General features: G+C 49.9%; 18 protein-coding genes and 1 pseudogene across 50 annotated transcripts; 12 read left to right on the top strand and 7 right to left on the bottom strand.

Moving 5' to 3' along the window:
- The first annotated feature begins 7,152 nt into the window (after positions 1–7,152).
- USP4 (ubiquitin specific peptidase 4) lies at positions 7,153–37,713 on the top strand. 2 transcript variants are annotated; one of them, XM_081160172.1, is made up of 22 exons: positions 7,153–7,740; positions 9,665–9,792; positions 13,278–13,408; positions 14,556–14,682; positions 15,278–15,423; positions 15,552–15,613; positions 19,522–19,665; positions 20,428–20,545; positions 21,879–22,052; positions 23,637–23,795; positions 24,882–25,106; positions 25,874–25,957; positions 26,519–26,613; positions 28,862–29,053; positions 29,637–29,719; positions 30,283–30,507; positions 31,106–31,176; positions 31,380–31,498; positions 31,806–31,955; positions 33,004–33,107; positions 36,097–36,185; positions 36,562–37,713. In XM_081160172.1, exons 1-22 carry the CDS (start codon positions 7,640–7,642, stop codon positions 36,721–36,723), a joined length of 2,889 nt encoding a protein of 962 aa, XP_081016298.1. In that variant the 5' UTR covers positions 7,153–7,639; the 3' UTR covers positions 36,724–37,713. The 2 variants fall into 2 exon arrangements, with proteins under 2 accessions (XP_081016298.1, XP_081016299.1); XM_081160173.1 differs by lacking the exon at positions 19,522–19,665 and having other exon boundaries at positions 7,597–7,740.
- A 256-nt stretch (positions 37,714–37,969) lies between these two features.
- On the top strand, positions 37,970–41,100 carry LOC308567862 (uncharacterized protein C3orf62). Of its 2 annotated transcripts, none has more exons than XM_081159937.1 (3): positions 37,970–38,466; positions 39,451–39,542; positions 40,406–41,100. In XM_081159937.1, exons 1-3 carry the CDS (start codon positions 38,066–38,068, stop codon positions 40,669–40,671), a joined length of 759 nt encoding a protein of 252 aa, XP_081016063.1. In that variant the 5' UTR covers positions 37,970–38,065; the 3' UTR covers positions 40,672–41,100. The 2 variants fall into 2 exon arrangements, with proteins under 2 accessions (XP_081016063.1, XP_081016064.1); XM_081159938.1 differs by having other exon boundaries at positions 39,451–39,546; positions 40,410–41,100.
- A 6,658-nt stretch (positions 41,101–47,758) lies between these two features.
- IHO1 (interactor of HORMAD1 1) lies at positions 47,759–63,498 on the bottom strand. Its single transcript, XM_081159515.1, has 10 exons — positions 63,340–63,498; positions 62,709–62,829; positions 61,200–61,285; positions 60,992–61,062; positions 59,145–59,319; positions 57,266–57,429; positions 54,811–54,859; positions 54,546–54,633; positions 49,955–50,058; positions 47,759–49,650 (listed from the first exon to the last, which is right to left on the bottom strand). The coding sequence occupies exons 4-10, from the start codon at positions 61,045–61,047 to the stop codon at positions 48,562–48,564; spliced, it is 1,725 nt and encodes a 574-aa protein (XP_081015641.1). The 5' UTR covers positions 61,048–61,062; positions 61,200–61,285; positions 62,709–62,829; positions 63,340–63,498; the 3' UTR covers positions 47,759–48,561.
- A 2,685-nt stretch (positions 63,499–66,183) lies between these two features.
- CIMIP7 (ciliary microtubule inner protein 7) lies at positions 66,184–71,384 on the top strand (the record flags this gene model as incomplete). The annotated part of the gene is made up of 4 exons (XM_081159598.1): positions 66,184–66,252; positions 66,723–66,836; positions 70,537–70,593; positions 70,965–71,384. The coding sequence occupies exons 1-4, from the start codon at positions 66,226–66,228 to the stop codon at positions 71,382–71,384; spliced, it is 618 nt and encodes a 205-aa protein (XP_081015724.1). The 5' UTR covers positions 66,184–66,225.
- Positions 71,385–72,180: 796 nt separating this feature from the next.
- Positions 72,181–76,986, bottom strand: KLHDC8B (kelch domain containing 8B). Its single transcript, XM_081159602.1, has 6 exons — positions 76,866–76,986; positions 75,411–75,915; positions 74,209–74,373; positions 73,644–73,868; positions 73,449–73,550; positions 72,181–73,020 (listed from the first exon to the last, which is right to left on the bottom strand). The coding sequence occupies exons 2-6, from the start codon at positions 75,799–75,801 to the stop codon at positions 72,824–72,826; spliced, it is 1,080 nt and encodes a 359-aa protein (XP_081015728.1). The 5' UTR covers positions 75,802–75,915; positions 76,866–76,986; the 3' UTR covers positions 72,181–72,823.
- A 2,580-nt stretch (positions 76,987–79,566) lies between these two features.
- LOC308567455 (large ribosomal subunit protein uL22 pseudogene) lies at positions 79,567–80,182 on the bottom strand (annotated as a pseudogene). Its single transcript has one exon. The product of its transcript is annotated as a large ribosomal subunit protein uL22 pseudogene (transcript).
- Positions 80,183–81,356: 1,174 nt separating this feature from the next.
- On the top strand, positions 81,357–85,217 carry CCDC71 (coiled-coil domain containing 71). Its single transcript, XM_081160655.1, has 2 exons — positions 81,357–81,439; positions 83,368–85,217. The coding sequence occupies exon 2, from the start codon at positions 83,420–83,422 to the stop codon at positions 84,950–84,952; it is 1,533 nt and encodes a 510-aa protein (XP_081016781.1). The 5' UTR covers positions 81,357–81,439; positions 83,368–83,419; the 3' UTR covers positions 84,953–85,217.
- Positions 85,218–86,354: 1,137 nt separating this feature from the next.
- LOC308568114 (laminin subunit beta-2-like) lies at positions 86,355–100,989 on the top strand. Its single transcript, XM_081160615.1, has 35 exons — positions 86,355–86,424; positions 86,508–86,602; positions 86,730–86,911; positions 87,084–87,198; positions 87,274–87,347; positions 87,451–87,639; positions 87,718–87,781; positions 89,121–89,320; positions 89,410–89,530; positions 89,613–89,801; positions 89,892–90,071; positions 90,197–90,309; positions 90,881–90,960; positions 91,045–91,201; positions 91,467–91,634; positions 91,783–91,941; positions 92,025–92,146; positions 92,436–92,556; positions 92,932–93,124; positions 93,217–93,360; positions 93,452–93,683; positions 93,762–93,925; positions 94,227–94,466; positions 94,558–94,778; positions 95,624–95,720; positions 96,237–96,618; positions 96,799–96,962; positions 97,129–97,385; positions 97,516–97,680; positions 97,791–97,929; positions 98,323–98,512; positions 98,593–98,734; positions 98,923–99,096; positions 99,290–99,446; positions 99,717–100,989. Exons 1-35 carry the CDS (start codon positions 86,369–86,371, stop codon positions 99,848–99,850), a joined length of 5,580 nt encoding a protein of 1,859 aa, XP_081016741.1. The 5' UTR covers positions 86,355–86,368; the 3' UTR covers positions 99,851–100,989.
- A 130-nt stretch (positions 100,990–101,119) lies between these two features.
- LAMB2 (laminin subunit beta 2) lies at positions 101,120–113,108 on the top strand. Its single transcript, XM_081160616.1, has 33 exons — positions 101,120–101,196; positions 101,273–101,358; positions 101,476–101,648; positions 101,740–101,875; positions 101,956–102,029; positions 102,390–102,578; positions 102,674–102,737; positions 102,972–103,174; positions 103,270–103,390; positions 103,722–103,910; positions 104,116–104,295; positions 104,415–104,527; positions 104,783–104,862; positions 104,950–105,082; positions 105,264–105,422; positions 105,500–105,627; positions 107,813–107,945; positions 108,094–108,286; positions 108,392–108,535; positions 108,743–108,974; positions 109,058–109,221; positions 109,303–109,527; positions 109,615–109,832; positions 109,944–110,040; positions 110,133–110,505; positions 110,601–110,785; positions 110,859–111,100; positions 111,180–111,528; positions 111,848–112,055; positions 112,133–112,274; positions 112,357–112,533; positions 112,625–112,784; positions 112,863–113,108. The coding sequence occupies exons 2-33, from the start codon at positions 101,274–101,276 to the stop codon at positions 112,997–112,999; spliced, it is 5,406 nt and encodes a 1,801-aa protein (XP_081016742.1). The 5' UTR covers positions 101,120–101,196; position 101,273; the 3' UTR covers positions 113,000–113,108.
- A 158-nt stretch (positions 113,109–113,266) lies between these two features.
- USP19 (ubiquitin specific peptidase 19) lies at positions 113,267–125,364 on the top strand. 17 transcript variants are annotated; one of them, XM_081160623.1, is made up of 27 exons: positions 113,267–113,437; positions 114,865–115,118; positions 115,643–115,681; positions 115,792–115,920; positions 116,006–116,139; positions 116,212–116,514; positions 116,635–116,851; positions 116,982–117,138; positions 117,229–117,300; positions 117,411–117,526; positions 117,635–117,849; positions 117,934–118,129; positions 118,212–118,345; positions 118,453–118,611; positions 118,696–118,806; positions 119,170–119,280; positions 119,366–119,467; positions 120,219–120,359; positions 120,454–120,572; positions 120,788–120,925; positions 121,024–121,334; positions 121,421–121,531; positions 121,612–121,828; positions 121,912–122,064; positions 122,158–122,318; positions 122,400–122,578; positions 123,554–124,069. In XM_081160623.1, exons 2-27 carry the CDS (start codon positions 115,001–115,003, stop codon positions 123,779–123,781), a joined length of 4,071 nt encoding a protein of 1,356 aa, XP_081016749.1. In that variant the 5' UTR covers positions 113,267–113,437; positions 114,865–115,000; the 3' UTR covers positions 123,782–124,069. The 17 variants fall into 17 exon arrangements, 15 of the variants coding, with proteins under 15 accessions (XP_081016749.1, XP_081016748.1, XP_081016753.1 ...); XM_081160622.1 differs by having other exon boundaries at positions 117,629–117,849; positions 123,554–124,068; XM_081160627.1 differs by lacking the exon at positions 113,267–113,437 and adding an exon at positions 113,687–114,200 and having other exon boundaries at positions 116,215–116,514.
- Positions 125,365–127,675: 2,311 nt separating this feature from the next.
- On the top strand, positions 127,676–134,324 carry QARS1 (glutaminyl-tRNA synthetase 1). Of its 2 annotated transcripts, none has more exons than XM_081160648.1 (24): positions 127,676–127,814; positions 127,954–128,092; positions 128,451–128,560; positions 128,700–128,775; positions 128,996–129,060; positions 129,647–129,700; positions 129,841–129,901; positions 130,232–130,303; positions 130,425–130,510; positions 130,687–130,773; positions 131,186–131,285; positions 131,388–131,466; positions 131,548–131,656; positions 131,755–131,885; positions 131,972–132,064; positions 132,170–132,307; positions 132,389–132,476; positions 132,564–132,707; positions 132,824–132,928; positions 133,098–133,190; positions 133,309–133,436; positions 133,528–133,594; positions 133,669–133,791; positions 134,190–134,324. In XM_081160648.1, exons 1-24 carry the CDS (start codon positions 127,698–127,700, stop codon positions 134,238–134,240), a joined length of 2,316 nt encoding a protein of 771 aa, XP_081016774.1. In that variant the 5' UTR covers positions 127,676–127,697; the 3' UTR covers positions 134,241–134,324. The 2 variants fall into 2 exon arrangements, with proteins under 2 accessions (XP_081016774.1, XP_081016773.1); XM_081160647.1 differs by having other exon boundaries at positions 127,945–128,092.
- Positions 134,325–135,433: 1,109 nt separating this feature from the next.
- QRICH1 (glutamine rich 1) lies at positions 135,434–166,395 on the top strand. Of its 7 annotated transcripts, none has more exons than XM_081160642.1 (12): positions 135,459–135,624; positions 137,047–137,106; positions 139,326–139,447; positions 144,976–145,305; positions 147,968–149,005; positions 155,511–155,688; positions 156,289–156,443; positions 157,978–158,092; positions 163,108–163,216; positions 163,575–163,726; positions 164,038–164,128; positions 165,467–166,395. In XM_081160642.1, exons 4-12 carry the CDS (start codon positions 144,997–144,999, stop codon positions 165,657–165,659), a joined length of 2,340 nt encoding a protein of 779 aa, XP_081016768.1. In that variant the 5' UTR covers positions 135,459–135,624; positions 137,047–137,106; positions 139,326–139,447; positions 144,976–144,996; the 3' UTR covers positions 165,660–166,395. The 7 variants fall into 7 exon arrangements, with proteins under 7 accessions (XP_081016766.1, XP_081016767.1, XP_081016768.1 ...); XM_081160644.1 differs by lacking the exon at positions 135,459–135,624 and adding an exon at positions 136,331–136,346; XM_081160641.1 differs by lacking the exon at positions 139,326–139,447 and having other exon boundaries at positions 135,452–135,624.
- Positions 166,396–166,620: 225 nt separating this feature from the next.
- IMPDH2 (inosine monophosphate dehydrogenase 2) lies at positions 166,621–171,518 on the top strand. The gene is made up of 14 exons (XM_081160654.1): positions 166,621–166,828; positions 167,267–167,315; positions 167,529–167,630; positions 167,743–167,817; positions 168,147–168,353; positions 168,890–168,977; positions 169,051–169,250; positions 169,330–169,420; positions 169,516–169,611; positions 170,567–170,710; positions 170,796–170,940; positions 171,035–171,178; positions 171,259–171,342; positions 171,437–171,518. Exons 1-14 carry the CDS (start codon positions 166,731–166,733, stop codon positions 171,456–171,458), a joined length of 1,545 nt encoding a protein of 514 aa, XP_081016780.1. The 5' UTR covers positions 166,621–166,730; the 3' UTR covers positions 171,459–171,518.
- A 572-nt stretch (positions 171,519–172,090) lies between these two features.
- NDUFAF3 (NADH:ubiquinone oxidoreductase complex assembly factor 3) lies at positions 172,091–173,742 on the bottom strand. Its single transcript, XM_081160669.1, has 5 exons — positions 173,137–173,742; positions 172,857–173,049; positions 172,637–172,703; positions 172,435–172,535; positions 172,091–172,355 (listed from the first exon to the last, which is right to left on the bottom strand). Exons 1-5 carry the CDS (start codon positions 173,211–173,213, stop codon positions 172,239–172,241), a joined length of 555 nt encoding a protein of 184 aa, XP_081016795.1. The 5' UTR covers positions 173,214–173,742; the 3' UTR covers positions 172,091–172,238.
- A 2,288-nt stretch (positions 173,743–176,030) lies between these two features.
- On the top strand, positions 176,031–179,049 carry DALRD3 (DALR anticodon binding domain containing 3). Of its 4 annotated transcripts, none has more exons than XR_014000442.1 (12): positions 176,031–176,206; positions 176,292–176,587; positions 176,719–176,975; positions 177,061–177,140; positions 177,225–177,353; positions 177,695–177,765; positions 177,853–177,914; positions 178,021–178,103; positions 178,194–178,373; positions 178,490–178,566; positions 178,669–178,737; positions 178,823–179,049. XR_014000442.1 is itself a non-coding variant. In XM_081160653.1 (12 exons), exons 1-11 carry the CDS (start codon positions 176,042–176,044, stop codon positions 178,716–178,718), a joined length of 1,467 nt encoding a protein of 488 aa, XP_081016779.1. In that variant the 5' UTR covers positions 176,031–176,041; the 3' UTR covers positions 178,719–178,737; positions 178,823–179,049. The 4 variants fall into 4 exon arrangements, 3 of the variants coding, with proteins under 3 accessions (XP_081016779.1, XP_081016778.1, XP_081016777.1); XM_081160653.1 differs by having other exon boundaries at positions 178,473–178,566; XM_081160652.1 differs by having other exon boundaries at positions 178,447–178,566.
- WDR6 (WD repeat domain 6) lies at positions 178,588–185,603 on the bottom strand. 2 transcript variants are annotated; one of them, XR_014000441.1, is made up of 7 exons: positions 185,299–185,603; positions 180,398–182,879; positions 180,238–180,321; positions 180,027–180,143; positions 179,814–179,932; positions 179,108–179,714; positions 178,588–178,987 (listed from the first exon to the last, which is right to left on the bottom strand). XR_014000441.1 is itself a non-coding variant. In XM_081160639.1 (6 exons), the coding sequence occupies exons 1-6, from the start codon at positions 185,396–185,398 to the stop codon at positions 179,254–179,256; spliced, it is 3,363 nt and encodes a 1,120-aa protein (XP_081016765.1). In that variant the 5' UTR covers positions 185,399–185,512; the 3' UTR covers positions 178,588–179,253. The 2 variants fall into 2 exon arrangements, 1 of the variants encoding a protein (XP_081016765.1); XM_081160639.1 differs by having other exon boundaries at positions 178,588–179,714; positions 185,299–185,512.
- Positions 185,604–185,654: 51 nt separating this feature from the next.
- On the bottom strand, positions 185,655–199,838 carry P4HTM (prolyl 4-hydroxylase, transmembrane). Of its 3 annotated transcripts, none has more exons than XM_081160657.1 (9): positions 199,485–199,838; positions 199,223–199,304; positions 190,770–190,960; positions 190,056–190,152; positions 188,544–188,706; positions 187,797–187,982; positions 186,974–187,064; positions 186,657–186,780; positions 185,655–186,147 (listed from the first exon to the last, which is right to left on the bottom strand). In XM_081160657.1, exons 1-9 carry the CDS (start codon positions 199,812–199,814, stop codon positions 185,927–185,929), a joined length of 1,485 nt encoding a protein of 494 aa, XP_081016783.1. In that variant the 5' UTR covers positions 199,815–199,838; the 3' UTR covers positions 185,655–185,926. The 3 variants fall into 3 exon arrangements, with proteins under 3 accessions (XP_081016783.1, XP_081016784.1, XP_081016785.1); XM_081160658.1 differs by having other exon boundaries at positions 190,836–190,960; positions 199,485–199,828; XM_081160659.1 differs by lacking the exon at positions 187,797–187,982 and having other exon boundaries at positions 199,485–199,828.
- A 5,022-nt stretch (positions 199,839–204,860) lies between these two features.
- On the bottom strand, positions 204,861–251,173 carry ARIH2 (ariadne RBR E3 ubiquitin protein ligase 2). The gene is given in 18 exon segments (XM_081160656.1): positions 204,861–205,347; positions 205,568–205,651; positions 207,241–207,309; positions 207,911–208,054; positions 208,639–208,790; positions 210,426–210,447; positions 210,537–210,587; positions 211,563–211,680; positions 213,008–213,117; positions 214,103–214,224; positions 215,227–215,377; positions 216,936–216,999; positions 220,342–220,409; positions 230,377–230,388; positions 230,390–230,422; positions 244,142–244,486; positions 246,517–246,576; positions 249,774–251,173. Coding segments are annotated over 16 exon segments (1,521 nt in total). The 5' UTR covers positions 244,391–244,486; positions 246,517–246,576; positions 249,774–251,173; the 3' UTR covers positions 204,861–205,275.
- Positions 251,174–256,035: 4,862 nt separating this feature from the next.
- Positions 256,036–269,291, top strand: SLC25A20 (solute carrier family 25 member 20). Its single transcript, XM_081160668.1, has 9 exons — positions 256,036–256,241; positions 259,292–259,384; positions 262,615–262,742; positions 265,022–265,112; positions 265,881–265,998; positions 266,688–266,760; positions 267,082–267,191; positions 267,677–267,801; positions 268,429–269,291. Exons 1-9 carry the CDS (start codon positions 256,137–256,139, stop codon positions 268,489–268,491), a joined length of 906 nt encoding a protein of 301 aa, XP_081016794.1. The 5' UTR covers positions 256,036–256,136; the 3' UTR covers positions 268,492–269,291.
- The last annotated feature ends 3,557 nt before the right edge of the window (positions 269,292–272,848 follow it).

Genomic DNA, 272,848 nt, shown 5'->3' with positions numbered 1-272,848 from the left:
CTTCAGGGCTTGGATGCAGCTTCTGCTTGGGCAGACAAGGACCCAGATAACATGCTGGCAGTGTCATCCCAGTCCAGAATGTGGGCCAGAGGTTCTGGGGTCCTGGCCTTCATGCTCGAGTTGGTGGTTCAAGTCTTCTGTGTCTGAACCAACTCAGAACTTTTCCTTCAGCCCTAAGCAAGAATCTTTGCTGCCACCCTCCCCCACTTGTCTGCCTTTAGGTCATTTAGGGGGAGCAGGGCCCTCTGCAGCTCTTCTAGCTCTCTTTCCTCCATCAGAACTCCTGTACAGTACACCATGGAATACTATGCAGCTGTAAAATGAAGGATCTTTTATCTGTTTGGACAGCATGGAGGGAACTAGAAAGAATTCTGCTAAGTGAAATAAGCCAGTCAGAGAAAGACAAGTACCACATGATCTCATGCATATGTGGAATGTAATAAAATAAACTGATGGACAAAATAGGTCAAGAGACACAGAAGCATGGAACAGGCTGGGGATCTCAGAGGGGAGGTGGAGATGGGGGAGTGGGAGGGGAGAGATTAACCAAAGAACTTGCATGTTTATAAGCATAATCCATGGACATAGACATTGGTCTGGGGAAGGCCTGGGGGTGGGGTGGATGCTGGGTGGAGGGGATCAATGGGGGTAAAAATGGGATATCTGTAATATTTTCAACAATAAAGTTAAAGAAACTTAAAACACAAAAATCTCCTACACAGGCCCACCTCCCTCTGGCTACAAGGCCTCTCCACCTCAGCTTTTTTTTAAATATATCTTTATTGATTTCAGAGAGAGGAAAGGAGAGGGAGAGAGCGAGCTAGAAACATCAATGATGAGAGAGTCATTGATCGGCTGCAGCCTGCAACCCGGGCATGTGCCCTGACTGGAAATCGAACCCTGATCACCTGGATCCTAGGTTGATGCTTAACCGCTGAGCCACGCCCGGCTGGGCTCCACCTCAGCTTTTGCGTCCCCTTTGAGGTGACCAAGGCAGAGATGTGTTCTCCCTTTGGATCCCATCCCATCTGTACTCCTCTCAGAACTCAGGAGTCTTGATTGCATCTGAGACTGGTCTGCTCCCCCACAGGATGAGTCTAGATCTAGAAGGAGGACTGAGACTGGCCCTCTCAGGGCCCAGAATATGAATGATATGAATCAGCAAATGTTTGTCAATATAAAGAGAACTTTCCACCCAAACAGGACCAGGGCTTTTTGATCACTTGTGGACTCCAAATCTGATTCCTGGAATGGAGAATAGCAACCTATACATCTGGGTGTATCTGGGTACACCTGTGACCACCTACACTCCACATCTCTTTCCTAAAAGCCCTTTGCCCCCTAACTGCACCACTCATCATTCAGTCCTGTGCCAAGGGCTCTGCTGGGTGCCAGGGACACAGTCCTCAGGAAGGCAGAAAAACTATAGAATTACTAAAAGCATGCTTAATTCTATAAGGTAGTACCAGGGTACTTTGAGGGCCTGGCCCTTGGGAGGATCACGCTTGCCACCTGGAGAGAGCAACAGTGAAGCTGAAGAGAGGTCAAGATGCAGCTGGCCGAGGAGCGAGCTGATGGAGGTTAGACTGGCAGTGAGCAGTGTGTAAGGGCCTGAGGTGGGAAGGTGGCCTCACTGACAGGTGGACAACACAAGAGGGGAGCAGCTTTGGGGAGGGCGATGTGTTCAGATTCAGATGTGGTGCATGAGACTTCCAGATGGCAATATTCAGGGCAGCTGGTTACAAGAGGCTCAGAAAAGGAGTGTAGGTTGGAGACAAGGGTCTAGCCAAGGGAACAGTGAGTAGCCATTGGAGAGGGTGAGATTACTTGGGGAGAGTGGCAAGAAAAAGATCAGGGGGTGTAGGCCTGAGGCCTACATATTCACGGTCCTTCCAGGTCAGGGGGCAGAGAGGCGCAGCTGGGAGGAACAGGGATGGAGTCAAGGAACCAAGGGGAGGGATATTCTGTAAAGGGCGTTCAGCTGGGTCAAGTGCTCTGGATTGTGTGTTCCTCAGCAAGCGTGGTTTCAGGGAGGCAGCTGGAGCTGAAGGAGAGCCAAGTGCCATGATGTGCCAGGTCCTGCTCCAGAAGCTAAGCTTGCTAAACCTATGACCCACAGCCCACCTTCAGAGATGCTGATTGAGAATGTGGCATCCAACTCAGCGACCTACAGCCAAACGCATGAGGAGAGACTTCCTGCTCCAACTCCCCCTTCCAGTAAAGGGTCACAGTCTGCTGAGGCTCAGGAGGGGAACCTCTTCCCCCCCAGGCTGCCTGGTGACTCACCCCCCTCCTCACCCACTTTTCCTCCTCTCAGTTTATGCCTTGGGCTACCAGGGAAGGGAACTTCTGAGTTCCCAAAGTGGCTGATCCTGGCTGGCGAGTATTCCTGCTCAGACTTCAAGCTGCCAGCCTCCCTAAATGGGAAGTCCTTTCCAACTCTCTCTTCTTCAGGAAGATTCAGAATAAAGGGAGTTAACACTTCATCTTACTCCCCAAGGAGCTGGACATCTTCCCCTAGCACATACAAACACCCACATTCCTACACAGATGCATTCTTTCTTTATCATTCAACCATGTAACTGCTCCTGGCTCCGACCTGCACCCACCCCACCCCGTTGTGACTCAGCAGCTCAAATAAACAAGTAAAAGGGAAGGAATCCCAGGGAGCCTGCCTGAGTTGCTTCCTTTGGTAGTAGTGGCTGCAGGACCTTGCTGATCTGGGAGCAGGCAGCAGCACTTAGGCCACAAGTATTCTAAGAAAGGGATGGGCCCTGCTATTACTCAACTGGGTTCAGAAACTTCCATTTTAGCACTTCTTCCAGAAATGCTGTTTTGTTTTGCCTTTGTTTTTCCTCTTTTAACATTAAATCTGATAAGATTATGTATATGTATATTAAATCACCATGACGTACAATATTTTAATATGTTACAATTTTATTTAATTACATTTCGATTTTTAAAAATTTGATAAAATTTGGTCAGGCACTTCTTGCACAATTAGTCCTTTATCAAGATGACTTCCCTTTTCTGTCTCAATGTCATTTCAAAAACATTTAAAGCAAGATTATTTTTAGAGAAGCATTCCTGGCCTGGTCAGCCTAATAAACTGCAGTTTTGGCTTTTGGACGGTACTGGGGGGAAAAAATATACGGGCTGAAAAGTACCCCAAGAGAATACAGCATGGATTCTTAAAGAACAGACAGAGATTCCTGTCAGAGCACTTTCAATTTGGAAAGATTTTTTGCCTATTATAATCACCAAATAGGCTGGCAGAGCATGCTTTACCCGGAGGTGGAACTAAAAAAAGCCCTGCTCCAGCCGGTGAGCAAGTTACTGGACACAGGCCTCGCATCAGGGACTGCTAGACTGAGACCTGGAAGCACAAATGAGAGAACTTCTGGCTCAGTTAGTGAGGTCTCATGAGCCCTGGCCCTGGGGGTAACGAAGAAGCAAACTCTGAGCTTTAACCTCCCCAACAACTTAACTCCAGACTTGTCATGTGAGAAAAGAAAAACAAAAATTGCCCGGGTCAGTGTGGCCCAGTTGGTTGAGCGTTGTCCCATGCACCCAGAGGTCATGGGTTCAATTCTCAATCAGGACACAGCCTCAATCCCGCAGGGAATGTGATCGAGGCAACTGATCGATGGTTCTCGCTCATCAATGTCTCTCTCTCTCTCTTCCTCTCTCTAAAATCAATAAAAATGTATTTTTTAAAAAATCAGCTAGGTAGGCCACTTGCTATTGGCTATTCTGTTAGTTGCATACAAGAGCACTGAGACCGACATGACATAACTGTGTGCTGAGCTGGGCACAACAGCCTGCCCATCACTCACCCTGCAGACAGAAACCCCACCGCAGCACCCTTCCCATGCCTTTGTTCCCTACACCAGTTGCTTAAGTTTCCTTCCCAGAGATGTGTCTGCAGCATCATCCTCCATGTTCCTGTGGCACTTTTATCACACAACACAGGACAATATCATTACATGTGAAAACATCTTCTTCCCCAGCCACACTGGCTGTGAACCCCTGAAGGGTAAGGACTGTGAGCACTTAATAAGATTAGTCAAATGAAAAAAATGACTAGTATCTGGATAATTCTTTTATTCATTCATCCAAGAAATGTTTACTGAGAATTACTCTGTGCAAAGGGCAAACAACACACACAATTAACATCTAAATACTTGTTTATGGTTAAGACATTGATGGTAATAGAACTGGATGAGAAAGAGAAGACAATGGCCACACCTGGGCCCCTGGTGCCATACCTTCCCTGTCCAATCAGGCTGCCCATCGACAGTGGCATAACTGAGGATGGAATCTGTCTGACTTCCTCCTTGAGAATCTTTCAGATTTTTGCCTTTGCCACCTTCCCCAGTAACCTAGCCCTTTTATCACAGAGTTAACAAAGTCACTCGTAAGACCTTTAATTTTTCTAAAATGTATTTCTAGAGCTTTTAACTTTCTTACAGTCCCTTGGACATGTTAAGAAAGCATGGGTGCCCAGCTAGGCGTGGCTCAGTGATTGAGCATCGACCTAGGATCCAGGAGATGGAGGTTCGATTCCCTGTCAGGGCACATGCCGGGGGTTGCGGGGGCGTGCAGGAGGCAGCCAATCAATGACTCTCATCATTGATGTTTCTTAATCGAAAGGTGCCCAGTATTTGTGAACATTGCCACATGTGCTCTGTGACTGTGGGCCTGGGGTGAGTTGGGAGGGCCGTCGCCAGTTAGGTGTAGAGCATGCCATCGTACCAGCCAAGATGAGAACTTTATGACTTGGAACCAAATAAAGCTTAAAGTTCTCACACCCAGACCTTACAAACCCTCAAACAGATCATCACAGACCAAGATCAAGCAGTTTGTGACCAATCAGCCAGGCCTCTTCCCTCCAGCTCCCTTCCTGTTTTTGTGGCCTGGGTTCCCATGGCAACGAGTTGTTAAGTTCTGGGGTTTGGTCCCTACTAGGCCTACATCACTCCCCAGCAAATGGCCCAAAGGAGAACACAGCCCTGGGGCCAGGGTGTATCCTGAGCTGAATCACTCAACTTGTTTCCTCCCAAATCTATGGGTCACTCCCGCAATGGCTGGCACACCCACAGATGCTTATTGTTAAGTTTTCAGTGGTGGTGTTTTTAATTGATTTCAGAGAGAGGAAGGGAGGGAGAGGGAGAAGAAGAGACAAAGAAACATCAGTGATGAGAAAAAGTGATTGATCGGCTGCCTCCTGCACACCCCTTGCTGGGGGTTGAGCCCAAAACCCGGGCATGTGCCCTGACCGGGAATCGAACTTCGATCTCCTGGATGCTCAACTGCTGAGCCATGCTGGCCAGGCTACTTCTCAGTTTTTAGCATTTTCATCAAACTCACTTAAAAAGTTTTAAAACTTTGGAAATGATGATGATCTTCTGACTATGATGTTTCACTTTATTCCTTGAATTTTAACTACTGGCACTGTGTAACTTAATAGAAATTTTAGGAAATACCCATAATCAGTGCACCATATTTACAGCAATTTAATAGCACTGAAGAGATCCAGGTTTAAAAAGACTCCCCAAAGTTTTCATTTTTATCATTAGGTTTTGCTCTCCTTTCTAGTGGTACTGAGGACTTGTCCTACTTCCTTAAGACTTTGACCTAAGCCACAAAGGGTACAGGAGAAACTGCTAAAAAAAAGAAGAGGGAAGCAGATACCCTTTAGTGTAGGTTCTGAAGCAATCTCCGTCACCCAACTTTTTTTTTTCATAAACAACAGGACTAAAGGTAGTTTCTCATTTGATAACATTTTCAACAATTTCAAGGAACTTTCACCACGAACTTTCACAATTTCAAAGAACTTGCACCACTCGGGCTGTCCAGGCTGGCTCTCCAGATGTAGAACTATCATCAGTGGTAACTCTTACCAGCACGGATTAATTGCTAAGTGGTTATTGACAACAGTTTTAATTCCACAATTTACTTTCCCCTGCTATCTGCCAACTGCCAAGAGGCCTCGGCTACCAGACGGTACATGATGGATGTCCCAAGGAGTATAAATTAATTTCAACTTCGTCATAACCCAACATAAAAACAGTAAATCTGTTCAAATGACCGACCACACACCTTCGCCAGGCCAGCTCTCCCTCCTCCACCCCCAACACCGAACAGGGCTCACCTTTCTCCTCTCCTACCTCACAACCACCTCTTCAGGGAAAGGCTCCTAATGGGTCTCTGGGGCTGCACCACTGTGGGTGGTGGGTGTAAAGCACCCTCAGCCATTTCATCTCTGCTCCAAAACCTCCTACACTGTCTGTGGCCATTTCAGGCAGGTCATGTAGCTTCAGAAAGCTTTAGGTCGCAGGCTCTTTCCATGGAAAAGTAGGCCTCGACTACTCAATCACGAGTAGCTGGATCCTGGCCCTGCTTAGTCCAGAAATCCTGTCCATGCACCATCATTTCTAGGCTTTCTTCAAGGCCGCACTCAAATGCTACTCAAGTCAAAAGCTGCCTTTCATGGCTCCGCGTCTGCAGTCTTTGGTTCATCCCCTTTAATGGCGCTTCCCACTCACTGCTTGGCGGCTGGAGGTTATTTGTAGATCTCTTTTCCGCTATTGGAGTGCATAAGGGCAGGTACTGGGTCTAATTCATCATATTTTTCTCTGAGGACAGGAACTGCTAGACAAGTGGATGGAGACGCATGTCGGCCCACCACCTGGCCAACCGTCTTTGCTCTGGGCTTACATCCCCTCCAGGAGGAGGGCTGTGTTTTTTGGGTGCGGGTTCGAGCGGAAAACATCGTGTTCAGGACACTGTACTTGTTGCAGCAAATTCAGCAGCCTGGGCGCCTAAGGGGGAGGACACACCTGGCCTTCTCCTTCCTGCCCCGCCGCTCCCGCCTCTCTGTGGCCGCTCCCCGCTCCGACAGAGGGAGCGGCCGGCTCACTGTGGAGGACTCGCGGGGCTTCCGGCTGCACTCCGCCCTAACAGGCCGGACGTGGACCTGAGGCGCAGGCCCTCCGGGCTGGTGAGAGGGGCTCGCACAGGAGGCCGGTCCCGGAAAGGCCCACATCTCCGACCTGCCCCCCAGAATCTTAGAGTTTACAGAGGCCTCAACTACTCAGTCACGAATACCGCCCGGAAAGTGTCAGCACCACATGACTATTCCAAAACTGCGTCCTTGGGCAGCCTCTAGCGCATGGAGGCCAGCGGACCGCACACTCCAAGGACGGGCTGTGGGGTGCGGGGCGCCGGCTGCCCGGCTCCACTCGCGGGCCCACCGGCACCACATCCTCTCAATGCAGTCCTCCAGTCGAGGGGTCATGGGACCTGCAGTCTGACTGCTTGAGACCACAGGGCTGGCCAGAGAGGAGTGACCTACACCCTGCGGTGCGGACTGCAGGGCGGGAGGAAGTAGCCACTCCTCCCCCGCCGTCTGCCTCCTCTTCCGGCCCCCTCCCGGCGCCACCCGGCGACCGTTGGAGAGGAAGGCGCTGGGGGCGGGGCGGAAAGCAGAGGCGGGCGGCGCTCTGGGCCGCGGCGCCAGGGGGGCTTGGGTGCGTCCGCGCAAGCGTGCGTGCGTGCCTGCGTGTGGGGGCGCGGCCTACAGCACGCTGTGCGTGAGGCGGATATCCGGGTCAGCTAGGCCGGGGCCGCGGACGAGATGGCGGAAGGCGGAGGCTGCCGTGAGCGACCAGATGCGGAGACCCAGAAATCCGAACTTGGCGCCTTAATGAGGACCACGCTCCAACGAGGGGCACAGTGGTGAGCGCCGGGTCTTCCTTTCCGCCGCGTAGGGTTGGGGGCCGGGGCTCTGGCGCTCAGGCCAGGCCCCTGTTTCTCGGCTTGAGTAGGGGCCTGGCGGGGGCGATGTTAGTGGTCCTGAGGAGAGTGGCCTGACACCGGCCCCTCCGGAGTGGGACCCTGAGATCATTTCTGAGGAAAGCGTGGGCCGAGCTAAACATCGTCCGGTGCGGGCTCATCGAAGCCCCAGGGGGCGGACCCAGCGGGGGAACGGGCTGCAGGGTGGGGGAAAAGGGGAGTGCTCACGCGGACCTTCAGGATGGGGAGAGCCCTTTACTTGCGAGGACTCGCTGAGTGACCTTGGGCGAAGGCGTCCACACCTCACAGACCGGTCTTTCCTATTAAAAGTGTTCCCCCCTCCGCCCCAGTGGGTTGAGGCGAAGATCAGAAGTAGATACTTTCTAACTTGTAAACTGCAGAACAGATGTCAAGGTAAGAAGCTGAACAAATGTTTGCGAGGTCCAGATTATTTTAGTAGCAAGTGTCAGAGATAATTGTGGCAGCCCCATTTTAGAGCCTGGATAAAAAGATGGAAAGTCTGACATTTAGAAGAGCAAATCTGAGGCAAGAGATTTATTAATAAGTTGTTTAGTAGAAGGAACGATAGTTCCACTAGTGAAGAGATTCCTGGGTGGTATTGTGTGGAAGTAGACAACTGGGGCTTGGCTTTCATTGAATATGATCAAGCGTCCCTCTTTAAGAAACCACGGTGGTGTTGATAATGCCTCTTATAGTGACAGAGGAATTGAGTAGGAAAGAGAGACATTGGGATTAGGAGGGATTCACAAAGGATTTTACAGTGTTCTCCAGTTAGCCAAGCTGTGAAAGGCAGGGCAAGCAGAGGCACTTTAAATTTTTTATTATTATTATTGATTTGAAAGAGAGAGAAACATCAATCCCCTGCCTCCTGCACTTGCCCCAACTGGGCAACCTGGGTATATGCCCTGACTGAGAATCAAACCTGCCACGTTTTGGTGTACAGGACGGCTCTCCAACCAACTGAGGCACACCACCTAGGGCAGCAGAGGCACTTTTAGAAGTTATCCTGCATAGGGATGATGATATATGAAGAATACTCAGCAGAAGCAGAGGAAGTTTGAGAGAGACTAAAATCACACGCAACACTTGGATGGAAAAGAGCATTTTAGAGATTTGGATGTATATATGGATCCTTGTGGCCTCTGGGAAGCTGCCCGTTCTCTGAAGTTTGTAGGTTATAAAATTTGAAGGGCTCACCAGTGTGTTATGCTGTGTTTAACCACAGAGGTTTCCCCCCTCCTTCTGTCTTAACTGTAAAATAGCATAGTGATACTTCTAAAATATAACGAGATCAACTTGCTTTTTGGCAAGGTAAATGTACCTAGACACTATTACGTGGGTATATATGTATGTAAGTATATGTTTACATATATACATACATGTGTATGGGATATCTTGTTTGGTCTTCAAAGGACTACTGAAGTGTGTGATGTTATTACCCATTTCCAGAAAGAAAATTAGTTTAATACTATTCATGTCAAGCAAAGCAGTGTAACCAAATTGTCTGCCTGGACAAGGACTTCTATAAAGATCATTATGAAATTAGTGACTTGGTCATTAGCAAACAAGATTTTAGCCATAGAAATACTTCCTTTAAATTTGCATTTTAAAGCCAATCATTTCCTTCCTCTCATTTTTTCTTTCAACAATCATTTCACTTAATGGATACTTTCAGAAGTATCTGTTGGTTCTCTGTCCCATGTGGGGCCTGGCCCTGCTCCTGCTTGAGAGTGTATGTTTTAGTGGGGATTGCTTGTTCCCCAGGATTGAAAGACCATAAAAAAAATTAAGGCAGAAACTTACAACCTCAGCTTTTCTGATATGGTAATTTTTTGTCTGTCTCTAGGTATCTTATTGACAGCCGGTGGTTCAAACAGTGGAAGAAATATGTGGGCTTCGACAGCTGGGATATGTACAGTGTGGGTGAACACAACCTGTTTCCTGGCCCGATAGATAACTCCGGACTCTTTTCAGGTGCAGTATCCTGTTGCTTTTCTTTTCTATCTTTCTCTTTCTTTTTGATTTTGAGAGTACATTTATTAAAGCTGGGGACAGTGAAACAAGGAAGTGCTTTAGATAGAAGAAGCAACAGGAGAGCCTTGGCAGGGCTGCTTCGGCTCACTGGGAAGTCAGAGAAAAGGGGTCCTTGGAGACAGGATCAGGCGGTTAGCCTAGGATGAACTACCTATCACTTCCCATTGCTCCCCTGGTTGCAGGTCTTGTGGGGACCCTTAGGGTTTAGGAGATGCACACCTGCGAGGGAAGAAGGATGGGGGCCTGCTCCTGTTGCTTTTCTGACTGAAATGTCTACCTGGGCAGTGGTCTGGGGTGACACAGACAATGTGAACCTGACTTTCTCCCTGAGGGGATAGAAACAAGTGCCTTCTATTTGTGTCTATAGTGTAGGTGTTTGCAGATCCTCAGGGAGAAGTTAAGCTGCTTTCTTCCTAAATTAACTGCTTGTAACAAGAACACTTCTAGTGTTTAAAATTTCTCTCTTTTTTTGCAAACTAGTTCTGCTAGAGGTTTAAAATTATTATTATTTTTAATATCTTTTTATTGATTTTAGTGAGAGGGAGAGGGAGAGAGATAGAAACATCAATGAGAAACACTGACCCACTGCCTCCTGTACACCCCCTCCTGGAGATCCAGCCTGTAACTCTAGCATGTGCCCAGACCAGAAATGGAACCAGTGACCTCCTGTGGCATGGGTGATGCTCAACCAACTGAGCACGCAGGGCAGGCCTGCTAGAGATTTTACATTAGTGTATCTGGAATGGAAAGGGATAGGATATCATTTTAAAATTGCATCCAGAGTCTGAAATTGGAGAACCAGAATTTTCTTTGTTACCTTAACCGTGGAACAAATTGTAGACCTGTTGATATTCATCAGGCATTTCTGTGATGGCTGTTTGTCATAGAAGTGGTATGAGGAGAGGTGGAAGGTCAGTTGATTTATGATCACAATCAGCTCCCAAAGGAAGAAGTAATTGAAAAAGTGGTGTATGACACGCCTGAGCTTAGCTTGCACCTGTGTATGAGCAGAGATGACCATCATCCTTTCCTCGGCTTTGTTTGGCCTGGCTTTAGGCTCCCTTGTGAGCAGGAGAGAAGCGATCTGTCTCCTGTGTCCAAAATCAGGGCAGCAGGAAGGCAGACAATGCATGAGGCTTGGTCCAAGTACCTAACATTAACCTGGGTGCTTTTAAAAATGATGCTTCAGCTCATACCTTGTTGAGGGGAGTCTAAATTACATAATAAGCAATGTCATACACTTTTGTTTTTAAATTTTTATTGATTGTGTCTGTGTGTTGTGTGTGTGTGTGTATGTATATGTAGAGAAGCATCATTTTGTTGTTCCATTTATTTATGCACTCATTGGTTGCTTCTTGTATGTGCCCTGACTGGGGATTGAACCCGCAACTTTGGTGCGTCGGGATGGCGCTCTAACCAACTGACCTACCTGGCCAGGGTTAAAGGATAATTCTTAAAGCTTTTAATAGGAATAGCGATGAGAATCCTAGAGCTGGAGGGGCTCTGGGAAGTCATGTTGCATGACCTTCAGCTAAGGGCAAGCTTTCTTTTCATGGTCCCTTAATTTGATGTCATCTGGCTTTGTCTTGAAACATTTGCTGTGTACTTGGGAAGTGAGAAGTACGTTCCGTTCAAACTCTGGGACATTGACAGTTCAGGAATGACCTATCTCTGTGGAATGAGGGTAACTCCCCTTAATTCCCAGGCTCTCAGTCACTTGCCAGTCCCAGTCTGGCTGCTTTCCATCTATGGTCGTGGGAGTGGCTTGGAAGGGGCTCTTTGAAGTGTGTGGGAAGTTGAGGGCAGAGCATATCCTTGCTGGTGGTGTTTGCAGAGCGCCCCTCTCATTTCCACCTGTGCTCCTGCTGTACCTCAGATGGAGGCCTTCTGCTGAGACCAACCTGTGTTCTCATCCATCTTCTTTATTTGCCTCTCTGTTGACGTTTGCAGAGGCTAAATCCTCATTTCAAATCCGTGTGGTTTTCAGCATGATACCCTCATACTGATACAGTTTTAACAGGTTTTTTTTTTTTAGTGCCTATTGATTTCAGAGAGAGGAAGGGAGAGGGGGAGAGAGATAGAAACATCAGTGATGCCCTGCCGGGTGTGTCTCAGCGGTTGAGTGTTGACCTAGGATCCAGGCGGTCGGGGTTTGATTCCCGGTCAGGGCACATGCCCGGGTTGCGGGCTCCATCCCCAGTTGGGAGCATGCAGGAGGTGGCCCATTAATGACTCTCTCATCGTTGATGTTTCTGTCTCTCTCCCTCACCTTTCCTCTCTCTGAAATCAATAAAGATATATTTTTAAAATAATAATAATAATAATAAAAAAGAAACGTCAGTGATGAGAGAGTCATTGATCGGCTGCTTCCTGCACGCCCTATACTGGGAATCCAGCTCGCAACCCGGGCATGTGCCCTGACCTGGAATCAAACCACAGTCTCCTGGGTTGTAGGTCAGTGTTCAACCCCTGAGCTATACCAGCTGGGCTCACCCAGTTTTAAATGAAAATAGTGAACTGCATTGAAAATTCCAGTTAAGTTTCTCCTGCGTTTGAACTATAGTGTCATAAGAATGATGTGTTTGAGAAAATTGTCACTGAGCCTCAGAGGGGAAAGAGCCCTGTAGAACTGTTGTACTTGGGATTGATGATGCTGAAAGCTATTCGTTCCTTTTCCATTAAAAAAAAAAAAATTAATTTAAGAGAGGGGAAAGGAGAGAGAGAAACATCAGTTGACTATTCCACCCATCCATTAGTTGATTCCTGTATGTGCCCTGACCAGGGATCGAACCCAAAAGCCTGGGTTTATCAGCAGCACGATGACACTCCAACCAACTGAGGTACTCAGCCAGGGTTCCTTTCCCATTTTAAAGGTTTCTGGCTGCTTTTTGGCAGTGTGGGTGGCCAGACCTGCACAGTGCTTAATGTGAGAAATGAAGAAGGTGTATCTCTCTGAATAAGACAGTAAGTGAATAACTTTGACCTTTTATACGATTTTAACTTACAAATCAGAGAAAAGTTGGGAGTTTAGGTATCAATTTGGAGGGAAGCTGTTGCAAAACTGAAACTGCAGCCACTAAGCAATAACTCCGTATCTCCTCTACCCCCAGCCCCTGGCAACCACTGTACTTTCTCTGAATCATACTGTATTTGTCTTTCTGTGGCTGGCCTATTTCATTTGGCATAATGTTCTCAAGGTTCATCCATATTGTAGCATGTGTCAGAATTCCCTTTTATTTTAAAATAAAAATTTTTTTTTAATTGATTTTAGAGAGACTTAATTTGGTGCTGTCCTTATAAATACTTGTAATTTGGTACTTTTCTTATAAATATTTTTCTGGTGTCTGAAGAGGACATAAGAATCACATAAAACAAACATTTCTGGGGAGAAGAGCAGTGAGTTATAAGCTGTTTTCCTTTTTCAGATCCTGAGAGTCAGACCTTGAAAGAACATTTAATTGATGAATTGGACTATGTACTGGTGCCAACTGAGGCCTGGAATAAGTTGCTAAACTGGTATGGCTGTGTGGAAGGCCAGCAGCCCATCGTCAGAAAAGTGAGTACATGAATGCTCACACCTGCTGCTGGTGTCTTGACTGCTGCTGGTTTCTGCGGTACTGGATGTACCTAAGTGAATGAATGGAGGTGTTTGAGGGCTTTTTTTTAGTTCTCTTTAGGGAATTGTGGTTGTGAGTGGTTGGTGAGTGAGGCTGCTCACCCAGGATGTTATAGTGAGTGGCCTTCGAACATCAAAGCTGCCCAGTGGCATGGGCTGTGTTCAGCGGTGCTGCGAGAGGACTTGCTGTATGAGAGAAAGTTCACTTGGGGTCATGTGGACATACAGTAACGTGCTGCTTTTTATCTCACAGCCTTGCTGATACTGCTTTTCCCCTGTGCCCATGAGTCTTTGGCCACACTGTTGATTTCTCAAAAAGCAGGTTTTTATAGCCCAGAGAGGAATAGCCTCTTGAAGGAAGGCAGGCCCTGGGATAGAACCAGATTGTTAATCCCTCTGGTAGGCAGGACTCAGAAGAGGACTACCATCCTGACTCCCACAGTTGCTTGCTTGTCCTTCCAGAGGGGAAATCACAGGAGCCTGCATGCCTCCTGATAAGGAGGCATTGGGTGAATTTCTCTCTCTGCCTGGTGTGTTGTTCCCCTTCCTAGCAGAGTAGGAAAGAGCCATAGTCCTGAAGCCATGCTTCTAAGAGTCACTTTCAGGGCCAGGCTACCTTCTTTTTCTTTAGCTTGAAACCTGGGACCCTGAAAGGGGTGAGGAATCAGAAGTTTAGGGGCATGCCAACTTCCTGCAGAATTCCCCTAATGCCCATGGTGCTGCCATGTGGCGAGTGTTCCTCCAAGGGTTTTAACCATAGTCTCTAGTGCTCTAATTCAGCAGAGTTACGTGATATAAGGGAAGCATCGTTGATCCCCACTTAGAGATGAACAGTGACTTGTTGCACGATGACATTGTCACCTTTGGTTCTATCGTGGTGCTCTTGGTTGGTCCTAATGAGTGGAAAAGGGTTTTTAAACGCCTAGGACAGGTGCCAGTGGCTTTAAAAATCTGTATTTTTGGTCCCCTGATCACTTAAGGAAAGTGATTGTCATGTGGACTCTGCCTTTTGACACTCCTGAGCCATGTTGCTTCCAGGACTGCCCAGGTGTGGGCCGCTGCTCCTTCACCCCTGCCTCTTTCGCAGGTGGTAGAGCATGGCCTGTTTGTCAAGCACTGCAAGGTGGAGGTCTACTTACTAGAACTGAAGCTCTGTGAGAACAGCGACCCCACCAACGTGCTGAGTTGCCACTTTAGCAAGGCAGACACCATCGGTGAGTAGCAGGGCTGGGCTTCTGGGTATCCAGTTGAGAGTGCAGAGCATTGTCGGGAGGGAAGCTGGGGTGCCCTCTTCAGACTTATTACCAGATAATCTTTGGTCATGGTTACCTGTCCTGAGAGCCTGCTCCCCAGGGCATTCTTGTGTCCAGCTAAGCCTAGGAATCATGTTCTGTAGAATACCAGGCATAGTCCCTGCCCATCTGACATCTGGTGCTAAAGATTAAGAAATATGGATTCAGAAAGCTTAAAGTAACTTATTCAAAGATCTCAGTGAGAAAGTGGCAGAGCCAGGATTTCAAACCAGATCTGGCTGAACTCCAAAGATAAGTTTTCTCGTTTTTCTGTGTTGCTCTGTGCTATAAATGGGACTCACATCATTAGCCGAGAAGTATAGGGAAAGCTTCTGGGCATGTGAGGTGAGAGGATGCCCATGGAAGGTGTTTGGCCTGAGGTCAGTCAGAACTTTTGATCCAAAGCCGCCTGTGACCGTCTGAAAAGGAAGGAGGGTGGGCATTAGCTTGCCAGGGCTGTCTTTAGTCTTCCTTGACTGATGAGAAAGCCCTGAGTGAGGTTTTTGCCTATCCCCAGCGACCATTGAGAAGGAGATGCGGAAGCTGTTCAACATCCCCGCGGAGCGTGAAACACGGCTGTGGAACAAGTACATGAGCAACACCTACGAGCAGTTGAGCAAGTTGGACAACACTGTCCAGGATGCTGGGCTCTACCAGGGTCAGGTAGGAAGGCCCAGGCATGCCCCAACAGGCAGCTCCGCCCAGGGTGTGTGGCCAGATAGCTCTGGTTCTGAGCATGTCAGAAGGGAGCTGGTTTGCACATTCCTCACATGCTTCTCCTTTTCACTCAGGTGCTAGTCATTGAGCCCCAAAATGAAGATGGTACTTGGCCGAGGCAGACCTTGCAGTCAAAGTAAGTGAACTTTTCCTCCCTTGTGCCTGGGCACACGGGTGTAATAGACACTTTTCTCAGGCAGTTACTTATGCTAAGAAAAATATTTCTTAATCAGATGAAAAAATGTAGTTGATTTCATATCCAGAGCCTGTGGTCCTGGTGGAGGACACTGGCCTTCGCTGAGCAGCATCTGGGCAGCGTCTAAGGGACAGCCGTGAGGGTGTGTGAGCAAGGCAGGAGCCTCTCCTCGTTGAGAGTGAGAAAGGGAAAAGAAAGGGCGGGGACCTGGGAATGCTGCTCTGCCAAGAGGTGGCGTTTTTGTCAAGGGACTCCAGGTACCTCTATCTCGGGAGACCACCTGGACTGTGGAATTGTGCATGTCCTGAGAAGGGAACAGAAAGAAGTGATGAGTTTTTCTTATGATGTAAGATGGGGAAATGGTATCTGTGTTCTGATAGCTATGGGAACAACGGTGGTCTTTGCTCCCTTCTCTCAGTCAGGCCTTGGACAGTGACTCTTTCATAGTGATGGGTTCATAGCTCCTTTGAGAATCATGAAAACTATAAACTCTCTTTTAAGAAACATGCAAGAAGACACAACATTTTGCCAGTAGTCTCAAGGGTTTTACAGACACCCCGAAGCCTAGTCATAGACTCCAGTTTAGAAACCAGATCCTGGAAAGATGACAGAATGGCTGTCATCTAATGCCCCCCCAGTGTCATGTCCTAATCTCCAGAACCTATGAATATGTTAGGTTACATGGCAAAAGGGACTTTGCAGATATGATTAAGGATCTTGAGATGGGGAGATCATTCTGGAGTATCTATGACCCTTTTTAATCACAAGGGTTCTTATAAATAAAAGAGGGATGAAACTGACATAATATTGAATGTCAGCAGTAATGGAAAATTTTTTTAAATTAAAAAAAGATAAGGAGATGGGATGGAAGCAGAGTCACATGATGAAATGTGAGAAAGATCCCACTGGTCATGAGCCAGGGAATGTGGGCAGCCTCTGGAGGTCCCAAAAGCCCCCACAAATGAACACAACTCTGCCCACACTTTGATTTTAGCTCATTGAGAATCATTTCGGACTTCTGACCTCCAAAGCTGTAAGATAATCAGTTTATCTTATTTTAATCCACTAAGCTTGTGGAGATTTGTGACAGCAATAGGAAGCAAACTCACTAGCCCAGGCTGCTAATTCTCTTCTTGGAACTGGAAATGCCACCCAACCAAAAGAAAATGTTGGAAAACTGTGGGAGCCCCTGGGGAGACAGAAGGGTTGGATTCTGGTCTGAGGGAGCAGAAGTGGCTGGCTGTGCCTGCCATTGTGGCTCAGTGGTTGAGTGCTGACCCATGAAACCAGGAGGTCACAGTTGGATTCCCAGTCAGGACACATGCCCGGGTTGCAGGCTTTATCCCCAGTGGGGAGCGTGTAGGAGGCAGCCAGGCTGTGATTTTTCTCTCATCTATGATGTTTCTATCTCTCTCCCTCTCTCTTCCTCTCTCTCTAAAGTCAATAAAAACATATTTAAATAAAAAATAAAAGGCTGCTTGCTCAGAGGTGGAAGAGGCCAGTGTTCCTGAAGAAGAGATGCGAGTGCACGCAGATGAGGGCAAACGGTGTTGGTGTGGGGAGGTCATGGCTTAGGATGTTGTGAAGGCAGCGATAATGCCACATGCTGGGCTCTGGATACTTGAGGTCAGTGCTCAAGTGCAGGCTCATCCTCAGAGCAGTCCGCAGCCAGGAAAACATCTGAGAAGCAAGCAGAGTGCAACAGATCAAGGAGTGCAGACCTAGGTGTGTTACTGGGCCTCCAGTGTGGGCTCAGGGCATGCTCGAAATGTAATTGAGACTGATCTAACATGCCTAGGAGCAGGACATATCTCAGAGATTGTCTTTTGGAGGGGTAGCCTGTGTTTTTCAGAGTGTTTGTGGCAGAAGACTCATGGTTGAGAGCGAGGTCTTGCCTCACCTAGTATTATACTTCTGAGTCAGGTGTCTCTCACTAATGCCTGCACCCCAGTATTCAGTGCCCCCAGTATGTACTCTGAAGCTGCCTGATGACAAATGACTATGCCCTGGCGTTTCCTAGATACAAGTCACTTTTCTGCACACCGGTCTTGCTTTTGATTTGTCTGTCACTGGTGCAGTTAAAACAAAACAAAACTTTGTACCATGTAAATTTTCAAGCATATAAAACAATAGCCTTATGTACTCATTACTGGGTTTCTTTTGACTGAATTTGTTCTGAAAATCACTTGACAATATTTTCTAGAATGTTTTAAACAAATGTCAAGTTTTTTTCATTTCAACCAGAAATGTTATCTAGGAAATTGACAGGTCTTGGATATGTGTAATAGTTTATAAAGATTTTTGCCCTTTGAAGTTCAAGGTAATAGCCCTGGCTGGTATGGCTCAGTTGGTTGGAGCGTCATCCTGTGCACTGGAAGGTCATGGGTTCGATTCCAGGTCAGGGCACTTACCTAGGTTGTGGGTTTGATCCCCAGTTGGAGAGGCCACTGATCAATGTATCTGTCTCATGTCAATGTTTCTCCCCCCCCCAGCCCTTCCTCCCTTTCTAAAATTAAAAAAAAAAAAAGTTCAAAGGAATAGAATAAGTTATCAGTGAATAATTATTGAAAAGAGGAGTGTTAAACCACACGTCAGAATTTGAATTCCACTATACTGTGGTACCTGTTTTCACACCCGAGATACCTGAGTCTGCCACATCAGACCAGCCTTGAGTAGTGACTTTCCTGCTAGCATAGGAGACTGAGGGTGAGACGGGATACCTGCACCCCACGGGACAAGCTTCAAATGGGTGCTTAAGTCACCTGTGTAGTGGCAGAGAGTGCCCTTGGCCCTGATGGGTCTCACTTAACGAGCTGAGCTCTTGGACGCCTTTGCAGCATGAGGATAAGGCGCTGTGAAGCAGGTGGTTGTCAGGATTAGAAAAGGGGGGTTTCCCTACGGGAAAGTGAGAGGCTGGGAGCTCCCTTTCCCTCTCCCTCACTGGGACCTCAGAGTGTGGAGCAGAACTCAGTTCTTTTTAGGCCCCCAGGTGGTTTCCTGCCATCTGTCCACTGCTGACGTGGGTACAGGTAGGATCACTCCCTGTCTCTGCTGCCACATTCCCCTTTCTTCTCACAGGAACCCCGGCTGACATCAGAACCCATGAGGTTGGCATTGTGCTGTGACAGCATGTTCTCATCAGTTTCTGTCTTCTAAAAATAACCCAAATCTAGAAGGAGAATCACAGTCATACATATTTGAAATAGTGCAGAACGACTCACTTCCTTCTGCATGTTCTTATACGGATTTTAGTAGGAAATTGATAAAGTTGAAGATTCGGGACAATTACTCCTTGAATTAATTAATCTGAAATTAGGAATAAATCTAAAATAAGATACTGTGGAAAATATTGAAACGAGTCTGAAAGAGAGAGGCTTCTCACATTTGGTAAATTGAGGAAACCACTTCCCCTAGAATAGCATAGTGAAAGCAAATTGCCATTTTCCTGTTCTAGTGTGCTTAGAGCCAGCTGTTTGAGTAGAGACAAGTATTTTTGGGGTAATTCATCTCTGTTGCCATTTTTCTGTATCTTTCCCTGGTAAGTCTTAAAACTCAGGGAAGCTTATGATTTATAAATCGAACTGGATACCCTGAAGATCAACCTTGTGGTTTATCCTACTGAAAGATTCAGTATATGACCATGCGGCTGAAGGAAACAGGAAGACCAATTATTTTCTTGACTCTCACTTAAATAAAATTCATCTGGAAGGTAGCAGGAAAATTGGCTCTTTGCGATTTAAATAACTGAATATGGAGAACATTTACTTCTTGAGAAGAGACCTAAGGCCTTAAATAGGGCTTGCTTTTTGCTAAAAGTCAGTAGCATTGTTTCTGCTTCTCTTTCCCAGATCAAGCACTGCGCCTAGCAGAAATTTTACTACCTCTCCTCCAAAATCATCAGCAAGTCCCTATTCCTCAGTGTCTGCCTCTCCCATTGCAAATGGTGATAGCACTAACACCTCTGGGATGCACAGTTCCGGTGTCAGCAGGGGGTAAGAGCAGGCCCTTTCACTTTGCTTCCCTTCCCTCTGAGTCCTTTCCGAGCTCCTTCACTGCTGCACTAAGCTAGGGGTTTAGGGTTCCCACTGGAACACGCTGCATGTGGCTTCTCACTTCGTTTCTTACCCACAGTGCAGTGTGCCTCCTAGTACTGACTTCCGTTGCTTGTCCTCCTACCTGCTGGTCTTTTCCCCGCAGCCTAAGTCACTGGTGGTCATGGGGGTCACTGTCAAGCGAAGGGCTGCCTTATGGAAGAGTGGCTATGAGGGGATGCCTCATTGTGGGAGACCCTGCCTGTTTCCCCTCTGGGTGGCTGTGATCCTTTCTCCAAGCGTTTCAGGAGCACCTGCCACACAGCATAGACAGGGTGGGAGAGGACACTCAAGACTGAGTGTGGCCTGGAGGTAGTGGTAGGTGCAAGCTCTTGGTCTTCATAACCACAGTGGTCTTCCCTGAAGTCACCTGGCAGTTGGCCTTCTGGAGGAATATAAAATTAGTATTTGCCACAGCCTGAAAGTGGAGAAATCAAATAGCGTTTCTCTTCTTAAGGATGTGCTAACTACCTACTATCTGTCAAATTAATGGCAGGGGTGGGATGGGGGTGGCTGGAGGGTTGTGGAGGGGAGTAGAGAGAACTTATATCATGGGGTTATTACCAGATAAGAATTCTAGAGGCCCTGGAGAGCCCTAAAAGGCATCCTGAGGGCATATGCGCAGCACTCTCTTTTATTGGTGATATGGGTTGTGTTTTCCAGTGGATCTGGCTTCTCTGCTTCGTATAATTGTCAGGAGTCCCCATCGTCACACGTACAACCTGGGCTTTGTGGACTTGGAAACCTGGGGAACACCTGCTTCATGAACTCTGCTTTGCAGGTAAAGGGGAGAGCTACAATGTCAGGAACACTGTCTCTTCACAGTTCTTGAGGTTTGGGTAAGAGTGGCCTGCTAATCGTCAACAGAGTACTTTCCAGAAGCCAAGGGCAAAAGCCAGACGTTCCCTTTGGACAAGGTCACATTCTTTGCTGTACATGGCCAGTCAGTTGTGAGCAAATCAGACATGATTTTTGTCTCACAAGACTTATTGTTTAACTTTTATGTTTCTAGTAATATAAGGGAAAGGATAAAAAGATTTGTTAAACTCTTGGGTTTGGGAATTATTTTTGTCTGTGATGAAGTAGGAATAAGCCTAATACTAAAGAGACAAGGTTTGTCTTTTCATGGGGAGGTTTTCTCAACTCTTTGTATCCTCAGCTGTTGATAAGGGTAGTAGTAATGAGGACGCCTGTGACTCTAGATGTAAACATTTGGAAAAAAAGAAGAGTAAATTCCGTGATTTAAGTTTCTGTTTCATGATGCTAAGAAAAGAGGAAGATAAGAATAGAAAACAATGAAATACAAAGCGGATTTACAGTACAGCTATATTTGATTCTTTGGGGAAAAAACACAAATGAAATTGATAAACTCTTAGGGAAACTGGTCAGGAAGAGAGAAAATATAAATGACTAATGCCAGGAATGAAAATGGAATATCATTACAGACATGAAAAAGATGATTAGAGGATACTAGAACAACTTTATACCATTAAATTAGAAAAATTTAGATGACAAATTTTAGACAAGTTGCTTTGAAAAAGCACAATTTATCAAACTTAAACAGGAAGAAATAGAAAATATGCATAGTCCTGTATTTGTTAAAGAAATCGATTCGGGAATTAAAGCCTTACAACAAAGAAAATTCTTATTCTGGATGGCTTTATTGTGTCCACATCTATAATGATGTTAGTTATTGTTTTTTCTACTGTCTTTATCCAGATTTTTCCTCCCATAATGTTTCAGTTCTAGTAAAACATTTTGCCTTCAGCTTATTTATATTTTGTTTTCTCATGAAACAGTGGAATGTCCCAGTCCCAACAACAAAAAAATTATCTTAAAAATTATCTCTCATTGAACAGCAGATTACTGTGTGTCAAACACTCGAGTGCTCAGCTTTTGCCCTCAGGTAGCTTGTTTCAGAGACAGTTCTTAGACAGTGAGTGTGAGCTGCCAGCTTGGCCTTCTGGGAGTCTGTGCCTCACTGTGTAAGCCTTTCAGAGAATTGCTGAGAACTTCATTTTGTTGGTGTTGACCTTGTTGGCTCTTTAGAACCAGCTTTGTCTGTTTATGTGCTCTCCAGAAGGGGTGTAAGCTCCCATCATACTCTCTTTCAGTGCTTGAGCAACACTGCGCCACTCACAGACTACTTCCTCCAAGATGAGTATGAGGCCGAAATCAACAGAGACAATCCTCTGGGGATGAAGGGCGAAATTGCAGAGGCCTACGCAGAACTCATTAAACAGATGTGGTCTGGAAGAGACGCTCAGGTGGCACCTCGTATGTTCAAGGTAGGTTGATGTATATACTTTTCCCCTGACTAGTTTCATGTTGTAATGAGGCATCCCTTTACTCGAATTTTGGGATTAAGATGGAACCTGAGACTAAAAACACCACATGATCAGCTCCTTTTCTGTTGGTCAGCCATTTAGCACGCACTTATCTCAAGTGACCTCAGCCCCAACCTCTGGACTGGGGATACTTGAGAAGTCATTTGTAAGCTGGTTGCTCAGAATGCTGTATCCTGTTGCACCAACCTTTAAATCGCCAACAGCTTAAGCTAGACAATAAAAATTCAGTTTAATTTCCAGTATCACCTGGAGGCTACTCCCAGGTTCTGTGAGCCTGGAACCTGTACCCCCAGTGGTTTGAGGTGGGCCCCTAAATCAGGAGTTGGGTTGACATTTTTGGAAGGTGATGTGAGGGGCAGTGAAGGAAGATTGGGGAGGAGACGGGCCAACTGCAGTGGGCTCTTGGAGCGACTTCACATGGCCATTTTGTTGACCCCTTTCCCTGCTGGCAGGGAAGTGCCCTGCCTTCATCTTGAAATCTGAGAAATCCTTTTTTGCCTGTACCACGGGTTCGAGCAGCCTTCGTGAAGCATATGGTAGATAAAGAATAGCATATTCTTGATTCAAGGAGGAAAAAAGAATAGCACTTTTAGTTCAGTGAGAAAATTAAAATCTTAGATGGTTCATTGAACTTGAAAACTAATCCTTTTCATCCCCATGGTCACGTTAGTTCCTGGGAAATGTAATTAAGTGACTATTCACATACTGAGTCGTAAAGAGACGAGAATTGGGTAACAACACATTAGGCCGATGTTAATGTAAGCAATTAGAAGACAGTATTGAAGGTGTTAGGGGTAGTATGGCGCTTCCTCAGTGATGGACATCTCCACTAGTAGCCACTAGCCACTTGAAATGTGGTTAGGATAAACAAGGAACTGAATTTTTAATTGTATTTAATTTTAATTAAACCTAAATGACGCGTGGTTGGTGGCTCTTCTGCTATTAGCACGGGTAGAGCAGTGGCTCTCCAACGTTAGGCATACCAGAATATGATTCCTCAGGTCCGGGGTGGGGCCCGAGAACGTGCATTTATAAGATGCTCCTAGGTGAGGCTGATCCCACTGTCTGGGGAGCACACTCTGAGGACCACCGGTATAGATCAATGCAAGGCACACGCTTATTTACGTAGGGCTAGCGGGGCTGGTATGTATGGGAAGATTCCTCTGGCTTATGCAGGTATCATTTGTAAAGTTCTTATGGAGACTGAACCAAAGAAGGAAGTTGGAGAGGCAGTTGTATCAGTACTTAGGAGGTGTGGCTGCTCGGGGTGCCACCCTTTGCTCTTCTTTTAGGGTAGTGGCCAGGTTCCAGTTCCCTTGTTATCCTGGCTTTCTGACCTGAGCCCTCTCTTGTGAGAACTGCCCTCCACTCCTCAGCCCTTGAGGAATTAATGGGGTATTCGATCAAATGTTCTCCCTTACTGGCCCAGCTGACTGCAAAACTGTTTTGATGACAGTTTCCCATCTGACTTCACTGGTTCTGTGTATCTTCTCATGCCTTCTGATGCGGTTGCTTTCGTTGTAGACCCAAGTGGGACGTTTTGCCCCTCAGTTTTCTGGCTACCAGCAACAAGACTCTCAGGAGCTGTTAGCCTTCCTTCTAGACGGGTTGCACGAAGATCTGAACCGCGTGAAGAAGAAGCCCTACCTGGAGCTGAAGGATGCCAATGGGCGGCCAGATGAGGTATGTCATGAGGACTTTTGAACAAATAGTATTCCCCAGACATTGCCTCCTAGTGAGAGTTGCGGGGACAGCTTGTTGTTCTTCTGAGTATTGGTGCCAGAGCTGGTTGCCTCTTGCTGTTGGTGATGGGACTGGGGGTTCTGGTGGAGAGGTGCATTCCCAGTCAGAAAGGGCCAGCTCAGGTTGCTCCTGCTGCCACCTTGTGTCTTCTTCACGTTGATGTCGGTTTGGTATAATTTCATTGGTGTTGCAGAGCCTGTGCACCCCGTAAGCTGTAGTGCCTGTGGTGTGGGCTCTTGAGATTATTACTGCTCTCATTAAAATCTATCTGAGATAGATAAAGTAGTTTTTATTAATATACTGGAGCACTTACACCTTTTACCTTGATTTTCTGAACTGTGAAAAGGGAATTTAGTATATAAGTTACCCTCTCCCAGTGGGATGATCAATCTGAATACTTTAAAGTAGCATTTATATCTTAAAGGAAAAAATCATTGGTTAGCTGAGCTATAAGTTGAAACCTCACTGGAGGGACTTCGGAGAGGCAGGCTTTTCCCTGGCCGGGTCCATGTGCTCACAGCACTCTCAGTGCATATGTCTCCCATCAAAGGACAGACAGATAGATGCCTTGCTTCTTAATTCTATGTCAACACTTAAAGTGTGTGATCAGGCATGGAGCTGGCATGTGGTATGAGTATGGTCTGCTAAGAGCAGTCCTAGCCCCAGCTGGCCTGGACCAAGTTCTTGGCTCTACAGACTGCCTCATGGTCCATCTCAGATTTTTTTTCTTAAATTCTTAACTGAGGATATTTTTTTCATTGATTCTAGAGAGGAAAGGAGAGAGAGAGAGAGAGAAACAGAAACATGGATGTGAGAGAGAAACATCAGTCGGTTGCCTCCTGCATGTGCCCTGACTGGGAGTGAACCCTCGACCTTTTGGTGCACTGAACGGTGCTCCAAACAGCTGAGCCACATTGGCCAGGGCTTCATTTCAGATTTTTCTGTGAATCATTTTAGATGCGGGAGTTAAAGGACTGAGTAAGGGGTATTGAGAATGTCCTAGTTATCCCTTCTCTTTTCCTTCAGGTGGTCGCAAAGGAAGCCTGGGAGAATCATCGGTTGAGGAATGACTCTGTCATTGTGGATATATTCCATGGTCTCTTCAAATCTACTCTGGTTTGCCCAGAATGTGCCAAGGTTTCTGTGACCTTTGACCCATTTTGTTACCTAACTCTCCCGCTGCCCTTGAAGAAAGATCGAGTTATGGAAGTCTTCCTGGTTCCTGCTGACCCTCGCTGCAGACCTACTCAGGTAAGAGGCTTGTCATCCTCACGGTACCTCTGGCTTTGAGTGGTCTACAGACCAAGAGTGGAGCCGCTTCCATCTCCTGCATCAGAAACTCCAGCAGCTACCACTGAAACCCCTTGGCACCTGCCTAAGTGTGTGCCCTTGGCCTCCATCAGACCTTTGTGTAATCCCGTGTCATTCAGGGCCTATTCTGAAGGTCCTCCACGATTCTGTCACCGTTTCTTCTTGCTCCATTCATTCTCTAAAGTAGCCTGGCTGATCTGCTAAGGAGTCTTTGAATCTGAATGTTTGAGAACCAGAAGCAGGGTACTTTCCTTGGTTAGGTTCACTCCTAAACCAGCTAGGAGAGTGTGGCCAGAACAGAAGGCCAGGTGAGAGGTGTGAGCAGCAGGTCTGAGTGTCCGATGGCTTGCTGCGTGACTGTACCGCACAGTTTCTTGGCATTAGTTATTTCATTTCTAAAGAAAGGTGACCTGTAGGACCGGTTGGCAGTTGTGGTAATTTTAACAGTTCTTTGAAGAACAGTTAATAAAATAAAGCAATGTTTAGGGGGAGAGTTGGCCCAGGGCCTGTGCTATGGCCTGAATAGCGAGGCAGATGCTGGTGCAGAAACCCTGCCTGTTTGCTCTGCTGGCCACATGTCTGTCCCCTAACCTCACTCTACACTATTTCTAGAAGGACACCCCTGCGCTCGAGATACATGCTCTTCCGGGCTCACCTCCCACTTTCTAGAGCGCGTTCATCTCACCCTTCCCGTTTATCCTTTGCAGTACCGCGTGACTGTGCCGCTGATGGGCGCCGTGTCTGACCTGTGTGAGGCTCTCTCCAGGCTGTCGGGCATTGCTGCAGAAAACGTAAGGCAGGGCGGGTAGTTTCACTCGACCTGCTGGGGGAATTTTGGAGTTTATTTTCAATCTTGTAGCCGCTTTTGGGGAGTAGTTCGTATTGGCCAGCACAAATGTGATTTATCTGGATGCTGCAGGACCCCTGGCCCTCACTGTGCATACTGTTGCTGAGACCATCCCTTCCAGCCCTAGTCTGGGGACCACTATCTTTCCACCATTGGGGTCCACTAGCCATGGTCAGAGAGCTGCTGCTGGTTTCAGGCAGTTGTGCTTGGGGTTTGTCTGTTCTGACGTGCTAAGGATGGCTTGGCGAGTTCCAGCCCTGGAAACACTCCAGAGGCTTCTGGTCTCTGGTCAGCACTCCCTCCCTACCATTCCTGCCGCTCGAGGGCAGATCCCATCGTGAACCTCTGTTCAGATGTTGCCAGCGGGTTTTTTGCTGGCTGCCCCTGAGCTCTGGGGCTGGCCACATGCTGGTCTCTGGAGGCACATTTTTTTCATTTGTTCCTAGGTTTGAAGTAGGGTACTCCTAATCCACCCTATAATCTTTCTGCTGCTGTTGATCCTTAGATGGTGGTCACAGATGTGTATAATCACCGGTTCCACAAAATTTTCCAAATGGATGAAGGTTTAAACCACATCATGCCTCGGGATGACATTTTTGTGTGAGTACTCAGCGGTTTGTGCTGCAGGGTCAAGGGAAACAGTCTAGAGAGTTTGCCGCCTTGGTGTCCCCAGAGCAGGAGTTCTGGCAGTTGATGCCCATGTGGATTTGCCCTGATCCCCAGGTTCAAGAGGTGGGTGTTAGGGATTTGTGGGCAGCCATTGTGCTAAGCACCTCCTGACCCTTCAGAGCCAGACATTCCAGATAATTCTCAGCATGAACACAGCCTTTTGTCAACACTTGCTACCTGTTAAGGCCTATTCAACGGTCCTACAGACATCCTGCTGTTAGAAATGCCTTTCTCAAAACAGTCACAGCCATATGAGGGGCCGTGGGAAGACAGAAGGCATGTACAGGGAAGGTCTTGCCCTTCACGCCATAGGCAGCGGCTCCCGAGGCTGGTGCCAGTCACAGCAACAGAGGGTTGACTTTAAGAGCCCTTTTCAGCTCCATCGTCCTGTGAGCTCCGAGTCAGTTTCCTGGTCCCTGTGGGGACTGTGCACTGCAACCCCAGCTTCTCTCCTCAGCCCTTCCCGAGTTCTCTTGCTTCAGGGTGGCTCCTTGTCGCATTTGTCCCTCTCCCGGGGGGTGGGTAGGTGAGCTTGCCTGCCTCCCGGAGTTTGAATTTGGACCCCAGCCCTGTGGTCTCTGCCTTATTTCCTGTTACTCAGTAACTTGCCCCTGCTGGAGAGGGTTTCAGGATTTTGTTTGGTTTTGTTTTTGGGTCCTCACTACACAAAATAGGCCTCTCCTTCCCTTTACATTTTTGCTTCGTGACTTCTTGGTCACTCGAAAAGTAATAGTTCTTGGCCATTCCCAGATCCTCACTCTGTTCACAGTGGCACAGGCGGCCTCCCCACTCTAGCCATCTTCCGTCACTTTACAAAGGAGGGCGCCAAGGACTGGGCTGCAGGCCTAGGGCACGTCCATCACTGACCCCAAGTCCTTAACCTAACACAGACACCCTCTCTTCTGGAAACTAATGCCTGTACATACCTGAGCTGAGAGGAACCGGGTGTCACCCCGTGGGGAGATTGGCAAACCACCATCAATGAAGGAAATTTCAGAGGGTTTGAGGGCCAACCAACAGGAAGGCAAACTGTTTTAAAGATGAATTGATAATTATCTTACGAAAACACCATAATAGCATCTGATACTTTTTGAGCATGTGTTGACTGTGCTGCTCAGTTATTTAATTCTCACCACTGCACTGTAAGGTGGGTAACTGTGTTGTCTATTGAGCAAACAGACTTGGAAGTTAGGGCCCTTAGCCTGGTCCCAGCAGCCAGAAACTTGGCAGGGATGGACGTGGAACCTGGGCCAGCCTCACTCCAAGGCCTGGTTCTTGACCGTGATGTTAGACCACAAGGTTAGAGCACACCTTGGACATTTTTGTGAGTTGTTTTTTTTTTTTTTTAGAACTCCGTCTGTATTTGCTACAATCAGGACATCTGGGGAGGGGTGTGTGTGTGTTTTTGTGTTTATAGTTTTCAAAAATTGAATCAGTAAGTTTGTGTCTCCCCCTATAGGAAGAGGGAAAGACTACAGTCGGTTGCCAGCAATTTTGGTAACATCTGTTCCAGGATAAAACATCTATAAATCTCCTCAGTCCCATGTATTCACTAAGTAAGACACATTTTTCAAAATCATTGATTTGTATTTACCAGTTTCTTTGGTTATCTCTGATTTTTAAAAAATTAGATAAGATTCTTTGACTTCAGTGTTTTTGAACAAAGACGGCAAGCAGTTCGTTTTATAAATTGGCTTCTTCATTTGAAGTAAAGAGTCTTTGGCTAATATTCTGGGTGTACATCCTTGTATGGTATTTTGTTTAATGGACAAGGCACTGAGAATGCCTTTTTAAAACTTGAAGTTGGTGACAAAAGATGAACGTGGTGGCCAGGCCTCCTGTGTGTCTTTGTGTCTGGAGTGATGGCCTGGATGACACCCGTCATCTGTGCTGAGTCCCAGCTAAAGGACCACAGAGCCTGAGGCCATGGTTGGGGGAAGGAGAAAATCACATTAGCCCCGAGTCCAGGGTTGTGTAGGTTCATATTGTGCTGAGAGTGACCCTCCTTGGGACCAGCCTCTAGAATCAGAATCGTCTTGAACGTGGTTTCTCTACCTTTTGGGCTAAAGTGTGCTCTGTCCCAGTAACCATAGTCTTGGCCACCATGTAGCTGCAGCTCAGATCTCTGTTGCTCACAGGGACCTGCTCCTGAATGTGTCCTCTTGTGTGATTGGCACAGGTACGAGGTCTGCAGCACCTCCGCGGATGGCTTGGAATGTGTCACGCTTCCGGTCTACTTCAGGGAGAAGAAATCCCGGCAGTCAAGCCCTTCCTCTGGGGCAGTGCTATATGGGCAGCCACTGCTGGTTTCTGTCCCCAAGCACAAACTAACCCTCGAGTCTTTGTACCAGGCTGTTTGTGAGCGTATCAGGTTGGTGGCAGAACTATGATATGCTTGTTATCTAAAAACATTACAGACTCAGTAATAGCAGCGACTCTCCCCTTGTTGATTCCCTGTGCCAGCCCCTGGGAGGGCCAGGGCAGATGCTGTCGGGACGGGACATCTGGCACATCTTAAGCACCATGATGCTGAGCATCTAAGCCTCCTCTTGTCCCTGGAATCAGGTCTCATTGCTGTCAGTCACCTGCTTTAGGGAGTCTAGTGCTTCGCTGGCATTTTGTATTTGAGTAAAAGTTTTGACATGTTCACTGTCATTCTGAAGCTGATAACTAATGTTACTGGGAAATTATTTGAAAATGACGGTGCCACATGGCATGGAAGACTCGAAACACTTTCTTAGAGTCTTCAGTGACTTGGTAGCTAGACACCTTATCTCTTGGTTTCCTCTCAGTTTCTTGAAGTGTTCAGGCATCACATGACTCTAAAATCGTTTTATTTACATAAATTGCTTTGTGAAACCTGAATATATATGTTATGAACTGCCGTCTAGGTGAGTAGTAGAGAGAAATACATAAATGTTCCAATGGATAATTTTTTTCTTTCTCTTTGTAAGCCGCTATATAAAACAACCATTGCCCGAGGAGTCTGGCAGCTCACCCTTGGAGCCCGGGGCCTGCAATGGCTCTAGCTGTGAAGGTGAGCGCTCGCCACGCCGTGCCCTCCTGACCTCCCTCTTCTTCCAGAGGTGGTGTACCCGTGGAGAGGGGAGGCTCTGAGGCTAGGGTGGGGGCTCTGCCTAGAGAGCAGGCCTGGGACTCACTGCTGGTGCCCACTGTCCAAATTTGACGCCTTGCGGCATCGTCTTAGACATGTGTGCTTGGTTTCGCCTCGGGCAGACTAAAGCCAGCAGGATTAAGTTACTTGCCCAAGGTCACAAGACAGGATTTGATTCTGCTTTGCTGGGATTCTCACCTGGGTGCTTCTCACCTGGCTGGTGTGGCTCAGTGGCTGAGCATCATCCCATGCACCCAAGAGGTCACCAGTTTGATTCCCGGTCAGGGCCCATGCCTGGGTTTCGGGCTCGGTCCCCAGTAGGGGGCATGCAGGAGGCAGCGGGTCAGTGTTTCCCTCTCTCTCTAAAAATCAAAACATACTTTTTAAAAATCTGGAAGGAAACACCACAGTTGGGTATTAAATAAAATTTTTAACACTGACATAGTGGCAATTTATGTACACATGACTTATCATTTGTGTGCCAGGAGAAGACGAAGAAGAAATGGAGCATCTGGAGGAAGGCAAAGAGCAGCTGTCAGAAACCGAAGGCAGCTGGGAGGATGAGCTGGGAAGTGACCGTGGGGAGACCACGCAGAAGAGCAAAGGCCAGCCCTGCCCCAAAAGGCTTTTTACCTTTAGCCTTGTGAACTCCTATGGAACGGCCGACATAAATTCACTGTCAACGGATGGGAAACTACTAAAACTCAACTGTAAGCACTTTCTCTGACCTTTCAGACTGGACGTTTGGGGGACCGAGGATCTGCTTGAAAAATGCTTGCTCTCAATACTCACTGCTTTGGGCTTTCATGACCGCCGTGTAGCTGCAGGAACAGACATTTGTGTTACGCTTGGCTTGAAGCTCCCTGAGAATTGCGTAAGAGACACTGGACAGCCTGGCCGGGTGCTCAGTCAATTGGAGCATCGTCCCTGTATGCCGGGGTGTAATCCCCAGTCAGGCACAGACGAGAGTCAACCAGGGAATGAGTAGATGAGTGGAGCGACAGGTCACTGTTTCTCTCCCTCTCTCTCTCAAATCAATAAAAAAATAAAAAAATTTTAAAAAAAGATACTCTACCCTGGCCTGTTTGGCTCATGGTTAGAGCATCGGCCCACAGACGGAAGGGTCTCGGGTTCAGTTCCAGTCAAGGGCAGGTACCTCGGTTGCAGGCTCGATCCCAGGTCAGGGCCCATGGGGGAGGCAGTGCATTGGGTGTGGATGGCACAGCCTGAGCGTGGTCCTTACTCCTGCCCCTGAAGAGCTCCTGTCACTGGCCATTCAGTAATGAGCGACACTTTGGTCCTCCACAGCTCGATCCACACTGGCCATGGATTGGGACACCGAGACCCGGAGCCTGTATTATGACGAGCAGGAATCTGAGGTGGGTCAGGCACATGGGACCTGGGGCAGTGCAGGTGCTGGTTTCAGCTCTGGGTGTGCGTTAGGATCACTGTCAAGTTCTGTTTCAGGCTGAGAGTGACAAGCAAGTCAAGATTTTTCGTTCTGTTCAGAGCTCATGAGGTTGCGGCTCAACCTGGATAGATCCTGTTTCCCCAGCAGAATTCAGTGTGTTGTTTCCCACAGGCCTTCGAGAAGCATGTGAGCATGTTGCAGCCTCAGAAGAAGAAGAAGACGGCCATGGCCCTGAGAGACTGCATCGAACTCTTCACCACCATGGAGACACTCGGGGAGCACGACCCCTGGTAGGCACTCCTGTCTGGGCAGGGGCGCCCTTGCACCTGGAACTCTGACGTCTGGGCCAGCAGTGTACACACAATCCCTTTGTATTTGCACGAGTCACTCTTTTATGTCGCCAACCCTACGACACAGGTGTTTCCTTGGGGATCGTGGTTTCCAGACTAAGAAAGCTGTCGTCCTGTTTGGGAAGGTGACTTAGACCCCGCTTGTTGTGGGCAAGAAGGGATGTGGGATTGCTCTCTGCCTCCAAGCTGGAGTGCCCGCATGGCGCTGGTTCCCTGCCTCCCTCTCAGTGGAGGTTTCTCTTTTCAGGTACTGTCCTACCTGTAAGAAGCATCAGCAGGCCACAAAGAAGTTTGACCTGTGGTCCTTGCCGAAGGTCCTGGTGGTCCACCTCAAACGTTTCTCCTATAGTCGGTACTGGAGGGACAAGCTTGACACAGGCGTGGAGTTCCCGGTCAGGTGGGTGCCTGGGCTGCACAGTGACTGGGAAGATTCAAACCAGGAAGAAGTCTGGGTGCTGACTGGCAGAGGGTCTAGCCACCAGAGACTTTGCTGCATTGGAGTGTGTGTTGCTGGGCTCTGGGAGGTTAGACTTTGGCTCATGTCACCTCCCCGTCGTCCCACCCATGGGGACAGTTCTCCAACAGAAGTGCTTCCCCAGCTGGGGCTGATGGTCATTTCTGCCCCTGCTGCTTCCCCTCTCAAGTCCCTCCTTCCACCTATATTACCTGATTTTGCCATCTGTCATTAGTCCCAGGGAGCCTGGGCTCGGCGGGACAGCACAGGCACAGTGCTGCTTCTCATTGACAGGGTGACAAAGCAACCAGAAAGTAGTCTGCTGGGATGAATTGGATTATTAGGGGCCACAGGTGGGGCTGCAGACCACCACGTTCCTGACCCAGGCTAGGGAGTGGGGCTGGCTGGCTGGCTGCTCGTGTCCTCTCAGGTCCCAGAGTCCAGAGTACCTGACACAGGAAAGTGAGTCAACAAGATAGGCTTTCCTTCACAACATGCAGTGTTTAAACTGCTCTGGAGGCAGGGGTGGCGGGGTGGACAGATACATGTGTCCATGTATAGACGTGTCAGTGGAAAAACCTAGGTGGTGAGTATTAGGTATTTGTTGGAAAATTCTCTTAATTTTTTGTATGTTTGAAATTTTTGAAGTAAAATATGGGAATAAAAGCTTTCTGGGGCCTGTCGCCGATAGTAATTTTGATAACAGCTATTTCTACATAGTTACTGCAGCCTTGTCTGTGCCCAGAGCCCTTCCGCACCGTTTGGTCTGGGGTCGGGGTTACCCCGGAGGCTGGCTTCTCTTTTCCAGCCTGAACATGTCAGCGGTCAGAACAGGACCCCGGGCCTGTCCTGTGTGGTCTGTTCATTCCTCTGCAGCTGGCATTTGAGTGCCTCTCTCTGTTCTAGTCTGTTGCATAAAAGGGGTTGCTAGGTTACTGTGATGTTCCCTAAGTTTAACATCTTTAAGGGTTATTTTTTGTTTTGTGCTTAGAGGTCTGAACATGTCCGAGTTTGTCTGTGACCTGTCAGCACGGCCTTATGTGTATGACCTCATTGCTGTGTCCAATCACTATGGAGCCATGGGGGTTGGCCACTGTAAGTACCGGCATCTGTTCCCTTCTGAGATTTTGAAATGGCCTCGGCCAGTTGTCTCTCTCCAGCCTCTTCCTGCTGCCAGGCATGCCTCAAGTGCTTGACTTACTTACACAGCTCCACAGGCCTCAGGCCTGTTGCCCCTTCATTTGTAACTCCCCCCCCCCCCCCCATATTCTTTAATCCAATCATCCCACCTCTGGGGATCTATACTAAGGAAATGACATTGGGAAAAGCTTTGTGCACAAAGATACTCATGGATTTATGACAATGAAAAATTATTAACAGCATGTGATCAAGAGCTGGTACGACTGTCCATCTATCTGATGGAGGAGTTTACGGCCATTGCAGAGAGCAGTTAATGTGGGGAAATGCCAGTGATAGGTTGTGAAAACCACACAAAATTGCATCATTACAGAAGGTAGTATCACAACCATGTTAAAACCAAAAGTAAAGAAACTGTGATTGGGGTTGGGGATGCCTAGGAAGAGAGCCACTAAAATGTTAGTGTTACTTTTTTTCCCCTTGCTCTACTTTGTTTTCCAAAATTCCTATAACGTGTATGTTTACTTTTGTTTTTTAAAATAAATATATATTGATTTCAGAGGAAGGGAGAGAGAGAGAAACATCAATGATGAGAGAGTCGTCATTGATTGCCTGCCTCCTACATGCCCCGCACTGGGGATCAAGCCCGCAACCCGGGCATGTGCCCTGACCGGGAATCGGACCTCAGTCTTCTGGATCCTAGGTCAATGCTCAACCACTGAGCCATGCTCAGCTGGGCTAGGTTTACTTTTATAAAGAAAAGACCTAGTTCATTTTTTTACGTTTATGGAGAGGTATTAATAATGGTGAAGTAAAGAGCTGTGTTTCCTCTTACCTCCTTTACTGCATCTGCTCTGTACCTGCTGCCACCACAGACAGCGTTAGACCCCAAGAGATGACACCATGGGAGGTGTCAGTCCCATTTACGCTCACAGTGGATCGCAGAATTGCCCCTGGCCTCGTATTCTCCCCTATACTGGTGAGGTTTTCTGTTGGCCCCAACAGTCTACTCTTGTACTCCTCCATTTTTACTGTGTCACCTACTGGGTCCGGGTGGCTGCTCAGTTTCCAGCCCCTGTCTACAGTCCAGGCCATCCAAAGGAAGGGCAGGACCTTCCCCCCCCTTTCTTTTTTTTTTTAAATATATCTTTATTGATTTCAGAGAGAGGAAGGGAGAGGGAGAGAGAGAGAAAAAAACATCAGTGATGAGAGAGTCATTGATCGGCTGCAGCCCGCAACCTGGGCATGTGCCCTGACCTGGAATCGAACCCCCCCAGTCTCTTGGATCCTAGGTCGATGCTCAACCGCTGAGCCACGCCCAGCTGGGCAGGACCTTCCCTTTTAAGCAGACCTCCCCCTCACCTCCTGTGCGTACATCTCCTTGCTATAACCTGGTCACATTGCTACATCTAGCTGTAGGAGAGGCTGGGAAATAAAACTGTGCCCCTTTGAAAATGGGGGCTCCACTGGAGGGATCTCTCATCATGTCACATCCTGCAGCACTTAATCTTCCACAGCTTTTTCTCCCCAAATTAACTTTGATACCTGTTTATCTTCATGGTTGAATGTACTCATTTTTAACTATTTTAGCAGATAATATACCATTTGGGTAAGTTTCTCCTCCATTAGGCTGGTTGTGTGAGGGCCCATGTTGGGCCCATAATTGGCACTCTGAGATGGGAGCCACCATACTGTCATTTTGCCAGCGCAGACAGTGGGGGCAGGCCCTTGACACCTCCTCTGCACCTTTTCCTTTGTTCTTCATCGCCACTTTGTACAGGAGGCACTGTGAGGAATGACTAGTCACAGCAGGCCAAGATGAAACCAGATCTCCAGTAGACTCTCTTTTCTTCGAGCCTGGGTGGAGCAGGGATCGGGCATTGTTGTAGGGGTTGCTCTTGTAAACACATCCTGCTAAGAAATAGTATAAAATCAAGACAGGAGTGTTGGCTGTGGGGATGCTTGCATCGTTGTGAGGAGCTGTTACTCAGCCACAGGCTCTTGACTCACAATTTTAGAGAAAGATGAATTTAAGTCTTGTCCACTTTGCCAATCCAGATGCCCAATGTGTCTCTCACAGGGTCTACCCAACAGGCTTCAGAGGCAGTGAGAGGCAGCAGTAGCCACCTGGACAGTGGGGACAGTTTGACTTGGCACGTTCTTTTGAGAACTGTTGTTTTGGCCTGGGCGGGGTAGCTCAGTTGGTTAGGGCATCGTCCTGATACGCCAAGGGTGCAGGTTCGATCCCTGGTCAAGGCACATAAAAGAAGCAACCAGCCCAGCCGGGCGTGGCTCAGCGGTTGAGCATCAACCTAGGATCCAAGAGATCGGGGTTCGATTCCCAGTTGGGGCACATGCCCGGGTTGCGGGCTGCAGCTGATCAATGGTTCTCTCATCATTGATGTTTCTATCTCTCTTTCCCTCTCCCTTCCTCCCTCTGAAATCAATAAAGATATATTAAAAAAAAAAAAAAAAAGCGCAACCAATGAGTACATGAATAAGTAGAACAGCAAATCAATGTTTCTCTCTGTCTCTCTCTCCCTCCTCCCTCCTTCTTCTAAAATCAATAAGTGAAAGAGAGAACTATTGTTTTGCTTAAATCTTGAAGTCTCAGCTCCTTTATGGGTTCCCTGGCTCTGGATTATTGCTCATAACCATCCTGAAAATTGACACGGGATTTCTCTGTTTTTTTGGATTTGTTTCCCAAAATTGCGGTTTAAAGTGTCCCCTGACAGCTCCATTTTTACCCTCTTCAAGCCTTTTTGAGAAGGTACAGATTTGAAAAAGAGATGAGTTCTCTTTTGGTTGTTAAGATACGAGTTGTAAATTACTTCCAGTGTCGGGGTCTTTGTTTTTCACTTTTTGGAGTTCTGTTTGGTGCAGGCCTGATCAGCTGGCCAAATGAGCTCTCTGGTGGCTGCTAGACTCTTTCCTTTTGACTTGGCAGACACTGCATATGCGAAGAACAAACTGAATGGGAAATGGTATTACTTTGATGACAGCAATGTGTCCCTGGCCTCTGAGGATCAGATAGTGGTGAGTAGCCCTGATACTTGCTTTCTCCTCTTTGCCTTATGGACCGAAGTGAGGAAGAGTCCCCCAGGCCAGCTGGTTATTTAGTCATCCTGATGTGACAGTGGAAACTGGGAGCTGGGCCTTCCTTCTGGGCCCTTCCTCAGTGAGAAGCTTGACTCCTCAGGGTTCTGTCACAGGCACCTGCCTTCCCCACCCCCTGGACAGGGTTTGCACAAGTAGCCAAGGGTGAAGGGCCATCACAGTCGCCTGTGTGTGTGGTTGCACAAGGCAAGGTGGCAGGTCCCTGAGAGGGCGTGATCTGAACAGTGAGACAGAAGCTGGGAAGAATGGGTATTTTCCCAACCAGTTAATGGACTTCTCCCCTCTCGTGTTTTAGACAAAAGCAGCTTACGTGCTGTTTTACCAGCGTCGAGACGACGAGCTTCATCAGACGCCCTCACCCACCAGTCTTCCGGGACCCTCTGATGGAGGGACGAGACCGGGCAGCTCCCAGCGGGGCCCGGGGGAGGAGGAAGCGTGCAGCATGGACACCAACTGACGCTGCCTCGGGCCTGCCGCCCGCAGCACCAGTGCAATCCCCGGAGAACATCTTGGCCCTCTGAAGACTACTAGTGTTTGGTCTGATATCCAGATGAGGAGATTCCCTTCTTTTATGAGCAGAAGAAAAAAAGACCCTGTTTGTTCACAAAGGTTTTGTCAAGAGGCTGAATTATTTTTCTTTTTAAATAGGTGGTGAGAAATTTCTATAAAACCTTCAGAGCTGCAGAGTGGGGGTTGGGCAGGGGCACACAATGTCTAATGTCTAATGGATTCCAGACAACGGAAGGAACACACTGTGATTGATTTTGGTGTGGCCAGAAGACCTGCTGCAGGCGGCCCTGAGTCCCTGGATTTCTGATTCTGCTGCCAATTACTGGTCACCCCAGTAGTCTGCTCACAGTAAACACGGCCTCAAGTAAACCTGACGTCCCCTTCTCCCTGCTGTGATGGATTCATAATTCCCTAAAAATCAGCCACTGAAGCCCATTTCTGTTTCCCTTGAGTCATGGAATGTCCAGCTTTCCCTAATGAAGTGGAGACTTGGGGGGTCTCCTGCCCCTCAGTCTCAGGTGGAACCTAGCAGTTCTGTTTCTGCTCCCCCCACCCCTCACCCTTGATGAACTGAAACAGCTGGATACTGAGAGGCACTTCTATTAGCTGTTACTTGAAAGAGTGGCAAAAACGAGTCCCATCCACCACTGCTTTCTCAGCTGTTGGCTTGAAAACGCCAGCCTTCAGGGGGCGGGGGGGGGGGATTGTTAGGCTTGGAAAGAGCACCCAGTCTTGCTAAGAAGTGAGACCCCTGCCCTCCAGTGTGGATCTGCAGCTCAGGTCCCCTGCCCCTGCCAGGCGCCCTTCTACACACTCCCCACCCCCCCCCCACCTCGGCCGTTGTGAGGCCCGAGTCCCGGCAGCTTCTCTCCCTGAGCTGTGTGGGGTCCGGGGCACCCTTGTTTCCCCTCCGAGTGGGTTTAAAGAACATTATCTGACCTTTAACCTGAGCCTTGGCGGTTGGGGCTGGTCACGCGCTATCCGTCCTGCAGCGACCGTTAGCAGGGGCTTTGTCGGGCTTTGTCGGGGGCAGCGGTGTGGCCGCAGTGCTGGGTGAGATTCTCCCGCCCCAGGGTGCGGGTAGGGCAGCCTGAGAACAGGCTGCGGAGCGGGGCGGGGCGGGAGGCGGGGCCGGTGCTGGGGCTCCAGCGGGATCCACGCGGGGAGGAAGGGGGGTCCCCCGCTCTCCGGCCTGTAGCTGGATCAAGCTCCAAGAAGTCGCGGCAGGTGTCCCATTGGGGTGGTTTGCAGCCCCACTGAGCCGTTGTCATTGTTGCTGGGCGTTTGCAATGTGTTACATAATAAAGACGTGGTCGCTTTTAGGGGAGATGTCAGAAAAACTGAGAAGATGCAGGAAGGAGCTGACCGCGGCCATCGACCGCGCCTTTGAAGGGGTCCGGCACTCCCAGCAGAGCGCAGGCCGCCCGAGGCTGGAGCCCGACGCGCCGCGCCCGGGCCACGGGCCGCCGGGCCGCCGGCCCCCGCCCGCCGCCTGCGCCTCCGCCGCCCCGTGCGCCCCTGAGAACGAGGGCCCTGCCCCAGGGGGTGCAAAGCCGCACGCTCCGTGTGCCCCGAGGAAGCCTCTGACCAGCAAGGAGAACGTGTTGGCGCCGCCCTCCGTTCTGGCGCCCGAAAGACAGTTTTGGAGATCGGCGGGCGATGGGGAGAGCTGGAGGAAAGACGGCCTGAGGTGATTCCCGCGACAGCCGCAGCCACAGTTAGGAGGCCGTTTCCGGAAAGTTCCTGGGGGTCCTAGTCCAGCCCCGGACACTGCCCCTGCCTGCCCTGGGGAGCTCTAGGACTATTAGGGAAGTTTGGAGCGTCCTGCAGAATCTGGCCCAGAAAATATGCCTGTGTGTGCGCGCGTGCGTGTGTGTGTGTGTGCGTGTGCGCGCGCGTGTGCATGTGCTTGTGCGTGCACGCGCGTGTGTGTGCATGTGCTTGTGTGCATGTGCTTGTGTGTGTGCACGTGCGTGCGTGTGTGCATGTGCTTGTGTGCGTGTGTGTGCATGTGCTTGTGTGTGCGTGCGTGCGCGCGCATGTGTGCATGTGCTTGTGTGTGTGTGTGTGTGTGTGCGCGCGCGCGCGTGCGCACGTGTTGGGGTGGAGGGGGTGAGAGCTCATGGAGAGCGCTCGGCAGCACCCAGAGTAGTGAATGTTAACCTGACTTTTCAAGTCACATCATTTTCTATGCCACAGAAACAAAAACGTTAACTCTGGTGCCGCGGGCCCACCTTGGGGACCGGGTGAGTGGCTGGCCCCCGCCTTGCCTCTGCTCCCTGCCCGGCCCCAGAGCTTTCTCCACTGCCCCAGGCTTAAGGTCTCCCCTAGACCTTTCCTTCTCTCAGGCAGGTGGCTGCAAACTGCCCGGCTCCGGACATGAAACAGGCTTTGCCGTCTTGGCTGCCATGTAGGCAGAATGAAGAAGCAGTTTACCTGGTTCAACTTTATAAATGTCTTGGTTCTCAGAGACACGCTCAGGGGTTGTTGATGCTGCTGTTAGTGTCCCTGATTTAGCAGCTTCCAGTTGTCCTCTAATCACAGCGTAAGGGACGGTATGAGGCTGCCAGTACCTTTTTGTCTTAGAGATTCCCTAGCACTGAGATCCTCTTCAGTATTTTCTCGAGAGAGGGTCTAATTCCCCACATTTTTCTCCCCCCTCCGGGGGCTGCAGGAAAGATACGGAGAAAGATTTGAAGGTTGACTCAAATATGCCACTGAGCAGGGCTGGCCAAGAGGTGACGAAGGACCTGCTGGATATCATCGGTGAGTACCGAGGGCTGCTCTGTCCTTTGCCTGGGAGGAGAGGTCCTTCAGCAGGCCCTGTGTTGGCGGGTGTCCCAGGGAAAAACACTCATTTCTCATTCCTGTACGTGGTAGGTTGGCCTTGCTCACGGCAGGTGCTGTGCACAGAGCCCTAGAGCTCATAGCCCGGTGGAGTCGCTTCAGAAATGCCTAGTTACAGCGCATCCCTGGGCCGACATTTTTCCTGCACACACATTTGTATAGCCTGTGGGTGAACTATGTGAGCCCTGTTTTCAATGGCTCCCACTACGCTGTGCACACAAGCTCCTAGTTAGGGGATGCAGGGCCTCCACGTTAGGGGGGATGAGGGAGATGCCCGGTGAAGGGAAGTACTTGCCTTAGGTCACAAAACAAGACCCCTGCCAGCCCACCACTTTAGTGGACTGAGTCTCCTCTAGTCACCACAGGAGGTGAGCTGAAGTCATCGCCACCTCTGCTCACCGTCTTCCCAGGCCCTTGCCAGCAGCAGGCAGCATTTTGATTACTCCAAAACCCCGTTTTTTACAGTCTTGTCACTCCCTATAGGTCAGGGAGTTTACTGAGAGCCAGGACGAGTAGGCATGCTCCCACTCACACCTTCCTTGGGGACTGGCAGCTAGTTGGGCTCAAAATGCTGGAGCCAGAAAGGAGGGCACCGAGCCCACCTTAAGATTTGGCACTCGCTCTGGCAGCCTGCTGGCCCCACCCAGGGCAGACTTGCCAGACTTTCCGGGCCTTGTACAAACCCAGAAGAGCGCCGCCCGTCTGTGGGTTTCAACTTGTGCCTGAAATGTCTTTGGAAACGTCTCACTGGAACTGTAATGCTGAATGTTCTTATTTTTAAGACAGTACAAGCATCCGAACTATTGAAGAACTGGCCGGGAAACTAGAATTTGAAAACGAGCTGAACCGCGTGTGTGATCCCTGCGGAGGTTCACCCTTCACGGAGGAAGCCTGGGCCCTGCTCATGGACGAGAGCCCGCAGAAGGCCCTGGTGGCTGACCCCGGCGGCCTCGGGCAGGCTTTCGACGATCACAGCGTCGTCGAGACGGTTCTGGACCTGGAAGAAGACTACAATTTGATGGGCTCTTTCAAATACCAAATCGAGTAGGACAGCTGAGCCGGGCTTTGTTTCTGTACAGCAGGAGGCTGGCGCTGGCGTCCGCAGAGGCCGTCAGCAGAAGCAGCCAGTCACAGTCACGGTCGCATTTTTCACAGGGTGGGCAGCACCCGAATCACCACACCCTTCATTCCGATTATGTCCCTTTTTGCTGGGAGCCCAGTTTGTTTTGTTTTGGTTTTATCCTGTTGCTTTGAAATGTTTCTTACTGGTTTCTTTTTCACTTAACATCTGTTTTTTTGGTTGACGTTCAATATGCCGGGTACTCAAGGCGGGTGTGGGCTGCGGCCTCTACAGTGTCTCTTGGTGGTCTTTCCAGTGAGCCCCTAACTGCACTGTGGCCACTGCCCGCCCAGCCCGGCTCACCCGAGGACCCGCGCAGAGAAGCACCTTGGCCCAGGCCCCTGCCGCCCTCCACACTGCGCGCTCCTCGCCTGCTGCTCACAGCGCTGCCTCTTCCCTGCCTGGGCCCCTCCCCTCAGTCCCCTCACCCCTGCTCCTGCCCGGCTCAGAGGCCTCCTGGTTGCCTTAAAGGGTCCCCTCCTGACAGGACATTCTCACCCCCACCCGCAGCAGACACCTGGGCCCTAGCTGATGGCGATGGGGAGGGAGAGGGACGCACAGGCCCTTCCCATCCACCTTCCTGCCTGAACCTCGCCATCCCACTCCAGGCCTGGCGACCCTGAGGCCACGGGTGGTTCCCGAGCAAAGACCCTGGGGGGGGCAAGACAAGCAGGAGAGGAGGAGCCAGGCCACTGCCCCCCTGAGGTCAGCATAGCCCCCAAAAGCTTAGGGCTGGCTCCAGCCCCACCCCTGGAAAGGAAGGACATCATCAGAAATTGTTTAGACAAATCTCTCAAAACCATGATAGTCCTTCAGGAACCTATTAAGCTGTAGGGTGAGGTTTGATGTCTCAGAAACAGTGTCAGGTAAGGGCCTCCTGAGCTCATGGGGGGTGTGGGGGGTTGGGGAGGGCAGAGTGGCCAGGCACCCCCCCCCCCCAGTACCCCCAGGATATTTTTAGGCTACTTACAAAGGGCAGGCTGCAGAGCTGGCGACACCCCTTCATTACAGGTCTGGTGACTCCCCTGGGCTCAGGTGGAGACCACACTCCCACTCCTTAATGGATCGATGCGGGCACCTGCCTGCACCCTGAGAACCAGCCCTGGCCACTTTGTGGGATGGGCTTCCCCTGGGGGCACAGCCGCCACCGCTGCCCTGCCTGAGGCAGGGGGCAGGACACGGACTCAGTCGAGCAGGGTGGCCCCTTCAATAAACACAGCCTGTGGAGTTGGGGGCCAGTTTCTTCCTGAGCAGGACAAGAGCAAGTGGGAAGCAGTGCTCACAGCAGCCTCGGGCCCGCCACATGGAGGAGGAGCTGCCTGGGGGGGTGCCAGCTGCCTGATATTCAAAAGCCCGGGTCTCACAGCAGTGCAGTCACTGTGGATACTGTCCCTGGAGGAGGTGGAGCTCAACCCCCCCCTCCTCGCCTACCCCCCCCCCCCCGTGAGGGCGAGCCGGACTTAGGGACTTGCTCCGGAGGAAGAGAGCAGGGGAAGGGAAGAGTAGGTTTATATGGAGAGGCTTAAGTGCCAAAGTGACCACCAAGGGGGCCTGTGGGTGTCACCCACCCTGACAGGATGTGACGAGAGGGCGCTCTGGCTCAGAAACTCACATCCACCGTCTAATGGTGAGACGAACGTCAGGCCAGATGGGGGGATATTCCACAGGACACCTGGCCAGCACTCAAGACTGTCGAGGTCGTGGAAAATAAGGACAGTCTCAAACTGTCACAGGCCAGTGGGGAGAGACCAAGGGGACACAGCGACTAAATGCAATGGATCGCATCCTGGAGCAGGAGGACATGGGTGGAAACACTGGGGAAATCCAGATGAAGGCTGGAGCTTGCTTTTTTGAGGCGTCAGCTGTGTAAGATGTTAGCATTAGGGAAGCTGGGTGAGGGGTAGGGACAAACTACCTTTGCAACTTTCCTGCAAATCTAAAGTTATTCCAAAACTTACAATGTATTTTTTTAAATGCAGTTGATCGCAAGTTTGTGAAAATGTGTGTATGAGCAGAAAATTGTGGAGGAGACAAGGGATGGGGTTAGCTTTCTTCCTGTCTTTTGTAATTTATCTGCGATGGACATGTGTCACTTCTGTAGGAAGAAGAAATTATAACGTTTTTTAAAACCCTCATCTCTGCCAACCAGCCATGGGCCTCCCTCACCGGGGGCCTGCCCAGAGCTGACCTCCAGCGACCCGACAGAGGCCAGGGCCCCACCGGAGGCTCAGCAGGACCTGCCCAGGGAGTCCCCTGCCCCTAGGCGCTGGGTCACAGAGCTGCTTCTCAGAACTCAGTTCACATCCCCCCAGGGCCTTGGCATGGGGGCGGCTGCTGGGAACTGGATCTGATCCTAACCCTAGAAGACTGGAAAGGGGGTTTTCCGCCTGGGTGGAGACGGAGGTCCTGGGGAAGGGCGGAGCAGGGCGTCGGGCTGGGGTGGGGTACAGGCGCCCCCTTGCGGCGCAGACAGGCATACCTCTGTTTATGTGAAAATGCAGATTCACCCCCGGGGGCAGTTCGTTCTGGAACCTCGTACTCCGAGCTTTTCCTCTCTAGAAGCAGCTGTAGCAAAGGAGGTGAGCCCTGCACCTCCGCCCCTGGTCCTAGAGAAGTAAGGGTGGTCATTTCCCTGGTGACATCTACTTCTCTCTCTGCGTCCCTGGCCCCTGAGGTGCCCCGAGGAGACCTTCCTGCCTTTGTCGCCGGCTTCGGTGCAGAGGGCAGATGTGTGCTCACCTGCCCAGAGAGGGGGCAGGTCTCCAGGGGCTCAGCTGGAGGGGGAACAGGAGAGCAGGACATTTATTCCCGTAGGACTTCCTCAGGTTTGCAGGGAGCTGGGACCCGACTTCTGGGGAGGACACTAATAGTCATGATCGAGGAACTAAAAGTGTTTTAACGTCATTCGCTCTCTCCCCCGCAGTCCCTCTTGGCAAGGCAAACAACCCGAATTGTTTCTGTGGAAACAGCAAACTGCGATTTGGATGAGCAGAATCAAAATAGAAACACGGCAGCTTCAGGAATTAATAAGAGCTTTGGAGCCTGCGAGTCACAAACTGCAACTTCAAGCCACAGCACAAGCCATGGAAAGCTGGGCCTGGGGGTCCCCTGGCCGCCTCCCCTCAGTGGACCCCCGATGCCAAAGCCACTGGAACCCGGCTGGGTCTGCGGACCGGTCGACTTTGTAACAATACTTAGGGCAGGAGCTGGTCTGTAGAAGCTCCTAGGAGAGGTGTGTTTGGGGGGGACACACAGCTGAGGAAGAAGGGACAGGAAAAGGAGAGATGAGTGAATGGCCAAGTGAAGGTCACAGCTGAGCCCTGACAGCAGAGCAAGGATTCTTTCAAAGGACAGTTCAAGGCTGGCTGAGGACTGCGATGGCCTCTCATTCCCGGCCCTGGCTGTCCAGCCACACGGGTCCGGACCAGAGTTTGAACTCCTGCCGGGTGAGCTCTGGGGCCACTTCTGCTTAGTTGGCCTCGGCATCTGTGTGGCCCCAGCCAGCACATTGGGCTCGGAGGCCTGCCTTCTCATTACTGGGCCTCGGGGTTCTGCTCCCCCGCCTCCTGCCCCTCACTAGGGGAATAGGGGAGCCACCTCCTGGACCTCCTGCTCTGGCTCCTTGGCACCCTCCTGGACCCTCCACTTCCAATCCCAGGGACATAGCCAAGGGAATCAGAGGACCAGGAGAAGGGTGACAGACAACCTGGGGGCCTGTGCCCGTCCCCTTTGCACCCAGGAACCCATCCTGCCCCTGGAGGAGTTGTGAGTTGTTAATGATCAAAGAAGTGGATTAAAAGGCTTGGCAAAAACCCCGCCTAATTCCAGCCAGTCTCCCTCCCTCCTCCCGACTGGCCAGGCCAGGGGCTCCCCGGGTCCCAGGGTGGAACCTCCTCCAAGGGAAGCACCGGAGGGTTAACAGACGGCCATGGCCAGCAGGAGGCCTGCGAACAGGACTAGATCCCTGGAGAGGCTGTCAGCCTGACAACCTAGGCTCTGCTCTGGCAATTCGCTTTCTCCCTGGAGTATGAAGGAGAACATTAATATTTTAGGTTCCTGCTAAATATATATAGAGTGATCTAAATATTTATAGATTTCCGCAGGAAATCTACGTGACAATAATGGATCCCAGCCCTAGGGGGAGGACTCTCTGTGGCAGGTCATCTAGAAAACGTCTGATTGGATGAGTTTTGGCCTGAGGCCTGGCATGAAGAAATTTTCAAAAATGCTCAAAAAAACAACTGGCTTTTTTGAAGGCAGAAAGGATGTTGTTTTCTGGACACTTTGGATGGAGAGGGTTTGCAGGGGAGGTGGCCTGGGCATCTTGCAGGAGACCCTTTATCAGGAGCCCTTGGAGCCTCTGGTTGAAGACAAAAGAAAGGGAAGTTGCTGGGGATGCTAGAGAGTCGGCCTTTCAGGAGCTGCAAGTCCTGTTTCGGGAGCCGTTTGAGTGGGGGGCCGGCAGTCCCGGCACTCAGTACCAAATGCCTACGAGTGTCACTCTCCCGGATGCGGGGGCACAGCGGGCAGGGGGCAGCCGCCGGCCTTCTGGAGCTGATGTTCAGCTCCCTTCCTTTCAGGTGGAGCTGAGACAGTAAAACAGGCCACAGGCAGGGGGTCGGGTGAGCTTCAGGAGAGGAGAGGCCAGAAAAAGGCTTCTCTGTAGGTGACGCTTGATACTTGAATATTGTCAGGTGCTGTCATTGGTGTCACTTTCATCCTCAGACTGTAGCTGGAGTTGTAGCAGAGGGGAAGCCCCTGGGTGGCTCTCTGGTCCCAGGCCCATGGACCTCCCACCACATCCACCCGTGTAGCCAAATCTCTACCAGCATCCAAAGAGCCAAAAACGTTGCATGCTCCTGGGACAGGTCTGGGCTGTGGCATGCTCACCAAATCTGGCAGAAACACAGTATTTTTTTTGTAAAGCCTCAGGAATAAAATAAAAAACAGAATATCCTTTCCTGATAATTGCCAGGCAGTATAATTTTAATTAACCCAGCCTTGTTAAAAAAGAAATTTACTGCTTCCCGGCCAGTGTGGCTCAGCAGTTGAACACCAACCTAGGACCCAGGAGACCTTGGTTAGAGTCCCGGTCAGGGCACATGCCCGGGTGGCAGGCTCGATCCCAGCAGGGAGCATGCAGGAGGCAGCTGATCAATGACGACTCTCATCATTGATGTTTCTCTCTCTCTCCCCCTCTTCCTTTCTCTCTCTGAAATCAATAAAGACATTTTTTTTAAAAGGAGAAGTTTCCAAAGATGTGCCCCCCCCAGCTCCTCCCCCAGGAGACCGTTGCAGTTGGCCAGCCCCTGGTCCACTGTAACCATGTGTGACAGAAAGGCAGTGATAGGTCAGGAGAGATGCAACAGGACTCGGTGGAATGTGCTCCTTGGGTGTTCGAGAAATATGACATAGAGAAGGACACTGCGGCCCATATTAAGGAGTCTGACATTGTACAACCTCACCGGGCACTGCACCGTAGGGAGGAACTTCAGTAGTTACGTGACACATGAAACCAAACACTTCTACCTACTTCCATCTGGGCCAAGTGACCATTCTTCTGTTCAAATCTGATTAAAAGCATGGACTGTACCACACTCCCAGTGATCCATCCAAAAATAAGGATTGCAGTCTCTTCAGCCTGCCTAAAGGAACACCTTGATCTTGAACCTTGTGTTGTTTTGTACAGGCATTCTCTGTACTCATTTGTTGTGGTTATAAAACAATTAGCAAAACAGCTTACATTTGTATTTATTTTCTAGTCCATACTCCTCCGCCCCATGTTTTTCCTCCTCAAAATCCATTCCTCACCCTGCCCCAACCCCCCAAAAAAATTTGTTGGAGAAAAAAAGAAAAAAGATTTCCAGGTATAGACCCCTCTGGTCTGCAACCCTCATGCTAACCACTCGACAGCCACCCGGAGTGAAGAGCTGGAAGGAGCCCACGGTGTGGCTGGGCCCCTTCCTCCCAGACCTTCCTTGCACAGCAGAGAAAACCAGCGGGAAGGCAGAGGAGGCCGGCAGAGGAGGCCGGCAGAGGGCAGCGTGAAGCCCACAGGGAAAGGGGGCCGGGCAGCCTGAGGCGGGCCCAAGTCTACGCCTCCTTGACTTCCGAGATGGATGCTGCCATTGCCTGTGACTCCCAGCTACAGGCCACAGGGGACCCTTGCACTGGAGACGAGAGTAAGAGCAGCTTAGGCTGGTGCCTGGTACCCCTGCCAGAGGTGAAGCAGGCAAATTAAATTCTGACCTTTGTGGGATACACACCTCTGAAGATAAGAAAATATAAAAATAAGAACCACTGCTTCCTCTAACTGTCCACTCAGAGGTCCCAATGCCATTTACTGGATCAGCGTGAAAACGGCAGATTCTGGAAGCCGTCTATGGTAAATGGGGACGTGGCCCCTTCCAATGCTCCAGCTCCCCCCCCGCGGTGGGAAACCCAGCGAAGGCACCGGTACGCCAGCGGTGAGATCTTGGGAACTGGCCAGAGAAAGGCCAAAGAGGAACTGCTCCTGGATGTGAGCCTGGATTGCAAACAGCTAGATGTGATCCCGGCACATCCCCCTCCCCCCGCATACCGGTTTTCTGTTTTCTGTTCTCTACAAAACTTGTCCTGGGACAGGCTGGGTGGCAGCTAAACAACAGCACCCCCTCCCCCATGCAGCCCCTCCTGCAGTTCAGCGTCACTGGTGAGCCACTATTAGGACTTACTATAAGTCCTAATAAACCCATGTCTTTCACAGCCAGTTCTCTGGGTTATTTCTTTGGAATACACAAACAATACACAGATCACTGAGGTTTCCTGGGAACTCAGCGCTTTGCATAACATCGTCCATCCCATGAGGACTTTTTCATACAATAAAGGGAAAGAAAAAGAAAAGCCGGTTTGAGAAGGGTGTCGCTCATTCAAAAGCACCTGGAGAGCAGCCTGGGGAATGAGGTGGTCTGCATCTTACCACCTATTTGACTTCTGTAAAGAAAGTGATGAGAGATCAGTTTGATAAAGAAAAAGTACGGTTTTAAAAGTTTTACCTTTATTTGCTTTTTCTTACAAAAGAAACATGTATTGCAAAAAAATAAAAAACTTCAAGATATAAAGGGAAAGCCAAAATCTCATACAAGCCTCTGGTCTCCAGAAATGCTACAGGGCCCACAGCTGCCCTCATTAAGGTTAAGCGAGTGGTTGAAAGCAGGCCGTGGGGAAAACAGCCCAGAAGAAAACTGGGATCATGTGGCTGTGAACAGCGGTGCTCTGGGCATTTGTTTGGTGCATGTCACCTCTCTGTCACTGGCAGCTTTAACACTCTCTCTGTTCACAAGAAGACTGACTTAGCGTGTCCTGTACTATGTCCACTGACCAAAAATGCAAATACTCTGGCAGCAAGACTGGATAAAAATAACAAGAAAAAAAGATCCTGAGGCCCGGAAAGATATTGGCTATGTGTAGGGAATATTTTGAAGACAAAAAGTGTTGTTTGAGAGTCCTGCTCCTACAGCAGCGACGGTTCTGAGACCCTTCTACGCAAGATTCCCTGTGGAGGCCAGCCCGCCCTTCACCAACACAACAAACGTGCACGTCCAGGCTGCTGCCCGGGCTCTCATCACCTCCGTCTTCTTTTCAGTAAATCAGGATGCACTTGTCCCTGTGTCCTGTCATGGGCAGCACCTGCTACCCAGAATGCCAGATCTGCCCCCGTTTCTAGCAGGACCTCTGACCCTGAGGCCCCGCAGGCTTTCTGCTGTTAGCAGCCCAAGTGTTCTCTAATTTGTCTTTCCAGCTGAGACCATTAAACCAGCTGAAACCACTGTGGGCTAGTCAGAAGCCATCATCGCTGCTATCAAAACCCAGGTCATAGAGCACATTCTTTCCCGGCTGCTTGCAGAGAGGGTCCTGGGAACTTTCGAGGTTGAGGTCACTGAACCAGCTCATTTCGTGGTCCCCCTTGGAACTGTTACAACCCTGGCTGTCGTCTTGGGAAGAGCGCCCATTGAGCTGCAGGAGGGTCCCTTGTGCTGCCTCCGTTGTCCTGGGTGTGAGTGCTCCTCCCAGAGCAGGGTAAACTGGCTTTGTGGGGTTCCTGGGGCCACACGGATGCAGGGGCTGAGCAAGAGGTTCCTGCTGCTCTGGGGGGGACCTTTGTGAGCCAGAATCCAGAGGCTGGGGACACTTAGAATTGAAAGAACGGGCTTTGCTTCGGGTTTGCTCCTGCTTCCTGGCAAGGGGCCTGCCTCTGTGGGCTTTCCTGGGTGGCTGTTGGCCCTTCCTCCTGCGATCTACAGTTCTGCCTCCCTGTTCAGGCACCAACCTCTGCTCACTAGGGTCACATGAAAACACGTCTTTGGTTTGACGTTTTTGGCTGGTTACAAAGTTGTTTAAGTCCAGGGAGATAAGCCGCAAGGCTCCTTGGGAAACCAGGTCTCTGGCGCCATGGTTCCCTGAGCTTGTTTTAGTAATAAGCTGATTCTTGCAGTTAGTCTGCACGGCCTTGTCTCTGGCTCGCCTGTTTCTCTTGCAGCCTCCAGCTGCCAGCAGTGTGGCTTCTTCTTGGACAGCTGCCCTCTTTGCTCCCTCACCAAATTTCCTAGGCCGCAGGAAGCCCGTCCTAAGATTCTGCACAGCAGGGATTGCCTGGGCCTGGCCCGTAGCTGACTCCTCAGGGGCATGTTTGTTCTGCCTGGTGAAATTGAGGCTCTGGGGCAGTGGTGGTGAGGTCTGGGAGGTGCTGTCTTTCACATGGACAGGTACCCGAGGCACTGAGATCAAGCTCTTCAGCTCTGTGAGGACGCTGGGCACATTCAGCTGGCCTAGCTGCTCACACAGCTGCTGAAAGTCCTTACTTTGCAGGGCAACTGCAACTTCAAGGTGTTTCAGGCTAGACTTCAATTCTATAAACTCTTCTTGTCTCTAGGGAAAGGCAGTGAGAAAGAAGAGTTACAAACAGTGCAGCTCAGAAAGCACAGTACAATGTGCAAACAGGCCAAAGGAGGTGGGATGAGCATGGCCACACTCTGGGGCACAGCCCGGGGCCTGCATCCTGTTGGAGAACCCTGGGAAAGGAAGCTGGGCTCTACCCGGGCCGTTACCAAGGGGCCTGTGTTGTGCTGGCTTCTGTACTTGGCTGAAAATTTGCAACATTAAATGTGTCTCTCTGGGCCTTAGTGACAAAGCCAGAAACACACTTGAGGAAAGGGGTTGGGTCTATACTTACAGCTTCAAGTCTCTTGTGCAGCTCAAGGATAGCCTGCTCCACGTTGCCTTTGTCCTGCACTGTTTCCAACACCAGATCACTCTGGGCCTGCACAGTTTCTTGCACTAAATACAGAACGACAATTCACCTTATGAAGACTATGTCCAGGCCCCAGTGGTGGAGAGGGAGGAGCGAGCCTGGCATGGCCACCTGAGCCTGCTCTGCTAGCGCTCAGGACTCTACCCACCCAGATCGGCCTTGGTAAGGACAGGAAGCCAGAGAAGGATGCGTCCTCCACTGTCTTCCTCTTTCCCTCCCTAAGGATATCCTAGCCAGGGCAAACTCAACCTCCGCACCTGCTGGGGACCTGAATCCTGCAGCCCAGATGAGAGCACCCACCTCCTTCTTGGTCTACCTTCTTGGCCCTGTCATCAGCATGCCCTTCCTAGAAAGCAGGTATGGTCGTGCACCCTCTGAAATCTTCACTGAAACTTTCAAGGGCAACCCACTGGCCCCACTTTAAATTGGCTCATTTCCCCTCCCTCCAGCCTTCCTGCATTTCTGAGCAATGTTTCCTACGCAAACTCTCTCCCCAATGGCCTCATGCCCACTTCCCTCAGCCTGGAGCACTTCTGCTTCTATCCCTGTCACCTACTTTAGGTAAATAAGGTCATCAGAGATGTAGACTTTTAGGGGGAAACCCGAGGGATAAAGGGGAGCTGGCCCTGCAAAGATTAGGCAAGGTTATTCAGGTACAGGAAGCCACATGTGCCAAAGCTCCGAGGCAAAAGGAAGAGCCTGTTAGGACTGGAAACAGACAAGCCAGTGTGGTCTTGCAAAAAATCATGTTATGTGTATTTTACCGCAATAAAAACATAAGAAATTTTTAGAAAGCAAATTTTCTCCTATTGTTCAATACAAGTTAAATTCCATGTGTCAACCAGATAGGAAAAGGATATTTGCTTATATTTCCAGTACTGGATTCCTGTTCCTACACTCAATTAGTCAAATATTTTTCCAGACATCCATGTAGATATTTGTAGTAGAAAGCAAACGAAATTATCCTACCCTAGATGAGTTCCTAAATAGCAATGTTTCTTAGCAACAGTGAACATTACAACCACGAAAGCAGAGAATGAAGAAGGCAAGCAGTGTTCAGTTCTAGAGTCAGTGCTCAGAAGACATCTGTCTTCGGTCCCACATATTCTCTCCTTGTCCCCTGGGAAACACACCTTTTTAGAGGAGCTTTTGTATTAAGCTCATTACTTTCAAAAGTCTATCTTTCTTTTTCTTTTAAAAAGTTTTTGAAAATAACTCAAAACCTTAACAGTATAATACAACAAAGAATGATTAAACCTCTCCCATGCAGGCCTTGGTTCTACTTCCTGGGTTTAACATGATGAGCAGTTTCGAGAATTTTGCATTAATACATATGCATATCCACATAAATAGATCCCGTGTGTGTGTGTGTGTGTGTGTGTGTGTGTGTGTGTGTGTGTGTGTGTTCGTTCATTTCACTTCTACTTTGGCTATAAACATCAGATATTTTTAGCTTTTTTGTAAAAATGCCATTCTAAATCCATTTCCATGTTCTGGACAATATCTCTGTCTCCTTGTGAAGATGATTTGTAAAAATTTTGTTTCTATTTTAGTGACTTGATAAAGGCTCCATTGAGATGCGATCAGATTCTGATGTTTTTCCACTGACAGCCAGGGACTTTCCTTCCACTCTGTGGTTTTGCTCTCCCTGCTGTGCTGAGAGACTGAGCAGAGGTCTGGGTGCCCCAAGTATAAAAGGAGATTCCTCAGTCCCCCCTTTTTTTGACACTGTTCCCAATTTTCACTGACTGGTCACACTCCTCCATGAGATCTATCCTGGAGCAAACTATGTGCAAATGAGCTGTTTTCATTTAACAATGAATAGATATTTCCACTGCAACATGGTTCATATAGATGGGCTTCATTCCTCTTAACAATTATGTGCCTAGCTTAGAAAGGCATTTCTGCCCTGGCTGGCTGCGTGTGGGAGGCAACCAATCAATAATGTTTCTCTCTCTCTCTCCCTTCCACTCTCTCTGAAAAGCATGGATAAAATATCCTCGGGTAAGGAATATTAAAAAAAAAAAAAAAGGGCAATTCTCACTCTAAAATTGTAAAAATGTTGCCCCTGTTTTCTTAGAGTTTTTTTTATGATTATATTAATATATTAATTCATATGGAATTAGTTTTTATGTAAGAGTTATCTATTTGCCTGGCTGGCGTGGCTCAGTGGTTGAGGGTCCACCCATGCACCAAGAGGTCATGGTTCGATTCCCAGTCAGGGCACATGCCTGGGTTGCAGGCTCGGTCCCAGTGGGGCGTGCAGGAAGCAGCCGATCGATGGTCCTCTCTCATTGATGTTTCTCTCTCTCCCTCTCCCTTCCTCTCTCTCTAAAAAATCAATAAAGCTTTTTTTTTTTTAAGAGTTATCTATTTTCCGAAAGAGATGTTTTCTAATTTTTGACAGCAGCTCCTTATTACCCTAATGATCCCACTTTTCAATAGAACAGATACCTATTAGGTGAAAATACTGCTCTCTATTAATTATCTCGCCTAAACCCAGATAAGGTAGGACGAGGGTGGCCTTGGTAATTCAGTTCATCGCTCTTGTCCTTGGTGTCCAGAGCAGACTACAAGGAGTTAGATTAAATGGCTTCAAGTAATCCTTTGGTTGAACAGGCAGACTGTGACTGGGGAAAGATCTCATGACCTCATTCTGTGAAGGCACCAATTACGTAATAACAGACACAGCACCTTCACACAGTAGATCCCCCTTTTCTTGCGAGCACAGTGAGTGCAGACTGAACCTGCAGAATGTGCTCTAGGCCAGCTGGACGGGGTCTGGCTGTGTGACAGAGGATTTGTCTGGTTCCTCTCTCAACGACTGACTTCCTGCTTCTGATCAATGCCTACCAAGAAAGGGAATGACTGAGGTCAAGCTACTCGTGTCCATTTTCAAAAATGACCTGGTGTTCTAATGAAAAAGATGCCACAGTGTTTGTTACTGCTTGTCCTATCAGTGTGGTTCCCTCTCCTGAGTCCTACCCTCCCACAATTAAGAAGCCACCAGGGGTGAAGAATCAGGATCCCCGTGCCTACTGTAAGCAGGATTCAGTTCCAGTCCTCTCTCTGCCTTGATCTTGCACTGGGGCCTTGGGCACTTCCATTCCCTGCTCTGGACCTTAAACATCACAGCTTTGTTGCAATCCTCCTTTTTGTACTTCAGTTTTAAATGTAGAGAGCAAAAGGAGTGCTTTCCTTGGGCACTTAGAAGTGAGTTTTTCTCTCATGTTATACAAAGGAAGCTTTCCTGATTTGCTTTTGCTCATCTTGCTCATCAGAACCGGTTACCAAACAGATGCACAGTTGCTCTGTGTGGGATACCCAGGTTGGAAGCCAGCAGACAGTACAGTGCTTCTTTGCAGACATATGGGGATTTATTTCTAAGCCACACAAAGGCATTAATTTTTGTAAATCATGAGCAATCCATCCCATGGCATTTGAATAAGTTGGCTTCAATTTGTTTAAAATAGAAGATAAACACACAGACAAATGCAAACAAGTGCAGATGCAGCCACCATCTTGCTGTTAGCTGTTGGTTCCAGAGAGGTGTCCGCCTAAGGAGAGCTGTGTAATAGCTCTATTGTGTTTATTAAGGGCCAGGACCATTGTTTCAGATAAATGTAAATCACTAATCAGCAGAGCAGGGGACATTACAAGCCACAAACTATAACTGAAGTTGAGAAAGATTCTGTGATTCACTATGAAAAGCTCTCATTGAAACCAAGGCAGCCAGCCCAGCTGGGCATGGCTCAGGGGTTGAGCAACAACCTAGGATCCAGGAGATCGAGGTTTGATTCCTGGTCAGGGCACATGTCCAGGTTGCAGGTTCGATCCCCAGTTGGGGGCATGCAGGAGACAGTCGATCAATGACAACTCTCTCATCATTGATGTTTCAACTCTCTCTCTCCCTCTCCCTTCCGCTCTCTGAAATCAATAAAGATACATTTAAAAAAAGAGAGAGAGGAAGAGAGGGAGGGAGGGAGGGAGGGAGGGAGGGAGGGAGGGAGGGAGGGAGGGAGGGAGGGAGGGAGGGAGGAACCAAGGCAGCCAGAAGAACAGTAGGTGACTGGAGTATTTTTAAGTCCTAAGGGAAAGTTGCTTTATCTCTAAGTCCTAGGAGAGCAATGCCTTTATAGAGAGCACAGCTAACAATTCATTTGAGACTCGGGGATGCTGCTGATTTACTTCAGGCAGTGAGATGAGAATCTGGCAGAGCTACCAGTGGGGTTACTGGGTGGAGGATTAGTGCTTCACAAAAGGCATCTTGGGACGAGGCATTCCCACACAGAAGTGGGTCACGATACCCAGTTTATTGATTTATTTTTTCCAGGCCCCACTACCCAGTTTAGTGTGAGTCACATCTCTTCAGGACTAACCTTCTGTACCCAACCTCTCATCTGAAATGCATTGTGGAACCTCACTACCTGCAGAAACCTGGCTAGGATCAGAAAGTTCACACTCATTGCTCGCCACTGCCCTCTGCTGATAACCTCAAACAGGAGACACTCACAGGTCTTGGCCACTGTCTCCAGAGAATCCAGAATAGATTGGCTTCTGGAACTGAGATGTTCCTCAGACTTTTCCACAGATGTCTGCAACTAAGAAACCCAAAATTTAAAAAAAATTCACAGACTGTTAGTAACTTGAAGAACTGTCACTTGATGATACGAGTTGTTAATATATTGCTATTCTACATGAACTAAAGTCAATACAGTATAATTATTTAACTTCTTAAAGTGTAAGATATTCTAACTCTGAAATGTAGCTGTACTTACCTTGCAAATGCTTTCTCTGACATGGGAAATGAAATTGTATAGAGTCTCACTAGAATAAGAGAGAACAAAGAAAATAAATCTTTGTGAAATATTGAAACAATATGTAACAGAATTGATTCCATGAACATGACAGGCATCCACCTAGTGTAGCATCAAAGCAGCCCTTGATCAGGGTCAGAGACTCAACCCTGAGAAACTTTAGTGTCCAGCTGGAAAAAGAAGAATATAAGACTTTTAAGCCAAACTACTTCTTTCTATTTTAAATTAATTCTATATGTATCTTAAATGAGGTTAAATTTTAGCAGCTTATGTGGCTACTACAGTAGAACAGATAGGCTTTTATAGTTATGTGCCACATAACTATGTTTTAGTCAACGAAGGACTACATATAAACTGTGGTCCCATAAGATTATAATGGAGCTGAAAAATTTCTATCACCTAGTGACTCCTAACTTCTGGACACATCTTAGACGAATGACTATTATTTTGACTGTAAGAATGAGGAAGTACGGAGACAATTCTGGAAACAATATTCACTTCTAATGAAAAAGAAACTATCACAATTATTCCTCAAATAAATATCCTGCTTTTGAAAAGATTCAGACATGGATTGTCATTTAAACATTTTACAGATTTTGTTTCTTTAATCAACGTAATACAAATGCAAATATCAATGTTCAAACCCCATAAGATAACTCTTCATACCAAGTCTTTTGCATACTCCACCAAACTGACTTTGAAAGGAGAATTTAATAGAACCATTTGGAAATCTACAAACCATATTCATTGTTTTGGGTTTTTTTTAATCCTCACTAGAGGATATTTTTTCCATTGCTTTTCAGAGGGAGAGGGGGAGGGGGAGGGGAGGGGAGGGGGAGGGGAGGGGGAGGGAGAGGGAGAGGGAGAGGAGAGGGAGAAACATCAGCCCAGCCGGGCGTGGCTCAGCGGTTAAGCATCGACCTAGGATCCAGGAGATCAGGGTTCGATTCCCGGTCAGGGCACATGCCCGGGTTTCGGGCTGCAGCCGATCAATGACTCTCTCATTATTGATGTTTCTATCTCTCTCTCCCTCTCCCTTCCTCTCTCTGAAATCAACAAAGATATATTTAAAAAAAAAAAAGAGAAACATCAATGTGAGAGAGACACTTTGATTGGTTGCCTCCTGCATGCACCCCAACCAGGACCAGGGATCGAGCCTGCAACCAAGGAACGCCCTTAATTAGAATCGAACCCGAGACTCTTCAGTCCTGGGGCCGATGCTCTAATCACTAAGCAAAACTGGCTAGGGCCATATGTTTTTTCATGAAAGAGATTGGCATATTACCTGAAAACAATAAAAATATTAATAATAAAAAAGTAACTGAATTAAGGATGTTAAGAACAGAATGTTATTAAAGTATAAAAGCAGAGAATTATGGTACCTAGAAATTCAATACATCAGAAAATAAATTATACAGTATAACAGATACCTAATATAGGAATTCTTTTAAGAAATTTTGGCTCTTTCAACATCAAAGCACTAGTGGTGATGCTAAGCAATACCCCTTCATTGTCACAGAAATAATAAAGTATATCTCTGCTTGGGTATTATGATTTCTGTGATACCTAAAGATGTTGCCTTGATAATAACTTACTACCAAGAAATGAACAAGTTATTTCCTCAGTGACTTCAATTTCTTTATTTAAAAATACTGCAGCTCTAATTTATCTCACATATTTGTTTTAAAAATCAATATAACACTGCCCTAGCCAGTTTAGCTCAGTGTTAGAGCATCCACCAGAGGACTGAAGGGTCCTGGGTTCCATTCCGGCCAAGGGCACGTATCTTGGTTGCAGGCTCGATCCCTGGCCCTGGTTGGGACTCACGCGGGCGGCAACCAATCGAAGTGTCTCTCTCACATCGCTGTTTCTCTCTCTCTCCCCCCCTTCCACTCTCTCTAAAAGCAATGGACAAATATCCTTAGATGAGGATAAGAAAGAAAAGAAATCAATATAACACTAACAAATAAGAAGATGTATAAAATGTAGGGTATATCTGAAAAAATAGCAACATTTATAAGTGAGAAAAATCAGCTTGAACTATGGACTTAAGAATTCACATGCTATGTTCTTCATTCTAAAACAAATAATATCATCTTATTTCCTAATTCCGATGATCTGAAAAGAAAACAAATTAAGGGGCAGAATTTGGGGTAGAATAAACATAATACTATTTGAATACTGCATTTCTCTAAGAAGTCCTTTAGCTCACTTTTCAGAGGGGCCAAAACTGTGGCAGCCATAGTGAAATCTGCCACAAGTTACAGCGATAAGAAAGCAAATAGAGAGTAATTATTAGATGAGCTATAAAGGAAAGAGTGCTATCATGCTGAAATGGAATTATTCACTATTGGCATTCCATTCTGCTGCCCTCATAAAAGAGGAGCTGTCTGGTCTACATGAAAGGTGTGTGTACCTGTCCAATTTGTCTTTTGCTATTTTCTTTTTCTCTTCAAACTGTTCCAAGAGGCCTTTTGATTTTCCAACTGGCAGAGGAAGAGGAAATAAGCCTCCATCTTTTATATCTTCTCCAAACAGCTGGGGTTTTGTCTGGTACTTTGTGAAAATACTAGGTTCATTCTGTTAAATTAAAAAAAAATCATTATAGCATTTCACATAGAAAAATACTTGTAACATTCACCATTTTCTATACAATGCAGAGTCACATTGAAGTATAAACCATAATACTAAGTAACAACATAGCATGTAGTATTTCCTTTTTATTTCATACATGCAAAAAAATTATATTACAATAAAGCAACTTTTTATTAATACAGTTTCTGCCTTACCAGCCCAGAGATATATAAAATGTCAGCTAAAATCAATTGCATAAATTTAAAGGCAACAACAGAGAACTGTTTTATTCCATCAACTATTTTATTTATATATATTTTAAATTTTATTTTAAATTATAGTTAATATACAATATTATATTTGTTTCAGGTGTACAACATAGTGATTCAGCATTTATATACCTTCCGAAGTGATCGATCACCACCTGTGTGATCTAAGTCTAGTAATATCTGTCCTGTTACATAGTTATTACAGTATTACCGACTATGCCCTATGCTAATGTACTCTATGCTGTCCATTACATTCCTGTGACTTATTTTATAACTGGAAGTTTGTACTTAACCCCCTTCCCCTTTTCTGCCCAACATCCTACCCTGCTCCCCTCTGGCAACCATCAGTTTGTTTACTACAGAGAATTACTTATGCTGTCTCTGAGGTGATGTGTTAAAGTTTTCATGTTAATAAGTTTAACTCAAATTGCTGTTGCTCAGTTGCTGGTGAACTGGATGGTGGGTATGCTGGCACATGGTGAGCCAATTCCTGCATTCTGATGCAAAACTTACTCTGAAACATTCAGGGTGTACATTTGCTCCTTCATATCCTGGGCACCAATTTTTGTACTGAAATGCTGTTCTCAGAGCACGCCCTACTAACTTAAGCACTGACCTCATGTTCATTAAGTTTCTACTCGGATGCATGTAAGTCCGTATATGAAGTCAAATCTAGTTTTAGACCTACATAAGTAAATATATTAAAATATTTCTGACTCACAAAAGAAGACATGCTGGTCTTAAAAAAAATCAAGGACTCAAGAGCCTTGGCCCTCATTCTGGCCCTTATCCATTAACTTGGGCCTCGGCATCCGCATCTCCTCCTTCAAGGAGATCATGCAGCAGCGTAGGCTAGAATCCACTGAGCACCTGAGGTTTCTTTGAAAAATTAAAGTCCATCTAAAATAAAATTTATGTTACTTTATTCCAATTTTTCTAAAGTTCTTTTTTCTTATGAAAATTTTTTTAAATCCTCACCCAAGGATATTTTTTCATGGCTTTCAGAGAGCGTGGAAGGGACAGAGAGAGAGGCTAGGAGTGGAGCCTGCAACCAGGTACGTGCCCTTGTCCAGCATTGAACCCAAGTCCCTTCAGTCTGCAGGCCGACACTCTAACCGCTGAGCCAAGCCTGCTAGGCCTTATGAAACTTTTATAACTAATAGTATGACTAGTCTTAGAAAGTGTCCTACAATATTTGGATCTCCCTAGAAGGGGTCGAGGTACTGGCACTATTCTACATTGCTTTAGTAACAGAAGAAACTGCAAATATAGATATTTTCCCCATTTCAATCTACCAAGTCAAACAAATCACCAGTAAGCACATATCTATTTAGGAAAGTAATCCTTAGAGAGGTACACTTCTGAAATATAATTCAACAGAATAAGTCTTCACAGCTCATCTCCATAATGATGGTGAAATGCATGCAGAGAAATTCTGGCAATCAGACTCACATCCAGAGAATTCTTTTGTAACTGTGTTGGATCTCTCAAATGGACACCAACATCCAAGGGTGCTGACAGGGTCTCTGAACTTTCTGGACAGAACTGGGATCCAAAGAGGAACTGAGAATCACTGAGACTGGAGTAATCAGTCTGATTATTGGTCCAGTTAGATGACTTAGTGGTCCTGAAATTAAACAAGAAAAGCAAAGCATAGCAAGTAGAAAACATCCTGAACAAATAAAATAATAATTTACAACTCTTCATTTCATAATACTCTGGGCAGAGTGCTAGCTTGTTCTAACCTCCTATGACCTCCCTGAACACTGCCAGTACCACCTATAAAGAAACAAGAAATTTTTGAATGCCAGACATTTTTATTATAACAACCTGGGAACAATCAGTGGGAATTTAAACAATAACACCATTATTCCTTGAATAATAGCACTGTAGGCTATAACACCATTTTGGAGATCAAAGTTCATAAAATCTTTAGGGATTAAGAGAACATTATCTTATAAAAAGTTAAATCTTTTCATCTCTGAGGGAATAGATAAAAAATAAAACATGATATATGCATATAACTGATGCAATAGCCAGAAGCAATAAGTTAGATTTACATATAAGTAAATAAGTAATATAAGTCTCAAAAATGTAATCCTGAGTACAGGAAAAAAGTAAAAAATGAATGAGCACTATTACACATCATTTATGTAAACATTTTATTTTATTTATTTATTTATTATTTATTTATATCTTTATTGATTTCAGAGAGAGGAAAGGAGAGGGAGAGAGAGAGATAGAAACATCAATGATGAGAGAGTCATTGATCGAGCCCACAACCCGGGCATGTGCCCTGACCAGGAATCGAACCCCTATTGCCTGGATCCCAGGTGGACGCTCAACCGCTGAGCCACGCCCGGCCAGGCCATTTATGTAAACTTTTAAACCTACAACATATACATCATGATGGTGGGGCCCTCATGATGGGATAGTGTCCTTTTAAGAAGAGACACCAGAGAGCTCACCCTCTCTTTTCTCTCTCTACCATGTGAGGACACAGCAAGAAGGTGGCTGTCTGCAAGCCAGGAGGGAGCTCTCGCCAGAAACCAATTATGCTGGCATAAAGTTCTAGGACTTCCAACCTCCCAAACTATGAGAAAATAAATCTCTGTTGTTTAAGCATTAAGCCTTCCAGTTTATGTCCTTTGTTTTGGCAGCCCACACAGACTAATATAGGCCTCATGCAAACTGAAGAATGTAATCAACTCAAGTCTGTGCACAGCAGGACTCAATAGCAATTGTTTTTGAAACAACTATATGGTTCCCTTTCACACTTTCAGTGTCTGGTCCTTGCTTGCTTTTAATACTTCCAGTTGTGGACTTTCAACTTCCTTTCCCTGGATATCTATGCCAGTCTTTGAAACCTCAGTGGAGCAGTAGTAGAGGGGACAATATCTCAATGAACCTTTTCAACAGCTGGAGTGGCGCTATTATATATATATCTGGACATCATTTTGACTTTTCTCCTTGCTATTTCAACAGCATTCATTCCAACTGAAGTGAGAGTTTCTAGACCTTGGACGATGTCTATCTCTCACAGGCATCATAATTTCTAGGCCCAATGCTGAACAGAGAGTCACTGCTCAATTAACATACATAGCTGAACTGACATTGCTTTTATAATTATAAAATAGGTGAAAGGAAAAAGCCAAGTATGAGAGGGTACAGCAGTGACAGGCAGGGGAAGAAACTATATGGGGTAACTCTATAACCAATAGGAAGGAGAGCTCTTTCTATGAAAAAAATATAACTAAAAGATCTTCTTAAGAATCCGAATATATAACCAGAAAACTTACCCAGAGCCTGATGGAATACTGAGCATATCTTTGATATTCCAGACATTGAAATTCATTTCTTATGGTTATCCCTATTTTAAAAAAAAGAGAAACATTAATTTAAAAGGTTAATATAACCCCCTCCCAAGATTGCTTTACTGGTGACTATATGTAGGTGAAGACATTTTAGTAGTTATATTTTCATCCGATTAGTGTAGATTCCCATTACCTATGTGCCAGAGACAGGTAATCTGTGTTGTTAAACTGCAAACAAGCTTCTCTCCTTCTTGATACCACCAGGGAGAGCCCAGCTACCTGCAGAACAGAAAGCCTGACTTTCAGCCTCTGCCTTTCAGTCCTTTTCTCCTGCCATCCTACGAATAATCTGCTTTTAGGAAAAACCAATAAATCCCATTTTTCTTCGCCTGATACAATGAATGACTTAATATAAACCTCTCCCTGACCAGGAATCAAACTGCAATCTCCTAGATCCTAGGTCGACGCTCAACCACTGAGCCACGCCCGGCCAGGCAGGTGTCCTATATTTTTATTTGCGAAATCTGACAACCTTACTCTACTTGGATTACTGCAGCAGCCTCCAAAATGGTCTCCCTGATTTCCCCCCTATCCCATTTCATATTCTCTTCCCTACAAAGCATTCAGTAACTTTAACCTTAAGTCAGATTATATCACCCCTTTGCTCAAATGCTCCACTACTTCTATCCTACTCAAAATATAAGCCAGCGTTCTCATGATTATCTTCAGCGTCCTCTGCAATCTCCCCTTAGCCTTGCCTCTCTCTCATCTGCACTCCACACCTCTTACAGGGCTTCTCACTGCTGCTTCACGTCCCTTTCCCATACTGTTTCCTCCGCTTGGTTCACTCCTCCCCCAGACATCAGCATAACGAGCCACCCCACCTCTAGGTGTTCTCTCAATTATTCAAAATTATCATACCTCAACAATCTCTGTATCTTTCCTTTGCTTTTTCTTCACAGGACATCATCATTCTAATACACTATGTATTTTATTATTTTATCTTGTTTTGTCTGTCACAGCAAGCACACCCAGGCCTACTAGAATATGTTCACCTCTTTGAGAATAGGAATTTTTGTCTGTTTTGTTCACTGCTATATCCCCAGAATCTAGAAATCGTGCCTGGCTCAGAAAATATTTACTGTTAAATGAGGAGGGGTTGGGATACTTGGGAACTAAATTAAGACAATGGAGCAAAACTTTCCAAGTATCCACGAATTTAAAAATACCTTTGATTTGTTTTCAATTTTTACATTTCAGGTCCCTAGATCAGTCACAGACTTATTACATATTTTAACAAAGGAGGTGAACTGAAATAAATATAGGAGTCCTGACTCATGATTACTTCTTTGACAGCCCATTTTTTTTCTTCCATCCACACTAGCAGAAATTCCTCCTTCTAGAGTCTAGATTTAGAATATAGACAATTTTATACACATCACCACAAGACCATTATTTAAGGCCATTATTACTTCATCTAGAAGACAAGTCCTGCTGTCTTCTACTTCTGTTTATGCTGACGGGAGAAGAGTAATTTATATAGCATGTAGCTTGGGGTTTAGAATTCTGTTCCCCCAGTTCCAAATCTAACTTATTCTTAAGGGGTTTCTTAAATGTGGTAGAAGAAATTCCATGGTTATGCCCTTTCTATGTCTAAGGAACACACGGTGCTTGATGTTTATCTGTCCTCTGTGCATCTTACCTGCCTTCACACCACCTGTATAGGCTTTTAAATTCTCAGACGGCAGAAATCCCCTCTGTTAAATCTCTCCTTTATAACACAAGTAATGAAGAGGCAGTCATTCTTAGTAGAACTAGTCATTCTAAGGTAAATGAAAACCAAAATGCACACATTAAAAGATCTCCAGGGCAGAGTTCCCTCTCCCTCTCATCCCCCAATCCTACTGTGGACAAAAAGGGGCCACATACAGTGTTAACCTGACGAGCTCAGGGAAGGCCTGCATGGCGGCCTTGCAAACTCAGAGACCTGAAGTAACCACACAGGATGAAAAATTAACACTTTTTAAACTAAAAGCAGTTTATGGTGGGTAGTCATGTCCTAGGCCAGTATCTTCCCTGACAAAGGTCAATCTTGACCTTAACTAAGCCAGTCTACTGGAATGTCAGGGTAATTCCTTTTGTCAGACCCCTCAGGGCACAACTGGTGCACCGGGGCAGAGACCATAAAGCCTCTTTGTTTTATCGTGGTAATTGCTGACTAACCTGTACCCACCTGAGTAAAAGATGTCTCTCTCCTGCTACTGTTCGTCTGATCCCAGAGGTTCCCCCCGCCACCTCCCTAATCCATCACCAATGGATTTCATGGAACCCACTTGCATCTCCTCTTTTGATTGTAACGCATAAAATAAGGTGTAAAACTGCCATTCTCTGGAGCATTATTTCAATCCATTGAGATTTCCGGCAGTTGTCAACAGGCTTGTCAAATAAACTCACACAAATTCTTACACGTTTGAATGTTTCTTACGTTGACACTATTAAAGGAAGCATAGAAGTAAAGGTATGAGTGCAGGGAAGGAATGCGACCATTTCCACAGGAAGGGCCCCGGCAAAGTGGTAGGAACGGGGGAGGCCCGTGGGCTGAGGAGGGTGCCCTAGGGGCACAGAGCCCCGATCTGACCCGTCTTCAACGCTGAGAACCCCGAGGCCACGGTAGAGGCCCTCCGAGAGCCTCTCCGCTCCTCCACCGGGTCTCCCTCAGGCTGTGTGACCCCTCTGGCCTTGACCAGGCCTGCCCGTCTCTCTCATCTGCCGCCTCTTCTTTCCAAGCAGGAGACAAGCTCCGGGCTCCTCGACAAAATCCTTCCGTTGGCCTTTGGGATTTCCGTAAAGGTTCTAATCAAAGACAAAACCCGGCGGTGTTCCCCCCCCCCCCCCCTTCCTGTCCTCCCCCACCCCTTCCCCGCCGACACCCTTCCTGGCGTCTCCCAAGCCAGACTCCCGACCTCCGATGGGAGGCGTGGCCCCCTGGAATCTCCCAGGATGGGCGTGCACGTCGTCTCCTCGGAACGGCGCCGAATCCTGTCACAGGGAAGGAAAGGGCGGCAGGAACCGCGAGGCAAGGCTTAAGGGGACTCCTCCTCCAGGTCCCTGGGAATCCAGAACCTATCTGCAAGGCCCACTCGGCTCCTGACCCTGCCCACTACCCCCCCACACGCCCACGCGTGCACCTGCCCAAATCCCCTCTGCCTCCTCCTCTGAGGGCCACACGCGCCTGGACCTGACACAGCCCTGATCTGGCTGCCAAGTCACTTGGTCCCGTGGAAGCCGACTGAGCATGCGCGGCCCACCCAGGGCCTGCTCGGGCCAATGGGGTTTAAGCCACGCCCCCTGGTCCCGGCCCAGCTGCAGCACGTGACTAACAGTTTCAACAGTTTTAACGGTTTTGAATCTTGGCCCAGCCTGCCGGCCGGCCCGAAGGCGCGCACGCGCACCCAGCCCACGGACGGAACACCTCAGGAGCTGTACCCTCAGACCGCGCGCTCACACCCGCCATCCCCTCGCCGGTGCAGACCCACTCAGGGGACGCCAGCGGCACATCCTGCTGAATGCCGAGTGAGATACGTGTCCCGGGGCCAGGGCATGGCTGGGGCCTGGGTGGTCCGAAGGAGAGCAGGGTAGAGGGAGTAGCTGGGGCGAGAGAGGCTGTGGTCGGAGAGATGCACCGCTGGGAGCCTGGAGGAGGAAGGAGAAAGGAGGAGAGAACTTGTCCGAGGGTCCTGGCCTGCTAGGTGCTGAGCAGCCTGAGGGCAGGGCAGGCGGAGGCAGAGGGGGCAGGGCAGGGCGGGTCTGTTGAACTCCGGCCTACAGATGGCTTTTAAAGCCTTGAAACCGGACGAGATCCCCACTGACGGCGTGGGGATGGAAAGCTGATTGCGCTGAAGCCCCCGACGTAGATGAAAAAACAGCGAAGGAGCCAGAGAAGGTGCGGTCAGGGCCGGGAGGGGCACCGGGAGAGCGGGCGTCGGCTGTGGCGGAGGCTGCCGACGGGGCGCGGAAGATGAGTGACTTCGCCGGGAACAGTTGCAGTTCGCGATGGCGTTTCCACGAACAATGTAGAGCCTTGCCCGGCACTCTGTGCGTCTTTCTACAGCTTCACCTTTTGACTCACCATTTTTGAGATTTGTATGGATGCAAGTACCCGTAGCCCATTTATAGTAACTCCAGGATTTCCCTGTGTGACCGTCGACCAATGTCGTCGTCACTGTGCTGTGGGTAAACGTTGAGGCCGCTTTTACAGTCTTCTCCTCTCCGCGGATGCTGCGCGCTCGTGCCCTTGCGGGTGCCCTTGCCCCCAGGGTAATGATACCGGGTGGTCGGTCTGGCCGGTAAGGCCGGTGCCTGTGGCTGGAGCAGGGTCCGAGTGTTCCCCGCTGTTGAATTTTTCATCGGCACAGTTTTAGAGGCTGATTGACAGCTTCTTTTAGTTAGTAAAAGTGCTGAACCGTTCACATCCCTGGGTTATCAATGGGGGAGGGGGGAAGAGAATGATCTGCCCAAGGAGAGCCTGGAGTGGAACCACAATGTCAAATATTTTCACGCTCCTCCTCCTGCTTCCCTGTCACGCTCTCCTTCACTCAGGCCCTCCTGGTGTTCGCCTGCCAGGATTAGTGTTGCCGGGCACCACAAGCTCCGGGGAAGCTGGCAGAGCCTTATTGTGACGCAGCACCAGTTTTGCCCTAAGAGCCACCAACCCCTTCAGCGTTTCTTCTGACTCCATGGAGTGCTTTCTAAATTCATACCCCTGGCATCTCGGTCTCGCAGTCTTAGAAATGCAGGATTTGCTTCTAGATGGTCTTTAATATTTCATTGACTGTGAATTCATCAGACTCCACCCTGGAGCCTTGTGTAGTTTCTAGATGGTCTTTAATATTTCATTGACTCTGAATTCATCAGACTCCACCCTGGAGCCTTGTGTAGTTTCTAGATGGTCTTTAATATTTCATTGACTGTGAATTCATCAGACTCCACCGTGGAGCCTTGTGTGTTTCTATATAGAAGGACTCTCTCAGGAAGGAAGTAAAAACAAAGCAAGAAGCACAGAGGGGTAGGTAGCAGGCCAGGTGCTGCTTCAACACTCAGCAGCATTGTGCAGTCACAATCTCCTTTTGTCACCAAGCAACAGGAAGGTGACCTCCTGAGATTCTCAGACAGCCTTGGCAAGACGAGGAGTTTGCCATTTCTGCTCCTTTCCCGGAAAGATGCAAAGTGCTTTAGTCGGCTCCTGGGTAAGAGCGTGTTTTATAGTGAATCCTGGCCCCTGGGCCCGGGTGTGGTACCTGAAATTTGTATGAATCATGAAAGTAAAGTGAGAAGGGTTTCGTCCAGCATCCAGGTCAGTGGAGGACCCTGAACTGCCTACCCCCCTCTGCCACCTGAGGTCACCCCTGGAGCCCCTTCCTGGGGTCCTGGTCTCATGCTACTCAGCTAACCTCCTAGTCCTCTAGACACCCCACTTATTCCCAGGTCTATGCGTCATTTCCCCACATACACATAGCCTTCCCGGGTGGGCCAGCACAGCCCAGGAAGATAAATGGGAGACACCTCTCTGCAGGCCACTCTCCAGGGATGTCCCCCCACCTCAGATGTTTTCTGCCAAAAACTCCCAGCCTCTGAGGTCTAGCCTTTGGGGTCCCTGAGGTCTAAGACTCAGGAGTGGGCTTTGGGTAGGATTCACTCTCATCCTGCCTTATTCTAGCACAACAATGGCTTCTATGGGCACTACAGAGGCCAATTCAAGAGCGAAAGTGCTAGAGAATACCGCCTTGCGGCCAAGCCCCAGCCTCCGGCAGTGTTCCTGCAGCGATGTCAGGTACAGGGCAGCCTGGGAGCAGCTGGGGGGCTGGGCCAGTTTCTGCTTCTCTCAGGCCCCAGGAGCATCATCCTTAGCCCTACCACACACAGCTGGACTGACAGCTGGAGCCAGCCTATCCCCAGGACGTGCACAAGGCCTGGACCTTCTTCCCTGAAAGGTCAGGTCTTTCTCCAGGCAGGGCGGAGAGGAGCCCATAGCAGGCTTAGTGCTCCTTCTACATGGAGGAAGGGTCAGGGCACAGGTGGGGTGAGCTGCCATGGCAGAGAGCCTCCAGAACACAGGAAGTAAGCCTTGCATTTTGCCGAAAACTGCCCTTAAGCTCAGATTCCTCGATGCCATAAAATCCCATGGTCTAGCCCACAGTCAGCCTAGTAGTCCAGGGACTCAGGGGTGAGTGAGGAGGCTCTTCTGGTCAAGGGGGACTGGGAAGGGTGATGGCAGAAATGGCCTAGAGTGGCTGGAAAAGGCTTCCTAAGAACAGGAGAGGGATGCAGGTCCCAGGCCCTCCACTGCTTCCAGTCCTGAGACAAGGAGGGGGCAATGTGCATTGTGGGGGTCCCAGCAGGAAAAAGTCCACTCAAAATAGAACTCAGGAGGGTGTACAGAGTAACAAGTAGGTGTGGGGGCCTTGCGGGAAGGTAGTCTCACGGGTTTCTAACAACCAGTGATCAGTATGACTGGGCCTGAAGGAACAAGGGAAAGGCATGGCTTCTAGCACCCAGGAGAGAGTGGTATAGAGAGGGCCACCCTGATAGGGGTGGTGATCTTGGGTGGAGAGACACAACCAGGTGGGGGCTGGCCTGGGAGGGAGCCAGGAAAAGAAATACCTTGTACCTCCTTCCTTCCTTCTCCTCCCAGTTCTTTCCAGTGGCCAGAGGGAAGGCAGCCGATGAGACGTGCGCTCAGATCAGCCTCCTTGGCAAGATCAGGGTGGAGGAGGGACCTGGAGGGGTACCTGGAGCATGCTCTGCTCACTGCAGCTCCTTGCTTCCCAGCTTTTAGTCAGGTCCTATTTGACTGCCATTTGATTCTCCAGGAATTGCTTTCCCAGGCCAAGAGCAAGGTCCTGGAGGCTGCCATGCTGCGTAGCCTGAATGCCCTTAGCGTTCCCAGTTGCAAGGGCTGCCTAGCACTGTCTACTGAGCCAGGGCCACCTCCCCTGCGAGAGTATGGGACCTAAGTACTGCAGGGACAGAGGCAACCTGGGGGCTTCCTGCTAGGTGTTTGTAGGAGCCTTCAGTGGCAGCTCTCATCCCTCAGGGACAGAGTAGGAGACATGTCTTGGTAGAAGTGAAGACTTGCTACATAAAATATTTACTAACATTATCAGCAGCCCCAAACAGCGTGATCTGTGTGTGTTGGGCTCAGGTTGTATAAATGCCAAGTCCCGTAGCTCCTTCTAGGCCTGAAGCTGTTTTAATTAGTGGACTGCTCAGGGGAGGTTCCCATTTTATTTTCTCATTAGCTGAGAGATGCCAGGTGTCAGCGGGCCCACTGCAGCTATGGTTGTTAAAAACCTTTCCAAGTGGTGGCATCCGCTTTCCTCTCCTTTCAAGGTGGCATGTAGAAATTTTACCCATATCATTCTGATGCAGAACAATTCTTTTTTCTTCTAAACTAGATTAATTTATAACTAAGTGGAATAACAAATTGATGTTTCTCTCTCTCTGCCCCCCTTCTCCCTCTCTCTAAAAATCAGTAAATAAAAAAACAAAATCATAAAAAAATTAAACCAGATTAATTTATTTCTAGCCTTCACCTGCCTGACTCTTGGGCAATGTAATTCTAGTCCTGTTTGTTCTTAAGGTCACACAAGAGTACGGGAGGGCCATGATTGGTTTGGGGGCAGGTCCTCCACTGGTGATGCCATGATTGCTGGTTCCCTGCCCACCCCTCACCCCCCCACCCATGTCAGTCAGCCACAGAGGTTCTCTCAGCTCCGGATGACTGCAGACTAGCAGCCTCCGCGGGGCCCTTGGCCCCCCACATACAAACACAGCTCCACCTCAGGAAACTAACCCCTCCTCCAAAGCCTCTTCAGCTGGAACCCCAGCCTGAGCCCCAGCTGCTCAGAGACCATGGGTTTTACCACCTTGGCAGACCGGGAGCCCTGGATGGTTTAGAAGCAAAGATGCAAGTGACAGTCTCCTCAGGGGCCAGAATACTCAGAACTGCCTAGGTGGAGAGGAATCCCTGTGGTGTCAGCTTGTTTTATGAGGAATGAAAGGTAAGGCTGGCTGGCTTCCCACCTTCGTGGAGCTTTCATTTTATTCGGAGACCTGCACTAGCTGTCTAAGGCAGGAGGCCCCAATAGAGGAGCTTGTTAAAGACACATACCACAGGCTCCACCCTGAAGATTCTGGTTCAGAGATCTGGGATGAAGCTAGCTCCTGCCTTTTACTTAGGAGCCTGCTGTCAGCCATTGCTCATACCCCACCAAGCCAAGACTGAACTCACCTGATCAGCCACTTCATTTGGCCAGGCACTGTCCTCAGTGATGGAGTTACAGATGTGAGCAAGACGGATGATAATATCAGACAATAGGCAACATCATGATATATAGTCATATAGTATGTTAGAAGGTGGAAAATGCAGAGTTGGGGATGAGACTTCTGGCATAGTGCTCAAGAAACGCTTCCCAAGACGAAGGTGAGAAGGAGTCATGGCCAGGTGGGAGAAAAGTCTCAGGCAGAAGGGTCAGGGTGCGAAGGCTGCAGGTGGGAGTAGCTGGTGTGCTTGATGAGCAATGAGGAGGCTGGTATGGCTGGAAGTAATGGAGCGATCAATACTGTGTGGGTCTCATGGACCACTATGACGACTTTGGGCTTTACAAACATGAGGAACTGCTGTGGATCTTTGGCAAATAAGGGATGTAAACTGACTCCTGTATTAAGAGAACTATTCTGACTGCTAAGAGGACAATAGACTGGGGGGAGCAAACCGAGGAGCAGGGACACCAGCTGGGAAGCTCTTGCAATGATTGGGGCAAGAGAGGAAGGTTGTTTGGACGAGGGGAAACTGTGGCCATGCTGAGGAGTCCTGGATACATATTGAAATATCAACAGGATTTCCTGGCACATTGGATGTAAGGTGTGGAAGAAAAAAATCAAGAGATCTCCTTGGTGTTTGGCTGGATCTAGCTGCCATGGCCTAAGCTGGTGGTGGCTATAGGGGGAGTAGGTTTGGGGAATGACCCAGAGCTCAGTCGTGTTCGAGGTGCCCATTAGATATTTGCAGTTTGCTACAAAGTCTGGAGTTCAGGAAAAGCTTGAGCTAGAGAGAAAAATTTCAGCTTCCAGGTGGTATTTAGGGTCAAGAGCTTTGGGTTGCTGATGAGGGAGTAGGTATGGATGGGGGAGGAGAGAACTGAAGCCTAGTCGTGGGCAATGTCGAGATAAGGGCCCCATGTAAATCTTGAACCACTACCCCCTGACAGCAGGATATCTTGGAAGATGCCTCAGCCCCTTCCTCAATAGGCAGTGCCATGGGCTTCTGTTTTGGGGGCAATTGCCAGGATGAGATGTCCCAAAGTGAGATGTTGCTTTCATTTGTATCTGCCCTTTCAGGGTGTTGGCAGTTTAGCAGTTTAGGGGTAGTGGCTCCTGGCATCTTCCTCCCATTACGGGCCCTGAGGTGATATCTTGGGGGCAGGTAAGCATCATTCCCCTCATTACCTGCTTTCTCACTCTCTCTCAAGGAGCCAGCGCGACAACACTTCTTTTCCAAGCATGACAACCGTACTTCTTTCGACAAAGTGAGTGCTGGAGAGAGGCAGGAGGTGGGCAGGTCCCCAGCCTAGGCCGAAGTTGAGAAGGGGAAGGGGGTGGTCACCTTATACAGACAGAGGAGTGTGTGTCTTCCTGACAACCTCCCTCCTCTAGGAAACAGCCCAATCTCCACCTGGAGGTACCCCTGCTTTGGTTTCCTCCTCCAGCTTGCCTGACTGTGCAAATATCCTAGGGGCCACTGACTTTCTGGGGGCCTCACCCTGGAATGGAGACAGGCCAAAAAGGCTGGGGTTCAGGCCAGGGGGGCCAGGCATCACCGGGCAGGCTTAGTACAGGAGGCACCCACAGCAGTGCCTGGTGCCAGGACTGTGGGCCAAGGGCCCGTACCGTTGAGGAGGGCCCCTACTGCCTACTGCAGGGAATCGGAAGGCGGAAAGACCTGGAGCGCCTGTGGCAGCGACACACCTTCCTGCACTGGGCACCTGGTGAGCTGGAGGTCTCCCAGCAGCGGCCCCTTGAATCCTCCTACCAGATCAATTTTCGGAAAGGCCCAGGTCTCGGTGACCTTCCTCAGCGCCTTGTCCACTTTGTGCAGATCCAGCCTCCCCATGTCAGCACCACCTATCAGCAGAACTTCTGCCGCCCATCTCGAGGTGGCCACTGTGGCAGTGACAAAGTGGAACCCCAGACCCCCGTCACCAACACACTGCCTAACCTCCCAGAGATCCCAAGACCCAAGCTGCTGCAGCAGCATTATCTCCATGCTGGGGTCTCGGAGTGTTTAAACTGGTCCAGAGCATTAAACAAGAGTAGCTGACACTGCGGCCTGTGTGTACTTGCAGCCCAAGAGGGCTCAGAGACTAGAGAGCAGTAAGGCACTGCCAGGCCCTCTGCCTGGCTCCTACGGTGCTTGCGCCCATGGTGCCTGTGTGCTGGGCAAGGGAGCTGTTACCCTGGGAGCCCTGCCATTGAGTGAGAAGGGGTGCGGCATGCAGGAAGCTAAGGGTCCAGAAGGGTTACCACGGCCGCAGCAGATGGGTTCTGAGACCCCAAATCCATTCTTGCAGCAAACCCAGCTGTGAGACCCTTACATGCAGTGTGACTGCAGGGAAAGCAGAGTCGATGGCCCCTATCAGTGGGCAGCAAAGCCTGTTAGAGGAGGCCAGGCCTGTAGCTTTCTCTGGGAGGCTACCACCTCTAGGGGTGAGGTGGGTGGCCACACAGTCCTGCCTAAGAGACGGCTTCCCCGCAGCTGGGACTGAGGGAGACTGTCCTGGCCACAGCCCCACTAGACCACCCCTCCCTATGGAGGTGAACAGAGGCTTTGCAGAGATGCTGTGTGACACAGACCTGGAGGACATCCTGACCTGGAGGACATCCTGACCCTGTGGAATTCTGTTGTAGTTTGCTAAGCTCTTCTCTGATCGTCCTGTGAGTACCCTCTAACATCCAGGACAGTGGGGACAGCGTTCATCCTATGTCACCATAAGTGAAGCTGAGGCTTAGGAGGGGCAGATGCCAGATCTAAAAGGCTCTTCTGGACCCCTGTCCTTTGGAGAACTGAGGCCTCTGAAGGAAGCCCAGGGGCTAACACAGGAATCCACACCAGGGTCATACACCAGATTTTAGCAGCATTTTTACTTCCACATCTGAACTCCCTGGGTCCTCACAACAGCCCTGTGAGGTAGGTAGGGCAGGAAGGTTGCAGAGATCCCCACTGACAGATGAGGATGCTGAGGCACAGAGAGGTGAGATGACTAGCCAGCCGTGTAGAGTGCCCAAAGCCAACATTCCTTTGGCCCTTTGGAGGTTCCTGCACCCACTCTTCCATTCCGTGACCCCCACCCTCTCTGAATTCTCCTGGGTCCACAGGGGCCTCCAAGGCAGGCTGGCAGATAGGATTCTTCAGGAATGGTCACTGGGGTGGACCTGGTAAACTCCAGGTAGGCACTGACCTTGCAGGGCATGAGATCAGCTCTCCCCTCCCCCGACTTTCCCATTGGACAGAGGGCCCAGTAGGTTCCAGAGCAAGGGTGGAGCTAGGCATGATCCATGAATGAATGGGGGTGAGGTGGTGTAAGGTATGTATATCCTATGCTAAAGGTGAAGCCCCTGCCCAAGTCCCCGTGGTGGTGTCTCAAGTGCCCATACCTGTGCCTCCCTCATCCCACAGAGCCACAGTGAGTTCCCTTAGCAGCACAAGGAGCCACAGACATCTGCCTCTGGCACTCCAGGGGACAAGGTCTCATCAGGCATTCAGACTCCATCACGAAGACACAGAGCCTCGACAGCTTGGCTGGGACCCTGTGCCACACCCCCGATGACAAACAGCCGGGGCCCAGCCTGCAGACTAGAACAGGAGCAACGGGCTGTGGGCATGGCAGGCAGTGCCTCCCAGCGCCGCCGGGCAAGGCTGAAGCCCTCCACAGAGCCCAGAGGGCACGGCTGGTTTCCTGCAGGAAGGAGACAGAGGCTGTAAAAGGGCACAGGCTGCAGGGGCTCCAGCTCTTTTGCTCCCGGAGCCCAGAGTATGGCCCAATAGGCATCACCCCAGGATGGACTATCAGCGCCTTGCTACTCATTGCCCCATTCATCCACTCATTCATTTATTCATTCTTACTCCTATTTTCCCATTCACTCAGTGGTCATTTGTCCTGTTTCTGTCTCCTAGGCCCCTGCTGGTACAAAATCCAGTGTCAGGTGCTGAGGATACCCCTATATCTGGCCCATGCAGACCATACCCTGCTTGCTTCACAGATTGGAAAGGAAAGCTCACAAAGCCCCGAGCCCTGGAGAGCCTAGAGAAGGACAGAGGTAGCACTCATGCTGCAGGCCACTCCTGTCTTGGGCTCCCCTCTCATCCCTAGCCCTGCAGACTCACCAAGGCCCCCGATAGCCACGATGTGGCCCCCAAGGGAGCCAACCACAAAGTCAGCCCTCTTGTCCCTCATGCGCAGGCCACGGGGCAGCTTGGTCCAGGACCCTGCAGGAGAGGGAAGGTCAGATCTGGCCCTTGATACTGTGTTCCTCCACCCCATGGAGAGCGGGGGTATAGCCCAGGACAGCCACTGCTCACCATGCTCCAGGTTGAACATCTCCACAGTGTTGACAAAGTGTGGGCGGGAGTAGAAATTGTGGGGCCCAGGCTGCTGCAGGCCACCCAAGCTAAAGACGCTGCCTTCGGCCATGGCGCAGCCAGCAAAGGCCCGGCGGCTAGGCAGGCTTGGGTGCCGGGTCCAGGTACGGGCCTCCAGATCAAAGGCCTCAAAAGCAGTCACTGGGAGCTTGCCCTGGCGGCCCCCTGCCAATGGAATTGGGGCATCTGGGAGGGAATCTGGGGTGCCTGGCAGGCTCCTCCCCAACCAGGTTGCCGAGCCTTCAGGGCTGCCCACTACAGCTACCAATACCCAGCTGTGTGCACACCAGAGCATGGATCACCTACCCCTCAGATTCTCAGGTACTGAGGTTTGGTTTTCCAGTTCCAGAAGGGCCACCAAATGTGGGAGCCTCTGAGCAAGACTGGCTCACCCCAACAAAGCTTCCCTTGTCCTGCCATTCCAAGCTAAGGCTGATTCTAGCTAACTCACAGGGATAGGGCTACTGGACAATGAGCCCCTTTCCCATATCCCCCAGGCCCTTACCCAGGACATAGATCTTGCTCCCATGCAGAAAAGTGGAGGCTCCATAGCAGGGCGTGGGCATAGAAGGGAGCGAAAACCAGCAGTCCCGGCGGGGCTCGTACATCCGAACCTGGGCCTGGGGGGCCGTGTCAGGGCCCATTCCCCCCAGGGCATACACCATACCATCTGCATAGAAAAGAATAGCTCAGATAGTACCCTGGCCAGACAGCTGCCCTGGCCAGGTCTGGGGGTGGCTGGGGACCCAGTGTTTGTGGTACCCCTCCCAGCAGCAGAAACCCGCCTGTCTGCCTGGAGTGGGGGCTGGGAGAACTAGGATTCCTGCTCTGGCCAGGGCCCCTCAAAGTGAAGAGCAGGAGGCAGCAGATCTAATTATAATCTGTCTCCGTTTCCCTGGAGATGCTATGGCAACCAAGTCTGGCATCCAAGCAGAACCAGACCTGGTCAGACCTGGAGGCCACAAGATGTGGACTCTCCTGGGGGAAGGAGGTTGGAGGATGGTTTAAGCCAGGGGTAGAGGGCATATGAGGCCCTGCTTAGCATGGAGTTCAGACTGGGGAGGGGCTCTGGGGACCAGCTGGGGGGTTGGGAGAGGGGCTTGGGCCTGCAGGATAAGAGCATTGGCCACGCCTTCTGGCTAGGAGCCCTGCCAGCACCTCTTCACCCCACCTTTTCACTAGAGTAAGTTCTTGTCCTGTTTTGCCTTCAGGGTCAGCTGGGGGCATGTCTGGGGGCTTTGAGGAGATAGGCCAGCCAGGTGGCACCTTCCATGGCAACTGTCCCTGAGCCAGGTTGGCCTCTCAGGCTCCCAGATGTGTGTGGATAGGGACAATCTAAGCACTTGTCAGGCTCTGAGCCAAGGTCCTGCTTCCCTCCCCCTCCCCCAGACTATAACCTTGAAAGTCATTGCACCACCCTTTGTCTCTTAGAAAGGAGGAATGGATGGGACAGGGAGGTGGCTGGGTCCTCTCTTAATGCTAGGGGCCAGCCTGGGCTCTGCCTCCCACCTCACAGCTGGATAAGGCAGTTAAGGCTTCTGCTAGCCCAGCTCAGAGCTAGGTAGGGGAGGGTACAGGAGGCAAAGCCATGTCCAAGGCACCCAGGCAAAATTTACAGCTCTTGCCTAATCTCTGAGGGTAAGAAACCAAGTGAGAAAAAAAACTCAGGGTGTTGGGGCACCTCAGGACCCTTGGGAAGCCACTCACCTCTCTCCACAGTTGCAATGCCCATGGCTGCCTGAGGGAGGGTGGCCCGACGCTCCCAGCGGCCCTCGTCAGCCAGGAAGGCTTCCACAGCAGCTACTGGGCTCTGGCCCTCATCCACACCTCCCACCACTAGCACCTGCTTGCCCAGCACCACGGCAGCCGCTCCAGCCCGAGCAGTGGGCAGGGGTGCCAGTGCTAGCCATGTATGTGAGGCCATGTCTAGTGTCTCTGCAGTGTCCAGGGGCAGTCCAGCCCGGCCACAGCCCCCCAACACTAGTAGGTGCCCATCCTGGTATGCTACTGTGCCATACACCCGGCAGGTGGGCATGGATGGGAACACCTGCCAAGCAAAGGCCCGGCTACCTCCTGTAGCCATGGTGTTCACCTCCATTGGCAGGCCATGCTATCTGTTCAGGCTGCTGGCCTCACTGATGAAAGCCTCATCTTGACTCTACCAGGGTTACAAGGGGAGGGGGTGTGACCAGTCCAGGCAGTTTGCCTTCACCTGGAGGAGAGAGGGGAAACAAAGGGTCAGGGCCACCGGCCAGCTCTCAAAGTACACGAGTAGCCTGTAGCTAAGGGCAGGGCTGGCCCAAAACCACTGGTGGGAAAGGCAGGAGGAGGACCCACCCTGGTGGGCTAGCACACCACTGTAGAGCCCGCCTGGAGTGGGAAGGAGGGCAACTCTCAGACACCCAGGCACCTCCCCCCTTCCCATGGGGCATGTGGGATCCTCCCACCCCCTGCCCCCACCTAAGAGTTCCCTGGGCATATCTAGGTCTAGATGGGAGGTAAGGTGACTAGGAGAGGGCTCTCCACCCCAGCCGCCTTTCCTTCCCCTCAACAATCCTCACCCTGGTGCTCTGCCAGGGCGGAGTCCCACTGTACCCTCCCCTTACTGGCTTCCACTGTGCCCTGGGCAGCCATCAGGGTCTCCCACCTACTGCCAGGGCTCACACTCCAGGGTATCCTTACAACCCCTTTGGGAACCATTGAATTCATCCATTCCCACAAGCAAAAGGCCAAGATCAGGGTGTTTGGGACTGGGAGGGGAGGGGCTGGATGCCAGGGTCCCACATTTTCCCTCTGAGATCTACCCTCAGCGGTTTGCCCATGCCAGGTCCCCATAGGCCAGCCTCCTTGGTGTCCATAATGGGGGAGGAGGAGGATTTGGGGAATCCCACGAGCCTAGGACTAGGGTTCCAGAGTCCAGGGAGTTTCCAGCAGAAATGGGCACCTGGACTTCTGCGTCCCTTCACAGCAAATCCCCAAGTTCCCCAGCCTGCCCTTTCCGGCAGGGGCCACACTACTGGGATCCCTGGTGCGAGGGCCTCCCAGCCCCAAACTTCCAGCTCGCGGGGGGGGGGCGGGGGGGGGCGGGTCCGGACAGGCGCGCTTAGGGTTCTACAGCTGGCGCCCCAAACTTCCCCTGGGCGCCGTTCCCGCGGGACTCACCGGCCCGGGCTCCGGCGCCGCCGGGGCGCGGGGTCCGCCGTTCCGGCTCCGCTGGTGCGGGCTCCGGCTGGGGCTGAGGCCGGGCTCCGGCGGGGCTCCGGCGGGGCTCCGGCGCTGCTCTGGCGCGGGGCGGGGCTGGACGGGGTCCGCCCCTCTCCCCCCCTCCCGACTCGGGAAAACCTCCCCCTAACTCCCCCCGTCCCCCCCTCTCCGCCTTAACCCTGCACCTGCCGCGGCTGGAGCTCGGCGCGCCGACCCATGGTCACACGCTAGCGAGTGAACAGATGGACATGTGGGCACTGGGCCTTCCCAGAATTTGGGGTCCGACATGGGGCGGGGGGAGAAATGAGACAGCAGTGAATAGCACACACGTGTGTGGTGGGGGGGCCGTTCTGAGCGGGACCCAGCCTGGGAGCATCTACGGAGGGTGAGGGCGTGGGGCCTGCAGAACCCCGCGGTTTGAGGGGCTGGCGCCCGCCCACTGCCACTGAACTTGGAGGAGCCCAACCGCAGCCTTCCAAGCGGCGCCTCCTGGAGGCCCCTTAGGGTGTGGCCTGGGCCTCTCTGGTGGGTGCGGCGTCTGAGTCGTCTTTCCCCAGGCACAGAGAAAGGCGCGGAATAGGTCCCATGGTATCGATTGAGACTAGCAGGGGTCGGAGCAGCAGACAGTGCTGTCCTCAATACTGACAAGCCTTTCCACAGACCTGAGTGGGGGGGAATCCAGGGCTTGGGGGAGGCATCTCTGAGCAGGGGATGAGCTTGAAGATTAAGAGGCCAAAGGACCTTCCAGGCAGGTTACTCTGGCCTCATTCTGCAGGGCCTGAGGCCTAGCTATTCTGGGACTCAAGTCATTTTGCGACTGTCCATTTTCAGGGTCCTGGCACTGCCTCTAGCCAACTCTGGGGTCAAGCAAGGGCAAGTTGGTATGACAAAGGACTACCCACCTCAGACCCAGACCCTGGCCCATCTTCTGAGTGTTCAAGAGTATTGGCTAAGTCTGGGAGCTGGCAGCCCATTCATACAGGCCAAGAGTCACCTATAAGAAGAGGCCCTGCCCTGGCTGGATAGCTCAGTTGGTTAGAGCATTGTTCTGATATGCCAAGGTGGCGGGGTCAATCCCGATCAGCGCACACACAAGAATCAACCAATGATGCACGAATGAGTGGAACAGCAAATCGATCTTTCTCAATCTCTCTCCCTCTCTCTCTCCAATCAATAAATAAAAATTTAGAAGGAGGAGGAGGAGGAGAGGTCCTGTGGTTGTGTGCACTTGCTACTATCCTGTCCCTCTTTCACGGACAGTGTCTGTCTCACTTTCCCTAGAAGCACATCTGGAGACAAAGATGCAAGTGCATACAGTTAACAAAGGAGGTGAGGCCAGGAAGCACCAACAGAGGAGTGGCAAGGAGAAGGGGAGCAGCCAATAAAAAGTGTGTCATCAAGCAAGTTACCACTGTGGGCAACTGGGACCAAATCCTGCTGGGGACTGTGGGAGCCAGTGTAGAACATGGGCCTCACATTACCCCCCAGAGCCTGGGCAGAGCCTTGTCCATGACCAGAGTCTTCAGCCACTTTCAGGGGCTGGCAGTTGGCGCTGGAGAACCTGCATGGAAATGGTGGTGCCGAGGTCATTTACAAATCCTGGCTAGAAGGCTTCTGTCCCCCTACTCTGCTTTGCCCCCAACTTGTTCATTACTTAGGGAACTCTTACCTTCCTCTTCAGCTGTTCATACTGCCCTATGGACCCCCTCACATTTACTACATTTCCTTCTAGGCCCCTTCCCCTCTCCTTTCCAGCAATTAAGCATTTAAAAGCCTCCTACCTTTCTATACTTCCCAGCACCCTAAGTCCCTCCAGTCTCCTCTTCCTCCTCTCCATCTGCTGAAGCCATCTGTTCTCAGCAGGTTCCACCACCTTGATATCTGCCACCTATGTCTGCTGCCACTGCTCCCCCAGAATTGCTCTTGCCCGTCGCCATGGAACACCATATAGCTAAAACTGAGGGGGGGGGGTGTCTGTGTTTCAATTGAAATGTTGCTGGCATCTTGAAAGTATCAGCCCTTGTGGCTTTGGCTTCCTCCCGCTACTGTCCTGCCTCCCTCTGTCTTTTATCAGCCTTGCTTACTCCCCTTCCTCAGGAGGCGGCTCCTCAAGCTCTGACCCTTGCTTTTCTCCTTTGCGCACAGACCCCCTCCGGGGTTAGTCCCTCCCAGGCCACTGGCCTTGCTCACATCTAGAGCTCCACCAGCTCCCTCTGCTCAGGTGGATATGGGTCCAGGGTCCATCACTCAGGGCTATAAAAGATGCCAAATGGAGAGCAAGGGATGGATTTGGGGATGACCCTGTGGTCTCTCCCAAACTCATCCCATCTGATCCCAGTTACACCTATAGGGTAAGGACCCACCAAAGTACAGTTCAAGTCAGAGTTCTATCTGGGACATATTTAGGACCAAGAGACAGAAGGATCAGCCTCCCGTCAACAATTTAGGTGCCTTATGACCCTTACCTCTAACCCTTCTGATCTTCCTTGGTTCTAATATTCTGGAAGGGACACAGTCTGGGGATGGACCTACTCTACCTCCCAACCTCCATTTTATACTTACCTCTGGGCTGGACATCAGAAGAGAGGGATCCCCTTTCTAGGACACACCTAGGCCCCTGCTATACCTGGAGGCTGGGCTCTGCTTCTTTTTTTTTTTTTTTTTTTTTACTTTTATTAGTATTTATTTTATGCTGAATTTACTCCTGGGCCATAAGCTTTTGTTTCTTCAGTTTCTTCTGGGATATCTTTTTCTTCTGTGCAACCTCCTCTTCTGGTTTAGGAACAATCTGCTCTTTTTCAGTAAGGATCATCTCAATGTGGCAGGGAGAACTCATGTATGGGTTAATCCGCCCATGAGCTCTGTAAGTTCTACGTCGCATCTTAGGAGCTTTGTTCACCTGGATATGCTCAATGACCAGAGAATCTACATCTAAACCCTTAAGTTCAGCATTGCTCTCTGCGTTTTTAAGCATGTGCAGCAAAAATTCAGCACTCTTTTTGGGCCACCGACCCTGTGTCCAGCCCCACTGTTTCATCTGGGCACACCTACCAACTCCACCATTGTAACGACGGAATGGCACACATTGCTTCTGTAAAGTGACATCCTTCAGATACTTGGTAGCTTTTCGAATATGCATACCCTTGATGGCCTGGGCAGTTTCACGAGTGTTCTTAAAGTGAACACGAAGATTTGAACCTCTTGACTTGAATAATTTTGTGGGGTTTTCTGAGTCAAGTGAATAGCGAACCATTTTCAGAGGTCACCTCTGGCCGCTTTCGGGAACTGGGCTCTGCTTCTTTATGGAAGTGGTTTCTGTTTATAAAGCCAGGGCCCAGCCTGCACACAAGGGGCCAACACTGCTGGCTTTAGAGAAGCTGTGGAAGACAACTGGAGCAGAAAGTGAAATTGGATTGGTCCTAAGAGTGAATAGCTGATCCTCAACCATTGATGGGGCAGAGACAGGACTCCCCCACAGTTGGGGACTGGGAGCACTGAGTTAGGACTTCCCGATTGCACCCCCTGAGACTCTGGCCCTTAGGACCCCACCCTTGCCTTCTCTTTAACAGGACAGAGGGCTAGAAGCACTGACCCCAACTGAGCAGGAGAGTTTGCATTTCCTGCTGGACACTTTGGCTACACTTCAAGGCACTGAAGACCCCACCATTAGTGCTGACGCCCTGGAAAGCCCAGGGGCACCAGGTGAGGTTAAGGTAAGTGTTTCTCTTTAAGGGTGCCGAGACACCTCTGGATAGACAGGGAAATGTGCAGCAGCTTTAGGAACCTGGAATCAGATGGGGAAGGTGGAGGGCTATTAACCAATCCCCAAATGAAGCATCCAGCAGCCTCTTGTGCACACTGGTATGCTGGGGCTCTCAGATTGGACATGCCTAGCTTTGGGCTTGTGTGTAGCACATGTGTGCACACCAGCCTTTCATGACACTTGTGTGGGCTCCATTCTCAGGAAGAGAGGAGGGCCTGCTGCCCGTAGAGGAAGTACCAGAGCTGCAAAACAAAGAGGCTTCCCTGCAGCACTCTCAGGCCTGGGGCACTCCTCTTTTGCTCTCCATCCAGGCACCCGGGACAAAGGCAGGCCTTGGCAGTGGCTGCGCGAGGTCCAGAGGGTGAAGAATGGCTTGGGTTTTGCGAGAGTCCCTTCCAAATGTTGCTGCACCAGCTCCACATCAGCTCCCTCAAAGAGGATGTCAGTCTGGCCCTTGATCCAGTCCTGGACGGGCTCCAACGCAGCCCTGCCTGGGGCCACGTCCGAGAGCGCCTCTGCTCTGACTCCTGCACAGGCCCGGAAGCGTTTAGAACGGTCCCTGCGGCACTTCCTCCAGGAAGCCCTCCCAGGTACCCACCTGTCTCGCCCCCCAACTTTGGGGAAAACGGGGTCTCGGGGGTCAAGGGTCACCAGGGCGGGCCAGGTCCCGGAAGCGGAAGCGCAGCGCACTTCCGGCGCTCAGCGGGCGGCCATGTTGGAGCAGCGGAGGCGGCGCAGAGGTGCGTCCAGGGTCCCCGCGGCGGCGCCGGTAGGTTGGGGCCGTGGGCCTGGCCGCGCCGTGGAGGGGCTGTCCGCGAGACGTGAGGGCAGACGGCTCTCCGCCGACCCAGCCGAGACTCCCCACCCCACCCCCACCCGGTGCCCGACGACCCCACCCTGGGGCTGCGCGACCTGTCGGGCTGGTCCCACCGCCCCGCGCATCTCGCTGTCTCTGAGACCCCCGCTCCTACCTGCGGCTTGGGCCCCAGGGAGTCGGATTCCCAGCCCTGACCACCCCGACTGGGGTCTGCTTGGATGGTGCCTCCCCTGTCTCCTAGCTTTCATCAACTTTCCCTGCAGGTCCCAGGGGTTAAATATGAAGGGAATCCGGGGACCGGGCTGCTCCTGTTTCTGGAGCTTCTTGGAAAGCCCAGAAGACCCCTCCCAGGGGTTCAGACGGACCTGGGCGAAAGAGCACCCAGTGCACCCCTAGTACCTGTGCGTGGTATCTGAACCCTTCCCTGTTCTATAGTTCAAAACCTGGGAACTATACCCCCTGGAAAAAATAAAAGAACTAAAGCCACGTGCAATGGCCTCTGGAGAGGGGAAGTGCCTGAGACACCTGAGGATCGAGAATGTTTCCAAACAAAGAGCCCAAGGGCACTCCCTCTAGGGGATTCTGAAAACTTTTTCTGCTGCATTGGGATGGTAGGAAAAAGCTGCACAGACACACCTCCTGGCCCCAGGGACCTGCCTGATTCCAGCTGATCTTTTAATGCTCCCTTTGCTGATGCCGAGCTGCCTCTAGGGCCTGCCTTGCTTGTTTGGGCTAGATATTAATCATGATTGACAGACTACAGCTTCTTCAGAGAAGCCTGGGACAACTTGGGTGTTTCCAGACAGCTCCATCTGGGCTGCACCAATGTGGGCCCTCCAACCCGTAGTTAGGGCAGCTCACGTCTCTACTGTCTGCCTTATTAACCGTCCTACTTGGAGCCTGTGGATCCCATTAAACCTTGCACTCTTGGTCTGGCTGCTTGGCTCCCAGGTTGCCTGATTAGAGCTGTGTCATTAGTATGTGCTACTCATCAGCTTTTTAGTTTCTGTTGAAGGAGAATCTGGCTGGTTACATGACTCTAGTGCTAGGACCTCCAAGTGCCCTGTCTGGGAACTCTGAAAGCAGAACTTCTTGGTGGGCAGGGAGATTCACCCCTGGGCACCTGAATAGCAGCAGCTTGAAGACCAGAGATGGGCATGGACATTGGGTGTAAGTCTGGACCCTTTGGCCACCATTCAAGGCTTGTGTTGTCCTTTCACCTGTTTTTTCCCATGAGATCTTCCAGCCCTGACCACAGACTCCAGTCACACCAAGTGTGTTTTACTATTTCTCACTTTGGAGCCATTGCATAGGCTGTTCCCCTTTTCCATTTCCATCTGGTCCTTTCCTATTCATTACTCATGTCCCAGCTAGGTGTTGGCTTTCCCAAGAACCTTTCCTGACCCATTGGTGAACTAAACTGGGTTCCAGTGTGCACTCCCAAGAACCTTGATGGTGTATCTCTGTCATGTTTTCTGTACAGGGCTCCTTGAGGACAAAGATATTCTTGTGTTCCCAGGGTTGAGTCTAATACTAGATTTTGGCCTCAGAAAATACAGAATTGAATTAAAATAGGTTAGCTAAGCCCAAATTTTTCCAGGGACATAGCAGGTTGGATGGCTGTGATGAGCTTGTGGGCATATATCCTGAAGAAGCTGCCTCTGATTTACATGGGTCCTCTCCCACTCCCCAACCCCCTACCCTGCTGCCATGATAGGTCAGGAGAACAGCGTTTTGCTTCAAGGAGTGGCTCGCTCTGACCAGGTTTCACTATGTCAATGGATGTTATCATGGAGAGTATGGGCATGATTGATGTATCTACCTGCCCTGACCCCTTTCTCAATGCTATTCTTATTGACTCATTTCCTCTTGCCTTGGAGGTGCTGAGGGCCGGTTGGCAGATACCCAGACAGATCTGCAGTGCCCAATGCCATGAGCGTGGTGGTGCAGCATGTGGAGGAGAAAGCTGTACACTCTTGGTCACGGATCTCCACGGCAGGGAAGAAGGCCCTGGAGGAGGCGCTACTTGTCTTTAACCCCATGAGCCAGGATCTCAGTGCCACAGAGGCCCAGCTTGTGGCCTTCCTGCAGGGCCTACGGGACGATGGCTTCCAGCCTACCATCCTGCGCAGTGGTGATGTCTATGGCTATAGTTCATGTACAGCCAAACCCCCAAGCCAGACGAAGCTGCAGGCTCGTGCCCCCACCCCAGCCACCACATCACCTCCAGCCAGTGCTCCCCGAACTGCTATGCGGCTGCCTGCAGGCCGGGCCACGCTGCTTCCCATGCCACTGTCTGGTAGGCTGGCCAAAGCATCCACACCAGCCCTCACCAAGCATGCTACCACCAACCTGCTGCTGAGCTCCCTGAAGCAGTCAAATGCCAACCATGCCCGGGGTAGAGCAATGGGCTTCCCTGCCCACCTCTATCCAGGTGTCTACCCTGCCATGCGGCTCTCTGTTGTCCTTGAGGCCCTGGTTCCACTCAAGACTCCCATGCGCTGCTTGGGTGCCAAGCACAAGACACAGTCACTACAGCTCTCACTTGCAGACTCTCCCCTGAAACTGCGGAAAGGTCCAGCAAAGGGGCTGGGGAACCTCCGGCCCAAAGTTCCCAGAAAAGCCACAAGCAAGGGCCCTAAGTGTGTGATTCGCAGAGGACCCAGGGCCGGACCCCAACAAAGCACTGGGCATAAGAGCAAGACCTGCAAAGCCACTGGATCCCTCAGTGACCCACAAATGAAAGGTGTCTCTACCCTGAGTACCAAAACAGCCCAAGCCAAGGCAGCTCAAACACTAGCCAAAGCTGTCTGTGCCCAGGTCAAGGTGGCTCAAACACAGGCTAAAGCTGTCAAGGCCCGGGCAAAACCTAAGGCAGCACAGATCAAAGCCAAGGCAGCATGTGACAAGGCCAAGGCCAAGGCAGCACGTGACAAGGCCAAGGCCAAGGCCAAGGCAGCACGGATCAAGGCCAAGGAAGCGCGGGCCAGGGCCAAGGCCAAAGCAGTGAGGGCCAGGGCCAAGGCACAGTCCAAAGCAGTGCAGGCCAGGGCCAAGGCCAAGATCAAGGCAGTGCAGGCCAGGGCCAAGGCCAAGGGAGTGCCAGCCAGGGCCAAGGCCAAGGTTGCTCGGACCCAGCCCAGGGGCAGGGGCAGGCCGAAAGGGTCTGCTCAGGCCAGGACCACAAGGAAAGGCCAGAAAAGCCACCCTAAGACTGTGGGGCAGAAAAGGAAAAGGGCTGAGGAGGCAAAAGATCGTCTTCCCCAGAAGCGAACACGGCTTGAGCCTCGATCCCCTAAGACATATCTAGGTCTTGGAACGACAAAGCTACTGAAATTCCGGGCCATCAAGGTGGGCAAGCAGTCCTCCAATGATGAAGTGCTGCAGCAGGCTCAAAGTATCCTCCGTGTGAACCTATCCCCTGTAATACGGCTCCAGCCATTACTGCCATACTCAGTACCCTGATTTCTTCACATAGCAATGTTTGGGGAAACTGAGCCCACTGTCTGTGTTGTCAGTGGCACAATGTGCAATGCCCATGGACTCTAAAACCTTGAGGACTCCAGGCGCCTCTCCAGGGCCCTGGCAGCCACCAGCCTTTCAGACTGGAGGGTGTGGGATTGGCGTGGGTGGGCAGGAGGGGTGTTTTCATGGCGCAGTGCACTGTGACTTACTACTCTTCAAGCTGTATGTCCGCTGTTCCATCTATTAAGTTTTATACCTTTCCACCTTCCAGTCTCCCTGCGTGCTGTTCATGGTCTTTGTGTGTGTGTATGGCTGCGGTGAGCCAGCTTGAGCATATAGGAAAAGAAGTCCCCGGAACAGCTGCCAGTGAGGGTCCTGGTAGCCGAGGGCAGGTCGTCAATGTGAGTGATGGGATAGTGTGGGAAGGGGTAGCTTCCAGGCCCCTCTGGATATCCTGCCCTCTGTGGATGTATAAGGTAGCTCCTGAGGGCAGGGGCAGAGCCAGTCAAGTTGGCAGCCCTGGTTCGTTATCCAGATAGAACCCCATGCAGGAGGAAAATAGGTGACTGTGTGGGAAACCTTGCACCTTGCAGGTTTTTCGGCCAGGGAAAGGGGTTTTGTGGTACTGCTCCCCAGGGGCCATGCAGACAGGCTGGCTTTGTCTCCCAGCCTGCTTTGGTTGAAACCTTGGGCTTTGCCTGGGCTTGTCTGGCCTGAAGTGGCTGACACACCTCTGCATCTGCTCCCCTTGCTCCGTCCAGAAGAGAGTAGCCAGCCTTGACTTCCCCAATGAACAAGGAGTTGGGATTGAGTCAGAGATCAATGTTCTGGGTTGTAGGGCCACAGAATCTGCCCTCACTGACCAAGGAGTTTTCTCCTTGGGTGGGTGGGATACTCCATCTCCAGACTTGCTCCATGAGCAGTGTTTTCTGCCTGGGTTCCATGCTTTCTGTCTATTCCTGAGTTCAGCCTCATGCCTCCCAATGGGCCTGTATGTTCCAGACGTTATCAGCTTTCCTGCTTTGGAGTGGGGGCTGGGCTTTGAGCAGTGAACAAAACTAGCTCCCTGCCCATCTGCTAGTCTTTTGCTGGCTGCCCAGCCTGAAAGGCAGTGACTAGGGCTGTCAGGGAGGGGGACACATTCCCCAGAGGCTCCTAGAGACATACAGCCTTTCAGGGCTAGGGGTGGGAACCTCATTAGAATGAGAATCAGGTCTTTTCTGTCTCTGTGGGTTGGTCTGAACACCGGCTCCACTAGCCCTGGCTGTGGTGGATGGCGGACCTGCAGAGAAGCTCTGCATGCTTCTTGGTGCCCCCTCCCCACCTTTCTGCATAGGGTGGCCTTTCCTAATAACCCTCCCTTGGGTGCGGACTCCCTTGGTTTCCCTGGCTCGGAACACCCTTGTTACCAGCTGCATGGTGGCCCCACAGCACTGCATCTTGCCCCTGACAGCTCTGCGTTCATCCACCATGTGAGTATGGGGAATGACCTGAGGGTACGCTCAGCTCCCCAAGGGTGCCTACCTTGGGGCCCACTCTGCATCCTCTCTCTCAGGCCTGATTCCAGTTCCCATCTCCCAGGACCCCCAGCTGGGCTAGGCCCCCTCCTTTCAGTTTTGCTGCTGCTGCTGCTGTTACTACCACCAGTGGGTGAGAAGTTGGCTCTGTCCCCAGGAGCCACCCAGAGGGGGTGGAGAAGTCTTCAGGCCTCCTGGTGGGGTCGGGTGGGGTTGGAGGGGGGTGCCCCTAGGCTCTACTCAAACCCTACCCCTCCCAGTCCAGGCTCCCAGAACAATTGCCCAGGAGGTGCCAGATACACTTAGTCCACCTGGGTGCTCAAGCGGCAGCTGCTATCCACCCACTGGCAACCTGATTGTTGGTCGTGGCCAGAGCCTTCGTACCTCATCAACCTGTGGACTCAATGGCCCTGAGCCCTACTGCATTGTCAGTCACCTGCAGGTTGGGAGGAGGGTGAGACCTCTGGATGTGATATCTTTGGGTGTTCCTGGGAGGTTTGACCTGTGGGAATTCAGGTCATTGCTGGGGGCTAGAGGGAGAGGCCTGTGCTTTGGAGTTGGGGAGACCGATCATGCATCTCCTGCCTAGTCCATCTCCTTGGACACTCCCCCAGGACTCTGAAAATTGCTTCTTTTGTGACTCTCGGGACCGGGGTGGCCATGGTATTGAGAATGTGATCTCCCGGAGTGATCCCAAAGGCAACAAGACCTGGTGGCAAGCTGCAAGTGGTGAGGGTGCTGGTGTACCTGAGTGTGGGGGTCTAGGGTCAGGGTCTGGTCACTGACCAGCCCTTGTGTTTACAGGTGTTGAGAACGTCACCATCCAGCTAGACCTTGAGGGTGCATTCTACTTTACCCACCTCATCATGACTTTCAAGGTGACCCAGTGCCCCAGCCTGAAGGCTTGTTATGTGCCTCATGTTCCGATGGCCACAGGTGATGCTTGCCCCTGGTAACCGAAGGACCCCTTCCTGTCCCCAGACTTTTCGCCCAGCGGCTCTGATCCTTGAGCGTTCAGTGGACCATGGCCAGTCCTGGCACGTGTACCGATACTTTGCCCACAACTGCTCAGGCGTCTTTCCTGGGATCCCTCCTGCCCCAGGCCACAGTGTCAGTGACCTCGTCTGTGATCAGCGTTACTCAGACATTGAGCCTCCCACTGAGGGCAAGGTCAGGCTCGGGGGTGGGGGGTGGCGGTGGGGGTGGGCCCTGGGGTGAAGCCAGAGGCTCAGATTGCTGCTTCCTCAGGTAATTTTCAAACTTCTGGACCCAGCCATTCTGGTGGAGAACCCACACAACCCCAAGACTCAGGGTAATTCATTTTGGAGCCATTCCTGTACTCCCTGCATGTGAGGACAGCCAGATGCTGGGGGGAGGGGAGGTCCTGCCTGGGTGTGTGCACCGGTGAGGCAGGGTGGTAGGCAAGCCAGCTCAGACCCCCAGCGTTGGTCCCCAGCTCTGCCCCATCAGGGACCTATCTTGTGTTCCCTGTTGTGGCCCCCATTCCTGTCCCTTCACCATTCCCCATACCTGCGCCCACTGCATAGGGACTGGCATAGGTAGCAGTTTCCATCTCTGTGCCATCACTGAACTCACTGTGGTCCTTAACACTGCTCTCCATGCCAGTCCGCAAAACTGGCCCTCATGTCTCTGCTCCTATCACCGTACCTCATAACACTCCTCTTTGTGAGCCTCCATTACTGCCCCTAGCATGGCCCCCCTCTCATTGCCCTCCCCCTTGGTTCATCATCCTAGCCTTAGTTGGTGCCCTATCACCCTGCAGCTGCCTCTAGATGATGCCAGGGTGTCTCTGGGGGTGACCTTGTAAAGCAGAAATCTTGCTGAAGGGCAAGAGAAACAATCATAATCCAACAGGGTGGCCCAGAGCCAGGCCAGGCAAGTATCACAGCAGGAGGACAAGCCCCAAACTAGCTTTTCCTCTACTCTCTCTGCCCACCTTGACTGTGATTATTACCAGCTACTCACCCTGAACCCCCACATTAGGTCCTTGAGCAGCTGTTGCCCGTTCCTTTGATCAGGAGAAAAGGGAAATGTGGCAAAGGAGAGAGAGATACAGGAGGTAGCCTAGGCCAGGTAACTGACGTAGCAGTGGAGCAGAAAGAGGAGCCATGGACCATCCATGTGCGCATTTAACAAGCGCCCCGCTGTGTGTAAGGTATCTTCCGGGCAGGGCTCGGTGGGGAGCAGACAGACAAGGTTGCTGTCTTCTGGAAACTGACATAAAAGTGAGACAGACCATTGATAAATAAGCAAACTAATGCCTCATGTGGTTTGGATGACAAGCTGGGGAATGGAATCCTTTATTGCACTGGGGAAGCAGGTTTCAAGTATCTGGAGATGCCAGAATGGGATGTCCAGGAAGCAGTGGGATATATAGGTCTCAGCTCAGGAGTGATGTCAGGGCTGGAGCAGTGCAGAGATAGAATTAGCACCATTAGGCCATGGCCATCCTAAAATGGTGTACCCAGAGGAGCAGGGGTGGGAAAGCCCCACAGCAGGGGTGCTGGGGGTGCTGGAGGAGGTGGTTGCAGTGATCCAGAGAGGGGAGGGGCCCCCCATTCCTTTGCCTCAATCCCAGCCAGAGAGGAAAGATGAGCAGCACACCTGACATCTCACAATCTTGTCTCCAGAGCTCCTGCATGTGACTAACCTCCGTGTGAACTTCTCCAAACTGCACACACTGGGTGACAGGCCCCCGGGGGACCTCAAGGGACACCCTTTCTACTACTATGCCCTCTATGAGCTCGTGGCCAGAGGCAGCTGCCTGTGCCATGGCCATGCCTCTGAGTGCAGGCCTGCACCTGGGGCTCCAGCCAACGTGGAAGGCATGGTGAGCACCACAGGAGGGGCGTCCCGGGGTTGGCAGGGTAGGCAAGCTGGGGGGCTGGGGCAGACTCGTCTTGCCCTCGTTCCTGCCAGGTGCATGGCCTTTGTGTCTGCCGCCATCACACAGCTGGTACCCACTGTGAGCGCTGCCAGGACCTGTACCAGGACCACCCATGGCATGCAGCAGAGCCTGGGCACCCCCATGCCTGCCAGGGTAGGTGCCACAACCTATTCCACCTGGCCTTTCTGGCCATGAGTCAGCCCACTCCATATCCACCTTCCTTGTTCTGCCCTAGAATGCAAGTGCCATGGGCATGCCCGCAGTTGTCACTTTGACATGGCCCTGTATTTGGCATCCGGCAATATGAGTGGAGGTGTGTGTGACGCGTGTCAGCACAACACAGCTGGGCGCCACTGTGAGCTCTGCCAGCCTTTCTTCCATCGAGATCCCCAAGAAGATCTCCGTTCCCTTCGCTCCTGCAAACGTGAGCCCTCCAATCCTGACTCTACCCCCACCAATCCTTCCACCCCATGGTGATTTCTGACCTAACTCTGTCCTCTGATTCCCGATCCAGCCTGTGACTGTGACCCTGTGGGTGCCCTGGAAGGGGGTTTGTGTGATGCCCACACAGATGAGACCCATGGCCTCCTCTCTGGGCAGTGTCGCTGCAAAGTAAACGTCTGGGGCAAGCGCTGTGACTCCTGCCGGCCCGGTCACTATGGCCTGAGCCTTACCCAGTCAGAGGGCTGCCAGCGTGAGTGACCCTAAGAGTGGACCCCCTCATGTCCTTGCTCTGTCCCCAATCACTGCCCTGATAGCTCATGCACCCACCTACCTCCGCAGTAGTCCCATTAGCACCCTGAGAAACCTGTGCCTTAGCCTGCAGGTGTGACCCCCGGGGCCGAGTCCCTGGCACTCATGCCTGTGATCCCTCTAGTGGTGCCTGTCACTGCAAACGCTTTGTCTCTGGGCGGGACTGCAGTCGTTGTCTGGTGAGTCTTGACCAACCTTCTGATTTGGCCTTGGGCACTGTGCTTCCAGAAGCTGACCAATATAAGGCTATACTCAGTGTGACTGTGGACTGAGCCTTGCACATGGGTGATGCCCTCCTGACCTGGTCACCAGGGTCAGCGTCACCTTGGCTAGCTGAAGCAGCACATGCCCTCAGGCAGAAACTTGGGAAAGAGGGGAAAAGGCAATTAAATGAGCTATAGCAGGATATACATGGTGTTGAAAGATATTTCACAGCAAACATGCTTGAAGGAAGATTCAGTCCAAGGAACAACTCTGTCCCTTCTTGCCTCTCCTTGAACAATACAAACCCTTTAACTTTGGCTTGAACCCTGGCCATGTGCTCTTTCCCCTTACCTCCCCTCCCTGAGCCTGCAGGACACCAGAGTCTCCGCTTCCCCTCAGCCACAGGCAGAGGGGGTCAAGTCCCACACTCAGCCTCCTTCCTCCTGCAACAGGCAGTTTCATCCATGACCTTGCGGGCCCCCAAACCCAACCCCAACCCCGTTCAGATCTTCCTTTCCTTCCTCCACCACCCCGTCTCTCTTACAGCCCGAGTTCTGGGGTCTGAGCAGTGACTCTCTAGGTTGCCGGCCCTGTGACTGTGACTTTGGGGGTGCCTACAGCAACAGGTACAAGTTGGAGCCTAGGAGTGGGGTCAAGTGGCAAGAATCGGATGTTGATTCTGTCCCCTCCCCGCCCCTGTGCTTGCTCAGGTGTTCTTCAGGGGAGGGCCGCTGTCTGTGCCGTCCCCATCTCCGTGGCCGTCGCTGCCACGAACTCCAATCTGGGTACTTCTGTGCTGCCCTCAACCAGGCCACTGCTGAAGCCGAGCTTGGCCAGAGCCTCGAGCCAGCTGACCCTCGGCTGCCTGTGAGTATCCAGGAGGGGCAGAGGCAGGAAGAAATTAGGACTCAGACCTTGGGGCTCAGGGGGCTGGGGGGTGGAGGGAATATCCAGAGAGATCTGGTTGGAAGAAGAGGCTGGCAAGGTCAAGAAGGTGAGGAGTCCAGGTCCAGGTGGGGGTGTCAGCATGCTCAGAGGCTCAGTGTCTTGGACAGAGCCCGTATTCCCAGGACAGTGTGGGAAAGGACCGGGCCAGAATGTTGGGGGACACTGATATCCCACTTGCCCCCAGGGAGACCCCAGGCCTGTTCCTCCCCACTGTACACAAGCCCCAGGCACCTCCCCTCGTTGGCTCCGGCCCCGACTTCGGAGACAGCGTGACCCTCGATGTGCCCTCCACCCTGCCAGGCGAGCTGGCTACAGCCTCCAGCTGCCCAAAGCTAGGAATCTGAGGAGCAGGGTAAAGTCACTGGCCACTAGGGTCTTAGTAGGGATGGGGCCCAAGCCCTGGGGTTATGGGTCTCTGAGGTCTTGGGGGAAGTGCACCCTAGTCTTGAGGGTTCTAGGTCCTGGAGCGGCTTGGGCCTGGGAGTCCATCTCATATCCAGGTCCCAGAGGTGCCCGACGCCCTGCACCTGGGAACTGGCTCCCCACTGGGGACTGGCCTGGACTTTGCACGTGTGCTCGATGGGGCGGGCCTCTCTCTGCTGGCTCCCACCGTGCCTCGTGCCCTGGAGTATGACATTGTCCTGCACTATGAGACCCAGGTCAGCGGCATGGGTGCCAGGCGGGTGGGTGGTGCTGGGTGGTGGGTAGGGGCAGTTCTATGACTGCTGACCCCTGACCCTAGGCACCTGAAGACTGGCAGGCATTGGTCAGTGTCCGTGCCCAATCTCTGCCCAGCAGCACTCGCTGTGCCCACCCCCTGCCCTCAGAGCAGCTGTTCCAGGCCGCCTTGACCCACGCACACAGGTAGGCAGGACCTTTTGACCCCCAAAACCAAGACCCTATTATGCTGCCAACACATTTGAAGCAACACGTGGACAAAGTGGGAAATTCCCACTATGGAACATCGCCATGCCATAGAAGGTCGAAACCAGGACTTCATCTAGCAGAGCAGGGTTTAAGAAGCTGGCCCTTTGCCATTGGCCGTATGATGAAATGTTGGACCCAATCACTGCACGATGGAAATGGGGTACCCCTGGACCACTGGGTCATGACCTCCGTGTCCCAGCCTTACTCCTCTCCCGCCTCTCCGCAGAGCTGTGGTCCTATCCAGACCTTTCTGCTTTGAACCAGGAACACGCTACTCTGTGACCCTGCGGCTGTGGCGGACCAAAGGGGTGCGGAGGCCTGAGGGAGGCATCATCCTTCTGGATTCGGTGAGATCCTAGGGGCTCCTCCCCACATCGGGAGGAGACACAGGTTACAGCAGACAATACGGGCTGAGGCGACGGGAGTCACGGAGGCCCAGAGTTTCAAAGGCAGGCACCAGGAGAGGGGCTTAACCTTTATCCCGGGATAGTGGGAGCCATGGAAGGAACTCAGAAGAGAAGAGATGGGGGGAGGATGGGTTGTTGGGGGGAGGCTGCTACAATGATTCTGAGTGAGAGGGAGGGGAAACAGACTCAGAGGAGTGGCAAAGGGGCGAGAAGGTGTTGTGAGGGCCAGTGCAAGGAAGGGTAGTGGGTAGTAGATGTTAGGGACCGGGGCTGGGTTCATTGTCCCCTGCCTGCCACCCTCCACCCTCCTACCAGATTGTGCTTCTGCCACGGGTGAAGGAGTTGCCTGGGCTAAGATCGGTGGACCCCGGGGCCACAGGGCGCTTACAGGAGCTGCACAAAGCGGGCTGCATGGAGGCTGCAAGGACAGGCCTCCCCAGCACCATGCCTGAGGCCTGTGCCCGCCTCGCCTGCAGCATCTCGGCCCTGCTCCATGGGGGTGGCCTCCGTGAGTGTGTGCTCCTAGCTCGAGGGGGCTGCAGGACAGGGGTTACAGGAGGCGCTGTGAGGTTCATCTGATCTTGCCTTTTCTCCTGCCAGCATGTGAGTGCCACCCCCAGGGTTCACTGAGTACTGAGTGTGCCCTGCTGGGTGGGCAGTGCCCCTGCCGTCCTAACATCATTGGCCGTACCTGTGACCGCTGTGTGCCTGGAACATATGGCTTCGGTCCCACTGGCTGCAGTGGTGAGCCTCAGGGCCAGTAGGTGTGGGTGTGGGGTGTGGGACCAGCACCTTCTTTCTCTGCATGGCTTGATTGCCCTGTCATTCCCCACAGAGTGCCGCTGCCACTCCGAGGGTGCCACCAGTGCGGTCTGTAACCCTATGAGCGGGCAGTGCATGTGCCGGGCAGGCCTTGCTGGCCGCCGCTGTGACCACTGCCTCCCTGGCCGGTGGGGCTTTCCACACTGCCAGCCCTGTGCCTGCAATGGGCATGCTGAGTTGTGCCACCCACTTACAGGCGTCTGCCAGGCCTGCAACGGAGCCACGGCAGGCCGGCACTGTGAGAAGTGAGTGCTGCCCCTGGAAGGGTTGGGTAAGAGTAAGGATGAGGGCGCCAGGCCCATGCCATGCGCTACTGCCCCCAGGTGCATGGACGGCTACTATGGAGACCCCACCCTGGGCTCAGGCCAGCAGTGCCGGCCCTGCCTCTGTCCTGGGCACCCTGGCTCTGGCTTCTATCATGGGACTTCCTGCCATGTGGACAGCGCGAGTGGACGTGTCCTGTGCCTGTGCGCACCTGGCTATGCAGGTGAGGCATGTGGCAAACCCATGGCCCTGCTCACTTGTTCATAATCCCATCAGGCCCATGAGGCAAATCTTTGCTGATGCCAGATGCCACCCCTGTTAAGTCGCAGGCCAGGCATCTCTCCTTAAGGGGTTCCCATAGAGGGGAGGGAGGGTCAAATGGGAGGAATTACAGGCATGGAACTTGTTAATGTCTCCTGCTGTCTTGGCACACCTTGGACTTTCTGGCTGGGTATGAGGGACCATCGTCCCCAAGGGTACAGGAAGACGCCTGAAGATGATCTACACCCCCTCAATCTCTCCAGGGCCCCGCTGTGACCGCTGTTCCTCTGGCTACTTTGGGCGCCCTTGGCCAGGAGAAGACCCCAGGAGGAGTTCCTGCCGGCCCTGCCAATGCAACAACAATATTGATCCCCGTGATCCTGCTGCCTGCGACCCCCACAGTGGGCACTGCCAGCGTTGTCTGCACTACAGCCACGGCCCTGGCTGTGCCCACTGCAGGCCTGGCTTCCATGGCAGTGCCCTGCGCCCAGGGGGCTGCAGGCGTGAGTGTGTGGGTGGAGTGGATGAGGCCATCCCAAGGTGGGTGGGTGGGTTCTCTTTCCTCCACCCATGCCAAGCCCTTCCTCTCCCCAGGCTGCAGCTGTGACTCCCGGGGCACTATCCCTGTGAGGTGCCCACCTGGGGCTGAAGCCTGCTTCTGCAACCAGGTCAGCGGGCAGTGCCCCTGCCGCCCCCACACACTGGGGCGGGACTGTAGCCGTTGTGCCCCCCTCTTCTGGAACCTGGGGGGGCCTCGGGGCTGCGAGCCCTGCAGCTGCCATGCCCAGCACGCTTTGCAGCCAGTGTGCCATCCAGTGAGTGAGTCTATGTTGCATATAATATGTGGCAGTGACCAGGTGTGAGTGAATGTGTGTGTGCCTATGACAGGGTGTAACATGGCTGGTGTGAGTGTTCATGTGACCACCAGCACCGGGATACCTGTGGCCGCAAGCAGCTGTGTGAATCTATGCTCTTGTGGGATATTAACTATGAGCTAGTGGCCACGCCTGGGGAGAGCAGACACAAGCGTGCATGTGCCTGACCCTGTGTGCAGCCCTGCCTTAGCATGTGGGTGAGCCACTGTGAGCAGGTCATAGCAAGTAGAATGAATGTGGTGGGGGAGGTGGGGGCTGGGAAGGAGGCTGAGGAGACATAGGCAGAGGGTGAGGATTGGGAGCTGGTGCTGCAGACAGAGCTGGTCATGGGAAGTGTGCGTTTCTAGGAAGAGAGTGGGCAGCCACTGAGGAGGTGAGGCCTGAGGTGTGTCCTGTGTCCTTGGGGAGGAGATGGTGGCAGTCAGGTGAAGGAGGCATGGGGGTGAGGGTACAGAGACAGTGGGATATTTGACTCAGGACACGGAGTAGCAAGGGGCAGCAGGTCAAGAATTGAGAACCCAGAGGGTCTGTGGAAGTTGAGGCTGGCAATGTGGGAAGGTAGGGGCTGGCCAAAGGGGCAGGAAGGGAGAAACCCTTGGCTAAGGCAAGTGTGGGTGCTGCCTGCAACAGAAGCAGGGCTGACAGGAAGGCAGGGTGTTGGGGTGTGCTGGGGTGTCCTCAGGTGTGCTGGGTGTGCAGATACTGCCTCTGAGTATGTGTGTCCTCTGTGTGTCCCTGAGGAGGCTCCTGCTTCCTGCCGACAGGTCTACACTCTCTTCCCTCAGGTCACTGGTCAATGTCCCTGCCGGGCAGGATTTGGGGGCCGCACATGCTCCCGGTGTCAGGATGGGTACTGGGGTGATCCAGAGCAGGAGTGCAGAGGTGAGAGGGGCACTCATGTGCTCTATCCCCAGGGCCGAGGCTGCCCTGAAGAAGCCACTCAGCATGGAGTAGCAGGGGACAGTGGGTTTTTCCTGAGGGAGACCACAGTATGCTTATTGCTGTTTGCTCCCAAACTTCAGGAAATACTTGTGAAGACAGCTATAGGGAAACAGTGTTGGCAAAACCAGGTGGGGCAGACCTGCAAAGTGGACACCTCGGGTGGCTCTTTCCTGACCCTGCCTGTCAGGCTTGGCCCTAGTGGACTTCTGACTGGGTGTAGAGCCCCTGCGTCCCTGTGCTGTTTTCCTGCCCAAAGGCTGCCATGCAGATGGCTTCTCTGGGTAGATGGCAATGTCAGACAGTTCTGAGCAGTGGCTTGGGTGAGGGCTGGTGTGCACCTGCACTCTCACAGGGCCATCCTCCCACGGGCTGCTTCTTGGAGGCAAGGCGAGGCGAGGCAAAGCTGAGTGCTGCCTGCAACCTGCAACCTGCCCTGACCCCTTTTTTCCCCTACAGCGTGTGCCTGTGACCCACAGGGCTCCATCTCGCCCAGCTGTGACCCACACACCGGTGCCTGCCTCTGCAGAGAGGGTATCTCAGGGCCGAGGTGCCAGGCATGTGCCCGTGGCTCCAGAGGTGGCTTCCCACACTGCATGTCCTGCCCTACCTGTTTCACCTCCTGGGACCAACGCCTGGCTGTGCTTCAGCTGCAGCTGGAAGCTGTGGCCCAGGAGGTGGCTGCCCTACGTCAGGGGATGCCTGGCTGGTGTTCTAAGGGCAAGGGTAGACACCAGCAGGCCCTGGAGGGGGTACTCCAGAAGGCACAGATGCTCTTGGAATCTCCTTCACCCACTGTGGGGACCCTTCAGCAACTTACAGAGTGGACAGCTGGACTCAGGCAAGGGGCCTGTGGTCAGTAGGGAAGAGGTCTCTAGCTAGTTTCCCGGGGTCAGGGATTCAGAGTGCCACAGGGTGGCCTGTATGAGTCCTGGGTCTGGGAGTCAGGTGGGTTTTCTTGAGTGAGGAATCATGGAGGAGAGGACATCTTCAGCCACATTGATGCTCCGTTTTTCCGCAGAATGGAAATGGCTGCACTGGCCCAGACACTGTGGACCCCAGGACAGGTTGTGGCAGAAAGTGAGCCACGGGTTAGGAGGCAGTGTGAACGCCTGGAAGAATTATCCCGGGAGCTAGACTGTGTCAAGGGCTTGGTCTGGTCCAAGAGGACCACAAGAGTCCAAGGTGAGGCCAGATGGGCAAGTGGGTGGACAGCAGGTGAGGGCAGGGGCTAGGTTGGGTCAGGAGGAGAGGACCAGGTACCATTGCTTATGTATCTAGGGAACCTAGAGGCTGCCCCAGCCAGTGGGGCCCTAAGCCACCCTCTGTCTATCCTTCCCATCTTCTGCAGATGCTGAGGCCCAGGTCTCCTCAGCTGCCCTACTTTCCCAGGAGGCCATGCTTGGGGCCCAGATCGTGGCCACACTTGGAGGACCAAACAGCATCCTGGGACAGGCCCGAGAGGCCCAGCGATGGACAGAGCAGCTTCTATGGGAGACAGGCCAGCCTACAGGGACAGCTGTGTGGGAGCTGAAACTGAAGGGGCTGGTCAACAGGGTCCAGATGCTGCATCCACAGCTTCTGAGACTCCTAGTCAGAGCTGGAGTGGTGGGTGGAGATATGGATCACTGGGGGGGGGGGGGTTTGCCAAGGTGAGGACTGTCCCTTAGGGGTAACCTGCGTATAGATCAGTAGGGGATCTGGGATGTGCTTTCTGGATTTCCTATCTTGTTTGCAGGAATGCAGGGGTCAGGGCCCTGGGCTGGCCTGTGTTCCTGTACTCTGTGATGTTTCCCCTTGCCCTGGGACTCTGCCTACTGCCCACTGGGCTCTGGTTGTCTCCCGCAATACCTCCTATAGCCTGGACATAGCAATCACGGCCTTGGAGCAGCACCAGCAACTGGTACAAAGCTATAGGAGCCATGGATGGGAGCCATGGGGGAGACTTAGGGGATCACAGTTTGGCCATTGAGTTACAGGAGACACATTTCACATCTGACCCATCCCTACCAGCTGCAGCAAATCCAGGCTACAGCAAGCTCCACGGGGATCCAGGCCCGGGAGACATGGCATCGTGCAAGGGGGCCCTGGGGTGCAGCCACCATGGCCCCTGTGCAAGCTACTGTGCATATGATCCAGCGTTTCCTCTTGGGTACTTGTCTGTTTGTGTGTCTATTCACAGCTGTGGACAAGGCAGGCTGGCACTCAGGTCACTGCTGTGACACTCCTTCCAGAATGAGGAATACCCAGAAGGGCTGACCAGGGGTCAGGTGGGAGCATTAGTGTGCTGGCTGCGGATCTGGGGAACTGACTATAATGTTTGTCAGTTTTCATGGTGTTAGTAATCCTACCATGGCTGACTGCAGTCTACCTACCATTTAACAACTGATTCACAAAAGTCCTGAAAATGTAATACTTGTCTCTTTTAAGCCTCCAGCATACCATGCAGCCATATTAGAGGCAGAGTCAGTGAGATGTTAGGGTCAGGGTTCGTGGGGTCATGGATCAGAGTTCACATCCAAATTCCCTGTACCCATCCCCACAGATGAAGGTGCAGATGCTATGAGTGTGGAGCTGGTGGCATGGCGTGGGCTGGCAGTGCCCCTCCCCCAGGGTGGCGCAGCAGGCATTGCTCTCCTCCTGGATCAGATCCAGAGTGCCCTCCCTGCACCAGACACTGGAGTCCAGAAGCTGCCCAAAGCTGAAGGTGTCCTCCATCGGGCACAGCAGACCAGGTGAAGGGCCAGGAGGCCGGAGGTAGAGGTCAGAGGATGGGGAGGAAAGGGATACCCTTCTGATCATCTGCACCTTTCAGGGAAGGGACAGCCAGGGCCCAGGACCAAGCACTGGATGTTCAGGGGATGCTGGCTGAGGCGGGAACTCACACAAGGGCAGCAGAGCAAGGGCTGCAGGCAGCAAAACAGACACTTGGAGGCCTGGAGGCCAGTGTACAGGAGGTGATAACTCCATGTACCCCTCAGCTCCCTGCACCTCTTGTTCAGTGGCTGCTGTGGTCCCATTGTCCTCCTGAGGTCCTTGACCCACTGTGATACCATGATGCTACTAAATACCCTGACCATGTGAACACTCTACTTAGTTGCTGCCCTGCTGTGGCCTCCCTATGATCCCCTGACCTTTGCCCCAGGTGGCAGGGCGCCTGACCCAGGTGACACTGGCAGTGGACGTGACCCCGGACCTGGGGCTTCTGTCCAGTGCAGCTGTGGCTCTCAGGACCCGCTTGGCCCTGAGTCAGAGGCAGGCCCAGGAGGCAGAAGAGCGGGCAGCACATGCGATGGGCTTGGCTGAGGGCCTGGGCAAGGTGAGATGGGAGCAGTGGACATTGGGGTGTCAGGGACCCCTCTGGGACAGTGTGAAGTGGGGTTTAGGCTGGACTGGGCTATGCTGGGCTGAGGTAGGGTCTCAGTTCTAAAACCCCTTGTCCCCCAGGAACCTTGGGCAGCAATGAGTTTTGGTCTAGGTGGGGTGGGGTTTCAGGTCCAGTCCTGCTCCAGGAGTTGCAGGTGGCCCGGTTAGGTGTGGCAGAGTTGCAGGAGGGCACATATAGCCTGATGGCCACAGTGCAGGACGCAGGAGAGAGGGTACAGCGGACTCGAGCCGAGGCCCAAGAGCTGCTGAAGTGGGTGCAGGACAGCTGGAGCCGCCTGGAGGGTACGTGTCTGGGCCACAGTGGGGCGGGTACAGCATGGAGTTGGTCAAATGGGAGGGTCAGAGTCAGAGTCAGAACAGGTGTGGGAGGGTCAGGGCTGGGTCCAGGTCAGGTTTAGATTCATCTAGGGCTCAGGGCTGGGGTCAAAGTTCAGAACAGGAGGTCAGATGTAGATTAGGGTTAGAGCTTATTTAAGGATGGGGTCAAGAGTCAGGGTCCTAACAGAGATGAGGGCCAGAGGTCAGAGCCGGGCTCAGAAGATTTGTCCTCAGGGCTGGAGCGCCGCCTGGTGCAGAGTGAGCAGACACTAGGGAAGAAGGTGGCCACCCTGTGGGCCCTGGAGAAGCATGCAGCAGAGCTGCTTCAGCACCTGCAGCTGTGGGCCAGTGCCTATGCCACCTGCTGATTGCTGCCTGTGGATACCGAAAAGAGGGACTCGGACTGCCTGGGTGACTCAGAGTGATCCCAGGAATCTCCTGACCTCAAGAGACCACAGACACCGCTTTGTGCCTGCTGACCCTGAATGACCCTCATGTGTCCTCCAGTGGCCCTCTGACCTTGAGAAACCAGAGATATCATGTAAAATTCCCTGAGGCCATCTAGTGCCCCTGACCCTGATAGATCCTTATCTCTGAGTGATGTAAAATTTGGAGTCACCTTTAGTATCCCTGAGCCCCCCAGGTTGACTATGAGACCCCCAGGGTGACTGGAGATCCCTACTCCAGATAATTGGAGCGAAGTCCAGCAGATCAATGTACCTCCCCGGCCCAGAATCGCTTTGGGAAGCCTAGTGATTCCCCTGAAGAACCCAGCTTTCTTCTCTGGGCCCACAGCTCCAGGTACTCTCCACAGGGCCCCTCAGAGTAAGCCCGACTTGGCCCTACAGACCGGCAGAGTCGAGGTCCCAGCCTAGGTCCCCCGAGCCTGGGTGGGGCACAGGCTCGCAGGCAGCGCGCATTCCAGCCGGGACTCCAGCACTCCCGGCAAGCCGGAAGGTCCGGAGCGGATAAATAGACACAAGATCTGGATCTGCTCACTGCTTCTCTGGCTGGTCTGTAGTCGGCCACCCAGCACCCATTTTCATACCGGGAAACAGAGTCTGTACTCCCCTACTTGCTTTAGTGACTAGGGGAGACGGAGACCCCTAGAACCGTGCCTCAGGCTGCAAGTGGCCTTTCTCCGTCTCTCCCCCTACACTCATCTTGTCCTGTCCCCTGGCCAGGTGTCCTGAAACTTTCTACATTCCTGAATAGAGGAGGTTGACACCCCCATGTGTGTCCTCCCACAGCTGACTGATGCTGGAGCCCTGGATCTGAGCACCTAGTTGTGGTGCCTTCCACAGCACCCATGACCCTGTGGACAAAGGCTAGGTTCCACGGGCCATTTGTAGTCTCAAAGATCAGAACCCCTAGCCTTTGCTCATGCCGTGGCCCCCACTTGATGTACTCCCTAACTGCGGTGGCCTAAAGCCCCAAACCCCCTCCCCTCCCCTTGCTCTGCAGAGGTCTGGGCATTGGGGCACAATAAAAATTTGCAAGTGAGCTGACTCGGGTCTGGTTTCTAGAGTGAGCGTCTTTTTCAGAGGGGAGGGGGACCTCTGCACTGTGTTGCGCTCCTGCCCGTGATCCACTCCATGTTTTCTTCCTGACATGGTTCCCAACTTTGCTGTAAGTCTCCAGACTCCCAGCCAAGTTGAGGGACCGCCGGACTGAGGACTGAGTGGAGGCTCAGCCGAGGCCCCACACGGGCAGGGTCAGCACGGTACCTCAAGGGGGGGTACAGGCGGCACGTCCCTCAGTCCTCTCATCCTTGTTCCCCTCCTCCTTAGGATGGAGTGGGCCGCCGGGAACCGAGGGAGGGACCCACGGGGACAGCCTGGGCCCTGGGAGCTCCGTGTGGGCCTGCTGCTGAGTGGTGAGAGGGCTTGTGAAGGCCTGGGGGTTTCGGGATGTGATGGTGGGTCCTGGGGTAGCCAGCTCTGGAGCTGCCGGGTGGGGAGCACAGTGGAACCAGCTGACCCACTGTTCCCAGTGCTGGCCACCTCCCTGGCCCAGGCCCCAGTCCCGGATGTGCCAGGCTGTTCTCGGGGAAGCTGCTACCCAGCCACAGGAGACCTGCTGGTGGGCCGAGCTGACAGACTGACTGCCTCATCCACCTGTGGCTTGCATGGCCCCCAGCCCTACTGCATCGTCAGTCACCTGCAGGTCCTGCTGGGGTTGGGATGGGGGCCTGAGTCAGTGTGGGGCTGGCACTGGCTGAGGCCCTGACACTGACCCTGACCCTGACCTGACCCAGGATGAGAAAAAGTGCTTCCTGTGTGACTCCCGGCACCCCTACTCTGCTAGAGACAACCCCAACAGCCATCGCATCCAGAATGTAGTGACCAGTTTTGCACCACAGCGCCGGGCAGCCTGGTGGCAGTCAGAGAATGGTGAGACCATGGGTGGGGCACGGGGTGAGCATGGCTGCCCATCAACAGCCTCAGTCCCTGACCTCCGACTCCTGCCCCAGGTGTCCCTGCCGTCACCATCCAGCTGGACTTGGAGGCTGAGTTCCATTTCACGCACCTCATTATGACCTTCAAGGTGCCGGCATGTCTGGGAGCCTGCTTGAATCCCCTTGCTGGGCTCCCCATTGCCCCTGAGCAGAGTCCCAGCTCCTCAGCCCAGCCCCCCTGAGCTCCTATGCTGTGTGGGAGGCTCCTTCCTCTCCCATACCTTCCATTCCCTTCCGCCTCCATGCTGCCTAATCCCCGGCTGGGTCTGGAGCTGCCTCCCTGGGCCCCTGAGCTGACCCCCTAGAGGTGGTTGCTCTCCCTGATCGTTGCTTGGCTTCCACTGGTCACCCCCACCTATCTGTGAGCTGCTTGAGGGCAGGCCTCAGCTGGGCAGAGCTCTTGATGGGCTTGGCCTGGTGCCCGCTGATCAGCCATGCCTCCCACCCAGACATTTCGCCCTGCCGCCATGCTGGTGGAGCGCTCAGCAGACTTTGGACGCACCTGGCATGTGTACCGATATTTCTCCTATGACTGTGGGGCTGACTTCCCAGGAGTCCCACTGGCCCCTCCACGGCACTGGGATGACGTAGTCTGTGAGTCACGCTACTCAGAGATTGAGCCATCCACTGAAGGCGAGGTGCGGCCTGGGATGGGGGCTTGGTTTAGGAAGAGGGGATGATGGGCCTGAGGGCAGGGTGGTCCAGCGTCTCTAATGGCTCCATGCCCCTCCAGGTCATCTATCGTGTGCTGGACCCTGCCATCCCGATCCCAGACCCTTATAGCCCACGGATTCAGAGTGAGTGTTCCACCCTTTAGGCTTGGCTCAATCCCAGCGTCTGGCTGGTGACTATTTGGGGCCTCGGTAGCTATTCTGGGTGCTTCCTAGGGCAGGTGCCAAGTCCAATTTAGCTCATAGAGTAATAGACAGGAGGTCTCCCAAGGTGACCTTGGCAGCTGCAACCCCTGGGTGAGTCTGAGGCAGCAAAAGCCTGCCTTGCCAGCTGGCCCCAGCCCTCTCCCCACACCTTAGACCTGCTGAAGATCACCAACCTACGGGTGAACTTGACACGGCTACACACACTGGGGGACAACCTGCTTGATCCACGGCGGGAGATCCGAGAGAAGTACTATTATGCCCTCTACGAGCTGGTTGTGCGTGGCAACTGCTTCTGCTATGGACATGCCTCACAGTGTGCACCCGCCCCAGGGGCACAAGCCCACACTGAGGGCATGGTGAGGGGCTTTGGCTGGCTGGAGTGGGGCTGGGGGCAGGGGCAGGTGCAAGAGTGACTGGACAGTGCTGACCACATGCCTGCCCGCCCTCCTAGGTTCATGGGGCCTGCATGTGCAAACACAATACTCGTGGCCTCAACTGTGAGCAGTGTCAGGATTTCTACCATGATCTGCCCTGGCATCCAGCCGAGGATGGACACAGTCATGCCTGCAAGAGTGAGTGAAACCCTGGCCCCATAGCCCTGGAACTCTGTGGCCTGGCTGAGCCTGGGGTAGAACCCAGAACTGGATGGTCGAGCCCTGAACACCCAGGCTGTGTCCAAAGGTTATCCAGGCCTTGACGCCCCTGAGGACTCCCTCAACCCTCCTTGACAATCTGCTCTGGATAGGGACCCAGTATGGTGCTGAATTAAAGTTCCTGAGCCCCCACTCACAAATTCTGGCCTGTGGTGGGACCTAAGGTGGCACTAGGGCTTCTTATGCCCCTTAATCCTGGGATATGGCCCCTCAAGAGGCCTTTGCCCTGCCCTTCCTTTCCTTCCCCAAGAGTGTGAGTGCCATGGGCACACCCACAGCTGCCACTTTGACATGGCCGCATACCTGGCATCTGGCAATGTGAGTGGAGGTGTGTGTGATGGATGTCAGCATAACACAGTTGGGCACCACTGTGAGCTCTGCCGACCTTTTTTCTACCGTGACCCAACCAAGGACCTGAGGGACCCAGCTGTGTGCCGCGGTGAGGCTGGGCTTGAGCGTGGGAGAGGGAAGGCTGAGCCTGGGGTAGGAGCTGGGGAGCTAGACTGCTGTCCAGGTGGCAGGGATTTGGGGAGGGGGGCATAGGGTGAAGCCAGACTGGGAATCTGGGGGCAGAGGGGAGGCTTGGAAGATGACTGGTGCTGGACTAGTTGGGATAGGGTAACCCTGCACCTCTTTGCCCTCAGCCTGTGATTGTGACCCCATGGGTTCCCAAGACGGGGGTCGTTGTGATCCCCATGACGATCCTGCACTGGGGCTGGTCTCAGGCCAGTGTCGCTGCAAAGCACATGTCGTGGGCTCTCGCTGCCAGCAGTGCCGTGATGGCTACTTTGGACTCAGTGCCAGTGACCCTGCAGGCTGCCAGCGTAAGTGCTTCCTGCCCTAACTCGTGCTAACCTTAATCCTTGACCTCTCACCTTTGACCCCACTGAACGTGAGCACTCCACAGCTCCCCAAAGTGCTGATGGGTCTCCTTCCCCTGCAGGGTGTCACTGTGATGCCCGGGGAACAGTGCCCGGGGGCACCTCTTGTGACCCCAAGAGTGGAACCTGTTTCTGCAAGCGTCTAGTGACTGGACACAGCTGCAACCGCTGCCTGGTGCGACTGGAGGAGGCCGGGGTTCTGGGGTCCAGCACTTATCCTCAGAGCACAGGGTGAAGGGATGGTGTCCATGTCCCACTGGGTGGGTGCTAAGGGCTTAAGGTCCAGTCCTGGCTAGGAGGCAGGTCTGGGAGGCCAAGGGTGGGAGCCAGTTTTCATCAAGGGGTGGTAGAGGCTGAGAGCCATCATTGGATTCCCTGCTGGGTGGCGGGGGAGTCTGTTTCTGGCCCCCAGCAACCTCCTCTCCCCCAGCCTGGCCACTGGGGCCTGAGCCATGACCTGCTGGGCTGCCGTCTGTGTGACTGCGACGTGGGTGGTGCCTTGGATCCTCAGTGAGTGCTCTTTAAGGGGATCCCGGAGGGATGGGGAAAGATCCTGGGCAGGATAGGGGGTCTTTCTTTAATAACTGCACTCCATAGGTGCAACGAAGCCACGGGTCAGTGCCACTGCCGCCAGCACATGGTGGGGCGACGCTGTGATCAAGTGCAATCTGGCTACTTCCGGCCCTTCCTTGATCACATGACATGGGAAGCTGAGGACACCCGAGGCCAGGTAGGGGGCCAGTGTTGGAGGGCAGGGCATGGGGAGGCGGGATTATGGGCTCTGCCCTTTGTGGGGAGGGTGTTGGGCCTTGGGCAGGGCCCCAGCTTGAGAGCTGGGGTTTGAGGACCCGCTGTGGCAGAAGAGGTGGAGCCTTGCCTGAGCCCTGACCCACAGCCACATCTCCTCCCAGGAGCTTGATGTGGTGGAACGCCTGGCCAGCCCTGGGGGAACCCCATCCTGGACAGGCCTGGGCTTCATTAGGCTGCGGGAAGGCCAGGCATTGGAGTTCCTGGTGACCTCTGTGCCAAGAGCCATGGACTATGACCTGCTGCTGCGCTTGGAGCCCCAGGTCAGACCCTGTGACACTTAACCCAGAGCTGAACCTCTGGGTGTGGGAGCATCTCCTTCATTATCTTATGCCTCCAGGTTCCTGAGCAATGGGCAGAGATAGAGCTGACCGTGCAGCGCCCAGGGCCTGTGTCTGCCCGCAGCCCCTGTGGGCATGTGTTGCCCAAGGACGACCACATCTCAGGGACTCTGCAACCAGACACTAGGTGAGGGCACTCATGGTAGCACCTACAATGGTGGGGGGTTGTAGGTAGGCCCTAAGCTCCCTGAAGCATACTTGAAAGACCCTCACCTCTCATTTATTTGCTCCTTCCTTCAAGTGCCTCCTCCTGAGTATTGTTTGCCAGGTGCTATTGGGCGTGACACTGGTCAGAGGAAGGAAATAGGCAGAATGAGGTCTGCTCGCTGAGGGACCTACGTTCCAGAGCCCCAGGCGGGAATTAATGGGAAACCATTCATCACTATAGGGAACGCCCGCCCGCGATGGGAAGGGAGGGCATCCGAGCACTCTGAGCAGCCATGGGACTGATCTGATTACTGTTTTATTACATTTTGGATAGTGTTTGTTTCATGTATCTTTTTTCATCAATTCTTTTAAAAATTCAAACATACGCAGAAGCAGAGGGAAGAGCATAAGGAACCTAGGTGTACCCATCATAGACGTTTATTCAACTGTGATTGTGTTTAACAAAGATGTCTCTAGTTGCTGAGCGGAGAGTAAGCTTAAAGGGGCCGAGGTGAAAGCTGGAAGGTCACCTGGAGGCTATTGGGTTGACTGAGTGACAGTGAGTTGGGCAGAGGTGTAGCAGTAGAGGTGGCAAGAAGAGGAAGGTTCCAGAAGGTTTGAGTGGCAGAGCTGATGGCTTAAACATGTAGGAAAGGGAGAGAAAGTGGAAAAGGTGACTAGGTGTCTGGATGGGGATGGGGCTCTTTACTGAGGTGGAGACACAGGGAGGAGCAGTTCTGAGATGCTCAGACATGCGGAGGAGACCAGTGGGTGATCGGAGTTCTGTGTCCGGAATTACTGGGAGAGCTCAAGCTTGAAATATAAATTTGGGACTTGTCACTAAAGAGGTGAGTTTAGATGAAACAACCAGAGGAAGGAGGGAAGAGCAGAACCAGGCTTTGGGGTACTCTAGTGTTAGGCCAGTACAGAAGGAGGGGCTGGGGAGAAGGGGGAAAATCAGGAGTGTGGGCAGGGTCCCGGAGAAGAGAAGTGTCTCAGGAGGGAAGGTGCACTGATCTTCCTGCTGCTGAATGCTGGAGCAGATAAGACAGAGAATTGGCCACCAGCCCTCGTGGGTTTGGCTCAGTGGTGAGAGCATTGGCCCGAGGACTGAAGGGTCCCGGGTTCAATTCTGGACAAGAGCACGTACCTCAGTTGCAGGCTCCATCCCTGGCCCTGGTTGGGTCTCATGCGGGAGACAACCAATCAATGTGTGTCTCTCACATGGATGTTTTTCTCTCTCTCTCTCTCCCTTCCGCTCTCTCTGAAAAACAATGGAAAAAATATCCTCAGGTGAAGATTAAAAAAAAAAAAATAGAAGTGGCTGCTGGATTTGAGTGCATGGAGGTCATTGGTCACTTTGCCTCAGGCTGTCTCCGGGGCATGTTGGGGCAAAAGCCCCACTGGAGTGGGAGGCTAGAGAGTGGAGGCAGTGACTACAGTAAAATTTTAGGAATTTGTTAGGCAGAAGAGCAAAGACGTGCATCAGCTAGGGGGAAGCACAAGGGATTGAGGGAAGTTTGTGGGTTTTTTTAATATATCTTTATTGATTTCAGAGAGAGGAAGGGAGAGGGACAGAGAGATAGAAACATCAATAATGAGAGAGAATCATTGATCAGACGCCTCCTGCATGTCCCCTGCTGGGGATCGAGCCCACAATCAGGGCATGTGCCCTGACCGGGAATCGAACCGTGACCTACTGGATCATGGGTCAATGCCCAACCACTGAACCACATCGGCTAGGTGAGGGAAGGTTTTTTCAGGGGGTATAAAAGAACCCAAGCATGGTTTGCAACTTGATGGGAATGACCTAGGAGACAGGGGAGGGAGGGGAGGTGATGCAGCCTTGGTGAAGAGCAGCGGAGCTTGGTGGCTGGAGGTCAAGATCAGAGGAAGTGTGAAGAGTTCCTGAGGAAAATTTGGCAAGTGTTTGTGCCAGAGAAGTGCTGTGGGGTAGCAAGCTTATATGGAGTGCTTTCAGCGAGACGGGTCTATACAGGCGTGTGAGCCCAGTGAGGAAGGCACGCAGGACTCCTCTGTACAGATTCTCCAGCTGTCTGTTGGCCTGGACAGTGGTTTGGTTCCTATGTGCGGTGTGGAAGAGGCCCAGAATGATGGGTGCGGGGGTGCTGGGTGACTCCTATGCCTATCCTCCCCTCCCCCAGGTACATGGTGTTTCCCAGACCTGTCTGCCTTGAGCCTGGTGTCTCTTACAAGCTGCATCTGAAGCTGTTGAGAACGGGGGGAAGTGCCCAGCCTGAGGCCCCCTACTCTGGACCCAGCCTGCTCATTGACTCGGTGAACATTCCCCTCTCCCCACGCCAGCCAAGATGGCAAGGCCTGTGGGATGGGACCTGCTCCTCCTATCCAGTGCTAAGCTGAGTAATCTGGCAGTACCAGTATGGCTCCAGGTCTGAACCCCACTCTTCCTTGCTCATCTCTTCAGCTGGTGCTGCTGCCTCGTGTCCTGGTGCTGGAGATGTTTAGCGGGGGTGATGCGGCTGCCCTGGAGCGCCGTTCCACCTTTGAACGCTACCGCTGCCATGAGGAGGGTCTGGTGCCCAGCAAGACCCTTCCCTCTGAGGCCTGCGCACCCCTCCTCATCAGCCTGTCTGCCCTGATCTACAGTGGCGCCCTGCGTGAGTGTCTGTGATGTGGGTTGGTGGGGCACAGGTTTGGGTTGGTGGGGCACAGGTTTGGGGGTCGGGTCCAGCCTGACTTGGCCCGACCCCCACTCCCCACAGCCTGTCAGTGCGACCCCCAGGGCTCTCTGAGTTCTGAGTGCAACCCTCACGGCGGTCAGTGCCTGTGCAAACCTGCAGTGGTTGGGCGCCGCTGTGACCTTTGCGCCCCTGGCTACTATGGCTTTGGCCCCACAGGCTGTCAAGGTACTTCCCTTCCTTTCTCCCCCCTTCCCATGACTGTTTAGCCTCTTTTTTCTGCCTTGCCTTCTTCCTTCCTCTAACTCTGCATCCGAACCCAAACTCTCAGCCCTGGGTCCCTCGAAGTTCTCTGCCATTCCCTGACCTCCCCTCCCTGACCCCACCCAGATTCCCTAAACCCACTCCCTGGCTCAGCCTCTGCCTTGCCTCTAGCCTGCCAGTGCAGCCCTGAGGGGTCGCTCAGTGCCCTATGTGAAGGAACCAGTGGGCAGTGCCCCTGCCGAGCCGGTGCTTTTGGGCTTCGCTGTGACCGCTGCCAGCGTGGCCAGTGGGGATTCCCTAGCTGCCGGCCATGTGTCTGCAATGGGCATGCAGATGAATGCGACACCTACACAGGCGCTTGCCTGAGCTGCCGAGACCACACCGGGGGTGAGCACTGTGACAGGTGAGCCTGGAGCAGCTCCAAGTGGGTTGGTGGATGGGCAGCCTGCTCAGAGATGACGCATATCTTCCTGCCCCTCCATGCAGGTGCATTGCTGGCTTCTATGGGGACCCTCGGCTGCCATATGGGGGCCAGTGCCGGCCCTGCCCCTGCCCTGAAGTCCCTGGGAGCCGGCGGCACTTTGCTACTTCCTGCCATCGGGATGGGCACTCCCAGCAGATCATGTGCCACTGCAGGGCAGGCTACACGGGTGAGTGGGTAAGGCACAGGCGTGGGATCAGGGTGAGGCAGCTGGGCTGAACACTCACGCCTTTCCCCTAACTGTGGGCAGGGCTGCGATGCGAAGCTTGTGCCCCTGGGCACTTTGGGGACCCATCAAGGCCAGGTGGCCGGTGCCAACCTTGTGAGTGCAGTGGGAACATTGACCCCACGGACCCTGATGCCTGTGATCCCCACACGGGGCAATGCCTGCGCTGCTTACACCACACAGAGGGGCCACGCTGTGCCCACTGCAAGCCTGGCTTCCATGGGCAGGCTGCCCAACAGAGCTGTCACCGTGAGTGTGGGATGGGAGAGGGTGAATAGGGTGAGGGTCCAATGCTTGGGCTCCCCTTGATTACTGTGTTCGTCTTGGTTGGCACAGGTTGCATCTGCAACCCAGTGGGCACAGATCCCCGGCAGTGCCCATCCGCTGACCGGTGCAACTGTGACCCAAGCAGTGGGCAGTGCCCATGCCTCCCCAATGTCCAGGGTCCTAGCTGTGACCGCTGTGCCCCCACCTTCTGGAATCTTACCAGTGGCCATGGCTGCCAACCTTGTGCCTGCCACCCAAGTCGAGCCACAGCCCCCACCTGCAACGAGGTATGGGACCCTCCTGTGGATCCCTGGGTAAATGGGACCAGCTATCTGCCTCAAGTCTCGAGGGCTCAGCCTCTAATGGAGGCTGTGACTTCTGCCCTGTTCCCACCCTAGTTCACAGGGCAGTGTCACTGCCGTGCCGGCTTCGGTGGGAGAACCTGTTCTGAGTGCCAGGAGCTTCACTGGGGAGACCCTGGGTTGCAGTGCCGTGGTGAGGGAGCCAGCAGGGTCAGGGGGGGCTGTGGGACTTCCCAGGATGCCTCACTGGCACCTAATAACTCTGTGGTCTGCCCTTTCCTGCAGCCTGTGATTGTGACCCTCGTGGAATAGACACACCTCAGTGTCATCGCTCCACAGGCCACTGCAGCTGCCGCCCAGGTGTATCTGGTGTGCGCTGTGACCAGTGTGCCCGTGGCTTCTCGGGTGTCTTTCCTGCCTGCCACCCCTGCCATGCATGCTTCGGGGACTGGGACCGAGTGGTGCAGGACTTGGCTGCCCGTACACGGCGCCTGGAGCAGAGGGCGCGGGAGCTGCAGCAGACGGGTGTGCTGGGTGCCTTTGAGAGCAACTTCCGGCACATACAGGAGAAGCTGGGCATTGTGCAGGGGATTGTGCAGGCCCGCAACGCCTCAGCTGCCGCCACTGCGCGGCTTGTGGAGGCCACAGAGGAGCTGCGGTGCGGATGGGCCTGAGATATGTGGTGGGAAGGAGCAGAGGCCCAATGGACCTGGGCTGAAGCCTCTACAAACGCCTCCCTCCTCTCTGGCGCAGGCGTCAAATTGGGGAGGCCACTGAGCATCTGACCCAGCTGGAGACAGAGCTGACAGATGTGCAGGATGAGAACTTCAATGCCAACAATGCACTGAGCAGCCTGGAGCGAGACAGTCTTGCCCTTAATCTCACACTGCGGCAGCTTGACCAGCATTTGGACCTGCTGAAGCATTCAAACTTCCTGGGTGAGTGTTAGGCCAACTCCACAGGTGGGCTGGAGTTGATCTTCAACTGACTGACTGCCTTTGCCCACCTTAGGTGCCTATGACAGTATCCGCCGTGCCCACAGCCTATCTGCAGAGGCAGAACACCGTGCCAACACATCGGCCCTGACAGTGCCCAGCCCTGTGAGCGACTCAGCAGGCACCCGGCACCGGACAGAGGGGCTGATGGCTACCCAGAGGGAGGGCTTCAACCAAAAGCACATGGCCAACCAGCAGGCACTAGGGGAGCTCTCTGCCCGTGCCCACAGCCTGAGCCTGACAGGCATAAATGAACTGGTAAGGCACAAACATAAGGTGGGACATGTGTGGGTGGCTGCTCCTTTCACAGGGCCCTAATTTGTTCTATGCCTGACAGGTGTGCGGGGCCCCAGGGGATGCTCCCTGTGCTACGAGCCCTTGTGGGGGTGCCGGCTGTCGGGACGAGGATGGGCAGCCCCGCTGTGGGGGCCTCGGTTGCAACGGGGCAGTAGCCATGGCGGACCTGGCGCTGGGTCGGGCCCGGCACACACAGACAGAACTGCAGCGAGCACTGGCAGAAGGTGGTGGCATCCTCAGCCAGGTGGCAGAGACCCGTCGACAGGCCGGCGAGGCACAGCAGCGGGCCCAGGCGGCCCTGGACAAGGCTAATGCTTCCAGGGGACAGGTGGAGCAGGCCAACCAAGAACTGCGGGAACTTATCCAGAGTGTGAAGGACTTCCTGAGCCGTGAGCCTCCCATGTGGCCCAGGCCATGTGGTTGTTACCCCTGTGTCTGTGTTCATATGTGTGTCCCTGCAGTCGTACTTGGGTCAGGGCCTATACTGGATCTCTGTTCATGACCCCATGTCTGGACCCTGAGCCCTTACCCATTTGTGGTCCTCAAGTCCATGACCCTGAGTCTGTGCCCCATACACAGTCCCTGTCCTTGTGGTTACATCCTTATGCCTATTAGCAAACCCATATCCCATGAGTCTATACCCTAACATTGTGTCCCCATACCCATGCTGAGGAATGTGTCCCTAAGTCCTTGACTGTGTCCCTATAGAGGAGGGGGCGGATCCCGATAGCATTGAGATGGTGGCCACACGGGTGCTAGAGCTCTCCATCCCAGCATCACCTGAGCAGATCCAGCACCTGGCTGGCGAGATTGCAGAGCGTGTCCGGAGCCTGGCAGATGTGGACACAATCCTAGCACGTACTGTGGGAGATGTGCATCGGGCAGAACAGCTACTACAGGATGCACAGCGGGCACGGTCTGACCCCAACCCTGACCCCCATCCTTGGCACCTGGTCCTGATACTTGCAGGCCCTGATTCCCTTTCTTCCCCAGGAGCCGGGCTGAAGGTGAGAAACAGAAGGCAGAGACAGTACAGGCTGCACTGGAGGAGGCCCTGCGGGCACAGGGTGCTGCTCAGGGTGCTATCCAGGGGGCAGTGGTTGACACACAAGACACAGAACAGACCCTGCAGCAGGTGTGGTCTTGCTGGGACATCAGTGGGGCAAGGTTATGGGCATGCCTCATAGACCTGTGTAACCCTGGCCCACCCATGGCAGGTGCAGGAGAGGATGGCAGGTGCAGAGCAGGCACTGAGCTCTGCAGGTGAGCGGGCTCAGCAACTGAATGGTCTCCTGGAGGCTCTGAAATTGAAACGAGCAGGGAATAGCCTGGCAGCCTCCAGTGCGGAAGAAACAGCAAATAGTGCCCAGGGTCGTGCCAGGGAGGCTGAGCAGGTAGGTTGAGGCAGAGCCAGCTAGAGGGGATGAGGGTAGAGGCTGGGCCTCCACTGGGCCACCACAGTGACCCTGCCCTCTACACTCCCAGCTGCTGCAGGGTCCACTAGGTGACCAATACGAGACAGTGAAAGCCCTGGCTGAGCGCAAGGCCCAAGGTGTGCTGGCTGCACAGACGCGGGCAGAGCAACTTCGGGATGAGGCTCGAGGCTTGTTGCAAGCTGCTCAGGACAAGCTGCAGCGGCTGCAAGGTGAGGATCAGGGTGGGTGGGCACCAGAGATGTGGGGCTGTGGGAGTAAACCCTGTAGCTGAGACCTATCCCCCTTAGAGCTGGAGGGCACCTATGAGGAGAACGAGCGGGCGCTGGAGGGCAAAGCGGCCCAGCTGGATGGGCTGGAGGCCAGGATGCGCAGCGTACTTCAAGATATCAACCTGCAGGTGCAGATCTACAACACCTGCCAGTGACCCCCGCCCAGCCTACCCCAGTCCCCAGCCCCGTCCCGCACGAGTTACTGTCTATACAAGGAACACTCCCCAGCCTGGCGAAGCCCCCAATAAACCGGTGTGACTCCTACTGCGTGGTCTGGACTGTGATTTGGGGAGGGCGGGGCCTCTGGGCGGGGCCGGGCGGGGCCAAGGCACCGGAGCCCCGCCCCCTCCGCTGGGCTGCCCGGAGCTGCCTATCGCCGCGTGCCCGCTCCCGCCGGAAGTGCGTCACCAGCTCCGCGCTCAGCCACCCGGGGCCGTAACTAGAAGTAGAAACAAAACAAGCGGCTGAGGCGGTGGCGGGGGAGCCGGGACGGGGGAGGAGCGCGCCGGAACCGGAACCGACCTGACGCCGGAACCGGAACCGAGAGCGGGTTGCCAGGGCCCGAAGAGGGCTGGCGGCGGCGGCCTCGCTCGGTGAGTCGGACGGGCCGCTACTCGCCTGTTTGGCCGGAGCGGGGAGGACGCGACGCTGGCCCCGGGCGGCCTGTTCAAGGTCACGGGCTGTGCCAGCCCCCGCCCCTCGAGCCCTAGGCGGGCCGGGCCCGCCGATGCTGGCGGGGCGGTTACGCTACGCCGGTGGCTGGCCTCCTGCCTCAGAAAGGGCTGGCGGCGAGCGAGGGCGACTTCCTGGAGGAGGCGGTGGCGGTGGCGGGCGCAGGGTTCGGAGGCAGGATCTGGGTTGCAGCCCGGCCGGGGGGCGCTGGTCTGCGGTCAGTAACCCCGCACGGCCTCTTAGGCCGGCATGGGGAGGGACACGACCTTCGGCTGGGGCCTAGGTGCAGGGAGGCGGAGAGTGTCCGCTTCCTGCCTCTGGACCTGTGGTCATTAAAGATCCAGCCCACCAGTCACACATCTGACCCATGGAAGGATATCTGCCCCCACATTCGCCCTGGGGAGCAGAGCTAGCCTCTGTCCTGCTACTGTCTCAGGCCAGACTTAAGGCAGCCAGGGATCCTGGATGCATAGTTCATCCCTACTTTTTTCTCAGTTTTGAGAACTTTATTTTGGTTGGAGAGACGGCCCAGAATTCACTGGTGGGTCTGTGAGAAACTGGGTAGAAGGTCTCTGGCTCAGCCGATGAGTGAATGGACCTGAGAAGGAAGGGGATGATATCTATTTCAGTCTCAAACTGGGTGCCCGCCCTGCCTGGCTCTGGGGCAGGCTTGCTGCTGAAAGGGTAATGTGACATCTGGATACCCGTTTCACCTCAGCTTTTTCAGGCCCCTCTGCTTTGAACACCAGCTGGAGAGAGGAATCTGTCTTGGGATGTAGGGAAAAATCCCAGCAGTGCATTGGACCAGGTTCAGAGGAGGGCGGGAGCTGGCGGGCAGGTGGGGCATCTTAGCCACAAGACCTTGCCTGGGCAGTGGTAGCACCTGGGCTGGGCCTATTTTCAGCCACAGAGCCTGGTCTTCCTGCTGCTTGATTGTGTCTTTCTGTCCTGCCTTCCTCCTCCACCTCCTACTTCTCGGGTGGTGACTAAGCAGCCAGTGAGAGCGAAGGAAAAGTGAGCACCCTGTGGGCTGGAGCCTTGGCTCCTCTCCAGATTGGTAGAGGAGCCTGGCCCCAGACTGTGGCTGCTTTGACCTGGTGTCTCCTCATTGAGGTTTCCGTGTTTGCAGATCTGTGTAGCAGGCATCTATGGGGCTCAGCCAGAAATGGTTGCTGCTACTTGCATTATTTATTTCCCCTTCAGAATAGTCTGAGTGTATCCACGGCTACATCAGGTGGTAAAGAGATATTGCTCTGTAGGGTTAGGAACCTGTGGTTGCTGAGCCCTGGCTGTAACCAAGGAGCAAATTGTTGGGCCTTGGTAGTGATTCCTGGTCCCTCCTCATTAGGCTGTCACTTCCTTGCTGGAGAATTTGGCCACAAAGAGTTGCCAAGATAGCTGGGCCAGGAAGAAAGCGCCGTAGCCCTGACCCAGACGCCGTTGCCGACCCCGGGGCACTCTGGCTGTCAACCAAGCGGCTAAAGATGTCTGGTGGGTCCAGTGCCAGGAGAGGGCCCCCAGGACTGGAGGAGGCCACTAGTAAGAAGAAGCAGAAGGATCGAGCAAACCAGGAGAGCAAGGATGGAGATCCTAGGAGAGGTGGTAATGGCATTCCCAGAGTGCTTGTGGCCTCCTCCTCCTTCCTGTTGAGCCTACAGATTGGGGGTTGGGAAATGACTTTTGCTGTTCCTTCTGTCCTGCTCCGATGCTGAGAGGAGGGCATGGCAAGCTGGGTAGAGCCTCAGCCTTTTTTTTGGTTTGTTTAATCCTCAATCAAGGATACTTTTTCCCATTGCTTTTTCAGAGAGAGTGAAAGGGAGAGACAGAGAGAGAGAGAAACATCGATGTGAAGGAGACACATCGGTTGGTTGTCTCCTGCACATGCCCCGACCAGGGCTGGGAATCAAACCTGCAACCAAGGCATGGGCCCTTGGCCGGAATTGAACTGGGACACTTCAGTCCGCAGTCCAGTGCTCTAACCACTGAACCAAACCGGCTAGGGCGAGCCTCAGCTTTGAAGTCTGAGTATTTGGCTGAGATCTTATAAATGGTGCTTGGTGGGGTGGTGGGGTTATGGAAGGGCTGCCTCCTCCTCATCGTTTCCCTATTTTTTGCTTTGTTGTCAGGGTCAGTGTCCACTCCTCGGGAGGAGCAGACCAAAGAGGGTGAGTAATGAGTAGGCCTTTGGGTGCTAAAGTGCTAGGGGAAAAGATGGGTACAGGGGTACAGCCCCCATCTGGAGACCCTCACGGTCTTATTGGCACTCTTTCCACAGAGTTGTTGCTTGATTGGAAGCAGAGTGCAGACGAGGTGATTGTCAAGCTGCGTGTGGGAGTGGTTCCCCTGCGGCTGGAGGAGGTGGATGCTGCTTTCACAGATACAGACTGTATGGTGCGGCTTCCAGGTGCGTCCATCTCATCTGAGCCCAGCAGTATATTTGAATCCTCTGATGTGCGCCACCCCAGCTCACTGCTCCACTCTATCTCCAGGTGGTCGGCAGTGGGGTGGTGTTTTCTATGCTGAGATAGAAAGTTCTTGCACTAAAGTGCAGGCTCGCAAAGGTGGCCTCCTGCAGCTGGCACTGCCCAAGAAGGTGCCTCTGCTCACATGGCCCTCTCTCCTGGTAAGTTCCAGAGCCAGGGAGGGGAGGGATACCCATGTAGTTGACAGGGCCTGACTGTTGTATTTTTGACAGAAGAAACCCCTAGGGACCCAGGAGTTGGTGCCAGGGCTTCAGTTCCAGGAGAATGGGCAGGAGTCATCTCCCATTGCCCTGGAGCCAGCCCCTGAGCCCCGCCGGGCAAAGCAGGAGGCCCGGAACCAGAAGCGGGCCCAGGGTCGTGGTGAGGTAGGGGCAGGGGCTGGCCCCGGGGCCCAGGCAGGGCCCAGTGCCAAGAGGGCTGTGCATCTCCGAAGAGGGCAAGAGGGGGAAGGGTCCAGAGATGGCCCTGGACCCCAGGGCGATGCCCCCCCTTTCCTGGCTGAGCCAGCCACCCAGGTGAGTGTGGAGTGCCTATGTGGGAGTTGGGAGGTGGAGGAAGGGTGCGGACTGCAATGTGTAGGGACACCTGCCTGGCTGGCCCAGGGCTGATCTTGTCCACAAACTTGCCACGCATAGGCTGAGGCTGAGGAACAGCTCCGGGTACCACCGCTGAAGCACCAGACCTGCCTCCTGAGCTCAGAGGAGAATCTAGCACTTTTGGCAGGAGAGAAGGCAGTGTCCCCCAGGAATGACCCAGTCTCTCCAGCTATGACCCGGAACAGAGACCCTGAGAAAGGTGACCGGTCCAAAGAGGAGATGGCAGTGGCAGCAGATGCTGTATCCTTGGTGGATGGTAAAGGTGGGGCCGGGGGTGGGCAGGCAGAGCCCTAGGTTGTGCTGCGAGGTTGGTGGGCAGGTAGGGAGTAGAATAGTAACCGGTGGGAACCTGTGCTGGGTGGCGCTGAGCTGTGGTCTCAATGTAGAGCCGGAATCCATGGTGAACCTGGCATTTGTCAAGAATGACTCGTATGAGAAGGGGCCTGACTCAGTGGTGGTGCACGTGTACGTGAAGGAAATCTGCAGGGACACCTCTCGAGTGCTTTTCCGCGAGCAGGACTTCACACTTATCTTCCAGACCAGGTGGGTGGGTGGTGGGAGATTGGATAGATGGTGCGCTGCAGGCAGGACCGTGTCTGATGCTCTTCTTCCTGCCCTGTTGTGCCTCTCCAGGGACGGAAACTTCCTGAGGCTGCACCCGGGCTGCGGGCCCCACACTGTCTTCCGTTGGCAGGTGAAGCTCAGGTGGGTGGTGCCCGGCCCCACACTGCCTGTCCCACCCTGGGCTCCATCTCCCTGGCCCATCTGGCCAGACATGTACTCCACTTGTTTCTGAGTTCAGCCTTTCCCCGCAGGAATCTGATTGAGCCAGAGCAGTGCACCTTCTGCTTCACGGCCTCTCGCATCGACATCTGCCTCCGGAAGCGGCAGAGTCAGCGCTGGGGGGGTCTGGAGGCCCCAGCTGCACGAGGTCTGCACACGAGCTCCCTTCATTGCCCACCCCGCACGACCGGGACCCCCACCCTCTGCCACGTGCTGCTAACCACCAGCCCCCTCGTTCCCCCTTTTTAAGGTGCAGTGGGTGGTGCAAAGGTTGCCGTGCCGACAGGTCCAACCCCTCTGGATTCAACCCCACCAGGAGGTGCTCCGCACCCCCTGACAGGCCAAGAGGAAGCCCGGGCTGTGGAGAAGGAGAAACCCAAGGCTCGATCTGAGGACACAGGGCTGGATGGTGTGGCAGCCCGAACCCCCGTGGAGCATGGAGCCCCAAAGCCAGAGCCACAGTTGGCCTCGGTGAGAATCCTGGGGTGGGGAGGGCAAAGGATGGAAGCCGGAGAGCCTCTAGGGCTGCTGTCTCACTCCCCCTCACTCCCACAGCCCAAGCCCACGTGTATGGTGCCTCCAATGCCCCACAGCCCCGTGAGCGGAGATAGCGTGGAGGAGGAAGAGGAGGAGGAAAAGAAGGTGTGTCTGCCGGGCTTCACGGGCCTGGTCAACCTGGGCAATACATGCTTCATGAACAGCGTCATCCAGTCTCTGTCCAACACTCGGGAGCTCCGGGACTTCTTCCATGGTGAGAGCAGTGCCAACACCCTGGCCTGTGGGCATGGAGGATGCCTTCCCCATTCACACTTCTGTTTGGCTGCTGTCCCTAGATCGCTCCTTTGAGACCGAAATCAACTACAACAACCCACTGGGGACAGGTGGGCGTCTAGCCATCGGTTTTGCTGTGCTGCTCCGGGCACTGTGGAAGGGCACCCACCATGCCTTCCAGCCTTCCAAGTTGAAGGTGAGTTGTGGCTACTTCCTCCGTTTGCTGGAGAGGGTGGGGAGGGCCAGCCAGCTGGGTGTTCGGTAGAGCTGGGCTCTATGCTCACACTTTACATCTGCATTCAGGCTATTGTGGCAAGCAAGGCCAGCCAGTTCACAGGCTATGCACAGCACGATGCCCAGGAGTTCATGGCTTTCCTGCTGGATGGGCTTCACGAGGACCTGAACCGCATTCAGAACAAGCCCTACACGGAGACAGTGGACTCCGATGGGCGGCCTGACGAGGTCAGGGTTGGGAGTAGAGGTGGGCATGTCTCATGCACTTCTCAGTGCCCAGGTCTCCTCGGTCCTCACCACTCTGTCCCTCAGGTGGTGGCTGAGGAAGCATGGCAGAGACACAAGATGAGGAATGACTCTTTCATCGTGGACCTGTTTCAGGGCCAGTACAAGTCGAAGCTGGTGTGCCCCGTGTGTGCCAAGGTGTGATATGCTCCCCTAGAGAGAGACCCCCTTGCTTGGCCTAGCTAGCCTGGTCAAATTGAGGTCAGAGGCATGTGAATCTTTAGGTGTTGGTGGGGCCAGGTTTGGGCAAGGAAGCTGACTGGAGGCCTTACGCTCCTGTGTGGGCTGCAGAGGTTGGCGGAGTAGGCTTCTTGGCTGAGGTCAGAGTGATTGCGCCCACAGATAGCTGTAAGGAGGGGCAGCGGTATAGGTAAGACTGAAAGAGAAATAAAACAACTCCATTTACCATTGCATGGGGAGCAGGAGGCGCACATTGATAAACTGACTAGGCTGGGCAGGACCTCAAGTGCCAGAAAGAGGGATTGTTTTGTGCATCTGCAGGTCTCCATCACCTTTGACCCGTTCCTCTACCTGCCGGTGCCCTTACCTCAGAAGCAAAAGGTCCTCCCTGTCTTCTATTTTGCCCGGGAGCCCCACAGCAAGCCCATCAAGGTGAGGCATATGCTCCTACTTCGGGGCTGTCCCAGAGACCCTGGCCCACCTTCCCCATGGACTCTGTCTGCTCTTTTCATCACAGTTCCTGGTGAGCATCAGCAAAGAGAACTCCAGTGCAAGTGAAGTGTTGGACTCCCTCTCTCAGAGTGTCCATGTGAAGCCTGAGAACCTGCGTCTGGCCGAGGTATGTCTGTCCTTCCCCAGGCTCTTAAGCATGTGGGTCCGTGTACTCACAGCACACAGACACTTGTGAACAGTCACTGGCACCTGCCATGGACACATGGTTGTGCACGTGACTGCATGAAAACAGATGGTGTGTTACTGGTTGAGACATGGTTGAAAGCAGGCATTTGGGCTGAGCAAAAGAGGTGTCCTCAGTTCCCAGACATCGTCAGGGTTTACTCCCCCTTTTGGTGGCAGCTTCCAATTGCTTTTCCCTTTTCAAACAAGGAGCGTGAGCTGCAGGACTGTCCTTCCACCAGCTATGGTTCTCTCTCCGTCTGCTGCTCCTTCATGTTATCCCAGATCTGTGCGCTGGTCTTCCCTGAAGGTCCTGAGCTTCCATCCTGGCAGTGCTCTTATCCTCAGAGGGTTAGAGGTGGGGAGGAGCCTCCTCGAATGTAGCCCCCCCCCCATGATAACCATGTTGCGGTCTCAGCAGGTCCCCACTAATTGAGAGCAGGGTAGAGGCCCTCGGTGTGGAGAGCTTGTGGTTGGTACCTGACCCAGTCCTGGTCTTTCAGGCCCTGAAGCACCAGGCTCCTTCCATTAGGCACTAAGGCTGGTGCCAGCAGAGGCCTATACTGCTTTGGGGCCACAATCCCTACCCCTCCTCCCATAGACCCCAAATCAGAGCCAGGCCGCCTCCCTGTATTCTGGGCAGGGTTGGGGGAAGGGCTTGTCCTCACATAGGATCTGTGTGTTCTCTGTCTCAGGTGATTAAGAACCGTTTCCACCGTGTGTTCCTGCCCTCCCACTCACTGGACACTGTGTCCCCATCAGATGTGCTCCTGTGCTTTGAGCTGTTGTCCCCAGAGTTGGCTAAGGAGCGGGTGGTGGTGCTAGAGGTGCAGCAGGTGAGTGGAGGCCGACCTGATGGCACAGGGCCCTGGTGGTGGGGGGGGCATTCCCACCTGGCCTGGCCTTGCTGAGCCAGATGACCCACCCTAGCGCCCCCAGGTGCCCAGCATCCCCATCTCCAAGTGTGCAGCCTGCCAGCGGAAGCAGCAGTCCGAGGATGAGAAGCTGAAACGCTGTACTCGGTGCTACCGCGTGGGCTACTGCAACCAGTGAGGACCCCCGCGGTCTACCCCTTCCCTCCTCCCCACCTGCCTCCCTTCCACATACGATTTAAGCCCTCCATCTACCACCCCACTCTACCAGGCCCTACCAGGGGGAGGCAGGGCCAGCATCCCTATTTTCCAGGGCCAGAGACTATCCCCCAGTATAGTCATAGGAGGCCCATGGGGCTAAGACCCTATTCTTCCCTCCCCCTTCCCTCCAGGCTCTGCCAGAAAACCCATTGGCCTGACCACAAGGGCCTCTGCCGCCCTGAGAACATTGGCTACCCCTTCCTGGTCAGTGTGCCTGCCTCACGCCTCACTTATGCACGTCTCGCTCAGTTGCTAGAGGGCTATGCCCGGTAAGTGCCCAGTGGTTGAATTAGGGTAGGGTGAGTGGGGGGTAAAGGTGCCAGATGTATTGGTCAGGATTCTTACTTGTTTTACTGCCTGTTGCCAGGTATTCTGTGAGTGTATTCCAGCCACCCTTCCAGCCTGGCCGCATGGCCTTGGAGTCCCAGGGCCCTGGCTGCACTACTTTGCACTCCAGTAGCTCTCTGGAGGCTGGGGACAGTGAGAGGGATCCCATTCAGCCGCCTGAACTCCAGATGGTGACCCCAGTGGCTGAGGGGGACACGGTCCCCCGGGCATGGGCAGTCCCTGATCGGGGCCCTGTGCCCAGCACTAGTGGCATTTCTTCCGAGATGCTGGCCAGTGGGCCCATTGAAGTTGGCTCCTTGCCTGTTGGTGAGAGGGCATCCCGGCCGGAAGGTAAGAGTCTGGTGAAAGGCTCTGCAGCTAGGGGAGGGGAGGTTGGGGGAAGCTTGTTAGGCTCTGATTATTGTGTTCGCTCACAGCGGCTGTGCCTGGGTACCAACACCCGAGTGAAGCCATGAATTCCCACACACCCCAGTTCTTGATCTATAAAATCGACGCATCCAACCGAGAGCAGCGGCTAGAGGATAAAGGTGTCTGGGGTGTGGTGGGAGCTGTGGGTGGGGTGGGCTGGCTGCTCTCCACAGCTGACCCCTCTTCTGCCCTTCTCCAGGAGATACCCCACTGGAACTGGGAGATGACTGCAGCCTGGCTCTTGTCTGGCGGAACAACGAGCGCCTGCAGGAGTTTGTGTTGGTCGCTTCCAAGGAGCTGGAATGTGCCGAGGATCCCGGCTCTGCTGGTGAGGCTGCCCGCGCTGGCCACTTCACTCTGGACCAGTGCCTCAACCTCTTCACGCGGCCTGAAGTGCTGGCTCCGGAGGAGGCTTGGTGAGGGCCGGGCAGCAGGCAGGTGCTGGGGCAGGGGGGAGTGGAGATCTGCTGGTCTTGACCTCATCTCTGCTCCCTATCAGGTATTGCCCGCAGTGCAAACAACACCGCGAAGCCTCTAAGCAGCTGTTGCTGTGGCGCCTGCCAAACGTGCTCATTGTGCAGCTCAAGCGCTTCTCCTTCCGCAGTTTCATCTGGCGTGACAAGATTAATGACTTGGTGGAGTTCCCTGTTCGGTGAGTGAGGGGCCCTGGTGACTGTAGGCAGGGCATGGGGGCCAAGCATCCTGGGCACCGTTGACTATCTCACCTCTGTTGTTGGAATCACAGCAACCTGGACCTGAGCAAGTTCTGCATCGGTCAGAAAGAGGAGCAGCTGCCCAGCTACGACCTGTATGCTGTCATCAACCACTATGGAGGCATGATTGGCGGCCACTACACTGCTTGTGCACGTCTACCCAATGACCGCAGCAGCCAGCGCAGCGACGTGGGTGAGGGCACATGCAGCCAGCAGGATAGGTGGTAGGGGTGGTGGTGCAGGTTATGCTCACCCTCTTCCCACCTTGCTATAGGCTGGCGCTTGTTTGATGACAGCACGGTGACCACAGTAGACGAGAGCCAGGTCGTGACGCGTTATGCCTATGTACTCTTCTACCGCCGGCGGAACTCTCCTGTGGAGAGGCCCCCCCGGGCAGGTCACTCTGAGCGCCACCCAGACCTAGGCCCTGCAGCTGAGGCTGCTGCCAGCCAGGTGAGGCCTGGGGGAAGTTTCGAAGGCTAGTGGGGCCTGACTCATAGATGGGAGGGGGTGGGGCATAGCTTCCTCTCCTCCAGCCATAGGCCCCTGCAGCCTTGGGATTTGTGAATCAAAGACGAGGGTCCCTTCCATGAAGCCTTAGCCAGAATGATCACCATGCTATAGGGGCCCTTTAGGTGCACACACACCAATAAACTGCCATTGGCATGCACATAGGCACCCACTAGCTGCTCTGAACCTCACTGGGTATGGTGCATGAACAAACTGTCCTTGACAGCCTCCAGCTTCCCTATGCACATGCCAGCCCATAAACCCTCACTTGTGATTGTCCCTGTATTCTGATGCACACTCAGGACAAGGCCTCTCCAGGCTAGCCATGGCCTGGGGCGGCTGTCGCCCTCTCTGAGGTGAGCATCTATTTCTGCTGAGCCTTTGGGGTCTTCTCTTCCATGGGGTGCCATAGGCCTAGTTGGTGGGCAAAGCCACATCTCTCTTCTATACTAGTCTCCCCCTTGCTGTCCTCTCCTGCCTTGAGCCCCCTACACTGAGACTCAGAGAAATCCTTCCAGAAGACAGTGGTCAGGATCTGGATGTGGATGGGAGGAGCCAGAAGATTACTCAGGTTGCAGCTCTATCCTCCATGATCCAGTCTCGTCTGTGGGAGGCCTGGGCTAAAAAACTGACTAGCTAGCCCCAGCCTGCCATGTGAAGTTGCGTGTTGATTGGAAGTCTTCTGGAGGCCAAAATGCTGTCAAGATTCACCTATCCTGATGCTCAGTCTAGACAATCCTGCGAATGGTCTACTTGGCTTCTGCCTGCTCACCTCCCTGCTGCTTAACCTAGGATGTAGGGGCTTAGCGCCAGTCACCTTGGGTAGGAGTGTCATGGCCGGGGGTCTCAGGGATACTGGGTCATCCCCCACTTCCATCCCCTGCTCTGGGTGCTGATAGCCGTTTCCGCACACTGTAGGCTTCCCGGATTTGGCAGGAGCTGGAGGCCGAGGAGGAGCTGGTACCCGAGGGGCCTGCACCCCTGGGTCCCTGGGGGCCCCAAGACTGGGTGGGCCCCCCGCCACGTGGCCCTACCACACCAGATGAGGGCTGCCTCCGATACTTTGTTCTGGGTACCGTAGCAGCTTTGGTGGCCCTCGTGCTCAACGTGTTCTATCCTCTGGTATCCCAGAGTCGCTGGAGATGAGCTCGCCTGCAGGCAGCTGCTATGAGCTGGCCCACCTGCCTGCCCATCAGGCATGCCTGCCTGTGGGGGACCAAGTCTGGGCTTGGGCCTCAGTGTGTGCACCTGGAGGGAGAAGGTGGGGACTGTGGTTCCTGCAGGGGCAGAGCAAACTAGGGTGGGTATTCATCCAGCTGTCTGTCCATCCATCCTGCTGCTCTGACCCTTGGCCTGGGGCTTAGCCCTGCGCAAGCAGCTTCCTGTATTTAAAGTGTTAATAAAGTGAGACTGTTCAGGCCTGATCTTGTCTCTGTCTCAATGCCGCTGCTGTCTGCGCCTGCCTTGGGGCCCTCCCTAGGGTGCCGGAGCTCTGAGCCAGCACCCCTGGGACGCCAGGCAGCATACTGGGCAGCCCCCAACCCCTGTCCTCATATTCTGTTGCAGGGACTAGGCCCTGGCCAGGCCCCCGAGGTGGCCCCCACGCGGACAGCCCCTGAACGCTTCGCCCCCCCTGTGGACCGCCCAGCCCCCACCTACAGCAACATGGAGGAGGTCGATTAGCAGGTCCCTGGCTGGGGGGGGGGCTGGGTTTGGGGATCCCCCCCAGAGGGCCAGCTCTGCCGCTTCTCCTTCTTTAACCCAGAGGACACTGGCTTCCTCAGTGGGGAGTGGGGGTGTGACGAGGGTGGGAGCCTCACAGGTTGGGGCCTCTTGTCCGCTCAAACCCCAAGCCAGCAGGCCTTGGCCTCCGCAGCCGCCCTCAGTCCCGCGCGGTGTGATTCTTGGTTGTACCTTCAGTTCTTTCTGACTCGCATTATAAACGTTTAATTTTATTCTAAAAATTGTAATTTTTTTTCATTTCGGAAGTGATTGCTGCTGTTTAAATATATTTTAAAAATAAATGATAAATAAGCAGACTTAGTGACTGATGCACCAGGTGCTGTGGCCACCTCCCTTTCCCATCTGATGTGTGTGCATGTCCATGTGTTGAAGAACCTGAAAGCGCTCTGGTCTGCGGAGAGCTGGTAGGTCTCCACCTCGGGCCCTGTGGATCACGAAGCTCCCTTTTCCATCAGCTCTCGGGGGCCTGCCTGCTTGAGTCTCATGTGGCAGTGGCTGTGGTTGGCATCATTGTCAATATCTCACACCCAAGGGGTGGAGGAGACCCCATGAGGCTCCAGAAGCTGACAGATGGGTCAGGGGGACTTGGAGGAGGTACTGGGGGGAATCTTCTTCCTTTCCCATTCTCAGGTCTTTTTTTGCTAGTTTGAGTACCATCTGGATCCCTCAAGGGAGAACACAGCAGGAAAAATCTGCAGGGAAGGAGACCTTGCTTCAAAAGGACAGGCAGAATAGGTCAAAGCTAATTCTGGTTGACTTTCTGTATGAGGAAGGAGGCATTTCTTCCCTTGAGTCCTGAGACCTTGGCTCCTGGCCCCTGCCCCAGGCTGTTCACCCACAGTAGGTGTGCAGGCTTGTCCCAGCCTCGGAGCCTTTGTGACCTTGTACACACAGAACATGGGCAAATCTTGTCAGAAGCTGCCTTGCCTCACTTCGTGGTTAATGCTGTCCCCTCCTTTCTCCAATTCTTGGGGTACGGTGGGCGTCTCTAGCTGGAGGGAGATGGGGAGCAAAGGTACTTGTGAGGCAGGTGTTCATAAATGCCAGAAAGTGTAAGGCAGGCAGAAGTGGTACAGGGTCCTGGCAGTGCTGTTGGTCCATCCCCACCCCCAAGCCCAACTCACAAGCAGCTCGTGGGCCCTGCTAGTACCCCTCTGCCTCAGCTGGAGTTAAGGGTGGTGTTGAACAGAGGGAGGTCCTGGAGAAAGCTAGCCTGTAACCAATGTTGGATTTTTCCTGTGGGGACAACACAAGAACCATGTGGGGTTAATGGCCTTGGAGAGGGACCTGGAGAGCTGAGTGTGAGACCGTGCAGAAATGGTAGAATTGCCAAGCTGGGGGCTGGTGCTGGCATACTGCTGGAGGGCCTACTGGGCATGGTCTGCAACAGGACTGTGCTGGCCCTACACTGTGTGCAGCCCCAAGTGGTCACCAGTGGTCTCCATGTGCTGGATTCACTGATTAAGGGCTCTGTCTGCTCCTGATCTCATAGTCCTGCTGCTGCTAAGCCTGCCACATTACCCTTCTGTGGCATCTGTAGAAGGCTGCTGTGGCCACCAACACTGTGGCCTCTGCTGCCTTTACGTTCATTGTTATCCTACACCGCAGGGACCTGTCCATAGGCCTGGGCGCTGGACCCTACCTCTCCACGCCACAGCTGCTGCCTGGCTTTTCTCCTTGACCCTCTTTTAATTGATTTTCCTGGATGTAATGCCAGGGGCTCATGCAAGCAAGCCAGCCATCCCCAACCCCCTGGGCTGGACCCATACATTTTCATGGTCTGCTCTGTGCAAGTCATAGAGCTCCACAAGACTGGCTGGCCTGGCATTGTGGCATTCTTGGTAGAGTTGGTGGGGCTACTGCCTCCTTGTGTGACATGGAGTCACAGGGTCCACAGGGTAGGTACCGAGGCCAGGACACAAGTACAGGACCTAACCCCACTGAGGGGGACATTACCAGACCTACAGGATTCAATGATGGTGCTATAGTAAATCCTTCGGTGGTATCAGGTACAGAGGAGACAGTGGCAGTCACTATGCTCACCATAGGCACCTTTGTGGTGGGTTAAGCACCTGCTGCTGTGAACTCAGCACAGGGCTGGAGTGGCTGTGGCTCTGCTTCTTGGTGCCTATCTGTGGCACCACTGCACTGTATCCCCTGTTCAGTGCTTGCACCTGGCTTTGGCTGGCCATCAGGCTGGGGCCAAGGGGCCATGGGGAGGTGGGAGGCCCCAAGACACAAGACAACCTGGACACTGATGCAGTGTGTGGCCCTGGGCAGAACCTGGCATTTGGTCATCATGTGGGACCCAGATGTAGGCCCAGAAATGGAACTCGGTCATTAGTGGGATATGGCCATGAAGCAGGGTGCAGAATATGGATACAGATTAGCCTGGATCCTGCCCAGTCCTCAAAGGTCCAGGAGTATTAGCATCATCAAGGCCTCCAAAAACCTGGGTTCCGATTCCAAATCTGGAGATGTCCTCACCATCCCACCACCAGCAGCTCCAGTTCCACGCAGAAAACTGAGAGACTGTGGGGAGACCAAGCACAACAGCCATCATCATGAAGATACTATCTCTTCTGCCCCACAGTATCCCAACTTAAATAAAATGTCCTGTCAAATTCCAGTAGGTAGGTTTGAAGATCTCATTTGCTTGTGGTTTTCACATTTGCATGCTTTGGCATGGGAAGATAAGTGTGCCGAGAGATTTTAAACTAAATCACAGTACTACTGCGAGGTCCCTCCTGGCCCAAACGTCTCCATCTCCTGGCCAGATGTGTCCAGGTTGAGTGCCCGAAAAGTGCCAGTCTTAACGGGGCCCCCTGATCAGCCGTTCAACACGGTCTCTGCTGTGGAGTCTCAACCGGATTTCCAGGGCTCCATTTAGTTCAATTATTTCCATGATAACTCCAAAGCGGAGGCGAGAAACGCGATAGGGACTCACATTTGTTCCCGAGAACAGACTAGGATGGTCCCAAGGTTTCCAGGGTGCAAGGAGAAAAGCAGAAGAGCAAAGGCCCGTGCCAAAGGCCTGCCTCCCGCTTCAAGTTCGGCCGCCTCCTACCCCTCACACGACCGGGAGTACCCCTCACACGACCGGGAGCGCGGAGACGGATATGAAGCGCCGGAAAAGGCTGGTTGGGGCGCACCCGGTCATTTAAATGGCGCCGACGATCCTGGCGAGCCGCGGCCCCTCCCGCCGAGCAAGGACATCATTGGCTCGCCCTGGCGCCTTCGCTCTCCTATTGGTCAGTGGGCAAACGTCAGCGTGCAGGCCGGAAACCAAAGTTTTCTTCCGGTTTCCGGTGCCTCCGCCATGGCGGCTGTGGACTCTCTGTCGCTCTTCACCGGCCTCGGCCTGAGCGAGCACAAGGCTCGCGAGACGCTCAAGAACGCAGCTCTGAGCGCGCAGCTGCGCGAGGCTGCGACTCAGGTGCGAGCCCCTCTGCCCTTGTTCCGGGGTGCCGACTGTGCCCCCACGCAGCGCCGGGCTGGTCCCGAGCCCCGTCTACCCACCTTGTCTCGCGTATGCCTTTCTCACTGGCGGTGGGGCTTCCCTCCAGGCACAGCAGACTCTGGGCTCCACCATCGACAAGGCTACCGGGACCCTGCTCTATGGCTTGGCCTCCCGGCTCAGGGACCCCCGGCGTCTCTCTTTCCTCGTGAGCTACATAGCCAATAAGAAGATCCACACGGAGTCGCAGCTGAGCGGTGAGACCCCCGCCTGACCTGCCACTTCCACCTCCAACCCCAGCCCTATTCCAAGGCCCCTTTCTGCCAAGCCCCCCAATATTTCTCTGGATGCTTAGTTCCGCACTCCTCTCTGTCAGGTCTGGCACTGAGGGATGGAGAGCTCCGCCCCCTGTGCGACTGTCTGGGGAACTGTGTAGGTCTGGGGGAGAGCCTCTCTCAGAACACACGCTTCTGTCCTGTGGCCCCAGCGCCGCTCTAGGGCGGTACAAGGCTGAACCTCCCAGAAGGCCAAGCTGTAATTGGGATTTCATGGGATTTCTGTCTACTTACTTCTTGGAGCTGAGATGTGACAAACTCATTGGCTTTCCTTTCTTAGCTGCCCTTGAGTATGTGAAAAGTCATCCCTTGGACCCCATCGACACCGTGGACTTTGAGCAGGAATGTGGTGTGGGCATCACGGTGACTCCGGAGCAGATTGAGGAGGCTGTAAGTCCTTCCCCAGGCATCTGGCTGCCTCTGTAGTTCTGGCCCTAGAAAGGAGTGGCTCAGCTTCTCAGGGAGATCCAGGGTGAGGGTGTGGTTCTGAAGGACACTTTCCTGAATCATATGGTTTGACTTTCTACAGGTAGAGGTTGCCATAAATCGCCACCGGCCCCAGCTCTTAGTGGAGCGTTACCATTTCAACATGGGACTGCTGATGGGTGAGCAGGGCCTGGGGAGGGGACTAGGTGGTTCTCTCTGGTCTCACTTCTCTTCTGGGAGTGATGAGAGGGAGGTGGGGGAGGAGTAGGAGCGCCTCAAAAAGTGGTCTGGCTGGGCTCCGGCTCTGGTTCCTGAGGTCAGCCTGGACCTTTTCTTGGGAAAGAGGGTGGGAAGTGCCTTTCTTTACCTTTCTGCAGCTCCTTGTGCCCATGTTTCTAGGAGAGGCTCGGGCCGTGCTCAAGTGGGCAGATGGCAAAATGATCAAGCATGAAGTGGACATGCAGGTGGGCACCTTCTTGAGCTGAAGCCGGCGAAGACCCTGCCATGGACAGGGTCTAGAGCCCACTGAGGAATAAACGGAAGCCGAGGGAGGAGACTCTGTCCCTATTCTGCTGATACATAGTGGAGCCTGGTGTGGAGGAGGCAGCACCTGGGTGGGCAGTGAAAGACTTGGGCTTCTGGGTTGAGCCTAATTTGGGGTGAGTCCCTTTACTCTGAACCTCAGTTTCCTTGCCTTGTAAATAGGGGTGGCTTTCATCTCATTGAAGATGAGCATCTTTATTTAGAATACTGGCATAGAATCACAAAAGGGTGATGGCTGAGATAGATTGCTTATCTTGATGCTGAGCCCAGAGTTTCTCTCTAAATGGCAGTTTTTGTTACCTGAAACCAGTATGGACCCTCAGGAGGCAAAGAGCATTTGAGGCAAGCAGTACTATGTGAGGAGCAGAGGTGGGATAGGCTAGGTAGGTTTTTCAAAGTGGTACCGGTAGAGAGGCCAGGAAGTCCTTAGGTGGGTGGGCAGGGTCAATCAGGGGCTTCTGGAAAGAAAACACTCCTGTCCCAGGCCTAACTCTGGTCTCTGCTCAGGTCCTCCACCTTCTGGGTCCCAAGACGGAGACTGATCTGGAGAAGAAGCCTAAGGTAGCTGAGCATGGTCCTGGGTCCCTGGGATTGAGGTGGTGTAGGGTCAGATCTCAGGCTGGCGAAGGGAGTGGCTGACCCCGTTGATCCCAAGTTCCTACCCAAGAGAGACCCTGACCCAACTTCTGGACTTTTCTTAGGTAGCAAAGGCTCGGCTGGAAGAAATAGACCGGAGGACAGCCAAGGATGTGGTGGAGAATGGTGAGAGGCTTGAGACTCCTGTTGCATTCAACTTCCTATCTTCTGGGCTGTCTGTCTGATGGGGCTTTGTCCCCTCAGGCCAGGTTTTGTACAACACCCTGCTTTCTGCTGTAAGACTGGAAGTCCTATTGTTTCCTTTGTTCCTTTCACCCAGAGACTGACCTGAGGAGGCGTGAGAAGTCTGGTTCTATCTCTAGTGTGTGGGGTTAGGGGAAGAGGAACCTGCTAGGTTCTGTTCTGGTTGCAGGATATGAGTAGTACCGACAAGTGCTGCCTTGAGCTGGATGTAGTAATTGTGTCCAGAGGATAAGTTTTCCTTGGTCTCTGCAGGTGAGGTTGCTGGCCAGACCCTGTCTCTGATGGAGCAGCTCCGAGGGGAGGCGCTTAAGTTTCACAAGCCTGGTAAGTAGGCAGGGCAACACTGAGGAGGGCTGGATCTTGATAGCAACTATTGCAGCCAGGCCCATAGGGTGGGAAGCCTTGGCCTGCAGCCTGGTCCTCAAGCTCGTTCTGGTCCTGGCAGGTGAGAACTACAAGACCCCAGGCTATGTGACCACTCCACATACAATGGATCTACTGAAGCAGCACTTGGAGATCACTGGGGGACAGGTGTGTAGGAGTATGGCCAGGCAAGCTAGTGCCATCAGCATTTGCCTGGGGGCCTGAGCTACCTCCATATTGCCCCATCTCACCTATCACCATGGCCTCCCTGAGAAGGAGCATCTGTTCCTTTGGGTGGTCTGAGCTCTGACCTAATTCCTCTGCTCCTATTCCTCTTACCTCAGGTACGTACCCGGTTCCCGCCAGAGCCCAATGGAATCCTGCATATTGGACATGCCAAAGCCATCAATTTCAACTTTGGCTATGCCAAGGTGAGTGTGTGTCTGGAAACTTGGTAAGCAGGATAACCACTTGCTGCTCCCATGACTAGATAACAGAGAAGTGTTCTGCCTTTCCTGCTCTCTTATAATGTGCCCAGAGCAGACAGAGGCCATGATGAGGAACCATGTGTATGTCAGATACCTCGGAATCCATTGGGCTCATTGGGAAAAAGCTTTGAGGTGAGGCAGTGAGTTCAAATTTGAGGGAATTCCCAGTGCAACCTCTCTCATACCAAGTCGGTATAGAGGTTCCTCGTTTATGGCATTTAAATACAGGAAGATTCAGTGAAACTCTCGAAGACGTTTCTCATTCCGACATGGGAGAATTCTGAAAATGTTCCAGTTTGATGAGCTTGACTCTGGGAGCCAATGATGTGGAGCTCACAGACACTGACTCTCCTAGGCCAACAATGGGATTTGTTTTCTGCGCTTTGACGACACCAACCCTGAGAAGGAGGAAGCAAAGTTCTTCACTGCCATTTGTGACATGGTGGCCTGGCTGGGTATGGGCTGAGTGAGGCCTGGGAAGAGCTGGTGGTCAGTGGGCCTCTCCTTGGGCCATAACCTGCCATTAGGTGTCCCTGACTGTGTCTCATTCTGCCCAGGTTACACACCTTACAAGGTGACATATGCCTCTGACTATTTTGACCAGCTGTATGCCTGGGCTATCGAGCTCATCCACAGGTGAGGCTAGGGCCATGATGTGGAGCCAGGCAGGCTGACTAGGACACAGCCATGTTGGGCACTCACACCTCTTCACCACAGGGGCCAGGCCTATGTGTGCCACCAGCGAGGAGAGGAGCTCAAAGGCCACAACCCTCTGCCCTCTCCCTGGAGAGATCGTCCTGTAGAGGAGTCACTGCTGCTCTTCGAGGTGGGGTTCCCGAGGGGCATGTGGGTCTGGGTGGGCCAGAATGTCAAGGATGAGATGCTCCTGTGCTGAGAGGCAGCCTGAGCCCTCGCTCCCCTCAGGCAATGCGTAAGGGCAAGTTTGCGGAGGGTGAGGCCACACTGCGGATGAAGCTGGTGATGGAGGATGGCAAGATGGACCCTGTGGCCTATCGAGTCAAGTATACACCACACCACCGCACAGGAGATACCTGGTGGGTAGGAGCATGGGGTGGGTTGGTGGGCCATGGGTAGGGCAGAATGGGACTGGATGGTGGGGCCCACTACCTATGCCCCACAGGTGCATCTACCCCACCTATGACTACACACACTGCCTCTGTGACTCCATCGAGCACATCACCCACTCACTCTGCACCAAGGAATTCCAGGCCCGGTGAGGGAGCTGGGCCCGTCGGGTGGGTAGGGCCAGTGGAAGTCCAGCAGCCCTTCCTGTGGTCTGTCCTTGGTCTGAGTTCCTTACTGTACCCTCCTACCCCAGACGCTCTTCCTATTTCTGGCTGTGCAATGCGCTGGATGTTTATTGTCCTGTGCAGTGGGAGTATGGCCGCCTCAACCTGCACTATGCAGTTGTCTCTAAGAGGAAGATTCTCCAGCTTGTGGCAGCCGGTGCTGTGCGGTAGGTGTCGTTTGGCTCTTCCAAGTTTGGTGGTACCAGTGGCATATGCTGCCAAAGGTCTCACAACCTTCTTGCTCACAGGGACTGGGATGACCCACGGCTCTTCACACTCACAGCCCTACGACGGCGGGGCTTCCCACCTGAGGCAATCAACAACTTCTGTGCTCGGGTATGGCCCAGTGGGCTGGGTGGGCAGGTGGGGGGCCAAGCACAGCAGTCTGATGTGGCTGTGTCTGATGCTGCCTTTTCCTCTTAGGTGGGGGTGACAGTTGCACAGACGACAATGGAGCCACATCTGCTAGAAGCCTGTGTGCGTGATGTATTGAATGACACAGCCCCACGGGCCATGGCTGTGCTGGAACCATTACAGGTCATCATCACCAACTTTCCTGCTGCCAAGGTAGGTCCACCTCTGTGTGTGTGTGTGTGTGTGTGTGTGTGTGTGTGTGTGTTGGTGTTGGTGTGTGGGGGTGCTTCAGTGCCTAGTGTGACTCAGACACGCATTTCTTGTTATAGACCTTGGACATCCAGGTGCCCAACTTCCCAGCTGATGAGACCAAGGGCTTCCATCAGGTTCCCTTTGGATCCATTGTCTTCATCGAGAGGACTGACTTCAAGGAGGTGAATGGGAGGGTGGAGGGTACTGTTTGCTGCTGAGCCCAGTCCTGGACTCCATCTACTTCCTGCTTTAGATGAACCAACCCCTGCCCAACATAGGGGTGGGGGAGAAGCCTCTTTTACCTTTCCGACCCTTGCAGCCTCTTGTGGCCACCCTACTTCCTACCTCTAGGAACCAGAACCCGGTTATAAGCGCCTGGCATGGGGCCAGTCTGTGGGCCTGAGGCATACAGGCTACGTCATCGAGCTGCAGCGAGTCGTAAAGGTGAGAGCCAGCTGCAGCCTTCCTGCTGAGTGTCTACTGGGGTGAGGATCTGGGTGCAGCCTGCAGTCCTGGTAGTGGTCCCAGGGTCTGATTGCAGGTTCTCTCCCTTGACTAAAAGGGCCCCAGTGGCTGTGTAGAAAGCCTGGAGGTGACCTGCAGAAGGGCAGATGCTGGAGAAAAGCCCAAGGCCTTTATTCACTGGGTTTCACAGCCCCTGACGTGTGAGATTCGCCTCTACGAGCGACTGTGAGTGAACAGAGTAGGGGTGGGGACAAGTAGAAGATGGGCATTGCCTGCTGTGGCTGCCCAGCTGGTCTGACCTTCACTCTGGCCTCAGATTTCAGCACAAGAACCCTGAGGATCCTGCTGAGGTGCCTGGTGGATTCTTAAGTGACCTGAACCCGGTAGGCTCATGGAGTATAGGGTGAGGATGGTGGGCTTCCCTGACTGGATGGCCATCTGAGTTTCCTGCCTGCAGGTATCACTGCAAGTGGTGGAGGCGTTAGTGGATTGTTCTGTGGCCCTGGCAAAGCCCTTTGACAAGTTCCAGTTTGAGCGGCTTGGCTACTTCTCCGTGGATCCAGACAGCCACCAGGGACAGGTGCCTGAATTTACCTGCCTGGCCTTTCCACAGTGATAGTGGTGGCTTCCATTCACTGTGCCAAGCACTCTGCCTACATTCCTTTAGTTACCTCACCACCTGAGGTAGGGTTCACGTTCTACTGATGAGGAAACGGGCTCAGAGGTTAAGTCTAGACCCTGCTTTTTTTACTCCTCAAGGTAGGGGGCAGGCGTAGGGGTTGTTTTAATCTTTAGAAAATGGAGGCCCAGAGCCATCTAGTCCCTTACCTAAAGTCATAAAGTTACTGAGAACCCTGACCCTCAGCATTTCTGGGATGAATGAGGTGTGGGTATGTGTGGGGTTCTGTAGTGAGATCCAGCCAGGGCCTCCTAGCCCAGTTTTGGTTTGGTGGTCATTCTTCCTCCTTTGCCCTCCAGCTTGTCTTCAACCGGACTGTCACACTGAAGGAGGACCCAGGAAAGGTGTGAGCTGGAAGCCCCATCAACTTACCTCATCCTTCTGGAGGCTAGGGGTACCCAGACTCCATGTCAATAAAGAACAGCTAAATATCCCCTGGAGTCTGTGTTACCTGTCTGCCCTCCCAGCACCTGAGGACCTTCCAGACATGCCGGGGGAGTGGGGTGGGGGGGGACGAGGCACTGCACACAGCCACTGGTGCACTTCTTGGTATTCAAGGGCAGGGGTCTGGGCCTGAGCTGATAACCTCTGCATCTGGTCTGAGGGAATGGCAGTGAGCCCTGGGGTGCAGCTTCACTGTTGGGAGCTCTGTGCCAGGGGTTCTGGAAAGTTTGTGTCTGCCTGCATGCCTACCTAGGTACATGAAGAGAGGCCAGACTCCCTTATCCTATTATTGAGCAAATGATTGAGTGCTTACTATGTGCCAGCCGCAGAAGAGGAAGACAATGACCAGACACTGTGCAGGAGAGGTCTCCCTGTGGCCTGTAGGAGGTTCCTGGCCCAGCCTGGGCTTCAGAAGACTACTCAAGAAGTGACTCCTGAGCCGAACCCTAAAGGACTAGGTAGTTTGCCAGGGCAGGAGGAACATTTGCAAAGGCCCAGCGGCCTTTTTTTAAGAGTATGGCAAGCTGACTGCCTCTAGGGCAGTGTGGGCTACTGGTGAGGCCTGCGTGTGCCTGCAGCTTTAACAGCCTCCACATTTTCCCTGTATACAAACACCAGGCTACCAGAGGCCCACTTTAAGGTGGACTGGGCTGCGGAAGGCTGAATCAGAAAGGCGGAAAAGGGCGGGGGAAGGAGGGTCCCAGATACTAGGGATACGGAAAGGACAGCATCCCGCGGGCATCCCTGGTGGGACGCGGCTGGAGCCCCAGGCCTAAGTCAGTAGCTGTGGGGGCCACCTTAAGCGAGGCCGACACCGCTTGGGGCTGCTGTGCTACCGAAGGTGGCCAGGGCAGGAGGCACAAGATGAGCATAGGGAGCAAGCTTTGAGCCCCCAGCCTGCCCAGACTCCAAGGCTTGGCCGACCTCCGGCAGTGGCTCCGCCCCGCAGGAGGGGGCGTGGGGGGTGGGGCGCTCCGCCCTATACCCCTCTTTTCGCCGCTACTGCAGCCAAAGGCCCGGCCTACCTCCTAGGCAGAGCGTTCCCTTTAAGTCTGGCCAGGAGGCAGCCTCAACTCTCGCGGGATTCGCCGCCCGGATTATCGCGAGAGAGGCATTCGGCGCCCATTGGCTGTGAGGGTTGAATGTAAGATGGCGCCCAGGGAGCTGTGAGGGGAAAATCCTGTCGGTCTTGGAGCGGTGACGGCAGAACCGGGCCCCCGAGCAGTGCGGCGGGGCTGGCGGGTAGAGCGGCGGCGGCGGTGGCGGTGGCGGCGGCGGCGACGTCGCCGGGTGAGGGCTCCATTCGGGGCAGGGATGCGGCGAGGCTGCGGGCCTGAGACAGCGGGCCCACCCCACACAACGGCAGGCGGGCGGGGGCGGCAGGGCCGCTGCCACTGGGCCCAGGAGACCTTGGGGCGGTTCCGGAGCGGAGAATGTCCCTGGGCTCGCGCGCCCCCGCCCCTAGGGTGGGGGAGGAGAGGGTGGGGGTTCGGGTGGGCGCGGCGCGCGAACGCGCGCTGGTGCTCGCGCGCAGCTGGGCCTGTTTATATGCGCGGGAGCGCGCGCGCTGTGCGGCTCTCCAGGTGCGCGTGGCCGCCGACGTGCGCGTTCTCGTCCCGGATATCTCGGTTCCTGGAGCTGCGGCCGGTGGGCAGGAGTGGCTTCCTGGGGCGCGTGCTCGCCCGCGAACCCGGGCTTTGGGGCGCGCGCCCTGCTGTTGGGTGGAGGCGCCTCCGCGAGGGCGCGCAGGACACCCCTGCTGCGCGGGGAGGTGGCGGGCGGGAGGCTGGCAGTGTGAGGAAGGTTGCGGGTTGGGCCCTTCCTGCTCTGGTGACGTCCTCGGACCGCTCGGGAGAAACGAACTGTCTTTGCGGTCCGACTAGCGGCCCCACTTCTCTGCGAGGCGGGCGAGGTTGCTCGTTCTCGAAGAATGCGGTGACCCGAGGCCCCTGTGCGGGGTCGGTGCTTGGAAAGAGTGCTACCCTGCTTCTGAAACTTAGTCTTGTTGGTCTGTGAGTGCTGCGAGCCCCCTCGAGTTTCCTCTCCTTGCTCTGCTCCTTTGTGCAGCGGAGGGAAGGTTAATCCTGGAAGGCCCTCCCTTCAGCGGTACCTGCTTTCATGTCATCAGAAAGTAATTCTTCCATAAGCGCAATTCATACACGTCACCTCTGTGCGCTCCGGAAGGGGATCCTCTTGTGTGCATAAAGTGAAACTACCCAAGCTCTATAATGCCACTTTAATTAAATTCTTAAATGCAGCCTCCTTTGTGAATTGGAGGGACTGGTGCTCTGTTAGGCTGCAGGTCCACCATAGCACAGTCAAAAAGTTGCCCAGGACAAAATTGAACCACCTGAGAATCAGTGCTTTCCCTTTTTTTGTAGTTCAGAAATTCCCGGCAGAAGAAATTCCTCAAACCTCTCCATGCATCATTGCAAGAGTCACTTTTGATACAGATTTCAATCCTTTTCAGCCCTTTTTTTTAAGACCCTGGTACTGTGTTCTGGTACCAGGGGAGACAAAACATCCTCTAGTTTATGTTTTACAGTCTTGCTTCACTAAGTTTAAGGAAAAAGAAGCTAAGAAAAAATTAGAAATCAAATTTGGTAGTGGTGGGGGTAGTTCTTTCTAATATACTGTATTAACTTAAGAACAAAGTTAAAATTTCAAAAGAGGCTGGGGATGGAAGGAACTTCTTTGTTCTATCTTCTTCAGAATGTTACAAGTCTTAAGAACTCAGGACAAGCAGCAGAAATACATGCAACATGGTGACTGGTGAGTTAAAATCGTTCATATGCTGGGAATATGTGTGCAGTTTTTTCCTGGTAATACTGAAACATTACAAGTCCTGCCAATCATTCTGGGTGCTGTCTGCCAGAACTTACTAGGTACTGGAAAATTGAAGCTGTGGGAGAACTGCATCTTTGAATCCAGCCACAGTTTGCTGCTTTTCTCCTCTTAAAATGTAAGTCAGTGCAACCTTTTAGGCTGTTAACATGATGAGGCTTCAGCTTTCCTAAGGACCTAAATGGTTCATATTAAATCAGTCAAGTTTACCTAGGATACACTCAAATTTTTAATATATCTTTCATACCTGCTTGTTCTGAAATATCTTTGCCTTTTAGCTATTAAGTTTGAGATAAACCTTTTAAATTGGTGTTTGTAGATAATATTTTTTTGTAAGCTCATTAACTTAAGATGTCCTGCTTCCAGTCCTCTGAGTAATTTGTGTACCTCTCCATGAACCTCTGCTTTTCCACATCCCCTTTCAGCTTATGTTGTCATTTCAAACAAAAGATCAAATAGTGGTTGAAGTTTCTTGTAAATTTGAGTTACTCCAAAAAGGTAACCAAAGTCAGTGGCTCTGTGTGGCTGTCCTCCATATGACAGCTTCAGAATCCGGGATGTCTTCTTTCAAGCCTGCATGCCTTCTTTTAACTTAATCAGTTGTGAGTTGTCCTTGATGTGCCATGCTTCTTGCTTGTCTACTTTTTAAATAGTCACCCTTTATCTGCAAAGGTTTTTTTATTACTCAGCCACAGATTGAGGTGTCCATGAACACACCTGTTCTTTTCTGTTACTTTGTATTTAGTTGCCCCACATTTGTTCCAAATGTCTTAAGTCCTATCCAGCTTTCACTTAAATATTTCATTTATTTTTTTCTTAAGTGTCATACTGGATTGTGATTTCTGATTGTGGCTGCATGAAGACATGATAGATTAACCAACCTCTTGCTTTGCTGAAAGGGGGAAAGAATTGTCTTTTGAGTTCACACTTTAGGCAAGGGCAAAACCATAGGTAGAGCTGGTGGGCTGTGTCAGAAAGCTTTTTTCTTTCTAAAAATTCGTGAAATATCTCTATATAAATTCAGATGGTCTGATACATTTTAGTGAAAAATTATAAAGTGGACCACTGTATAACTACCACCTCTTCAAGAAAAAGAGCAATCTCAGCACCCCTGAACTAAACCTTTCATGTGTGCCTTCCTGATCACAGCTTCCCAACCCCTAGAGACAGTTACTTTTCTCACTTATGTGATAATCATGTTCTTTGTTTTCCTTTTAATTTTACTTTTGCCATGTTATATTCCTCGACAGCATAGTTTTGTTTGCTTTAGCATTGTGTTTGTGAAATTCATTCACATTGTGTGCAGCTGTATTCATTATTTATCCATTCTACTATTGATAGACATCTAGATTCCTTCCAGTTTGGGGCTATAGAATTGCTGGGTCATATGGGATGGATATTTTCAACTTTACTAGATATTGCAAATGGTTGTGCTAATTTACAGCCCATCAATCTTTGGTAGGAATGTAACTTAAGTTCCTGGTTGAAAGTGTGTTGTCCAAAAATAGAACCATAGTGAAAATGCCCCTAAGTCAGGGACTCCTCTGGTAAAAGCATGGGGCAGATGAATAGCCCAGTGAGGAATCAGGAAGAGGTATCATATTTGATGATACCTCTTATCATATTTGATGGGACCCAAGAAAGGATGATTCTGGTGAGTACTTAGGTCTTCCTTTAGTATTTAAATAGAAAAAAGAAAGAAATTGGCAAACAGACCAATAGAAATGTAACATATTGCTGCTTTGGAGTAACCTTTGTCCATGGTACCATCTTGTGTTCTAGTGATAAAGTAATAAAATAATGATAACATTCATATATGAGGGCCTGCTGTGTCAGGCACCATGGTAAACTCCAATAGAAGGAAGTACTGGGGAAATACTGGTGATCAAGGTATGCATACAAGAGCAAATTTCTTGGGTCTGTTGTTGGACTGGTTTGTCTGTTTATTGTTTTGCAAAGCAGCTATTCTTAAAGTATTCAGAAGCAAATGATTGTTTACAGACTCCCCCCACTCCTTTGAGCCCCAGAGTGGTAAGTTTTTTTTAGTGGGTTATTTTGGGGGTTTTTTAATCCTCACTCTGAGGATACGTTTATTGATTTGAGAGAGAGAAACACCTTTGTAAAATCAGTTGCCTCCCATACACAAGCCCCGACTAGAGGATCGAGGATTGAACCTGCAGCCTAGCCATGTGCCCTGACCGGAATCGAACCCACAACCTTTTGGTGTACTGGACGATGCTCCAACCAAGCCACCCAGCCAGGGCTTTTTGTAAGTATTTTCATTAATTACTGCTCCTCGCTAAGTCTTTGACTTGGAGCTAATTAAGAATCTTGTTTCTTTGGGGTTTATAGAGAGTAGATTCATTGAGTTTCTCTATTATCAAGGCTCAGCCTTGTGTCTTGTGAACAGCATCTTGAAGTACTTAACAATCTTTGTTATTATGCAAGCTTCTGGTGCTTGATGGTTTTGTCTTTCAGTTTGAGATTTTAAGGGGGAAAAATCATACTATGATCAACCAGAATTGTTTGTTTGTCTGTTGTTGCTATATAACCACTGTGCAAAAAAATTTACTTTTTAGTTTTTTTGTTTTAATACAACTTATGGAAAATAGAGGAGAGTACAAAACAAGAAGAAATTTAAATTCTCTGTGATTCCACCACTCTGGCAAAAGTACTGTTAACATTTAGATGCATTTTTGCCAGCTCTTTTTCTTATGTATATAATTAAAGGATACTAGAATATAGAAATAAAATTGTGTTTGCACCCTTTTCACACATAGCTTGTTTCTGTGTCATTATATATATATTTACTTATATTTACATATATATGTGTGTATATATATACATACATATATATGTAAACCAATTTTGGGTTGGGGGTTGACAAGATTCTTCCAGGTACTAACATGCTTTTTAAAAGCTACTGTGTTATAGAAAGATCTATGGAACTACACACTAAAAGCTTAGAAACCAGACCTCCTTTATATGAATTTGGTATATAATGACAATAGCACTTTAAGTCAGTGGGTAAAGGAATTTCAATAGTTCATTAAGTGATAAAGGGACAAGTTGTTTAGTCTTCGGAAAAAACATTAAGACATTTACTCTATACTGTGCAAAATTAATTTTAAATGGATCAAAGCATTGTATAAACAATACACTGTAAATTTGAAAAATTGTAGATGGAAAAATGGCCAACTCTTATGGTAGGGAGGACTATTTCTGAACATAAAAACAAAGGAAGAATCCATCACCACTTTGAGAATTTGTTTAATTTTTCTGTTTTTGTTTTACTGACTAGTGTAGAATATTTCAGTATATTTCTAAAGCCTTTTTTTTCCCCCTTAAGCAGCCCCTTTGTGTCAGATTAAGTGCTGATATAGTGTACTTTCATTATTGGGATGTGTCAGTCTGGTAGATACTGCCAAGTGAGCCGGTTGAAAGGACAAGAAATGAAGCCGTCTGTGTTTTAGTCTGTATAAATGGACAGGTTGGAATGTTTTTTAAATTGGACTTTTTCATTAATTTTTTTAAGTTTTCCACTGAATACATTATTCATATTTTTTAGCTTGCTCTGATTCTGTGATCCTCAAATGATTTTGTGGACTTGTACAGAGTTGGTGAAGAACTCCTGGGGGCTTAGTGAAAGAAAAAACACCTGGAAGCAATGGCTTCTCCTTGAAGCTCCACCAACCGTAGGATCTAAGCTTGCAGCACTGCAGATGGTTTTATACTTTGGAGTCTAAACTACTCAAAACACATGGCTAGCTACTAACCAAAAGGTGTTTATAGATTTTTTTTTCTACTTCATGCTATTAGTCTTTTCCCTTTTTTGATGAAAGCTTAAAGAATGACCTTTGAGACTTCATAGCAGATACTTTTTTCCAAGCTTTTTTGAGAGATGACTATCCATCTTATTTGCCCTTCTGCTCAGGGAATAAATTTATACTTAGAGTTTCTTGTAGTAGCATTTTTGAAGGTCGCATTCTAGATGTACTGACTGGTAGGATTTGTTTGGAGCAGAATAGTTTTTATCATCTTTGAAACCTTCATTTAGAAAAAAGTTCTAAGTTTGATTTGGTATGAAATGCTATGTTCTAAAACTAAAAGTTAATTAAACAGAAATTATACTCACTTAGCTAAATTTCTGTCAACAATAGAGGGCAAGGAACTTTAATTTCCTTATGTTACATAGTGGGAAGTCTAGAGATACTCTAAATTAATGAGTACACAAATAGAGGTTTAAAGCTATGAAAGTGATCGAGACAAAAATTAAAATGTAATTGGCAGCCCAACTGGGCGTGGCTCAGCGGTTGAGCATCCACCTGGGATCCAGGAGATAGCGGTTTGATTCCTGGTCAGGGCACAGGCCCAGGTTGCAGGCCCAATTCCCAGTTGGGGGCGTGCAGGAGGCAGCAGATCAGATGACTCTCTCATCATTGATGTTTCTTTCTCTCCCTCTCTCTCTCCCTTCCTCTCTCTGAAATCAATGAAGATTTTTTATTTTTTTTAAGAAATGTGACTGGCAGAAGTTGGTGAGAAGAAAGTGATTTAAATGCCCTAATCTCACTATTTCTGAAGGACAGAACAGTGTTTATTTAAAATTGTAGGTCGAGGGGCCCTGGCCAGGTAGTTTATTTGGTTAGAGTGTTGTCCCGATAAGCCAAGGTTGCAGGTTTGATCCCCAGTCAAGGCACATACGAGAATCAACCAATGGTCCTGGCCAGGTGATTCAGTTGGTTGGAGCATCGTCCTGTGCACCAAAAGGTTGCAGGTCCCATTCCCAGTCAGGACACATGCCTAGGTTGTGGGTTCAATCCCCAGCCTGGTGAGGTAAGGGAAACAACTAATTGATGTTTCTCTCTCTTTCCTTCCCTCCTCCCTGCCTCCTTTCTTCTCTCGAAAATCAAGTTTTATATATATATATACACACATATATATATACACATGTATATGTATATATGTATATATCCATCCTCAGGTGAGGATTAAAAAAAAAGAATGGTGAATGAATAAATAAGTGGAACAACAAATCAAGGTTTCCCTCCCTCCTTCCTTTCCTCCCTTCCTTTCTCTCTCTAAAATCAATAAAAAATAAAATTGGTAGACCAAGAACCAGAGGTCAGAGTATTCTTAGCTGTTTTTACTTTTCATTTTATACCTTCCTATAGTATTTGAACATTTTTTCTTAGAAAATGGGTGTATTACTTTTATCCCCCCCCCCAAAAAAAAAAACAGAAGAAAAAAGTGGAATTCTACACTGAAAACTGAAGAAAACTTATTTCTAGGAAGAAAAGTTGGTGCATTTCTCCTTTATACTTAATATCAGACTTCAGATGAGGCTAAGCCTCTGGAAGTACTGAAACTTTAAAAAGCGAGAGGAAATAAGGTCACTAGAAAGATTCTAGGGACTGCCTTTCTTTACCAAGCAGTATTTGTATGAAGTCTTCTCTTAGATTTGAGGCAAAGTTTTTGCTGCCTGATTATACTTTTTTTTAATTGCTTTGACACAGTAACTGATTCTAGCACAGGCAGTCTTTAAAATTCCAGTACTGTCTCAGTATTTTATAGGAATGCAACTAATTTTTGAAGAAAATAAATTTGGGGAAATGTAAATTTCAGTTGACCTCCGCTGTTCTTTTATAGTGGAAGTTAAAAGTCCTGAAATATGTCCCAGCATGGTTGAGAACCAGTTAATTGCTGTTTATATCATCCTCCTCTGTCCCCTTTTGAGCAGAAGAGTATATGTAATAAGGTATTAGTCACCTGTTGTGAACTTTGTCAAGTGTATTATGAGAGGTGCCTTCTTAAGGAAATTCCAGTTGTGATGTTCTTATCAAAGGGAAGCTTTGACACACACTGTGCTGATGTGGTGAGTTTGTGGGTCACCTACACTGGAGTGGCCTGCTCTGAATATGTAACGGAAGGATGGGGTGCTTGGTCTTGATGATGATCTTACTCATATGGACATCATTGACAGCTCAATTTTGAAGTTTCATAGAAGATAACTGAAAGCCCCTGAAGCAGAGAAGGAAGAGCTGGGCAAGGGAGATGGTCAGAATAGAGGTGACAAAGGGACAAACAAGAATTAAATTTGAGAAGACAAGAGGACATCAGCAGCAGCTTCACCTTACACTCTCTTGACCTGCACTTGATGTTTTCTGCACTCTGTTGTGCTTGGGGTTTCCTAGGAATTTTGATTTAGACAGGATAAGGTATGTGTTGTTTTTTATTTGTGGAAAAATACATTACAATGTATTATGTGCATCATTATAAAAGATTTATTGCTGAATCTGTTCTGTTTGAAAGCACCTAAATATAATTTGTATGCTGTACTTACACAGCACTCCACAGAAATACTGCTAGTGTCAGTCAGTTAATAGCAGTAAGAGTCATTTTTTTTCTTCGGTCTCACTCTTCCCATGGGTTTTTCCCCCAAGGTATATACTAACCATTTACTAGGGAAAAGCATAACTTATGGTTGTAAGTTATAGATATTACAGGAGCAAAGAGTCATAATCCTTGTTCCATATTGAATTCCAAATGTAACAAAGCACCTACCATGTGTCAGCCATTCAGAGAGAACTAGGACACAGTCTTGTCTGCCAGTTGGAAGAGATGAGATATATACCATATATGTATAACATAAGGCAAAACGTGGGCAGTGAAAGAGAGACTGATATTTCTAGCCTGATGGCTCAAGGAAACAAATCATTTTTCCAGACACTTGAGATTGAGAGTCCTTTTGGCAGAAAGGTTCACTTGGTTTGTGTTATTCTCATATCCTGCTGCTGCTTTTGTTCTGGAGGTGGTACTGATCAAGAAAGCACAGTGTGAAAGCAGCAGCAGGGCACGCAATTTTCCAGAAAGATTGCATGGTTGTCTTTCAGGCCATTGAGAGTTAATACCCATCCCTGCAGATTCACTCTCAAGGTAAATACCCTGATGGAAACTTGTAGAATTGGTTTCTATTATTCACTTCCTTCCCCCACTTATTTTAATAGTTAATACTTATGTAGCCCTCTCTGTGTCAGATACTTTTCTGAGTGCTTTATATATATTTAATCCTCATGTCAACTTTTTAGGTAAATACTATTTTACCCCCATTTTATAGATAAGAAAACAGGTAACTGACTTGTCCAGGATTATGTAGTTAAGGAGAGATCGAGGTAGGATTTGAATGTAGGCAGTCTGGCTCCAAAATTCATGCTTTTAATCAGTAAGCTGTGTTACAAAAGAATATGAGCAGTATATGGCAAAATGGAATTTTGGGTACTTCTAATGAGAGGTGAGAGGTAAAGAACACATCCCCTATCTCTTGGGTCTTGCCATAGCTAGGTGGTATACTGTCCCTTCACTGTAGGACATTAGTTGGCAGTGGAAATAGAACATGTCAGTAGAAATCCCTGCTCCTAGCTTCCCCAGTAGTCTCTCTGATGGTCACAGAGCAGTTTTGCATGTGACTTATTGTCTGGTGTTTGGCTCTGCAGAAAAGATGGGATTGGCCTACCGCTGGGTGGAGAGTGTGGTTTTGGCCTGTTTCATCCAGTACTGTGGCGCATGCTTTTGTTTTTGTCTTCAGTGTGATAGTTTGATTAAGAAATGTTTGTGGAAACAATTTTCAGATATCATTAATTGAAAAAAATAAGGTGGTATAATAAAACTTTACTTTGGATTCCAGATGTATACAGCTGTGCGGACTATTCCACTCTGATACACACGTGATTGGCCTGTGCACTTCAGGATATAAAAACAATAGCATAGTTTTGACTTATGGCCATTTATTTTTATTAATAGGAACCCTAAGGACTCTACAATATGAATAATTCTCTGGAGAACACCATCTCCTTTGAAGAGTATATCCGAGTGAAGGCGCGGTCTGTCCCACAACACAGGATGAAAGAATTTCTGGACTCACTAGCCTCTAAGGGGCCAGAAGCCCTTCAGGAGTTCCAGCAGACGGCTACCACTACCATGGTATACCAACAGGGTGGGAACTGCATTTACACAGACAGCACCGAAGTGGCCGGGTCTTTGCTTGAACTTGCCTGTCCAGTTACCACCAGTGTTCAGCCACAAACCCAGCAAGAACAGCAGATCCAGGTTCAACAGCCACAGCAGGTTCAGGTAAAGAGCAATGTTGAGGTGCATCCTATTTAATAGACTTAATTTGCCATCATTGTTTTGGTTACAAGGAGCATCACCTCTGTGTACGTGTTGGGTTATTTTCACTAGGGGGAATACTCTGACTTTTTGAAACATTTTCTTTAACACAAAGTTTCATAGTTAATGCAGACTAAAAATTTTGGCAACCACTGTAAACTGAAAAGACCACGGATACTTGCCGTTTACTCTGGAAAGTAGTATAGAAATTAGAGGTCTTCTGGGACTGGATTTGGATGTGACACAGCTGAGTATGACTGAAGCTTTCCTTCTCTCTGTCACCCTGAGCAGATCAAGAATGTAGGAGGGTTAGTCTCGGCTCAATACTAAAAGCATGACATTTGGAACTTGTTTTAAAATGGAAAGACTGATATATTTTAGTGTTCTTCATCTAGTTGTATGGTTCCATGGCTCAGGTCACCTGCAGATTTCTTGGTCTGCATTTGCTATTTATAAGCCTCAAGAAATAATGCTAGTTGATAATGAGCTTACTAAAAGAGGAGAAACATTCATTTGCTGAGATGGTAAAAGTTTTCTTCTTTAGAGGTTCTTATGTGAAACCAATAATCTCCAGTTAAAAATGCTACTTTCTTGCTCCTGTATTGTGGTTGCATTTTTTGATGCTTTTTTCCACCAAGAAAATAGAAAAGGGAGTAGAACTTGATGAAGAGATAAGAGTGTGGTGAGGTATGTCTGATGAAATAGAAGGTAGCCTCTTTGCCTCTTGGGAATGCCAGTGGGTATATGGGAAGGACGTGGCTCTGGATTTAAATTTGACTTGCCCTCTTATTTGTTGACATGATCTTAATCTTTTTAGCCCTAGTTTTTTCATCTGTCAAAGAGGGATAATACGATTTAGTGAGGCTGAATGAGATCATAGACAAGGCATCTGGTACATGGAGGGAGGCAGTGGTTTATTCTAGGTTTTGTAAGGAAGGGTACAGGGAAGGTAGATAAGAGAAGGCTGACTTTTTGGTTCAAGAAGTTATTCTGCTGTTATTTACAGCTTGCACCTCCTTGTTCATAAGGTTAATGGTTTGGAATTTGAGTTTAAAGGATTGTTTGAGACTTTATATTCAAGATGGCTGATTGAGATCGCCTATTAACATCATCTTTCACAAACCCCTTGTAAGTGAAAGACTAAATCCATGAGATAGGTTCAGTATGATGGACTCGTAACATATTTTCCTCATTCTATGTGACTTTTTAAAAATTTCTAGCAGGGCTGAAATAAACAGATGCTATAAAAAAATCTAAGTCTGAGAAAAATTTTGAGAAATTGCTAAAAGAGGGGAAGCAGACAGAATTGGGTGACAGAGGAATTCATGTAGGATAGACCTTTTAGGGAAGGTGGAGTAGTCCTCAGGGTGCCCAGAGCCTAGAAGTGAATAGAAAGAGCCAGAAGGGTCCCCTGGGGCAGCCTCAGACCCATGGTTTGGAAGTTGTTTTTTCTTTCCTAATTCCTACCTGTGTTTAAAGTGATTTAGACATGAGTGTCTGATGGGAAAAAAATCTTTCCCTTTTTTTTTTTTTTGCATTTTTATGTTTATTTGAGCCAAACTGATGACATGTGCCAAAAAGCAAGGTCTCAATTGCACCCCAAATCTTTCCGTTTTTAAAATTACGTACTATGCATAGCATCTTTTCATACTGCTTTGTATACTGAAATAACAGCAATAAGATGAGTTGCATTATCAGAAATGTGTGATCCAGGATATACTAACCTTCCTCAAATTGTTAGTAGTCTTGTGAGGTTTTTAACGGCTTCTCTGTTGAGACAAGCATGTCTTAAATGAGCACTCTGACAAAACAAACACAAACTGGTGTGTACAGAGCACAGCTTGGTGTTCCAGAGGGGAAAGGGGGAAGTGAGTGAAGGGGTCAATTAATTGTATGGTCAGAGATGGTAACTAGACTTTGGGTAGTGGTCACTTTGTAGTGTATACAGATGTCGAGTTACAATGTCATTCACCTGAAACTTGTATACTATTATATATCAATTTTACTTCAGTTTTTTTCAAGGCACTCTAAAGGAATCATTAAACAGTGCCTGCATTTTAGCAGCAGACCTGAAGATATTTCCAAAAGACATTTCAAAAGTTTTCTCTCTACTGTGTTTTCCACTAGTTGTCTGTGGTGGGAGTAGTTTTGATCCTGAGGTTGGGAATTGAGTGCCTGTGGAAGGAGTGTACTTGACTTCCTGTCCTTTTAGAACAGTGATCCCCACATTTTTCATCACTCCATGGATAAACTATATTTTGAACATGCAAGTAAATATGTATTTATAAATTACATACTTGTACTACTATATCAATAAGCAAAACCAAAGGGGGTCACATTTTAAAGGAAAAGTGAAAAATGAGCAGAAGTTCTGATATTTCCTTTGTAGGCCCCAGTTGATAATAGTCTTGTTGCTCTCAGGTGGATATATGTTGCTCTTAATGCAATGTGATGCTGGAGAGTTTTGCATATGGTTTTGGGGATTGTGGACTCCTCAGAAGCCTTGGGTATAGCAGCTCTTCCTACTCACGTTACCCAGGGCCCTCTGCCTGAGATCTTTTCTTCCCTATAGAGCTGGATTCTCAATGTTGCCTGATTTACTCACTGGTGAATCTTGTTGCTTCAGGTACAGGTCCAGGTACAGCAGTCTCCGCAGCAGGTTTCAGCCCAGCAGCTCTCCCCACAGCTCACCGTTCACCAGCCTGCTGAGCAGCCCTTCCAGGTCCAGGTGCAGATCCAAGGCCAAGCACCACAGCCGGCAGCCCCTTCCATCCAGACCCCATCTTTGCAGAGCCCCAGTCCTTCACAGCTACAGGCAGCCCAGATTCAGGTGCAGCACGTGCAGGCAGCCCAGCAGATCCAAGCTGCAGAGATACCAGAGGAGCACATCCCACATCAGCAGATCCAGGCTCAGTTGGTGGCTGGCCAGTCTCTTGCTGGGGGTCAGCAGATCCAAATCCAGACCGTGGGTGCCCTTTCCCCACCACCGTCTCAGCAGGGCTCACCGCGGGAAGGGGAGCGACGGGTTGGAACAGCCAGTGTTCTCCAGCCAGTGAAGAAGCGCAAAGTGGACATGCCCATCACTGTGTCCTATGCCATCTCAGGGCAGCCGGTGGCCACCGTGCTGGCCATTCCACAGGGCCAGCAGCAGAGTTATGTATCTTTGAGGCCAGACTTACTGACAGTGGACAGTGCCCACCTGTACAGTGCCACTGGGACCATTACTAGCCCTACAGGAGAAACCTGGACCATCCCTGTTTACTCTGCCCAGCCCCGGGGGGACCCTCAGCAGCAGAGCATCACCCACATTGCCATTCCCCAGGAAGCCTACAATGCAGTTCACGTCAGTGGCTCACCCACGGCCCTGGCTGCGGTAAAGCTGGAGGATGACAAGGAGAAGATGGTGGGCACATCCGTAGTGAAAAACTCCCACGAAGAGGTAGTGCAGACCCTGGCAAACTCTCTCTTTCCAGCACAGTTCATGAATGGCAACATCCACATTCCAGTGGCTGTGCAGGCTGTGGCAGGCACATACCAGAATACAGCTCAGACTGTCCACATATGGGACCCTCAGCAGCAGCCACAACAACAGACGCCCCAGGAACAGACGCCGCCGCCGCCACCGCAGCAGCAGCAGCAGCAGCAGCTCCAGGTTACTTGTTCAGTAAGTGAGACTTACTGTGGGGCATCCTGCTCCCTCAGGACCCACTGCAGCACAGAACTTGCCTAGCAACCTCTGGCACCTCTGCTTGTTTATGCCATGGTGTTAGTCTTGCAGTAGTATAGTGTTTAATATTTTGGTTGAGGTGGGGGAGTGGGGACAGAAGCAGCAGGTGAAGCTATGAAACGGGCAGTTCTGTCCTGGTACCTAGAGGTAAATGAAATAACTAGTAGTAACTGCTTTGAAGGTGACCTTGGGTGCTTCATTGTTAATCTCTTTTTAAGAGGAATGACGTTCTAGGTAGAGATTCATGGGACACCCTGAGTGTTGTCCTCATCCCAGGAGCTACTTTCTGTGTCACCAATGAAAGGATCTAGTGGAACCCTAGTAGTTTAGCACACAAACTCTAAACTCAGCTCAGGGAAGGGGACGTGAAATTGCTCCTTCTGTTGTCATCTGTGGGCATAGTGTAGGTGACTTAGAAGATCTCAAATACCTCCTGGTTGGCTTATCACCTTTGGGAGCCTTGAACAAGTGATTTATGCAGTGGGATTTCCCAAAGGTGTTTTCCCAAAGGTTCCTTAAAAGTAGTAAAGATAAACCTCAGTTACTTGAGTTTTCTGTCATGACAGCTATGTTGAAATTTTTTTTAAAGCTTTTTATTTTGAAATCATTTAGATTACAGAAAAGTTTCAAAAATATAACTCTGTTGAAATTGTAACTTTAAAATTGTTTAACTCTGATCTTTTCTAATTGTTAATCTTTTTTTTTTTTTTTTTTAATATATCTTTATTGATTTCAGAGAGAGGAAAGGAGAGAGAGAGAAACATCAATGATGAGAAAGTCATTGATCGGCTGCCTCCTGCACGCCCCCAGCTGGGGATCGAGCCCTCTACCCGGGCATGTGCCCTGACTGGGAATTGAACCCCAATCACCTGGATCCTAGGTTGACTGACGCTCAACCACTGAGCCATGCCCAGCCGGGCTAATCTTCTTAACGCTATCATCTTTTAAGACTATTAGTAAACTTTCTGGTCCCTTGTCTAGCAGATCTATAGAATGGATATAGGGCCTCTAGTCTTATGGATCTGCTGAAGACAGTGTGCCCTCAGAGGGCAGGGTCTCCTGGGAATGCATGTGAGGGAGCTGGCACAAACAAAGCACTGGCAGATTTGGGACCACACTCAGAAACTCATGCAATGAATAATTTTGATTAGGCCAAAGCTGACCAAGTGGTTTCATAAAGGCAGAAGTACCTTATCTTAGATGACTTTGTTAAGGAACTATTAAGTATCCAGCTGTCAGGCCTAGAAGTAGAACAGGACAGATTCATTGTTTCAGGTAGGTTATAGTTAGTTGTAGGAGTAAGAATGTATAATTTCTGTTTCTTTGAATTATTTATAAGGCAGCATAATCAAGTGTGACATTGTGTGCCACACACACAAAGAAAAACTGGGTCTTCAGAAATCATTCTAGGTTAATAAGTCAGCAGATGCATCTTTGTGGAAAAAGAGGTATATGCTCTGTAGTTGATAGCTTACATTGACAGAAGAATGGAGCAGCACAAATAAAGTCAGGAATGGAAAGAAGGGACATGGCCTAGGGCAACATGAGGGGGGGGCTATGGGAGATAAGATAGTATGCGGGCAAAGGAGTTACCTTCCCAAAGTGAATAATTGAGCTTGATCTGCTGATCTGTGGTGGGCAGTTTTTCCAAAATCCTGAGTGTGGTAAGAATCAAGTGCAGGGTGTAGAACTCAGTGCATGCAGGAGAGACCAGCCAGGAGACTTGTAACAGGGCTTTGTGCTCAGCTTTTGCTCACAGGCATGGAGCTCAGCAAGCCTCTTTTCAGCTCTCTTGGTCCTGGCGGTCCAATTTGCAGGTTAGGGCTCTTGGTGCTCATTAGTCTCTTACTAATTTGTACATTCAGGCCCTTCAGCAGGAAGGAGATCTTTTCGGGAGTTCATTTTAGTGGGCCCATGTTATTCAGTACTGTGTCTCATTTGTGAAAGTCTTATAGGGGCTTATATCAATCATTATTGCCATAAAAGGAAATTGGTTAAGAATACTCCTCATGGAGGAAAGATGAGTTTTTCCTTTTGCACCACACACATTCCCTTGCTCTCCTTGTCATGCTCTGCTCTAGGGAACAGAGGTGAATAAGACAATCTCTGTCCTTGGAGCACTCACAGCCTGCGGGGAAGATAATTGTGTTGTGGTATGAGTTGAATGGTAAGGAGAGCTGAGGACAGTGTTGTGCTCCTTCACTTGGCATACCCTTTATGAAAGCTCTCTTATCACCTGTCTTTAAAACCAGATTTATGGCAAAACTTCTCTCCCAAGGGTTATGTGTTCAAGCTGACTCCACTTGCTAACCAGTTTTCAACACATGATAGTCTGTTCTTGTCAGGCAAAGTCAGCAGTGGCCAGATCCAATAGGCACATCTGTTTTTAATCTTAGCAACACACAACAGCAACAGCCTTCTTGAAACTTACAGATTTTCATGTTACACACTCTAGTTTTCTTCCTATGCCACTGATTCTTTTCCCTTCTCAGGAGACTGCTGGTGCCTTCTCTACCCGAGTCACATGTTTGTGTTCCTCTGCGAAGTACTGGCCCTCTTTCCTCCCTCAGGGATTTCTGTCCTTTAGTATGTTTTTCATATCCTCTAGATGGTACTGCTGCTAAAAATATTCACTGACTGTCAGCATTGTTTTCCATGGTACATGTTTTAACTCATTTAATTCCCTCACCAACCTTATGAGGTATATATTACTGTCTCCATTTTACAAATGGAGAAACTGAGGCACAGAGAGATTAAACAACAAGGCCAAAGCCACCATTAGTAAGTAGCAGAGTTGGAATTCAACCCTGGACAGGCAGGCTCTGCAACCCATCTTAACCCTTGTGCTGCACTGACACATATATCTTAGTATCTCTAGACCATGCCTTTCCCCTTAGAACACCTTCCCACACATTCAGCAGCTACTTATTTGCTTGGATTTAAGAAGATCTCTCAGCTCTTCATTAGTATTCACTCTGCCACTATGGAAAACTTCACCATCTTAGAAAGTAGTAGCATTAACCAGCCACCCATTTATTTAAGCCAGAAACCCAGGAGTCATCCTTGAGTCTACTTTCCCTTACTCCTCACAGCAAGTTCATCAACAAGCCACACTGGTCTACCACCAAACTTCTCAGACTCTTAAGTCATCTCCACTGCCACTATCTGAGTCCAGGCAACCAGCACTTGCTTCCACTTTTGCTTTCATTCCATTCTCCATAGCTCACCAAGTTTTATTTAATTATTATTTTTTAATCCTCACTCAAGGATATGCTCATTGATTTTAGAGAGGAGGGAAGAGAGAGGGAGAGAGAAATATTGATCGGAGAGAACATCAGTTGGTTGCCTTCCATACGTCCCCCAATCAGGGATCAAACCCACAACCTAAGTATGTGCCCTGACCAGGAATTGAACCCACAGCCTTTTGGTATATGGGAAGATGTTCCAACCAACTGATACACACTGTCCAGGGCAAAAATAATTTTTTTTAAATGTAAGATTGTCACTTCCCAGCTTAAAACTCTCCAAGCGCCCCATTATAAAAAGGAAAAAATCCTCTATACCACAGTGTGCAATGCCCTGCTTACATCAGTAGTTTTCAACCTGGGTGGGATCTTTACTACCCCTACCCACTGATAGACATTTGGACACATGTGGAAGAATTTTGGGAGTGTTACATTTAGTGGGTAGAGGCACACAGTGAAGGGAGCCTGGCTAAAAAGCCAGTAGAGAAGCACTTCCCCACCTACTTCCCCAGTCAGATTCCTAGATTTCCAGCTTGAGTAGATAGTGTCACCATTGAACAAGGGAGGGAAGGAGCTCTGAGGAGAATAGTCCTGGATGGAGAAGGGGATGAGTTCTCTCAACAGATATTAGTCTGAGGTCGCTATGAGATGTCCAGTTGGAGATACACAGTACCCACTGGGTAGATTCAGGGGAGGTCTGCTTATGGTTAGCATAGTTGGAGATGCAAAGTTCGCAATCATTCCCACAGATGGGGAACTCCATCTGGGCATCTCCATTTGGGCATGTGGGTGAGACTCAACAAGGAAAGTGAGAGGTGTGCCTACAGTGGAGCTCCAGGTCTGCCGAACGTTTAAGGGCCTGGCACTGGTACTGCTCTGTCTCCTTGTTTAATAGTGTATAATACCAAAGCTAGTATGTTTTTTTTTATTTGTTGATAGCAAATTTACTCATCATGGATAAATAAATTTGCTTTCGATTTGAATAATTTGACGTTTCTCAAGAAGCCCTGGAAGGGAAAATTGCTCAAGGAAATTGGTTTAGAATGTGGACAGGTGTGTAAGCCCCAAGAATCTGTGTTGGTATCTGTCCTGCCTAATGGGGATTGTGATTCAGACTCACAGATATTCTCTGTTCCTGTGTCTGCATGGCTTAGCTGTCGGGCCATTGAGGATGGGAACATTCCCTTTGGAGGCAGGAAGCTAGAGCAGTGCCTCCTGTCTAAAGAAATTGTCCTTACAAGTCAGCATGGTATTATTGAGACAGAACATGAAAAAAATAGAACCTTATGTATAACTAGAGAAGCCATACAGATCATCAAGTCTTATCCTGTTATCTTACAATGGCAAGGAGAGGGACACGGCTTATTTGTTATACTTTTCTTTCTCTAAATGATTCTCAACCATGGTTGGACATTAGAATCATCTGGGGAACTTTTGAAAATACTGATAGCAGCAGGCCCTCACCTTAGACAAATTAAATCGAAAATCTCTGGCCCAGCTGGTGTGGCTCAGTTAGCTGAGCACCAGCCCATGCACCAGGAGGTCGCTGGTTCAATTCCTGGCCAGGGTACATGCCTGGGTTGCAGTCTCGATCCCCAGTAGGGCTCGTGTAGGAGGCAGCTGATTAATGTTTCTATCTCTTCTCCCTTTCCCTTTCAGTCTATGAAATCAATAAAAACATAATTCAAAAAAAAATTTTTTTCCTGAGGATTAAGGCTTGGGCATGTGAGTTACTGCTCTTGACACCTGGTACTCAAACTGTGGTCAGCAGACCAGCTCCTGCACTTGGAACCTTATGAGAAATGCAGCCCTGGCCAGTGTTGCTCAGTTGGTCGGAGTGTTGTTCTATAAACCAAAAGGTGGCGGGTTCAATTCCCAGTCAGGGCACATACCCAGGTTGTGGGTTCGATCCCTGGTTGGGGCTGTGTGGGAGGCAACCAGTTGATGTTTCTCTCACATCGATGTTTCTTTCTCTCTCTCTCCCCCTCCCTTCCTCTGAGATGGATAAAAATAAAAATAAATGCAGAATCTCAGGTCCCATTTGAGACCTTTTGAATCAAAGTCTGCTCTTTAATAAAATCCCCAAGTGATTTGTTGGCTCATTGTAGTTGGACGAGCAGTACTTTGGACCAGTAGTGACTGAACATTAGAATTAGAATTAGAGTTGCCTTTTTATATGAGAAGGTTTTAAAAACACTGATCCCTCTTTAAAAAGAGATTCTGGGTGGAGCACAGGTATTGGTTGGTTTGATTTTAATCCTCACCAGAGGGTATTTTTTCCGTTGCTTTTTAGAGAGTGGGGAAGGGAGGAGAGAGGGAGGGAAGGAGAAACATTGATGTGAGAGAGACACATCTATTGGTTGCCTCCTACAATCCTACAAGAACACTGACTAGGGCTGGGGACGAGCCTGCAACCTAGGTACGGGCCCTTGGCCAGAATCGAACCTGGGTCCCTTCAGTCCTCTGGCCAATGCTCTAACCGCTGAGCCAGGCCAGCCAGGGCAGGTATTGGTTTTTATTTTATTTTTTTAATTTTAATTTTAATTTTATTTTTTCAATATATCTTTATTGATTTCGGAGAGAGGAAAGGAGAGGGAGAGAGAGAGATAGAAACATCAATGATGAGAGAGTCATTGATCGAGCCCACAGCCCGGGCATGTGCCCTGACCGGGAATCGAACCCCGATCGCCTGGATCCTAGGTCAATGCTCAACCGCTGAGCCACTCCCAGCCGGGCAGGTATTGGTTTTTAAATCAGATTCAAAACTATAGCCAGGCCCCGTCCGGTTTGGCTCAGTTGATTGAGTGTCATCCCATGCACCAACAAGGTCACTGGTTTGGTTCCCAGTCAGGACACATGCCCAGGTTGCAGGTTCTATTCCTGGTCGGGGTGCATGCAGGAGGCAACCGATCAATGTTTCTCTCTCACACTGATGTTTCTTTCTCTCCCTCTCTCTCTAAATCAATAAAAACATATATTTTTTAAAAAGTATAGCCAGGGCTGATAATCCCTGTACTAGGCTTTGCTATCCCTGGAATAAGGAGTAGAATTTCAAAGATTCTTGAAAACAAGACAGCAAGGAGAAAATATATTTTTTATTAAAAGAACTACAAGTAACATTTTTGGGGGCAGTTTTACCAAGTAAAGGGCCTGATGTGAAAGAGTAATGAAACATTTTGATGGTTTCTGTCTCATAGGCTCAAACTGTCCAAGTTGCTGAAGTTGAACCACAGTCACAGCCACAGCCTTCCCCAGAACTTCTGCTTCCAAATTCTCTGAAGCCAGAAGAAGGGCTTGAAGTATGGAAAAACTGGGCTCAGACCAAGAACGCTGAGCTAGAGAAGGATGCTCAGAACAGACTGGCGCCCATTGGGAGTGAGTGTTTGGGAGGGATGGGGGGTGGACTCTGTCTAAAATGCAGTGGCACTGAAGCAGCAGGAGGGGGGAATGGCAGGAAAGTGGTGTCCCTTGGCTCTGGGGTCTAGGGAGCTCCATCTGAAATAGTAGGCTGAATTTAAGACAGGCAACAAGCAGGACTGACCAGTTGCAAATGAACAGGATTTGTGCAAGACCATGCATTTTTGTATACATGGATTTCTGGAGTTGACCTAGATCTGTGCAGAGCGACTTTTGGGAGAAGATAGAAACCAGTGAGTGCGCTCAAGCCCCTTCTTCCTTAGCATTATGCTTTTATGCTTCCTAACATTACAGGGGGTGGATTTTTTTCTTTCTTTCATGTCGTGGCCCTAATACAAATTTTCAGGATATGTAAGGTGGGAAGGATTGTGGAAAGGAAACCCTTGGTGTAATAGAGCATACAGGATTATTGCCTTAGTAGGCCAGATACAAGTGACCATTTCCATCTCACCCCTGATGGGGCAATATTTGCTCTGAGCCGACTTCAAGGATATGAGTGACCAATAAAGAGATGACTATTGCCAGGACCTCCATTCACCTTTGGGGTTTGTGTTGTAGGACGCCAGCTTCTGCGATTCCAGGAAGATCTCATCTCTTCTGCTGTGGCCGAGTTGAATTATGGGCTCTGTCTAATGACACGGGAAGCTCGAAATGGAGAAGGTGAACCCTATGATCCAGATGTACTCTACTATATTTTCCTGTGCATTCAGAAGGTAGGAAACAGCTTCACAGGAACATGTTTGAGCTGTGTTCTCATCGGGTATTTACTGGATATTCAGATTAGTAAAATGACAAGCAAGTGGTTATAATTTGGACTTTCAACTGTATAATGAGGTTTTTTTGTTTTTTTAAATTGATTTCAGAGAGAGGAAGGGAAAGGGAGGGAGAGATAGAAACATCAATGATGAGAGTCACTGATCGGCTGCCTCCTGCATGCCCTCTACTGGGGATCGAGCCTGTAACCTGTACATGTGTCCTGGCTGGGAATTTAACTGTGACCTTCTAGTTTGTGGGTCAACGCTCAACCACTGAGCCATGCTGGTTAGGCTATAATGAGTTTTTAAGTGTGTTTTTTTCATTGTAGAAAACCTACATGTTCACTTTAGAAATAAATAAATAAACATCATTTATAATCCTGTCTGCCATCTAGAGAAACTTCTGTTAAAACATTTTGTATATTAAAAAGAAAAATACAAGCAAAAAAAAAAAATTTGGTATATTACCCAAGAGCCGTTTTAGAAAAATAATGAAACATTTTTTTTAATCTTCACCCAAGGATTTAAAAAATTTTATTTCATTGATATTTTGAGAGAGAGAGAGAAACATCAGTGTGAAAAAGAAACTTCAGTTGGTTGCCTCCCATACATGCCTCGACTAGGGATCGAACCCTCAACCTTTTTGGTGTACAGGACAGCGCTCCAGCACTATTATTTTTGTTAAAGTAAGCATGGTTTGCGTAAAAGTAATTTATCCAAAATAAAGTTTGGTGCTAACAAACAGCGTATCTTATTCTTTCCTGCATTAATTAGTATAAAATAATTATTTGAGGTAGTTGAATTAGAATATACAACTGTAGTTGGGTTTTCCGACATCTAAGGTGAAGCATAACAAAAGTTCATTTTAGACTTTAGTTTAGGAGAGCTGAGGAGGATTTCTTAGTGTTTGAATGCTCTTGTGGAAAATCCCACAGTAAGATGGGCAAAAGCACATGCTGGTTAGCACTCACCCTGCTGCCTAGGCCTGAGCAAAGTCTGCCTCCCAGTTTGTTCCTCTTCCTTCCCAGTCACTCAAGGTACTAGGTGAATTGCTTTACATGGTGTCTCATTCCATGTTCTCCCCAGTCCTGGAAGATAGGCACAGTCATCTCCATTTTCAGACAAGAAATCTGAGCCCCAAAGTTAAAAGACTTCCTTGAGTTATTTAACTTGCACCATAGCTAATAGGAAGCTGTCCCCAGAGCCTGCACCATGTTTTTTGCTACCATGAGACATTTCCTTGCCTGGGTGAAATAGCATTCACAAAATCTGCCCTGTTGACACAACTCTTGAGAGGGTTGTGAGAGTTGGTTCACATGATCTGAAGTATGGTGGAAGTGTCACATGCTGGACGATTTTGACCTGGTATGTAGGTTTATTAAGCGGGGAATGGGTAGGCAGAGGTGATGGTACCAGTAGAAAAATGTTTATTTCCCCTGAAACTCGTACTTGAGAGACTACCAACAACTTTTGTTGATTGTTTTTCTTTCAGTATCTTTTTGAAAATGGAAGAGTTGATGACATCTTCTCTGATCTTTACTACGTTCGATTCACGGAGTGGCTACATGAAGTTCTGAAGGACGTTCAGCCCCGAGTCACTCCACTTGGTAAGAGTCTTCCTAGTCCTTGGATGTCTTTCTCACCTGGGTTTAAAAAGAATCGGCTGCTTATGTGGCTGGCTGTGATACAGCATGTGGGTGAGAATGCTGTAAATCCTAGACACCAGCATCAACATCTGTGCTGCTTGCCCTGATATGGAAGGGGCACTACTCATCAGACACGACCCAGCTGGTCCTAGTGTAGCAAGAACGTGGGGCATGCAGAGCGTGGGGTAGTTACTCTTTTTTTCCTATTAAAATTTATTGATTAAAATTAGAATCATTGCATACAAGATTAAACTGTGTTCCTGTACTCACAACTATAAACCTACTTTTGCCCCACCCTATATAGAGCATAATTTTTGCTTTACCTATAGGTAACTTCCTGGGCAGTATGTTATGTTGGAAAGGAACATGAGTTTTATAGTAGATGTCTGAGGTGTTTATTTTTTCTTTTTTTTTCCTTCTTTTTTTAAATATGTCTTTATTGATTTCAGAGAGAGGAAGGGAGAGAGAGAGAAACATCAATGATGAGAGTCGTCATTGATCAGCTGCTTTCTGCATGCCCCTGACTGGGGATCAAGTCTGCAACCCAGGCATGTGCCCTGATCAGGAATCCAACCGAGATCTCCTGGATCATAGGTGGATGCTCAATCACTGAGCCACACCCAGCCAGTCGGTGTTTATTTTTTTTAATAAACTTTATTTTTTAGAGCAGTTTCAGGTTTACAGAAAAATGGAGCAGGAGATACAGAGAATTTCCATATACCTCCTCACACAGTGTTTCCCCAATTATTTTGTATTAGTGTAGTATACTTGTTACAGTTGATGAATCAGTATTGATACATTATTAATTAAAAGCCTGTAGTTCACATTAGGATTCACTCCTTGTGTTGTACATTCCATGGGTTTTGACAAATGTATAATGACATGTATCTACAGTTACTGTACTATACAGACGTTTCACTACCCTAAAATTCCCTGTATTCCACCGAGTCATCCCTCCATGCCTCCCCCAAATCTCTGGCAACCATTGGTCTTTTTACTGTCTCCATAGTTTTTGCCTTTTCCAGAATGTCATATAGTTGGAATAATTTATTTTGTGGCCTTTTGGATTTTTTTTTCCTTTTTTTTCCCACTTAGCAATATGCATTAATGTTCCTATGTGTCTTTTTGTGGCTTGATAGCTCATTTCTTTTTATTGCTGATAATATTCCATTGTATGGATGTACCACAGTTTGTTTATCCATTCACCTATTGAAGAACTTTCAAGTTTTGGCAATTATGAATAAAGCTGCTATAAACATTTTGTGCAGGTTTTTGGTGAAAGAATAGGCAGGTAGATCAATGGAACAGAATAGAGAGCCCAGAAATATAGCCACAAAAATATAACCAACTTACCTTTGGCAAAGGAACAAAGGGAATTCAATGAAGAAAGGATAATCTATCAACAAATGGCTCTGGAACAACTGGACATGCACATGCAAAGAATGAATCTAGACACATACTTTATACACTTCACAAAACTCTAGACAGATCACAGACCTAAATGTAAAATGCAGAATTGCAGAACTCTTCCTAAAGATAAATAGGAGAAAATCTAGGTGACCTTAGGTTTGGTGATGATTTTTTATATACAGCACCAAAAGCACTGTGATCCATGAAAGAAAAAATTGGTAAGTTGAACTCCATTAAAATTAAAAACGACTGCTTTGTGAAACACTGTTAAGAGAGTGAAAAAATGAGCCACAAACTGGGAGAAAATCTTTGCAAAATATATCCGATGAAAGACTGGTATCCAAAATGTACAGAGAACTCTTTAACACTTACCAGCAAGAAAACAAACAACCTGATTAACAGATGGACCAAAAATCTGAACAGATGCTTCATAAGGAAGACACACAAGAATATAATAAGACATATAATAAGAACAATGCTTATTATATGTCATCAGGAAATTTTAACTTAAAATAATGAGATACCACTATATAACTGTTAGAATGGCTAAAATCCCAAACACTGGCAGCACCAAATGCTGGATAGGGTGCAACAATAACCCTCATTCATTGCTGGTGGGAATGCAGAGTGGTACAGCCGCTTTTGGAAGACAATTTGGCATTTTCTACAAAAGTAAACATCATGTTATCTTATGATCCAGCAATCTAGGTCCTTGGTATTTGTGTTGAAAACAGTCTAGTTACATCGATCACCACCCATAGTTTGTTATATGCTTAATTAACCTTAAAAAAATGTATTGGTTAAATATTTTTGAGTGCCTACTGTGTGCCAGGCAGTATTCCAGGTATATAGATAATAATATCGTACTGAACAAAATGGACCTTACAGTCTAACGGGGAGACAGTAAATAATGAGATTAATTTGTGACTGAGTGCTTTGAAGAAGAAAGCACAAGGGAATAGAAAGTGTTAAGGGCATTAGGAGGGAGGCCTCTCTAAGGGCTGCTGTTAGAACCGAGGCCTGAGTAAATGCATCAGTGACTCACGCTACATGATTTGCAAATTTTTAAGCCAAGTGTAGCTGTGCAGAGTTTGCTTTTTAAAATTTGTGGAATTTCAAGCACATATAAAAATAAAATAGATTAATGACCCTCCCATGTACCTACTGTTTATTCATGGCAAATCTTCTCTCATATATACACCACTTTATTCCCCCTCCCATATTATTTTGAAGTAAATCCCAGACACTTTATTCATAAGTATTTTAATATGTATTATTGACATACCACAATGCCTTTTTCATAGATTTTTAAAAAAATTCTAAAATGTCATCAAAATCTCTACCCTCTGTTTTGAATTTCTAATTGTCTCATAAATGTCATAATTTTGCTTATCGGGGTCAAGGTGTGATTCCACACATTGAAATTGCTGGGTATACCTTTTTATGCTTAGCTTTAATCTTTAATTCCCCCCTGAGTTTTTTCTTGCAATTTATTTATGGAAGAAATTAGCCTTTTAAATTGTCACGCAGTCTACTTTTTACTGATTACATCCCTGTGGTGTAGTTTTATATACTCTTCTGTCCCCTGTATTTACAGCTAATTGGTAGTCGCATATAAAGACTTAATTGATCAGGTTTTATTTTTTTGTGTGTGTGTTTTCATTTCGGCAAGGTTATATCATAGATGGGTTATTTATTTTCATCTGATGCCCATAATGTCTGGATCCATTAATTTATTAGTTGCAAAAGGTGGTATTCTAATGTTACTACTTCTTCATTATTAGCTGAAAAACAAAAGAAACTTTTCCTTGTCAACCTTTTGAATTCAAGGCCGTATAAATTGTACAGAAGGAGGATATGGGCTGCTTCTTCTCCTTTGTTTAGCAGTTTTCACAGGAATGAGTTGGTTTACCAGCTTCCCTCGGTGATAACCAAGTAACTGGGTGTTTTTTTGTTTTTTAAGAATCATCATGAACTAGTGAATTTAAATATTTAATATGATTCAGTGTATTGCAGTTACCTTTTTTTTAAATTATCTTTACTGATATGCAGATTGTCCCATCTTTGGTCATTTGGAGCTTCTTTAAATTAGCTCTTAAGTTCTTTTGACACAACCCTTCTTCCTTGATTTCTGGTTTCCTAAAATGTCTCAGGCTCATCTTGAACATTTCCTGTCCGGATGTGGCATCAGTCTGTTCTCCATGGTGCCTGGTTTTTTAAGTGGTAAATGGTATTTCAGTACCAAACCAAAGCCTGGAGGCTATGTGTGCTTGTTGCTCCTGAGTTGGTCATTGTTTCTAGGCCTTAAAGTGGGCAAACCAAAAATATAAAAAACAAAATAGACCATTTTGATACTTGTAGTTTAGAATTAGAACTATGAGGCTTTTATATGATGTGTCTATTTGTATCACCCTTCTCCCATGTCAGCTGTCCTGGTCGTCATGCATGAAAGTTCACTCTAATTTGTGTTGTTAAGAAGCAGTTAAAGCCAGGGAAGGTGACTCCAGGGGCACAGTGAACCCAGAGAAAATAGGGCAGGCCAAAGTATGCCTGGGACCACTCCTAGGGCTGGCCTTCCCTGAGGACAGCTGTTTTCTGCCACTCATCCTGCCCCGGACATGTCTAAGAGCAGGGAAGCTTATCTCATTGTCTCTGGACCACCAAATACAAGAGTAGAGGCAAAGCTGCCCTAAAGAGATGGAAATGCACTAATGGAGTCAAAAGGCCAGCTTTGGTAAGAACAGAGGAGAGGAATGTGTTGGACAGAATATTTCTTTCCCTGCTTCTAAGAAGTGGCACTGTCACTGCATGCCTGGAGAAAGCTGGTGTCTGCTGCTGCTGTTTCACCAGGCCCTCTGCCTACAGGGCACACACACACTTGCACATTGACTGTTGAATGAACACATGAAGGGGGCTTGGTGATCATACTGACCTTTGTCCCTGCCCAGTTCTCAATTTGCTTATGTAGCAGGCTTTTAACAATAAAATCTGCCCTGTGGGGAACACCTGTAATAGTTCAGAATGGCAGTCCCCTTTACTAGAGAGGGGATGAGAATGGGCTTGCTTTCTAGAGATGGAAGACACGATAAGGTCTAGCAAGGGCAAACAGGCATGCATGCCAGTTCTCTGGGCCCTGGACACCTTCGAAAATATGGAAGTTCTATGCCCGCTTTCCAGAGTAGTATGCATTTATGCAGAGTTTGGGTTATAGTTTTTTGGGTGTTTCACTTTCCCTGAAGCCTATCCTTTTGTCCCATGTTAACCTTGGATTAAAAGAAGAATTAACATCCGGTAAGAGCATTCATGTTTAGGGCAGTGGTTCTCAAAATGTGGTCTTAGGAAATTGTTAGAAATGCACATTATCATGTCCCACCCCAGAAATTCGTGCTGAGACCCAGCCATTTGTGTTTTAACAAGCTTCCCAGGTGATTCTGCCATACCAGGAAGTCTTCTCTGGTTAAACTTGTAGTCCTGTGTGGTCCTGGTTGTCCCTCACACTTCCCATCTTGCACCTTTGAGGGAACGCCTGCCATCCTCTTGTTGTAGCAGTACTCTATTCCTCCTAGGCTATGTCCTGCCCAGCCACGTGACTGAGGAGATGCTGTGGGAGTGCAAGCAGCTCGGGGCTCACTCCCCTTCCACCCTGCTGACCACCCTCATGTTCTTTAATACCAAGTAAGTGTTCTAGAGGCTCCATGCTTAGCCACTGCTGGCATCTGCCCAGTGAAGAGGGTGGAAACTATCCAGGCAGACTTTGAATTCTTTTGACACATATTTGAGAGCCTTTGGGCTACTGAAAGCCCTCAGTCCCACTTGGCTGCATTTTGTGTGGTGACTAGTGAAGCAGACAGCCTTGCCAGACCCCCACCATCAGTCTTGATGTGGCTTCTCCACTAGACAGTGTGTGTGGGTGTGGGCCTGCCCATATCCTGGGAGTGTAGGCAGTGGCTCCTCCAAAGCACTGATGGCAGAGGGTAAGTCATGGTCTCCTCCTGGCACCCTTCCCTTTGCCTTGCTTTCACTTGCGGTGCAGGTACTTCCTGTTGAAGACAGTGGACCAGCACATGAAGCTGGCCTTCTCCAAGGTCTTGCGACAGACAAAGAAGAACCCCTCCAATCCTAAAGATAAAAGCACGAGTATTCGGTACCTGAAGGCACTGGGGATACACCAGACTGGCCAGAAAGGTAGGCAGGGACTGCAGAAACAGTGCTAGGTGCCCTTGTGCCTGAGGGGCTAGTGATGAGTGTGGGGTTGGGATTTGCTGGGTATGAATTCTCCATTCCTTTCTCCTCAGCCAGAGACTTCAAACTCTTGAAGAAGCAGAGATGCCCCAGAAAAGATAGCTGCCTTTTCCTTTCATAATCACCTCCCATGCCTCACCCTTTCCCTTCCAATATGTCCTAGTTGGGATGGCTGGAAGTCTAAAGTTCCTCATCTGGGCCTCAGCTAAAGCAGTCTGAAGCCATGTCTGTGATTGTGAGGATGTGTTTTATAGTTACAGATGACATGTATGCAGAACAAACGGAAAATCCAGAGAATCCACTGAGATGTCCCATCAAGCTCTATGATTTCTACCTCTTTAAATGGTGAGGCGGTTTTATTCTAAGTGGGTAACTGACTGTGTGCGTGCGTACCTGTGTGCAGTTATTCTCTAGTACCCAACGGAGAGTAAAAACACACTTCTAAAAAACTACATACAGAAGCAACCTTACTGCTTTTTACAAAGCATGTGATATGCTGAGCACCCTGATTATAAAAGGGGTCCCTGCGCCCTAATGGTCCCCTTTCCTGGAGAGGAGGTGAAGGTAGAGGGAGGAAGGTACAGAGAGGCTACCTCTATTCTATGTTTAACAACATCTTGGGCTTGATGTTTTGTCATCATCACCATCAATCTAGAGGGTACTCCTTTCCTTGGCTTTTGTTCTTTCTTGTACCTAAAGTTTGGCTGTCATCTTCATAGCAATGCCAGAATGACCTTTCTACATTGTAGGTTTATGTTACTTAAAACCTTTAGTGGTTTCTTTTGCTCTACAAAGAATTATCCTAATATGGCCAACGAGACCTTTCATTCACTCCCCCTTGCTAATCTCATGTTCATGTAGCTCTTGGCTTTCTAGCTACACTGGCTTCTCTCCACTTACGGGCATGATGCATTCCCTTTCTCAAGGCCTCAGCACATAATTTTTCTCTGTTGGGCAACCCCCACACCACTTCACCCCTACTCATTTGGCAGTAGCTCCTATCCATCAGTGAAGCGTTTTCAGACTCTACCTATTCCCTCAGGCTATTCCATCTGTTACACTGTTTGTCATTTTGTGTGTATTTGTGTAAGTGTTTAACCACTCTCTTCCTCTCCCCTTATCTGTAAGCTCTAGGAGGTAGGCACTGTTGGGTCTTACTCATTTCTTTAACATCACCTAATGCAGAATTGGCACACAGTTGCTCTTTGGTAAATCTTGAGTGGGTGAATGAATAGCTAAGAGGATGGCATGTACTAAGTACTTTAGAGAGGTACAACACAGCAGTACGGAGGGTGGGGCCAGGTAAGGGCCCTAGTTCCTCGGTAGAATTGAGGGATTATCAATGGATTGGGTAAAGGAAACAACTTGAGCAAAGACTTGGACAGACCTTCTGGGAAGTGATGTTGGTTCCAAGTGGGATATGACTGGACTCAAGTAGATGAGGCCTGGGAGCCCTCTGCAGCTGGTTAGTCAGAGGAATCACAGCTGGCAGTGTGTGGGGGAGGAGTAAAGGCAGCCTATTGGCATTTGAGGTAGTATGTGTTGGATGCATGGAATTCAGTAGCTGTGCCACCATACCTTCCAGAGCTACTGCCTTCCCAGCTTTTGCAATTATCTGTCTGGGAGGTTCAGGTGGGAGGGTTGAGATTGGTTTTAACCAACTTTTACTGACATATTCTTCAGTCCCCAGAGTGTGAAAGGCCGGAATGACACCTTTTACCTGACGCCCGAGCCAGTGGTGGCCCCCAACAGTCCAATCTGGTACTCGGTCCAGCCTATCAGCAGAGAGCAGATGGGACAAATGCTGACTCGGATCCTGGTGATACGAGAAATTCAGGAGGCCATTGCAGTGGCCAACGCAAGCACCATGCACTGAGATCCCTTAGCCATGGTGCTAAGGAGAGCGCCCAGGAAAACACAGACAGACTTTCACACTAAAGAAGAGGCCTCCATTTTTTCTTTTCTTTTTTTATTGGTGTAGTTATGAAGTCTTTCAGACTGCTTCTGTTTAAAATGTAAAAGGAAACTGCCCCCTGTGCATCTTCATAAACCTGCTGTGGCAGACTCCTCAGCCCGTGGGGGCCCTACGTTTCCTGAGAGCCAGGTGTCCTATAAAGTTGCTGGCTGACTTTTTCTTTTTTTGTCTGGGGCCTGGGAAAGGGCTTGGACTGTTTGGAGAAATGTGGCCCCTTCCCTTCCTCCAGAAAGCTGGAATTAATGATGGATGGACCCTCCAGGGAATCTCCCCAGCTGGCTTCCACTCAGACTGGCCGACTTCGCTGACCCCAGGGGAACGGTCTTTTCTTTCATGCTCAGACGTAAACTTAGCATCTTAATGGAAGGAAAATGAGGGGAACTTCAATTATGATTTATTAAAGACAATTTCTATTACACTCTCCTTTATGACAAGTGACATTTTAGATGTTAAAGTAAAAACTTTACCATGCCTTTTTTTTTTTTTTGGCCTAACATTGAGGCCTTAAACCTGAGGCTCCTGTGCCTGATGGAATTCTTGTAACATACACTTGTGTATCATATAAAGATACCACTCTGTTTCTCTTATGTATTCTTAATCTAGTTGTTTATTAAGAATGACAAGCACGTCTTTTCAACCTGCTAGTGAACAACGCCTCTTTATTTGGGAGGAAACCGGAGGAACAGTGGAAGCAAAACCTTGCCTGTTAGCTGAACAGGCCGAGGTTCTGCGGGAGGGGGCAGCGACGCGAACAGCCCAACCCCCTGGTTACCGGGCTTGTGCACGCTGTGCGCATGCGCCTCCCGCCAATCCCGCCCCGTGGGCGCGCCGGCTCCGCCTACGCGTGCTGCGTCTTGACGTCAGCGACGCGCAAGGCGCGCTGACGGTAGAGTGTGTATATTGGCGCGTCCCCGACGCCAGAGGCCTCTGCGGCGTGGTCGTCGGAGACTCGCGGCTGTCCGCGCGCTGGCCATGGCCGACTACCTGATTAGCGGGGGCACGTCCTACGTGCCGGACGACGGGCTTACGGCACAGCAGCTGTTCAACTGCGGGGATGGCCTCACCTACAAGTGCGGGCCTGAGGGGTTCACGGGCGAGGAGGGGCGGCGTGCTGGGCAGGAAGGCCGGGTTGGGCTTCCATTGAGCCCTCTTGGGCTCGTGCTTGAGGGGCCGGTTCCGGAAATTACCCACCCAGCTCTGGGACTCACTTTGACAGACACAGCGGGGCGGGATGGAGGCGGAATTTTGCCAGTGCTTGGGATTTCAGACTGGAAACTCCATCCTTTGGGCACATGGAGTTGTCAGGGTGCCAGGGGCGCTGACAGCGAGGTGGCAGGCAGGAAAGGTCCCGTCACTGTCTCCACCTTGTGCTCTGCCTTGCGTGTGACACATGGGCTAGGTCAGTGCCCTCTCTGTCCAAATGCCTTAAGAGATGCTCTGTGGGGATGGAGTCTCCGGTTGCACTGAGCCTGAGCCTCACCCCCCGTTTGCTCCTCTTCCCCCCGTAGTGACTTTCTCATTCTCCCCGGGTACATCGACTTCACTGCAGACCAGGTGGTGAGTATGGCCAGGAATTGGGTCCTGAGCATTACAGTTGGGTAAGGGGCGGCTGTGCCCTGGTCTGCCTCACCAGATTGGGCTTTGGGGTGGATTCTATGGGATGGTTTTACTAGCATGCAGGTCATACAGGTCACCTGTTTTGTGGGGCACTTGGAGCCATCATGAGTTGTATGAAGTGTTTCCTCACATTAGCTGGCTTAATATCCTCAGGACTTGACCTCTGCTCTGACCAAAAAGATCACTCTGAAAACCCCACTGGTTTCCTCACCCATGGACACAGTCACAGAGGCTGGGATGGCCATAGCAATGGCGGTGAGCACCATGGGGCTTAAGGGCAGCAGCAGCCTGATCTCTCTTCCCCAAAGGCATACAGTCATGCCTCTCTAATTCTTGTTACTTTTTCTGTCTTTTGTTTACTCTGCAGCTTACAGGTGGTATTGGCTTCATCCACCACAACTGTACACCTGAATTCCAGGCCAACGAAGTTCGGAAAGTGAAGGTCAGAAGGGCAAGGATCATGGTCAAGAGTTCCTGGGAATTGCACTGGGGTGGGGTGGGAGTGGGGTTTATTTTGCTTCAAATTATGGATCCTTTTTCCCCATTGTGGAGTTGAGTTCCTGAGTGGAAGAGCCTGAGATCCTGGGTCTCAGAAGAGGGCCAGGTGAACAGTGCCTGCCACCCACCCATGTCTCCTATACCTGGGTTTCAAGTGTTGGTGCAGTTTGGCCCTGTGGCACTGCCAAAGGGGGAGTTGGTACAAGCCCAGTTTTCAGACCAGGAGCCCAGTGAAAGTCGCTCAGAAACGCCCATTCTCATCACCCCTTCCAGAAATATGAGCAGGGCTTCATTACGGACCCTGTGGTCCTCAGCCCTAAGGATCGAGTACGGGACGTGTTTGAAGCCAAGGCCCGGCATGGCTTCTGCGGTATCCCCATCACCGACACCGGCCGGATGGGGAGCCGCCTGGTGGGCATCATCTCCTCGAGGGACATTGATTTTCTCAAGGAGGAGGAACATGACCGGTTTTTGGAAGAGGTAAATGCACTTGCAAAGCCAAGTTCTGGCAACCAGACTAAAGACAGGGAGCCTTCTGTTGCCTCAGTGGCATTTCTGATGGTCTCTGCTGTCCAGGAAAGATGAGTGCCTAGCCAAGTTTCTGATCCTTTCATAGAGTTCTGCCCCCCCCGCCCCCAATACATGCACCAGAGGCACTCAATCTGCCCAGATGTTTGCCAGCATACACGCTGTATTCTTTGCCACCCCCAGGGTGGAGTCAGTGCTTAAGGACCAGTTTCAGCCACCTCTTCTAATTCTCTCGTCATTGATCTGGTATGGCCCTTCTTTCCCTAACAGTGTAACAGGCTACGACAAATACCACATTGTCCTTTCTACCAATTCTCATGCTTGTCACTAGATTACTACATAGACTATTGGGTTTACTTGAGAGGAGTGTGGTTTGGGTGGTGTGTGAACATGGTGATATTTGGAACCTCACTCCTGAGTTAAGGGAAGGGCCTGTTGGGAGGTCTGGCTTCTGATTGGCTCTTCCTCACAGCTACCCCCCCTTTTAGATCATGACCAAGAGAGATGATTTGGTGGTAGCCCCTGCAGGCATCACATTGAAGGAAGCAAATGAAATTCTGCAGCGCAGCAAGAAGGGTGAGTCCTAGAGGTAGGAAGGGTTCTGTAACCAAACACCAGAGTCCTGACTCATGTCCTGCTCTGCCCTCAGGAAAGTTGCCCATTGTAAATGAAGATGATGAACTGGTGGCCATCATCGCCCGGACAGACCTGAAGAAGAACCGGGATTACCCACTAGCCTCCAAAGATGCCAAGAAGCAGCTGCTGTGTGGAGCAGCCATCGGCACTCATGAAGATGACAAGTATCGGCTGGACTTGCTCGCCCAGGCCGGTGTGGATGCAGTTGTTTTGGTGAGCTGCTGTACAGGCAGGGTGGGGCAGTAGCAGCTGCTGCCATACCCAGCTCACTGGGACTTCCTCTGTGTTCCAGGACTCTTCTCAGGGAAACTCCATCTTCCAGATTAACATGATCAAGTACATCAAAGATAAATACCCCAGTCTCCAAGTCATCGGAGGCAATGGTGAGGCCTAACTGGGCACTGAGGATGTGGGGCCAGAGTAGGGAAGCTAGGCTTCCACCTAGACCTTCACTTGAGTCTTCCTCTGTTCATTGCAGTGGTTACAGCTGCTCAGGCCAAGAATCTCATTGATGCTGGTGTAGATGCCCTGCGGGTGGGCATGGGCAGTGGCTCCATCTGCATCACCCAGGAAGGTAAGATGCTTTGGCAGGACCCTTAGCTCCACATGCCCTGGAGCTAAGTGCTCTCATGGGAACTACAATGAGCCCTCCAGTAGGGGCAGCCCCAGGGCCAAACAGGCCCCTTGGATGGGTGACATGCTGGAAGCAAGACGAGCTCTCGTCTTTCCTCACTTGCCACTCCCCCCTGCCTAGCCTGGCCTCCTTGCTCCTGCTCTGCGCCCTCTCTAAACTCTGGTCTGTTTGTTTTATTTAGCAGCTCCCAAGATCCCTCCAGACATAAAGTCCCACAGCCCCAAATGCCCTTCTACTGTCACGGGCTGCTATAGTAAGTCCGGCCCGGCCCACTGGCCCGGCCCAGCTGCCCACTGCCCGGCTGCTTGGTTGACTGTAGCTGTAGCTCCCGGGGTTTGTGGTGCTGATGGGTGGGCAGGGCAGACTGAATGACAGACCATGGTTTTGGGGGCTGCTTGAAAACACAGCTCCCTCTTATTCCTGGGGTGCTTACTGGGCAGGACCTCCTTCCTCAGATGGGCCCTGCTCTGTCCACATCTCCTGCAGTAGGGCACAGCTCAGGGACCAACTCTGGAGCACACTTTTCCTTCCACACAACCACTACCCTGATCTTGCCTGAGCTGCCCACCATGTAGGAAGGGGTGGGCCTCTGGGTACTAACCACAGTGACCCTACCCCACCTGATACCAGTTGGGTGGGGCTTTCCCGGCTGCTGACTGCATGTGCCTGAGGCTGCCCTGGGCCATGCACACATGCACGTGAACACACGGGTGAGTGGTGGCCATCACAGCTGTTTGTACTGTTCAAAGCAGATGGGGCAGCTGTCCCAGACATGACTTGTCCTCAGCCAGGCTACAGTCCCGGTGCAGGTGTAGCTGAAAGCTCCTGGGTGCAGAGCTGTGGCCACAGAGCCCCTTGCCTCCACCCACCCATCTATTCCTCCGTCTTTTAACAGTGCTGGCCTGTGGGCGGCCCCAAGCAACAGCAGTGTACAAGGTATCAGAATATGCACGGCGCTTTGGTGTTCCTGTCATCGCTGATGGAGGAATCCAAAATGTGGGCCATATCGCCAAAGCCTTGGCCCTTGGGGCCTCCACAGGTGAGGCCCAGCACCTAGGGAGCCTGGTGGGACTCCTTCCCCATTGCCATTCAGGGTCTGCCCCCAGCATTACATCTGTCCATAGTCATGATGGGCTCCCTCCTGGCTGCTACCACTGAGGCCCCTGGTGAGTACTTCTTCTCCGATGGAATCCGGCTAAAGAAATACCGTGGTATGGGCTCTCTCGACGCCATGGACAAGCATCTCAGCAGCCAGAACCGATATTTCAGGTGGGACAGAAAGATCAGTTACCTTATGCCAGCCCTGCGCTGACCACTTCGTCTGTGCTTTGACCTTGTCCATGTCTCTTGCCTCTCCCTGCAGTGAAGCTGACAAAATCAAGGTGGCCCAGGGGGTATCTGGGGCTGTGCAGGATAAAGGGTCCATCCACAAATTTGTCCCCTACCTGATCGCCGGCATCCAACACTCCTGCCAGGACATTGGTGCCAAGAGTTTGACCCAAGTCAGGTAAGCGTGGGAAGCTTGGACATGGGTAGAGAGGCTCATCCAAGGCCAGCTACCCACATCTGACATCTGCCCCTTTTCAGAGCCATGATGTATTCTGGGGAGCTCAAGTTTGAGAAGAGAACGTCCTCAGCTCAGGTGGAAGGTGGCGTCCACAGCCTGCATTCGTAAGTGACCAACCCTTTCCTACTCCTATCCTTGGTGTGGAGGTCTCTGCCATGCCTGCTGCCCTTACCTCACAGCTGGTCTTTCCGCCTACAGGTATGAGAAGCGGCTTTTCTGAAAAGGGATTACAGCATAACCGCTTGGTTTTTCAATAAAAGTTTGAAAAAAGTGATGCCTGATCTTTGAGGTCAACAGGCAGGTGGGACTCTGCAGCTGCCACATCACGCATGCACACAAACACAACACCCTCATTTCCAGGGAAAGCCTCAGGCCCTGAGGTAAGGGTGCTCCATGGACCTATTAAGGGGGTAGTAGTTCCATATTCAAAAAATCCCTCCTGAGGCAGCTCACAAGCCAGCCCTGACCAGCTAGGGCTCCCAAGGGTCAAGGGTTGGATAACAGATTCTGACTGGCTGCTTAGGAGGGGTACAGTCCATGGGGCTTTGGACTAACGTCCACAGGGCCTCCTGCTAGCCCAAAGCTTGGCCACATGGGACCAGGTGGAGACCCTCATAAATGATCTCTAACTTGAATCTCTAAAGAACCTTGTGGAAAAAGAATTGAGACCGCCCTGTATGTGCATGTGAGCAAGCAGACATCTGCAGTTTGGAATGAGTGTATATACTGCCTCCTGGCCTCTGATGGCCTATACAGTCTAGATAAAAAGATGACTCCTTGGTTTCTTCATAACCCTCACCAAGAAGCCAGAGCGAGCAGCCCCTGGCCAGCAATGCACCTAGTACAAAATGGTAGAAGTAGATTAAATTATTAATTTGCTGGTAAGCAAAACAAGTGTTACAGTGCCACGGGGGAGGGGCTCGTGAAAGCATTGGGAACCCCTGCACTCTGCAGAAGGTGTCAGGGCCCTACTGGAAAGGTCAGGTCAGTTCCTGGTGCTTCACTCTGCAGCTTGAGTCAGAGGTGTGACTGCAGTCCCTCCAGGTGGGGGGATGAGAGCAGCTCCTGTCACCCGGCCTTCATGACACAGGAAGTTGAAAGTGGCACAAGCATTGGGCTGCAAAGAGAAAGCCAGCATCAGCTGAGCCTGGGCTAGGCCTGGGCTCCCCTCAGCGCTCCCCAGTCCCAGGACTGACCGTGTCCTGCACTTCCACAGCGATTCCCCGCTGCCTCATGGCTCGCAGCACCTGGGGCTGCAGCCGCTCAGTCCGGTCTCCAGTGCCCACCACAACAATCTCTAGGGAAGGATGGGCATGGCTCGTCTACAACCAGGTCTGCGGATGGGGGGGGGGGGCTTCCGGGGGCTGGAAACCCCTCTGCCCTTCCCTCCCCCAATACCTATTCGGGGCTCCAGCATCCAAAAAAGAGAGAAGCTTTCTTCCGTGATGTCCTGGTGGGATCCTACCTGTATGGGGAGGAGGCAGGTTAAAGACGCCAAATCCACGCAGCTTTCCCCATAGACCACACCAGGGCCACGGAAAAGCCAAGGTTGCCGGGACAGGATCGGGTTAGGCTGGGGCTCTGGCCCTCAGCTTCCTCCCTGCAGGGAAGGGCTCACGTTCCACTGCAGCACTGAGTGCGGGAGCAGCGCGCACGGCCCAAACACGCGATTTCCGTTGACCACGAAGCCGCGGCTGCTGTAGCTGTCGATGTACATGGCGTGCGGGGCCTCGCGTTGCAGCAGCGAGATGCTCGTCCGCTGATACAGTTCATCGTCGGCCGGCGTGAGCCGGTGCCCACGCCGTGGGGCCCTGCGGAGGGGCACGGTTAGGGTCTAGGAGACAGCAGGTGCGGAGCCGCAGGGGTGGAGTGGTGAGGGACGCGGGGACCGGACTCACCGCAGCAGCTCCGCTGGCGGACGGCGGAGTGCAGGTCCTGCTCGGTACAGACCGCGAAGCACAAACGCGGCGGCCATGGGGAACCAGCGCGCGGGGTCAGCGAGGTCGTGGCGGAGCCCAGCCCGGCGCGAACACAGCGCCCCCTGCGTCCCGGAGGGCGCCGCGCAGCTCGGCCGGCCCAGCGCTAGAGAGCTAGAGGGCGCGCCCGTGCCACCTGTCCCAGGAGGCCGCGGCCCCCAGCGCGGGTCGGGTGTCCGCACCTGCCGCCCGCCCCACCCTGGGCCCCCGCAGAGGGTCCTGAGGGAGCCAGACACCTGGCAGCGGAACCGACCTCAGGGCACTGCCTGGGTCCCAGCCTTGGCATGGCCCCCGCCTCTCAGCCAGCACGCAGGGCTCCCGGGCCAGGGGCGGGGCGGCCGCGCACCTGGCCGAGTCCCGCACACCTGGCCAGGGCGTGGAGCCAGCCTCCGTGCCTCTAATCCCGGCTTCGGGGCGTCAGGTTGCAAGGGCGGGGTGGGCGGCTCAGGTTTCCCCGCTTTCCTCGGAATCACGCCCCTTCCCAACCGTCACTTGCGCGACCGTTGGCGTCGTCGCCGCGCGTCGCGCGGGGCGTGGCCGCGCGTGGATTGGCTTCTTGGGAGCGCGAGGGGGCGTGGCCGGGTGGTTTCTACTTAAAATGGCTCCAGTCCGCTGCCAGAGCAAGCGGAAGGGGACGCCGTGGTAGGGCAGTGGTTGCAGTTCAGGTGGCAGCGACCGGGCCGAGCGGGACCGGACATTCCAGTAGACAGCGGCCGGAGCAGCGCTCACTGTTCGCGCCCCGCGACCCCCGCCCCCGCCGAGCCGAAGCCGAGGGCCTCCTGGCGCGAGTCGCCGGCGCCCGCGCGGGGTTCGGGCATCTCCGCCACCGTGCCGTGGCCTCGGGGGAATGTTGCTGCGTCTGCTCTCCGCGGGGCCCGGCGGGCGGGAGGCAGGCTCGGTACAGACGGGGACGGCCTCAATGGATTCCTGGGGGTCTTGTCGCCGCCCTGCGAGCCCACGGGGCCCCTAGAGCTCCGGGTGCTGGTAGCGTCTCCGGACAAAGGGCCCCAGGTGCGGGGGTGTCCCCAAGGCCGGCGCGCGGGTTTACTTCCTCCCCGGCCCACGGGAGCGCTTCCTTCTCGGCTGGTTCCGAAGCCCGCCCCGACACTTCCACCTCGCCGGTGGTCCTGGCTGCATGGGACCAGCAGGACTCACCCTACCCCGCGAGTGTGATCCGGTTCGGGACTCGTTCCCAGGGGAGGCCCCCACCGCCCCTCCTATTGTTTTGGGGCCCAGGTGAGCTCCTCATTCCCACTAGACCCGATTTCACCGCTTACTCCTAGGTCCGCCTCCTGGGACTGGAAATAGGGGGGTTCTATTCTGGCCCCAGGGCAAGGGACCCCTCCCACGGCTGGACAGCGGGCAACGGAATCCCAAAAGCAGCTGTTGTCTCCAGAGCATTCCAGCTGCGCTTGGATTTCGTTCCCTGCTCTCCTGCCTGAGCAGCGTCCTGGTCCAGAGGGGTGGGCGAGCCCTTCACCCCAGACACACTTCATTGGGTCGTTCTGGTCTCCGTCCGTTTCTCAGGTGCCCCCTCAGGTTGGAAGTCACGGGGGTAGACGTCGGGTAGCCTGGGCGGTGGCCATCTCGGGAACCCGGGGGAGCATTGGGGAGGCAGGGAGGGCAGACCCAGGGCCTCCCGATAGGGCTGCACTGGCGGTGAGTCCCACAGGGCCGCCCCAGCCCGCAACTCGCTAAAGATAGCCCTTCACTTCCTGGGGGAAAACCACCCCAACCGTCTCCGTGCACCGAGAGTGTGTGAAATCCCCAGCTGGGTCTCCAGCCCCAACCCTGAGAGCAGCTGTCCCGGAGGCTCACGCCGGCGACAAGGAAAGTGCTTTGGAATGACACGATCACTCCCGTTGAGTGGGCACCCAAGAAGCCATCGGGAATGTCGTGTCCGCCCAGTGCTCTTTCGGCTCCTCCCAGAAGGGCCTTAAAGCCCTGGCTGAGAGAGGGGCTTTGCCAGGCTTTTTCTGTCCCCAGGGTCCCCTCCTGAGTTCTGGGCACTCACTGCTCCAGGGCAGAGATCAAGGTTTTCCCAGCGCTCTGTGCTGTGTCAGTTTCAATTTCACTGAAGAGGAAAAGGGGATTTAAGTTGTGTTGAAATGAAAACATTCGGGTGCCATCATGGGATAGGAAAGAACTTTCTCTTGGGCCGAGGAGGCGGGTGCCCCCGCTGAGCCTGCTCCGGGAAGCCGGAGGATCCCTGGCAAAGTGCACCAGGTTAGAGGGGACGCGTTCGCACCCGGCAGCTCTGGAAACCGTCACATGGTTCTAATTCCTCCAGAATCAAGAGGAGAAAATCGGTCATTCTATCAGCGGGCATTCATGGGGAGTAAAGAGGACCCACATCTCAAAGGAGGAAATGCAAATAACCTGAAACCGCAGAACACACATTCTTTTTAAAAGGAGATTATCTTTAGTAGGTCGTGACAATGTAAGCTGCCCTGTCCCAGTGACAATTCGTTTGTAGCTTTTCACGTTTTGTTCCTGCGTAAAATGAGAAATAAAACGTTATCACAAATAGAGATGTGAGACTTCGATGGGGAAGGAACTGCCACCAGTCGCGAGGATCCTTTTCCTGGTTGTTAGCGGGGGTGACTGGCGAAAGAACCCTAGGCCCAGGGCAACCCTGAGATTTCGGACCCAGGACCAAGCAGGGCAGGTGGGCCCCGGTGGGGCCGTCGATCGCAAGCGGCCGCCACAGTTCCGCTCCGGTGCACCTGCCCGCTCGCGTCCCGGATCCCCGCCCCTCAGTCGCTCCTCCGCGAGGTTCGGCCTCCCAACATGTTGCTTCCGGTTCCGCCAGCGCCTTCCGGTCCCCATGGCGACGGGGCGCCTCGGGGTGGAGGAGACTCTGGGGGCCCTCAACGCGGCGCTGGGACCCGGCGGTCCAGTGTGGTTCAAGGAGACGCGCGCCCGCCACCTGCGAGCCCGAGACTTCCTGGCGCCGCGGCGCGCGCTACAGGCGCGCTTCGGGGACGGGCAGGTGGGCGCTGGCGGGGCGGGGCGGGGCGCTGCGGCCCGGGTGGTTGGGAGCGCCGCCGTCCGCTCTCCCCTCCGTTTCCCCGCAGGTGCCTGAGTGCGTGGTCCATGCTGTGGTCGACCTGCAGGGCCCCGGCGTGGCCCCGGTGCTGCGCTGCGAGCCAACCCCCGCGGGCCTGGCGCTCCAGCTGCAACGGCCCGCCGTCTTTGAGCGCGTGCTTGGCGCCGTGGCCGCCTATGCCGCGCCCGCCGCGCCGGCCGCGCGGAACCCGCGCGTGCTCCTGCACTGCCCGTCGCTGCGCGCAGCCTCCGGCGCACTCCTCTTGAGCCAGCTGCGGGCCGTGCTAGTGGCCGATCACCTGGCGCGAGCTCTGCACGTTCATGGGTGAGCGGGAGCTCGGGGCCAGAGAAGGCGAGGCCCTTGGGGACTGGCCGCTGTGGGGGGCGGGGCGGGGCGGGGAGTAGGGGCGAACCGGGCCAGGTGCCCAGGGTGAAGCAGCCGCCCTCGCTTTGCAGGGTGAGTGTGCGCCTAGTGCCCGCCGTGCGGGACCCGCACATGTCGACTTTCCTGCAGCAACTGCGGGTGGACTGGCCCGCTGCCTCGGAGCGAGCTTCAGTGGAAGCCTTGAGGAGCCGTGCACTTGCAGAGCTTACCTCTGCGGGTGACAGGGGAGCCCTGCCCCCTGGCGTCCTGGGCAGTGTGTGCCTGAAGGAGCTGGTGGAAGGACTGGGACGCACAGCTGGCTATGACCCCAAGCTGGACAAATGTCTGGGTAGGACCTGGAGCCTAGCAGGGCTGGGAAAAGGAGGGGGAGCCCTGTAGCCCGGCTAGCCCCACTGCCTGTGTCCCCAACGCAGTGACTGAGGATCTGCTCTCCGTGCTGGCTGAGCTGCAGGCAGCTGTGCAGCACTGGCTTGAGGACTGCTCCCTAGGCCTGGTTAGTAACTGACTTTCCACCCTGGAGGCCTCTGGGAAAGGAGGTGTCCTGTGTCCCTGCTGTGACTGTCCTCCTTCCGTACAGGCTGCGGCCCCAGATGCTGGTACAGACAGCTGCATGGTGGTACACGTGGTGAGTTACGAGGAGGAGTTCCAGCAACAAAAGTTGGACCTGCTTTGGTGGAAGTTGGATGACCAGGCTCCCCGCAGACAGGTAGGTTAGTGATGGTGGAGCTCCCCTCACCGACCTCAGAGGGCCCCTGAAAACCCATCAAGGGGCCTGCAGCTGACTGGTTTAAGAGGAGGCCACTTCACCTTGGAGGAGACGCTAGGCTTGGTGAATGGGAACATGCAGCAGGTGGTCCTGGGAGAAGGTGGCATCTGCAGGCACATCCTGGAGAACACTAAAGAATAGGCGTCCTGAGGGGCTGGGCTTGAGAGGGAGGCACTAAACCTGGTGGTAAAAGGCTGGGGGAGTCTGGGCACCAGATTTCAGTTCTTTAAGGGTTTTGTTGCTGGAGGGTGTCGCTAGCTGACCCGTTATCTTCTTGACAGAAACACCTGGTGTGTGGCCCAGTGAAAGTAGCTGGCGTACCCGGCACCCTGACTGCCAAAGAGTATTATGAGTGAGTGAGGTGGGAAGGCAGCCACCAAGCCAGGGTAGTTGAGGTGGGGACTGCCCGCCGGACCTCCTCTCACTCTTCAAAATGCAGGCTCCGACACACCCAGGTGTGCAAGGCTTCAGCACTGAAGCACAGCAGGGATCTGGCACAAGGTGCGCTGGGGAGACTCTGGCTGGACTTGGGGCAGGGGCAGGTCATTTGCACCCCTGCCCGGTTCCTTCCCTGCAGAGACTGACTGACTGCCCTGTACTCCCTCAGACCCAGCCTGGACAGAAACCTTCAGGGTTCTCTCTGTAGCGGCCATCAAGTTTGAGATGCTCAGCAAGGCCCCACAGAGTCAGGTGAGCCTGAGTGCCCCACAGGACCAGGACTGGGGGGGGACAGGCTATGTGGTGGCTGCCCTCCCTCTCTGCAGCTGTGCCGTTCCTCAGCTCCTCCTGGACCTGGCCGACAGCATTTCCACAAAGGGGACCAAGAGTGGCACTTTTGTTATGTATAACTGTGCCCGTCTTGCCACACTCTTTGAGAGTTACAAGCGCAGCGTGGAACAAGGTCTGTACCCCACTTTTCCACCTGTGAGCAGTCTGGATTTCTCATTGCTCCGTGAAGAGGTGAGTGCCCCTCTCAGCAGCTGGCTCCTGCAGGAGACTCAGACTTGCCCTCCCAGCAGCCTTCTCCCCACAGGGTGAGTGGTTGCTGCTCTTCAACAGCGTCCTCCCCTTCCCAGACCTACTGAGCCAGACAGCAGCCCTGGACCAGGACCGCACAGCCCCGGGGCTCCACATCACCGCACGTACGGAAATGGTGAGGCAAAGAAGACCAGGGCAGACACTCACACACTTTATTCTGGTCTGGGATACAAGAGCAAAGAGACAGGCCAGTGACTCTGCCTCTATCTCTGTCTAGGTGTGCAAGTTCCTGGTACAGCTCAGCATGGATTTCAGCTCCTACTATAATAGGGTACACATCCTAGGGGTAAGCACACAGCAAAAGGGGGTGTGTGGGAGGTGCAGGGGAAGGAAGCAAAGGACAAAACCAGCAGGCCCCTTCTCTCCTCCAGGAGCCTCGACCACATCTGTTTGGTCAAATGTTTGCCCGTCTGCAGCTTCTACGGGCTGTGCGTGAAGTGCTCCACACTGGCCTGGCCATGCTGGGTCTCCCTCCACTGAGCTACATCTAAGGCCACAGAGGTTCCAGTATCTGGGAATGTTCACAAAGTCATCAACTGAACAAAAAACCACAGATTTTGTTAGAGGCCTGAAGCCAAAATAAATTGTTGCAAAGCTTTGTTCTGTTGTGAGAAGTGGGGGCATATCCTTGGTCTACCCGGGAGCACTCTACTCACCTCCAACGCCTGCTCTGAAGTCAGGAACCCACGGATGCCTCTTCCTCCCCTCAAGGCACACTGGGCATGGGCACAGTCAGTCACTCCTGCTCATCTCTGTCTGTGAGCAGGCCCCATACCCCGCATGCCGGCCACCGTGGGACACCTCAGTCATACCAGTTGAAAACCTCGAGTCCCTGGCCCCCAAGAGCACAGCGGTGACCAAACTCGGGGCTCACAGGCCAGCAGTCCATGTCTGCCACGTCTGGTACGTGGTACACGGTACTGTTTATGAAGGTGGGTTCACCATGTCCTAGACGCCAGAAGGTTAGCCGCTGATCGATGGAGGCTGAGACCATAAGGCTGGGGCTTAGAATCTGGAGGCCTGTCACATGGGCAGCATGTGCACAGGGGACAGAGTATTCCTCTAGCACATGCAGCTGGGGCACCAGCTCAGCACCCCCCACAGCCTCTTCAAGCTCTGGCAGCTCCACAGCAAGCACAAAGACATGGAGGGAGCCATCCTCACTGCCACTTGCTATGAGATGGCCCTCACGTGTGGGCAAGGTATGCAGGCTATTGACACCACAGCTGTGGGCCTGGACGGTCAGGCAGGGGGTTCCCAGCTCTGGAGGAAGAAGATGGTTGTCAGGCCCAGCATGCCACATGTGTGAAGGCAAAGTGGGAGGTAGGGAGGGACAGCCATAGCTGCACACTGGCTACTCACCATAGGGAAGCCCAGGGTCTGCTGGGGGCTCCAGGGCAATGGAGCCATGGTCCAGCACAGTGGTGAGATCCCAGAAGGCCAAGCTGCCATCGGTGGCTGCACTGCACAGATACAGTCTCCTGGGAGCCAGGAAAAGGCAGCTGGGTCAGTCAGGGAGGTGGAAAGCAACAAGGGCCCCCCGGACCCATGCAGAACCATCATGCAGCCTCTTACCGCTGTTGGTTGGGTGCCTCGTGGGTGAAGGAATGGACCTTGAGGACACACCGCTTGTGGTAGAAGGTTTCAGCCAGGAGCTGAAGCCGCCGCCCAGAGTCCTGCAAAAGAAAGAGCCTGGGAGAGGCAGGGGGTGCCCAGCTCAGAACCCATTCTGGACAACCCTTCACTCTATCTCTCTTCTTGCTCCATCTGAGCCCTATGCTCTTACCTCACTGCCCCATCACTACAGGCTGCGGCCACAAGGGGGCCAAGGCCAGGTGGGTCAAGTTCACACACAGCTAGACACATGTACCTGCAGAGAGAAGACAGCTGTCAAGCAGAGCCCTGCATGATCCCACCCTATGCTTCTGCCAGGCAGGGCCCATCACCTGGTCTCTGGGTCCACCTTGACCATTCGGTGCCGATTGCGCTGACGGTCCCAGTACTCATCTAGCCGGTGAGATGAAAGGTGCATAACGTGGCAGGCGAGGTGGCTTGGGGCACTGGGGTCCAGGGTGACCATGATGTTGAAGCAGTGCATCTCAGCCCGGCCCCCCGCAGACACCACATGGGCAGTCAGGCCTGGTGGAGAATCCTCAGAGCCACCTGGGGTGCTAACGCCCCACACAGCCACTGCACGCACCGAGGAGATATGGTTACAAACAGCTGTAAGTGCATGGGCTGAGCCCGTAGCTGTGGGAAGTGCCAGGACACAGATGGTCGTATCCTCACTGCACGTGATCACAATATCAATCAGGCTGGGCCCCTCGCTGCCAGGCTCCAGGTGGTCAGGCTGCATGAAGCTGGGCAGCTCAAATTCAGGCCCCAGGGTGATGGTGCCCACACGCTTTACACACGTGATCTCACGGCCATGCAGGCTCTCCCGGAGAATCACATGTGGCCGGGTGCAGCCACCCAAAGCCCGGTACAACATGACATCCCCATCCTTGAGGTAGGCAAAGGCCATAGCTGCCTCGGTATCAGAGAAGGCCCAGGAGCGATGCCCTCCACCACAGGTGACGACATGTAGCTTCTCGTGTGACCGGGGGCTCCACACCACAAACTCATTGGCATGGAAACCCAGGATGACCATGTTCCCATCAGCAACCATGCGGAGCCCAGCCACCCAGTTCATGCCTCGACAGGACTTCTGCCTTAAGACTGGAATGAGTTGGCCGCCTCGCACAAAGAGCTGGTAGTAGGCACCATCACGCCCTGTGGTATACACATAGCCGCCATGACAGGAGACGGAGGTCACACCCTGCTTCCCATGCAGAGAAGGGAGGATGGATACAGGGCCCCACTCAGCCAAGGCGGGCTCACCCCCACCACTGTCACTATCCACTCCAGGTGCTCCAGTACTGGCCCCAGCCTTGCCTGCAATCCCAAGATCATCGAGCAAAGCTGGTCTGGAGGGGAAAAGCAGTACAGAGCCCCGCCGGTCTCCACACACCAGGAAGTCACCTGGGGGCAGGAAGGCACTGCATGTGTGCCATCTATGCTTGCTTGGAGGCAGCAGGTACCGGCAACGTTCCTTGACAAAGATGGCTTTGCCAGAAGGTGCAGCTGTGATTTCTAGGCAAGCCACCACGCCGCCAGGGCCCGATGCCAGCAACAGGAGCTCCTCATAGCCACGCAGGGCCCAGCTCACGCTGTGCACCTTGCCCTGGAACAGGGTCAGGTCCACGGCTGCGGTTGGAGTATTAATGAGGACAACCTTGACACAACCCTCCCCATTGGCCATGGCACACAGTCCGAAGCCCTCAGGACCAGGGGCTGCCTCCAGAAGACAGTAGGACTGGAAACGCTTGTCCTCCAGCAGTTGCTCCCAGCACTTGACCTCGAGGTCATAGAGGTACAGGGCCCCTGTATCAGTCACTGCCAGTACTCGCCATGAGCCAGCCAGCGTCACAGCCTTGAGGGCACCTGGCCTGCTAGGGGACTTGAAGCAGAGAGCTGAGACCCCCGAACCTGGGTGCTCACGCCCTACCAGGTGCCATAGCCGGATGCCTGAGTCATCACCCCCGGTGATCACCCAGGCCTGCCTCTCATGGGCAGCTATGGCCCGGATCCCACGGCCCTGGTGGCCCCGAAATGCATGGAGAATCTCACCTTCGTGGCTCCATACCAAGCAGACACAGTCCTCTCCTGCACTGATCAGGTAATTCTCTAGCAGCTTGACCTGCCAGACACGGGCGCTGTGCCCAAAGCAGTGCCCAATATTCTGCACCCGACCCCCAGGCACCCGCAGGTCGCCCACCTTCCAGATGCGAACACTTCGGTCTTCTGAAGCTGTAGCCAACAAGCCCTTGCTTTCCAGGTACGACATGCTGAAGATGACACCCACATGCCCACTGACCCGTCGGTCAGGGGCCACAGGCTTATTGTCTATTAAAGCAGCTGCTGGGTACCAGACCAGGAGCTGGTTGGAAATGGCACCTGCCACTATGGTCAGCTCCTTCCAGGTGTCTCCAATCAAACAGGCTGAGGAGAGGGTGCACCTGTCTGTGCAGGGAACATCCTGCAAGAGGCACCCTATTATGGGGTCATATAACACCACTGAGTTGTGGCCGAGGGCCAAGGCCATGTTCCCCTCAAGCCAACGTGCATCCCAGATCCAGTCAGACATGTTCCACAGGCCAGAGCGCCAGAGCTCCCGGAAGCGGCCCTGTCCCCAGCTAATTTTCACAATTCGGAGTCCCTTGCTCCCAAACACAGCTACCATGGCCTCTGAGTCAAGGTCTCCTTTGGGTTCTGGTCGCACCCGGAACCCATGGATAAGATAGTGGCCAAGCAGGTTCTGCACTCGCTTCACCATCCGCAGATGCCCACCAAAATCCAAGCTGTACACCAGGGCATCCGGCCCCTCACCTAGACAGAAGCAAAGAGCCACATCAGAACGCCTCACCTAACTCTGATGAGCCACAAGAAGAAACAGGAGCAGGGGAAATTCTCCACATGTGGCCTACGAATGTGTTAGGACAAACAATCCTACAGGCTTGGACAAACCTTGTTCTCAGCTAGAGCTGGACTTTTAGTGCTGACATTCTGATCCTGTCAGTCACTCCTGACATTTAGTCCAACCACAAATTCCTCAAACTCACAGCCTCCTCCTCACTCCACCTAACTTATCTTGCTTTGACAGGAACCCTCTCAGCTTTAGCCCCCAAATCCTTAGCCTCACTTACCTGTACATGAATTCTTTCCAATGCTCCCAAACCCAGGGGAGAGGTTTTCCCACTAAGACAATCTTTTCCCCAGGAGGCCACAGCAGAACCCTCCTGACTTCCAGGAGCTTCTTCCCTGTATCTCAGATGTGAGCTTATTCAATATCAGTGGGAAGTAGGAGAAGCAGCCTATAGTTTGGCAGCAGGGGCCTCAGAAGCCTGTCTGCACTGCAGGGACTTCCCACTCTACTAGCTCACCTCAGGTTCTCTGAATGCTCCTCATCCCAGTAACCATTACCACCCTCTGCCCATCCCCAGCCACAAACCAGGCAGCCCACAGCTTAGTCCTCTTAACTTCTCACATCTTCTGTGTCTTCAAGTTCTGTGTATTTATTTCATTACCTAAACAGTTTGCAAACCCCACCATAATGACTTTGGTCCAGAACATCACCTCTTAACTGGAGATGACTGTAACAGTCCCTCATGCCATTCCTAGTCTGCAATTTAATAAACATTTATTGGGCATCAATTACAAACCAAACAATCAACTGTATGCTGGAGTAACTATGTCATTATAATTTTGGTAAGTTCCAGGAAAGAACTATATAGATTGCTTTAAGAATTCAAAATGGGCCCGGCCAGACTGGCTGGGTGGTTGAGCCTTGACCCACAAACCAGGAGATCTCAGTACCAATCCTGGGCTTCGGGCTCAATCCCCAGTAGGCGCCGTGCAGGAGGCAGCCGATTAATGATTCTCTCTCATCACTGATGTTTCTATTTCTCTCTCCCTCTCCCTTCCTCTCTGAAATCAAGAAAATCATATTTTTTTAATAAAGAATTTAATTATTTACTCTACTCCAGTGGTTCTCAATGGCAGAGGAGAGCAATTTTCCCTCCAAGAGACATTTGGCAGTGTGTGGACACATTTTTTTTAAAAATATATCTTTATTGATTTCAGAGAGAGGAAGGAAGAGAAAGAGAGAGAGAGCGAAACATCAATGATGAGAGAGTCAACATTGATCAGCTGCCTCCCACACGACCCCCATTGGAGATGGAGCCAGCAACCCAGGCATGTGCCCTGACCAGGAATCCAACCGCAATCCCCTGGATCCTAGGTCAATGCTCAACTACTGAGCCAGGCTGAGGACATTTTTGATTGTCACAACTGTGAGCTGTGTTACTGGCATCCAGGAGTGGAGGCCAGGAATGCTGCTAAACATCCTACAATGCACAGACAACCCCTCACACAAAGAACGATCTTGATCCAAAATGTGAACAATGATGAGATTGAGAAACTCTGGTCTAATCTAACTAGACTGAGTGTCTGGGAGACCACCTTGAGGACATAACATTTAGGCTGAGGAATCAGAGATGAGCAGTGGTTAGCCAAAGGAAAAGCATGTGGGAGTAGGGGGTGGGGGTGTGAACCTTTCTTGGCAGAGGCATTAAGCCTGAGAGGGCTCTGCAGTTTCAGGTCTCAGGTCACAGGCCTTTGCTGGCCTGTGCTTCCCAACCTGGCCCTCCCCGGAGGAGCACGGATATCGGATTTCCCGGACCCCAACCATCTCAGGAGCCTCAGCCTCCGCCTCCCCGAGCGCTGGCCTACTGAGAAAGGTCTCATCCCCGTTTCCCGAGACGCCATGCTCCTCCGAGGGCTCTTCATCCCCACCTTCCAGGGAGAGCCTCATCTGCTCTCGAGGCCACACCCCCGCCTCCCCTGCCCGGCCCTCCTCCGAGGGCGCACCGCGGAGCCGCCCACCTCAAGCGGGGGCCTCGTCCCCAACCTCCCCGCCCCACCTCCTCGGGAGAGGACAACCCCCCGCCCAACTTCTCTAGAGGGCCGCACACCTCTCTCCCCCCCTCCCCCGCATCCTCCCGCGGTCCCGCCCGCCCTTTCCACGTTAGCTGCAGTTTATGAAGGGCCTCGGAAGCCACATCGGTTTTTTTGTCTTCTGGGCCCCTCCGGCCGGGCCACATTCCCGCCATCTCCCGGGCTCCCGCCCACCCCAGGCCAGCCGCCCCCCGCTGCCGGTCCTCCTCCTCGGGGCATCCCTTTGTTCTGTGGCACCGGCCAGGCGAGCGCTCGGCTTCTCCGCCAGACCGCGCCTCAAACAAAACCTCACCCGCCAGCAGCCGTTCCCCCACGCACTCCAGACCCGTGACCGGGAGGAGTATGAGCTCCGAGGTTGCCCGTGGCCAAACGTAGTCCTCAAGAGCGTCCATATCGGTCCTCCAGCAGCCGCCGCAGCTACGACCAAGCAGGGAGCTGAGCTCTCGCGAGACGAGCCTTCCCCGCGCGGGACGCTGCAGGTCTACAGCGCCCTTAGCAACAGGTAGCCGAGGCGGGCTCGCCAGCTGCCAATGTCCAATGACGACCCTCCGACCCCAGCAAACCAGCTCGCGATTGGCGGGGCCGCCCTCGCCCCTCCCCGTCATGTGACGCTTGCCGAGCGGCCCCCCCCCCACGCCCCCTGCCGGGCTGCCGCCGGCTCCCCCTCCCGTCTGTACCTCCAGCCGACCTGAGCTCCTCCGCCCAGTGGCTCAAAGCCTGTGGTTTTATTTGACCGGGCGGCGTGGGTCTGTATACAATAAATAACAAGAATATAGGTGCTGTGCCCTAATCGCGGCTGGAGGCAGGGATGGGGCAAGACATCGGCCGGACCTTTGGCTTGAAGCTGGACAGGGGGACTGCAGGGCCCCCAACCTTGGGCGGCGGGCGCCCCGCGGCTGGCGGCCGGGAATGGCACTCCCTCAGAGCTCCACGTGCGCGTCGCGGTAGGCCCGGTCCAGGGCCCACTCTGGCTGCGAGTCGGCGCCACCTTCGCGGGCCAGGCGCGCCATCTCCTGCTGGAACAGCGCCTGCCGCGCTCTGCTGGGGTCCACATTGATCCAGTTGTTGGCGATCCACTTAGTGCCACGAGTGACCAGGCAGCCCCCGTGCAGCGAGTAGTCGTCCACGTCGCCCACCCAACCTAGGAGAGGAGAAAGGTGTGAGCAAGGGAGGGGCGCAGAGGGAAACTAGGCTGGGCTGACCAAAGCCTGGCCTCATACGTAGCCTAAGGACACAGCAAGGGCGGGCCCAGCTGTGCACACCTTCGGTGGCAAACATCTGGCCCCAAGGCCACCTTGGGGGCTCAGCATCTCTCACCAACTAATGGTTGGCCAACACCACTGGCCCTCTGACACCAGCTCTTGTTGCCAAGCCTGTCCAGAGCCCTTCCCAGCCTTGGTTGGTCAGGGATGTGTCTCCAATCTCAGAGAGCTGGAAGGCTAGGGCATCAGGGAATCACAAAGGTGGAGAAAACCCAGGAGGCTACACAGGTGCAGGCCACCGAAGCCACTGCAGATGGTTTGGGGGAGGCACTAGGGGCAGAAAACCATTTGTAGGATGGCCAGAAACAGCCCACCAGGGTGGCAGTTGGGGCTGGGTAAAGGCAAGCTTCCCTCAGGAGGCACCGCTAACTTGGCCAAAGGCCCTCACCTTGTCCATCAGGTAGATAGTTGTACCAGAACACTGCTGTGCCCTGCTGGGGTTTGACACGAAGATTCCCCTTGTCACAGTGCCTCCGAGTGTCACGGAGGTCAACATCATCCTGAATCAGGCTCTGTGGGCAGCAGGGTAGTGAGGTTTTCAAGCTGCCCCCACTGTATGGCCAGGCGCCAAGGCCAGGTAGCCAGAGGGAAATCAGGTGTTCCCAGGGGACCACTTGGGCTCTCATCCCAGGTCTGGAGGGGAATGGACCATGCTTGCCCAAGGCCCTGCCAACCCACCCAAGTAACAGCCTGGTTGGCTCTTACCATTTCATCGTAGGTTCTGTTGTCTGCTACGGGGAAGACAGTCTCTCCCCCACCGGTGACATTGTTCAAATAAAACAGCACTGTCATGTAGCTGTAAGGCAGAGGGGCCATTGAGCATATCCTCAGCTGTGGATGCTCCCAGGGGCTTACCTGTGGGCAGGATAAGCTGCCCAGGTTCCCAAGGGCAAAAGGGGTAGGCTGGGATCATTGACAACAGGACAGGTCAGTACCAAGATGTCCCTAGCCCATTCTTCCCACAAACCTAGTCTCTTCCTGTGTGTCACAAAGGTTTTTGCGGCCAAGGTCACAGGTGCACTTAAATTACATGGCCCTGACCAAGGGCCAGCTGGGAAAGATAGGTAGCAGAAGCAGCAAGATCATGCAGAAATCCTGGTTGTGACTAGAAGGGGCTGAGCCAGAGCAGCCACATGAGGAGAGACCTGCTTCCATGCCTTGGCAGAGGAGGGGGACACAGCTTTAAAGGGAGAAGCGGAGGCCTCCAGCAGTGGAGGCAGGAATCAACACCCAGGGAGCGGGGAGAAAGCTGGGGTTCTAGCCTTGCCCGGCCCCTTGCCTCAGAGCCCCAGGGACAAGTTTCAGTGACTGTGGGTACCTCGGATATGCCACTGAGACAAGATGGCCACCCTTTTCCTGACATTTGGTAAACAACCTGGGGGGCAGAGGTAGGAGTATCCTTGACCAGTATGGCACAGTGCTCTCCTGGCCCCATGCCAAGGGCATGTCCACAGAGCAGGGCTGTGCTTATGTTATGGGTATGTCTGGTCTGGGAGTTGGAGGCAGCCACCAGGTGGGAGGTACTTGCCGGCAGGAGGTCTCGAAGGGTACAGACTCGTTGGCTACCAGCTTGGTATGGGAGCAGATGGTCTCTGGGTACACAGGCCCACTGTCCACATGGGCATGGTAGTGGCCTCCCTCTCCATATCGCACAACCTGCATGGGCTCGCTGAGCTCCACGATCTCAGGTGACAGGCGGGTAAGGCGCAGCACCCTGGTGGGCAGCAGGCATTCAACTTGGCAGCCTCATGCAAGGTGGCACCCTGAAGGAGCTGGCCAATGGGGACCCTGGGCCTGCCACAGGCTCTGCCCCTGCCCACCTCCCCTGGAAGCCCTTTATGCCACCCCAGGCTGGCCCTGAAGGAGCAGGAAGAGGTTACTCATGATGAGCCATTCTCCCTGGATGCCAGAGACACCCACTGGGTGGGAAGGTGAGATTTCTACTAAATTTGTGGGGGACACTCCTTCCAGGAAGAAGGTTATCTAAAACCCCTGGCTGCTCAGGAGCAGGGGGTTCTGTGGACAGAGATAAGAGGTCATTTCTCTAATTAGCAGAAAACAAACATTAAATCTATTTCTAATCCCAAATGTACATTGTTTGCCCACAGGTAGGGCTAATTTGCCTTTCGATGGGTCCCAATCCTGGTCTAACAAGTGCAACTTAATCCTGAGTTGGCTTATCAATTCCATCCCCTCCACCCCAGCCAGTGACTTTTGTGGGGGCCCTGCACTGTCTTCCGCCCCAGCACCAGGGAGTACAGCCCCAGGTGCTCACCTCTGGCGGATGGCGCGCATGACGTGGTGGGCACCTTCCCCCTGGTAGAGCCACGTGTGGTGGCTGTTCCGTACCAGTTCACTGGACTCCGCCTTGTGTCTCCTCATGTACTTGTGGAAATCCCGAAGGTCCATGTTAGAGAACTCCTGTAGGCTCAGCACTCCTGCATAGGGCACCCATCAAGGCCTACTAAGCCCACGTGGGGAGGCTGCAGTGGCAGGCTACACCTTCCTATCTGCCCTGGGGGTCCATGTGCACTTGTCCCCCACCCTGGACTCCTGGGTCAGATGAACCTGGTTTCTGTCACAGGAAGACCTAAAGAAGTTCCTTTCCTCTGTGCAAGCCCTGATTTGGCCTCCAAAAGGAAGAAGCCCACCCCCTTAGACTGGCCAGAGCAGGGTCTCCAAAGGAAGGTTGAACTACATAGCCAGGACCCTAGGGCACAGACTGTCCTTGGCCCTCCAGCCTGGCTCTACAGAGTGTGGTGGCCACCCTTGGTCCTGTAAAGGGTGAAGAAAGAGAGCAGCCAGTGCTGGCTTTTGTCCAGGGCCTGCCACACTATCGGATGTAAGCTGAGGCTGGGTCCCAGACGTTTCTTTATGATCTCAGGTCCCATCCGGAGTGGAATATACCTGGTCAGTCCTGCCTGCTGGGTTACCAGCTTACCTCAGCATAGAAGGGCGGACCTCTCTCCCAATGAGAGTGCTCCCCCATTCCTGCCCAGTCCACAAAGCAGGGGCTGCACCCTCGGGGGTTCTGGGACAGTAGCTGCTGTCTTTGCTCCATATTATCCTGATTGACCCAAGGGAGACACTTTCCACCCTTTGGTCCAGACTTCTCCGAGAATGGGGGACACTCAAGGGCTCTGAACCTGTCGCCAGCTCTGTACACAGGGGCAGTAGCAGCATGATGCCGCTCAGGCCTCAGGTTCCGGACGGATTCTTCACTCCATTCACCAGCCACAAGCCATCCTTCCAAGTCCTATTTGACTGTTGTATCTTCCTCACTTGGTCATGAACTTGGGCATGAGAGTGATGATTATGCTTCGGAAACCTCCTGAGGGTTATTGCTATGACATCTGCCCTGCCCACACCTGCCCCTAGAAGTTTGAATGATTCCAGGTGGGCAAGGCAGGCAAGGGAGACCTTGGTCAGGCTAAGGAGGACAGACCTTGTGCCTGGCTGGAGAGACGCAGATGGAGCAGGGTGAACAGCCAAGCTCAAGTTGGCCGCACCCTCTCTGCTCTCGCTCTACCCACTCTGCCCTCTGCCAGCCAGTAACCCCACCTCCTGGACCTCAGACTCTGAGTGATGAGGTGGAAAGGGTCTCTAAGAACTGCCGTCTAGACTGTCCCCAAGGGGTATGGGACTGCTCTCTAGACTGTCCCAGGGGTGAGGGCAAGGCAGGACCACTTCCTTGCCTCTGGCTACTCTAGAAGCTGGGTATGGAGGCAACCTGGCTGTGGGAACAGGAGGTTCCCAGGGACAGAACTGTGGCAAGGTATGAGCTCACCATCACCATCGGGATCAGCCTTGATCGCAGAGTACATTTCCTGAATGTTCTCTGGAGTCATCCACCGTCCATTTCCCAGGCGAGTCTGGGCCAGGACCTGAAGCACAAGATGGTCCCTTGATGGGGTGGCCCCAATGATGGAGAGCCACTAGAGCACAGAAAGCCACCCAATTATTGCTATAGGACTAAGGGTTCAGGTGACAGGGCATGGGCAAGGACACAGGACAAGCCTAAAGTCCCTTTGCGATGATGGTAGGTAGAGAGGTTCAGTGGCATCTAGGAAGGCCAGGAAGATAGTCAAGAGCCCTGAGGGCCAGGGACATTCTGTAAAGGCAAGGGACCCCACAACTCGCCAAGACCTCTCTCAGAAGCCTGGGTGAGGGGCATTAAGAGGGATGCAGACTCCTGGCCACCTCAGAGTTGCCACTCTATGCACCATGAATTCTGTGGGGCTCCCAGCCATGGCAGCCAGGAATCCAGATCACAGGTGGCAACAAATGCCATCACCCCCAGGTAGATTCTCCTGCAATCTTCTGGGATTCCCAGGGCAGCAAGGAACTCTCCAGGGAAGAAGGGGCACCCTGGGCCTGGGCATTCTGATATGAGGTGGCATCTGACTCGGGGTCAGGGCTGAGCTGGACGAGCGATCTGGCCACCAGAAAAACAACTCTGTACCCCCACCCTCCCCTCCCCCATGCCTACTCCAGTCCCAACCTCGCGGAGCTGCAGGCGACCATCTCGGTTCTGGTCCAGCAGCTGGAAGAGGTCCAGCTGGCTGACCTGCAGTGTGCCCATTGCCTCCTCGTACTCCTCAGTGGGCAGGATCTGGCTGCGCTGTAGCCCCTTCATCTGTGCCAGGTGGACAATGAGCCGACACTCCTCGTCACTCAGGAAGCCAGGGATTTCTGCCAGAAGAGGAGGTGGGTGAGGCTGAGGTCTAGGCAGGGCGCAGGGGAACCTGGCACCTTCCTCTTTACAGGGTTCCTGGGGTACTCCCTGGTGGTCGCTAGGTCAGGAGAACTTCACACACACCTTTACATCTGCTTTGGACTCTGACCCCAAGGTCAGGTTGGCCTGCCAGGGTGGCCAGCATTGGAACGTGGGGCCTCTCTCTTTGACACTGAGAGCACACGTTTTCCAGGGGAGTCCCGGGACGCAAGCTGGAGCTAAGCTGGGCAGGGGTTAAAGGCCAGAGAGTGAACCTGAAGGGCAGACGGTTCACCTCCACTTCTTACTTGGTATATATTTTTTAAATGGAGGGATGGTGGCTGGTTTTTGCTTTCATTTTTACTTTTCAGCATTATTCAAATAAAAACAAAGAGCAAGACATTCAGCACTCTAGGCCCATCCTTGCCCTCCATTCTGCTGCACAAGTGGGTGCTGGCCATCTGGCCGGGGCAGAGCTGCCCAGTGCTGAGAGGGCAGGCTGGGGCTTGGCCCCAGTGGCTGCACGGCCTCACGCCGGCCCCACAAGCAGCTTGGTGGAGCTGGAACATGGGCTTCCCAGCTGGGGAGCCCCCCTCTCAGTGACCCCAGGCACTTCCAGAACAGGAGCTTGGGCCCTGTCTCATTCCCTTGATTCTGGGAGAGAGGACTTCCTGAGTCAAAGGACAAGAAGCCCACAAAGGGAACTGATTGGAGGAAGGGCTACCTCCACCACCACCGGGACCCCTCAGAAGCCCTTCTACTTCTCTGGGCTATACTCCCAGAATGAAGTTCCAGTCATTGCCAAGAGGAAGGGAAACGGCCACTCAGCCAGGATTTGAGTGTTCTTTTGTTTTTTAATATTTTTATTGATTTTTTTTAGAGAGGGGGGGAGAGGGAGAGAGAGCTAGAAACATCAGTGGGAGAGAAACATCAATTGGCTGCCTCCCGCAACTCCCCCAGGGGGATCAAGCCCACCCCCCAAGCACAAGCCCCAACTGGGAATCGAACCAGCGACCTCTTGGTGCATGGGAGGACGCTCGCCCAACCAAGCCACATCAGCCGGGCTCGAGTGGGTTTTTTTTGTTTAGTTGTTTTTGTTTTTGTAATCCTCACCTGAGGATAGAGTATATTTTTTCCATTGCTTTTCAATTTTTTACAAAATATTTTTATTGATTTCAGAGAGAGGAAGGGAGAGGGAGAGAGAGAAACATCAATGATGAGTCATTGATCAGCTGCCTCCTACACGCCCCCTGCTGGGGATGGAGCCCACAACTCGGTCATGTGCCCTGACGGGGAATTGAACCTCAATCTCCTGCATCACAGGTCCATGCTCAACTGCTGAGCCACGCTGGCCGGGCTCCATTGCTCTTCAGAGACAGTGGAAGGGGGTGGAGAGAGAGAACCTCAATGTGAGAGACACATTGATAGGTTGCCTCCTGCACGTGCTCCGACCAGGGGCCAGGGATGGAGCCCGCAACCGAGGTACATATCCTTGGCCAGAATTAAACCTATGACCCTTCAGTCCACAGGCTGACTCTCTAACCAATGAGCAAAACTGGCTAGGGCTTGAGTGGTTTTTAATAGTAATCACAGCAGATCACACTCAGGTAGCAGACTCTGTCCAGTTCTAGGTAGTTCATCAAGACCTTAGTCTGTAGTTATCCTTGAAAGCCTCATTACTTTGCCCTTCTTAACCACGAGGAACCCCAAGCACAGAGATATCACCCCGATGAGGTCAAAAGGGCCACCAGGCTGTCGTACTCCAGACGCCATGCTCATGACTATATTCAGCTTCCATGATAGGTGACTCAGAAGTGATGACACTGGGTACAGGACAAAGACTGCCACCCCAGCAAACCCAGAAAAGGTGTGAGGCAGCCACGGGGGGGGGGGGGGGGGGGGAGCACTGCAGCACAATGACTTAGAGCAAATTGCTAATGAACAGAGTTGCCTCCTGTTAGCCTAAAAAATAAAGAAACTGGAAAAGCCAGAAAAAGAAACGAGCACAGGCCCAGGTTTCTTCAGTTTATTAGGTGCTGTAATCCGCAGGCCCAAAGGAGATGCCACCAGTCTCTACAGTCCCCAGCTGTGTGTTAATCAAATGCAAATGGCCCAAGCCAGCAGGCTGGAGCCTAACCAGGCGGGCCCAAGCACCTGGGAGCTGGGCAACCATTGGCTCCTGGGCTGTGGGTACAGCCCTTTAAAGTCCTCAACCTCAGCCCATTAAGGCCAAGGCAAAGAAAGCAGGTGATGGCTGGAGGGCTGTGGCTTCTGGTGGTACTGGTGGTGCTTTGGGGTAACAGCAGGGCAGGGGTTCCCTGGGGCCCCACATGGTGCATGCCCATCCCGCGAGCCTTGGTGCTGTGCCACGACATTGGCTACAGAGAGATGTGGCCGCTCAACTCGCTGGGCCATGACATGGGGGCCGAGGCCATCCAGCAGGCTGTGCCTGCTGGCCAGGGAGTGCCATTGTGATGCCCGCCTCCTCTTCTGCTCCCTCTTTGCCCCGCTGTGCCTCGAAAGGTAGGGTGGGGGCTCCCAGGTGAGGGTGGGGGCCTCTCCTCAGCCAAGGCCTGTGCGGGCAGCTCTTCCACTAATCGCTGCTGAGCGCCCATCAGTGCCAGCTGCTGACAGGGGCAGGGAGGAAGATGATTTTTTGTCAGGGTGTTCCTGGAGGAGGGGAGAGGGTGTCCATGGGACCACCCATGGTGAGCACCCTTGTCCGGACCCACAAATCATCAAGGGCTCTTAAATGTCAAGGTAAGGCAAGTGGGCAGGCTGCTTTAGGCTGGGGGGCTAGGAGCCCCTCCCCAGTGAGGTGTGGAAACTCTCTGCCCAAGGGATCCCCGCAGGAGAGGGAGCTTGGCTCACTGGGTGGCCTTCCTCCCACAGATGGCAGGGCTGCTTCTTCCTCCCCAGGCCAACCTATCCCATGAGCAACAGCTCCCTCGGCCCCTTTGCAGAGCGAGGGCCCTTCCCAGAGCCTCGGGGACCGTGCCCGCAGCAGCAAACCTGGGTGGGCTCTTTCGGAACCCCAGGGCGGAGGCCCTGCACTGTTTGCAGGACAGGAGGGAGGCCCTGCCCTACCCCCCCCAGGCCCCTCCCAGACACCAGATGCCCACCAGAGCTGCAGGGGGGGCTCTGGAAAGAGGACAGCCGCCCGGGCCACGGGAGGAGGCGTGGGGCTCAGAGGACAAAGAGCGGGAGGGGTGGGTGCAGGGCCCAGGGCTGACTTTCCAGGGAGCAGAAAAGCCGGGCGCAGGGCTGTTGCTAGGTGACCAGGTTTCGTTGCCCAGCAACGGCGGAATTACTGGCCTCAGCCCAACCTGCAGTCCAGGAAACCTGTGCTGAGCGCCCCCCGCCCCCCTACCCCCTTCCTCCTTCCCGGGGGGCCGTCTCCCCAGGCCAGCTGCGCGCCCATCACCGCCGGCTGCGGCTACCCGCTCCCCGGGCCCAGGACCCCACCCTTTCTAATCGCTCCCCGCGGGACTCAGGTAAACCCGTCTCCCGTGGGAAAGAAAAGGGCCCGCCCACGGCAGCCTTCGGTCTCATGCAGGGTAAAGGAGGAGGGGACGAGGGAGGGGGCAGTGCTGACGCCCCTCCCCCCAGCGCCGCGGGCCAGCTGCGGGGACTGAGTCGCAGGAAGCGCGCTCCTCCAGGGAGGCCTCGGACACGCCCCTCGCGTCCAGCAGACCTTAAACACACCTTACACCCTCTAGCTCCTGGCTTGGGCCAAGACACATGAAAGAAGGGCTACCCAAATGCTATGCCTGGTTAGAGCTAAAAACGTAAACCCCTTTAATATGCTTGGGACATTGCTGAAACAAAACAAACAAATCTGCTAAGGAGGGTGGCATCCAAGACAGCCCTTCTCTTAGGACCAAGATTCCAAGAGCAGAGCCTCAGAGGAGAGGGTTCACCAGGTGGAAGGGATGGGAAGGGGATACTCCCAGAGACTCAGCCCTGTTCATCACCCCACCCCTCCCAGCCCATTCACCGCTGCGGGTCATCCTCTGGCCCTCTGGCCCCACAGACTTAGACCTGGGGTCCCGGCTAGAGGTGCTGAAGGCAGGCCCACTGCCCCCCGTGGAGCTGGCGCCCACTCTGCAACACTGGCGGCAGATGGATGCCACTTGCGTCCACAACCTCCTACGTGGAAGACATGATGGGACCTATGTGCTGAGTGGGGAGGTGCAGGGCCACCAGCTGCTGGTAACCAGGGCCTATGCTTGGAGCTGGGGTCATCAGAATCTGCAGCTGGCCATATGCAAGTGGCACCATCATCAGTGTCCAGAATAGGGGCTAACACAGGCACAGAGAGCCTGGGACTTTGTAACCACAGCCTCTGCAAACTGTGGCTGTGTGCTCTCCTGGACACAAACCCCTTTCTGATACCCCAAGGATATTTGCAGGCCAGAGTCCAGAAAAGCTCCAAGGCTCACCCACAAATGGCTCAAGCAGAGCAGAAGCCCATTTCTGTTGTCAGAGCTAGGGGCCTCTTTCTAAGCTGGTAATGCTCTGCCCAAACAAAAGGCAGACCTGCCCCCTGTCAGCTGTGTGTGCTGGGCAGGCAGGGCCACCTTTTTGGCCTTCCTAAGCCTGGGATAACAACCTGGCTAATGACCTGCGCTGCCCACAAGCCCCAGCACCCCAAGTTGAGCCTTTGGGCAGGTGCAAAGCCTTGGGCTATGCCCACCCTGCGCCTGATGCTGGTCAAGCCTCAGGCAGACTCAGTTGTACCTGCCTGATCACTGATCTAATTCTGCCAAGCAGCAGGCCTGTGGAACACCAGGTGGTGGTGGTGGGGAGGTCCATCCAGAAAACTGCTTTAAGCTGCTTACAGACCTGAACTAATATAATATGCACACTAAAATTCTTTCCCCACTTCTGACATTTATTAAGAGCACAGTGGTCTTAAGTAGCTGCCTAATTGTGTTCTTAAGTGGAAAAAGAATAAATTTGGAAATCCTATGATAAAGTAGTCATGGTTTTAAAATAAACTGTTTTGTGTACTGGTGCCAATCACTCATTCATCTTAAATGGTAAGAAAAAATGGATTAAAACTCTTGCTGGCCACTGGAAGTGCCCCCTGCTGCTCTTGAAGAGGGTGCCGAATCTGGAGGCACCTGCCCAGAGTGGTGGTGGAGGCCACCCTGAGCAAGTGGGCAGGTGCTGGGTTAGGTGAGTGCCCAGAAAACCCCTCCAACTAGTCAATAATGACTAGTATTAGGCAGGACTCAGTCTGATGGACACACAACCAGAACAAATCAGGCTTTCCACACATGCAGCTCATCTTTAGGGTCAGAGGCACAAATGACACAAATACATACAGGATAGTTTCCAATGATGCTAAGTGCTGAGAGAAAACCAAGCAGTCTGATGCAACCTCTCAAGTGACTAGAACCCCTTAAGACCAGTTTAAGGATCAGAGAGTTCTCTGAGGAGAGGATATGTGAGCAGAGGCCTGGTGGAGGGAACAGCACGTACAAAGGCCCCAAGGCAGCAATGATCTTGGTGTCCAAGAATCAGCTGGGAGTAAGTTGGGGTGGCAGGAGAAGATGAGGTCTGAGAGGTAAGAGGGCCTGGGGTACCAAATGAGACTTAGAAGTGAAATGAGAAATCTTGGAGGCTTTTAAGGAAGCAAGTGATGAGGCATGATCTGCTATTTAGATACAAAATGAGTGTAGAGTGGATGGAGGCAGAAGTGAGCCACGTGAAAGAAAGCAATGTTCCCAGAGAGATGACAAGGACTTAGAACTGCAGCATCTCCCTTCTGAACTGAACAGAATTTGAAAGGTCCAAATCCTTCAGAAACACCTACCAATCAAGCAGTATTTTCCAGGAACTTGGGGTGGGACCTTTTGTGGCCCAGGTCCCACTTGCCAAATGTCTCTAGTAACAAGGGTGGGAAACAGGAAATGTGCCCCAAAGGGAGGTTTCATGGGGTCCTCCCTATGACGTGATGGGGTTCCCTTCCTGGGTAGAACTGAGCCCTCTTACCCCAGCTTATATTCCGAACACCCTCGCCTTGGGCCCTGGCACCTTGGGCCCTCAAGGCTGGTGGGTCACAGGTTTGGAGCCAAGAGGAGCAAGGCAGAGCCCACACAGCAGGCCCACTGTCCTTGGGCCCTCCCTGCCTCTTTAGGGCGACAGAGGATGGATGGACAGGCAGGCATACAGGACAGATGAACACTGCTCCTTCTTGGGTCAGGCTTCCTTCTGTGGGTTCATCCAACATCACAGGTTTCAGGAGCTGCCCCTCCCTGGACACTCCCTCCCCTGCGGTTTCCCTCACAACTGGACATCTTGTAGCCACTGACCTCGTCTTCATTAGTCTCACCTCATCCCACCAAGCAGCAAGCCCCAGGGCTTTCTGGGTGAAACCTGGGACATCTTCCACCAACAGACTCAAAGGCAATGTAAGAGCCTGGAGATGGGCACAAGCAGGAAGTTCTTCCTGCAGCTGCCCACTTCTAATCGTGCCCTTTGTAATCTGCGGAAGCAGTTTACCTCTTGTCACATCTCTTCTGCTTCCTGTAACTTACGCTTGGTGACTCCAGGTCTGGGTTTCTCATTCTTTGCTTTGTAGGACTTGGATGCAACAAGCTGCAAGCTGGAGTTAGGGTTAGGAATTAAGTCCTCATGCTCACTTAACCTAACATACAGCGGAACTGAGTATACACCGGTCCCAAGAAGGCTGAGGAGAAGGAGCACGACTCCCTCAGATGTGTCTTGTCATGGCAGTGTCGAGGTAATGGGGTGAGCGTTGTTTGCTTGGCCTGGGTCACCCTTTCCCGACAGCCACCTGGCTTTATCCCACAGCTCCTACAGGTCTTTGCTCAAGTACCTTTTTCAGGGAGGCCCACTCTGTCCATCCTATTAAGTGTTTCAACCCCACTTGAAATTCTGCCTTACCTGTCTGATCGCTTATCACCATCTGACACGCCATGTGTATTTATCAGTTTATTTATTGTCTGTCTCCTCATCTGAATGTCAGCTTCAGGTGTTTTTGTTTGATTGTTTCCTATTTTGTTCAATGCTGTGTTCCCAGTACCTAAAATAGTGCTTGGCACAGACTTTAACATTATGCAATAGTAATAATAATAATAACGACCTTTTAGGGCCCCTCTCATAGGACTGACATCAATAACCTATTTCTCCTCAAACAGCATGCAAATGAAATCATTCTCATGGGTCAGGGCATAATCCCCAACCAGAGCCCTCTGCTCAGATGTTCTGCTTTGGTCCCCAGTCCCCTCAAATTTTCCTACTCACTCCATCCTACAGTAGCCAGGAACAGCCCCAGTCTGCACCTGAATGGGTCACTGAGGCTGGGCACCCAGTGCTGGGCTGGGCAAACCCATCCTGGGCAAGGGCATGGGTCTGGGGGCCCCCACCTTGGTGACTGGTGGTCTTCGAAGGACCTCAGAGTCTTCACAGCCAGCCCATTGGCTTTAGTAGCAGGCTGCTGCGTTCTAATCCTAGTTTCACCACTGAACTAGCTGTGTGAGCCTGGCCAAGCAACTGCAGCTCTCTGTGCCCCACTTTCTCACCCACTAGCCTGAGAAGAGGGTATCTACACCCACGTCACAGACGGGTTGTAAGAATTAACTGAAATGGTCACAGCAAGCCTAGCACATAACAAGAGCTCAGAAAATGAAAACTAAGATGCTGGTTCCAAATGAGGTCGCCTTGCAAGGATTTGCCTCCTATGGCTGAAGAACACAAGACTCCATCCTAAGAAGAATCTGAGCGCTGGTAGTAAAGGCTTATGCCTCGGTGGGGCCGGTTTGGGGTCATCAGTCTCTCCACAGTTGGACAGCCTGTTTCTCATCAGACCACAGGGCCTGAGATCAGCTGGGGCCGCTTATCAGTCTTTCTCACCCTTCCCCCATTATAAAATGTGACAGAATTTATGGTGACAAGGAGTGTCCCATGACAGTTTCAACGAAATGTTTAGACACTAGCGTCAGGGTCACATTGCCCAGCCCTGTGATGGAAGGATCAGCTTCAGAGAATAGGGGTCAGAGAGGGGAATGTGGGAAGGTCACCCTGTAACCCTATTACGGAGGTGGGGGCGGGTACTGCACTTTGGGAAACCTCTAGCTGGAAGAAAAAAGGGGGGGGGGGGCTACCTGGAAACAGCCATTTTCAAAACAGAAATCACGTGGTCAAAATGAGTCAAGGCAGCCACCGCACCGCTGCCCCGGGCCCTTCCCGGGAGCGCCCAGCGGACTTACCAAAGAGCAGCGGCTTGAGGCTGAGGGTTCGAATGAAGTGATCCCGGTCGGCGACCAGCTGGACCTTCTGCTCGTGCCCCACCTACGGGAGAGGGGCAGTGAGGGCAGTGCGGGCGCCGCAGGCCAGGTCGCCCCTGGGAAAAAGTGCCCCGGCCCGGGCGCGAGAGGGGTGCGCGCGGGGCAGGCGGGGAGCGGCGCGGGCAGAAGCGCGGAGGCCCGGGCTCGGCGCCCGGCGCGGAGACGGCGAGGTTGCGGGCCTCACCTTGATGCCCTCGAGCCGGGGGAGCGGCGCCAGCGTGGGCGCGGGCTCCGGGCCCGGGGCGCGGCGCTGGGGCCCGGGGTCGCTGCTCTCGTCGCCGTTGCTGTAGTGCACGAAGAGCAGCAGCGCCAGCACGTTGCCCAGGTACAGGTGCACGAACACCATCAGCACCAGGAAGTAGGCGCGCGAGCAGATGCCGCGGGGCTTGCACAGCGGCCGCACCGGCGCGTCCTCGCAGTCGCCCGGCCCCGGGGCCGGCCCCGCCGGGTCGTGCTCGGGCTGCGCCCACTGCGTACTCGCGGCCTCAGACCTCGGGCCCGCCGCCGCCGCCATGGCGCCCAGGTCGCGCGCGCGCCCAGGGGAGGGGCCGCGGGGATGCCCGCGCCGCGCCGTCGCCGGGACGACCGCCGCCGAGCCCGCGCGCGCCGCGGTCACTAGGAGACGGCGCCTGGGGATGCTGCGCCGGCTCGGCTGGAGCCGCCCGCGCGGGGCTCAGCCTCTCTGCGCCGCGGCCCAGGGCCCGCATTGGAGTTTCTCTCCTCGAGCTGGGTAATCGCGAGGCGGGGGTGCACAAGCCTCCAGGGCAGAAGCCGGCCCTGCCCCCCCCCCCATTTAGATACAAACAAGAGTAGCACCATTCAAGGAAACCCCAGTGGGAGCCTCTCCGTTGCTTAAAACGCACTTCTCTCCTCCCGGAAAAGTATGGTCTGCATTTTCTAGCTCCCAGGAGTGGGGTGGCAGCAAGGAGGGGGCAGTGCCAAAAGATGACTCAATACTGCGTCGGTTTGTGGGTGCCGCGGAGGCCAATGACTGTGCATGGGACCCATGGCTTTTGGCACTGACATTCGCCTGTGTAGGAGGTCAAGAACGCCTTGGAAAGAAAAAACAACAACAAACAAATACGCCTTAGAGGTTCGCTCTGTGGCCGGTCTGGACCTCCCGGGAAGGACTGCAGAGGTCAGGCCTTAGGAAGAAGCTACCGGATGTGCGGGATCGTATAGACGGTGCGACCCAGCCTGGTGTGGTCAGAGAGGGCTTCCTGGAGGAGCCCTGGCACTAGGAAGGTCAGATCCCAAATGGTAACATACAGGAACGCAGCAGGTGCTCAGGTGCACAGAAACATTCGGTGCCTCAAAGCTGGCACCTGGGAGGGTGGAGAGACGGGCTTTTCCATAACTGAGACACCATCGCCTCTGAGGAAAATTTAACTCAGCCTATTGCCAGATCTGGAGGTGGAGGGACATACCAGTGGTCAAGCCAAAAAGCCTGGGCATTTTCAAGCTCCCTGCTCTTCTACGGCTGGGTTATCCTTAGGCAGAGATGCTCGTGCCCCAGGGCAACACCATTGAGGCAGGTCCCACTGGTGGTTTCTCCTCTCCCTCCCGCTTCCTCCTATAAAAGTGGAGTCTGCATTTTCTGGTCTCCTCAGCTGGACAGGCCAGGGACTCCAAGGGTAGGCCCACCCTCTCTTGGAGATTTACACACAGTGGCAGGTTTCACCAATGCCCGAGCACATGGGTGCATCCACTCATCCAGCCACCCTCCGGGGCCATCTCGTCAATCTCTTTACAGAGAAACTACTACAGAGAAACACTGTCCAAAGGAGGCTCTGGATGTTTCCAAGGGGTGGGGAGTACAGGTGGCAATGGGAGCTGTGTGACTCAGCCAGAGCTGGGATGCTGACCAAACACCAGTCATCCAGCATTCCACTTCAGATAGGCAGTTCCACAGGCAACCAGGCAAGCCTGGACCCCCCTCCATGGACGCAAAGACAGAGGCAGTGAGGATCTGGCCTGTCTACTTGAAATGAATTCCAAAAGAAATGGGATGGTCTCAAGTGTTTGTGATTCAAATTGATGAAAATTCTATTACCAATTTAGGAGCGTTCAAATATCCTGCAGCTTATGTTTAATCCACTCTAGTTAGGCAGAAATCTCTCAACTTATTTTTTAATTTTTATTTTTCATGAAGTCTCCATTTCCAAGCACAATACAATAGAAACAAAATTTTCCAAAGTCATATGAATTGCCTAACTTCTTAAATATGAAATACCAACCAATAGAGCCGCAATTTTACCAAGGATGTCATGGTTTTCTAATGCTCATGAACGTTGAGACCATTTCTACTTAAGCCTTTTAAAATCTACAATTAGATCACCAGGAAATCCTCACATTCCTTAAACTACTTCTCCAAACTCCATTCTCCTGAACGCCTATTGCCATGCACAGCTCCTTCCCTGCTAACTCAGCACCAGACAACAGAGGGCAAGGGGGGGGCGCTGCCTCACCCCGTTTCTGCTCTACCTGCTGTTGGCTGTGGGACTTTCACAATCATATCATAAACTAGTTTCTTGGCCTTTTAAAACCTACGACCTTTTGATGCCTGTCAGTCAGGCTGGCTCACCTCACGGGGTGGCAGTCCCAACTTCAATCACTGACAGGCAGTCAGATCTGGGCCTGTGCTGAGCTGTGCTCTAATCTGTATTACAAAAATTGGTCTTTCCAGTTTCTAAGTTTGAACATGATGTTGTGCCATTTTCCTTGTTGTGGTGACCTTGGGCAGATACTCATTTTGAACAGCTGTGTAATGTGACTGTGACAGCATCTACCTACCCACAGGGCTGCTGTGAGGACTAACTAGGTGTGTCCTCAGTGCACCACTAGTGTAATTGTGGGGACAGGAATTGGTTTATCAACCAAGGTCAATGGCTGTGTCTTCAGAGCCCAAAATAGAGCCCAGTCCATAGGCAATGCTGATTGTTGCATGAACCCCGGGCCATGTGGAAAAGTCCTTCTTCTAGACTTTGGTAAAACGTGCTATCCTCTGGTTCTTTTTTAAGACTGAGGGGATGGTACCAAGGCCGTTACTCTGTCCACTGATCTACAGGAGTGGCCCCTGAGCTTGCTCCCTCACGGAAAACACTCACTAGTGACCAATTCCGTGTCCCCTATGTTCTGGAGGCACCTAGAGGGTAGAGCCTGTGTATCGCTTGTACACCTGAGGCCCAAAGAGGAGCAACTGGGTTCAGATTGGCAGAGTCTGCAGCCTCTCTGGCTTTCACTGCCCACAACTCTGGAGCCTTCACCCGAGCTATCACTGAAGTTGCTGCCGCTCCTGACACTGCGAATAGATCTTCAATGGGAACCCATACTCCGTATTTCCTGTCCTCAACCTTTGGTATTAAACTCCAAACATTTCTAGTTTCTATCTAGAGTCTTCTCTTCATAACCCAGGGACCCCGTCTAACCCTCCCCCCACCCAATATCACAGCCCTGTGCTCCCACATCCATTCTGGAGGGACCCAGGGATCCATCTGTGGTGGGGAGTGGTCTGGCCTGTACTGGGGAGGAGCAGAGCCTGGACATTCCACATCCCTCTGCAGGTCCCCTCCCCCCCGAAAGCCAGAAAAGGAATAAAGGCAGTCAGGCCAGCGGGGCCTCCACAGCCCTCTGGAGGAGGTGCTGACCAGCATACAGGCCCTCATTTGGTGCTCACGGGCCATGACCCTCTGGGATGTTGGCTCAGGAGGCTACTTGGAGAAAGAAAGAAATCTACACATACTTTTATAATCAGAAACTTTCAGTTTATTTTGAATAAACCACTCAACTTTGAGCAGATGACATTACCTCAACCTTTTCTTTGAAGAAAACAAAGATATACGGTAAATTCATGAAACACAGTGCCGTCTTGATCTTCTATCCTTCGCAGGGCAGAACAATTCTGCCTGACCTTTCCATTTAGGATGGCCGCTGGGGGGACAAAAGGAAGCTCTCCACAGGTCAAGGGCTGCAGGCTGTGGTCCAGGCACCAAACTTCCTGCAGTGCCAGTGGCTAGGACCACAGCTGGATGCATATACATTACAAAGTAGCTGTGCAGTCCAAAAAATGCCCAGAGATGCCCAGGGTGTGTGTGACTTAAGGTGCAGAGCTGCAACTCAGGTCCTGGGCCATGTCAGCGACACAAAGATGGAGAAGTAAGAAGCCAGGATCATCCATGTGCCAACAAAGCATTCACATCCCACCCCAGGTCCCACGTCAGGCACTCTCCTAGGTCAGTGAGCTCCCCGCCATCCAATTCTGGCTTCATTTGCTACTCTTCTAATTTGTTCCCCCTCTCCACCCCACAGTCCCTCCCTTTGCAAGAGATAACAGGAACAGACAAAACCTGAGTAGGGAGAAAGGGAGCCTGCACCCAGCTGTGTACCCATGACCCCAAGCTGTCCCCTGTCTTCAAGAGTAATTCAGTTTACAACCATGGTTCCTAGAAAATTGCTGAGGTGAAAATGTTTGAATATCAAAGAATTTCCAACACAATATTCATCCATCTCCCAAGCAATTCTTCCAGGAGGTCAAGCAGGCCCTGTCGAGCATAGACAGCTCTGCCAGCCTCAGAGTGCAGGCATCAAAGCCACAGAAACCCCGAGAATCGGATTTAATTTTTCAAAGGCCCACAGGACCAGGTTCAGGACAGGTAAGACACTACACAAACCACCTGCTCCTCTGGGCTCAACTGTGCAAAAACTGGCCTTCTCCCCTGGCCAGCCCCTCCTACTACAGGAGCTGGGACCAGAGACCAAGGACTCCTGGTCTGACTCCCAGACCCTAGAGGTGGTGTCCTCCCAACACCTGAAATCAGGCGAGGGGGAGCAGCTGCTGGACACACTCCAGGTAACATGAAAACAACTTGTGCAAACAAGGCCCCTGGGCCAGGAAGACCAGCGCCCTCACGAGGGCCACGCTGCACTCTGACCCTTAAGTTCACCAGAGGAGAGTGTAGCAGGACAGTGTCAGGTATGGCTGCGTGTGAACTTGGTCAGTTACACCACTTAAATACTGGCACAAAAGAATGGACCAAGCTAGAACAAATTTATTTTGGGGAACAATTCCCTTTGAAAGGGGATCTCTATCTTTAGGAGACAAAAGGAATCACTGTGCTGAACTCCTGTCCCCTGTCTGGAGGCCACAAGACCAGCTATGCTCTGCTGTGGCTCTGGCCTCAGTAGCCGGACCCAGCCTCACCTTCAAGAATAAAGATGAGCCTGCAGACAAGCAGCGCCATCAGAGACGATCAGACTCTTCATGGCGAGACCCTGTTCTGTACTGTCTGCTCACTGCCGAGGTAAGGCAGGTGCACCTGACCACAAAAGGGTCTACAAGGAACAGGCAGGAGGCATGACGTGATTCCCTGTGTGCCATGCCCGTTTCACAGGCTAACTCAATTCCCCATCTGCCACCCATGCTTCTCCCTTGGGACCCCAGCTGCGGCCAAACACCAAGTGAATCTGGAAGCAGAGGCCACCCTGGGACCCTCTTACAGTACACATTCAGAGGAAGGGTGGGCAGGCAGCATGTTACATTCTAAGTAAAATAGCTAGAGGGTAAAACACTCCAATGCCAATTTATTTTTTAAAAGGGTTCTGTGTAATTCTATGGTTGGTCTTTTTTTTTTTTTTTTTTTGTACAATTATACAATCTTTGAAAATTACATAAGTTGTAACGATCTAATACTATTAATAGTCATTCAGAAAAAACTTTCCCTCCCTCCCAACAACCATCCAGGGCGAATTAAAAATCTTGAAGAGGCCAATTCAACAGGGCCTCTACCATAGTAGAAACAAAAAGCAGAAAGATGAGAACAAAACAGAAATTGACTAAGGTGTGTGGCCAGTGTCTCTCAGGAGTGGGGCCCTGGCTGCTGCCTGGGGTCATGAAAGGCAGAGCCCTCAGCATGCAGTATGGCAGCCGGGAGACCTTGCAGCCGCATCTTCCTCACTCCAGCACGTCCATGTCCAGCCTAGGTGTCGTGGAAATCCTTCAGCAGGGTTCTCCTCCGCTGCTCTGCTATGTGCATCTGGTTTTCTAAGTCCTGCATCAGGGAAGCAAAATGTATGCTTGTATGGGCCCGGACCCGTGAGCAGGGGCAGCCAAAGCCACGACCACCATGACGGGCTCTGAGGAGTCAAAAGCACAGCCCATCCCATCCTTCTCAGCAGCAGCTTCCAGCCCATAAAAAACCCTGTCACCTGTTAACATGCCAGTCCTCCCTCGTCTGCAACAGCCGGTCCAAGAAGAGAGCAGGCACTTACCCCTCTGTCATAGCTGTCCGCACGCTCCACTTTCCATGACAGGTTTTCAATCTCGGCCTCCAGTTGAGCCTGCTGGTATTCAAACTGTATGGGCAGAGCAGGAGGGTCAAAGGGAGAGGGGCAGGGCCTGCAGATGGAGGGGCAGACGCAGCACCTCAGGCTCGCATGAGCTACAGCCAACCCTGATGCTGTCCTCAGAGAGCAGTGCTAGTCCCTGTACCGAGAGCCAGAACCCAATCGAAAGGCTACCTCAGAGTACAGACAAATGGCAAAACCACACTTGCCCTCCACCCGCAAAGATAGGGCAAGAATTTAAGCCACTGAAGAGAATGCTCCCAACATATAGGGAAACAGATGCTGTAAAAACAAGTCAGAATGGATATTCACAGACATTGTACTCCCTGAACACTTCATTTTTTTTAGCCCTTTTGCAAATTAAGTCTTAAAATAGTCGAACCATCTTAGTAATTGTACATTCAAGCTTTACGCACAAAGATGTTCCTCAACATCTTATTTATAATAGTAAAAACCAGAAACAATTAATGCCCCAAATGATGGTATACCCATATAATGGAACATTTATGCAACTATTAAAAAATGGGCCTGGCCGGCGTGGCTCAGTGGTTGAGTGTTGACCTATGAACCAGGTCACAGTTTGATTATCGGTGAAAGAACATGCCTGGGTTGCAGGCTCAATCCCCAGTAGGGGGCGTACAGGAGGCAGTCAATTAAGGAATCTCTCATCACTGATGTTTCTCTCTCTGTCCCTCTCCCTTCCTCTCTCTGAAATCAATAAAAATATATTTTAAAAAACGTATTAACTAACGCCTGGCCGGGCGTGGCTCAGCGGTTAAGCGGCGACCTAGGATCCAGGTGATCAGGCCTCGATTCCCGGTCAGGGCACATGCCTGGGTTGCGGGCTGCAGCTGATCAATGACTCTCTCATCATTGATGTTTCTATCTCTCTCTCTCCCTCTCCTTTCCTCTCTCTGAAATCAATAAAGATATATTAAAAAGTAATAATAATTAAAAATAAATAAATAAATAAATAAATAAATAAATAAATAAATAAATAAAATTTTAAAAAAGGTTTTAACTAGCCTGGTAAATGATGACAGCTGCAACAATAAACTGCTGTTACAGTAAAATTATATATATATATATATGTGTGTGTGTGTATATATATAAAACCTTGATTATATAAATATTAATTTTAAAAGGCTTGAAAATGCTAACATGTGGTCATTTCTTTCTGGTGGAATTACAGATGATATGTTTTTCTGCTTTTCAACATTTAGACAATAGGTGGATTACTTTATAATGGATTGGGGGCGGACAACTCATATCTAAGATAAAGAACTAAGTGAAGATGTAAAAAGTCCACTATAAATTAGGGACGTGCGTGCTGGATATCCTCCCAAAGCACAGGCAGTGACCTCTCAAGTGGCCATAGACCTTTCCAGCCAGTTTCCCTACATATATGGTTGCATTCAGGGCTCAGCATGCCTGCCTTACTATTACACAAAATGCTAGCACTTGAGACCTATTTTAGAGATGCTGAGAGGAGAAATAAAATTTGAAAATGGACAGTTTTGTTTTAATTCTGCCCTCTGAATAACTAGGGCATCTCTGAAGCTATGAGGGCAGAGTAGAGAGGGACTGCTTTGCCTTACCAGCTTCTTCCTGGGTCCAGACTCCATGTAGTATGCATACGGGTACGTGTATTGCAGGGTATAGCGACACTGCAATAGGAGAGAAGAGAAGGTACCTGAGTCTATGATTCTAATCTACGTGCACCTCAGGTGGCTTTGACAATTCTTACCCCACCATGCAAATTAACCTGGCTCTATGGGTATGGGCCTGAAAGAAATGAGACCAGGCCAAAGAAAGGATGAAGGAGGAACATGGGAAAAAATGAAACAGAAGTGGCCACAGAACACCCACAGTTCCTTTTTCAAACTGAATTATTTACCAGCAGCTGCCTCAATGGCTCTTTCCTCTCGAGTCGGACATCGGAGTCCACACATCTATCTCAGTAACTGTCCAAAGACAAGCTCTTATTTTCCTCTGAGTGATGCATGGATGGGACAAAAGAAAGGACTCTAGTTTTCCCTACAGTTCCTTCCCTGCAGGCAGAGGCAGTGGAGCACTCTTCTTGGAATTCCCCTGGACATCCAGCAGAGGACTGGGTCCTCAGCAGGCACAGCATAGGGGACTGTCAACCCATAAGCAGATAAGTATGCAGGGCTGCACAGGGTGCTAAAGCCCCTTGCCCCCTACAGTCTCTCCTGCACTCAGAGGTCTGGGCCTGACAGGAGAGCAGGAGAGTGAGGTGGTACAGACCTTGGCCAAGAGCTTGGCTGCATTCTGTAGGTATTGCCAGTCAATCCACGTCCCCAGATTATTCATGACCCTCTCCTGGATCTTCTCATGAATCCGCTGGTATGTCTGTGCCTCCAGCTGTAAGCTCTTATTGTGGTTTTCCCACTACAGGGTACAGAGACAGGAGAAAACTGTAGATTCCTGGGCAGGTACAGAGGTTCATACAGGAGTTCAGAATAGACACCTTGTCTGAAGGGCATGGCCACAGCCTCATCTAACTTATGGGGACTATGTGTCCTTGAGAGTGCACAAGGGGGATTTCTTTAGTCTACATCTCTAACCATGTCCAGGAGCAACTGTCTGCCTGCCAGATCACTCTACCCCTTTGGGGTAGTAGGGCTCCAGCCCTGAGGACTAACGGGAGCCAGTGGTCTATCATACTCAGAAACCAGATGTGCCATGCTCTATGGGCTTCTGAAGGGTTTCCCTGGGAGGAACTGCCCTCTAAATCTGACTATGAAGATGGCACAGATGGTCCCTCACTGTCCTTCAATCCAGCATTCACACAAAGTCCACACCATGTCCTTCCTTGTCAACCATGGCTGCTGAGTGAAGCCACGGCAGGAGCTCCATTCTCTGACCTCTATGTGCACATGCTGGCTCTGGCTCCCAGTTACTGGAAATTCCACTCCAGCAGGCCAACTGGAGCAGCCCACCCTCAAGGAGCAGCTGCAAGAGAGGACACCTACCCTCTCAAAGTAGAACAAGTACTTCTTGAGGGCCTCCCTGGCTTGGGCCTGCTGGCTCTGGTTGACGATGTCAGGGTTCTCCTTGTACCGACTGCACTCATAGTACTCGCTGCCGTGGGTCTTCCAATCTCCTAGACACATCCAGCAGAAGTCTGCACAGAACAGAAAGAGGCATTCACACCCCCAGGACAAGCCCACAGCCCTCCAAAGGCAAAGCAGTGGGGACAGACAGATCTTGCTTTGGGGGGGAGGGGTGTCACCTGATCAGAACTTCCTAAGGGTGCCTCTTTCCAGGGGGAATGTGGACCTCTAGTCATATCCCACTGTCCCTGTAGCCTTCCCTTGCCAATCTAAACAACAGCCTATGGATATTCTCAGTTCCACAAGCATATACGCTTTGTGCCTTTTTAATGCAATGCAGGCAGACATTGACTGTACAAGACCATTAGTCTGGTAAAGTATAGCATAGGAAATAAAGTCAATAATATTATAATAACTATGTATGGTGCCAAGTGGTACTAGAAATATCAGGGAGAACACTGTAAAGTATGTAACTGTCTAACCGCTATGCTGCACACCTGAAACTAACACAAAACAATACTGAATGTAAACTGCAACTGAAAAATAAGTTTAAAAAGCATTAAAAAAAAAAAAAAAAGGCCACTAGTCTGCTATGTCAATGCCACTGTGAGCAGCAGAAGCTTGTCCAACTGAGGCTCATTCACAACACACACTTGCCCTCCTGCCTACCTCCCACTCGTACAACATCTGTCCTAGGAAGACTTTGTACGTGAAGCTGGGAATAAAGGCTTTTTCCCTTTCTTCTTTTTCAAAAAGTACATTTCTATAAAACCTATAGCTACTCAACATCTCATGCTCAAAATTATGACTCTACTTCCCCATTGGGGAAGCAAAGAAAAATAAACATCCTTTATGGATGCTATACATTCAAACAATTACTGTGGTCTAGTGAAGAGGGGCCAACCACAGTTCTGTTGGACGGCCAGTACCCAATGTATATTTTGTCTCTGCCAGAGACCTGACAGTGGGAAACCTTGTTTCCCAGGATTCACTCCCAGAAGTTGGCTGACTTCCTAAAAAATGCTCCTGTAAAATTTAGGAAAGCCAAGTCAAGACCCAGAGGTCATTCACTTCCCTCCTCTTGGTAGTCTTCATTGGACAGTGGCAATGTTGCTGCAATGATGCTCTCCTTAATCAATTAAGCTAGGTTGTGCTTGTTACTGTTTTAAATACCATTACACTGCCCAGGGTTGCCCATAGAGGTGGTAAAATTGTATAGCAATCAAAGAATGATAATTTACTCTATCTAGGTGGCAAGAGATGAGACTATGACTAAGGAGGGACAAATAGAGGACATTCTAGGTACTAGGAATACGGTGGATACTGGGAGGTTCACTTTGTTATTTCTCTTTAGACTGTACGTGTGCCCCTTTTAAGTGGATGATACATGTCCCTCTCACTCATGCTACTTACTTGCCTTGGCAAAAGTAAAAAGAACATGCTAAAATCTTCTTAGATGACTGAGGATCATGAGGGTCGAAGAGTCACCCTAAACTTGACTTCTGACTACATGTGTCAGCAAGATGGCAGTGGGATTACAAGAGGGACCAAAAAATACTACATAAATATTATGACTGTAAGTGATGGAGGCTGCCCTTTGCTTTGTCACATCATTAGAAAAGTGTTCCCTAAACAAGCAATGGAGACCCATGCACAAGAAACACAGCCTGTGACACTGGGCCTTGCACACCGAGCTTGGGACTCACCATGTTTGCACTTGGAGCATTGCTGTCAGAGGGAAACAGAAGAGAACATGTTAAGGGCATGCTGACCAAAAGCTCTGTGTCACATGTGCAAAGGGCAAGGCTTCTGCTCACCATGTGATTGCAGCCTCCGTTCTTCTCAATGCAGATGTTGCACTTGGGACACTGAGGAGACAGAAGGGCGCCATTAGGCTCACACACCATCAGGTCGGTTCTAAGACAAATTACACAAAGCTCCTGGTACCCGTGCCCAGTAACTCATCGTGGGAGCACTTCTGGGGAGGAGCATCTCACTTAAATGTGGCGGGTCGCTGAGGCTGGAACAGCAATCCAAGAAATGAGGTCAACATGTTTGGCTCTGAAACACTCCAAGCACCAGCTGAGCCCCACTAAGCCTTTCACCATCTGTCCCTGCCATGGGCCGCTCAAATTAAGCACAAGCTGAGTCAGCAGAAAGCCTGCCTGCTTGAGAGGAATGTCAAAGCAGCACAAGAGCTGGACTAAGTCTTGGTCAGCTTGCCTGGACTTCTGCTTCTAGAATTGGGCAAGGAAACAACCTCTAAAGCTGGCTTGCTCTCATCTAAGAACTGACAGCAACCCTAGGAAACACTGCAGAAACCAGTCAGATGCTGTGCCATGAAGATAGCGTTTAATGATGTCATGGTCACAGCTGTGTTTGTGGGTGCATTACTTAGCGCGTGACTGGCACAGGGTAGCACCTTGGGTGCCGAGTCTTCCAGGGCTCAAGGGGCCATGCTTTCCCATGGGAAGTTTCAGAACAGAATTGGGCATGCTTGGGCTTGCATTGGAGTCTTGCTATTTATTAGGTGTGGCTATCAACCACCTCCCTCCCAGGGATGTTAAAGCCTGGGAGGCATTCAAGAAAACTCAGGTGTTTTTTTTCTCTAATTAGTGCTGTAACTTTTCCAGGCATTTCAGCATTTTACTAAAATAAATGCACCAATCAACGCATACTATGATAAACTGCTGCTACCTCCACCAAGTCTGGGTAAGGGTTTGCAGCCTCCAGTAAGGTCCCTGGCCCCTGGGTGTTCTGCTCTCATATGGCAGATCTCCTGGGCAAGGCCCTGGGCAGCACTAAGGAGGACAGATCCATGACAGGTAAGACACAGTCCTTACGTCTTTAGTGTGAGCACTAATGTAGTTGGCTGTTTCAGAGTCGTCTGCACACTTCGTGAGCCATTTCCGGATTGTGGCGCAGTCTGTGGGGGCGTGATACATCTGACGACACTTGAAACTTAAAACCAGAAAAGAAAAAACACTCAAATAATCGTTAGGTCAGGTTTTTAATTTTCCTTTTGTCCAAGCCAACAGATGCTGATTTAGAGCTTTCAGAGGAAAAGTCACCTATCAAAGGCCTTTCAGACCTTTACTTACTTGAGATAATACTGAAATATTGTTGTATACTTCTCTTCAATCTAAGTCCTTCTAAGACATCCTTTCAATAAACCCAAATGAAAAGTTTCTGTTGTAAGTATCTTGTGTGGTGTCAACCCTTCCTGAAAGGATGTCAAACTCAGAATTCAGCCTCTCAACAAGCATGGTGAGGATGCCTCAGCTCAGGCCCAAGGCAGGACCAAGATCCACTTGACCCACTGCTGGGAGCTTTGGCTTATCTTCTAAGCCAAATGTGCATACAGGATGCACAAATGCCAGAACTTATATAATCTGTAGCATCATGATACGTCTGACAGTGCAGGAAACTTATAGTCAGAAAAAAACATGCTCATCAGGCTTGGCCTCCCATGATTTTAATTTCCCCTTTGCCCAAACCAACACAACTTGATGGATAGTACAGGCTCTTAGGCAGATGGCCTAACACATGCCCCAGGGAAAGAAGTTCATCACGCAGGACACAAAGGATGGAGAGCAACATTATTGGTTCTTCACATTGATGAGCCAGAGACTCCTTCAATGATGTCTTGAAAGCAGGCAATGTGCACACATGCTACACTTTCCATGTAGTTTCTCTGAAGCCATGAAGTTCCCAGAAAGAGTGATTAGGAGGACAGATCTGGACCTAATGATGACTCTTGCCAATACCCTGTCCCTCAATTTCTTCTCCTAACAAGGGTAACAAAAGTACTAACCATACACTGTGGAGAAACTGAAGGTACACTGACCAGGGCAGTGCCTTTAAACCCTCAGTACACTTTGCTATTCTCATCATCTTTACTGAATGAAGTAAATCCCAAGTAGATGTACACCACATTTGTGAGTAATAGATAAAGATTAAAACGTCGAAGATTATAAACAATAATACGTAAATTATCTGTGCAGGTAGATAGACACATACAATCTTTGGGCCATGAATCTTAGTAGCATAAACCATAGCACATTCTCCAAGAATCTGTGTCACTTTCTTGTCTCCAGACTGAGCATTATCAAACACAACACAGAACAGGAGATGTTAGGTATAAGCCTTGCCCACCCAGAGCAGAGCTGTTCTTCTGGTTCAAAGGCTCTATCTCTCCCAGCTCCACCCTCACACAGAGCAATAGCAATGGTGCTTTGAAGGAGAAGGTACTAGCCCAGGGCTGCTTGGCACCCACACTCACTCTTACCAGAAGACCTCGTTGCACCGATTGCACTGGACTCGGCGAGCTCTGGGCTCTTGTACCTGGATGACCATGGGGCAGTCTGCACCAGGGCACAGCTGGAGCTGGTAATGACTCTGTGAACACACCAAGGGGAAACAAGAGGTCATCCTCTAGTTGCTGCCTCCAAATTAGACATCCCCGAGCGCTCAAACACCTTCTGTTCTTCTAGCTGATGACTTACATCAAGAGGTTATAGGAATTCAAGATGAATGTTGTGAAGACCAGACATCAGAAAGATACTGAAGACCTTTGAATGCTTTGTTAAACTAGGTAGCAACTCACTAGAATGGTCTACGATTAGATTACAAAATGGGATACAGAATTGTATCTGTGAGATGAATATGTGAAGGGACCAGGGCTGGAAAGGAACACAGCCTAAGTGGCTGTGCCTAAGATTCTGAGAGGCTCAACAACCCTCAGGCATTTATCAAAAGCAGCAAACAGCACAAGGAACAAGACATTGTGTTTACCCTGCAGCATGTGCATGAGGAGACGATACAGACCATCAATTAATCCAGTACGCTTAGGCATAAAAAAGATGAAAACTATGTTGCATGAAACTAGCAAGCGGTAGCCCAATAGAAGGGAAGAGCTCTAACACTGACCATGCTGGGATCTTGGGCAAGTTTTCAAATTGCACAAGAAGCAATACTCTTTCTCTGTGCTGAATCACACAGTGAACCAAATGGAACAGCAATTCCTGATATGATGCCTGACTTGTGTTTAAACCTTGGCATACAACTGCTGTTTAAGCAATGTGTTTAAGGTGGGGATGACTGACCATTCTATAAGAGAAAACCAAGGCTCAGAGAGGTAAAATAATGGGTAGAAGGTTACACAGCGAGAAAGTAACAGACCTGGAATTCACACAATTGTCTGACTCCAGGGTCTGTGTTCTCTGCTACCATTCTAGAGGTTTTCAAACATTTTTAAAGCCACAGAACTCTTCAAATGCCAGTACCTAATGGCAGCCTTGACTATAAAGCAACTATAGTGAGCATCTGATGGAGAAAGTAGGCCCAGGAAGACAGAGAGCATAACCACAGGAGCTGGCCATACCTCCACATAGTCCCTGAAGAGGTAGCGCCTGTATTTGTCTCTTAGTTCTTCGTTGGGCAATAATGGAAATACAAAGTCCTCTGGTGTTCGAAGTGGGCAGTCCTGAGCCATGCAAGAGACTCCTGTTGAACAAAGACAACCTAATTTGACAACTATATTGCAGGAGTCAAAGTTATACTAATTTGCTCACTGAGTTCTACCACAAATTTGGTTCCACACAGGAAACCCTTGAAGCAACAGAATTTATCCAAAGAGAGAAATTAATATATTTGCACAGTGATGCAACTAAAATATCATACCAAATTACATATACATCACAAATAGCACCACTAAAAATATCATTTGAAAAATCCTATATGGTTCCTAACAATTTAGTTTTATAATGTTTAATATTATGTGCAAGTGCTTCCCACCAACAGATGAGATTTTGCAGACACAATCAATGGGATGCCAATTTTGTTTCAATATCATCAAGTTACAGTATAACGAATACTCTTATAATCAACTATCAAATTTGATTTGTGATGTTACCTAAATAGCAGCAAATTCGCCCAGCCGGGTGTGACTTAGCGGTTACCCATTGACGTAGGAACCAGGAGATCAAGGTTCAATTCCTGGTCAGGGCACACGCCCGGGTTGCAGGCTTGATCCCCAGTTGGGGGCGTGCAGGAGGCAGCCAATCAATGTCAAGTCTCATCATTGATGTTTCTTTCTTTCTCTCTCTCTCTCTCTCTCCCTCTCTCCCTTCTTCTCTGAAATCAATAAAGATATATATTTTTAAAAAAGCAAATTCTCTGTTTCTGAGTTATGGTTGCCACTTGGGGAATCAAGATAGGGTAGGCAGCTTAAAGGACAGTTGTTCTAAAAGTTCTCCCAAGAGGTAGCCCTGCACTTACACCAACATTTACATATATGCCCAAATAATAGCCTTAATTTTCTCATTTTGTTCAGGACTGGGGAAAACTTTGCCACTATTCAGACTGATGTGTTTGGAAAGCAATGGTTCTGACAATGTCGTCAATCAGGCTCAAAAGAAGATACACAGTTGAGCTGAGTACCTGAAAGGGCAGAGTCAGAGATAAATACTTCATGCCGGCCTTTTATAAGTTCTATAGCAGACTCACCCACACCCACGCCGTCTTTGACAAGTACTGAGCAGTGCTGCTCCCAGCAGCTGCGGCAAAACTGGTGCTGACAGGCCAGAGAGAGTAGGTTTTCCTTCCGCACAAACTGCATACACACTGCGCAGTGGTGAGGGGGATGGGCTGTGGGGACCTGGGGAGAGGCAGAGCCATATGAGTCAAAGAGGAGACTTCAGTTCCTGGGAGGCAACAGGGATGCCTTGTGTAGCTAGGTGCATGGGAGGCAATCCTGACCCTGCAATAAGTGTCAGAACTCAGCTGCAATGTGTGAACTCTGGGAGTCCCAAGAGTTCTGAGCAGAACGCACCTATCAGGAAGGCTTCCTGAAGGAGGTAGCACATAACCTGGGCTTGTAGAATCACTGGGATTCAGTGAAGCAGAGAGAAGGCTACAATAAAAACTTAGAGTAGTTTAACAGTGTCAGGCTGAAAAGCTCAGGATTTCAGAATTGTCAAGGTCCTTAGAAGTCATTCAGTCCAACAACTTCTTTTCGAGGCTAGTGTGTTTCTTTTGTAAAGTCCCTCCGTTCAGCAGAGCCCAGAGATGCTCCTTGACAAGTACTACAAACCCAGTCATTACGGTTCTGAGGCTGTGTAAAGCTTTTAATGGCCTACACTGCAGCTTCACTTATCAAAAGACAATAGGTTTGCTTTCCAAAGTCAATATGCCCAAAATACAAATTATAGTTTTTGCCAAATTACAACTCATCCTTAACACATGGAAGAGATGCCATACAATTAATTTAGAGGGATGAGGAAGGCTCCTCCTACTAGGCAAGAAACTCTTCTAGGATGTGGGCAAATAACTATATAGTTTGAGCTCCAGGATCCATGCCATGCTACACAAACTGGCAGATAAAGACAATCCGGGGACCCCTGGCCAAAACCACAACCCACGGAAAAGCCCACTACAAGTTTACATTAGGTTCTTGTTAGTTCACTGGAAATACAAAAAAAAATTTGAGGAAAAGGACTGTATTCCTATGTTTATCCAGTACGTGCCTGAAAATTTTCTTCTAAGAGGCTGCAGAAGTTATGTAGAAGACCTGAGCCCCAATTCTCCCTCCTAAGGGCTCTTTCAACATGGTTCTCATTCATTTGACAAATGTTTGTTGAACTTCTACATACACAGGAAACTGCTAGGCATTGTAGGCTATGGTTTCTTTCCTTAGAGCATTTACAGTCTGGTAGGGGAACTGAAAAGATGATTGAATCACTACACTATACCACATAAAGGTCTAAAGATATAACCAGAGGAGTTTGGAGGGCAGTGATCATAGGAGACAGGTTTGTGAGAGACAGCTTGGATTTGGGTCTTTAAAATTGAGTTCCATTCCCACAAACAAAGATGGGGACAAGGTCTGAAAATTCCAGGCCAGGGAAGGCACAAGCAGAGTCAGAGGCATGCAGTGAGCTGAGAATACCAGGGATCCCGCAGGAACGGAGTGCAGGCTGTGTGTAAGTGCAAAGGTGAAAACAAGGCTGAAGAGGCCCCCCAGACTGGCAATGATGTACTCATCTATGAGGGAACTTTTCAAACTATAATAGAAATGAAAGATTTAAGTCTATATTGGAACAAATGCTTTAGGCATGTTGCACTGTAAACAAAGCAAGATGGTTCTCAGTAACACTGTAGAGCCACAGCAAGAGCCACGTACGTGGGGGAGAAGTCTTACTCAAGGAGACACTCACATGTTTTGATGGATTGGGCTGAACTCGAGCCTCAACGAGCAGCTGAGCAGAATTAGACTTGTACCTACAAAACAAAAGGCAGAAATAATGAGAATCAGAAACTGAAGGCAAACATTTTTACCTCTGAACAACAACAGAAGAGACCAACATGATGTGGCTGCACTAAAACGTCTTTGTCTCTAATTACCACCTCGCAGAACCAAGCTTCTTTTTGCCTTAGTGCAAACACGTTTCTTTTTCAAATTTTTTAAGCTCTCAATTGGTATGAGAATAATAACCCTGCTTTTCAAAGGCACTGAACTAACTGTAAGAAAAATACTCATGAAGAATCATTTCTGCTTTAAATTCCGTTCTGGAAATAAAGGTAAATATCTCTATGGCTTCAGAATAGGGAAGGATATCTTTTTTTTTTTTAATACATCTTTATTGATTTCAGAGAGAGGAAAGGAGGGGGGGAGGGACAGGTAGATCGAGCCCACAACCTGGGCATGTGCCCTGACAGGGAATCGAACCCGATCGTCTGGATCCTAGGTCGATGCTCAACCCCTGAGCCACACCCGGCTGGGCGGGAAGGATATCTTAAGACACAGAAAATGCAAAGCAAAAGGAAAGCTGAAAAATTATGTTACATTTTAACTTCATCAGGAGACATCAAAAAGTGAAAAGCTGAGCTATAAACTGGAAGATAATTCAATACCTTTACTGGCAAGACTGATATTCAGAATAAACTAAACAAAACCTCCTAAAAGTCCATTTGAAAAGACAAAATAACAATAAAAAAGGGCAAAAGAGAGAACAGGCATTTCACAGAAGAGGAAGCACAAATGGCCACTAAACATATGAAAAGATGCTCAACCTCCTTAATAATCCGGAAAAAAGAAATTAAAAGCAATTAGATGCATTTACACCCACCAGATTGTAAAACTTAAAGTGTGGCAGTATCAAGAACACACATACACCATTGGTGGGCATGTAACATGGTACAATCACTTTGAAAAATATTTTGTCATTAACTAGTAAAGTTTTAGAAACACACACCCTATAGCCCAGCAACTCACTTTCTATTCTTAACCCTAAAAAATTATGTGACACTAGGAGTCACGTACAAGAGCTTTCAAACCTGCATTTGTAACAGCAAAAAAACCCAACCAAACAAAAAAACCCTCACAAATGGTTTTCTGAAAAGAGGATGAATCGGATGTCATAAAATGCAACCTTGGCAATTAAAAAAAAAAAAAAAAAAAGTCTTTATTGACTTCAGAGAGAGGAAGGGAGGGGGGGGAGAGAGAAACATCAATGATGAGTCATTGATCGGCTGCCTCCTGCACGTGTCGTGTCCCCCCCCCGTCCCCCCCCCCCCCCCCCCCCCCGGGAATCAAGCCTGAAACCCAGGGCATGTGCCTTGACTGGGAATTGAACCACAATCTCCTGGATCATAGGTCGATGCACAAACGCTGAGCCACGTCAGCAGGGCAACCTTGGTAATTTTAGAAGTTGAAAACACATACAGCATGATTATATGTCTGTAGAGTTCTAAAAACATATAAAACTAAAAGATATATAATTTAAGAAAAAATAAGAAAATGACCAATACCGAATTGAAGATACTGGTTGCCTTGGAGAGGAAGGAATTACCACCAGAGGCCTCCCTCTGACTAAAGGTCAGAGCGTTTCTTACTTGGGTGAACACTCAGAGTATTTGCTTTGCCCTAGCTGGTTTGACTCAGTGGTTAGAGCGTTGGCCGGCAGCCTGAAGGGTCCCAGTTTCAATTCCAGCCAAGGGCACATACCTCAGTTGCAGGCTCCATCCTGGCCCCAGTCAGGGTGTGCACAGGAGGCAACCAATTGATATCTCTCTCTCACATCAGTGTTTCTCCCTCCTCCCCGAAAAGCAAGGGAAACAATACCTTCCGGTGAGGATTAAAAAAGAGTGTTTATTATTCTTTAATATCTACAGATATTATATATGCATGTGCACACACAGATTTCTGAATAAGCACTACTTCATAATAAAAATTTAATTCCTTCTGGAATGAGGTATGGCATAAGTACATTTAGAAATAAGAACTATCATGTGGCAATAAAAGAGCTGCACGAAGCCCAGGAAAACATCTGCATTACCAAGATACCAGGAATCTGAGCAGGGAAGAATTCTCTCTCATTTATGTGGGGTCCTTACCTCACCTAGTCAGAATGTCTCCTTCAACTATTTCCATTCCTACTTCTCACACTAGAATTCTTAATATCTTTAGCCATCCAAATCTTCTCCATTCCCAAATTATGCTAAAGAGTTTGGACAGCAAGAGACACCCCACTGCTGGAACCTATGTGCTCCCAAAGTCTGGGTAGCAGTAACAGTGGTGCAGACAGTGGAAGTTCATCTGAAAGTCTATCTAGATGTATTCAGCTCTTGCATAAAGAGTGAGAATGCAATTACTGAAGTAGGAACACGTTTACTCTTATCTGGGTGGAATGAGCACACCAGCTGGTATGCCCATCCCAGCTGTGTTTAGCCTAGAGCAGAAAGGCATGACCTTTCTCTGCATTAACAGTAGAATGATACCATACTAAGACTCACTGGAGTGTGAAGGGACAGGATGGTGGCCAGTGTTTCCGACCAGGGGAAATTTTGTTCTCCAGAGGCTTTTTGGCAGTGTCTGAAGACATTTTGTATTTCAAGGACTTTGGGGTGCTACTGCTACTGACTTGTAGTAGGTAGAGCCAAGGGAATCTACCAAAACCCTACAATTCATAGTACAGTGAACACAACAAAGAGTTATCTAGCCCAAAATGTCAAAAGTGCTGAGGATGAGAAACCCTGAGCTAGACAGAAGCACATATCTCTAAGGGTGGGGTCTAGAAAATGTCTCCAGAGGACCAGGGGGAGGAGAAACCCCTTCTCCTGACAACTTCCACAGTATCTTGAGATTCCAAATCTGTACTTGATTTGCTCTGTTTCTGGAGGTGGGTGGTAAATTGCCCAACCTTTTCTCAAGGTGATATGTGATATGTTGTGATGCATTCCTCACTTGATGTGTTCAAAAGAAATAACTAGAGATGTTGGCAAGTGTTATCTAGAAGGGCACTGACTACGAATTAATAAGGGCATAAAAAATGAGAACTTCATTGTCCAACAAAAGGGGTCTGAAAAAATGTATGAAACATCTATATGATAAAATACTGGGCCAGCAAAAAACTGGAGTAGAAAGAATATGCTGAAAAATATATGGGAAAATGTTCACCACATATTGAGAAAAATATATATACAATATGACCCAGAGCTTAAAAAATATACTATGCACACTGTAAGGATATACTCCAAAATGTAAATAACAATCACCACTGGGTGGGTGGGCAGAGAGAGGAGCTATGGGCGATGCCATCTCTCCTCCCCCAAACACCTTACCTGTCCAATATCTCTGCAACTTGCCAGTGGAAATTAACTAATATAAGTTTAGCAACTGAATGAGACACCTAGAAAGAAGAAAGAAAAAAATCAAATTATAACTGTAGCTTCTTTCAGAGAGCTCCACATTTTGAGAAACACATACATTCATGTCTATAGCAGGCCCAGGCTTGATTTCAAATTCTTCTTGATGCTTTGCTTTGTCTTTTAAGTTCAGACTCTTATAATCTTAGTGATTTCCTGGATCTCTTTAATTTTTCTATCTTTGCTTTCATTAATGACCCTAAGAAATTAGTCTGAATAGAAACTTCAGCAAAACCACCCTGTCTACAGTAAACAACAACTCAGCATCCAATTTAAGCAAAACAGCTATGGGCTCCCTAATGTGATATTATGTTCCTCAAGCTGCTTTAGGAGGCCACAGGTTGAGAGTATACTTCTTGATACGCCTGTTACTTACGTGAAATTCTTGTATAAATCCAGCAAAACAAAACAAACAAAAAACGCCTGTTTAAATTTTCCGAATGCCTGGCAACCAGTGAGCCCTAATTGCAAGGATAATTTAGAAGTCTGTGGGCAGCCTTTCTGGCTCCTACACTCTCTTTTAAAGCACAGTGGTTATGGCTACCAAAGGGCCACAGAAGGTGCTTCAGGCTAGCTAGTCTACTTCAGTAAATTTTTCTGAGGAAACAGGATGTGTATCATAGTGTTTTTACAGAAGTAAAAAAAACAGAAATAACCTAATGCCTAAAAAAAAAAATAGTTATGTGACAGATTCATGCAATGTACTACTACGTAGTCATTGAAAAGGACGTTGCAGAAGTAAGTGTACTGACATGGAAAGAAGTTCACATTTTAATGTTATATTAAAGAACCAGTAGTAAGATAGTATGTATGTCATAGCCACCATATCTTGTTTTTTTTCTAAAACATGTTTTTATTGATTTCACAGAGAGGAAGGGAGAGATAGAAACATCAATGATGAGAGTCACTGATCGGCTGCCTCCTGCACACCCCCTACTGGGAACTGAGCATGCAACCTGGGTATGTGCCCTGACAGGGAATCGAACTCTGATCTCCTAGTTCATAGGTCGATGCTCAAACACTGAGTCATGCCAGCTGGGCCACCATATCTTGTTAATAGGGGAAGTAAGCTAGTTACAAGACAGACCACTATGTGTGTCAAGACTGGGGGTGGGGGCTACAGAAGATTAAGATGTGCCTGGATGCCTAGATCAGGCTTCCCAGAGAGAGCACTATGCAGCATGAGAGTGCTATTGAATCAAGGAGAAACAAGGACCACACTTCAGGCTAAGGAGCCAAGAGAACACATAGAGCCTTGGTATTCTGCTCACTGGACTGTCTTTAAAAGAGGATCCAAGGATCTGTAAAGTAGGCATGCTGGCCCAAAAGTAAGAACTGCAGGGGAGAAGACACACAATGACCAACATGTGATCCTGCTCCTAGAGCTCAAGCCACTCCAGAAAGGAGACAGGTGCACCCCTACTGACAATGGCATGTTCCAGTGCATAATCAGTGTCAAAGGCTGTGCAGTGAATGACTGCCTGCCTGTCCTAAAGCCCAGGTACATTTGGAGAAAACCAAGGACTTAAGACAGCTTACTTCACTAAGGGTGGGGGACCCTACTTCCCTTCCATGCAAGACAAGAGGCATCTGACCCATGCATGTTGCTGGAGTATTTTCTTGTTGAGGCCCACAGGGACTTTAGACCTAGGACTCCTGAATTATAGTTAACATTTCTTTTAACTGTGATCATAACAAAACTATTCCTCCACAATAGACCACTATCACAAAATGAAAAGAGACAAAGTATTTCATTTAAACTTTAATGGCTGTTTGAATGTAGCTTTTGGCTACAAATATTTTTTAAAAACCTGATAGTGATGCTGTTTAGGATAGGATACTGTTCACTGGAACCTTCTGTGTCATCTCTTACCCAATGGGGCTCTGTAAGCCCTATACCCATTGCTTTCTGTTCTGTCTTCTCAATGTCTTGCCACACAGTGGCTACCAGGTCCTATCAAAGGTTTCCTGTACCATGCAGGAAACCCAGAGGATTCCTGGCCATATCCGGCAGCCACTTCACCTTATTACCACAGATGGCTTAGGTGAAGCCTTTAAGGTAAGAACAGGGGTAAGGCTGCCTCTCACAGTTCCACAGGACCCAGAACTGGACTGGTTTCAGGGTGGCCACTCAATATATGCTGATCATTAAATTACATCATGTCTTTAATCTGTGTCTTTTCAAAATGTAATTTCCTGACCTTCCTGAAGAAACAGAATTTTAACAATATATACTTGGTCTGAGCACTTGATCTCAACAACCAGCAGGAGCAACAAAGCCTCAGAATTCCCACACCTGCTGCAGCCCACGTATGGAAAACAACACGGCCCTCTGTGGAAACTGAAAATTTTACTGATGACTGTAAATCCATTAATCATGAACTCAGAATACTGTAGCAGAGTTGAGTTTTGGTAAGAACAGGTAATCAGAAGAGAGGATGAATCTAGCACTTTATAAAAATGGCAGTGGACTGATGTCAATCTATTCTTTTAGTGCCAACAGTCAAAAAACACACCAATATAAACAAGACAGTAGGCACACACATCAGCAGTATGTGCTTCCCACCAGCCTTCGGCAGGAGGTGCTATTTGTGGTTCATACACCATACACTGGGGTGTGAAAACGACCCATTATAATGCCCACTGTATATCATAGAAACCTGAAGGAATTAATTTAAGCAAGGCCATTAATTTAAGCAAAATGCAGTGTGACTGTACCTTGCCCAGTAATAACCACCACAGAAGTCGGGTTCCAAAAGGTTCTCTGAGCAAAAGCAGCACAGAGGCAGAGGAAGAGTGCCTAGAATAATATATGCTAAAAGATAGTCTCAGTAGGGAAGCCACCCTCTCCCTGATTTGGGTCACGAGAGAGAACTGACTACATATACCCCAGCAGTCCCAAAGGAAGTGACCTCAGGTGATAAAGAACAGAAGGGGGGGGGCAATACTTAAGTCACCTTCAGCAGGTGGGCCAGGACATTGTGAATGATATTTAAACATTAAAGATAAAAATCTGTCTTTCTCAGAGTGCAAACAGGTGAGCTCCCTCAGGAAATAAGTACCTGCGCATTCACACCATTACTGTAATGCTCAAGGAGCTCAGCACTAATAGATTATGAATCTATTAGTCAACACTTCACAACTGGCAAAAGTCTTCCACTCTTCTGTTATGTATTTAATTGTGGAAAAAATAATCTTTCAGCCAAATCAAGATGAACTCTTGCTGATCTGTTTTGATCAAGAAACTAACAACCTGTTAGTAGTTAGGATTATGTACAGTGACCCTTAAACTACACGGGTTTGAACTGCACGGGTCCATGTACATGCAGGGTTTTCAATTGACCTATCCAGTTCAAAACAGTGTAGTTATACTGATTTTTGACTGTGCAGAGGTTGGTGCCCCTAACCCCGTTGTTCAAGGGTCAACTGTATTATCAAGAAGGACTTATAATGAAAAAGTCAAACCTTTTCCAAAAGGAAAATGGACCCAGGGTGGTAACCGAGAACTCAAAAACAGAAAGACTAATGACTTAGGAAGGAACACTTATGACCATGCCATATTCAAGATGAACTTGCAGCTCTATCAGGTTAACAGGTAATAAGATTACAAGTCTTATGTATTTGAGTCCTTTTTCTACTTCTGGAAACACTAACTGAAGACTGAAAACTAAGAACCAGGAAGTTTCTTATATAAAAATGTGCAGTCCCAAGGTATTTACTCATAGGTTAATCTGGGCCTTTACTCAGAGATAAGAGAATCATAGGGTCTACCATTCTCTCCATCTCAGGGGCCAAAAGGGGTCCCTTTCTCAAAGGGAATGGGTCACTATTTCTAGCATGCCTGGGAATCTCACCAGTTTACACTGCAAACCCCAAGCTGATAAGATCTGCCTTTGATGGCCACTTTAGACTTTCACAAAACATAAGTCAAGAACAGTTATAATAAAGTTAAAACAAAGACAAGCTGTTTTCCTATTCCTACTCCCCTCAAAAAAATCATGTTAAACTACACACAAGAAGCAACGAATGAAGGCATAAATAAGTGGAACAACAAATCAATGTTTCTCTCTCTCAAATCAATGAGAATTTTTTTTAAAAAGTGAGAATATAACAGTTTAAAAGTTGATTTTTTAAAAAAGCTCAGCAAAGTCAATAAAACCTTTAGCTAGAACTTAACAAAAAAAAGGAAATACAAGTTACCAAAGCAGGGATGAAAGAACTACCCCTACAAATCTTACAGATATTAAAAGAAAAATAAGGTAATATTTTGATTTAATTAAAATACATTTGATATCTTAGATACTGACAAGTTCCCTAAAATACTTATCAAAACTGACACAAAATTAAAGAGAACAACTTAACAGTTCTGTATCTATTAAAGACGCTGAATTTCTGATAAAAAAAAATTTCTCACAAAATTCTAGGCCCAGAAGCTTTTACTAGTGAATTCTATCAACAACAGTCTTACACAAACACTTTTGGAAACTACAGAAGGAAGAAATACTACTTCCAAAGTCATTTTATGACCCTGATACAAAAATATGACAACAACAAAGAAAATTACAGACCAATATCGCCTATGAACACAGACACAAAAATCAATCCAAATATTTTAGTAAATTAAATCCAGCAATTAGAAAAAGGACAGTGTATCATAATTAAGTGAGGTTTATCCCAGGACTGGAAGGCTGATTTAACATTTGAAAATTCTTAATGTAATTCACTGAATTAATAAAATAAAGAGGAGAAAAACAAATAACCATTTCAGTAGTTGCAGAAAACCCAGGGACAAAATTCAATATTCAAACTCTCACCGAATTAAGAAGAAAAATAAACTGCCTGAATCTAATCTAGGTCATCTTTGAAAACTATTATACCCAATGATGAAACAGTGAATGCTAAGATCAGGAAAACGACATGGATGACCACTCACCATCTCATTAACATTATATTAGAGGTCCTAGCCAGGACAATGAGGCAAGGAAAAAGAAAAAGACATAAAATGAAAGATGATAATAAAAGATTGGATATGAAGGAGCAAATTGTCTCTATTCCTAGATAAAGTGATTGCTTATACAGAAAATCCTAAAAGTATCTATAAAACTACTTCTAGAACTAATAATTTAGTAAAGTAACAAAATATAGTCAATATACAAAAGTCAAATGTATTTCTATACAGCAGCAAACAAAAACTAAAATTTTAAACTGATGAAATATATTTATTTTTAATTTATTTATTAAATATATCTTTATTGATTTCGGGGGGGGGAGAGAGAGAGAAACATCAATGATGAGAGTCGTCATTAATCAGCTGCCTCCTGCACACCCCCGACTGGGGATTAAGCCCACAACTGAGGCATGTGCCCTGACCAGGAATCGAACCACGATCTCCTGGATCCTAGGTCCATGTTCAACCGCTGAGCCACACTCAGCCAGGCTAAACTGATGAAATATATTTTAATAATATATTTTCTTTACCCAAAATATCTAATATATTATTTCAACACGTAATCCACAAAAAATGAATTGTTACATTCTTTTTAACCTAAGTCTTCAAAGCCCATTGTATTATTTTAGAATTACAGTATATACCAATTTTAAAAGATCACATTTCAAAGGCCCAATAGTTACATGTGGTGATAGCTACCATACTGGGTAAAACAGCTAATAGGCTGAACACAAGCAATCAAAATTAAATCAAGCTCAAAGCAGGGTTATTGGTGGGGGTTTTTTGTACAAATTAATAGTTGATCCTAAAATGTGTGGTAATGTAAAGAACCCAGAATATCCAAAACAATCTTGAAAGACAAGAGCAAAGTTGGAGGACTTATACCATCTTGACTTTAAGACTTGCCATAAAGCTCCGGTAATCAAGACAGTGGGGTACTGGCTTAAGCACAGACAGGCATATAGATCAATGAAACAGAAGAGAATCCAGAAGTAAACTAGTTCATTTATGGTTAATTTTCAACAAAGTGCCAAGGTAATCCAATGGCGGAAAATACAGTCCTTTCAAAAAATGGTTCTGGAATCATCAAATACCATTATACAAAACAAACAAACCACAGGAACAACGTAGATGCTTACTTCATACCACACAAAAATTAACTCAAAATAGTCCACAGATTTAAATGTAAAATTGAAAACTATAAAACTTCTAAAAGAAAACCTTTGTGACCTTGGTTTAGGCAAATATTTCTTAGATATAATAATAAAAGCACACTCCTTAAAAGACTGATAAATTGGACTTTATCAAAATAACTTTTACTCTTCAAAGACACACGAAATGGAAGAGAAAAGCCATAGACTGGTAGCAAATCACTTATCTAATAAAGAACTTAATTCAGACTACATACAGAACTCAAGCAACTTAGTAAGACAAACCCACTTTTTTCAAATGGGTAGAAGACTTGGACACTTCACCAAATAGAAGTATGAACAGCAAATAAGCACAAGAAAAGATCAATATCATCAATTATTAGGGAAATGAAAATTAAAACCGCAAGACACCATTTCACACTCACTAGAATGATTATAATTCAGAAGACTGACACTGCCAAGTGCTAGCCAGGAGGAGGAGAAACTGGAATCCCTCTTTAATGCAGGTGGGTATGTAAAACAGCAGAGTGACCTCGGAAAACGGTTTGGCAGGTTCTTAAAATGTTAAACATATACTTACCATCTGACCTAGCAATCCCACTCCTAGATATTTACCCAAGAGAAAAAAACACATATTCTCCACATGAAGTCCTGGACATTGATGGTCATAGCAGCATATTTCATAATAGCCAAAAAACTGGAAACAACCCAAATATCCATCAACTAATGAGTGAATGGATAAACAAAACGTAGTATATCCACACAATGGAAAAGCATTATTCAACAATGAAAAGGAAAGCACTACTGACCTGATACAACATGGATGAACCTCAAAAACATTATGCCAAGTGAAAGAAGCCAGACACAAAAGACTACGTATTGTACGATTCCATTTATATGAAACTTCTAGAAAAGGCAAAAACTACAAAGACAGAAAAATGGTCAGTAGTTCCCTGGGGCTGAGCGCAGGGACTGACTACAATGAACACAAGGGAACTTTCTGGGTGATGAAAATGTTCTATAACTCAAATTGTGGTGATGCCTGCACAGTTGCATCAATTTACTAAAACTCATCTTATAGTACACTTTGAAATGGGTGAATTTAATGAAATGTAAATAATACTTCGAAAATTATATAAAAGTAAAATTGACTGATGGACAGATATATGATAACGCAAACGCAGCAAAAGCTTAGCACTGTACAATCTAGGTGACATGAATGTGGATGGCCACTGTAAAATTCTTCAAACTTCTTTATACGTTTAAAATTTTTCATAACAGAAGTCAGAGGGGAAAGTCTGCCAAATTGAATTCACTGGCAATCAGTTGCATAAACAAATATCACAGTAAACAGAGGGTTGACCTTTATACTACTGCATTAAATAGTTTACTTACTCCTCAAAACAAAAAATTCCCCTTCAGAGTTTTAACACAGTTTTGACCAAAGGTTAACTGACTATACAACATGAATTTTAGAATAAATAGATAAAACTTTCACATAGATCTACAATGCTGATAACTTCATAACATTTTCTCTCTCTTGACCTCCCAGACGAAGCCTTCTTAGTGTTCCACTGGATGCTCTGCCCTCAGCCTGTCAGCTCCTTAAATGTTGCTGTTAAACTCTCAGGCCTGCCTCTAACTCTCTGGCCTATCTCTAAGCAATCACATTGCCCTGAAGCCTTGGTCAGTGTAAATATAAGCCCCAAAGATAAAAATCCCTCTCTCACTTTCCCTGAGAGCTGGGAAAGGAAGGGCAAGTTGTGGTATAAAGTTCATCAAAGACTGAAAGGTGCCCTCAAGTCTCTGGGTGGTCCAGAAGGCAGCTTTCACAGAGTCAAAGATGGGGTCAGAAAAGAGGCCAACTGCAGCCCATCTCCTGTGCCCTTTTCTCCTGTTCCCATGGGCCCGAGAACCTAACCCACAATGGGTCAGAAGCCTCTGAGGGAGCTTCCCCTACAGCTTGAAAGGACTATGGAGGTCAACTCTTGTCATTTACCCAAGACACTGCTCTGCATTATCAATCCAATCTGGCTTTGTTTTGCCATTGCATTTATAATCTCAACACTCTCAGACATTTCCATATCTTTATTTCAGAAAGCTGCACTTAGCTACATGCATGTCAAAAAGGACTTTGCTGCTGGTCGACAGTATTTCCCAAACACTGCAGGTAAATATCTTAGGTCATCCTCTACATTCTGTGTTTAGGACACTTAAAAGATATTTTCCCTGATATAGGCCCTCAAACAGGCCTGTGCATAGATACCTATAGGAGTAGACCCATGCTGGGAAATCAAGTTCTCCTGTTTGTTTGTTTGTTTGTTTTTTAAGATAAAGAATGTAGTAGCTCTGGCCAGGTAGCTCAGTTGGTTAGAGCAATGTCCCGATATGCCAAGGTTGCGGGTTCAGTCTCTGGTCCGAGCATATACAAGAATTAACCAATGAATGCATAAATAAGTGGAACAACAAATCAATGTTTCTGTCCCTCTCCTTCTACCCCTTCTTCTCTCTCTCTCTCAAATCAAGAATTTTTTTTTTTTTTTTAAGTATATCTTTATTGACTTGAGAGAGAGGAAAGGAGATGGAGAAAGAGATAGAAACATCAATGATGAGTCATTGATTGGCTGCAGCCCACAACCCGGGCATGTGCCCTGACCGGGAATCAAACCCCGATTGCCTGGATCCTAGGTCGACGCTCAACCGCTGAGCCACGCCCGGCCAGGCAATAAATTATTTCTTAATTTTAAAAAAAGAGAACATAGTAAATGTGCCACACATTTCTTTCTCTGTTTCCTAAGTGGGACTGGGGGGGGGGAGGTAAGGGGAAATCCAGGATATGGGCCAATGATGCTAAGTGAATGCTTTAGCTGCTGTTCCTGACATGGTTAACAGAGCACGAGTTCACAGCATTTTATTAGCTATTCTGGAGGCATTTTCTTCTATGATCTAAGTGCTTCAGACACTAGAGAAATGAAATAGTATAAACATCAAACTGTCTATACTATTACAACTTGGAATGGAAACCACCTTGGTAAAGATAAAACTTCTGAATTTGTGTGGCCTCTGAGCCACTCATTAGCAGGAGACAGAGGAAGAATTTCAGGAGCTTGTATAAGGCAACCCCAGAAGTAATTTAGTTATCAGCTCATACTTTAGCAATTCTGTGACTTGCTGCTCTGCTCTATGTTTCAACTTTATTGTGTGTTTTTCTCTATTGGGTCCCTAACTATAAAGCACTGTGGTGAAATAATTTTTAAAATCACAGGTCCCAAAGTCCACCTAAAGTTTGTTAGTCAAGGAGCCACAAATTTCTTCTCTGGTTTCCAACTCTCACCCCCAAAAAAGTCAAGTCTCTATCAGAATTTTATATTAATCACTGGAACAAACATTTCTTGATCCCCTGACCACAAAGAACTTAAAATACCAGAGGGAGATAAATCTTGCTACTGAAGGAAACAGTAAGTACACATGACATTCTGGACCCTGTCTATTACACAGCCAACATCTATCTTTGAAGAAAAATGTTTTAAGAACTTCAGGAAATTTAATAATTGCTATTTGACATCCTAAAGCATTTGGATAGAATATGTTTATCATCCAAAATAATGCATAGAACATGCTAACTTATGAAGGCACATACTGAATAGCCTGTTTCTGTTTCTGACAACAGTTCCCCAAGAAAACCCATGAGTATAGTCAGTTGCTTCTTCCTCTTTTTATTCTCCTATAGCTGGTTCACTCTGTCCAGCCGCTGGGAACAAGTTAACAACACAGCTTGCAAATAGATTTCTCCCCCAGAAAAAAGAAATCCAGCAGCCCACCAAAACTGTCACCAGCCCTTCCCACACTTACCAGTGCCATAGGGAGGATGCAGCTGATGGCAGTGAGCATCAACGGCCTGAAAAAATACAGGTGGTAGTTTCAATTTTTATTTAGAATTCTTACTTGCCAACTGCCTGACATCTTTTAAGGCTACAAGAATGGGTCTCCATTCCTCAGCCTGTGTTATGCCACTTTGTGATCCAATGACATTTGTTCACACTAGTAGTCATTCACTACACAGCAGAGATGAAGGAAAGGAGTAAACTATGGCCAGCTTCTGGGCCTGGGGTAGAAAGGGACGTGATATAGAAAAACTAGTCTAATGAGATCAAGATGGATGGATTCGGGTCTTAGGGGATCAAGGGTAAGGCAAGACCATACTAAAGGGATAAGAGGAAGAAACAAGGTTAAAGCAGAGACAAAGGAGTAAGTGAACACCAGCCTAGAATGGGGCAAATCAGCAGCAATGGTGGTGGGTCCCAGAGGGCCTCTGACCTTAGGCAATGCTTACCCCTAAAGTCTAATTTAAGTAATAGGCCTTCACTTCTCCCATACGTCACACCTTACTCTCAGCCTCTAAAAGGTCATTTCTCTGGCAACTGATCATAACTTTGCTTCCTTTCACTTTTTCTTTAAAGGTCTCCATGGGGGGGGGGGGGCTAACATGTAATTGAGGCACCCATGTCATACATGCTTTTTAAAAATTTGATTAATAAACACAAATTTGAACATTTCTCTCCAGTCTAATCTTAATTCAGTCCTATTATGGTCTCTGATCATTAAAATCATATCAAAAAAACCCTAAAGACCTCACTATAACAAAGCTTTCATGCAAAATACAATAAAGCAAAAATATGAAAGTCATCATTCCCTGACCACAAGGGTACTTTGTTTTAATTATGAAAAATCCCAAGCATCTACAACAAGAGTGGAATGAAATCCATGTACCCACTACCTAGCTCCAACATCAACTCATGGCCAGGCCTACTATATCTGTACCTCACCTATTCCCTACCCTCTAGTTTACTGTGAAGTAAATCCCAGCCAGCATATTTTTTAGGGTGCATTTCAATGAAAATCCTCTTAGAAGTACTTAGTACAAAATGCTAGTTATAGTCCCTTCTAGAATTCTAACAATTTTCCAAGGGGGTGCCATATACGCAAGATGACCATCATTTCTGCAAACCAAGGTCATGTCCAGTAACCACAACCAAAAGAAAGGCAGACAGGAGTTGATATCCAACGAACTGCACATAGTAGGACTAAAAGCCAAGGTTCCTATGATGTTCCTGTAGCCATAAGCCCATCTTGTCCAAAAATGATTTCTAACAATTCTGTCTCTTCTAGCTACTGCTACTGTGAAGAGAGGCAAAGGAAAGGGAATACCAAATATCATCTAGGCAGTACCACCCAGGTCCCCCTCTTTCCAGAGGATACCTCAGAGGCTAGCACATTTCACTGACAAAGCCACAGACTCCAACAGCATGTTTCAAAGACAGAGCTACTGACTGATCTCCTTAGCTATGCTCAAAACACATAATGCTATTTTTATAACCTTTCTGTTTATGTAAAACTCCATCAGAATGGAAGCTCCTTAAGGGTGGAGATTTTTTTTTTTTAATCTTTATTGATTTCAGAGAGAGGAAGAAGAGGGAGGGAGAGATAGATAGAAACATCAATGATGAGAAAGTCATCATTGATCGGCTTGCCTCCTACACGCCCCTAAACTAGGGATCAGGCCACAACCTGGGCATGTGCCCTGACCGGGAATTGAACAGCGATCTCCTGGATCCTAAGTTCATGCTCAACTGCTAACCCACGCCCAGATGGGCAAGGGTAGAGATTTTTTAAAATAATTTCCTTCCCTAGCTGGTGTGGCTGCCTTGTTGGAGTGTCATCCCATACACCAAAAAAGGTGGTGGGTTTAATTTCCGGTCAGGGTGCATGCGAGAGGCAGCAGCTGATCAATGTTTCTCAGATAGGCATTTCTCTCTCCCTCCTTCTTTCTCTCCCCCTTCCTCTCTCTAAAGATCAATAAAAACAAAACAAAAGAACAATTTCCTTCTCTGCCATACCCAAGCACCTGGAACAATGTCTATGCCAGTACTAAGTCCTATATGCTAGCACTACCCCCTGCCAGTCTCCTGCAGTCTAGTTTCAAGTCACCACACATCCACATGCTCCTAGGGGATGCAGGGAGAGGCCAGATACATTTCTTCTGAGGAAGGTTTATTTAGAAAAAAAAAAGGAGGGCCAAGAGGTCTTGTCAGACATGCTGACAGATTTGGAGGGGCAAAAATCAAGCACGGGTTAGGAAGGAGTTCAGGCTGGAGAAACCACTTTAAATTCTTCAACAGGGCAAGATAATCAAATTGGTGGTTTTCGTGGATATACAAGAAAAATATGAAATAGAAGTACAAAAAGTATGACTTATTTATACCTCCTCTTTCACCATTCTAAAATAGGAGGGGGCAGAAACTAAAGGCAAAGAGATGTTTAAGTTATTTTATGGTAGAGATTAAACTATATCCCCCATGTATTTTAGCATCTATCTAAAAGTTAAAAACAGCAAAAGACACACCAGAAACACTTGTTTATTGGGAATTAACAAATTCTTAACCTATCCCATTACCAATGAACAAAGAAAATCAAATGGTTCATAAAAAGCACTTTGATGGAAAAGAACACCTGCCACCACACGCAGCACCCAGCCGCTATCCTCCCAGTCTTCCTACCCAGGGGAATCTCTACCAGTCATTTGTCCAGGTCCTTTCGGTTGTCAGCAATGTCGTTGAGCCCCTGCTTCTCTATCAAACATAGCTTACTTATACCGCTTTCTACCTCCCCCTTCCAAACCCAACTTCTTAATGTTTAAATCACTATTTTCAGTTCCTGTTGATTACCTTTGTAACTTTAAGACACTGTTTACACGACCAGAATTGCATTTTTTTTGTTTGTGCTTCCAATGTTATTACTGTTGGGCTATTCAAAGGAGAATGTTCATACATTATCTTTAGTCGCCGCCAATTATTCATACTTGTGCCACATGTGTTTGCTTTATATTTGGCTCATTAATTTTTTGTGTAGTTTTCCTAGTTTGAAGGGGTAGATTCCCTTGTAAAGAGTTCTATGATTTCTTCACTGTATCCCAACAATCTTCCAGCTTCTTCATTCTGTTTATTGCTTGGAATCTATCCCACTCCTATTCCTGAAGAAGTTTTCCTTGGATCCCACAAAATTCTGTTCAAATGTGGGCTGAATACTTTGCACGCCTGTTGTATAGGTAACATCATGAGACTTTTCGGTTGACTACTAGATTAATTCAACCATTTCTTGAATTCTTTACTTTCCTCTTTTTTGATTTTCATCTGCAAGTAAATACATCAGAAAAGTTACAAGGGAAGTAAATATTGAAAGTCCTTGATGTCTGAAAATGAGTTTATTTTGCAATGACAGAATTCTAGGTTCAAAACCATTTTACCTCAAGACTTTGAAGACCATTGCTGTATTGTCTTTTGGTTGTCGCTGTTGCTGAAACATTTGGTTCCCATTTCTTTTAGAAAACTGCTATGTCTTTATGGAAACTTTTAGGGTTTTCTGTCTATCCTTGTTTTTCTGAAATATCACAGTGACAATTCTAACAGATGGTCTTTATTCTTCTGGGAAATGGATAAATCCTTTAGATATAAAGACTGCTCTTCTCTTTAGTTCCTGGAAATTTTCTTACAGTTTTTAGTATTTTCCTCCTTGCAATTTTTTGTTCTCACTTCCCAGAAATTCTACTAGATGCTGGATCTCTAGAATGATCCTCTATGTCTCTTTTTTTCACTTTTTTTTTTTTTTTGCCTGTTATTTTGGCTGTATATTGAGAGATTTTCTTGATTTTACCTTCTGCTCTATCTACAGAATCTTTTTTAATTTGGTAAACCCAAATTCATCTTCACAAGCTCCTTCTGATTGTTTTTTCCTGATGGCACCTCTGTTTTATAGATGCCACATCTTCTTGAATATCTTGGAGAATACTAAATAGTGTGCTTCTAAAAACAAGCAAACTTATCTAATGGTCTGTTTCAGGTAAGGTTAATTTTTCCATTTCTCTTTCATTTTGCATGTTTCCCTCAATGTCAGTGATTCTTGGTTAGCCATTCACATTTAAAAAAACTAAGAGTCACCAAAAAAAGAATGAAGTACTGATACATGCTACAACTTGGATAAACCTCAAAAACATTATGCTAAGTTAAAACAACCAGACACAAAAGGTCATATGTTGCATGACCTATATAACATATATAAAATAAGTAAATCCATAAAAACAGAAAACAGATTAATGATTGCCAGGGGCTGGGAGGAATGGAGAGTAAATGCTTAATGGGTACCAGGTTTCCTTTTGGGATATTAGAACTAGATAGAGATGATGGTTGTACAACACTGTGAATGTACTGCCACTGAATCGTATCCTTTAAAATGGTTACTTTTAGATGAATATTACAATTTTGAAAGGGAGGGGAAGCTGTGTGTCAGGAAAACGAATCCTAACTCTGTGTACATGGACAGAGTCTATGAACTGACTTTTCTTTAGGGTGATCCATCAGAGATAGCTATTACTCAAGATTCAAGGGCCCTCAAAGTGACCAATGAGGTCAGTCAAATCTCACACACTCTAAGGGCCCTATTTCTTCCCAGGTTATTCTATTTCATAAAAATGAGATTATTTTGCCCACAGACAAAGTGGGGGCTGAGTTGACTGTTCTACATAGACATTTAATTAATCCCCCCATTTACAGCACACTTATTTCTTTTAGCCTTTGTCAGTCATTATCAGAGCCCACAGACTCTACAAGCTGGCTCCCATGTGCAATAATGTCTCCACAACCTGTTCTCTTTGTTATTATGAGTTGATAACTTATATATGCCTTTACTTTCATTTTCATAATATTTAAAAATGGAGGACACCCCATATTTACCTCATGCTCTTTAATAACCTTTCTCTCCCTGCCTTCCTCAACTCTCCAGGTAACCACTGATTTACTTTCCTTTACAACAGATTAGTTGGCATTTTCTAGAATTTATATAATTGAAATCATAAAGTGTTTACTCTTTGTTCCCCCTGAATTCCCTCATATAGCATAGTTATTCTGAGATTTATCAATGATGCTTACACGAACGAGCAGTTCATTGTTTTTATACTGATGAGAAGCACGTTATTCTACGGGCATGCCACTATTTGTTCATTCACCTGTTTGTGGATATTTGCGTTGTTTCCAGTTTTTGGCTGTTTAATAAAACTGCTACAGACATTTGAATACCAGACAAATAAAAACAAATGGAAGGAGAACAAAGGTATGTGAGGGCAGCCAACCATTTTGAATCAGAAGCCAATGTTAATAAGCTGGCAAAAAAGATTTGACCTTCTCTACTACAGTGTCATAAAATTCACAACTTTAAAAACATTCACATTGTATTTATGATTGCATATACTATTAGTCATTTTTACAGCTACTCATTATCACCATAGACATAAGAACCCACTTTTATCTTGGTGATCAATGAAATATGAAAGTACATTTAGATATCAAAAATACTACAGGATACCTATCCAACTTGAAAACAGTTCAGCAGTAGATATCTACTACCAACTGTGGTTACAAAACCAGTACACTCTGAATGTTGGAAACATCCTTTGAGCAGCCAAAGACAGGATGCACTCCTCCCTCCTCACTTTGATAACCTGAATCATTTCACAAATTTTTTGTACTTCCACATAAATATAATGTAAAATACCTTGCCTCACCTCTGAAGAGTCTGTTTCATTATGTCTGCATGAAGTTCAGGCTCCTGTATCAGAATTGCCAAAACTAATTTTGACATGCATCCCAAGCTGGGAACCACACATCCATCAGGTATATCCTATCTCTACTTAGAGACCAGCTTCCTTCACGGAAGCCCTTTGTCAAACACGTCCTCTATTTACAAATAGGAGCATACAGAAAGAGCTTTGGGGTTAATTCTCAACTTTTGCATCTACTGACTGGACTTACACAAGCAGGTCAACAATACGCAACTCTTACTGAGAACAAAACATAACTAGAAATTTTTGCTAGGTGCTATTATGCAAAGAAAAAAATGTAGACCTCTATCACAAAGATTTCAAGCCCTAGTGGTTTACAAACAACTAATCTGCAATCAGTGCAAGTACACACCAAGAAATATGCACACAGTTGTACAGAGACAAGAGTGGCGGACTTGCTTAGGGATCAGGGAGGGCTTCATGGTAGAAGGGAGTCAAGGGTAAATCTTCAGTTTCCAGCTTGATGAATGGTGTTATCACCAATTAAGATAGAGAATCTAGGAGGCTAAGTTTAATAGCATTGGAGTTATTTCTTGTAAAAAAAAAAAAAAAAAAAAAGGCAAGGTTAAATACAGACTCCGGAAAAATGATTGTGAGAGCACTGAAGAGACTGGTAAAAGCCTAAAATAAGGGATAAATGAAAATGGGTAGAGCAAGTACTGGACAGAAAAGAAACTGCTAGTCAAAGAGAACAACCTTCCCAGATACAGGGACCACCCTTTGTTCAGGATTATAAGAACAGCTTTGTTCTCCCGTTAAAATCTTCAAACAAACCTCTCACTCATCCTGCCTATTTTCTTTATTTATGGTTGGTAACTTGTAGTTATCACAGTAAAAACATTTTGTGTTTATGAAGGTTTGTGATAGTTCAAAGACAAGGGAACACAACAGAAGCTACAAATTCTGACAATTCATGCCAGTTTAAGTAATCAAGGCACAGGGCAGACACATTTCAGATAGAGCAACATAAGAAGCTCCCTGCTGTCTCACTCTATGACTTTCTCAAATCTTCTCTCTTTTGGGCAGAGAAATCTAATCCTTTAAATTTTTGTTAGAGCAACAGGGGCAAAGACAAAGTAAAACATACATACACACACACGTACACACATACGAAACACTGTAGTCAACCAGAAATGTAGGAACAACAGATAAGCTATATATCCCTGTATCTTCTTATTGTCTTCCTGGCCCCAATGCAAAATTCATTTTGCATAATTTCTACTTTTCTTATTACTGGGCCCCAGGAGAAGGGCACCAGAGGCTCTAGATGAAGGCAAAAGAATCCAAAGTACATGACCCAACCACACATGCACACTCAGAGGCATCAGTCAGCTATATGTCATCTAGAACCTTTCATCCATGTGGCTCCTACTCTATGACTCAAAGCACGAAATCCTGAGGAAGTGTTTTAAGGAACCACAGCAAAAGTATGAAAACAACACTCCCACTGTTCTGCTCTTGCCCTGCCTCCACCATAACCAAGCATTTACCTGAACATTCACGTGCCAGGAACTTGACATGCACTATCTCATCTAATGCTGTGAAGGAGGTATCATCATCATTATTCTATAGATGAGAAAACTAAAGTTTAGCGATGTTGAGGAACTTGCCCAAGGTCATGTTATATTAAATGGCAGAAAAGGGACTAGAGCCCAATCATCTTACCACTAGCCAAGGCTCTAGCCAAGTCCCAACAGACACAAAGGCCACATTCCATGAACATGCTCATAGCAATATAACCATTCTCCAACAGCTGTAACACTAAGTATTCACCTAAATGCCCAACAGGGAAAGTTTGAGCAAACTATGGTTCAAGAACAAGATGGTGTACTATACGGCCATCTAAAGTAATCTATGACAATGAAGTAAAAATAGGGAAATGTTTGACATATACATGAAAACACATATACATAATGATTACTAGAATATAATGTCGACCAGGGTAGAGATTTTTGTCTATTTTGTTCACAGCTATTTTTCCAGTGCCTGGCACAAACAATAATATTGGTTGAATAAATGAATGAATTGCAGCACAGTAATAATATGTATGAATATGGAAAATACCTGAAGGATAATAAACAAGGCAGAAAGCTTATTTTAGGTTAATGGAATTATGAACGATAGTCTTTCTTTAATATTGCAATAACATCCACAAAAAAATTTAAATATAAATAAATTCAGGACTAAGACACAAGTGTGGATTAGAATCACCCCTTGATTACACATGGTTTACATGGTTCCTAAGGAAGTGTGAAAGCACAACAAAAAGACTACAATGAAAGCTGGCCTTGACTTTGATGAAGGGCTTCTTTTCTGGAAGGTGATGAACATGTTGTGTGTGGTGCCAAGTACACAGTGAGCACACAAAGTCAATGATGACAATAACCTTTGTAAGCTGGCAAGATAGGGACAGCTCCAGCACTAGTTGTACTTAGACAATTCTCAATGTCACTCTGGACATTTCCCATTTCCCTTTTAAAAATTAATTTATATATCAGTAAAACACACATCAGACTTCCAGACAAGCATCGTGAAGTATATAAGCACACCCACTAACAACCAACAATTTGGAATACAGGGATTTCATTTAGATTCTAGCATGCAAAGAAACCTGACATCAGGTCATAAAAATAGAAATGAGATGGCTGCTCAGCACACAAACAGTGTTACTATGCTCAGCTTGAAGATACTTTCCCATGAGTAGTAATTAAAAAAAACCACAACACCATTACTTAATAACTATATAAATAATAACAAAAGTCTTAAAATTCAGCTACATCAGGATATTAAAAAATTTACTTAATAAATAAAATTTAAGTCACCGTCAGATGTTATACAAAGACTTGGTGCCACTTAAGAGAAAGGCTAAACATAAGGTACTTCATGTTAAGAACATCAATTACACGCCCTGGCTAGGTAGCTCAGTTGGTTAGAGCATCATCCTGATATGCCAAGGTAGGTTTTATTCCCAGTCAAGGCACATACAAGATTCAACCAATGATTGCATAAATAAGTGGAACAACAAATTGATATTTCTCTTTCCCTTCCCCTCTCTCTCTAAAAACAATTAAAAAACAAACAAAAAACCAAGAACACCAATTGCTTGATACAAGTGACAAATGCATAGAAACCAGGTTGTTTTGAAATTGGGACTATAAAGACTTCTGTACTTAAGAGTCAGAAGCCCTATAAACTCATTATGATTCATCCACAAAGAGGAATAATAATCCACAAAAGAATCTCAAGACATTTTCCAGCCATATTTTGCTGAATAACAAACACTAGATTCTAAAACGAATTCGAGCAAGACGGGGGCAGAACCGTGTTCTAGGGAACATTTCCCCAGCTCTACTGCATTTAATACAGCAATTCAAAGAGCAAGAACTGTAGTAAAAACACTTAAAATAACCAGCTTATTTCTCCAATCCTAGGCTTGAGAAGTGAGCAGCATAGTTCAGTGTTGAAAGTTTAAAAAATCTGTTCCTTCCAACAGTAAAGACACTTCAGATTGCATTTACAATCCATATTTTATCCCTTTTATCTGTACATCTCTGTCTCCCACCCCCGCAGAGAAATTAACTTTCCTACCCTCGTGCTTATCAAACCACTGGGTCTGGACTTCTGTTACCTGAACTGCCCTTCCACCACACCTTCAAGGTTTTCCTGTCAATATAAAGCTCAGATAGCTCACTCTACACTAGATCTAGCCCAAAGTAAACTATCTCTTCTCCCTTCTTAAGCAATTGGGTGGGGCCCAGTACAACATTCCACCTCTTCTGCCCACACCCCTAACATGCTGCTGAGAAAAGGAGTGCACAATGCAGTAGACACTTCTGGCGCATCACCAAGGAAAGTCGCCTAGCTCTGTCTGGGCTCTATCATGAGCCCCTTCCTGAGCAGGTTGACAGCAAATGCTTCATGAGTTTCATGGAACAGTACTAATAGCATTCACTGAAGGACAAAATTCTTCTTGGCTAAGTATTAAACATACTGTATTAAAAATGCCTGTTATTACTAGAAAGGGCCTCTCTCATCTATAACAATAAAATAATCTTTGTATAAGTTTCATAAAAAAATATAGTGTGTAAAAAAAGTAACTGTTTTCTTTAAAAGCTCATATATGATCGCTAAAAACATTTGTCAGATATTTTCCCCCCTCCTACAACACAATACTTCACTTGCCAATCATCACATCTCTCACTATTACATTTGTGTATGATAATAGCTCATTCTCAAAACAATGCTTCTTGTTTTGCCATTATTTGAAAAATAGTAGTTGCGTGTGTGTCTCCCCCAGCCCCCCCAATAAGAGATAAGCATTTTGTCTATTGTCTATCCTCAGCCCTTGATCTGATTTTCTGGGCACTTCCCTTTCTCAATTAATGATGTTACTCATGGACCAGTCCCAGAACACATATTGGAAGTTACCCTCTCACACGAGAGGCCCTCACTAAACCAAATGCTCACTGTCTCAGACAGTTGGGGTTTTTCTACTTAAGAGACATCAAATCCCAAAAGGCAATAAAAGGCTTAACTTTACGCTAGACTATGGCTCATCCATAGGCAACTGCCAGCACACACAAAACAAGTAACACAGACATGAGTAACAGTGAAAAATTCAAGCCACTCCTCAAACTTAGCTTTTGATCATAGGCAGCTCTCCGCAAAACTGTAATTTTAAATGACATACACATGACATTTCCTACTAGCCCAAACAGCACCTAAATCATATAAGAATGAAATATCTCATTATGTGACAGAGTTGTATAAACAGCTTCATGACCAATGGGAAAATCAGTAGTGATCTGGGGACGACTACTGATCTCCATCCAGACATACATGCAACAGGGAGCTATAGTAGACAAAGCACCTGTGAACGCCATTTTGTCAACTCAGCACTTCAATTATTCCCTTGTCTCAAAAAATTTTAATTATAAAAATAAAGCCCGGCCGGGCGTGGCTCAGCAGTTGAGCGTCGACCTAGGATCCAGGCGATCGGGGTTCGATTCCCGGTCAGGGCACATGCCCAGGTTGTGGGCTCGATCAATGACTCTCTCATCATTGATGTTTCTGTCTCTCTCTCTCTCTCCCTCTCCTTTCCTCTCTCTGAAATCAATAAAGATATATTTTAAAAAAATAAAAAATAAAAATAAAAATAAAAATGCTAGTTTTTAGCCAGCCTAAAGAGGATTCCTTCATTTATCTATTTTCCCCACTGTGTAATCCACTTCAGTGCCTGCTGGCAGAGGCCAGGCAATGGTTCAAGACCACAGTTTGCTCTGGCATAGGGCACTATGAGACCCAGGGGGACAGATGTGACATAAATCCAAATCCATGCGTCTTCTTTATTATTAAACATGTGATTTCTGCCTGACCTCTCTGTCAAATCCCCAAACCACTTAGAACATCACTGAGTCCCTTGTGGCCCAGCCCCAGCAAGAAAATGGTCTTAACATGCTCCTCAGTAAAGTTTAGGAAGGGGGGGAAAAAATCTAACCTCTAGCATCATCTAAATTTCCAGATTATTTTCCTTTTTGCCCCATTTTCTCTTAAACTCTTTCCTTGTGTTTCAACTTTCTCACATCTCTTTTTATCCCTTCATCTCTATGCCAGGTTCTTTTTGTTCCTTCTTTTCATGACCTTGAGGGCCAGAATACTGCCCTTCCATGACAGTAGAGAGGATGTACAGCAGGCCCTAGGGAATCTAACTCACACCAATATCTTCAATGACTATCATCAACAGTTGACAAAATCCACAAGTATCCAAGAAATTATTAATACCTACTATGGATGAAATACTGACAGGAATGATGGGGGAGATAATATATAAAGCAGTTCCTACCCTCCAAGAACAATCTAGGGGGAGAGAGTGTGCAAAAATACATGTAAAAGGTAAAACAACACAAAGCAGTCAGAAGACTGCAGTATATGATCTAACACATATGGGCTGTAACATCTGGGCACTGAGACCAACAGAGGGGACAACCACTGTTTTCTAGGGGTTAAGAAGGCTTGCTCAGGGAAAGCAAAAGCCACACTCTGAAGGAGCCCTGAGGGTACTAAACGGTGAGGAGGGCTTTCTCAGGAGAGAAGGCCTGTCAGGGGGCTGACCATATGTCAGCCTAATAAGGAGGCTGTAAAATGGCAAGTTTTACGTTATATATATTTTACCACAAAAAAAAGATGGAAGAGACAGGTGCCTGGGCCCCTCAGCTGTCTCTAGCAGAATAGGAAAGTCAGCAAAGGCTTTGACAATCTGAGAATTCCTATGCATAGATGGAAAGATTCCGATGAATTCAGTCAACTGATACTGCCTCATGCATAGCCACACACCTGACAATTCCTTTTCTAATTTTAAACACCAATACTGTGTATAAACTGACAATGTTTAAAGCAAAAGCAGCTAGCTGACCAGACAGGGAGAGGTATGCATGGAGAGGTAGAAAGAAACCTGATGCCTTTTTTCTACTAGGGCAATGCCCTCTAGAAACAGAGGTTCCAGCAGCTTTGCTATAGCTACGGTACAGAAATCCCAAACCCAGGAGTGCAGAGTTTTCTGCTGAGCACAAAAGAGAAAGTCTGCAATCACTTCTAGGAATAAGTCACAAAAAAGCTCTAGCATTCAGCTTCTAGCTAATTGCTAATAAAGCCCTGAGTATCTAAATCCAAGATATTAGCCTTTGCTGACCACTCGGGGAAAAAAATCCCTAAACTAGTAAACTATTATAGAAATCATATACGGCACATGTTAGTTATTTCCACATAAATACCAACAAGATGATTATTTGATTGCAATCAAGCCAATATACCCTTGACCTTCAATTTCAAGCAAACAACAAAGTCCATACAATAGTTCCTGAAGGAAGATGAGTGAAAACAGTAAAATAATAAAAATGTGCCCAGTTTCACATAATGGACAACATAGAGGAGAAAGAAACATGCTGAGAAACTGGCTAAGTGACTGTAAAAATATTCACAGTACACAGTGTTGTATGTGAATATACTATGTACTAGTGTAATATTACATACTACACAATGTACATAATAAGAACAGTAACTGGCCTGAGGTGAAAGGCATTGAAAACTATGCACCCTGGCTGGGTGGCTCAGTTGGTTGGAGCATGGTCCCACGCACAGGTTCATTCCCAGTCAAGGTACGTATCTAGGCTGTGGGCTCCAGTCCCCAGCAAGGAAGCATATGGGAGGCAACGGATCGGTATGTCTCCCTTACATTGATGTTTCTCTCTCTCTCTCTCTTCCTCCCTCTCTAAAAATCAATAAAAATTAAAAAAGAAAAGAAAAAGGAAAGTAGGCCAGTTAAGTGTTAAAAATAAGATTCTTCCTAGAATACCAACTTTGTTAATTCTTTAAAATTTCCGTATTAACAGCCCCCTCAAATCAGTGAAATAAAAGCTATGATAACTTACTTTATTCTTACAGTTATTGCTGTAAGATTTCTTCCAACATTAGATTAGTCACCAGTATATGAAACAAATGAGGTCATCAGCCCAGAGGCACTGATTATTTAGGGCAAACAGGGGATCTGGGTACTTCTCAAGACATTTATCAGTCACTCACACATGGTTGTGTGGAAGATGGTGATTATGATGCTTATCATATTTTACCTAATAAAGTTTCATAAGACTCACTTTCTTAAACAAGTGTTAATCTATGCAATTCTGCTTCTTTACACTTCTGTTCTATCTTTCCTGAATCCACCCCACCCCTCCTAATTCTTAGCAGTTTGGGAATCTGAGGGTCTTAGATACCCATATATCAGAAAATAAAGTAAATGCATCAAATGTATCCAAATGATGCAACATATACTCAAATTTGGCTTCAAGCTACAGGGCCATTCAATCAGTCTGGAGGAAACAGTAGTTAGCAACAGCTCATATTTAGATTTAATTAGGGGGGATTACACTTGGAATTGACAACACTGCTCACCTTTAGGACTGAGGCTAAGCTGGTCATGTGCTCATTGAGAGCACCCTCGGACTCCTTGTAGGTCAAGCAGGTGAACTGGTACTCCTCAGGATCAAAGGCATCAGCCCCCTGCTGCTCCACATCGCTGGCTACTCCCACATAATAGTCCTCAATGTCCCCAGGGTCCTCGTCCTCTTCCTCTTCTTCACAGTTTGGGTCATAGTCCTCTTCATTACTGTCAGACCCTTGGCTATTCATGTCCACAGACATCTTAGCATCCAGCCAAGTTGCAAATCAGGAAAGCAGGGTTTTTTCCCCTCCCCCCAAACTTTACCACTTTCTCAAATGCATTAGTGTTTTTGTCTTCTAAGGAAGAAAAAGAAAAAAACAGGTGTTAGCTACTTTCACTGTGAGAAGTTGTAACAGAAGTCATTCAAGAATCAAAATGGCATATCCCCGGCCCTACCCCCACTAGGGCCTATTCCCAACTCTGGGTCTCATACAGGTTACCTCACCATCATCTCCCTGCCCAGACTTATCAAAGGGAAACCTTTTCCTGGAGGGGCTAAAGTGGTTGACAATGGTAACTTCACAGGAAGGCCTAGCATGAAAGAGTAAGGCTGTCTGCTCTATGTCAATGAGTCAAATTCCCATGGACTTGTCCTTTCTGCCAGAGTCTTTGAGAAGCACAGCCCCACAGCTGCCCACGGGGAAGCAACCTAAAGGCTGAACTAGCAAAGTTTAAAATCTTATTGTTAATCATGCCCCACTTAGTGGTGACGCAGGCAGTACAGATATAGGGACACAATTCTCAGTAAAATATCTAGGAAAAGAATATGACTATTTCACAGACACTGCTCTCAGATATCTGGAAAGCAGGTGCATAGTTAGTAAAGAAAAAATAAAAGCCACATAGCTCTTCAACATTCTCTAGTCAGCAAAGTTAACTGACTCAGTCTTTTTTTTTTTTTTTTTAAGATTTTAAAAAACATATCTTTGTTGATTTCAGAGAGAGGAAGGGAGAGAGGGAGAGAAACATCAACGATGAGTCATTGATTGGCTGCCTCCTGCATGCCCCCTACTGGGGATTGAGCCTGCAACCCGGGAATGTGCCCCTGTCCCAGAATCAAATCTCGATCTCCTGGATCCTACGTTTTTTGGTGTTTTTTTTTTAAGAGAGAGAGAGAAGAAACATTGATGTGAGAACAAATCATTGATCTGATAATCTGATACCTCCTGCACACCCCCTACCGGGCTTGATCAAGCCCGCAACCCAGGCATGTGCTCTGACCGGAATCGAACTGTCAACCTTTCAGTGCACTGGATGAAGCCCAACCGAGCCACACCAGCAAGGGCCTGATTCAGTCTTAAAGGGTTTTACTGATCCTTTAAAAGGGGTACTGAGAGGCAAAGACACTGACCTAATAGTGAAGGAAAATTGTAGACACTCTCCTGTCCTAGCAGGATCAACGCTACGGAAAAGCAGAATCTACTTAGGGCGAAGAGTTCAAATGAAAGCAACTACTGAAAAATCCTCCCAGATCAAAATGTTACTCAATTACACAGAAATGAACAGAGCTCTAGCTGAGAAAGCTAAATACTCACAAGTGCCAACTTTAACTCAAAGAAGATTCTGGCAAATACCCATTAACTTCTCTGCACAAGTACTACTTCAAGTGATCATTTGCAAAGAACAGTATCAAATACTGACATAAATGTAAAAGCTAACAGAATCTTAAAATGCAAGAGCATTTCAATTGAATAGTATGTAAATAATTTACACAACCAGCCCTAGCTGGTTTGGCTCAGGGGTTAGAGCGATGGCCTGCAGACCAAAGGGTCCCAGGTTCAATCCAGGCCCAGGGGCATGTACCTTGGTTGCAGGCCTGATCCCCAACCCAGGTCAGGGCACGCACAGGAGGCAGCCAATTGATGTGTCTCTCTTCCGCCTCCATCCCTCCCACTCTCAGAAAAGCAGTGAAAAAAATATCCTCTGGTGAGAATTAAAAAATAATAATAATCTACACAACCAAATCTGGATTAAAAACAAATGTACGGTCTATTTGAAGTAGATAATCTCTCTCTCTAATAAAAAACACACAACATAATTAAAACAAAGATTAAAAATGCATATACACTGAATATGCATATACACTGAACCAGTCTAGAAGACTGTAGAGCCATGTTTTAATAAAATAAAAGATCAGTGAATCTAAGTTTGATGTTAACTATAAATGCCCAATTTTTTAAAATCACATTAATAAGAGGACAGTAAACATAATATTTGCAATTTCACTTTTAACAAACTATTTTATATGGTACAACCACCAATTCACAACTGATCTGAACTATGGTATTTTTCCTTTAGAAGAAGTTAATTTTTAAATTAAAAATACCTGTAATCCTTGAAGATCTTTCAAGAAGATGTTATCCAAATATTGTCATATAATTTCCATCTAAAATGAAAAGAGAGAATTCTATTTATATATTTTTAAACTGGTACCCTACTCTTGCAAACTTATTTTTAAAAAGCAAAGACATTACTTTATTGTAATAATACAGTACCTAATAAATGTAACATACAAAATATGTTAATTGATGTTTATGTTATTGGTCAACAGTAGGCTATCAGTTTAGTATTTAGGGAGTCAAAAGTTATACATAGCCCTAGCTGGGTAACTCAGTTGGTTAGTGTGTCAGCCTGATACACCAAGGTTGCAGGTTTGATCCCTGGTCAGGGCACATACAAAAAGCAATCAAAGAATGCATAAATAAGTATAACTTGATGTTTCTCTCTCTCTCAAAATCAATAATAAAGTTATTGATAGAGTTTCAATTAGAGTTTTGACTGTGCAGAGGGTCAATGCCCCTAACCTCCACACTGTTCAAGGGTAAACTGTATTTTCTTATATGGCCCACAGAAATCCATTTGTCATAATTATACTGACAAGTTACATGGCCTTCTAAACAAAGCAAGCATTCAAAGTAAATAGCTGAAAATGATCTAACTTGGGACACTGGTGATGGAAATATATTCACCCAATTCTCTCTCTCAGTTTAAAAGCCAACCACTTTACTCCTATCATTCAATCCTAAGTGCTGACAAAGTAAATTGTAACTGAATTAAAATTGGACTTTTACTATAAAGTGGCCTACACTGTGGTAATCTAACACAGAATACTGCCAATACTTCAGAACTCACTTTACTTATGAAAAAAATTATTTTCAAATAAAAAATATTAGGCCCTGGCTGGGTAGCTTAGTTGGTTAGAGTGTTATCCTGATACGCTGAGGTTGCGGTCCCTGGTCAGGGCACATACAAACCAACCAATGAATGCATTCAACAAATTGATACTTCTCTCTCTCTCCCTAAAATCAATAAATTAAAAAATAAAAAGTAAATAAATAAATGTCCCCTACAGGATGCCAGTAGGCAATATTAACACCCCATCCCCCACCTCTCTTCTGACATGCTCAAAGGGACACCTGACTCACAGAAATACAGATCCCACTACCCAAGACTAAGTAAGTACTACTTGCTTAGTTACTCAACTAGAAATGTTATGTCTATTTCTTTATCCTTTAGAATTTCTTGGAAATCAGAGTTTACAACTTCCAAACACAAATAGGCAAATATAAACTAAATGAAAATCAAAGTTCAAACAATGACTGTAGAAGATTATTTTCAAAATAGTAAAGGAATAATTGACTTAAAAAAAAAAAAAAATTTTTTTTCTTTTCCTTTTGTTTTTATATAAGATACTGCTTACTGGGCAAACAATCTAAGAATATTGCTCCTATCTACAAAATACCACTGTCAATAATGGCTCACATGACAGCCAATTTCAGGTCAGACTCATTCTCAGTAAATTTTCACAACCATACAAAGTGATCATCACCTCCTTCTTACAAATGAGGAAACTATAGAGTTCAAAAAGGTTAAGTAACTTGCCCAGGACCACACTGCTGGCAACAAAAGAGCCCAGGGTCATACTTCCACCAGATTCATGGCCTATGGTGGTTCATAACTCCCCCATTACCCTCTTAGACAGTCTAATACTATCATCCACAAAGTTACCTCCAGAATCACAACAAAAGAGCACGCTTTTCACTTTCTCTGGATTTCTCCCCAGGATTTGGGCTTAGAGATTGCCCAGGCTTCTCACCAACTAAGTTTTCAAAAAGCAGAGGAAAACTTCAGGCTCCCCTACCATAGGGGAACCTGAAAAGAGAATGCCATTTTGTACTTACTGGTTCAGACTTAAATACACACTTAATTTTAATTTTTTTTTTTTAATCCTCACCTGAGAAAATGTTTTGTTTTTTTTGTTTGAGAGAGAGAGAGAGAAAAACATTGGTTGTGTCCCGTGAGCACCCTGACAGGGGACCACAACCTGGGCATGTGCCGTGACCAGGAATTGAACCTGTGACCCTTTCGGAGTATGGGATGACACTCCAACCAACCGAGCCACACCAGCCAGGGCAATTTTAATCTTTTCAAAATTAAGTATCCCTGTTCTACTTGAAAGAGTGCTGCCATTGCTCGAAGGGGCCAGTATGACATTGCCTTATTAACAGACTTGATAACACTTTGATTTTTCTTAGACGTTAAATATTATCCCTACATCCCAGACAAAAAAGGAGTAAAATAAATTATTTTCCCCCGAGCCAAAGACCTGACTGACACCCACCCTGGGCTAAAGGATCCAAACTGAAGACTTTTCAGTTTAAAGTTGACAAGAATAGAGACTTTTTGGTGAGTCGGACATTTATTCCAGATACAACATTTAGCCGTGAATGGTCATCTACTAAGTCTACATCTCCGAAGAAAACTACTTGGCACAAAATTATGTACCAACTTAGTTTCAAAACCCTGTACCGTCAAATACGGTAGCCGCTAGCCACACACGGTTAAGTTTTAACTTAAAACAATTTTAAATTTGGTGTTTCAGTCGCCCTAGCCACAAGTCAAATGCTTAATGGCCCCATGTGGCTAGAGGCTATCCCACGTAACAGCAAAGGTATAGAATATGTCCATTGTGACAGAAAGTTCTATGGGACAGAGCGACAATCAGAACTGAGGTGAAGTCGTCCGAGAACACTGCTGACTCTCCTATGGGAAGCACAGCGGCGTCCGGCGAGGCGGCGACGCAGCGACTCAGCCCCTGGGCCGCATGTCCCTTCCAAGGAGCCAGGAAATCCGCGAGGACACGGAGTCCACGCGTTGGGGGACCCTTCACACCTTCACAGACGGACGTTAACTAACCGCACGGGCGGCGCTGCGAGGGCTCCCAGCGATGACTCGAGTGGGGAGCCCCGGAGGCGACACGTTTCCCGGCGCGCCCGTTGGGGAGGGCCCAGGCGCCGGCGCCTGTCGGTCAGTGGCGCTGGCTTTGACCTCTCAGCGAGCTGAGGCGGCGTTCGTGAAGAGGAAAAACCGAGACGCCAATCGTCCGCCACGGCCGAATTCTTCAGCCGCCCCTCCGCGAAGGACGGCGGGAGCTAAGACCAAGTACCGGCTGCCGGGGGCGCTGGGGCCTCGCGGGCGGTGACGAAGGCGGAGCCCCGGCCGAGCTAGGGAGGCGCGCAGAGAGCCCACCCCCTTCCCCGGCCCGCCGGGTAAACAAGGCCGCAAGTCGCTCTTCACACTTACCGGGAGCTGCGGCCCCACGGCCGCTGAGCCCGGGCGGGCCAGGCCGGGTCGTGCCGGGCCAGAGGGATGTGACCCAAGCGCGGCGGAGGAGGAGGCGGCGGAGGCGGCGGGCCGACGCCGGTCAAGGCCCGCGCTGCTTCCTCCGGCAGAGCGGTCCCCGCAACTCCGGAAGTGCTCGGCGCGTTTGCGTCACTTCCGGCCCTGGGTCGCCCAGCGGTCGCTCGGGTCGCGGCAGGCGGTGGGTAATGTTGCCCTTCGCCCAACGCTCGGTGGTAGCTCCTCGCTCGGTCCCAGAGTGTGACCCGGGCACGGCCGGCTCCGAGGGATGCGGGAGGCCGCAAAGGAGAGGGTGCGGCTTCCTGGAGCGTGGTCGCGGCTTCGCTTCCTGCTTTCGGCTACTGGGCCGCCCGCCGGGATATTTTTAACCAGCGTTTTTTGATGGACTCCTCACTTCACTATTTGCACTCGGGCGTTGGGCACGGTGATAACATCACGACATCCTTGGAGTGGGTAAAGGATTGTTATTTCCCGCATCACGGGGCCGCAGCACGCCTAGGCTTTCAGGCCGTAGCTTGGTGGCCCCTGCGCCGCAGGACCTCTCCGCGCCCTGATTCGCCGTCCGGTTCTTCCGCTTCCCATTTACCGTACAAGACAACGTTAACTGCCTTTCTACACTTCCCCCCCCCCCAAACAATATAGGAAGTGCCAATTATGACGTGCACTACCGTCTGTTATGGATAGATAGAGCCACGGAGGCTCACTCAAGTTGCTGCTGCACGAATGGAAACGCCAGTGTGAAGCCGGTGATGTTTAGGGATTGCCCTGGGCTGTGCAAGTCCGTAGATAAACCATTTCAACCCATACACGAGTTGTATGTGTACTGATACTCGAGATATCTATCTGTAATGGGCTCTTATTTATTATTTGTATGTACTCGTGTATTTCTTATACATGAGTTTCAGCTTCCATTTTAACTCAGCACTACTTAAATCAGGTGCAATACGTACTAGAAAGCCCCATATTAATTTGAAGTAATTAATAGTAATGAGTTTATGTTTATTGTAGGGCTATGAATTTTATTAGCAGCATAAAAGTTGCTATAACCCAGTGTACTTACTACATTTGTTTTGAGAAAACACATCCCTTTATTTGTTTATTTAATAATAGATGCTGTATAAAGGCATCTATTGACAAGGAAAGGTATTTGTGATATACGCTTAAGTGATAGAATGTGAAACAGTGATACTCCATTTTCAAAACACATGCATGTAAAAAATATAAAGTCTCATGGTTTTTGTGGGATGGGAATCTGGACAGGCCACAGTGGGAATGGTTTATCAGCGGGAATGGTTTATCAGCTTCTTGATGTCTGAGGCCTCAGAAGATTAAAAGGTTGGAAGCTGAAATTATTGGAAGTTATTTACTCAGACATATCTGATGGTTGATGGTGTCTCTCAGCCAGAACACACGCAAACACACACACACACACACACACACACCCACACACACACACACCCCCCTCCATGTGACCTGGTTTTCCTGGAAACATGGTGGATGGGTTCCAAGGAAAAGTATCTTAAGAGAGAGAGGGCAGGTGGAAGCTGTATCTCCTTTTATGATCTAGCCTTTGAAGTCACATAGCATTACTTCTCTCATATTTTATTAGTCCAAGCAATTACAAAGGTCCCCTCAGGTTCAAGTGGAGGAAATGAAACCCCACGCTTGATGAAGTAATACCAACATGGTATCGCATGGTAAGAAAAGCATGTGAAATGGAATATATATTGGTGTGGTCATCTTTGTAAAATATAATCTGTCACGTAGCATGTTAAATATATTTTTTAATCCTCACCTGAGGATATTTTTCCATTGCTTTTTAGAGAGAGTGGAAGGGGGGGAGAGAGAGAGAGAGAGAGAAAAAGAAACATGGATGTAAGAGAGACACATCAATTGTTTGCCTCCTGAACTTGCCCCAAGGTGGGGAGGAGCCTGCAACCAAGGTACATGCCCTTGGCTGGAATCGAAACTGGGACCCTTCAGTCTGCGGGCTGACATTCTAACCACTGAGCAAAACCGGCTAGGGCAATACATATAATATTTTTTGTCTTTGCCTTTATTGACTTTAATTTATAACATATATTGATACATTAAAGTTGTAAGAAATGGATGCAAAAGTACTGATAGCGACGTGTGAATATTCCTGTTAGCTCCCTTTACCCTATCCAAGGTTGGTTGCTGCCATGTCCAGAGTTTGGTGCACATTTTTCCAGAACCCTTTCAGATAAATACATACATACTTATGTTTATAGCTATATACATACATTTACACAGGCTTTAAAAAAGTGGGCTCAGGAGAGTCAGTGGGCTCCATCTTTAGCCTTAACTCCATCTATGCACATTCCTAGTGATCTTATCCAATCTCTTTGCCCAAGTATCTCTAAAACACTGATGATTTCCAGGTTTTTATTTCTGGCCCTACCCACTTCCCTGAACTCCACACTCAATATATTCAATCATCCATTCAACAGCTCCACTTGGATATCATATTGGCACTCATGTCCCAGACAAAACAATTTTATTTTTTGTTGATTTTAGAGACTTTTGGACCTTCTGCCCAATAAAACTCCTGAGGTCAATCCAATGATGAGCACAGAGTTATGCAAATTGAATGTCCTCAGTAAGCATGTGGCCTGGACACTAACAGTCCTGTGCTCTCATGGTGGAAATTCCCCATTATCTGTGGGAAGGAAAGATGACAGTTCACTGGAGTAGGAAGTCAGAAGGAAACCTCAGGCTTCCTTGGGAGCTGATAACCTGCTTTAAACCTGAGCTCTCTCCTAACAGCCCCTTCTTCAAATGTCTGAGATTCTTCTCCTCAGCCCTACTGAAGTCTTTTGAGGACAGGAACTTTATTCATTTAACAACAGTCATCTTAGTAAACATCTAGTGTGTTTCAGTCTTATGCAACCTTTCTTTACAACTTGTGAGCTATCTCCTTGCCTAGCTTTAACATTTTTCCTTCTATCTTGGAATTTCTTAACAATGGGTGCTTCGCAAACTCAGTCACAGAGCTTTAAAGAACTCCTGTGCCAGGCCTTAATTCCAGAGATTCAGAGTCAAAGCCCCGGAGATACCAAGGCATTTAGAAACAGCTTGCCAGGTGAGGCCACACACACCAGATACCACCCCACCACCTCAGGGACCTTGTCTTTTTTTAAAATACATTTTTATTGATTTTAGAGGAAGGGAGAGAGAGAAAACTGACGTGAGAGATCAACATCGATTAGCTGCCTCCTGCACACCCCCTACTGGGGATCAAGCCTACAACCTGGGCATGTGCCCTGACCAGGAATCAAACCAGCAACTTTGGTGCATGGGATGGTGTTCAACCAATTGAGCCACACCAGCCAGGGCTCAGGGACCTTGTCTTATCAGCTGTGCTCCCTTCTTGACGTTTCCCTCAGCCTCAGACCCATCTTAAAAAAACACTAAAAAAAAAAATCCATAAAAGTCAAATCACTTTGGACAGCTAATTTTGAATAAAAAAGTGATCAAAGGCAGTGAGAGAAAAAAAACCAAAAAAACACTAAAATCTAAATTCTCTTTTAATTCTTTGTTCATTTCCCTTCCTACAAAGCTCCTTGAACCAATAACTGACTCAGGGCCTTTGCCTTCTTAATGCCTGCTCAGCATTAGATCCATCACTTGTCAACACTCCTGGCAAGCTTCTTGTAAATGTCATTAGTGACTACTAGTTAAACCTAATGAGCACTTAAAATTCCTTAGCTTGACCCAGCATTTGACCATTTCATCTCTTGGACTCAAAGGCACCATTTTATCTTCATTTATCTCCAAACTCTAATAGCAACCTCTGCTTGGGGACTTCTTTAATGCTGGCCCCTCTCCTGTGGTGTAGTCTTCCAGGAAGGTTACATATACATCTTTATGTGGAAGCCTTCCTGGCTTTTGTCTCTGGCCTTCACCTCTTTCCTTGTTCCCAAGCTGTGTATGTGACACTAACCAGGCATATCCCCAGATGTGCCATGGGTACTGCAATTGCAGTGTGCCTGAAACCTAGAGCTGCTGAAGGATTTCTGGTAATGCCTCAATTCTATCTTCTTTCCCATCCTTCTATGACTTCTGCCTCTGTTCATGCCTTTACTGCCTCTTGCCTGGGCTGCTATAATTCTCTCTTAACTGGTTTCCCTGCTTCCAGTTTCTCCCCAAATTTATCCATCTGTTGTAGGCAGCGGAAACAGCACCAGGTGTGTGACCCATGGGGTCACACTGGACCTGAGTTCAGCAGCCTCGGTATTTGAGTTCTGGCTAGAAAAGAATTCAGAGCCAAGACTCAAACTATAAGAGAATATTTTATAAAATCACAGAGATGGAAGAAGTAATTCATAGGAGAAATGGGTAGGAAACAAGTTATAGAGGCAAAGGAAGGGCCCTAGGAACTTGGAAGTGGGGAAGCTAATATTAATGTGCCTGGGGCGGGGGTACGGGGAGAGAAGAGGGAAAGGCTCAGGTGTGCTCCTGGGGAGGAAGAGCACACTGGGTCCTCGGTCTTAAGGGTTTTAAGTATGGAGCTCTTAGGGGAAGTCCTAGGGAAGATATGCAGCAGCTTTCCAACTCTGTCCTTTCAGGGTGGGGTCTCCACCAATTGATTGGCACAAGGGCACATTATCCAATGCAGCTGGTTCTAAGGTCAGCCATGGTGTCACTGGTCTGGTTTTGCTACTTTTCTGGACCTGGAGCTGAAGTACAATTAAGGCCTAGATGTTATCTGGAGAGGAAAGGTCAGGGGGTCCAAACCACATTACCAGTGATATGCTAGGGGAGAAAAGGCCACCCTGGGGGTGAGGACCCACCCTACAATTGTCCTTTGCTAGGCACCTGGGGCTTTCTACCCTGGTTACCTGTACCTGGCCCATTTCCCTTGCTCTGCTCATGTCTGTCTAACTACAACACAATCAAAACATTTTCTAAAACACCTCTGATCATGTCACTAGCGTGCTTAAAAAATTCGCCCATGGTTTCCCATCATTTTCTAGAAAATGCCTGTAGTACAGAGTAGACAGGCTTTTGTGCCTTGCCCCAGCCTCCTTGCCCTCCACTGTCCTACGGACCTTCTGGCCCAGTCGGGCCCAGTCACTTCCTGATCCTGTTACATCTTTCCACCCCCAGCATACATGGTCCTTCTTCCCCATTCCGGGCTTCCCTCCAGCCTGGCTGTACCTACCTAGGAGGACTGCTATCAGGTCACCTTGGCATTGAGGTATCTGCTACAGAGTAGGGGTATGACTATTGTTCACAGCTTTTCCTCTGCGATGCCCTGATCCAAGCCAGCATTTCTGACCATGAGCCTTCTCAAGGCTTCCTGCCTCCTCCTTGCTCCCTACAGTCTACTCTCACCCAGCAGTCAGAGGGCTCCCGTTAACTCATAAGTCAGACCATCACTCCCTTGCTCAAAACCCCAGAATGGTTCCCATCTCCTTCAGAGGAAAGCTGATGTCCTCGCCTGACGACAGTCTGCTTTGTATGCCACCATCACCTCCACATCTTCATCAGCTGCTACCTGTCGCTCTCCCTCCCTCTGCTCTAGCCACAAAGGCCTCCCTGTGGTTTCTAACAGAACAGGCACAGACCATGTCGGCTTTTGCATTTTATTTTCCTGCTTGGAATGTCGCTCAGCCTCCACTCCATACCTATGCATAGGGCCCGCTTCACTCCCTCACCTTCTCAGGTCTTGAATCCAGTCACCTCCTCAGTGAAACTTTCCCTTACTCACCTAATTAAAACTGTAAATCAAACCTGCTCCCCTCACACCTCTAATCCTCTTTCCAGGTTTATTTTTCTCCATTGCATAGAAATTATCGCCACTTGATACTATGCATCTTTCCCTTATTTATCTTTGTTACGGGTCTGTAAGCTCCACAAGCACAGGGACTCGTGTGTGGCTACCAGCTGTGTCCCCAGAGCCGGGCGGGGCGCCTGGCACGCGGCACCGCGCAAGCGACTTCTGCTGAGCGAGCGGGGGACTAGGAGCCGGGGAGAGGAAACAAATCAGTCCCGAAAGACTTCCCGGAGAAGTCGGCCTGCGCGCCCGCACCCCGAAACACCGCCCATGCGGCGCCCAGCCCAGCCCACCTCCCCGAGGTCACGCCCACGGGGCGGGGCCGCGGCCGGAAGCAGCCTCCCGGCGGAAGCCGGGCCGGGCGGTCTAGAACCTCCTCCCGACCTGCCTCAGGCTCTCGCCCCGCCCACCCAGAAGTGGGTGAAAGGTCGGCCGCGTCGGTGCTGCTGCTGGGGCTGTGCAGCCAGGAGGCAGGGAACGTACTGACACTGACAGACAGACGGACCATGACGGACCAGGCGAAACCCATCAGCCCGCTGAAGAATCTGCTGGCCGGCGGCTTTGGAGGCATGTGCCTGGTGTTCGTGGGGCACCCGCTGGACACGGTTAAGGTGCGGGGAGGTTGGGGCGCGGGTTGGAGGGAGGAGGCCCGGGCGGGGCGCGGAAAGCAGGGTCTCCCAGGAGGCGCGGTCCCGGAGAGAAAGGGGGCCCGTGGGGGCTCCCGTGAGAAGTCTAGGGAATGTCTCTTTCGCCCCTTCGGGGGTTTGGGGAAGCAGTTCTTCGCGCCGCAACTGGACCGCGCAGACCGAGCAGTCTCACCGGCCGCCAGGGGCTGCCCCGCAGCCTCTCCTGACCTTGTGCCACTTTGGGGATGGGAAAGAAAAAGCGCCTCTCCAGAGCTCTGATTTCAGCAAACGCTACATTGTCAGCAACACTGATGCAGGTCGCTCGTAAAGCTCGCCCCGGGAAGAGAGCTAAAAAAGGCACAGTTACTGTAGCGGTGTCTTTAGACGCGTTGCTCTGGGGCAGAGCGCCCCGTGGCCATCTCCTTCCACCTGTCCCCCTCCCGAGAGGGCTTGGCCATCTGCAGCCTGGCACCCATTTTAGCCTGAGTGCCCTCCTGTGGGAAGCGATTATATCCTCAGTGACTGAGCCCTGCCAAAGAAGACAGTGACCAACTGCCCAGAGCCCGGCCGGGTGAGGAAGCCATGGTCAAACTGAGGCTGTGGGAAGGAGGAGACTCATCGGGGCTTTTCCCTGGTCTTCCTCACCTCGTTCCTGCCTCGACTCTCTCCTCGGCAGCACTGCCAGTCAGGCCTGAATGGAGGCCAAAGTTCATGCCCTGTGACTTAGCATTCAAGGTTTCATCCTAATTTCCAACCTTATTTCTGGACACACACTTGGAGGAAATCGGCAGGTCATGGCCAGGGTGCCCTGTGGGGAGCAGATATGAGTCTCATAGAGTGGGAAGCCTGTGTAGGGGGCTTATTGGAATTCAGATCCGGATTCGCACACAGGAAATAGCTTTGGGGATACCCTCTTGGCAGGTTTGGACAGCAAGCTTCTTTGCTGCCTTTCACCTGGGAGAGGAGCTGGGGTCATTCTACGGCAAAACCAGGATTAAAGTGACCTGTCTGGTTAGGGCACTGTGAAACATGAACTCAAATGTTTATTCAATCCTGGCGGGCATTGCTCAGTTGGTTGGAGAGTCACAGGTTTGATTCCTGGTCAGGGCGCATGCCTGGGTTGCAGGTTTGATCCCCAGCGGGGGTGCGTGCAGGAGGGAACCAATTGGTATTTCTCACATTCGAGAGAAAGAAATTGTCTGGTCTCTCTTCCTACTTAAAAAAAAAAAAAGCCCGGCGTGGCTCAGCGGTTAAGTGTCGACCTAGGATCCAGGCAATCAGGGCTCGATTCCCGGTCAGGGCACATGCCCGGGTTGTGGGCTACAGCTGATCAATGACTCATCATTGATGTTTCTGTCTCTCTCTCTCCCTCTCCTTTCCTCTCTCTGAAATCAATAAAGATATATTAAAAAAAAAAATTCAGGAATATAACATCATGTTCTAACATCTGTATACGCTACAAAGTGATCACCCCCAAAAGTCTAGTTACTGTCCATCACCATGCAATTGACTCTCTTTACACCTTTTGCCCACTCCCCAGCCCTCTTTACCTCTTGCAACCACCAGTCTGTTCTCTGTATCTATGAGTTCTCTGTACCTATTTAGATTACACATATGAGTGAAATCATATGGTACTTTTCTCTCTATTTCTGACTTGCTTCACTTAGCATTATACTCTTAAGATCCACTCATGTTTTTCAAATGGCAAAATTTTTTTTCTTTAAATGTATCTTTATTGATTTCAGAGAGAGGAAGGGAGAGGGAGAGAGAGATATATCGATGAGAGAGTCATTGATCGGCTGTCTCCTGGGGATCAATTCCCCCCCCCCCCACTGCCATGCAACCCAGACATGTGCCCTGACCTGGAATCAAACTGTGACCTTCTGGTTTATAGGCTGACGCTCAACCACTGAGCCATGCCGGCCGGGCTATACCACATCTTACTGATCCGTTCATCCATAGATGTACACTTAGGTCACATAGCATCAGTACCACCACATTCTATTTGATAGATGTGAATCACTGAGTCTGGCCCACATTTAAGGGGAGGGGAAAGGATTTACCTTTTGAAGGGAAAGAGTGTCAAAGACAGTGGACATAATTGAAAAGCAATACACTGGGTAAGGATGGATGAGGACCTGGCCTGGGAGAAGACTCAGACAGAGGGGTGGGGGGGATTACGATTCTGGAAGCATCTTGAAGGTCTCCTCGTACAGACTTGGTACTCATGTGGTAAAGGCAAGAAGAGCAACAGGAAGTAGTCAGAGGTGATGCTAGCGTTTCAGATCCTGAGAAAAGGGTTACTGAGAGATGGCTCTGGCACAAATGGGACATTCATCAGGAGGGTGAGATTCTGGAGGTGAGTTGAGTAGGGAGAGCTTCTCCAGGCGATTGGAAATGCAACCCTAAAGGTGGGAGAGAAGCCTGGAGCTGGCCCAGTCATCACTGAGCAGCAGCTGAAGCCCTGGAGCCTGAGTTTTCGGAAAGGAATAGCGGGCTCTATGCATAGGGTGCCAAGCCTTGGGGAATGCCTGAGTAGAAAAGGAGCCGGAGGAGGAAGTGCTAAGAAGGGAGGTTTACAGAGAGAGGCAGTTTAAGCATCGGATGCACCAAAAGCTCAAGAAGAATGAAGACCAAGAAAAGTGAGGTTGCATCCACGTCGCTCCAGGACGCCCTTGCTGAGCACCTGATCTAACTACCAGCATGCCGCTGCATGCTGGAGTCGGTGGTGGCTAGAGCTAAGCTTTGCATCAGCTCGTTACTGGCATGTCACTGGAACTCACTAAACCCAGTCTCCTCATCTCGCCTGTAAACCAGAAATACCTGTCCCATTGGGTCATTGTGGGGTAAGAAATAAATGGTGAAAGTAAGTGGCCGGGGAAAGCGGAGGAACTGTTACTCTCTAAAAGCATGCTACTTAGGAGTTGTGAGTGTAGGGTTTGAATAAACTGTAGGAGAGAGACGTCTGAATCCAACTAATTAAGTGAGGCAGTTCTGATTCCGGCAGATGACTGTATTTTAACTTCTGATTTCAGGTCCGACTGCAGACGCAGCCCGCAAGTTTGGCTGGACAGCCTCCCATGTATTCTGGGACCTTTGACTGTTTCCGGAAGACTCTTATTAGAGAGGTATTGTATCTTGGTGCTGGGCATTCCTTTTACTCAGAGGAACACGTTCACAGGTTGGTTTGTGACTCCCTCCGGAGTCAGTTCTGCTGGAGGTCTAGTCCACAGCAATGCCTCTCTTACCGTCCCGTCCTATGCCCTCCTGCTGTCATCACTCTGGAGTCTCTGCTAGTTCCAGTTCTAGTTTTATATGGATGACTAAAGCTAATAACATGATTCTCTCCTTGGCAGGCAGAATTTAGACCACAGGAATAATTAGAGACTCGAAGTGGGAGAAAATGCAAAGCTGGATCAATCAGTTTGACAGGGATGGGTGGCAGAAGTTTACATAAAGTCTGAAGGAAAAGTTAGCCAGTCTGAGGAACAGTGAGAGAGGCCAGCAGTCTTCAAACCCCTAGACAAGGACACTAAATTGGTTTGGGGGGCATCGGATTACGTAATAATTTTTCAGATACTTCTTAGAGTGAAAACATGGGATTTTCAAAAAGTTTTAATTACTAGTGCTATTTTTACTCACTTCATTAGCACACGTGTGAAAAGAACTTGTTGACAATTTTTCTCTTCCTTTGCTTCCTAAAATATAACTCTCGTGAATAAATACCCTATTAAATAGATAGTCTATTAAATATACAGAAACTGAGAAGCCAGTGTCACTCAGATAAAGAGGGGATTCTGCTAGTAAGTGATAGACTCAGCCTTGGGGAGAAGTTGTTCCCAGGGTTCCTGCAAGGCACAGGCATAGAAGGACTATTTTACACTCGTACATGTGTTGGTGCTGCCTTTTTTCTGTAAGGTGCTGCTGCTTTTGTCTGTGCTGCCCCAGGCAGAGTCTGATCAGTGTGGGATGGAGGCTTTAGGTTTCAGGTTTGCACAGAGTCCTCTGCCCTTATGGAAGAGAGGCAAGTTTACATGCCCCTTGGTCAACAAACGTTGTTGAACAACTGTGTAGTGGCTGGGCAATGTGCTGGGTGCTAGGGGCCTGGTAAGAATGGCTTGTGTAAACCCAACTCCCCGCAGAGTTGACTAGGCTTCCTTACTCCACGTTGGTGTGTGTTCCTGGTTTTTGTTGTGCCAGATGTAGCTTTCTGCTTTCTGGAGCTGCCAGATGGAGGTCTCGGTTGTGCCGCATGGATGGATCTGTGTGGGCTAGCACGGTGGAAGGAAGGCTAGAAGAATTGTCAGGGGGCATGGGCTTGGCCCCTCAGCACCCGAGCATCCTGCTCAGCCAGGTGGAGAGATGTGGGAGGGACTTTGGAAGGACTTTGTCCCTTGCTGCTTCTGTTGATCTTTCTCAGAACCTTCTCTGTCCCATTCAGCCTTTCCTGTTTACTGCCTCTGCACTTTGTTTTTGGAGAGTCAGCTTACAGCCTATAGTAGTGTTTGCCCTTTGCAGGATCCAGGAGGTGTTCTGACAGGTACAGTTTTGTCCCTTTAGTTCTGGAAAGTAGATGAGTTGTGAATGCCCAGGGTCTCCAGCCTGGGTCTGGACCCTCCCAGTTGCAGCCCCCATTCTGTTACAGGTGCCACTCCCCAAGGAGCAGCTTGTACATTTTTTGTATTTGTTTTAAAAATTATTTTGAATTAAAGTGATACAAGCACTTAGTTTGTTACTAAAAGACTTGTAACAAAGTCCCAAAGTGATCTTCCCCTCACTCCCCCCCCCCATTTTCCAGGGGCAATTACTTTGAGCTCTTGCAGTCGTTTATGCTGTTTCTATGGAACTACATAATAAACATTTACTGCTATCTTTCACACATTTTTATATGTTTTATCTCGCTCTTTATGATAGATGACTTGAACTCTTACATCACCTATCCCCTCTTTCGGCCCTGCCCATATATTTTTATCCTACTTGGTGATTTAATCCAACTCACTGTTTTTATTATTGCAACTATATATATGTTTCTTTCCGTTAACTAAGTAATGTGCTATGATGTGCACTCATTTATTGTGCAATTTTTTGTTTTTCTTGAGGTTGGGTTAGTAATTATGTCAATTTCAGTTGCTTGTGTTTCTTTGAATGGCTGTCTGTGTCATGCTGTACCCTAAATGCTCTGTGGAATACCTCTCTGGTTTTCCACACTGCCTGAACAGTAATAATCTGTTGTTCCAGTGTGTGTTGGTTTGCCTTGTTTTTCTTGGAAAAACAGAATTCTCCCTCCTTGTACTCCCATGTGGACTGGCGTTTTCCCAGCCCACTGCACCCGGTATCATCCTGGAAGTCCCTTTCACCTCTCTCGGGCTGAACCTTTGCTCTCCCAGATCCCAGACCTTCCTTTCCCTTGGTTTACTACCCTTGTTTGGTTAGGATATCTATATGTCTTACTGTCTACTTATGGCTACTACGTACTTGCTTTCATTAGCAAACTATACTAGTAAAAAATTGATGTGCAGTATGACTATTGTTTTTAACAACAAAAATCCCATGTCTTAATACTTGGAAAATACAAAAAATTTTAATCACCTGTAACCACACCCTCAAGGAAATCAGATCACATTGTATATCCTGTTTGGTAGCCTGCTTTGTTTTCATTTAGTAGTCTCCACATTACAGTGTGATTTTGTGACTGTGTGATAGTCTGTTTATGGAATTTCTATAATTTGTCTCATTTATTTCCTGTTTAGGAACTTTTAAAGTCCTTTCAAAATCTTGGTACCTGATAAGTGCCTAATGTTGTTGTTGTTGTTATTATTTTACATTTCTGAGTATTTCCTTAGGATACATTTCTAGACAAGAATTTCCTGGTGAAAGGGTATATTACATACTGTCAGATTTTCTTCCAGAATGGACACTGTTTTCCATTTTCTCCAGCAGTATATAAGATGACAACTATTTTTTTTCTTTCTTAATTAAGATTTTTTTAAATTGATTTTGAGAGAGAGAGGAAGGGAGAGGGGGAGAGAGAGAGAAACAGATGTGAGAGTGAAACATCTGTCGGCTCCCTTCTGCATGCCCCCTACCAGGGATCCAGCCACAACCCCGGGCATGTGCCCTGATCAAAAATCAAACCAGCAACTGTTCAGTGCACCTGACGATGCCCAAACAACTGACTCACACTGGCCAGAGCTAAGAGGGCAAATATTTTGGATAAATGTGGGGGTTTTCTTCCTTTTAAAAGCTCTTCTTGCTTGGTGGAGAGGTAAAGGAAGGAAGCTTCAGATGAGTGGACACATTGCTTGCCTGTTTCAGCAGTGTAATGGGTGGTGGTTTCTCTTTCTGTGATTCATTGCAGGGCATCACGGGGCTCTATCGAGGCATGGCTGCCCCCATCATTGGGGTCACCCCTATGTTCGCTGTGTGCTTCTTTGGGTTTGGTTTGGGGAAGAAACTGCAACAGAAACACCCAGAAGATGTGCTCAGGTGAGTATTTACAAATCTGGAGCACTGGATGCTGCTCTGCCTGGTGGTGTGACCTGAGTTAAAGGAAAGAACCTTGGTTGACAGGCAGTGGCTGTCCTCCTGGGCCCTGAGGCTGGCTCCTGGAAGCGCCACATGAGGGAGCTACTTGAGTTTCCTTTGCCCTGTGAACCAAAAGGGAAAAACTGCGCCCCCCCCCCTCCTTGCCAGGTTGCCATAATTCCTTCTGTGAGATAGTATTGCACTTACTGGGGATATTAGCAATACCAGCCCCAAGGGGCATTGTGAGGTCTGAATGTTAAAGTGTGTGTCAGGTGCCCTGAGCAGCACCTGGTGCCTCCTTAATGACAGCAGCAGCCTTGTTTCCCATCACCTGGTTGGGAGAAAGGAGACTCCTACTTTTGTTTGACTTCATTTTTATAACATGATTGTAATTATCCAGATATTGGTTTCTCTATTAAACTGAAAAAAGTTAGTGTTTTTCCTTTTAATAAACTGTAAGAAGTTGGATTTGGGTGTGAAGTGGCTGGTGAGTCAGAATCATAGATCATGACAAAGTAGTTCCTGAAAACAGATTTTTCACAGCTGTGCCAGGGCCATGCACCAGAACCCCAGCAAGGTCACTGCCAGTACTTTGGCCTATGGGTTGTGTTCCCTGTGCGGTCACGCTAGCACTCAAGAGGAACACTTCCTGCTTAAGCAAAGGTTAAGACACTCAGGACCCCATCCCCACAATCCTGCCATGTCCTGAATCCTGAATGTCAGCCCTGACACACTCCTTTCCCTGCAGTGGTGTTTGGGGACAGTATGGAAAGGAGCAGTGCCAGGGCCTTGGGATGGAAGCCTAGGAGGGCGAGCACTCACAGATACCTCCCAGGGGTGGCAGAAGGGCCAGGCAATCACATAGTGTCTACTCGGTACCGTGTGCGCACACAGAGACCGCACTCAGAGGAAAGCCAGGAGATGGAGGTGTGCCCGGCCTAGGGTCTGGGCATCCTGGAAAGAATGGAGCATGCTGGTCTCATAAGGGGAAGTTTATTTGCTGAGAGGTCTCCTCTTGGGGACAGTGATGTGGATTGAGACTGTGAAGGAGACCATGTACAAAAGCAAGTCTCTTGACTGTTCAGTAGTCAGCCTTTGTGCTGTGTGTGCCTTTGGCTGAGGTGGATGTATGAGTACCACCAGGAGTGTGTGTGTGCAAAAAACTGGACTGTTGAGACTGGTGTCCTGCCTAGAGGGAAGAACCCTTAGTGGATGTCTCCCTATCCCTACTTGACATCTGTTCCTCAGGTCTTGGGCTCCTTGTTGGGTAGAACAGGCCTGAAGGCTCATCTGTCAGAGGCTTGGGGTTAGGAGCGGCCTGAGGCCTGGGGTTAGGAGTGGCCTGAGGCTTAGCCAAGTAAGTGAAGTTTTTCAGCAACATTTGCTAAATTGCGGGGACTCTGTTGAGATGCTAATTGTAGCTTTGTGCTCCTTGGCCTCTAGACGGCCTTGGTATTGCTAATCCCAGAAGGAAAAGATGCCAGAGGTGGCATAGCTGTGGGCTATGGATGCTAGAAGCCTCAGACTCCTCCAAATACTCAGTGTAGCTCATTCTGTGGGGCCAAGGTGAGGATCCCTATCTCTGGCCACTAAGGGACTGTTCCCTGCACAGAGGGCCACAGAACCCATCATGCCTGTATGGGTATCATCCCTGTCTGGCCCTTTCTCAGTATCTTATAGCACATTCCTTAGGACTGGACAGGCTGCCCCCCAGTCTGTGGAGGTAGCCACAGTTGTTCTCCCTTGGCCTTGATGCTGTCCTGCTTGAATCTTGGCTTAAAATGTTCTCAGGCCCTTGGTGATCCAGAGAAAGTGAGATTGGAGGGGAACTGGGGTCGACTGAGATCCAGGTCCTGGGTTAGTGGCTTTTTTCCACAACAACCCTGAATTTTATAGATGGGGAAGCAAGGCTCAGAGAGGCCTGAAAACTTGTCCATAGTCACTGTGCATGGCAGGCCCAGGGGAGGAAACTGTGTCTCGCTAGAAAGCTTCTTCCATGGGTGAGGCCATATGAGTGTGCAGGCAGGCCTCGAATGGCTCTTGGAACTGAGACCCCTGCCCTGGGAAGTTTGACATCAGAATACACCGAGAACTTGGCTTTTGTGTGAAACATAATTTATTTGTGCTGAGCTTTCTTCCCAGTCCAAGTACTTATTTTTTCTTACAAACTCTGCTGGGATTGCCTCTGTCCTGGGTGGATAGTCACAGGTACTTGCCTCTGGTTTTTGTTTTCAATACAGCTACCCCCAACTATTTGCAGCCGGGATGTTATCTGGCGTATTCACCACAGGGATCATGACCCCTGGAGAGCGGATCAAGTGCCTCTTACAGGTAAGGGTATGATTGGGGTCAGGGGATGTGATGTTGGGGGAAATGGCTAGCCTTTTCTGTTCAGCACGCAATTTTGTGTGGAAGTTTGTCCTTTCACTTTTTTTTTTTTTTTTTAATTTAAAAAAAAATTTTTTTTTTTTTAATATATCTTTATTGATTTCAGAGAGAGGAAAGGAGAGGGAGAGAGAGATAGAAACATCAATGATGAGAGAGTCATTGACCGAGCCCACAACCCGGGCATGTGCCCCGACCGGGAATCGAACCCCGATCCCCTGGATCCTAGGTCGACGCTCAACCGCTGAGCCACACCCGGCTGGGCTAAATTTTTTTTAAAAAATACATCTTTATTGATTTCAGAGAGAGGAAAAGAGAGGGAGAGAGAGAGATGGAAACATCAATGATGAGAGAGTCATTGATCGGCTGCCTCCTGCACGCCCTCTACTGGGGGTGGAGCCTGCAACCCGGGCATGTGTCCTGACCGGGAATTGAACCCTGACCTCCTGGGGGCTGAGCCACCCCGGTGGGGCTTATTTTCCAATGCCTCTGTTGATTTTTTTCTAGTCAGTGTGTGCACATTTTGTGATATTTTCACCTAGCCTTGTTTCATAGTGGCTCGCACCAGTATTGTACATTCTAAATAACTGTTGTTTTGACAGTCGGCTAATGCATAATGACCACTTCGTGACTCACTTTGCCATCTTCTGTAACCTGCTGAGTCTGTTGACTGTGATGCTCTTGCTGATTTTATGACTCTTCCCTCCCTCTCAGATTCAGGCTTCTACAGGGGAAACCAAGTACGCTGGTACCTTGGACTGTGCGAAGAAGCTGTACCAGGAGTCTGGGATCCGAGGCATCTACAAGGGCACTGTACTCACCCTCATGAGAGGTAAACTTTGAGGCCCTCCCCCTGAGGTCACCTTGGGGGGCGCTCACCCGAGGTGGATTTGCCGTATTAGCCTTGGCACCATACACGCCGCAGCTCTGACAAGCTGGAACTGTGCGGCCTGGTTTTAGGCAGTCTTACCTCTGGCCGACATGGACACAGATGAAGGTGGGGCTACCTTCCATCCTTCTGGTAGGCTGATCCTCAAGGGTAGAAGTGATGACAGTGACAATTGGAAGGGAATGGCAAGTAGATAGAAACTGTGGCTGCAGGGCTGTGTGGGAAGAAAGAATGACTCAGGAACAGTGGGGCTCTCCCTGGTTTCGAGAGGCATGTTCTGCTGGGTGGCAATAGGAGAGGCAGAGATGGCCCCACCCTTGTCCTGAGATGGTAGCTTGGAGGAAGGCCATATGCTCGCTGTGGTTATAACTGTTTGGAGTGGGCATGTCTGTGGGGACCATGCAGAGGGGACTTTGAATGTGAAATGATGTCCTGTGTGTTTACACTCACTCACACCAGCGTTTGCCCCAGAGCAGCATCTGGTTACTGCATAGCAATTTTTGCAAATAGGATGGGCTGCTGAGGAGCTTCTTAGGAATCCTTGAAGAATGTGCCAAGCTCGGCTCTGCTGAGTTCAGGAAATCTGTGAGGATTTTATATCATTGAATTCACATCTCTCTTGCCACTAACAGATGTTCCAGCCAGTGGGATGTATTTCATGACATATGAATGGCTGAAAAATATCTTAACTCCAGAGGGAAAGAGGTGAGGAGAACAGAAGAACTTAGAAGCCACTTGGCTCAGTCAGGGGTAGGTTGCCCTTTCCTGTGAGTGGGTCTGGAGGCAGAAGTGGGACTTGCCGCTGGCTTCATGTCCCCTTTCCACTCTGTGTCTCACCCAGTAGAGCAAGTGTTTAAAACAAGTGCACGAAATCTCCTCCAAGGAGTGGCAGCTGCCACATCACAGGAGCCCTGGCCTTGGACCTTCTCACTCTAGCCACTTTCTCCCTCTCTATGTCTGCCACAGCAGGGATGGTCAGAATGCCATTCTTACAACCTTTGTCTGACTTTGGTTGGTATTCTGCAGTGTCAGTGAGCTCAGCGTGCCTCGGATCCTGGTGGCCGGGGGCGTTGCAGGGATCTTCAACTGGGCTGTGGCAATCCCCCCAGATGTGCTGAAGTCCCGCTTCCAGACTGGTTAGTGGAGGGTAGTGGGGTGGATGGTGTGGGGTGGGTCCTGGAACTGGCTGCCCCTGGGGTGCAGAGCTCTTAAGGCCTGGGGGATGCTCATTCTCCACAGCACACCCAGCGCCTGTCTGACTAGCATTCTCCCTTGCAGTCATTTGTGTTCTAGAACCCTAGGCTCATTTTCTTGTTGGCCTGAGTGCAAAGTAAATGACATAAGTCAAATCAACTCTGCTTCCCCCATATGAGCAGAAGGACCGTTTCATTGTTCATCCCTCTTCTCCGTTCCCTCGGCACCAGTAATCCAGACATTTGTGTCTGTTTGTCCCAAGGTGAACTATGTTGTCTGTGGACTGGTCCCAGATGACCTGCAAGGTGTCCTCTCCCTGGTGCTGTGACCCTGCAGGAAGACTTGACTACAAGATTGTCCTCATGTGGGTCACCATGGTCAGGTCAGGAAGCTTCCTGAAGACTTAACAGTTGGGTTCTGCCCACAGCACCTCCTGGAAAATATCCTAATGGTTTCAAAGATGTGCTGAGGGAGCTGATCCAGCATGAAGGAGTCACATCCTTGTACAAAGGGTTCAATGCAGTGATGATCAGAGCCTTCCCAGCCAATGCGGTGAGTGGCTGGCAGGAGCTATGCTTTCCCTTTGGGGTCCAGAACAGGGTACAGGGGGGCTGACTTTTTAAAAAATGTTTTTATTGACTTTAGAGAGGAAGTGAGAGGAGGAGTGAGCGAGCGAGAAACATTGATTGGCTGCCTCCTGCTCACCGCCCTACTGGGGATCTATCCCACAACCTGGGCATGTGCCCTGACCAGGAATCAAACTGGCAACCTTTTGGTGCATGAGATGATGCTCAGTCAACTGAGCCACACCGTCCAGGGCCAGGGGGGCTGACTTTTGCTTGCTCCTGGGATTGGACTGGGGGCTCAGGTTTCCCAAAACCCCACCCTCAGCCAGAGCCTTCTCCCTTTCTTGAAGATGCTAGGACAATTTGCCTTTGTGATTCTCTGAGGAGAGGGGCTTTGATTACCTGACCTGGCCATCAGAAGTGGGCAGTTGTGGGACATGCATTTCCTTCCCCTCTTGGGAATGAGAAAACACAGCTTGATTCCCTGACCTGGGTTGGGAGTGAGGTTGGGGAGGGGTTCTGGTCCTGGCAGGGCCAGCCAAGTGTGGCGCTGGGGTCTCTATGAATAGTAACAACTCCTGCTGGCTTTTTTCTTCTTCCAAACCCTTCTCAGGCCTGTTTCCTTGGCTTTGAAGTTGCCATGAAGTTCCTTAATTGGGTTACCCCTAACTTGTGAGGCTGAAGGCTGCTCAAGGCTTCTGGATGCTGGAAACTTACCGAAGAGGAGCAATAGGCAGGACTAGGCTGTCCTGAAGGGTGAGGGGAGGGGGATGGTGGGATCAGAGCTCTGTGCATGGACTTGTTGAGACCGTTTGCCTTAATGACATCCTCCGCCTGGTATAACTTGGTGTGCCATTTTGAAAAACTTGAATTCACTCTTGTCAGTTTAAGGGATCTCAGGGGGATTTGGAGATGGAGTAAGTAGCTTCCAGACCAGATACCACCTGTGGCCAGAGTATGTCTATTGATTGGTTGACTACTGGCCCTACTGTACCCAAAATACTGGTCTCAAAAGAGGAAATCTCAGCCTTTCACTGGAGGTACTATGCATGTTTACAGCCAGCTGACCAGGAGCTGGGGTCTTCGTTGATCCCTAGCCAGGAACACCCACCAGATTCCCAGGGTATCATCCTGTTCTGACATGCACAGGGAGGTATGGACTTGAGACCCACGTCGTCTGTCAAGTGGGGTGAGCAAATGTGCAGGGGCAGGTAGCCTGATAACATGAGGGGTTTGTGTGTGTGTGTGTGTGTATTTTTAAGGCATGCAGGTAATCAAAATTGAAACTAGAGTAGCCTAATTTCCCAGAAGGTAGAGAGCTTTCCCTCCTACACAGTGAGGAGGGTTTTGAATTGACAGTCCCAGCCTGCCGGGATAAATGAGAAAGCCCACGGTGTAGGAAGGCTCTCTCTGCACACTCTTTTCTCACAAAAACCTTGTTTTAACAGAAAACAATAAAGATTGTTTTTAATTTTTGCATTGTGTGAGATTTTTTTGATTCTGGGTCATGTCACAGGCAGCCAGCCCATGGCCTTGGTAGAGGCTGTCAGGGATCCAGTACCCTTCCCTGGTTGTTTCAGGCTCCAGCAGGAGAAAGGGGGGAAAGTCTTGGCCAGGCCAGCCTTCCCTGACTGCTCCAGCCCCAGCTGCTTGAGGCAGAGTGGGGTGGGGCAGGGCCCGTGGATTGATAACTGTTTTTATAACCCTCAGGGCAAGCCTGGCATGCAGGCCCCACAGACTCAGCCTGCAGCTTCTCCAGTCATTCCTTAGCCTCTCTGCACTCAGCCACATGGGTGTCTGAGCTAACAGAGAATCACTTGTTCTGAAAGGCCAAAAACAGCCCTGAGTTTTTAGATGGGCTTTGGATTGCTGTGTGATCTGATGTCACCAGCCTGGCTTTACTCATCAGGCTGAGGCTGATGCCCAGGTGCTGCCCCAGGAGGTGAGGGGGTTGGAGAGTCACAAGCTAGTCTGTCCTTGCCTGCTGGAGGGTGAGGCTGGGGGAGCTGCGCTTCTCTGGCAATATCCTATCTGGCAGTCACAGATCTGCTGCACTGGCACTTCCCTTCTCCCTGCAGCCTCACAGAGACCCTTGGACTTTGGCTTTAGAGCCACCATTCTATGTAAATGGGTGAGTGGGGCAAGGATCCACACCCATCTGGGAGTAGGTGTGCCCTACCTGGCAGGAAGCTGAGGATTTGGGAGTTTAAGGAAGGAGGCTCTGTTCCTGGGAAGATATTTCTGGATGAGCAGATAGGAATTATGTTCAAGCCAAAAAAAACAACATTTTTTTTAGAGATGAAAATTGTGTGCCCTCTGCCTGGGAAGATTTAGTGTTAATCCTGCCCCTCTCATGCTGTGGGGTGTTTCTGTTTAATGTCTTTGATTTGGGGATGGCCACATATGTATCTCTTGAAGCTCTTCTCAGCGCCACCCAGTTTTTGAGACAGTGCTGAACCCTCAGCCTTTGCTAGGAAACCCCTGGGAGCACATTTGCATTCCAGTGAAATGCCAGCCATTCCCATGGCTCAGGAACACTTTTACAGTCTGTGCTTATGGATAACTTGCCCTTTGAAACAGCTTCTATTTTAAAATGAAATGTTTTGGTTCCTTGATGTTAGTGGTGGTAGATTCTTGTATTCCTTTGGGTCTTCAATAGATGTTAAGTCAAATAGGGAGGCCCCTAGAAGCATATTTGTGAAGGGAGCAGAGCAGATGGTGAGTAACTCCCTCCTGGATGGCACTTCCTCTTTATGATGCACTTTGAAATGCCACCTGTTCTCATATATCTCCTCTCTCCCTGATAGAGGTAAGAGTGGGGGAGAGATTGGGGCCACCCACAGCAATTTCTGTGACTGTCACAGACAGCCTTAAGTAGAAGCCAGACAGTGTTTGTTAAAACAACCAGCCGGTGATAGCAGCCTCACCCGGCACAAAGCAGAGTATAACTGGGTCAAAGGTGAAGGACAGAGGGCAGGTTGTTGCAACAGCGGCCTGTTGGAAGCAACAGTAGCACCACTGCTGCTGTAAGGTCAGACCATCCCTACCCACAGTTCTTTTGAGGCTGGAACCGCCTGTGCTCTTTCTAAGCTTGCCAGGGGTTTGTTCTCATGTCTTTATCTCCATGTAATGCAATGTTTAGGGGGAAGGGATTTGTACCCCCACTTTCAGGTGTGGAAGTCAAGGCTCAGACAGGGTAAACTGATCTACCAAGATCAGTGGCAAGTTGCTAACAGAGTAGGGATAACAGAGTGGTGTCTGGATATCCACGGGCCTGATGAAAGGCTTGTGATGCTATCAAAGGCTGCCCCAAGAGGCCTGTCTATACTGCAGGGTCAAAGCTCAGGCAAGTGGCCTGTGAATCAGGCCAGGGGTGACAAACAGAGTCCCAGCAGGCACTGGCAAGGTCCCAGGGCCAGGCAATCCCAGAGGGCCCGTTTTCTGCTTTCTCTGCTCTGGGCAGCATTCAGGCCTATGGCTCTCCAGCTAGGCTCCCCCTTGCTTCCCAGGTTCTGTCCTTGTCCTGAGGTGTCTCAGAGGTAGACTATGTCCACTGCAGAGACGGACACTTTCTTGGGACACAGTATCCTGGGGAGGGGTGTAACACGCAGGTACAGGAATAGGTGACCCAGGAATTGAGTACTCCCTGGAGCAGGACACTTGTTAAAATAAACTAGACTTCCCGGACCCAACTAATGCAGTGGCCTCATGGAGGAGGCATTGTGGATGCTGAAGAGGGCAGAAGAAACATAACCTGCTTCCCCAATCCCTTCTGCCCCCAAGAGGCTCATGAACACTTCTAAGACAAAATAGAAACTAAGGGTGGTAGATACTAAATGAGCTTGGACCAGGGGTCTAGCATGCAGAAGTGGTCAGGTGAGCAACAGGACACAGAAGATGAGTGCAGGCCTGGAGTGGCTTAGAGAAGTGACCCCCTTGGACAGAGAAGAAGGAGATGTTCCTGCTAGAGCTGTGTCCCCCCAACCCCCAAAGTAGGCAGAGGGTGCTAGAGGACAGAAGGTGCGTAAATTAGGAGGTCTGGGCCAAGATCAGGCTTCCAGAGCAGTCTGGAGGAGTTTGGGCATCTCTACTTCCTGGAAAGAAAGAAAAAAAAAATCTTTTAAGTAATGATCCCATCAAGAGTAAATAAAATTTACTGTTTCATTGGAAATTGCAGCTGGTACTCTACCCATGCTCATTTTCACCAGACCCACTACTATGGGGCTAAACATGTGCCCCACCTGTGTTACTCTGTATCCATAGTCTGAAATATCTCTGAGAATTGGTCCCACTGTGTCCATGTCTGCCTGTGGTTGGTGTGTGGCAGTCTATGCAAGATTGATTGCTTTCTGGGTAGTAGGTTTGGAGTCCAGCTCCTGTCAGGGCTCTGGGGCCTCCTCTTCTGTATCATGGGCCCTATATTTCTCTTACTTTGGGGGACCTCTACTCCTGGCCTTTTCCACCCACCATCACTTGCAGCTCTTCTGTGCTCCTGGCTGCCTGTGTTTTTTTGTTGTTGTCATGGTAACCCCCATGGTGCAGCTGGAAAGGCTTGAATGAAGGCAGTCCTAGCAGGGTGAGGGTAAAATACCTGGGGCTCAGGTGCCTGGTATTCTCTTTTACTCCAGGGCCCTCTTCTTTGCCAGCTCAACTGGGCATTCATGAAGACCCTTGGTACTCTACTTCCTACTGAAGGGTTTCCCAGAAGGGGCAGAGAGGATCCCTGCTCTGGGGACCAGATGCTAAGGGAGGGGAACCAAGTCAGGCCTGGAGGCTGTCTGTCTATTCTTATTCTGAGGCTAGTCTGTGGTGACAGATAAAGAGCCTCATTCCCTCCAGGTCCAAGGATGCCTTTGCATTAATGCCGTGTTTGCTGGATGGATGGATGACCAAGCTGCGGGGCACCTGAGAACAACCCAGGCAAGCCAGCCTGCTTCTGGCAGAGGCTGATGTGTGTTGCTTAGAGCAACTGTTAGAACCCACCCCCACCCAGCTCATCAACCCTAGAGCAGCCTCCCTCTACCCTACTTTAT

The sequence above is a fragment of the Miniopterus schreibersii genome (genome assembly GCF_964146895.1).
Source record: "Miniopterus schreibersii genome assembly, chromosome: 15".
Classification (NCBI taxonomy): domain Eukaryota; kingdom Metazoa; phylum Chordata; class Mammalia; order Chiroptera; family Miniopteridae; genus Miniopterus; species Miniopterus schreibersii.
This window is presented reverse-complemented; position numbering and strand designations above follow the sequence as displayed.

Bases quoted from the DNA above. Each gene is read 5' to 3' on its own strand.
- USP4 (XM_081160172.1), top strand. From the start codon at position 7,640: ATGGCGGAAGGCGGAGGCTGCCGTGAGCGACCAGATGCGGAGACCCAG. The intron at 7,741-9,664 runs GTGAGCGCCGGG...GTCTGTCTCTAG, and splicing joins CTCCAACGAGGGGCACAGTG to GTATCTTATTGACAGCCGGT. The intron at 25,107-25,873 runs GTAAGAGGCTTG...TATCCTTTGCAG, and splicing joins CTCGCTGCAGACCTACTCAG to TACCGCGTGACTGTGCCGCT.
- LOC308567862 (XM_081159937.1), top strand. From the start codon at position 38,066: ATGTGTTACATAATAAAGACGTGGTCGCTTTTAGGGGAGATGTCAGAA. The intron at 38,467-39,450 runs GTGATTCCCGCG...CGGGGGCTGCAG, and splicing joins TGGAGGAAAGACGGCCTGAG to GAAAGATACGGAGAAAGATT. The intron at 39,543-40,405 runs GTGAGTACCGAG...CTTATTTTTAAG, and splicing joins GGACCTGCTGGATATCATCG to ACAGTACAAGCATCCGAACT.
- IHO1 (XM_081159515.1), bottom strand. From the start codon at position 61,047: ATGAATTTCAATGTCTGGAATATCAAAGATATGCTCAGTATTCCATCA. The intron at 59,320-60,991 runs GTAAGTTTTCTG...GTTTAATTTCAG, and splicing joins AGTATTCCATCAGGCTCTGG to GACCACTAAGTCATCTAACT. The intron at 57,430-59,144 runs GTGAGTCTGATT...TTAATTTAACAG, and splicing joins TACAAAAGAATTCTCTGGAT to AATGAACCTAGTATTTTCAC.
- KLHDC8B (XM_081159602.1), bottom strand. From the start codon at position 75,801: ATGGAGGTGAACACCATGGCTACAGGAGGTAGCCGGGCCTTTGCTTGG. The intron at 73,869-74,208 runs GTAAGGGCCTGG...TTCCATTGGCAG, and splicing joins GAGCAAGATCTATGTCCTGG to GGGGCCGCCAGGGCAAGCTC. The intron at 73,551-73,643 runs GTGAGCAGTGGC...CCTCTCCTGCAG, and splicing joins GATGTTCAACCTGGAGCATG to GGTCCTGGACCAAGCTGCCC.
- CCDC71 (XM_081160655.1), top strand. From the start codon at position 83,420: ATGAGCGTGGTGGTGCAGCATGTGGAGGAGAAAGCTGTACACTCTTGG.
- LOC308568114 (XM_081160615.1), top strand. From the start codon at position 86,369: ATGGTGGCCCCACAGCACTGCATCTTGCCCCTGACAGCTCTGCGTTCA. The intron at 92,557-92,931 runs GTGAGATCCTAG...CCCTCCTACCAG, and splicing joins GCATCATCCTTCTGGATTCG to ATTGTGCTTCTGCCACGGGT. The intron at 93,361-93,451 runs GTGAGCCTCAGG...CATTCCCCACAG, and splicing joins CGGTCCCACTGGCTGCAGTG to AGTGCCGCTGCCACTCCGAG.
- LAMB2 (XM_081160616.1), top strand. From the start codon at position 101,274: ATGGAGTGGGCCGCCGGGAACCGAGGGAGGGACCCACGGGGACAGCCT. The intron at 105,628-107,812 runs GTGAGGGCACTC...CCCCTCCCCCAG, and splicing joins ACTCTGCAACCAGACACTAG to GTACATGGTGTTTCCCAGAC. The intron at 112,275-112,356 runs GTGTGGTCTTGC...CACCCATGGCAG, and splicing joins CAGAACAGACCCTGCAGCAG to GTGCAGGAGAGGATGGCAGG.
- USP19 (XM_081160617.1), top strand. From the start codon at position 114,109: ATGGACCTGAGAAGGAAGGGGATGATATCTATTTCAGTCTCAAACTGG. The intron at 115,682-115,791 runs GTGAGTAATGAG...CTCTTTCCACAG, and splicing joins GGAGGAGCAGACCAAAGAGG to AGTTGTTGCTTGATTGGAAG. The intron at 120,573-120,787 runs GTGAGGACCCCC...CCTTCCCTCCAG, and splicing joins CGCGTGGGCTACTGCAACCA to GCTCTGCCAGAAAACCCATT.
- QARS1 (XM_081160647.1), top strand. From the start codon at position 127,698: ATGGCGGCTGTGGACTCTCTGTCGCTCTTCACCGGCCTCGGCCTGAGC. The intron at 132,929-133,097 runs GTGAATGGGAGG...TCCTACCTCTAG, and splicing joins AGAGGACTGACTTCAAGGAG to GAACCAGAACCCGGTTATAA. The intron at 133,191-133,308 runs GTGAGAGCCAGC...CTTGACTAAAAG, and splicing joins AGCTGCAGCGAGTCGTAAAG to GGCCCCAGTGGCTGTGTAGA.
- QRICH1 (XM_081160640.1), top strand. From the start codon at position 144,997: ATGAATAATTCTCTGGAGAACACCATCTCCTTTGAAGAGTATATCCGA. The intron at 145,306-147,967 runs GTAAAGAGCAAT...TTGTTGCTTCAG, and splicing joins AACAGCCACAGCAGGTTCAG to GTACAGGTCCAGGTACAGCA. The intron at 155,689-156,288 runs GTGAGTGTTTGG...TTTGTGTTGTAG, and splicing joins CAGACTGGCGCCCATTGGGA to GACGCCAGCTTCTGCGATTC.
- IMPDH2 (XM_081160654.1), top strand. From the start codon at position 166,731: ATGGCCGACTACCTGATTAGCGGGGGCACGTCCTACGTGCCGGACGAC. The intron at 167,316-167,528 runs GTGAGTATGGCC...TAATATCCTCAG, and splicing joins ACTTCACTGCAGACCAGGTG to GACTTGACCTCTGCTCTGAC. The intron at 169,612-170,566 runs GTAAGATGCTTT...GTCTTTTAACAG, and splicing joins CATCTGCATCACCCAGGAAG to TGCTGGCCTGTGGGCGGCCC.
- NDUFAF3 (XM_081160669.1), bottom strand. From the start codon at position 173,213: ATGGCCGCCGCGTTTGTGCTTCGCGGTCTGTACCGAGCAGGACCTGCA. The intron at 172,536-172,636 runs GTATTGGGGGAG...ATCCTTCCCTAG, and splicing joins GATGCTGGAGCCCCGAATAG to AGATTGTTGTGGTGGGCACT. The intron at 172,356-172,434 runs GTCAGTCCTGGG...TTCTCTTTGCAG, and splicing joins CTGTGGAAGTGCAGGACACG to CCCAATGCTTGTGCCACTTT.
- DALRD3 (XM_081160651.1), top strand. From the start codon at position 176,042: ATGGCGACGGGGCGCCTCGGGGTGGAGGAGACTCTGGGGGCCCTCAAC. The intron at 176,588-176,718 runs GTGAGCGGGAGC...CTCGCTTTGCAG, and splicing joins CGAGCTCTGCACGTTCATGG to GGTGAGTGTGCGCCTAGTGC. The intron at 176,976-177,060 runs GTAGGACCTGGA...TCCCCAACGCAG, and splicing joins CAAGCTGGACAAATGTCTGG to TGACTGAGGATCTGCTCTCC.
- WDR6 (XM_081160639.1), bottom strand. From the start codon at position 185,398: ATGGACGCTCTTGAGGACTACGTTTGGCCACGGGCAACCTCGGAGCTC. The intron at 180,322-180,397 runs GTGATGGGCCCT...TTCTCTCTGCAG, and splicing joins AAGGTGGACCCAGAGACCAG to GTACATGTGTCTAGCTGTGT. The intron at 179,933-180,026 runs GTAAGAGGCTGC...CCTGGCTCCCAG, and splicing joins GAGGCACCCAACCAACAGCG to GAGACTGTATCTGTGCAGTG.
- P4HTM (XM_081160657.1), bottom strand. From the start codon at position 199,814: ATGGCGGCGGCGGCGGGCCCGAGGTCTGAGGCCGCGAGTACGCAGTGG. The intron at 190,153-190,769 runs GTTGGGACTGGA...CTTGTGCTTCAG, and splicing joins GTCGCCTGCAGCTCCGCGAG to GTCCTGGCCCAGACTCGCCT. The intron at 187,065-187,796 runs GCAAGTACCTCC...TCTGCCTTACAG, and splicing joins CCCTTCGAGACCTCCTGCCG to CTACATGACAGTGCTGTTTT.
- SLC25A20 (XM_081160668.1), top strand. From the start codon at position 256,137: ATGACGGACCAGGCGAAACCCATCAGCCCGCTGAAGAATCTGCTGGCC. The intron at 265,999-266,687 runs GTAAACTTTGAG...TGCCACTAACAG, and splicing joins TGTACTCACCCTCATGAGAG to ATGTTCCAGCCAGTGGGATG. The intron at 267,192-267,676 runs GTTAGTGGAGGG...TTCTGCCCACAG, and splicing joins GAAGTCCCGCTTCCAGACTG to CACCTCCTGGAAAATATCCT.